Source organism: Lacerta agilis, chromosome 17 (genome assembly GCF_009819535.1).
Source record: "Lacerta agilis isolate rLacAgi1 chromosome 17, rLacAgi1.pri, whole genome shotgun sequence".
NCBI lineage: Eukaryota > Metazoa > Chordata > Lepidosauria > Squamata > Lacertidae > Lacerta > Lacerta agilis.
In genome coordinates, this window is record NC_046328.1 from 35,562,649 (window position 1) to 35,846,423 (window position 283,775).

General features: G+C 47.3%; 8 protein-coding genes and 1 long non-coding RNA gene across 11 annotated transcripts in view; 7 read left to right on the forward strand and 2 right to left on the reverse strand.

Moving 5' to 3' along the window:
• APH1A (aph-1 homolog A, gamma-secretase subunit) overlaps positions 1-13,227 on the forward strand; it is a 13,915-nt gene extending 688 nt beyond the window's left edge. The window contains exons 2-7 of the mRNA XM_033135862.1: positions 5,548-5,718; positions 7,756-7,829; positions 8,273-8,395; positions 10,718-10,845; positions 12,125-12,248; positions 12,947-13,227. Coding sequence (XP_032991753.1) covers positions 5,548-5,718; positions 7,756-7,829; positions 8,273-8,395; positions 10,718-10,845; positions 12,125-12,248; positions 12,947-13,011 — 685 coding nt within the window. The 3' untranslated portion in view covers positions 13,012-13,227. The remainder of the gene's footprint in view (positions 1-5,547; positions 5,719-7,755; positions 7,830-8,272; positions 8,396-10,717; positions 10,846-12,124; positions 12,249-12,946) is intronic.
• A 5,515-nt stretch (positions 13,228-18,742) lies between these two features.
• Positions 18,743-49,790, reverse strand: CA14 (carbonic anhydrase 14). Of its 2 annotated transcripts, XM_033135868.1 has the most exons (11): positions 49,692-49,790; positions 38,059-38,079; positions 30,693-30,872; positions 29,345-29,487; positions 26,364-26,459; positions 26,137-26,203; positions 25,089-25,246; positions 23,757-23,883; positions 20,542-20,562; positions 19,284-19,420; positions 18,743-19,005 (listed from the first exon to the last, which is right to left on the reverse strand). In XM_033135868.1, the coding sequence occupies exons 1-10, from the start codon at positions 49,750-49,752 to the stop codon at positions 19,332-19,334; spliced, it is 963 nt and encodes a 320-aa protein (XP_032991759.1). In that variant the 5' UTR covers positions 49,753-49,790; the 3' UTR covers positions 18,743-19,005; positions 19,284-19,331. The 2 variants fall into 2 exon arrangements, with proteins under 2 accessions (XP_032991759.1, XP_032991760.1); XM_033135869.1 differs by lacking the exons at positions 38,059-38,079; positions 49,692-49,790 and adding an exon at positions 37,984-38,045.
• LOC117038898 lies at positions 44,698-45,407 on the reverse strand. The gene is made up of 2 exons (XR_004425724.1): positions 45,332-45,407; positions 44,698-44,731 (listed from the first exon to the last, which is right to left on the reverse strand). It is a non-coding gene; the product is annotated as an uncharacterized LOC117038898 (long non-coding RNA).
• Positions 49,791-79,610: 29,820 nt separating the features above from the next.
• CIART (circadian associated repressor of transcription) lies at positions 79,611-91,350 on the forward strand. The gene is made up of 6 exons (XM_033136230.1): positions 79,611-79,695; positions 84,298-84,883; positions 85,860-85,935; positions 88,085-88,163; positions 89,098-89,227; positions 90,556-91,350. The coding sequence occupies exons 2-6, from the start codon at positions 84,308-84,310 to the stop codon at positions 91,144-91,146; spliced, it is 1,452 nt and encodes a 483-aa protein (XP_032992121.1). The 5' UTR covers positions 79,611-79,695; positions 84,298-84,307; the 3' UTR covers positions 91,147-91,350.
• A 9,079-nt stretch (positions 91,351-100,429) lies between these two features.
• MRPS21 (mitochondrial ribosomal protein S21) lies at positions 100,430-105,608 on the forward strand. Its single transcript, XM_033136036.1, has 3 exons — positions 100,430-100,493; positions 102,049-102,208; positions 105,240-105,608. Exons 2-3 carry the CDS (start codon positions 102,126-102,128, stop codon positions 105,418-105,420), a joined length of 264 nt encoding a protein of 87 aa, XP_032991927.1. The 5' UTR covers positions 100,430-100,493; positions 102,049-102,125; the 3' UTR covers positions 105,421-105,608.
• Positions 105,609-108,178: 2,570 nt separating this feature from the next.
• On the forward strand, positions 108,179-131,639 carry PRPF3 (pre-mRNA processing factor 3). The gene is made up of 17 exons (XM_033174519.1): positions 108,179-108,326; positions 113,399-113,555; positions 114,717-114,847; positions 116,094-116,240; positions 118,312-118,395; positions 120,088-120,311; positions 120,477-120,533; positions 121,507-121,813; positions 122,716-122,882; positions 123,722-123,804; positions 124,749-124,892; positions 125,638-125,737; positions 125,943-126,056; positions 128,876-128,994; positions 129,447-129,530; positions 130,316-130,377; positions 130,741-131,639. Exons 2-17 carry the CDS (start codon positions 113,411-113,413, stop codon positions 130,885-130,887), a joined length of 2,115 nt encoding a protein of 704 aa, XP_033030410.1. The 5' UTR covers positions 108,179-108,326; positions 113,399-113,410; the 3' UTR covers positions 130,888-131,639.
• A 3,977-nt stretch (positions 131,640-135,616) lies between these two features.
• Positions 135,617-170,746, forward strand: RPRD2 (regulation of nuclear pre-mRNA domain containing 2). 2 transcript variants are annotated; one of them, XM_033135954.1, is made up of 11 exons: positions 135,617-135,908; positions 158,292-158,421; positions 159,485-159,585; positions 160,848-160,925; positions 162,147-162,199; positions 163,663-163,789; positions 164,361-164,536; positions 165,316-165,607; positions 166,258-166,596; positions 166,800-167,003; positions 167,715-170,746. In XM_033135954.1, the coding sequence occupies exons 1-11, from the start codon at positions 135,632-135,634 to the stop codon at positions 170,429-170,431; spliced, it is 4,494 nt and encodes a 1,497-aa protein (XP_032991845.1). In that variant the 5' UTR covers positions 135,617-135,631; the 3' UTR covers positions 170,432-170,746. The 2 variants fall into 2 exon arrangements, with proteins under 2 accessions (XP_032991845.1, XP_032991844.1); XM_033135953.1 differs by having other exon boundaries at positions 160,776-160,925; positions 167,715-170,608.
• Positions 170,747-181,151: 10,405 nt separating this feature from the next.
• TARS2 (threonyl-tRNA synthetase 2, mitochondrial) lies at positions 181,152-202,363 on the forward strand. The gene is made up of 18 exons (XM_033135955.1): positions 181,152-181,359; positions 182,575-182,765; positions 183,485-183,608; positions 184,333-184,457; positions 186,473-186,590; positions 189,315-189,379; positions 189,929-190,007; positions 190,783-190,929; positions 191,672-191,770; positions 192,384-192,550; positions 192,685-192,847; positions 193,261-193,398; positions 193,739-193,816; positions 194,593-194,693; positions 197,803-197,907; positions 198,831-198,903; positions 199,991-200,105; positions 201,740-202,363. The coding sequence occupies exons 1-18, from the start codon at positions 181,294-181,296 to the stop codon at positions 201,886-201,888; spliced, it is 2,103 nt and encodes a 700-aa protein (XP_032991846.1). The 5' UTR covers positions 181,152-181,293; the 3' UTR covers positions 201,889-202,363.
• Positions 202,364-224,711: 22,348 nt separating this feature from the next.
• Positions 224,712-236,714, forward strand: ECM1 (extracellular matrix protein 1). The gene is made up of 7 exons (XM_033174828.1): positions 224,712-224,902; positions 229,542-229,643; positions 230,239-230,582; positions 232,372-232,809; positions 233,367-233,587; positions 234,927-235,014; positions 235,542-236,714. The coding sequence occupies exons 1-7, from the start codon at positions 224,839-224,841 to the stop codon at positions 235,725-235,727; spliced, it is 1,443 nt and encodes a 480-aa protein (XP_033030719.1). The 5' UTR covers positions 224,712-224,838; the 3' UTR covers positions 235,728-236,714.
• The last annotated feature ends 47,061 nt before the right edge of the window (positions 236,715-283,775 follow it).

Consider the following 283,775-nt stretch of genomic DNA (forward strand, 5'->3'; position numbering starts at 1 on the left):
AAACCTGCAAGGAAAAGAGCTCGCCGCTTCCTGTCGGAAAGCTCTTCCTGATGTTTTTGGCTGGAATTAAGGCAGAGATCGTAGTCTTGCTCACGTGGGGAGGTTCTTGTGGAGGGGAGAGAGGGGTCTGGGGCATGTGCAAAGCGCTTCCTTTGCAGGCCCCAGACAAGCAGGGGGCAGGGAATTGTGACATTGAAAAATTGTTACTCCCACTTTTTTTTTTCATTTTAAATCGGAGATCATAGTGTTTTGCTTGGTTATATTTTGTGCAAACTTCCACCCACTTCCAAGGGTGGAGTAAGCTCAGTTTGAGTAGACCTGCAGAGGGTTGTGGGGCCTGGAGTGGGGGGGGGGTGGCAAGAGCCACAGTGGGGGCAATAGGGCTGATAGGTGGAGGCCTCCTCATTTTTCTAGGGTCAGGGGAGGGGCTTCTTGAGGTTATGAGGGTGATATGGAAAGACACGAAGGTGAGGGTGGGGAGGGGGCTCCATGCACAGAGCCCACCCTTTGAAGGTCCCAGTGTAGCAACGAGGGGCTATAACTGGTGGATTGCGAAATTATTATCTCACCTTTTCATTTTAAGGCGGCTTAATTGTATTTTTGGTTTTCCCTGTATGTTTGCTTAGTTAACCATCCCTATATCCATACTTTTACCCGGGAGTAAGTCCCGTTGTAATCGGTGTCATTTTAGTTCTTGAGGATTATTTATTTATTTGCACATAACTGCGCAACCGATGTGAAATCGTTTAAGCAGCTTACATAGAGAAAGCACAAGGCGATTCTCTAAATTGCTTTGATATGCTATCATAGGAAGCAACTCATAAATGGAAATAAATAAACAAACAATCCTTTTTTAAAAGAGAAGAAAAACATATTTCTCTCTCTCTCTATTATAACCAACAACAGTGCAAAGTGGGTGGGCATGAACTGACCCTTTTGCAGCTTATTGGCCAATTCTGCCCACCGGCCAAGACATTAACTAACTTTCCAGGCACTTCCTCTTCCTTTCTCTCTGATAAAGCACCCGGTTTAAAATACTATCTTAGCATCAGTGCTGCTACCCCAGCATGGAAATAATCATCTTTAAAAAATAAATAAATCAGAAACCATTTTTCTTGTGGTTTTTCTAAGGTGCTTGTTGGTCTTAAGAGCTCCTGGAAGTCACACAGTCTTCCCTGGGTCCTCTTCCCTTAAAACCCATATTTTAGGATCAGTGGGATTTGAACACAGTCAGACCCTTGGGTCCATCTAGCTCAGTATTGTCCACTCAGACTGGCAGCAGCTGTCCGGGGTTTCAGGCAGTGGGACGTTCCCAGCCTGACCTAAAAATTTTGAGGATTGCACTCTGGGATCTCCTGCGTGCAAAGTACGGTATGTGCTCTTATCACTGAGCTTCAGCCTTGTCCTCATGATTCCAAATTAAGGGTTGGATTTACTGCTTTGTCAATAATGTTGGAGATTTAACCCCAGACCTTCTGCATGCAAGGCAAGTTCCCTAGTGCTGAGCCAGGTCCTGTTGGCTGTGATTTATTTATTTTTTGCAGAAGTTACAATCCATGTCCTTTCCTTGTTTATTATTGCCTCTAGAGTGTAGGAAGCCGGTTCTGGAGCACATTTTGCTGGTGACGGCATGCTGGGCTCTGTTACAGATGGTGGGAGCTTGCTATGATGAGTTTTGGAGACGTATTGAGAGCAAGCAAGGTGGGGTCGATGCCTTCCTCTTCCTTGCATTTGAAGCCTGTACTTGTAAAACTCACCAGCAGCATTTATTCCCACTGAGAAAATCACAGCCCCTAAGGAAACATGCTAAACATCCCTTTGGAAACTGCAAGAAAGCACCTTTGGACAAAAGGGTGCATTGTGTGTCCTCTGCAGATCTAGATTTTCCAGTTCTGCTGTTCATTTACAAAAACAACAACCCCAAAGCCTGCATTGCATTCCTTCCTTCCTGCAACTGAGCATATGACAGAGGTTTGCATGTGACCGAACTTCCCTTAGATAGCTCAGAGGAGAGAAGTTAGATACATCATCGGCGCATGACGGCCTTAAGAAATTTAAGCAGAGATTTCTTATGCCTCCAACTCAACCTGTCTGGTTTGTGGCCGGTGGCCGACTCAGAGACTTCTCAAGTATAAAACTCGAAAGGGTTTCTGAAGTCCAAGATCAGGTATCCAATCGTGGTAGCAAACCCTGAGTGTAAACAGTTGCACCACGAAGGGAACGGGCCAATTGCTGTCTCTTAGCCCAGGCCAGGCCAGGGTGGATAAAAATCAATGATTTTTTAAAAAATATATGAAAAATCGATTTTTAAAATTTTTTAAATTGGATTTTTAAAAATAAAATGCTTTTTGGTGAAAATATATTACCATCCAAAGGTTATTCAATCATGAAATAAAGATTAGTTTTTTAATTATGTAGAATAAGGCTGTATATGTTTAATTTTTTTGGTAAATAAATTCCATTAATCCATTCACAATGTCATTTATGCTCTTCCAGAGGTTTTTGTATGATTATTGGGCAGTTTCTCTGCCTACAAGATATTATCACAGATGCTTGGTTTACTTTTTAATGCTATTGTTCTACAAACCTATGAATACAGAATCAACCCCTTCAGTGTTAAGTTTCAAGAAGTTCAGTTTGATTTAAATCAAATCCACCCTGGCCCAGGCATAGGCAAACTTGGCCCTCCAGATGTTTCAGGACTGCAACTCCCATCATCCCTAGTTAACAGGGCCAGTGGTCAGGGATGATGGGAATTGTAGTCTCAAAACATCTGGAGGGCCGAGTTTGCCTGTGCCTGTCTTAGCCTAACCTACCTCGCAGGGTTGATGTGAGGATAAAGTGGGGAGGGGGAAACAATGTATGCCACCTTGGAGGAAAGGTGGTTATTGACATCTGTCTGTTTCAAGAGACAATGGAATGTGCCTCCGGGGTGAAGTCAAAATTGCTGTGTTAGCAGCACCGAAGGGACCTCCCTGGACCGCAAACCTGGGGGCAGTGTGCCTGGAGGTCCTGGGCTGCCCAAACAATAAGACCCTCCTCTCGGCCTCTCTGATGTGGTCCAAAGGAAAGCAGAGCGAGATGTTTGGCACCAGATTGGCTGCAGGAGTTGCCAGAAGGAGACATACAAGGCATCTTAGGGACTCCACTCTGGATTTGTGTAGACTGAGTTTACTCCTTAGCCTTGTATTCTCCTGAAGATATCCTGCAAAGCAGCAGAGATTTAGGATCAGAGTTTCCCTCCTCCTAGATAGGCTACCTTCCCACCTGCCCCTCACTTCCTTCTGCAGCAGGTGCAGAAACAGCTCCTTCTTGGAGCCACTTCTGGTCTCGTCCGAGGGTTTGAGACCCATCGGCTACCCTCACCTGGTTTAGCCCCCAGTCCCCCAGGTTAGGTCGACAGCATCTCCAGCTACAGCCTGAAACCCTGGACAGCTGATGCCAATCCATGCGGATAATAACAATAATAATAATGTTATTTGTACCCTGCCCATCTGAACTGGGTTGCGCCAGGCACTCTGGGCGGCTTCCAGCATATATAAAAACTTAGCGATGATCCTGAGCTAGGTAGAGCTCAGGGGTCTGACTCTGTATAAGGGGGCTTCTAATATTCCTATGAGATAGTGCTGAATTTAAACCAGGGTGGATAAAAATCAATGATTCTTTTTATTTAAATTTTTTGGATCTTTTTAAAATTTAAATTGGATTTTAAAAATAAAATGCTTTTGGAGGAAAAATCTTTCTAAAGGTAGTTTTCTGTTTAAGCTAAATTATAGTCCAAAGGCTATTTATCAGGATTTGTTTCGTTTCGAATCCCTGCGACGGGGTGAGCTCCCGTTGCTCGGTCCCAGCTCCTGCCAACCTAGCAGTTCGAAAGCATGTCAAAGTGCAAGTAGATAAATAGGTACCGCTCCAGCGGGAAGGTAAACGGCGTTTCTGTGCGCTGCTCTGGTTCGCCAGAAGTGGCTTAGTCATGCTGGCCACATGACCCAGAAGCTGTACGCCGGCTCCCTCGGTCAGTAAAGCGAGATGAACGCCGCAACCCCAGAGTCGTCCGCGACTGGACCTAACGTTCAGGGGTACCTTTACCTTTAAAACTCAGTCTAAGTTTTTTATTATTATTACTGTTTAACCACATCAGTTAACAAACATGGATACATATGCTATAATTGTTTTATGTTAAATAAATTGTTAAATTGATATTAAGGAAATGATTATTTTTCTCCTTCCAATAAAGTACAGTACAGCAGAAAAATTGTCCAGATATAAACAGTTAACTTATTAAACCTCACAATAATTTCGTAATTATCTGTCTATGTATTTCTAATAGTATAAACCAAATCAGTAATTTTGGATATGACTGTAAAAAACTACTCTGAAAATTTATGGTTCCAAAAATGTAACCTTCATCTGGTTGTAAATATTAAGATTATACCAGCAAGAATGAGTCTTTCTGTAAAATAAAAATAAAAAAGATTTAAATCAAGTCTTACTGACTAGTGATTTAAATCGTAATTTAAATTGATTTGATTTTAAATCAAATCCACCCTGATTTAAATAAATGATAAGGCTTGACAGGGTGGGGGTTTCTGGCAAGTGGTACTTGGAAGCATTCCTGCCCCCCCCCAAAAAAACGCATGGGAGAGGGGCTGTTCAACTCAGCTGTTGTCAGCCTGAGGCCCTGCAGCTGTTTTGAACTACAACTCCCATCAGCCCCAGCGGTAGTCTGGAATATCTGGAGGGGCCCTAAGTTGACGAAGGTTGGCTTAGCTTCTTCCCGCGAAGCAGAACGAATTCTGCCATACTAGATCGTGATTTAAAGAGGTTGCAGAAAGTGGGTTATCCTGTTGTGGATCTCTTCTCCCCAAGTGCAGAGTGAAGTGGTACCTTGGTTCTCAAACGCCTTGGTTCCCAAACGCCGAAAACCCGGAAGTAAGTGTTCCGGTTTCCAAACATTTTTCAGAAGCCGAACGTCTGATGCAGCTGTCGGTTATTGTTTCCGGGGCACTTGCACCAATCAGAAGCTGCGCCTTGGTTTCTGTACATTTCAGAAATCAAACAGACGGATTAAGTTTGGCGCTTTTGTTTTTGCCATTTATTTTGGGGTTTTTTGTGGAACCCAGTTCAGTTATTGATTGATTGATTGAGTGACCGTGGAAATGGATAAAAGCCCCCCCCATCCAAACAATGACTGTCATCAGTGCAGTTAAGAAAAAAAGTTAAATTTAATTTTTATCACCTAAAATACTGTCGTACTTATTTTATAGTACAGTACATTGATTATTGCTTTCATTTTATGGATCAATGGTCTCGTTAGATAGTAAAATTCATGTTGAAATGCTCTTTTAGGGGTTCTTTTTTAAAGTCTGGAACGGATTAATCCGTTGCATTGCTTTCTATGGGAAAGCGCGCCTTGGTTTTGGAACGCTTTGGTTTTGGAACGGACTTCTTCCGGAACGGATTAAGTTTGAGAACCAAGGTACTACTGGATGCGCACACCTGTTAATAATGGTTAATGTCCTTTTATTTCTCTCGCTGTCTATTCAGGGCCTTTTTCTGGCTGGTCTCCCTCCTCTTGGCCTCATTGATCTGGTTTATTTCGGTCCACCTGAGCGACCGGGAAGATGGGCGTCTACAGTACGGCCTTCTGATGTTCGGGGCGGCTGTCTCGGTCTTGCTCCAGGAAGCCTTTCGCTTTGCGTACTTCAAGCTCCTCAAGTAAGAGTGCCTTGCTAAGCTGTGGCAAATATTCCCACTTCTGCGCCGATTTTTATTTTAGTTTTTTATTTATAATTTTTGAAATTTATGCACTCCATTAGTTTTACAATCAATTTAACATTTTGAAATTTGACTTCCTTCTGATTTCTGCTGTTCCTTAAATTTATTTTTTAATATCTTCTGCATATCCAAATTCATGTAATTTTCTCATTTAATTATCCAATGTAAATATATACTCTTATGAAACGGCAGGTTATTAAAATAATCCTGCTAATGTTTTTATCTGTTTACAATTTATCTGCAAATATTCAATAAACCATTTCCATTCTTTTATAAAAAGTTTGTTATCTTGATTTCTTATTCTCCCGGTAAGTTTTACAATTTCTGCACGAGTTTGGTAATCCATTCTTCCTTTGCTGGGACTTCTGTCCACTTTTGGGCAAGTAGCATTCTTGCTGCTGTAGTAACAGACATAAATAAATTTCTGTACAATTTAGGTAGTTCTGTCCCTATCATTCCCAAAAGAAAAGCTTCTGGGTTTTTTTTAAAATAAAAGTTATTTTGAACTTCCTTTTCAATTCATTATATATCATTTCCCAGTAAGCTTTAACTTTAATACAAGACCACTTCTGCGCCGATTTTGGGTGGCACCAAAGATATCAGCCCTGTAGCTGGTTTTTCCTTCCTCAAATACAACAAAATGTGCCCTTCAGAGGTGGAATCTTTTTGGCTTCATCCCTGCCCAAAAGTTGGATTCACTGCTGTGGTTCTCAAGAACTTAAGAAGAACTCTGCTGGATTGTAGCTTTCGATAGCATTTTCTTTTTCCACGAATTTTCTTAATTCCCTTTTAAAGCTAGCTGGATTGGTGGCAATCGCTGCTTCCTGTGGCAGCGAGTTCCATAGTTTAACCATGCACCGCTTGCAGTATTTTTCAGTGTATAAGACGACCCCTATTTTTTTTTAACCCGAAATTAAGAAATTAAGTTGTTTAGCTTTTGGGGGGGCAGGGGAGGTCTTCCTCCAATTGCTCACTCGCCTGCCCGCCACTGCTGTTCGCTTGCCACAGCCACTGCCGATCACACACCTTGCCACAGCTGCCAATCGCCTGCCCGCCTCGCCGCAGCCACCCATCGCGTCCCCAATTGCTGCAGCCACAGTCAATCGCCTGCCCACCTTGCTGCAGCCGCCAATCATCCGCCCAATTGCCGCTGCCAATCTCCTGCTTGCTGCTGCCAGTAATCGCATGTCTCCCCTCTGCATTCACTATCTGTGTATAAGACGACACCCAATTTTTGCCTTATTTTTTTTTATAGCAAAAACAATCGTCTTTTTCACAGAAAAATATTTCCCTTTGTTGCTGCACTGTTTCCAGCACTTGCTTAAACCAATATCTGTTTAGGCAAGGCCCTATCCAGACTGTTTCTTTTCATTTACCTTTGATTTTTAATTACTTACCCTTCGAATGTTTGTAAACACCTTTTTATAATGGTCTTTTATTGATAAATTTAATGTGGCGTCCTTTTTTTTTAAACAAAACAAACCACTCAAGGGTTTTTTTTTATTACAATCAAGTGGGGTGTATAAATTTTGTTGAGTAAATAAAAGTAAGCTGATCGATCTATCTCCTTTATATGCATACTGAAGGATACAAAAGTATATAAATCAAGACATAAAATTGGAGTCTGTTCATAAAAGGAGATACTTTGTGATAAAACTAATAAACAAATGAAAAACAATTGTGCAATGAAATTTCCTAAATACAAGGTGTGGGGGAAATGCAGCTGTGCATCAGAAATAAAATGGATTATGGTTCGAAACAAAATTAACGAGTCAGAACCTAGGAGCTCTTGGGTAAACATGGAAGTTTTTAAAGAGACATTCAGGGATTATTTAGTTGTGGTTCCTGCATTGCCAGAGGTTGGACTACCCAACCTTTGATGCCTCTTCCATCTCTCTGCTATGAAAATCTCGCTACTGTCTCTGCCTCACAAACGGCCGACCAATTTCCTGCTTTCTTTTTGCATCCTGCCCTCAGGAAAGCTGACGAAGGGTTGGTGACCATCAGCGAAGACGGCCGGTCTCCCATCTCGATCAAGCAGATGGCATATGGTGAGCAATTTGCAGGCTGCTGCCTTTCTGACGTGTCTTGTCTCCCTACGTGCTCCACAACTGTCACTGAAACTGTTCCTCCTTGTAGAATCCAGATGTCCTTTTTTTGCTAGCTTGGACCAAGAGCCCTTTTCTGGCCTTAAAAAGCAGCCGCCTGTAACCGACAAAGCTAAAGCAGAAGCCCTGTACACTTCAGAATTCGGTTTCCTTTAAAGCTCTGTTTTCAGAGCAGTCCCTCCCTCCAAAGTGAAGGAACAACTTTGCTAACTTATTCAGGCCTCTTGAGTTGTCCTTCCTCTGTGTGTGTGTGCAAATTCCATTATAAATGGGTCTCGCGATGGCCGCTGCTAGTTTGGAAAGGGATGTCCTTTAAGATGAGTCACAGCATGGCAATAAATGTTCTCAAAGTGCTGTGAAATTGGGTTTGTCCTTCTCTTCCGCAGTGTCGGGTCTCTCCTTTGGAATCATCAGCGGGGTCTTCTCCGTCATCAACATCCTTGCGGACTCCATTGGGCCAGGCACCGTGGGAATCCATGGGGATTCGCCCCATTACTTCATCACTTCAGGTGACATTCGTTCGGGGACATAAGGAAGGCCACCGAAACCGAGCCAGACCTCTGGGGTCCATCTAAGTTCTCAATGGTTCCCTGTGGGTGGGGGAAACCTATGCCCCCTAAAATCCTAAAAGAGAACATGAAGTGTAACACCAGTGTGGTGTAGAGGTTAAGAGTGGTAGACTCGTAATCTGGGGAACCGGGTTCGTGTCTCCGCTCCTCCACATGCAGCTGCTGGTTGACCTTGGGCTAGTCACACTTCTTTGAAGTCTCTCAGCCCCACTCACCTCACAGAGTGTTTGTTGGGGGGAATGAAAGGAAAGGAGAATGTTAGCCGCTTTGAGACTCCTTAGGGTATTGATAAAGCGGGATATCAAATCCAAACTCTTTTCTTCTCAGCCCTTATATACCTGACAGACACCTGCACTCCCCAGGTGAGGCCCTCCTCAGGATAACTAGCTTATCAGGAGGCCCATTCCATACAATAGAGCAGACACCCCCAAACTCAGCCCTCCAGATGTTTTGGGACTACAGTTCCCATCATCCCTGACCACTGGTCCTGTTAGCTAGGGATGATGGGAGTTGTAGTCCCAAAACATCTGGAGGGCCAAGTTTGGGGGTGCCTGCAGTAGAGAAACAGGGCCTTCAAGGCTGTGGCACCTCTCATTTGGAATTCTGACCTGCTAAATATTGGAGAGGTGTTGTCTGTTGAGTTTTTGGTTTCGTGCTGCATACCTTCCTCTTCCTGCAAGCAGTCCAAGAACAGATCTTTCCTTTCATTTATAAATTTTCTGTTTTACAATTTAAAATACTCATTTAAACAACCTTAAAATATTGATGACTTCCCTTCTTCTCTTTCCATGGTTCATTTTGCATAACATAAATCCTTTGCATATTTTATGTAAACTAAACCATTCAGTATTCCATTATTGCACCCATCAAAGCATATTTACACTGTTGAATTTATCTTAATGCTGCCAGCGTTTTCAAATGTACACAATTTCCCCCCACATATTCAATAAACGTTTTCCAATCTTCTTTAAACGTATGTTCTTCTTGTTCTCTTATTCTATAAGTTAAGCTGCACGTATTTCATCAGTTTAAGTTGCCATTCTTCTTTGCTTGGGACCTCTCATTTTCCATTTTTGGGCTAACAAAACATGGGCCGCAGTAGTAGTAGCATACATAAATAACCTTTTTTTGTCAAGAAGAGATCTTTCCTAGTCTTCTGTGTGTTGTTGTTGTTGTTCAGTCGTTCAGTCGTGTCCGACTCTTCGTGACCCCATGGACCAGAGCACGCCAGGCACTCCTGTCTTTCACTGCCTCCTGCAGTTTGGCCAAACTCATACCAGTCACTTCGAGAACACTGTTCAACCATCTCATCCTCTGTCGTCCACTTCTCCTTGTGCCCTCCATCTTTCCCCACATCAGAGTCTTTTCCAGGGAGTCTTCTCTTCTCATGAGGTGGCCAAAGTACTGTACTGGAGCCTCAACCTCAGGATCTGTCCTTCCAGGGAGCACTCAGGGCTGATTTCTTTAAGGATGGATAAGTTTGATCTTTTTGCAGTCCATGGGACTCTCAAGAGTCTCCTCCAGCACCATAATTCAAAAGCATCAATTCTTCGGCGATCAGTCTTCTTTATGGTCCAGCTCTCACTTCCATACATTACTACTGGGAAAACCAGAGCTTTAACTATACTAACTATATTAACTTCTGTGTGTAGTGGGATTGGTTTTAAGATGTCCGATCACTCCTGCCTTTGGGAGGAAGGATATATGTTCCAGGGGTCAGCAACCTTTTTCAGCCAGACCATGTGTTGGGCCGGACTATATTTTGCAGAAAAAAATGAATGAATTCCTATGCCCCACAAATAACCCAGAGATGCATTTTAAATAAAAGGGCACATTCTACTCATGTAAAAACACGCTGATTCCCAGACTGTCTGTGGGCCGGATTGAGAAGGCAATTGGGCCACATCTGGCCCACAGGCCTTAAGTTGCCTACCCCTGATATAGATAAAATAAAACAGGTACCCATCATCCCTGATTGTTGGCTAATGGGAGTTGCTGTCCAAAATTATCTGGCTGGCCAAACTGTCCCCTGCCCTGATCCACACCGACTAATAAAGGCTCTCCAGTAATGGGACAATCGCAGCCGTACGTGGGGTGCTGGCCACTTGGCAGTCCAAAAAATATTGGCAAATGCTTCTCCAAACTGGCACTGTCCACATGGAACAGACTGCCAAACTACCGATTTTGAGAAACAGTCTTCTGCAGCGTAAATCGTAATTGCCGCGATGTGGTTTGACCATTCTCCTGCCCTCCTCCTTTCAGCCTTCCTCACGATGGCGCTGGTTTTCCTACACACATTCTGGGGCACGATCTTCTTCGATGCCTGCGAGAAGGGCCGCTACTGGACTCTGGCGTTGGTGGTCGCCAGTCACCTGGTCACGTCCGGCTTGGTGAGTAGAATGACCTGTGTTACATCGGAACGTCAGGAGGGCACTTTTGGATCAGGCCCCAGTCTATTCCAACGTCCTGTTCTCGCAGTGGCCGAATGCCCCCAAGAACCTAGGAATCGAGATAGACTGCCTCTGGAGCTGGAGGTTCCATAAGAAAGTCAGAAGAGCCCTCTAGCTGGGTCAGGTGAGTGGCTCATCTAGTCCAGCATCCTGTTCTCATGGTGGCCGGGCAGATGCCTGAAAGAGAAACTCGCAGAGAAGACGTGGATGCAGGAACACTCCTGCATATTTCTTCACGCAGCGCATGGTTAATCTGTGGAACTCCCTACCACAAGAGACAGTGATGGCCACTAAGTTGGGTGGCTTTAAAGAAGGATTGGGCAAATTCGTAGAGCGAAGCTATCAGTGGCCATGAGGCACAATGGTTACGTTCTACCTCCACGGCCGGAGGCAGCGATGCCTCTGAATTCCAATTGCTGGAAACCGCAGCAGGGGAGAATTTCTCTTGTGCCCGAATTCTGTTTTTGGGTTTCCCACAGGCATTGGGTGAGAACAGGATGCTAGACAAGATGGGCCTGATCCTGCAGGTCACTTACTTTGTTTTTATACTGTCCCTTATACTGTTGTTTATTGTTGGGGTGGGGTGGGGATTTCTCCATTTAATAGTGAGTATTGGATTCACACGGTAATGTGAATAGTCATATTCACACGCCCCTTTTAGAAATCTTCTGAGGTTAAAGGTCTCAAACGACGTGTGGTCCTGGCTCAGTTTACAACCACCCCTCTCCCCAGATTTCTAAAGGCTTTCCTGTGTGCTTTTGCTGGTGTTGCAAAGGAAACTGAGGCCTGCTAGCAGGACTCTTTAATTCGTTTTCCTCGCACCCCCTACCTTCTCCGTTCTCCTTAGCAGTGTAGGAGGAGGAGGAGAGGCTGGTGGGAGGACGTTAAATGCGAGATTTGCAGTCACGTGAAAACCATCTGGCCTCCTAGAACAGCAGGGAATTATCCCCTAAGCCACATCGGTCAGCCGCAGTTGCCGTGGAGACGAGCCTGGGCTGCCTGCTTTGAAGAGGTTTATGGGATGTGGAGGGGATTGGCAGCAGCCGCAAGGAGAGGATATGGGATCAGATCATAGAGCTGGAAGGGCCCTCCCTAGGTCATCCAGTCCAACCCCCTGCAATGCAGGAACCACAGCTAAAAGACTGGATATGGAGCACATTTATTGTGGTCTGAAATCCTTTGTTCTCTCTCTTCCCCCCCCCCCCCTCCATCTCCCCAGACGTTTCTAAATCCTTGCTACGAAGCCAGCCTCATCCCTATCTTCATCATCACCTTCTCCATGGGGGTCTGGGCGTTCTTCACTGCTGGAGGTTCCTTGCGGAGCATCGTCACCTGCCTGTCATGTGAGGGTCGCACTTCTGTGTGGGAGAGGAACGGGTGCAGGGCAACAGCTAAAACAGACACCACCGCCCCCAAGCCCACCTGGGTTTATATAGGCATGGGTAGGAGCAGAAACGGCTTGCTTGAGCCAAGCAAATAGCTTTAATTTAAAAAAAAAATATTTAAAGGATCCTCCAAGTTTCTAGTCCATATGGCTGCAGGGATTTCATAGGATTTTGCATAGCATGGAGAAAGGGATGTTTTCATCTCTCTCTCATAACACTGGAACTCGTGGGCTTCGGAGTATTCAGGACAGGTAAAAGGAGTGCTTCTCCACACAGTGCCTAGTTGAACTTGGGAACTCAGTCCTGCAGGAGACAGTGATGGTTCCCAGAGTGGTTTAACGGCCAATTCCTTCTTCCCAGGGAATTCTGGGAGTTGTTTCTCCGGTGGGAACAGAGGGCCTCCTCCTAGCATGCTCTCAGCACCCTTAATAAACTACAGTTCCCAGGATCCTTTGGGGGAAGCCATGTCTGCCTAAATTGATCCAGTTTAAAGTGGTTAAGATAGGGCCAGAGTCTTACTAGCAGACAGCAGGCCAAAGATTGCCCAACTGGCAGCAGTGACCACCCAGATAACGTGGCTTAGATGGAGTCTAGCTGGGTGGTTGCCTCTATACATCTGTCTGTCTTCATCCTGACACAGCCCACTTTTCTTCCAGGCCGGCGAAAGGAAGCTGACCACGTGATGGTCTACTCTGCGCTGCAGCTTCCTGTGGAGGACTGAGCCCACCCTTTTTTTGGCATCCTGGATCTGAGGATGTTCTTGAGGACCACCCAAGTGCCCTTCTGTTGGCTGCAGCCTCGCCAATCAAATCCACGCCTTCTCTCTTCCCTCCCTCCTCTGTCTGGGAGGCACAAGTCCAGAGTTGACCCTCCTGGCCCAAGGGATGATTCCTTTGGCCCGAACTGGCAGCTCTGATGGCAGGATGATAACTACTCCAGGAAGTGCCCATTACATATTCCATGTGGTTGGGAATTCAATATTCCATGTGGTTGGTTTCCCTACCCTCCCTCCAGTAGATGTAGGGAGGTGTATTTTCTTGGCTCTGATCTGCAAAATGGAGAACGTCGGTTAATCTCTAAGCCGTTTCATCTTTTCGGTAGAGGTAAACAAAGCCACATAAATTGTACTCCGGTCTTTTCTTGGGACACACCATTTCCTGGAGCCAAAATGAGCCCCCTTTCCCTCTTCTTCAACATCTGGGAGCTCAGGATATACAACTAGTTCTCTTTCTGGGATCTGTGATGTTGACGTAAGTGGTGTGAAGTTAGCGGTGCCTAAGCTAGGTGCCCATTACTCCTGGTTGGCAGCTTTGGCCAGAGGGCCAAGAGAGGAGAGCAGGCCTGCTCGACCACAATCCACCACCCTCAAATGAAGCGATTCCTGTCAGCATCATAATGGCAACTGGAAGCTGGTTGGAGCTCTTCAAGAGGGCCCGGATTTGGCCCTGGTGCCGTTAGTTGCCGATCCTGTTCTAATCTGCAAAGAGAGCACGATCCCCTCAAGTGACCAGGTTACTCTAGATCAGTCTTGCTGACGGCGGCGAGGGTCTGTCACCCACTTTTTGCTGTTAAAACTCCCAAACTGGAACGATCCCTTGTTCTGAAATAATCCTCCCTCTGTGTGAAATTGTTTTTGTTTTACTGTCGAACTTTTTCAAGGACAAAAACTGAACTGAAGGTTTTTTTTTTTTTTCATTCGAGTGGAGAGAAGGAAGGCACATGAAAAAGCCTTTGCACTGAAATGCCTTTCTGTTGTCCTCGATGTGTTGAAACACTGGAGCCCGGGCTTTATTCATATATATGTGTCTGAGTGCGCAAGGGCAGCCCTCCCCCTAAGTTGTTGGGGTCTCCCAGCTCCCAACATTCCCTTGCTCCTTGGCCATCTTGGCAGGGGCTGATGGGAGCTGGACGCCCAGCAATATCTGGTGGGCCACAGGTGAGCTCCCTCAGTGCTAGCCGTCGCCAAGCCCAAGCTCCACGAAAGATAGCAGGCCCCTTAGATGATGAGAGCAGCCTTCAGGGGATGTTTGGGGAAGGGAAGAAGATGACTGAGGTCAGGTTGAGTCTGTAGGGTTGCCATATTTCAAAAAGTGAAGATCCGGACAATAAAGTTGTTGAGCTTGCTTCCTTCTTTCCTTGCTTCCTTCCATTACCAAAAAAAACACACTTCCGACATGCATTTCCCCGTACTTTTAAACCAATTATCAGAAATTCTGCCTGGACTCTTCTTTTCGGCAGACGGATCCCGGGTATGCCTGCGAAATTCTGGACGTATGGCAGCCCTATGAGTGTGGAGTCACCAAAGGCTTAGTTGCCACCTCCGACTGAAGATGGCTGTGTGGCTAGCGGCCAGTGCCAAGGCAAATAGGGCTTTCTCCATAAAGAGGAAGAGTTTGAACGATTCTGCCCCCACCCACCCACTTTCAAACAGGAACAAGAGAAGAAGGTTGTCTCTCCCTGTGGTCCTCCCCCAACTCTATGGTTGTGGCTGCCAGCCAGTGAGGAGCAGCATTGGAATCTTGGCAGGAAAGCATCTGTGTTGCAGCAGGAAGTTTTAGCGCCATCTGCCGGCCAGGAAGTGCCACTGCGTCCACAATAACATGCTACTGCTTTGATATGGCTGGGGAAGGAGAGGAATTTAAAGGGTTTGGGGTTTGTTTGTTTTTGACAAATCACCAGTCCTTTAAACATAGAGATGTATATTGAAGCCAGGGTCCTTTTTGCTATCATCCCTGTTGGTGCAATGAATAAAAGGACCTCTCTTGTAACTGGGCTTCCTGCGTCGGGAGTGGCAAAACTTCATGTTGTTATTATTTTTCTGCAGATGCAAAGGGTGGCATTGCTAGCGATGGGTGGAACTGTTATAAGTGTCCCCTGCTGGTTTTGGTGGTGGGTCTGGGATCCCATCTTCAGGATTGCAGTTGGCACGATTGCACTCCATTAGACAAGCAAAGAGGGTCTTGCACGAGGGAGGCTGTGTGCCCCCACTCCCTGAAGAATCATAGAATTGCGGAGTTCTTCCTAACGCGGGTGGCGCTGTGGTCTATACACCACAGAGTCTAGGGCTTGCCAATCAGAAGGTTGGCGGTTCGAATCCCCGCGACAGGGTGAGCTCCCATTGTTCGGTCCCTGCTCCTGCCCACCTAGCAGTTCAAAAGCACGTAAAAGTGCAAGTAGATAAATAGGTACTGCTCCGGTGGGAAGGTAAACGGCGTTTCCGTGCGCTGCTCTGGTTCGCCAGAAGCGGCTTAGTCATGCTGGCCATATGACCCGGAAGCTGTCTGCAGACAAACACCGGCTCCCTTGGCCTATAGAGTGAGATGAGTGCTGCAACCCCAGTGTTGTCCGCGACTGGACCTAATGGTCAGGGGTACCTTTACCTTCCTAACGCCTAGTGGGAATCTCAGTTCTTGCTGTTAGAGTTCATCAGTTTGGGTCCTGCCCTCGGGAACAGCAGGAAACAAACTTGCTCCATCTTCCACAGGGCAGAAGGAAGAGGGCCAAGGGGAGTTTTCCTCCCCTAACCCACAGCAAAAGCCCAGAGATACCCCCCACCTCGCAGACCGAGGGATCCTCTTTGCAAGGAAGGCTGGTGGTTTTAAAATGCCCACCTCTCAGAGGCCTCTGGCTATTTTTGGCAGGGAATGCAGGGACCGGCTGATCCTGTGTTGGCAACACTCGGATGCACACACACACACCACCGCCACAAACTGCATTCTGCTCCCAGGTCTCGGCTGGTGTGGAATGTCGCGGAATCCCTAATCGCGGTTCCCATGTCAACACGCAAATAAGGAATTGCAGGGAGGGGGGGTTCTGTTTGGCCATCCTCTGTACAATCTGTAGGCATGCTCTATTTCGAGGTTGGAATCCTAACGTCATAGCATTGGAGAACTGAAGAGTTGGGAGGGACCCCCAAGAGCCATCTAGTCCCAACCTCCAACTCAGATGGCAGAGCGGCCCCGGGTTCAATCCCCAATGGCGTCACCAGGCAGGGCTGCGAGAGAGAGAGACCCCTGCCTGAAAACTGGAGAACCACCACTGCCAGTCACTGTGTAGAGTCTATAGTGTAAGTTTATGCTGCACTTGATGGGCCAGGACTCCGATTTGGTACAGGGCAGCTTCCTGCTTGAATCAGTCCAGAACCATGAGGACTAGACACTCGCATTGTTTTCAATGGGAGGGCTGTATCTCAGTGGTAGAGCATCTGCTTTGCGTGCAGAAGGCCCCAGGTTCTGACCCTTTACCCGAAACCCTGGAAAGCCAACTGCTGCCAGTCAGTGTTGACAAGTACTAAGATGGACCCTGACGGCCTGATTCAGCATATGGTGTTGCCCTGTGGCCTGTTGGCTTGGGAATTACAGAAACCATCTCCTCTGTGCTTCGTGGCTTCTCCCCCACCCAACCCCACATTTTAAAGAGATTATGAAACAGCTTATTATGAACCAGGCGGAGGGCCTTCTCGGTGGTGGCGCCCACCCTGTGGAACACCCTCCCATCAGATGTCAAGGAAATAAACAACTATCTGGCTTTTAGAATCCAAAGCAGTATGCAGTCATTGGGGCAAAAAAGGGGGAGGGACTTTTATTTCTTTCATAAAGTGGTTAGATGGAAACGATCTGCTCAAAAGGAGGCTCAGTCTACATTTGCTTGCAACTCTGGCTCCAGGAGGAAATACAGGGTGTGGATGTTTTAAATCCATGAAAATAACAAGAGTGTATCTGATTGTGATTGATTTATTTTTAAGGGGAGGGGGGGACACCCGGGTGCAAAGAAATCGTAAACTGTACAAACCCAAAACTCTTTGTACATCTGTTCCTTGTTATTTGTCAAACCTAGAAGGCTGTAACAACCTTTTTTCTTTATAAACAACCTGCATTTTTCTCCCTTCTTATCAGCCTTGCTCTCAAGATGTTGACCCTGTAAACTTCCTCAACTCGTCATTTGCGCTGGCCGATGGAAGCCAGAGTACATTATCCGGAGGGCATCTGCCCGAGAGAAAGGCACCATAAATTCCTGCTCTCTGGGCAGAACAAAGCAGAGGTGGGGGGGCCTTTAGCGATCCAGGTGTTGCTGAACTACAGGTGAAACTCGAAAAATTAGAATATCGTGGGAAAGGTTCATTTCTTTCAGTAATTCAACTTAAAAGTTGAAACTAATGTATGAGATAGACTCATGACAGGCAAAGCAAGATATGTCAAGCCTTTTGTTGTTGTTCAGTCGTGTCCGACTCTTCGTGACCCCATGGACCAGAGCACGCCAGGCACCCCTATCCTCCACTGCCTCCCGCAGTTTGGCCAAACTCATGCCAGTTGCTTCGAGAACCCTGTCCAACAATCTCATCCTCTGTCGTCCCCTTCTCCTTGTGCCCTCCATCTTTCCCAACATCAGGGTCTTTTCCAGGGAGTCTTCTCTTCTCATGAGGTGGCCAAAGTACTGGAGCCTCAGCTTCAGGATCTGTCCTTCCAGTGAGCACTCAGGGCTGATTTCTTTAAGGATGGATAAGTTTGATCTTTTTTGCAGTCCATGGGACTCTCAAGAGTCTCCTCCAGCACCATAATTCAAAAGTATCAATTCTTCAGCGATCAGTCTTCTTTATGATCCAGCTCTCACTTCCATACATTACTACTGGGAAAACCATAGCTTTAACTATACGGACCTTTGTCGGCAAGGTGATGTCTCTGCTTTTTAAGATGTCAAGCCTTTATTTGTTATAATTGTGATGATTATGGTGTACAGCTGATGAGAACCCCAAATTAACAATTTCAACTTTGGGGTTTTCATCAGCTGTGCGCCATAATCATCACAATTATAACAAGCAAAGGCTTGGCATATCTGGAATACTGGAATACTGTGTCCAGTTCTGGGCACCACAGTTCAAGAAGGATACTGACAAGCTGGAACGTGTCCAGAAGAGGGCAACCAAAATGGTCAAAGGCCTGGAAATGATGCCTTATGAGGAACGGCTTAGGGAGCTGGGTATGTTTAGCCTGGAGAAGAGAAGGTTAAGGGGTGATATGATAGCCATGTTCAAATATATAAAAGGATGTCATCTAGAGGAGGGTGAAAGGTTGTTTTCTGCTGCTCCAGAGAAGCGGACACGGGGCAATGGATTCAAACTACAAGTAAGAAGATTCCACTTAAACATTAGGAAGAACTTCCTGACAGTGAGAGCTGTTGGACAGTGGAATTTGCTGCCAAGGAGTGTGGTGGAGTCTCCTTCTTTGGAGATCTTTGAGCAGAGGCTTGACAGCCATATGTCAGGAATGCTTTGATGGTGTTTCCTGCTTGGCAGGGAGTTGGACTGGATGGCCCTTGTGGTCTCTTCCAACTCTATGATTCTATATCTCGCTTTGCATCTCATGAGTCTATATATCATATATTAAACTCCAGTAGCTAATGAAAACAATTGCTTACATAAATGGATTTTTCCACAATATTCTAATTTTTCGAGTTTCACCTGTATAACTCCCACCAAGGGAAGGGGGTGGGAGTTGTAGTTCCTCAACATTGGGAGGGCCAAATTTCTGTGGCCTCATCCTCTGCCCTTCCTGGCCCTGCAAAATGTGTAATTTGTGTGTGTGTGTGCCAGGGCAAAGGAGGAGGAGGAGGTTCAGAGGGAGCCTGTCTGCGTCGCAAGTCAAGGCGTCAGTCCAAAACCGCTCGCCGGGAAGAAGAGGTGAAGACGACGCCCTTTTGTTCCTGCATCCGCTTCTCCCTGGTTCATAAGGAGGGAGGGCTAAAGTCAGGGAGGCAGCAAAAATGACATTTTGAGATCCTACAGCAGCTGTGGGGAGCCTGCTCTAAGGCGCTGGCTGAACTACAGTTCCCATTGCCACTTGCTGAGCCTAATGGGAGTCCCCCAGTCCTGACAGGGTCTTCAGAGGCACCACAGCCCTCATCCCAAATCAGCACCCATCTCCTGGGGGGGGGGGAGTCCTGTCTGGGGTACCACTTGGTTTTTTGGCATTAAGTTAACCGGGGGGGGGGGGATACCTCCTGCCGGAAGAAGGAACCAGCACGGCCTCAGTCTGTGTCCGCATCTCACCGTATTCTCTTCGCCACAATCCAGCCGGCGAGGAAAATGCCCAGGCACCCCAAAAGCACCCCGAAAATGATGGCCACAATCTCACCTGGAAGAGGGAGGGAGAGAGGAGAGCCATTCATGTTTCTTTACTGCTGAATATTTTAGACTGTCTCCTACAAACCTCTTAGAGGCCTTTTGTCCTCATAAGTGGTGTATAAATTTTGTTAAATAAATAAAATATAGAGTCCCAAGTTGGTCATGGGGCGGGGGGGGGGGGAATGTGCATAGCTTCCTCACTGAGGACTAGTGCAGTGAAGCAGCTGAAGAGGCTATTTCTTTACATACTTGCTTGAAACTCTGGAGGAGAGGATGGAGGGTGCTGTTCTCTCTCTCTCCTGGAATATAGAAAACTGCCCTTCCTGCCGCCCAGCCACTTAGCTCAGTAGTGTCTGTACTGGCCGGCAGCAACCCTCTGGAGTTTTGGGCAGGAGTCACTCCCAGTCCTAACTGGAGGTGCTGGCGGGGACTGAATCTGGGACCTCCTGGGTGCCAAGTAGCAGGCATTCTAGCACTTTCGCTTAAAAGTCAATACTGTAGTAAATTTCCAGTCCTCGTGGTTCTTTGGAAAGGGCTGGTTTAAATAGGAACAAGGAAGCTGTGTTAAACAGACCCCTCTTGCTCATTATTGTTGGCACTAACCAGCAGGGGGTCTAGCTGGAGATGTTGATGGGACATTAGGCGCGCTCTATCCCTGAGCTTTGGCCCTTTCTTTTTTTTTAAAAAAAAAAAGCAGGATTCTAGTCCTCAAGATTCTGGGAACACAATTCTAATACATGGGCCTCTCCTAACCCTTCCTGGAGATGCCAGAGGTGGGGACTAAACCCAGGGCCTTGTGGATGAACAGCAAATGCTCTTCCACTGAGCCAGGGCTCGTTCTCTGGGATGTTTAAATAAATATTTCCAGTTGTGGCCGCCTCTTCCACCTGCCACCTCGATGACCCCTGCCAGGCTCTGCAGGTTTCGTGACCATCCCCAGGTCCTGCCTGGCTCCCTCCCAGCCCCAAGCTGGCCACAGCCCCTTACCCATCCCCCCTCCATCCCATCATGTCAAGCCACCACCCTCTGCCATTCTTGCAAATTTCACCACCCCGCCGGTAACTTCTCCAGGTGACCCCTCCATAAGAGCAGCTCTGTCCATCCCGCTGAACGAACAAGAGGTCCATGTACCTGCAGAATATCCTGGTGGCCCTGAAAGGTAAGATGAAGGGGATTTTCAGTGTTCTGATTCATTACATTATATAGCTCAGTTGGTAAGAGCATGAGACTCGAGGTCGTGAGTTCCAGCCCCACGTTGGGCAAAAGATTCCTGCGTCGCACAGGGTTGGACAAAGTGACCCTCGCAGTCCCTTCCAACTCTACGATTCTATGATTTTATGAAATTTGCTTGTTTCTAGTCCTCGGGGACCATTGCAAAGTGAAAGTTCCACCCAGTGGTTTCTGGAATTTTGGGGGCACCACTGTTCCACCCCCACCCCCGACACTAGATCCATGAAATCATCCCCCGTCCTCCCTGCTCTACCCTATAAAAAGCATTATTCAGAATAGCAATTTGCACGACCCGCTAAGGGAGATAGTAAGACAGTAAAATTCAGAACAGGAACGATTAATTGCACATTTATTGAAAATCCAGTCAAAACTCTATTTAGTTTGATTAATTCAAAAAGAAGAAGGATGACCTTGGTCCAGGAACACCGGCTTTTCAAAGCCAATAGTCATTTGCACCTCCAACACCTTGCCCCCTGCCCCCCCTTTGCCTCTTAGTGCCCCCTTAAGTAATCCCACCCGGCTAGGGGGAGGTACCGTCCGTTTGGGGAACCAGGGGTTTAACCTCATGTAAGTAAAGCAAGGTAGCAGAAATCGAAATGGACCAGGACACGAATATTCCACGACATTGCAGGGGGTTGGTCTACATTACCCTGGGTCCCTTTCCAGCTATGATTCTGCAACATGAGCCAGTTTAGAAGGCAAAGGATTTTTGGCGAATCACGCCTTGGCCCTTAATCAGGGAAAGTTTATTGCTCTTAACAAACCCAGGACCCATCAACTGTACCCATCCCAACCCTCGCTGTTCATATTCCCTTTGTGGCTGCTGGGCCACTTTTCTCCACTAGAGGGCGGCATCTCCCTACCCGTTTTCCCCACCATTCCTAGTTGGTGACTTTGCCCAGAAAGAGGAAATCATTGCCAGCCTCTCATACAGCTTCTGGAGCCCTCAATTACCAGCTCAGCACATCGAAAATTAACAGATTTGCACAGAAAGAAATGCTATCCCCCTGCTAACTGCTGCAGGTGAAGCTGCTGGGAAAGGCGCAGTCGCACGGCCCCTGTTGAAAAGTTGGCAACCATGATGCACAAGGAAGGGCCGCTATGCCAACTGGTCACTTTATTTATCTATTGTTTCCTTAACGCCTTTGCCCATTCCATCCTCCCATCAGAGTGAAACCTTTGGCTGCCATGTGGAAGACGGAGCGAGCTTCTCTTTGCTCCAGAGGGTAGGACTCGAACCCACGGCTTCAAGTAACAAGAAAGGAGATTCCGACTAAATGTCGGGAAGAACTTTCTGACAGCCAGAGCTGTTCGGCAGTGGAACGGTCTCCCCCGGGAGGCTGCGGACTCTCCTTCCTTGGAGGTTTTTAAGCAGAGGTTTGATGGCCTCCTGTCAGGGATGCTTGAGCTGAGATTCCTGCATTGCAGGGGGGTTGGACTAGATGACCCTTGAGGTCCCTTCCAGCTCTTCGATTCTATGATTCCAATTCCTTTATAGCTTTGTGCGGGCTTTTAAAATTCTTCCTGCTGCTCCATTGTGTGGTTGTACTTTGGAAAGTGAAGGCAGACACTCTCTGCGTACTTAACTATGAAATAAATTGGGAGGGGGCTCAGTGAGGCTTACATCTGAGTAAATAGATTTAGGAGTGGCTTGTGTGTCGCTGGGATTCTCTATGCATACACACACACACTGTAGGGGCTGCTACCCCTCCTTGGGTTGCTCACCAACCCCCTCCCTCCATTTACACCTCCCCAAGGTGGGATTGTGGGGAGGGTTAGTGAGCAACTGGAGGAGAGGCAACAGCCCCTTTGTGTGTGCATCCCCTCCAATATATCCCCTTATTCCTCCACCAGGAAGCTTCTCCCGCGTTTGATCTCCCACACACAAAGGGATATATACACATTGACATTGGCCACCTCGAGCCAATGGCAGTCTCTCTGCCAAACCTACCCCGCAGGGTTGTCATAAGGCAAAAATGTGCAAGGATTCTCAATACATACCCCACTCTCCTTTCATATTTAACTTCTTTACTGCTATTGTTTCTATTGGAGAGAGCCACCAAGGAGTTTTGCATTCCAATAATTTTTTTATACCTATTCCACACCTCGTAAATTGATTTTCTTATTATGTGATTCAGGAATCCTTTACGCACTTTTACTTTACCCTACCATAAATATGCGTGCCATCCATATCTATTGTCATAACCTTCCAAATCTAATAAATCTGTATTCTCCGACAATATCCAATCCCTTAACCAACATAAACAGGACACTTCATAATATAGTCTCAAATCTGACAGAGAGAAACCACCTCTTTTGTATCTGTAAAAAGCTTATATTTTATTCTTGTCCCCCCCCCCCGCCAGATAAATTCAGATAGTACTTTTTGCCATCCTTTTAATTGCCCCACCGAAATAAAATTTTAGCTATAAGCTGCCTGAAGTCCCTGTTTAGGGGGAAAGGCAGGTAATAATAATAATGATGATGATGGAAATTGTGAGGATGACTGGGAACATACCAGAGAGTAAATCCTATTGAATTCAGTGGGACTTAGTTCTGAGTAAAAATGCTCTGGATTGCAGTGTTAGGCTGCCCAGTCTTTACCCAGTTACCTGGGAGTCAGTTCCATTGAATACAGTAAGGCTTCCTTCTGAGTAAACAGTGTAAGCCTCCATTTACAGTAAAGAGTAAACACTCCATGTGTTTCCTTAAAAAATATGCTTGGCTGCCGAAGCATAGCAGTGAAATAATTTAAAGTGGATTGGTGAGATTTTCCTCTGAAATTATAGGGCTTCCTATGCCAGCGTCACCATTTCCTTCGTTTGGTGCAGGGATTTTATTTCCAGGGATAAACAGGACTCCGTTTTTTGTGCCTATGCACACACACACAAACACACAGCACTTTTAATTGTTCTCCTAGAAGTGGAAGGATAGGAAAAAGGGAAAGCGGGACATTCCCGCATCAAATCGGAAACTGGGACAGCTTCTGTAATTCTGGGACTGTCCCTGGGAAAATCTGGACACTTGGAGGGTATCGATATATAGATATACATAGACAGGCAGGCAGGCAGATATGCGTGCTTAAGCAGAATTTTCCTGCACAAGACGGCACTCACCCACGGGAAATGAAGCAAGCACTACTCGGGTGTTCAAGGATTGCGGAGCCCGGAAATTATCCACGAGGAGCTCTGGGTGGGCTTCCCCTTCTGCTGTACTATAGACAGACTTCTGCAGCTTCTCTAGCTGGAAGAGAAGAGGTGAGTAAAGGCAGACCTGAGGCAATCCTGTCTCTGTACTGCGGGAGGAGCAACTCTCCACCTGCGCCCCACCCCCAAAAATCTGCTTGTTTCGCCTCCTGCGATGCCCAACTGCAGAGGAAACATCTGCCAACCTCCTCCAGTTGCCTTCAGGCCAGGCATCATCTTCATCTTCATCATTTCATTTGTATTCCGCCTTTCCATAGTTTCCATAGGACACGGGTGGCGCTGTGGTCTAAACCACAGAGCCTAGGGCTTGCCGATCAGAAGGTCGGCGGTTCGAATCCCCACGACGGGGTGAGCTCCCGTTCCTCGGTCCCAGCTCCTGCCAACCTAGCAGTTCGAAAGCACATCAAAGTGCAAGTAGATAAATAGGTACCACTCCGACGGGAAGGTAAACGGTGTTTCTGGTTCGCCAGAAGTGGCTTAGTCATGCTAGCCACATGACCCGAAAGCTGTACGCCGGATCCCTCGGCCAATAAAGTGAGATGAGTGCCGCAACCCCAGAGTAGCCACAACTGGCCCTAATTGTCAGGGGTCCCCGTCGCGGGGATTTGAACCGCCGACCTTCTGATCAGCAAGCCCTAGGCTCTGTGGTTTAACCCACAGTGCCACCCGTGTCCCAGAGGTTACCTAACCTTAAATCAGATGCACCTTGACTTGGTGAAGGAGGTTTAGGTCAATACTGGAGGCTTGAAACTGGTCTTATAAATGTTATCTGTTCTTCCTGGTTTGATAAATGTTGGCTGTCCAAACCAAGGATTCCCTAAACCTTTGATTTAACTTAATTTTAATTGGTTGTACTGACACGCTCTTCCCGCTCCTCATTTAGTCCCCGCAACCCCTGTGTGGTAGGCCAGGCTGAGAGGCCATGACTGGCCTCAAAGCCACACCCAGAGAGCTTCATGGCTGAGGGGGCGGGATTTGAACCCTGGTCTCCCGGGTCCTAGTCTGGCACTCTCACCACTACGCCGCAATGGCTTGCCTTAGACAAGCTAAAAACTCCTAGGATTCTCTGTGGCAGTGAAATGGGTACAAAACCAAGGGTAAGGTAAGATTCCGGCATTTCAGGGGTCAGACTAGAGGACCGCCGGGCCCCTTTGCAGCTCTTCCCCACTTACCCAGCAATGAACATCGCTCTGGGTTTTCGGGAGTGAGCCTAAGGGTATGTGTGTGTGACGGAGAAGGTACCTGGGCGGCTGAGAGCTGGACGGGCTGGTGGAAGACAGTCCACAGAACGCTCTGGAAGCAAGGCGGGGTGGTCAGAGAGCCATTGTAGCGGAAAAAGTGGCCCAAATGTACCGGCAGGAGGTCACGGACGTTGAATGGGGCAACGGTGGTTTTCTGTTCTGTCCGGGAGATGTGAGCAGAGGAAAGAGAGGAGAATGAAGCTCCCATACGCAACAGGACAGCTTCAGTGGCTGTTAGCTGCAATGTCTGGGCTCCGGGTTCCAGGGTCGGAGGCAGGAATATTTCTGAACCCCAGTTTCTGGAAACCACGGAAGGGGAGGAAGGGCTGCCCTTTGGCTCTGGTCCTGCTTTCAGGCTTCGCATTGGGGCATCTGGTTGGCCACCGTGAGGACAAGAGGCTGGACTAGGTGGGGGGCCCCTCGGGCCTCATCCAGACGCCAGGCTGCTCTTATGCTCTTGTGGAACCTCCAGGTCCAGAGGCAGTCTATCTCGATTCCTAAGTTCTATAGGGCACTTGGGCACTGTGAGAAGAGGATGCTGGGCTAGATCAGAAAGCAGAGCACGAGGCTCCTAGAATCATAGTATTGTAGAGTTGGATGGGACCCCCGAGGGTCATCTAGTCCAACCCACTTCAATGCAGGAACATCAGCTAAAGCATCCATGACAGATGGCCATCCATCCTCTGCTTAAACATGTCCAAGGAAGGAGTTGTGGGTTCAAGCCCCACGTTGGGAAAAATATTCCTGCATTGCAGGGGGTTGGACTAGATGACCCTCATGGTCCTTTTCCAGCTTTACAGTTCTACGGTTCTCTATGTGCCATTGGCCCGATCCAGAGGGGCTTTTCTAATGAAACCTCCAGCTCCAGAAGCAGTCTATCTTCATTCCTAGATGCTTTGGGGTATCTGACCACTGGGCGAATGGGATGCTGGACTAGATGGGTCCTCCTTTTTCAAACGCTGCTCCTTTTCACGTTCCAAATCCCATTTCACACAACACACACACACACACAACCTGCCTGCCCTGATTGGTCAAGAGGAACGATTCACCTGCATACTGGATCTTGTCCAGGAGGTCCAGGATGTGGTCATAGGCAGAGTTCTCCGCATCGCCGGGCTGCCAGACACATTGGAAAATAGAGGAGACCAGACGGGTGAGCTATGGTTATTTCCTTATTTCTGTGGTGCCCTGAGAGGTCCCTGCCCCAGAGAGCATACACAAGCTTCATTTGGGCAGCTTTTCGGGTTCATTGTGGCTTTGCTATTTTAACGCTTACCTCCAGGAAAACGCCCAAGACCGCCAGCCCATCTGGGTGGTGCATTGCCAAGCTCACGTTGCTGTACTTTTCCGAGTTGTAATGGACAACGTGAAGCTGAGAGAGAGAGAGAGAGAGAGAGAGAGAGAGAGAGAGAGAGAGAGAGAGAGAGAGAATCAGGAGATCCAGTGCATGTGGCTTAGCTAAGGGGGCAGAGCACCTGTGATTATTATTTTCATTCTTTCGGGCACTTTTGTGTAAGAAGTAATAGATAAATGTAAAAAAACCCAGCAGCTTCAAAACCTAGTGATGCTCGGGAATCCTAAGAAACAAACAAACAAAATCGGTCCAATTTTTTGAACTCGGGGTTTAGAAACAGGGCAGTTTTGAAACTGGTGCTTAAAATCGGCGCACTTTCGGTGGTCAAAATAGTGAGGATCTGAAATGAGCGCTGAAAATCAGCACAGTTTTTAAACTGGTGGTTAAAATCCGGGGGCTTTTGAAATCAGTGGTTAAAATCAGTGCCGCTTCGACGGTCCAGTCAGCCATCTTGATTTCAAAATGGCATCCAAAAACAGGGGAAGGAAACCTGCTTCTCGGTCTCAGGAACCGTCGTACGAAATTCGGCAATGACATCTTAAAGGTAAAAAAGGTAAAGGGACCCCTGACCATTGGGTCCAGTCATGGACGACTCTGGGGTTGCAGCACTCATCTCGCTCTATAGGCTGAGGGAGCCGGCGTACAGCTTCCGAGTCATGTGGCCAGCATGACAAAGCCGCTTCTGGCAAACCAGAGCGGCGCACGGAAACGCCGTTTACCTTCCCGCCGGAGCGGTACCTATTTATCCACTTGCACTTTGTGCTTTTGAACTGCTAGGTTGGCAGGAGCAGGGACCGAGCAACGGGAGCTCACTCCATCGTGGGGATTCGAACCGCCGACCTTCTGATCTAAGGCTCAGTGGTTTAACCCACGGCGCCACCCGCGTCCTGATGACATCTTAAGGGGCGTCCAAATACACAGCGAAGAAACAACCTTCCAGAATACGTAGCAGGGAAGAAAATTATAAGGATGAGCCGTCGACCCACCCCAGGTGCAAAAATGTCCCACAGCAGCCCTGTTCCCCCCAAGGCGTTCCTGATTTACACAGCCCTCGTGGCGTCTGCTGTGAGCCTTAAGCCAGTTACCCGTCTACTGCTGCCATGGCTGGGTCAGCCCAGGTCTCCTTTAGCGCTTGTTCTGACAAAAGAACTTCAGCCATTTCCCTCCCCTCTTTCTTCCCGCGCTCTTAATTCTCACTGTCCCGGGTTGCCCTCATTAATCCCCCACCGCCCCTCCGTGAACCGGAGGGATCTTAAATCCGGCCAAAGTCCTCCATCTTTCTGGAGCAATTACACAAATTTGCAGAGGTGTCTCCTGTTTCAAGGCCTGAAGCTGCCCAGAGGAGAGGAATGACGCTAAATCTCCTGTGTCATGCTTTTTCGTCGCATGCCACCCGGTTATATTTTCTACGAAAGTGCAGTTTTGTAAAAAATAAAAATAAAAATAAATTAAATGTGGGAGAGGGGGAGGTCAACTTGTCGATTCCAGTGTCCTCCAGCTTCTCATTTTTCCAGTCATAAGTTCAGCTCGCCGCATTAGTTTGAGAATTTATTTTTAAGTTCTTCGTGAAAGTTCACCGGCAAATTTTTAACACAAAACCCTCCTGATTCATACATTTTTAGAGAGAGTCCGTGTGGTTAGCGCGCTGAAGAGACCAGGGCTCCAATCCCTGCTCAGCCAGGAAACTCAGTGGGTGACCTGGAAGGAGGTGGGGTGTGTGTGTATGTGGAAGCAGTCGCTGCCTCTTAGCCTGACATGGTTGTTGAGAGGAATAAATGGGGAGGAGACGTTGTGTGATCTCCTTGAAGTGTGGCCCGCAAGAATAAATAAATCTATATATATATAAATGTTCCCATTGCGTGCGTGCGCGCGCGACACCACCTTGCTCCGTAACCGCTGCACCAAACAGCATCAAATTAGGACAAAGCGTAACATGACCATCGAGGAAGGATCTAGCATAATAAAAATTAAAAAAAACCCACACCTGTCATGCCTAAAATATAGAATAAAGGCCAAAAAAATTGGCACACACATTACGTGTCACCAGCAACAGAACTGAAGACTCCAACAGCATCCAATGGAAAGGCGGATTGCCTGTTGACGTCATCAGACCTGCGCCAAAAAGAAAACCCCGTCCACCATTTTATAACTGCCATCTGTAAGCACCCAAGGACTTTCTGACACAAACTGCTTAGTGGAAATGTGGGAAAAAGACGGAGCAGGAGGCAGGGCAGTTGCGGAAGAGAGGGGGGAGGAAAAAAATGCGGGAGCAAAATAAGCCGAAGGCTGCCTGAGAGGTCGCAGTGAGATAGGCTGGCTCTGAGGGGATTTTGTCGCTGGGGTGCGTAATTTTGGGACTGGTATGGGGGAGAATGCTCTTTTTAATGGCGTAGAGCATGGGGTCAGTTAATTGTGAGGAGGGGGGTCTTTGTGGGGGGTTGCACTTTTACAGTAAAAAAAACCAGAGCAAGGCCCGCAGTAGGCCTCCATAAAGTGGCCAGTGCCCTCACTTAAAATGGCTGCCACAACTTCGCATGATAAACACACACAGTCCCAAGTGATCAATACCACCGGACCGGCCCCTTGCTGACCCCTACTCTACAGGGACAGGGAAGAACGAAAACAGGAGCTTCCAGAATACTTTCAGGGTCAGAATTTTAAAAAGCAAAAAAAATCACAGCAACGCGTGGCCGGGCAGCTAGTATCTGATAAGATGAAATAACTCCATGCAATTTTGCCTAACGCGCTTGCTTCTGCGAAGCCTCCTCGTGTTAAACCTTTTTGCGTGTCATTTCCCCATATATACCGATTTTCATGCGTACTTTAGTATGTGCATTTTCGTACACGTGACTCGGCTGGGGAGAATTTGGAGAAGTGTGAATGTTTTGCTCTGGACTACTTACTTCTGCCGGGAAGGGCCTCCCGTCCACCTTGTGCTCTGACCCTTCGAGGCTCCCCTTCCTACCCCAGTGGAGGTGCAGCTGAACGGCCGTAAAGATCTTGGGCAAACCGTGCAGTCGCATGCTGGGGGGCAGAGACATCTGCACTGCAAGAGAGAGAGGAAGAGAGAGAGAAGCCACAAGGTCCTCAGTCCGGTGGTTGCAAACCCTCCAATACTTCTCCGATGAAAACAGGGACGTCCCATTCCATAATGATAATTCTATTATTTATACCCCACACGTCTTTACTGGGTTGCCCCAGCCATTCTGGGCAGCTTCCAACATATATAAAAACATAAAGGTAAAGGTAAAGAGACCCCTGGCCATTAGGTCCAACTCTGGGGTTGCGGCGCTCATCTCACTTTACTGGCCGAGGGAGCCGGCGTACAGCTTCTGGGTCATGTGACCAGCATGACAAAGCCGCTTCTGGCGAACCAGAGCAGCGCACAGAAATGCCGTTTACCTTCCCACCAGAGCGGTACCTATTTATCTACTTGGACTTTGACGTGTTTTCGAACTGCTAGGTTGGCAGGAGCTGGGACCGAGCAAAGGGAGCTCACCCCGTGGCGGGGATTCGAACCGCCGACCTTCTGATCTCAGGCTCAGTGGTTTAGACCACAGCGCCACCCGTGTCCCGAAATAAAAACATAAGAAAACATTAAACTTTTTTTTTTTTTAACTTCCCTATACAGGATTGCTTTCAGACGGCTTGGGGGTTGGATAACTCCATACCCTCCAACATTTCTCCAAGGAAAATAAGGACATCCTAAGGAAAAGCGGGACATTCCGGGATCAAATCAGAAACCAGGACGGCTTCTCTAAATCAGGGGTGTTCCTGGAAAATAGGGACACTTGGGGGGTCTGTAGTTGGATGGGGAGAAGCACTGCTCCCTGCACCCCTTGATTGCAAGAAGAAACATTCTTATTCGCATGTGCAAAGAGAATGGATCTTGCCCTGGAGTCGCCAGGTGAACAACTGGCCATATTTCGTCGCCACGGTAACGGACCAGCGCCTTCCCTGGTACAGAGGTCGCCATGGCAACGTGGAGGGGAGTCTTCCTGGCAACAGAGATTTTGCAGGCCTGGCTGTAGCCATGGGCCGACCACTCTTCAGCAAGGTGATTATACATGAAAGACATGTGCCAGCTTCTTATATTTTCCTTTTTTTATTTATTGAATCTGGGTCCTGCCTTTCCATCCTGCAGCACACTCTGGCAGGGAGCATTCCCTAACCCTAGGAAAAGAGAAAATCCAGACGGCAGACAGGGTTGGGGAAAGGGGGACTGCCGTTAAGTCCCATAAACAGCCTCACCTGTGTGTCCGTTATTTATCAGGGTGAAGTCATCGCCTCCTGGATTCCGATACCCCGACGTCTCAACCGGAGGCAAGGAAGGGTCGTATTGGACTGTGCCCGTCTCGATATCGATAGGGGACTGAGCTTTCCAGCCACAGTCTGGGTAAGTGTCCGGCCAGTGCTCCTGTCCGTGGGACCCTGAGAAGGAAGAATATAAACGGTGACCACTGAGGCAGCAACGTGCTTGGGGGGAGGAAAGATTCAGGGCAGATAAAAGAGCATCCTTCTTCACACAGCGCATAGTTAAACTATGGAACTCCCTGCCACAGGAGGCAACGATGGCCACCAGTACGCATGGCTTAAAAAAACGGATCAGGCAAATTCATGGGGGGGGGGCAAGCCTATTGATGGTTACTAGCTAGGAATGGCTCTGTTCTGCCTCCACAGTCGGAGGCAGAAATGCTTCTGTGGTTTCTGGATACCACAGGAGAGGAGAATTGGTCTTGTGCTCAACTCCTGCTTGTGGGTTTCGCGAAAGCAGGGCTCTCAACCTTCCTTTCTTTTTTTTGCAATGGGAAACGGCGCTGGAATAAGGGAACTTCCCACAAAAAAAGGGAAAGTTGACAGCTATGCACAAAAGAGGCATCTGTTTGGCCACTGTGAGAACAGGATGGTGGATTAGATGGGCCTTTGGCCTGATCCAGCAGGCTCTTATTCTGTTTTTAGGAGAAATCAGGGGCTGGTAAATGCACAACTTTGAGCCATCTCTCTCTCTTTCTTTCTCTCTCTCTCTCTGAAGAAGTGTGCATGCACACGAAAGCTCATACCAAGAACAAACTTAGTTGGTCTCTAAGGTGCTACTGGAAAAAAAAATTTATTTAATTTTTATTAAGTTTTTCTATTTTACATTTTAGAATCTTCATTTGAACAATCTTCAATGACTTCCCTTTTTCCCTTTCCATGGTTCAGTTTGCATGCCATAGATCCCTGCATAAACTAAACCATTCAGTATTCCATTTTTACATCCATCGAAACTTATTTACACTGTTGAATTTATCTTAATGCTGCCAACGTTTTCAAATATACACAATTTTCACCCATATATTTAATAAACATTTTCCAGTCTTCTTTAAACATAGATTCTTCTTTTCTTATTCTATAAGTTAAGTCTGAAAGCTGCACATATTCCATCAGTTAAAGTTGCCATTCTTCTTTGGTTGGGACCTCGCTCGTTTTTCATTTTGGGGCTAATGAAACACGGGACACAGTAGTGGCATACATAAATAACCTTTTCTGACACCTGGGAATTTCAGTCTGAATTATCCCCAACAAAAAAGACTCCGGTTTTTGTTTTTGTTGTTGTTGTTGTTTGGAAAAAGTACTTTTAAACATTTTTTTCGATTCATTATGGATCATTTCCCAATACCCTTTTACAAGTCCACCACATATGATAGAACTCAGCCTTATTGCATCTCCAGCATTTAACTAATTCAGCCCTATACATTTTAGCAAATCTAAAGGTAAAGGCAAAGGTACCCCTCACCGTTAGGTCCAGTTGTGGATGACTGGGGTTGCGGCGCTCATCTCATTCTATAGGCCGAGGGAGCCGACGTTTGTCCGCAGACAGCTTCCGGGTCATGTGGCCAGCATGACAAAGCCGCTTCTGGCAAAACCAGAGCAGTGCACAGAAATGCCGTTTACCTTCCCACTGGAGCGGTACCTACTTTGACGTGCTTTCAAACTGCTAGGTTGGCAGGAGCTCGGACCGAGCAACGGGAGCTCACCCCATTGCAGGGATTCGAATCGCCGACCTTCTGATGGGCAAGACCTAGTCTCTGTGGTTTAGCCCACAGCGCCACACGCGTCCCTTTAGCAAATCTACTCGGAGTTAAATACCATCTGTAAATCATTTCCAGGTCTCATTCGAGTGGTGTTGCACTAGCGGACGGCAGAATTTAAACGTTGCAAGCCATCAAAAGAATCCAACACAAGAATTGCATTAGCAGATTTTTGTGACTCCACAGCCAATTCTTAGACTCATGTTCCCCTTGGTGCATCGACCTCTAACTTCATGCCCCACATTGGATAAATCTCTTGATTTCATTCGTGAGAGATGTTCTTTCGAACCACCTATCCCTGCACAAACCTTACAACCAGTGCACAGAACATGGGCAGAGCGGAATATCTTTGCGTTTTAAACAAATGCTTCTAAGTATTTGGAAAAGAAAACGTCATGCTGTGGTAGATCAAACAAAAATGTGTTAATCTTAAATCCCTTGCTTTCCTATCACGTGTACAACATGGGAATAGAGAGATGATAAAAATGAAATAAACGAGCAAGGGTGTGCTGTATCTTGCTGATAGTATATTCTTGTAACGCTTACTCTGTAGTCAGCTGGAAGGACCATTCATCAATATTTCTAAACCATTTTAAATTCTGGAGTTTCTAAGCCGGCGTACGTAAAAAATGAAAAAGCATGCGACCAGAAAAGATTTATTCAAATTAACCATAAAAACTGAACCTGATGAATACGCAGCCTGCATGTGACCACCCCCCCAAAATCTGTGCCACTGCCCACCCCGCTGACACCCACAAAGAGCTTTTTGCCTGTCCTCATCTGCTTCCTAGCATTGGCACCCAGTGCCGGTTCCACCAGTAATAAGGGACGTCTTTTCCTCGCCAAAAGAGAGAAAAAAGGCTAAAAGGCAAGTGAGGTCCTCTCTCTTTCTGTGAAAGAGGTTTTGCCTCTGAATGGCCGCCCCCCACGCAAGGCAGGAGAGACGCATCACACGCTCCCTTGCATCTGAATCCAAGCGCTCGGCCGGCTCTCCGCTGGCAGCTGCAAAGGTTTTCCTTCCATGCGGGGAAGCAAGGATAAAGCTGTTTGCTTTTTCCCTGCCTGGCGCGATTGTCATTCCGGTGGCCTCAGAGCTTAAAATGACAGCACATGGTTGGAGGGTTGTTTTCCGCCCCTTGGAATGAAAATTCGCCGCCATGACCAAACAGTTAGCCCGACCCATTGGAAGAAAAGACATATGGATGACTAAACCTGAGCCCATGAATTTCACTGGGTCTACTCTGAGTAGAGCTTCATTTGGTGCGGCCCTTTGTTTTTCTGTAAATAGGAAAAATGAATGAGGGCAGGCAAGTGAGCAACCTCTCAGGGCAAGATTTGTATAAAATAACTTTTCGGGATAATATAATGAGATGGGAAAAAATGTTTAAATTAACTTTTGCAAAATAAAACCAGAGGCCATTTTTGACTATTTGCTGCTCAGGAGAGGTGAAAACGTCAATATCTGCTTGTCTTATAGGCTCATAGACTTGTTGGAGGAGACCCAAAGAGTCATCACAGGCAATGCAGGCATCCCAGTTTCTCCTTTTTTCAACATTTCTGAATCTATTTACCCTTTTTTTTAAAAAAGGTACTGGTCCTCATGAAAAATGATCAGCATTTTAAGGCAAATTTATTCCAAAATGTGCACTTTTCCCAAGCAATTTCCCCTAAGAAAATACTTTTCTGAAACATTTCTTTTCTGAAACTTTTCTGAAACATGATAGATTGTGTGTGCGTGTAAATATTAGGGAAATGATCACTCGCAAAAAAAAGCATCTCTATGCTTCGCCCAGCATATGCATTTTTGAACACATTGCTTCGTCAGAGGCCTGCGTTGCAAAATTCAGAGAATTTTGAATTTTAAAGGGTGGCCGTGATTCGTAGGGTTGCCAGGCATCCACTATTTGAGTGGACAGTCCACTTTTTCACATTATGTTCACTATTTTTTTCCACAAAATAGTGGACATTTTTTTATTCAAAAGCTTTATGATGAAATGGTATTTTTATACGTGTTAAAATGTTTCTAAGAAAATATATAATTTAATTTAATTTAAACCCCCCCCCCTCCCGCTTGTCCGCTATTTTTTGGAAGCAGACCTGGCAACCCTAGTGATTTGCTCTGCAGATCATTTTGGGAAAAGCAAATTCAGATAGTTGTACTTAAAGGTAGGTAGCCGTGTTGGTCTACCGTAGTCGGAAAAAAATATTTTAAAAATTCCTTCCAGTAGCACCTTAGGTGTATCTGAAGAAGTGTGCATGCACATGAAAGCTCATACCAATAACAAACTTAGTTGGTCTTGCCGACAAAGGTCCGTATAGTTAAAGCTATGGTTTTCCCAGTAGTAATGTACGGAAGTGAGAGCTGGACCATCAAGAAGGCTGATCGCCGAAGAATTGATGCTTTTGAATTATGGTGCTGGAGGAGACTCTTGAGAGTCCCATGGACTGCAAGAAGATCAAACCTATCCATTCTGAAGGAAATCATGCCTGAGTGTTCACTGGAAGGACAGATCCTGAAGTTGAGGCTCCAGTACTTTGGCCACCTCATGAGAAGAGAAGACTCCCTGGAGAAGACCCTGATGTTGGGAAAGATGGAGGGCACAAGGAGAAGGGGACGACAGAGGATGAGATGGTTGGACAGTGTTCTCGAAGCGACTGGCATGAGTTTGGCCAAACTGCGGGAGACAGTGAAGGATAGGCATGCTTGGCGTGCTCTGGTCCATGGGGTCACGAAGAGTCGGACATGACTGAACGACTGAACAACAACAACAACAACAACAACAAGGTGCTACTAGAAGATTTTTTTGTTTGTTTGTTTCAAATTCAGATAGGTTCACCTTTAAATGCGAACCAAAGAGAACTTCTCCCCCTTCCCTGCAAATAACGCCAATCCCAGCTGAGGGATCTCAGCCAGCCTTCGCGGCCGCCACGGCTAAGCCCTTTTCTGTCCTTCAACATCAACAATGTCTTTGTTTCTTTCCCATGAGTCGGCCACTCTGGGTGAGCTTAAGGGGGGGGTGGAACTGGATTACTCCCTGTGAAAGGGGATCAAGCTTGCCTGGCCGAGTGCCGCAGTGCTAACCTCATTGGAACGTCGCCGGTTCCTTTGCTAATTGGGACGGCGATTTGGTGCGGAAGGTTTTAGCTGGGGGGAAACAGCCGAGCGGCTAGAGAAAACACACTCAGGAGTTACAAAAGGGACTTTGGGGGCTTAGAGGCCAGAGGGGAGAATTGTTTTCTCTCTGTGTGTGTAATACAGCCATTCCCAAACTTTTTAGGGCCTCCCTCCATCTTGGTTCCACAAACTCACCCCCAGTGCCCTTTAACCCTGCCCTATACAAACCATTATCCAGAATAACAGTTTGCACAACCGAGTAAGGGGAAAATACTAACACACAAAAATTGAAACGGCTACAACTAGTTGCACATTTATTCAAAACCCAGTGGAAACTATTTGGTTTGGTTAGTTCGGCAAAAGGGGAATTTGATCCAGTGGTACCAGCCTCGGAAAATTCCATCAACGGCGTCTCCGAAAAATTCTTACACATCACTTGGGAAGACAGGCGAACTAATGCCAGTGTACTGGAAGAAGTAAAGATCACCAGTGTTGAAGCAATGGTTCTTCAACATCAACTTCGTTAGACTGGTCATGTTGTGCGGATGCCTGATGATCGTCTTCCAAAGAAACTACTCTATCCCAAACTTAAAAATTGAAAGCGTAATGCTGGTGGTCAACAAAAGAGGTTTAAAGAGGTTTAAGGACGTGGGGATCCAGAATTGGCCTCCACAGTCACTTACGGACTCATTGTTAAAACCATTTATGGAAGACAATCTTAATTGGCTATGAGTGATCGCCAAAGAAGAAGAACCAGCTTTGCAAAGTCTGAGTCATTTTTTCCATCCAATGCCACACCCCATGCCTCTTGGCATCTTCTGGTTGATCCCACCCACCCTCAGGACGCACCACCTCTTGCTTTGGGAACCCCTGATTTAATGTAGTTAAATCCCGCCTTTCCCCCAAGTTGGGATACATATAGAATCATATAATTGTAGAGTTGGAAGGGACCCCTGAGCACCATCTAGTCCAACCCCCTGCAATGCAGGAATATGCAGCTGTCCCATACAGGGATCGAACCCGCGACCTTGGCGTTATCAGCACCACGCTCTAACCAACGGAGCTATCCATCATAAGGCAGCTTACGGCATTGAACAGCAGTGTTATAAAACGCAAGGCGACAAAAGCAAACTTGCTCAACAAGGCAGCCCTTAAAACACATCAGAGCACACTGAGCCCCCGCAAATTACACTAGTGGCCAAAATTGTGGGGAAAGTGTATTTCCGAGGTTTGATTGCCCACAACACCACTTTTTTTTTTTTGGAGCGATGCCATAAAATTATATATCAATGGAAAGGTAATTTAATGAAGAATGTAACGCGACAATGTCCGTTCAGTTATCTGTATTCTATCAAAGGTTATAGCCAATTAACCAGAAAAAGGAAGCACAACTTTTCTTTAGCTTTCTTTCATTTGAATGTAGCCAACGAGCACGAGTGTTTGCCCAGACAGCATCACCATCTGAACCTTCGTTTCCAAAGGCCTGTCTGAGCAGGAAGCCGTCAGCCTGCCGGCGGAAGGATAACAAAGAGGGAGCCAGTCTAGACTTTCTTGGGAAGGAATTCCACAATCTGGGAGCTGCCACAGAAAAGGCTCTGTCTCTTGTCACCACCAACCGCGCCTCTGATGCTGATGAGACCAAGGGGACGGGGCGGACCTTGGTAATATGAGAGAGGCCACTTGACAACTTCCCACCAGCCCTCACAGTGCCGACTTAAGCCAGGTAAACAAGGCGCTGGGTTTTGGGAAGGAGGTGCAAGGCTCTGGCAGTCTGGTAAGGGTTTGCCCAGCTTTGGGGAGGAAGAGGAGGTCTCTAGGACCCTATCAGACCCTCCTTCCAGAAGCCTGGCAAACACCTACTGGGCTTTGAGATGGCACCCTCCTCAGCTGTGTGCCCAAGTGCAGCCGCACTGCTTGTTCTGCCCTAAATCCACCTTTGCAAGGTGATCACCAGAGATCTTAACACCAAGTTACGGAGAAGCAATCTTTCAAGTTATTTGGCTCTCCCAAGACCTGCATGAAACAAGCTTAATTATTTACTCTCTTTTTTATTGCATATTTGTTGCATTTACGGTATTTCATTTGCAATGTACACAGTTCTCTCCGTTTGATCCTTGCAGCAACCCTGCGGAAAATGTTAAGACGAGAGTGAGTGACTGCCCCACACAGCTCACCCAACCAGCTTCATGGCAGAGTGGGGGATTTGAACCCTGGTCTCCCAGGTCCCCCTCTAACCGCTACACCACACTGATGCCATAGGGAAAGAAGGCGGCTAGACAAAGGCACTCTGTGCATGCTCAGGAGCTTATCGTTGGACTACGCAGCCTCCCGGGATGTGGCGCTGTGGCAAACTTACCACTGGCAACAAATGAATGCATTTGATATTCTGGAAAGCAAATTCAGACACCTGGAGGGAACGGCCTCTCCTTACCTTCATATGTCCAGTGGGATCCTGCAAAGAGAGAAGAGAAGTGGTGAGTCAGTGTGGCTAAATCTTCGTCAGCATCGTCAGCGATAATCACCATGTGTAAGTTCTGCACCAGAAGCAGCTGCAACTTAAGGACACAGGAAGAAGCTGCCGTGTTCCACCAAAGACAAGCTATTGGTCCACTGAGCTCAGCATTGTCTGACAGCAAGGTCTCAAAATGAAGTGGGGGGGGGACACTACCACCCCTACCTGGAGAAGCCGAGGATTGAACCTGGAACCTTCCTCTTGCAAGGCAGGGGCTCTGTCGCTGAGCCACGGGCCTGAGCAGTGCGGCAAACGCAGGGGCACAGTCCTAGCATTCGAACCACATTCCCCTGCGGGCGACAGTGGCTTCCAGAGGCCATTGGTAAAGATTCCGATTGGGGCAACCCCTCTGAGGGAAACATGTAGCTTTTTGGGACATTTTAGTTTGGAGAAAAGGCAATTAAGAGGGGAAATGATGGAAGTTTATAGAATAATGCATGGCATGGGGGAAATCCATTGCCGTATTTACGTACTGTATAAGCTAAACAAGCTATAGCTTAGGGCCCCACTCTCTTGGGGGGCCCCCAAAAAAAATTAAAGGGAAAAAAACCCGATGTACATTTCCAAAATATAAGATAAAAAACAAGTAAAATAAAACCTACATACAGCAGCAGTGTTTTGTGTTGTGTAGGCTCCTATGGTGTAAGTAATGGGCCCCTCCTGCTTGCCTGCTCCCTAAAATATCACTAGTTTCAGTTCAGCAATTACTTTGATAAAATACATATTTTGTTATGTGCAAATCGCTTTAGATCCATCAATTACCATATAGCATATATTCAGCACAAAAAGCAGCGACAATTTGTTGTTGACAAAGGACAGCTGGACATATAAAGGGCCCCATTACCTTCGGTAGCTTAGGGCCTCATCAAACCTAAATCCGGCCCTGGGGAATGTGGTCAGAGGAAAGTTTTCCTCCCTCTCTCATAGCTCTGGAACTCATGGACACTCAATGAAGCTGAGCAATCAGACAGATAAAAGAAAGGACTTATTCACACAATGCATAGTTAAGACTCTGGAACTCCCTGCCACATGAGGCAGTGAGGGCCAACAACATGGGGGTCTTTGAAAGAGGGTTGGTCAAATCCATGAGGAGAGGGCTATCAATGGCTACTAGTCACGCTGGCAATGTTCTGCATCCACAGTGAGACGCAGCGATGCTTCTGAATAGCAGTTGCTGGAAATTGCAGGAGGGGAGGAGGCTCTTGTGCTCAGAACTCTGTTTTCCTCCCTCCCCAGCGATGCCCCATTGGGAAGCCCCCATGCAGGCTACAAAGACACCAGCCCTCCCCTGCTGCTGTTCCCCTGTAGATAATCTGAGGTTGTTGTTGTTGTTCAGTCGTTCAGTCGTGTCCGACTCTTCGTGACCCCATGGACCAGAGCACGCCAGGCACGCCTATCCTCCACTGCCTCCCGCAGTTTGGCCAAACTCATGCCAGTCGCTTCGAGAACATTGTCCAACCATCTCATCCTCTGTCATCCCCTTCTCCTTGTGCCCTCCATCTTTCCCAACATCAGGGTCTTTTCTAGGGAGTCTTCTCTTCTCGTGAGGTGGCCAAAGTACTGGAGCCTCAACTTCAGGATCTGTCCTTCCAGTGAGCACTCAGGGCTGATTTCCTTCAGAATGGATAGGTTTGATCTTCTTGCAGTCCATGGGACTCTCAAGAGTCTCCTCCAGCACCATAATTCAAAAGCATCAATTCTTCGGCGATCAGCCTTCTTTATGGTCCAGCTCTCACTTCTATACACCACTACTGGGAAAACCATAGCTTTAACTATACAGACCTTTGTTGGCAAGGGGATGTCTCTGCTTTTTAAGATGCTGTCTAGGTTTGTCATTGCTTTCCTCCCAAGAAGCAGGCGTCTTCTAATTTCATGACTGCTGTCACCATCTGCAGCCCAAGAAAGTAAAATCTCTCACTGCCTCCATTTCTTCCCCTTCTATTTGCCAGGAGGTGATGGGACCAGTGGCCATGATCTTAGTTTTTTTTTTATGTTGAGCTTCAGACCATATTTTGCGCTCTCCTCTTTCACCCTCATTAAAAGGTTCTTTAATTCCTCCTCACTTTCTGCCATCAAGGTTGTGCCATCAGCATATCTGAGGTTGTTGATATTTCTGAGGTTCCATCTTGTCCTGTTAAGACACCTTTTGACAGCCGCAACTGCTCTCTCTCTCACACACACTCCCCATCATCTCATGACATAATCACATGTGGCATTTTGAAAAGTTTATTGGCCAGTACCACATCCTTGCCCTCAGAGAGGTTCTGTCCTTTTAAGCTGGCTCCTTTCATACGTTGTTGTTTTTTAAAAAAAAGACGAAGGAGCTTTTACAAAAGGTCATTCCATCCCCAGGGAATGTTTGAGAGTCCGCTCAAACACCGAATCTAAAAAGCCCATCTCCTATTACACTTTGAAAAAGCTGGTGCATGCTTTTAAATTTATTTGTAGCTGAAATATATATACCTATATATTTCTATACGTATACATTAATGCGAGTATAGAGAGAGAGGGATATGTTAAATCACACCTGGGACTTAAAAATCCTGAGCAGTCAGCTGCAACAGAAGAAACCTGAGTCGAAGCTGATAAGCGAATCGGAATTTCGTTCCATGCCTGAAAAGGAAGCCAGTCCCTCGCCAGGGATCTGATTTGCAGGAGGATTTCTCTCGGGCTGCTGCTAAATTTACCTCGGCCGCGTGAACTTGGAAAAAAGTGGGGGAGAAGTCTTCCTTCCTCCCCCCCCCAATAGCTTGGAAGAAGTTAGGGCAACAAGAAAAGAGATTCCGATTCAACACTCGGAAAAAATTTCTGCCGGAAAGAGCCCTTCGACAGTGGAACAGACTCCCTTGAGAGGTGGCAGACTCCCTCCTTCCTTGGAGGTTTCTAAGCAGAGGCTGGATGGCCATCTGTCATGGATGCTTTAGCTGAGATTCCTGCATTGAAGGGGGTTGGGCTAGATGACCCTTGGTGTCCCTCCCAATTCTACAATTCTTTGATTCTATTTGTGTGACCTTGTATTCCTGAAAGAGCGTCTCCACCCCCATCGTTCTGCCCGAGGGCCTTCTGGCAGTTCCTTCGCTGTGAGAAGCCAAGTTACAGGGAACCAGGCAGAGGGCCTTCTCGGTGGTGGCACCCGCCCTGTGGAACGCCCTCCCACCAGATGTCAAAGAGAAGAACAACTACCAGACTTTTAGAAGACATCTGAAAGCAGCCCTGTTTAGGGAAGCTTTTAATGTTTAATGGATTATTGTGTTTTGATATTCTGTTGGAAGCCGCCCAGAGTGGCAGGGGAAACCCAGCCAGATGGGCGGGGTATAAATAAGAAATTATTAGTATTCAAATATTTTCTGTCGTAGCGTACGAATGCCAGCTGAATCATAGAGCTGGAAGGGACCCAGGGGGTCATTCGTCCAACCCCCTGCAATGCAGGAATCGCAGCTGAAGAATCCCTGACAGGCCTGTTTGAAAAAAACATTCGGCCTCCGACAGTGGAAGGAGGTTGTCGCCATTGCGGCTACAGCAAAGCAAACACAGCCAAGAGGAGTCTTGCGCCACCTGAAAGTCCACACATTCAGTTGTGTGGGCTAGCCTCGAACTCGCCTTGTCAGTTGCGTGAATCCCCAGCTTTGCTGCCTTTGCTCTCGGCCTGAAACTGCCAAGCTGCAACTTACCAGGAAGTTTGAATCTATTAATCTAGGCCCAAATCAAGACAACAGGGTTTTTTCCTCCCACCTCTAGCAGATGGACATTAACAGGATGGTTACGTTAGGAGCCGATGTCCGCCGCTGTTAAATGGTCACTCTGCATACCTTGTGAGCATTTGAGATTTATAGGGGATTGTCAACAGCCTGTGGTTTTTTTGGATTTCCATCTAGCCTCGCTGTTTACATTTCCTCTCCCTCTCTCTACACCCAAGTGCTATGTGTATAAATGCCTGCCAACATGATGAAGTCCACTCCTTTACTCCATAAGACCGTAAGAAGAGTCTGCCGGATCAGGCCAATGACCTGGCTAGTCCAGCGTCCTGTTCTCACGTTGGCCAAATGGCCCCCAAAGCACCTAGGAATCAAGATAGACTGCCCCTGGGCCTGGAGGTTCCATAGGGATGTCAGAAGAGCCGATGGCTTTCGTCGCATGTTCCTAAAATACTTTAATGCAGGCACCAGGCTGAATTTTGCCATGAGAACATAAAAAGACCCTGAGGGATAAGGGCAATGGTCCATCTCTCCATCGGGCAAGGAAGCTCCCTGCAGCTGCTGAGTCAGCGTCTGGGATCCTGCCATGGGCTGGGCAGGGGCCAGGAAGCTGAGACTGGGTCTTGAAAGACAAAAGGAGCTGGAAAGTTATTTTTGAGGGATTTCTTGTGAAAATAAGAAAAGCCTCCTGGATCAGGCCAGTGGCCCATCCAGTCCAGCACCCTGGTCTCACAGATGCATGTGGGGAAAACCAGCAAGCAGGATCCAAGCCCAAGATCACTCTCCCCTCCTGAGGTTTCCAGCAGCTGGGATTCAGAAGCATTGCACCCTCCCAGCGGCGGAGCAAGCTGATCGGGCGCCTGGGGCGGCGTGCGTGCCCTGCACCCAGGGGCGGGGCCAGCCGGGGAAGGATGCTCCGTGGGGCCTACAAGGAGTCTGCCTGCCTCCTCCCACTCAGCCGCCCTACAGTTGAGGGGGAGGCAGTGGGCGGACCGTTTGGGGTAGCGTGCGCCGAAGCCACCCCATCACTCCCAGGAGAGACCTGTGGCTCAGGTGCGCTGCAGGCCCCGCAGTGAGTGCCGGCCGCCATCTTGTCACCCCCCTCAGTGCTGACAGCCAGGATGGCCCATTCCCCACCACCCCCTTTCTCCGCCCTTTCTCCCTCCAACTGTGGCAGCTGACCATCGCCATCGATAGGTTTCTCCTCATCTGTGAATTTGCCAGTCTGCTTTGGAAAACATCCAAATTGCTGGCCCTCGCTGACCTCCTGCAGAAGGGAGTTCCATAGTTTCTGCTGCACGAAGAAGTCCTTTCCATCTGCCCTGAACCTTCCAACGTCCAGCTGCACTGAAAGTCCACGAGTTCTAGTGTTAGGAAAGGCGGGGGGAAACCTCTTTCTGTCCTGCCGTAGCTCGGTTGGTAGAGCACGAGACTCTTAATCTCAGGGTCGCTGGTTCAAGTCCAGCGTTGGGCAAAAGATTCCTGCATCGCAGGGGGTTGGACTAGATGACCCTCAGGATCCCGCCCAGCTCTACAGTTCTGTGATTCGATTATTCTATCCACTTTCACCATGCCAGGCCCAGTTTTGTAGGCATCTGTCATGTCAGGAGAACAGGATGTTGTGCTAGTTTTCTCCACAATAAAGCTGTTCGTTTCTCACCTGGAGGACGTCCAGCTAAGACCTCTGAGAAATGCAAACACATGGAGAGCTTAAACACTCTTTCCATGCTCCGTTCATGCTTTAAACCTCTGTGTCTGAGCACCCTATTTTTGCCCCAGAGCTTTCCCCGCGTGAAATCCTGCTGTTTTCCCACTGAACCAGACCAAACAGCTATCCACGCAAAACCCGAATTGCCATTGGTTGTGCTTCAGCGGTGAAAAAGAGTGCTTGGATCCGGGCAAAAGCTAAGCGTGGATAAGCCTGTTTAAGATGGTTTAAAGAAAAAGATCTCCTTCTCGCTCTCAATCTCCTCTTGGGTTAGGTTGACCACAACCCCCTCTTACATTTCGGACACGAAAATTCACGCGAGAAGCCGGGTCGTGAAAACATTCCCAGAGTTACTCCTGCCTCTGCACATTTATATATTGCTTCTGGAGAATCAAAGTAGCTCATTTGAGGACTTCCCCCTGTGAACTTAAGTCCATCGACTTGGTTGGCTTACAACCCTACGAAGTGACGACATTTCTTTAAGCAGCATAGGGAAGAGGTCTGTCCAGTTAGGGCTGGGGGAAATCCCTTCCTGTAAACCCTGGAGAGATGCTGTTGGTTGGTGCAGACAAGACTGAGTGACAAGAACCCAAGGGCCCGACGTGCTGAAAAGCATCTCCCTCTCTTCCTCTTTAAATCAGCCCTTTGTTCGCTAGCACCTTGCTTTCTCTCTAGTGCAATAGTCCAGCAAGACACACACACACACCCCCACAGGAGGTTCCAGGTTCGATCCCCAGCATCTCCTGCCTGAAACCCTGCAGAGCCTCTGCTGGCCCGTGTAGGCAATATTGAGCTAGGTAGACCAAGGGTCTCTTGCTCCAAGGCAGCTTCTGATGTTCCTGTGTACCAGGCGGCGTTCTGCGTGCCTCGGAAGCCTTTATTTTCTGACCACGGCTCTTCTACGTGGAAGCATATTTCTTCTGAATACAGTATGTTATCTGCTCTGCTTCATCAGAGCTCTGCTTTGAGGTTTTCTTTCTTTTTCTTTCACAGTATTCTCCGCTATTGAACAAACCACTCCCTGTTCTTTTAGGTAGAGTGTGGGATGTCCACTCTGCAGAATTTGAGCCATTATCCTCTCTTGACTCCTTGAGAGTTTTGCCTAGAAGGGTGGAGAGCAAGGGTGTGTTGTTGTTGTTGTTGTTGTTGTTTTTCTTTAGATGTTTATTTGACTTACAGTAACAAAAACCTTGGGTTCCATGATCACTGCAGATGGTGACAGCAGTCACGAAATTAGAAGACGCCTGCTTCTTGGGAGAAAAGCAATGACAAACCTAGACAGCATCTTAAAAAGCAAAGACATCACCTTGCCGACAAAGGTCCGCATAGTTAAAGCTATGGTTTTCCCAGTAGTGATGTATGGAAGTGAGAGCTGGACCATAAAGAAGGCTGACCGCCGAAGAATTGATACTTTTGAATTATGGTGCTGGAGGAGACTCTTGAGAGTCCCATGGACTGCAAAAAGATCAAACCTATCCATTCTCAAAGAAATCAGCCCTGAGTGCTCACTAGAAGGACAGATCCTGAAGTTGAGTCTCCAGTACTTTGGCCACCTCGTGAGAAGAGAAGACTCCCTGGAAAAGACCCTGATGTTGGGAAAGATGGAGGGCACAAGGAGAAGGGGACGACAGAGGATGAGATGGTTGGACAGTGTTCTCGAAGCGATTGGCATGAGTTTGGCCAAACTGCGGGAGGCAGTGGAGGATAGGGGTGCCTGGCGTGCTCTGGTTCATGGGGTCACGAAGAGTCGGACACGACTGAACGACTGAACAACAACAACAACAAAAACCTATGAAGTGTCACATTTAATGTACAGTGATATATTCTGAAATATAAAATACAATTTACAGAAACCCGTCAAGTAAACCTAAACAGACACTTGATTTTGCATACTTTCATATATGTCTAAGTTAGAAACATACTGAATAGAAAAAAATTACATCATATTAGATATTTATGGTCTACACTACCTCTTTCTTTTTAATATTTTTGCAAAAGAGTTTTGCATACAGGTCATTGTTTAAATCAGTTTGTCCTTTATGTCTGAAGTGTAAGATGTACCAATATAAAGTGTAAATCTGTAGTGATTTATTTATGGGAGTAGTGCTACTTGAAATGCAGATCTGAAAATGCCAATGTTACGAATCTATTTTTACATTTGCAAAATGTTTATAAAAATATCAAAGTAACTGCTCAACTATAAGTGAACAAATCCAGTTAAACTGGTAGGATTTCCGCCCCTATGCATTCTTTTGAATTATGAACTTGAAAGATACAGGAAAAGTAATAGTATACTGCATTATTTCACAGTGAAAAGCTCTCCTCTTTAAAGCAGATTTGTTAGTACCAGTTTTACTACTCCATTTTTTTTACACAAATATTTACAATGTTATCAAGATAGCCATGAGTGTGGCAAGAACAGGACTGAGGATGTATTCTAGCCTAATTTAAGCACTTTTAAGCTCCACATATTTCAACGGGGCAATTATTACATACTTAAATGTCTCCCATTGTTATTAATAAGACTCAAAGGTACTTAACACAACTTGTCCAGATATTTTACTTTTGAGCACTGGAAAAGTCAAACTGCTTAAATTATCCATATTCATTCTGCACAAAGGACTAGATCTGCAAACTACTCTCTCTCCAGTCAGTCATTTGAACCATTTATAAAATGTTTTCCAATAATATGTTTTAAAAGTTTAGTTGCTTTGTATAGTGTCATTAATTTTTAATCAATTACACTTTGTGTACAAATTCAACATTAAAAACCTTTAACTAAACAGGAAATATGGTTACTTACTCAGGCATTCATTTTTTGTGTGTCTTTGCTGAAATCTGTAACTCAAAATGCCCTCATGTAAAAAGGAAGATAATGAACCTAGAAGCTTAATGTTTATTATTCAAATACTCTGCCAGCTGCTAGAAATACTGCTCCCCAACAATCTTTCTTTAAATACACGAAATCCTGCCATAATTAATTAGCTCAGGACAGAAATGTTGGGCTCCCTTGAATGTAGGAGCTACTGTACTGAAACACCAAAATACTATATATTTAAGATGTAATGGTATGGCTTCTAAGATACTGTTTAAATTTTCATAAAATTACATTTCAAGTTAGTGGAAAACATAACTTTATATCCATAAAAAAAGCAACGTGCTCATTGAAGAGTTCCCATTTTTTACTTCTGTAAATGGAAATTTAAAGACAAAGTAAGTAGGCAAAAAGCAACATTTCAGAACTGTAATGCTACGGGCATTAGATTTTCCGTGTGGATGGAACATTGGATCCCCTGGTCTAGCAGGCAGTGCAATGGTCCAAGGCTAGGGGGAAACAGTACTCAGGCATTGTGCCCATGCGGGGAAAGGATTGTGCCTTAAATATCTTGTAGAGGGGGGAGGCAAACAAAATGTAGCAAGTCCAGCATGTACCTGCTTAATATATGAATATATGCATTTACAATCCAAAATTTCATTTGTGAAACAGGTTTTACCAAACTATGCCTAACAATCAGAACATACAGTATGTACAAGTAATAAAGAGTCATGTTTTTCTTCCTTATGTGGCTCATTATTGAAGAACAATTATGTTTCTATGTCTGCTTAGCGGAAGAAGCTTCAGCATGTGCAAGGGTGGAGAGCAAGGGTGTGTTGTTTGTTGTTGCTGTTACCAGAGCCGTCTCATCCATTGGGGCTGGTGGCGCGGCGCACCAGGGCGCAGTGGCCTGGAGGGCGCCTCCGCCCTCCAGCCCCGCTGGCAGCGCCTGCCGGCAGGGCCCTCCAACTGCCCAGCGGAGCAAGGGAGCTGGCCGGCCACGCCACGCCACACCCTCTGGCTGCCCGGCAGAGCACAGGAGCGCGAGCTGGCCGGCCGCACCGTGCCGTCAGGCTGCCTGGCGGAGCGCGAGCTGGTCAGCTGCGCCGCGCCCTCCGGCTACCCGGCAGAGTGCGGGAGCACGAGCTGGCCAGCCGCGCCGCACCCTCCAGCTGCCCGGCTGCGCTGCGCCATCCGGCTGCCCGGTGGAGCGCGGGAGCGCGAGCCGGCCACCCTCGCCTCCTGTCCCGGAAGCGCTGGAAGGGCGCGCAGAGCCCCGCGCCGCTCCAGCGTCACGCCCCTCACCCCCCGCTCGCCCACCCCCCTCCCAAGGGCCGGCAAGCGTGGGAGGGAGGCGGCGGAGAGGCAGCATGGCGGGGGCGCCAGAGGGATAGCCGCGCCAGGGCGGCCGATCTCCTTAAGACGGCCCTGGCTGTTACACACCTCTTTGCCCTGCCCTTTGACCCCTGAGATAGATATTTACAGGATCTTCCCTAGTCCTTCAACTGCTTTCAATACAGTCGTACCTCGGAAGTCAAACGGAATCCGTTCCGGAAGTCCGTTCGACTTCCAAAACGTTCAGAAAACCAAAGTGCGGCTTTCGATTGGCTGCAGGAAGTTCCTGCAGCCAATCGGAAGACGCGGAACCTGCGCCGGACATTTGGCTTCTGAAAATAGTTCGCAAACCAGAAAAGTCACTTCTGGGTTTACGGCATTCGGGAGCCAAAACGTTCGACTCGCAAGGCGTTTGCGATCCAAGGTGCGACTGTATTGAATTTTAAATTGTTGTAACCTGTCCTGCAATCTGGTGGAGAAGGATAGGCAAGAAATAATGATAATGGTGATGATGATATTAATATTAACATTATTATTGTTACAGGTAGGTAGCCGTGTTGGTCTGCCATAGTCAAAACAAAATAAAATAAAAAAAATTCCTTCCAGTAGCACCTTAGAGACCAACTAAGTTTGTTCTTGGCATGAGCTTTCGTGTGCATGCACACTTCTTCAGATAATGCAGATAATTATTATTATTATTATTAATAATAATAGCAACAATAACTGAAATACTGTAACTAATATTGATGAATTGTTAATAATATCTTACAATAACGAGTAATTAATAACCATTAATAGTAAATATTAAAAACAGATAATAATAACTAGTAATATTTATTACTGTATTACTTTTTGTAAGAACAATAACGTTTCATAGAGGTTGCAGATTGCAATGGATTAGCCTGTCAGAGCAGTTCCTCCGTTTGCCAGTCCTAAGTTCAGGTCGTCACACGCCTGCATGTGCCCACATTCGTTTTGTTTCTTAAGCCCTCGCGAAAATTCTCCAGCATTTTCGTGAATATTTTTTGCACACACACACAGAGCACACTTTTTGACACACAATTTCTGCTGATGTGCTTTTGTAGACTCCTCTGGCAAATGCATGCACTTTGTGGACACTCCCCCCCCCCCCAAAAAAAATCCGCATTTTTTCACTTTTTGGGGTTGGCTGGTTTGTTGTACAGCTGCATTGCAAAATTCAGAGAAGGGCAATGTCAGGCGATAGTTGTGTTCCTGTTCTGTCTTGGTACGCGTCATGCAGGAAGTGAAGACCAAATTCCTCCCCTGTGCCAAGTTAGGAATAGCAAAGTATATTTCCTTCCATATGACATTTGTTAGCTCTGGTCTAAATGAATTATGATGATGATTTACATTTGTATCCCACCTCTCCTTCCAGGAGCTCACGGTAGCTTACATACTTTTCTATTTTATCTGCACAACAACCCTGCAAGGGAGGCTGAGCTGAGAGAGGCAGTGTCTGGCCCAAGCAAACACCCAGTAGCCGACTGGGGCTTTGAACCCTGGTATCCCCCAGGTCCTAGTCCTCATTTGATTCCCCCCACCCCACAACAACCCTGCAAGGTAGGTTAGGCTGAGAGGCACTGGTCAGCGCAAGGTCACTCAGTGAGCTTCAGTGCCAAGTGGAGATTCGAACCCTGCTCTCCCAGGTCCTAGCTCAACACTCTAACCACTATGCCACACTGCCTCTGGAACAGGAGCAAAGTCTTTGCAAATGCCCTTCAGGGGACATGTCTGCAGCAGAGGAAGATGCCGGCGTTTGCAAACGTAGCCGTCGATTCTGTCCAAACGCTTATGACTTGGGGGTTTATTTGTTTGTGCAAAAAGAGTCGGGGCTGCTCTGTTTATTTGGGGGAGAATTATGCTCTAGCCGTCCACAAACGGTTGACAACAGAGGCTCAACTGCACCTCATCCCAACGGGGGGGGGGGGGAATCCACCCGGCGACAAAAAGTGCAGAAATTAGCAAGGTGAACACTTACCACCGCTCCCAGTCCAAGCTTGAGGGAGAACTTGCAGGAAGAGAACAGCAAGGAGCATCATGGTATGGCAGAAGACAGGTGGATGAGGATTTAAAAAAAAAAAAAAAAAAGATGTTCTCTGGGCCAAAAAAAATAATAATAATTGTTTTTTTCTGCTCCCTTCCACAGTGGCTTCTCAGTCTGCGCAAATATATATTCAGTTCCCCGAAACAGAATGGGTGCAGATGGATGTCCAGGTCACCATGAATGAGATCTTCCAGCTTTTGCCCCTACCTTGTCCTCTCCAAGGGAGTCATTGGAGCCACATTGCCTGTCACCAAAGGAAAGAACAACCCTGGTCGTTTTTTATTTTGTTTTTAAGGTAGCTCTGAGCGACAGAGGGAGTTTGCCCGGCGCCCGAGGTCCCGGCTCCTTAAATACGTCGTCCACAGGAGTGTGTGGAGTCCCAACGGTGTTTGGACAAGGCGAGAGAGAGAGAGAGAGAGAGAGAGAGAGAGAGAGAGAGAGAGAGAGAAAGGGGACAGGGGAAGGGGGGGCTGGAATTTGGCCGCGGTTCAGTCCTGTGCCAGCCAAGTCGCTCTGCAAGAGGCCGGCAGCTTTGATCCGTGGTCCTAGCAGAGGAGACGGGCTGGAGTGGGGGACGTGGGAAAAGGGACGGTTCTGGCAGTGATTATAAAATGGCAAAAGAGGGTCCGGGGCCAGCGACTCGTTTGCATGCACCAGGAACCTGTTCGGATGCCTGTAATGTAACAGCGAAGGCAAGGGTTCCACTGAGCATACACAGAATGCCCTGGAGCGCAGAGGTTCCAGTTGTCGCCGTTTCCCCTGTCCCTGAGCTTATGGGGCACCCTCTGTCAAAAAGGTCAATGCCCTACAGAGACCTGACTCTGTGCCTCAGCCGTCTGAGTTAAAGGGCAGAGTCACTCCGCCCAGCGGAGATTGGCCAGCTACCATCTGCCACGTGGCGTTGCGGTCGAGGGTCCGAGGGTCGGGGTTTGGCGGTGGTAGAGAGCAGCTGCTTTGCATGCAGAAGGCCCTAGCCTGATGGAGCCCAGGGTCTGACTTGGTGAAAAGCATCTTCCTACCTTCCTCTCAAATCAAAACCATGAGGACTAGACTCTTACTTTTGCAGGAAGACATCAAGAGAGCACCTGCTCTGCATGCAGAAGGGCCCAGGTTCAATCCTCAGCGGCCTCTCCGGGTAGGGCTGGGAAGGTCTCCTGCCCGAAACCCTGGAGAGCCGCTGCTGCCCGTCAGTGCCGACAATCCTGAAGTAGATGGAACAATTGATCCCGGACCCATTGTTGTTGTCAACCAACATCTTCCCGCATTCCTACACAATGTGGAAACGAAACCCGGACTCTGGCAAAGTGGTGTCTGGTCCACAAAAGCTTGTGGATGCTCAAATGTGTTTGCTTTTTCTTTTAAGGCGTCTGTTGTACCACGAGGCTCCTTCTCGATTTGGCTCTCCGGAGGCCTGGAAGGCAGCGAGGATGACCAAAGAAGAACGCAATGTGGAGGCCGGCCAAAAACAGAGGCTGTGGGAGACTTCTCAAAGCTGTTTGTCGGCATAGGCAATGTGTCCAGGACGGATGTCAGCCTCTTCTGGACCTCTGTGAGGAGCATCAGTCTTCAAAATTAATATCCGAAGGGAGTGTAAGGAGGATTAGGGTGGCTACCATTGTGCTCCGACACAGATGCTTTTTTAAAAAAATAAAATAAAAATCAGTTTAACTGCTTTCGCCTTTTGGGGTTGCCAATATCGATGTTTGCAAACCACCCGAAATACTTAGCTGCATGGGTGGTAAACAAACGTGCTCCTTCATGGGATGGCGCAGTGCCACCCCATGAACTGTGGAACGCCCTGCTGCAGGAAGTCACGCCGGCCACCAAATTAGATGGTTTTAGGTAAGGGGATCGGACAAATTTGCAGAGGGTAAGGCGATCAGCAGCTGCTTAGCTTGAGAGCAATTTACTCCTCCCAAGTAAGCATGCACAAGATTACAGCCCTTAAGCGTTTTTAAATTCCACTGATTTCAGTGTTTATTCCGAAAGAAATCTACCCATTCCTTTCAAGGCCTCCGGACTGGCATCTATTTATTAGGTGGGGGGGGGGGCTTCCCACCCATGAAAGTACATTTGTAGCAACCACGTGCCACCTTGCTTGCATCGGAACTCCAGCCTCCCTTCTCTCCTTTCGCGTTTAATCTGGGTTTTACCCTTTCCGGGGGCAATCCAGTACTGTAATCCCTTTCTGGAAAGCCATTGCTACCCTCATGATCAGAGGCAGCCTTGGTATGAATATTAGTTGTGAGTTAGCAACAGTAGGGGAGGGCAGTTCGACGCCTCGCCCTTCTTGTGGGCTTCATAAGAACGTAAGGACTCCCCTGCAGCTGGATCAGGCCAAAGGGGTGTGGGAAATTGCAGTTAAACACAATTTGCAAGCATAGAGCTAGTTAAGGCATTAAAGGGTTAAGACCACAGAGCTGTTTTGCTAGACTCAGTTAGGTCACACCCCCTCGCCTCCAGGGAGGGAGGAAGTGAATCTTCTTTCCTTATTCTTCTTTGTGCCATGTAACATACCAGGAAGGACATGTCTGATCTTGAAACTATCTTTCTATATTATGTACCCAAGAGTATTCTACCTGTGTTCTCCTTGCTGCTACGTGGAATGATACACGAACCAGACCTTTGGAATTTGCAAGTAAAACATTTAAACTTACTTAAGTGTGTGGTCTGTTCGTTGCGATGGGGGAAGCATGTAAGCAAGCTAAAAGGGTCTAACAGCCGATTTTCCCCCTGCCTGGCATTATGACTGTTTTAAATTCTGCAGGGGGCTCTCTCCCACTGGAGATTGTGCTGAGCCCGATCTGGGCGTCCAGCTGGTTCTTTTATTAATTACTCCACACGGGTGAGCTAAATATATTTACCTCCCCAAGGAGCCCACCTAGTTCAGCATCCTCTTCTCACAGTGACCAACCTGAGAGCCAGTGTGGTGTAGTGGTTAAGAGTGGTAGACTCGTAATCTGGTGAACCGGGTTCGCTTCCCCGCTCCTCCACATGCAGCTGCTGGGTGACCTTGGGCTAGTCACACTTCTCTGAAGTCTCTCAGCCCCACTCACCTCACAGAGTGTTTGTTGTGGGGGAGGAAGGGAAAGGAGAATGTGAGCCGCTTTGAGACTCCTTCGGGTAGTGATAAAGCGGGATATCAAATCCAAACTCTTCTTCTCTTCATCAAGATTTGAGCACAAAAGCAACACTCTCCCCCTCCTGTAGCTTCCGCAAACTGGGATTCAGAGGCATTTACTGCTTCCTTGCAGAGGAAAGCTGTTGTGGCTGATAGCCATCAACAGTCATTTCCACACAGAGAGAGACTCACACAGAGACGCACAAGGTGAGCTCCTCCGAGGTGGCAGATCCACCAGCGCTCTCAAAAATAAATGCGTGGACCTCCTGAGGTGTAGGAATCACGCCAGCCTCTGCTCCCCATGAGGCATTTTTGGCATGACTGCGGCGGCTGGATCCTTGACACGTCCTGGTGTAACATTAGCCGTGGCCTCTGCAGGATTTGAACTGTACCCTTGTCAATTCAGCTCCCTGACAGACCAAACATTGCGGGCCGGAGTCCTGCTCTATTCATAGGCCTGCTCCTCACCGCTACAAACGGAGTCACGGTCACAGTGCCCTGATTTCTCCACCGCAAGCAGTTTGCTTACCTTCCGTCAAGTTTCAACCTGCATCCTGCCACCTCCCCTTTGCCGGAACGGAGTTTTGATGGGACGAGAGCCGGTGTGGTGCAGTGTGTTCGAGTGCCGGGCTAGGACCTGGGAGAGACCAGGGTTCGAGTCCTCCTACTTGGCCATGAAGCTCTCCCTGGGTGTGGCCTCGGGGGCCAGTCACTGCCTCTCAGCCTGAGCTACCTCACAGGGTTGTTGCGAGGATGAAACAGGGAGAGGAGGAACTCTTAGCCTGACCTACCTGGCAGGGTTGTTGTGGCTACCAGGGAGAGGAGAGAACCATGTTTGCGACCTGGAGCTCTTTAGAGAAAAAAGTGAATTCAGTTAACAACAACCACCTTTCGGCTGGGTCTAGGCATGGGCGAATCTGTCAATTCCGGTTTCTCCCAAAATCTCTTTTTAATTATTGACTTCAATTCTACACATGACCAAATTATTTTGCGATTTTATTAATCATTAAAAATAATAATCATTATTAATTATTTAAAAAACATGAAAATTGATTAGCGTTTCAGTACCAATGCCTGCACACACAAACACTTGCTTGCAGTTTTACCAACTTTACACAGTTTTGCAAAGTAATGCTGACTAATACCGTTCCGTTTCTGTATGTCGCTTTCCCTAAAAAAATGCATTTTAGGTGCACCCGAACCTAGTCTGCATTGTTCATATTGCACAGGCCATTTTTCTCTTTTTAACCTGTCAGTATTTAATCAATACTGGCATGAGTTTGGCCAAACTGCAGGAGGCAGTGGAGGATAGGGGTGCCTGGTGTGCTCTGGTCCATGGGGTCACGAAGAGTCGGACACGACTGAACAACAACAAATTTAATCAATGTTTTTATGGGTGCCGTTCTTAAAATTTGTAACATGTGGGACTCAGCTCACCCACCTAGAAATATACTTTGACCTTCCCGTTCCTCCATCCCCATCCCCCACACAGAAAAAAATAATTCTGGTGCTGCCCCCTGCCTCCGTTCCCTTCCCCTGCTTTCTCCCCATGTCGATTTCTAAATTGCAATTCTCCTGGGGCAGAGACCTCTCTCCCCTCCACACCAACTCATAGGAGTGGGGATTAAAAGTATCAGAAATAACAGGAGAGGGAAAGTTGTCGTCCTTTGCCCTAAAAAGTTCCCAATAGTTATTGGCTGGCTATGATCTCTCTCTCTCTCTCTCTCTCTCTCTCTCTCTCTCTCTCTCTCTCTCTCTCTCTCTCTCTCTCTCTCGTAAATGGTACTCCTCTTTTGTGTAAACCTCCTTATCTGATGAAGTGGAGGCAGAGGCCTTTGAGGCGATGAAACTCAGCACCGGCCCTGCACACCATCGACCTCTTTCTGAGTGACGGGAAAAGAACTTCACCATGATCAGGAAGAATAAGCAGAAATAAGAAATGGCAAGGACTAGCTCAGGGCTCATACGTAAAAGATAATGTTCAAATATATAAAAGGATGTCATATAGAAGAGGGAGAAAGGTTGTGTTCTGCTGCTCCACAGAAGTGGACACAGAGCAATGGATTCAAACTACAAGAAAGAAGATTCCACCTAAACATTAGGAAGAACTTCCTGACAGTGAGAGCTGTTGGACAGTGGAATTTGCTGCCAAGGAGTGTGGTGGAGTCTCCTTCTTTGGAGGTCTTTAAGCAGAGGCTTGACAGCCATCTGTCAGGAATGCTTTGATGGTGTTTCCTGCTTGGCAGGGGGCTGGACTGGATGGCCCTTGGGGTCTCTTCCAACTCTAGGATTCTATGATTCTAATACCTTGCAGTGAAACACGGCTGTTATATCAGTTTGACTCTCATGGTCTCCGAATGCATTTTGAGGCTGTGTGCTGCTTCCCTGTGTGCACTTAAGGCGGGTTCGAAATGCAGCGGTCAGAATTCTGGCTGGGGTCAGTGGCAGACTTTGGGTTCTCAGATTTCAGCAGCACCCGGTGTGATGCTAAAATCTGACACCCCCTGCCTCTCTCGCTCCATTCCACTGCATTGTTGTAGCTAACCCAGCGGCACTGCCATAAAACCGCCTCTGCTGGGGTGCCCTGCTTAGGTCTCGGGCAAGCCCCCGTTTAAAACAGCAGTACTGGTTGCCAGTTTGTTTCCAGGCCCAATTCAAGGCACTCCCAGTGCCGGATTTACGTATAAGCTGAACAGGCTATAGCTTAGGGGCCCACTCTCTTGGGGGCCCCCAAAAAATTTAAAGGAAGAAAAAAAAACCTGGATGTACGTTTCCAAAATCTATATATATAAAATCGTAAAAGGTGGGTGTTTGTGCTGTATCACCTTTCTCCCTAACCGCTTGACTGATTTACTTCAAATTTGGACACAACGTTCCATGGGCATATGGGAAGGATCTTACATAGTTAGATTGCAAAAATAATACACCTAACCCAGGTAAAAATTGGATTTTGTGCCAAAAAAAACCACAGCGCCCTCCAGTGGACGGAATGCAGCATAACACACTAAAAATGTCTCAAACCCCTCCTCCTCCTGTTACTACGTCACTACCTCCAGCCAATAGAGGGGCATGCCGCTCACAAACGCCGCTGCTGTCTCCGGCGGCAGCTGTAGACCCACGCAGGCAGGAACAACCGTTTGTGCGGTTGGCGGCCATGGCTCCATTGGGTGGGGAGGAAAAGCAAGATGAAACGTCGCTTCCGCCATCTGCGGTGTTACCTCGGCCACCTACAGAGACAGGACGGGCGGAAACGGCACTCTCAAACCTTTCAAGTTTCCGACGATGCCTCCACTTACAAAACAGCCAGGGCGGGCGGAAACGAAACTTACCGTCATTTGCTACGGCGGCAGTAGCGGCTGTAGAGCCAGCCGGATAAGAAGCAGTTTCCGACGACGCCTCCACTAACAAGACGGCCGTAGCGCCTGTGGAGTCGGCCGCAAAAAGAAAACTTCGGTCATTTCCGGGACTCCGTCTCCACTGAGAGGAGAGTCTGGATGCCCGGAAATGAAATGACCGCCATTTATGGCGGCGCCCAAAGCATCTGCAGAGCCGGTAAGGAAACCACACATTCTCAACTTCAACAAGAAAAAGCAAACACTTCCACTTTTGCACTGCAGCTCCTTTTCCCATTTCACCAAATCAGCCACAGCAACGCGTGGCCCAGCCAGCTAGTACAAAATAAAAAACAAATAAAATAAAACCTCCGTACAGCAACAGTGTTTTGTCACATATTTTGTTATGTGCAAATGGCTTTAGATACCTATTAGGTCCCTAAATTACCATATAGCATATGTAGAGAAGTAGCAAAACTATGTTTGCAATCTTTGGTTCAGACCACAGTGTATTCTGGGAATTGTAGAAATGTATGCATGCTGGGAAAGAACTAAATGTAACCCCTTTCTGGAATGTGAAGTGTCCTCTTTAATTGGGGAGGCGATATATTGTTTTATGGTTTCTGCCATGGGAGTGTGAAGTAGTAACACCTAACTTATTATGGGTTTGGTCCAGCTGAGGTCAGTTGATGTTATCAGGTTGATCATGAGAAGAAGCAGCGAGGAAAATCTACAGCTGTCTGAGTTTCTTGACATCAAAAGACAAATGGAGATCCGTCTTCTATTGGTCAATTCACTAATTAAAGGTTTATGCTAATAGGTATAATTGACCCTCTTTTTGAGATGTAAAATTGCTCTTAGCGTGGCTCCTAGTGACCTTGCTTTTAGTCATCATGATTCCTAAGCCTTCTGACAAACGGCTGCTTAGAGACCTGCGTCCTTTCCAGCATAGGAGAAGGACTTATGTTACTTTCAAGTTCTAAGTTGTGAGTACCATATTTTTCGCTCCATAGGGTGCACCGGACCATAGGGCGCACCTTGTTTTTAGAGGAGGAAACCCAGTGAAATTTTTTTTCCTGGTTTTCCTCCTCTAAAAGCCATTTTTTTTGGAGGATCAGCTAAAAGTTTAGCAACTTTTTTTGCAAAGGGAAAAACCCTCTTTTTTTGAGGATCAGCTAAAAGTTTTGCAGCTTTTTTTGCAAAGGGAAAAGCCCTGGTTTTTTGAGGATCAGCCAAAAGTTTTGCAGCTTTTTTGCAAAGGGAAAAACCCTTTTTTTAGGATCAGCTAAAAGTTTTGCAGCTTTTTTGCAAAGGGGGAAAAGCAAAGAGGAAAAGCCCCATTTTTATGGGGCTCAACTCACATTTCTGCAGCTTCTAAAGGAAAGGGAGCCTTTTCTACAGTTTCCAGACAGATAATCTAATCAGCCAGTCACATGTTGCTGGGGAAACAAACAACCTCCCTCTGCAGCACATTCAACAATGGAGGCCTGGGGACTCTTTATCTCTCTCCCGATCTCTTGCTGCTCAGCTGCTGAGCGGGGTCCTTTCAACACTCCCTTTTCTCTTTGTAAAATAAAAAGCATGATCCTCTTTTGGCCCCTGGGCAATTCAGCTCCAGGGACCACCATTCGCTCCATAAGACGCACAGATATTTTCCCTTAATTTTTAGGAGGAAAAAAGTGCGTCTTATGGAGCGAAAAATACGGTATGTTATCTAGCTAGCTATATTAAGTACCTTTTTTATTTTCTTGCATTGTAACCTGGTGTTTGAGAACTGTATAACATTGTTTTAGTTTAAGTTATTTTAATAAATTCTTAAAAGGACGTCTTGTCTGTGTTTTGCTTGCCTAAGACTGACAGGGCTAAACTGGTGCCTGACCGCTTGACACTCTGCTGAAATAAGATTCTAGCTTGTGTTCATCTAAATTAATTGTGCAGCCTGGAAAGGATAGGGTTCCCTTTTTCCCTATGCCCAGGGCTGGCAATTCTGGGAGTCTAAAAAGGGGGGTGGCAGCTTACTGTGAATTGGTTTTGTTAAGGGGTTTGGGAAACAAATCCCCTTGGACCACTCTTTCCCTACCAACCCAGGGGAGACGCTGGCTGGTGAGTCGAGTGGTCTCAGGAGAGGGTTGGGGAAAAGGTGGGGGGGAAACACCTCTACAGCATATATTCAACCCAAAAAAGTGACAATTTGTTGTTGACGAAGGACAGCTGGACATAGCCTATAAAGGGTCCTATCACCTTCTGTAGCTTAAAAGGTAAGGTAAAGGGACCCCTGACCATTAGGTCCAGTTGTGTCCGACTCTGGGGTTGTGGCGCTCATCTTGTTCTATACGCCAAGGGAGCCGGCGTTTGTCCACAGACAGCTTCCGGGTCATGTGGCCAGCATGACAAAGCCGCTTCTGGTGAACCAGAGCAGCGCATAGAAACGCCGTTTACCTTCCCGCCGGAGCGGTCCCTATTTATCTACTTGCACTTTGATGTGCTTTTGAACTGCTAGGTGGGCAGGAGCTGGGACCGAACAACGGGAGCTCACCCCGTCGCAGGGAATCGAACCGCCGACCTTCTGATCGGCAAACCCTAGACTCTGTGGTTTAACCCACAGCGCCACCTGGGTCCCGAGCTTAGGGCCTCATCAAACCTAAATCCGGCCCTGTTTAAAGCCTTAAATGACCCAAGCCCCAAATACCTGAACAGCGCATCTTGCTGTTAACCAGAAGGTTGGTGGTTCGAGCCCACGCAGGGACAACTGTGGGCAGATTTCCCGCATCGCAGGACGTTGGGCAAGGTGGCCCTTGAGATCCCTTCCAACTCTATAATTCTGAGGTTCTCTACGGACCTCTTTGCATGCTGAGATCGACAGTGGGTGCCTCTTGGTTGTTCCACCATCCTCAGAGGTTCGGCAGTCATGGTGGCCCAGAAGAGGAAGACAGGACCTTCAATGTAGAGGCCCCTAAGCCGCGGAACGCCATCCTCACAGAGGTGCGGCTGGCACCCAGAACCTGCCTTATTTATGTGATTGTAAGTTGTTTCAAACTATTTCAAATAGTATGCAATCGGGGCCGGATTTAGGTTCGATGAGGCCCTTAGCTACAGAAGGTGATGGGGCCCTTTATATATATGTCCAGCTGTCCTTTGTCAACAACAAATAGTTGGTTTTTCATGTTAAATATATGCTACATGGTAATTTATGGCATGCAACCAGTCCATACAGAATGTAGGCACCCTATATATAGAAATGAGCAAACCAGTGATATTTGAGGGAGCAGGCTAGCAGGCAGGGCCCATGACTTACATCATAGGAGCCTACACAACACAAAACACTCTTGCTGTATGTAGGTTTTATTTCATTTGTTTCTTATCTTATATTTTGGGAATGTACATCCAGGGGTCTTTTCCTTTAATTTTTTTTGGGCCCCCGAGAGAGTGGGGCCCTAAGCTACAGCTTGTTTAGCTTATACTGTGTGCAATGCTTCCCCGCCCCCCCCCCGCCCCCAATTCTCAGCCCTGGACTAGGAGCCAGATCTCATGATTCTTTGTGGGAATCCGCAACTGTCTAAAGTGGTATCATGGTGCTTTTAATATTTGGCACGAGCGTGATTTTCATTTCTCGTTTTTCTAGTTCAGTTTGTTCCACTTCCATATACAGTCGTACCTTGGTTGTCAAACAGAATCCATTCCAGAAGTCCATTTGACAACCAAGGCCCAGCTTCCGATTGGCTGCAGGAGCTTCCTGCATGCAACCGGAAGCCGTGTTGGACGTTCGGGTTCCAAAGAACGTTCGCAAACTGGAACACTCACTTCCAGGTTTGCAGCGTTTGGGAGCCAAAACATTTGAGTCGCAAGGCGTTCGGGATCCAAGGTACGACTGCACCAATTTGTGATACACCCCCACCTTGAAAAGCCCACATGGAAATCTGTACGTGAAAATATTCCTCGTCATTTCCTGTAAAATAGGCATTTTTGGTACACCACCTTATCCAAAAATGTGCATTTTTGCTATCTAATAATAATAATAATAATAATAATAATAATAATAATTAATAAATAAAATAAAATAATAAAATAAAATAAAATAAAATAAAATAAAATAAAATAAAATAAAATAAAATAAAATAAAATAAAATAAATATATTTATACCCCGACCATCTGGCTGGGTTTCCCCAGCCACGCATGCTTGTTCATTTCATTGAGTCTACTCTGATTAAAACATAGCTTGGATACCACCCACTGATCTGGCTGATAGGAGTCACACATTGCTTTGCTATTGAAAACTCATTGAATTGCAACTCATTACCAAACTTAAAACCATGGAGAGACCTGGTCTGAATAGAGACATTGGATTCTTATCTCATTATACATTACAAAGCTATTTTTAACCTTCTCGCCCCTTGTTTTTTCCTGTAAGACCAATTGCAGTCGTTAAGTCATCAACAGGTTTTCCACACCCATCAGCCAATCACCCATTCCCACTACCCTTCTGAGTCATACCCCTCTCCACCCTCTCACTATATATAAGGGTCTGGTGACTTCTGTTTCAGTGTATCTGAAGAAGTGTGCATGCACACAGAAGCTCATACCAAGAACAAACTTAGTTGGTCTCTAAGGTGCTACTGGAAGGAATTTTTTTATTTTGTTTTGGCTATTGAAAACTGTGCGTTGCATTTTGAAATCGCATTGGTTAACACTGCCCTCTGGTGGCTCAGTTAACAACATGGAGAAGCAACATGGTGAGCTTAGGATTTCAAACAGTGACACTCACATCCTGGAGGTGCCTTCATCGATTGAACCTGGAACCATCTGTTTACAATCCAGGTGCTCAACCACTGAGCTACGGCCCTTCCCCTTAAAATAAAGCAGGATTCTAGTCCTCATGGTTCTCAACCGTGGGCTGGTTTTTAATCAGGGCAATTGGCCCATCTAGCTTAGTATTGTTAGCACTGACTGGCAGAAGCTCTCCAAGGTTTCAGCCAATGGCATCTTCCCAGCCCTTGCTGGAGATCCTGCCAGGAATTGAACCTGGGACTGGGGCAGAAATAGACTTGCAGCAAACTTTTACTCATTTCACATGTCTCCCTTCCTTGGGCCCTTTCCCCCCCAAAAAAGCACACCCAGCAATCAGCTCAGATGGCACAGCAGCGCTTCCTGAACCCAGTGCCAACCTTTTTCAGGCAGCTCAGGCCGGCCACTTTCACCAGTTCGCCATCACCTCCCTGGCCCAACAGACCGGTTTGCTCACACGTGGCTTCCCTTTGCTTTCATAAGCCCAACCTTTGCCCTGCCCTGGAGAGGCTGGCTTGTCGACAGCTGGGGTTTTGCAAATGCAGCCGCCTCTGGGGTGGAGCACTGTGCCAGCACATCACTCTTTCCCACCCCCCCACCCCAATAAAAAGGCTTATGAAACATCTGTCTGTTGTTGCAAGCCTGAGAGCCTTAGAAGATGCCTGCTGGACACCTCCGAAATAGCACCCCGAGTCTTTCAAAGCTGGGCCAAGCTTTCCCTGTTGGATTTCTGCCTGCTCTGACTGCAGCTTTTCCGAGGGTTGGGAGGGAGGGGGGGCGATGTGGCAACCTAATATCCAAGGGTACAATGTCTAGCACATAGTAACAAGAAAGAGTTATTTGTTAGTAATAATGATAGTAAATTTGTTTACTTGCAAGTATCTATAAGTTTGTTAAATCGAAGAGCTCTCTAAGCAGTGCACACATCTTTAAAATTGTAGCTCAGACACAGGTAAAACCCACAAAACTTTTCAAAAGCAAATATGCATAAAACAAGTATCACTAAAACAGAGAGAAAATAAGTAATTTTAAAAAAGGAACGTAGGAAACTGAATTATACACCTAGAGAGACCATTTTTGGTTGTTCCATTATAAACTGTACATCTCTTCTGTTATCCAAACCAAAGCAGCGCTAGATCCTCTTTCGGTGTTGTGTAGTGGTTAGAGCGCTGGACTAAGACCTGGGAGAGACATGGATTCGAATCCCCACTTGGCCCTGAAGCTCACAGGGCATGACCTCTCAGCCTGGCCTACCTCCCAGTGTTGTTGTGAGGGTGAAATGGAGGAGTAGGGGCATCTGTACACCATCTTGAGCCCCTTGGAGAAAAGGCGGGACATAAATGAAACAATAAATAAATAAGCAGGTTTAATGATACAATTCGTTTATATTTTTTACATAAACCTTGTTGAGGCTCCTTGTGACAAAAAGCGGAATATAAACATGTGAAAGGAAATACAATAGGTGCCAGGTGCTGCACAGGATTTTAAAGGAAAGTATCGGGAGAATCTCACAACATAATTTCCCTGGAGCCAGACCCAGCATGTGCTATCCCTAGGAGAAGCTGCTAATGACCAGGGGTCAGCAAACTTTTTCAGCAGGGGGTCAGTCCACTGTCCCTCAGACCTTGTGGGGGGGCCGGACTATATTTTTTTTTGGGGGGGGGAATGAACAAATTCCTATGCCCCACAAATAACCAAGAGATGCATTTTAAATAAAAGCACACATTCTGATGATGTAAAAACACCAGGCAGGCCCCACAAATAACCCAGAGATGCATTTTAAATAAAAGGACACATTCTACTACTGTAATGTAAAAACACGCTGATCCCCGAACCATCCGCGGGCCAGATTGAGAAGGCAATTGGGCCAGATGTGGCCCCCAGGCCTTAGTTTGCCTACTCATGTGCTAGTCCATAAGAAGCACTTAGTAGACATGCATTCAGGCATCTATTTTTAATTTTTTTTAATTCTATGCATTCATTTATATCCCACCTTTTCTCCAAATTGCTCATGGGCTACAGGCTACTCCCCCCCCCCTTTTCACTGCTGCTTTCTCACAACAACCCTCTGAGAGCCAGTTTGGTGTAGCAGTTAAGAACGGTGGACTAGTAATCTGGGGAACCGGGTTCGCGTCTCCGCTCCTCCACATACAGCTGCTGGGTGACCTTGGGCTAGTCACACTTCTCTGAAGTCTCTCAGCCCCACTCACCTCACAGAGTGTTTGTTGTGGGGGAGGAAGGGAAAAGGAGATGGTTAGCCTCTTTGAGACTCCTTCGGGTAGTGATAAAGTGGGATATCAAATCCAAACTCTTCTTCTTCTGAGGCTGGTTAGGCTGAGATGGCTCCTAGGTCACATTCAGCTTCATGGGACTGAGGCATGGGCGTGGGGGGGGGCAGGGAGGGGCAGCTGCCCCCCCAATCAAGAAAAAGACATAGAAAACTGAGGTTCTCTCCCCCCCCAACAAAAGGCATGCCCCCCCCAATCCTGAAAGAAGTTGGAGTTCTTATTGCCAAATAAATTGTAATGAAACCAAATAAGAACTCTGGCCAAAGTTTTAACAAAAAAACATGCGTTTACTCATAAGTAATTCCAAACGTATTATCAATTCTGTAAAGAATTACAGTCTTAAACAACAAATAGTTTCATATGAAAGTTTTCTTTAAAGTCTTTTAGAGATGGCTGTCAGGGCTTCTCCAATGCGTGTCAGGTGTAAACCAGGGAGACCAGGACAGGGCCCCGTTTCGGCATGGATGCCTTCTTCAGCTTGTTTTTTATGGTAGAAGTATGTGAAAAATAAAAATGGTGTGTTTCTTTGATTCCTAAGAGGATATAGCGTCTTAGAAGTTTTGCTGTATTTTTCTCTGTTTTTTTCGGGCGTTTCCGAAACGCCCGAAAAAAACAGAGAAAAATACAGCAAAACTTCTAAGACGCTATATCCTCTTAGGAATCAAAGAAACACACCATTTTTATTTTTCACATACTTCTACCATAAAAAACAAGCTGAAGAAGGCATCCATGCCGAAACGGGGCCCTGTCCTGGTCTCCCTGGTTTACACCTGACACGCATTGGAGAAGCCCTGACCCCCCCCAATCCTGGCTATGCCCATGGCCACTGAGGGGAAATGATTTGAACCAAGGACTCTCGGCCAACACTTTACACCAAACCTTAATTTTTGTGATTGTAGCTTTTTTTTAATTGAAAAACACACACAAAGTGTAAAGCAAGACACGGATTAATATATCGGTATTATAAATAACTTTATTATTAATGTAAGGCACTTTCGTTGTTTTTTCTTTTTTTCTCTCTCTTTTCTTCTTTTTCTTTGTCCACGACTGTTGCTTGTTGTATTTGAGATGCTGGAACTTTGTATGTGGAAACTTTAAAATATGCAAATAATTAATAAATAAATATGAAAAAAAAAGAAAAACACACACAAAAAAAACCTTTGAAAATTATTGTGTTTTAATTGTTGCAACCCACCCGTGAGACTTTAGAGTGAAGGAAGAGTAATTAATACCACCACTAATCATAAAATACAAAAATAATACTAATAATACATCCAATTAGCTCTTGTGTTTTAATTTATGCAGCTTTTGCACGTAAAACTCACCCACCCAGAAGTGAAGCTGTTCACGTTACTAACTAAAAAAAGGAAGGGGATCTTTTCTCAAGACCGATAAATAGGTCCAAATAAATTTTCTATATGCGCCATAAATCAATAAAAATGGTGACGCTATGAAAAGCGAATTACACTTATATCTGGGAGCTAAGAGAACCCAATTCGGATCCTCATCCCCACGACCCCTGCGCGTCGCGGGTGGAAAAAAAAAAAGAACGAAAGGGACACGCGGCGCGTGCGTATGCGCGCTTGATTGACGCGGCAGGCGACTCATTCATTCTTATGTAACTTTCACTCACGCCGCGGGTGCCGAGAACCGCCAGAGGGCTCCCCATTGGCCCGTCCCCGCTGGATGGAACGCCGCGCCATTGGCCGGCGCCTCGGTGTGGGCGTGGCCCGGGGACCCATTCATGGCCCGGCCGCCTCCTCCTTACTCCTGCTCAGACACGTGTGCGGCCCGGAGGGGAGGGAGCAGGAGGCGTCGGCGGGCCGCTGCCTTGTTTACCTAAAAGTGGAAGGAACATCACTGCAAAGAGAGCGAGCAGGGAGAGGAGTTTGCCCTCCCAGAACATTTCCTGCCCATCCAGATTCCTCTAGGCAGGCTGCTTTTCAGCACCCTAGGTGCAGCACCCATAGGTGCAGCTGCGGTGGGGCCAGATGACAGAGTGGGGCTGGGGCAGGGGGCATGACCTGTGGTGCCCTATGTATTTCTCTGTCTGTTTATTTTTAATTACCCACCCTAAGTTCCCAGGGCAGGTTAGAGCATTAAACCACAATATTTAAAACAATTAAATTATCTGAAGAAGTGTGCATGCACACGAAAGCTGATACCAAGAACAAACTTAGTTGGTCTCTAAGGTGCTACTGGAGGGAATTTTTTTATTTTATTTTGTTAAAACAATTAAAAACAACTTAATTTAAATCATACACTAACCATTGGTCATGCTGGCCACTGAGGGTTGCTGGGTGTCCCAGGATCTTTCCCCTCCAAGTAGGGCTGAGAGAGACTCTTCCTGAGACCCTGCACAGGCACTTCCAGTGAAAACCCTGGAGAGCCGCTGTCAGTTACGGAAACGGGATTGTAGAGTTGGAAGGGACCCCCAAGGGCCATCTAGTCCAACCCCCTGCAATGCAGGAATCTCAGCTAGATGACAGATGACCAACCATCCTCTGCTTAAAAACCTCCAAGGAAGGAGATTCCAACATTTCGTGGGAGTCTGTTCCATTGTTGAACAGCTCCTATGACCAGAAAGTTCTTCCTGATGTTTAGTCCGAATCTCCTTTCTTGAGTCCATCCTCCATGTGACAGCCCTTCAGATATTTGAAGATGACTATTGTATCTCGATCGCCTCTTTTACGGGCTAAACAGACGCAATTCCTTCAACCGTTCCTCATAAGGCTTGGTTTCTAGACCCTTGATCATCTCAGTTGCCCTCCTCTGCACATGTTCCAGCTTGTCAACATCCTTCTTAAATTGTGGTGCCCAGAATTGGACACAGGACTCCAGGTGTGGTCTGACCAAGGCAGAATATTACTTCCCTTGGTCTGGACACTAGACTTCTGTTGATGCAGCCTGGAACAGCATTAGCCCTTTTTTTGCTGCTGCCTCACACTGTTGACTCATGTTCAGCCTGTGGTCTACGAAGACCTCTGCATCCTTTTCACGTGTACCACTGGAAAGCCAGGTGTGTCCCTCATCTTGTATCTGTGCAGCTGGTTCTTCCTGCCTAAGTGCAGAACCTATTGAACTTCCTTTTCTTAGTTGGGCCCTATTCTCCTATCTGTTAAGGTCATTTTGGACCCCAATTCTGTCTTCTGTGGCATTAGTTACCCCTCCCTGCTTGGTGTCATCTGCAAATCCCCATAGTACCTGAGTTAGATTCAGTTTAAGGCACCTTCCCGTCTTCCTGTCCCCGAACCATGAGGGCTGGATTCTTACTTTTATCTTTAAGAACAAAATAAAATTTAAAAAATCCTCCCGGTAGCACCTTAGAGACCAACTAAGTTTGTTCTTGGTATGAGCTTTCGAGTGCATGCACACTTCTTCAGATATACACTGAAAGTGATACACGTATTTTTAAGGGAAGAGTTGTGGCCCAGCGGCAGAGCACCTGCTTTGCATGCGGAAGGTCCCTGGTTCAATCCGACCGTGGTAGAAATGGGGGAGGCTCCCTGCCTGAAACCCTGGATAGCTGCTGCCAGTCAGTGTGGACAATACTGAAGTAGTTTGCTATGGCCCAGTTCTCTAGTCTGTTAAGGTCACTTCAAAATGACCTTAACAGACTAGAGAACTGGGCCATAGCAAACAAGATGAATTTTAACAGGGATAAATGTAAAGTACTACACTTGGGCAAAAAAAATGAAAGGCACAAATACAGGGTGGGCGACACCTGGCTTGAGAGCAGTACATGTGAAAAGGATCTAGGAGTCTTGGTAGACCATAAACTTGACATGAGTCAACAGTGTGATGCAGCAGCTAAAAAAGCCAATGCAATTCTGGGCTGCATCAATAGGAGTATAGCATCTAGATCAAGGGAAGTAATAGTACCACTATATTCTGCTCTGGTCAGACCTCACCTGGAATACTGTGTCCAGTTCTGGGCACCACAGTTCAAGAAGGATACTGACAAGCTGGAACGTGTCCAGAGGAGGGCAACCAAAATGGTCAAAGGCCTGGAAACGATGCCTTATGAGGAACGGCTTAGGGAGCTGGGTATGTTTAGCCTGGAGAAGAGAAGGTTAAGGGGTGATATGATAGCCATGTTCAAATATATAAAAGGATGTCATATAGAGGAGAGCGAAAGGTTGTTTTCTGCTGCTCCAGAGAAGCGGACACGGGGCAATGGATTCAAACTACAAGAAAGAAGATTCCACCTAAACATTAGGAAGAACTTCCTGACAGTAAGAGCTGTTCGACAGTGGAATTTGCTGCCAAGGAGTGTGGTGGAGTCTCCTTCTTTGGAGGTCTTTAAGCGGAGGCTTGACAGCCATCTGTCAGGAATGCTTTGATGGTGTTTCCTGCTTGGCAGGGGGTTGGACTGGATGGCCCTGGTGGTCTCTTCCAACTCTAGGATTCTATGATTCTAGATGGACTCAGCAGCCTGACTCTTTGAATTGACCCTTCATTCAGAACCATGAAGAGCAAGATTTTTTATTTTAAAGGGCACCCTCTTTTCTCACTTCTACGAGGACCCGCCGAGACTGTGCTTCAGTTACGTTGCATGCAAAAGGTCCCAGCTCCTGGAACACCAGGAGACCTCCTGCCAACCAGTGTCAACAATACTTAGCTGGATGGACGAAAGTTCTGACTCAGTGCAACTCCTGTGTAGTGTAGGGGCGTAGCAAGGGGGGCGGGGGGTCCGCCCCGGGTTCCATAATGGAGGGGGTGACAAATTATCAAGGAACAATTTTTTATTTTATTTTACTATACTAGGGATTATATAGCCATGTATGAAATTTCATGCATATCGCTTAATATCTTGACCCTCCTCCACCAAAATAGCTGTTCACTTGGCTGTTTTCCTATGTCGCGAAGGCTGAAATTTCAGTTCAGGGAGCACTTACTGTTCCCAACCCTAACCCTGTGGAAAGCCATCTAATTAGACTTTAATTTGATTTTGAGATGTTTTTAGGAGGTAATTTAATTATTGTTTGATTTTATACCAATGTTATGTATCTGATATTGGCCACCCTGAGCCCGAATTCAGCAGGTGGGAAATAAATAAAAGTTTATTATTATTATTATTATTACTTGTAAGAAAATATGAAATAACGTAAAACCATTTTTGCAGGGGGAGGGGATCAATGGGGGGGTTGACAAGAAATTTTCCGCACCGGGTACCACCTGACCTTCCTATGCCTCTGGGGGGGGGGACAAAAAATTTTTTTGCCCCCGAGTACCAATTTACCTTGCTACGCCCCTGGGTGTTGCTTGTTTTTAATACAAACGGGTGTTCAAAAGCATGACCCATCCTTGCAGCTTGAAATGGTCTCTCTGCCATCTTCCCACCACATTTTGTTATGTAAATACCGGTAGTTCAACCTGTGTGTGGCTGTTGGCAGAAGACAGGGCTCATCCAGAACCTGTTTCCGCTGCCAAGGTGTGGGCTGTCATCGCTTGGAACACCTTAAAAAAAACTGCTTCTGAACATTCTCTGTAAGCAACTTTCTCCCTCTGGCATGTGGTGCAACCCGAACCACACCTGTTGAATTTCTTCCTCACATGCAGCAGCAAAATGGACTCGCCATCCTGCCTTCCCCACACCACCGCAATGGCAAGGGTCAAAAATTCACAACTTTTCTTCTGGTGGCATCTTAGATCTTCGCCCAAAGCTTCTCCAGTTGAAACTGCTTGGTAGTCCCAGCGAAGGAAGAATGGATACAAAAAATTATGGAATATGCAGAAATGGTGAAACTTACCGGAAGAATAAGAAATCAAGATAACAATTTTTAAAAATATATATATAAAAGAATGGAAATGGTTTATTGAATATTTACAGATAAATTGTAAACAGATAACGACATTGGCAGGATTATTGCAATAACCTGCAGTTTCATAAGAGTATATATATTTAAAGAAGGTGAATAAATGAGCAAATTTAAGTTAATTTTGGATATGCAGAAGATATTAAGAATAAATTTAAGGAACCGCAGAAAGAGGGGGAAGGAAGTCAAGTTTTGAAATGTCAAAATGATTGTAACATTAGTGAAATGTATAAACTTGAAAAGTATAAATAAACTCCCCCCAGCCCCGACAATCTTAAAATAGCTGGAGGTCCTGGTGGGCCACTGAAATGATTTTTCTGCCTGCTGTAGATGGTCTACCAGAATTGTGTTTGGAGCACATGGGCAACTTACAACCGTCAGGAGTGACACCTCAATATCTTCTATGTGTGCTGCATCAGGAAGGTTTTGGGCATCACATGGTATGTTGTTGTTGTTCAGTCGTTCAGTCGTGTCCGACTCTTTGTGACCCCATGGACCAGAGCACGCCAGGCACGCCTATCCTCCACTGCCTCTCGCAGTTTGGCCAAACTCATGTTAGTCGCTTCGAGAACACTGTCCAACCATTTCATCCTCTGTCATCCCCTTCTCCTTGTGCCCTCCATCTTTCCCAACATCAGGGTCTTTTCTAGGGAGTCTTCTCTTCTCATGAGGTGGCCAAAGTACTGGAGCCTCAACTTCAGGATCTGTCCTTCCAGTGAGCACTCAGGGCTGATTTCTTTGAGAATGGATAGGTTTGATCTTCTTGCAGTCCATGGGACTCTCAAGAGTCTCCTCCAGCACCATAATTCAAAAGCATCAATTCTTTGGCGATCAGCCTTCTTTATGGTCCAGCTCTCACTTCCGTACATTACTACTGGGAAAACCATAGCTTTAACTATACGGACCTTTGTCGGCAAGGTGATGTCTTTGCTTTTTAAGATGCTGTCATGGTATGACAGAGTCTCAAACAAAGATGTTCTCCCCCATGCCCACAAGGATGTCTGCAGACGTGACACGAAGACCGGCAACATCAACCCCACCATTTGGGAACCCCTTGCAGTGCCTGGAGAGAGGCCGTCGAGTTGTGTATCTGCAGCAGTGACCAGAGGAGGAATGACCACTGGGAGGAGCACAGAGAAAGGAAACGTCGGGGTGCATTTGCAGCAGCACAACCGGACGCCTTCACCTGCCCCGGCTGCAACAAAACAGGTCTCTCCTAGATCGGTCTCTACAGCCACAACAGGCGCTGTAACGCTTGATAACAGTTTGACCTCACCCCCAAAGGCATACTCCTCCATTGTCAGAAATGCCCTGAATGCCAGAAAATGCATTAAATCAGGGATTGGCAAGGCTTACCGGGCATGGGCCAGATCACTCCTGTGGAGATCCTTCATGGGCCGGGCTGGCGTAGCGCAACACAACGCCGGAAAATCGTGTCTGTGCATGTCTGCGACGCTGGAAATTGCTTCTGCGCATGCCCAGACGCTGGAAATTGCGCCTGCGCAGAAGCGATTTCCAGAGCCTCAGAAGAGAGTCCCCGCGCCGGTTTAGCACAGTGTGCAGGGACTCACCAAGCAGGCGACTCAGTTCGGGGGTGGCTCATGGGCCGGTTAAGCCAGTGTTTTTCAACCACTGTTCCGCGGCACACTAGTGTGCCGCGAGATGTTGCCTGGTGTGCCGTGGGAAAAATTGAAAAATTACTTTATATATAGTCAATATAGGCACAGAGTTAATTTTTTAAAGATTTTCTAATGGTGGTGTGCCTCGTGATTTTTTTCATGAAACAAGTGTGCCTTTGCCCTAAAAAGGTTGAAAAACACTGGGTTAAGCGACTCTCGTGGGCCGCTTCTGGCCCATGCGCCTTAGCTTGCCGACCTCTGCATTAAATGAAATGTGCTGTACTAGATGCCTGGTTTTCAACTCAATGCTTTTCCGATGTTCATTTATCGCCAGGTTCTTAGAACAACGTAGCTCAGTGGGTAGATCCTTTGCATGCAGAAGGGTCCAAGTTCAATTCCTGACATCTGCAGGTAAGGCTGGGAATGTCCGCTGCCCGAATCCCCCGAGAGCCGCTGCCAGTCAGTGTAGACAGCACTGAGCTAGGTGAACTAGTGGTCTGACTCAGTACGAGCCGTGCTCCTGTTTAAACCGGCCCTTTCGTTTGGAATCATGAGGACTACAACCTTCATTTTTAAGGGAAGGTCCACCATAGCTCAGGGGCAGGCGGCCTACTTTGCATGTGGAATATCCCAAGTTTGATCCCCGACGGCCTCTCCAGAAATGTTTCTGAAACTCTGGAGAGCTGCTGCCAGTCAGTGTCGACAATACTGAGCTAGATGGAACTGAGAGAAAGCATCGTCCTATGTTTATGGAGGATCAGTCCCTGTTTTTTTGGGGGGGAGGCAGGATGTAAACAAATCCAATAGTAGTAATCAGGCTATGGGCACGTCCTTCCTCCCTCGTCAGAGGCAGCATGCCTGACAATAACACTTGCAAGTGGTTGAGAGGGTTATTGCACTCCTGCCCTGCTTGTGGGCTTCTCACTGAAGCATCCGATGAGCCACTTTGAGAACAGGATGCTGAACTAGGCGAGCCGGATCCAGCCTGACTCATCTTGCATTGCCCCAGTCACCAGTCTCCAAGGAAGGGGGTCAGCAAACCGTCCCGGTCTGTTGCCGTTGCTCTGGTGGCCAACAGCCAGAGCCTGTCAACGCAGCCGCCAAACTTAGCAGCAAATTTTTTTGGAAGGGGAAATTTAATTTTTTTGTAATCTCCCTCGATGGTGCGATGCTGACTCACCGCTCTGTTCCAGGCAGCTGGCTTGGGAGAGGCTGATGTCGGAACAGGAACGCAGTGTTCCCTGCGCTCAGGGCGGGGATTTCTCTCCCCGCTCTCTTAAAACAAAAAGGGCCATTAAACTTTACGACCTGCCTGTTATGTAACAGATTCCGGAGTTTGGATGGAGAAGTGTTATTGCAACTGCTAATCGGTGGAATTTGCGCTGTGGCGCATTGCGAGCCTCTCGAGGTCTCTGCAAAGCCACATCTTGGTGTGCGACCTTGCGGGGTGTGTATGTGTGTGTGTGGGGGGGGATCAAAGCTCTCCTCTGCCCCCTTGGACTCAGCCAGAGTTGCTGCCACAGAATGTTGTCGTTGATTTATTCATGCCACCTTTTTCCCTGATAGGAACTCAAGGCAGCTTTCAAATAAGTGAAGAATAGCTAAAGAAATGGGGTGGGGTGGGGGGTGGAAACAATATTTTTTTAGAAACACAAACTAGATAGATAGACAGATAGATAGATGGATGGATGGATGGATACTGTAGATATTTAAAACATACAGATAATTGCAACAAAAACACCACAGCATTAGCCCATTTATTAAAAAAAATGTCAGTTCCCCAAAGCCTGTTGGAACAAGAAGAGCTTCACCTGCCAGTGGAGGACAGCAAGGAGGGAGCCGGTCTGGCTTCTCCAGGAAGGGAGCTAGCTCCAAAGTTGTCTGGGAGGAGCCACCACTGGGAAGGCCCTCTCCTGTGTCCCCAACAAGCGGGTCTGGTAGATAAGGGCCTCTCCCGAAGATCTCAAAACCCAGGCAGGTTCGTATGGAGGGTCTAGTCATTCAGAGAGCTTGGACCTGAGTTGTCTAGGACTTTATAGGGGGGAACCAGCACTTTGAACGGTGCCCAGAAACAGACCGATCGACCGTGCGAGTCTCGTCTGCTCCCTATAACCAGCCTCAGTCAGCAATCTGGCAGCAGCTCTTTGAGCCAGCTGAAGTTTCGGAGCCCTTTTCAGAGGCAGCCCCACGTAGAGAACATTACAGTACAGTAACCCAAATGGAAGTAACTAAGGGACGCGGATGGCGCTGTGGTCTAAACCAGAGAGCCTAGGGCTTGCCGGTCAGAAGGTTTGAATCCCTGCGATGGGGTGAGCTCCCATTGCTCGGTCCCTGCTCCTGCCCACCTAGCAGTTCGAAAGCACGAAGTGCAAGTAGATAAATAGGTACCGCTCCGGCGGGAAGGTAAGCGGCGTTTCTGTGCGCTGCTCTGGTTCGCCAGAAGCGGCTTAGTCATGCTGGCCACATGACCCGGAAGCTGTACACCGGCTCCCTCGGCCAGTAAAGCGAGATGAGCGCCGCAACCCCAGAGTCGTCCGTGACTGGACCTAATGGTCAGGGGTCCCTTTACCTTTACCTTTAAGGCGTGTGTGTCACTGTGGCCAAAAAAGAGATCTCATCAAATGAGAAGGAGGTACACCAGATTGAGTTCCTTGGAGAAAAAGACTGGATGCAAACACAATGCAATAAATAAACATCGGCCTTGGAGAGATGAGGGAGGGAGCGGTTCGTAGGATAAAATGGAGAGGGGGGGGCACCTTCTCTTCAGATCCTCTTTAGCCACCGTGATGGTGATGACAACGTACGGCAGCAAAGGCGTGTTATAAAAATTAGGTTGAACCCCAGAAGGGAGTCCATTTGTTTTGGTACCGGTACATTAATAACAATTACCAGTATTATATATAAATAAAATACCTTAAAATTCTTACAACAGGCGAGTCAGACATTTTTTAAATCAATGGCTGGTTTCTGCTGGCAGAGTCACGCTATGCCATGCTCAACGGTGCGCCACTTGCCCTTACGGCTTTCTCAGACTAAGCCAGCGGGAGGAACTTAATGAATCACAAAGCTGCTGCTGCTGCGATTCGCGGAGAGTCATTCACAATTACGCTCCCTCCTTTTTGAGAATGGGCCTGCTGCGCAGGGGAGGGGCGGTCTCCCTGCCGCTTTTATTTGGGCTGGGGTGACAGAGCATGCGCTCATGCGCAACGGGTGGCAACTGGGAAGCTACACGAGAAGACGCCGGTGCTCCAAAAAAGCTGGTTCTTCCATCGCGGCGAAACTCCCGTGGTGGGTTTGCAAGTGCGCTGAATGAATAAATATTGGCAGTGCTGCAGCAAAATGTTGCTGCGTGTCTTTCTTACCCACTACCCCCAGCGGGACACAGATATCACCCCCATGTTTCTCCAAGGCCCCTACTCTGTGCCCCTTTCTGAATTGGCACTCGCCATCTTGACTTCACTGTTAGGGGGAATGATGGTCTAGAGGGGAAGAGAGTTCCCTTCGGACAGTGCCTCCCTCACCACAAGGGTGAAGAAAGGTTGCTTGCCTCCAGTGGCAATCTGTGTGCCCTTTTAAGAGCAAAAAAGAGACCGATCTAAGCCTAATGGGGTACAATCCACTGGGAAGGTCTCCTGCATGCCAGCTTCCGTTGCAATTATTAGCTAGACGCCCGCACTAGCAGGAGAACCTCACTAGCAGATGCTGCCCACACTTCTCTCTGTTTTTATCCACAATGAGGACTAGAAGATTGCTTTTAAAAAAAAACAGAAATGGAACACCAGTAAGGTTCTCTCTCTCCCCCCCCCCCAACCTCCTCCTCTGCACATAAAACAGATGCATAAAAATGACAACTGCCAAGTGGTTAATGGAATTTCAGTTAATTAACCTGTTGGGCACGTTTGAATATGAGTAATATACTGTATATATTTCCAAGCATAATTCTTTTTGAGATGATGCAATCGTGCGGTGCAGCAGACATCGTCTCTCTGAACTGCCTCCTGTGTGTGAGAGAAGGAAAAATTAATATATTATCTATTAGTATTTATAGACAGACACACACACACACACAGAGAGAGAGAGAGAGAGAGAGAGAGAGAGAGAGAGAGAGAGAGAGCTGCCTGATTAATTGGGCACACCAATTAATCGACCATCCTGGAATACACACTTAGCTGGGAGTTAAGTCCCAATGACTTCAGTGAGGCTTACTTCTGAATGGGCACAGTGGAAGTTTTCTTTTTCTTTTTCGAAAATAAAAATGTTGCAGCTTTAATAATGGTAATAAATATTTGCGGAGCTTGTAGTGCGCGGCACGCAGGCGGGCTATTAAGTCACGAGAAATTAAGCAAGCCCCTCCAGTCCGTCCTCTCTCTGCTGGAGGGGTATCATTCTGTCCTACCTTGCAGGGCTCTTGAGAGGAAGTACTAAGAGATAACACCTGAGCTACTGACTCTGTGGGAAATATCTGAAGCTCAAATAGATCCATGCAGAATCTCCACTAGGCTTCCTCAAACTTGGCCCTCCAGCTGTTTTTGGCCTACAACTCCCATGATCCCTAGCTAGCAGGTCACGGATGATGGGAATTGTAGTCTCAAAACATCTGGAGGGCCGAGTTTGAGGAAGCCTGCAATAAATTTTTGGAATGGGCCCACCTTGGTGTGCCCAGAAACAGGAGTGTAGCAGAGTGGGTACAGCAGCCTACATCTCTGAACTCGGTCTGTTCTACCCTGCCTGAAACCCCGGAGAGCTGCTGCCAGTCAGTGTAGACAATACTGAGCTTGATGGGGCCAATTGCTCTGACTTTCTTCATGAGACGTGAGGACTCTTACTTCATTTCGCAGGGAAGGCTCAGAGAATCTGCTTTTCCTGCAGAAGGTCTCGGGGTTCAAGGCTTTTCTAGAAACCCTGGGGAGTTGCTGCCAGTCAGTGTTGGCGATGCTGAGCTAAATGGACCCGGAGGTCTGACTCGGCTCCTTTTGTTCCATACTTAGGCGTAACAGCAAATTACCAAGGTGACTCGCTGTTGCTGGAAGAGCCTTAGTATGTCAGACTGTTGGAACATCCTGACCTGCTTCGAGCAGTGGCAGTGAGGCAGGGGAGCAACAGGTTTGACTCTGTGGAAAGGGGGGGCAGGAATAACAGGAATAACAGAGTGTGAGCTCTCCTGCATCAAAGTCATCTGGGCCATTTGGGGCAGCACCCCACAGCAGCCGGCAATGTTTCCAGGAAGCCCAACAAGTGGGTTATGAGGCCACAGAACCTCCCTCTGATTTTTCCATTGGCAGGAGGAGTTCTTTACGCAAGTTCTGGAGTTAAACTGTGGAACACTCCCACAGGATGTGGCAATTGCTTCCAAAGGTCATTAGGGAAATCTGGAGGAGCTTCATCGAGGGCCACATCAGCAAAAAAAAAAAAGAGAAAAAAGAGAAAAAAATGGAGATAGACTGCCCCTGCTCATGGGGGTTCCATTTAAAATACCTGTAATAGTAATTGCTGGCACCACCAATAAATCATGGTTGAATATGCACGTAGGTCCCGAGTTCAATTTCCGGCAGCATCTTAAAGGCTGGGAATGTCCCCCATTTCTGAAACCCTGGAGAGCCCTTGTCAGTCAGAGTGGACAGTAACAAGCTAGATCAGGCATAGGCAAACTCAGGCCTTCCAGATGTTTGGGACTACAATTCCCATCATCCCTAGCTAACAGGACCAGTGGTCAGGGATGATGGGAATTGTAGTCCCAAACATTTAGAAGTGGTTTTTTTTAAAAAAGTTCCTGTTTTGCAGAAGTGATCCAGTCTGAGCCTGTCTCATAATACAACATCACCGCCTCTTGCTTAAAACAACCACCCATTTTTTTTCTTATTTATTCGAAGCTGTGTTCTTTGCTTGGCAATGCAAGAACATTTTAATAAGCAGACTAGAACTAATTCCTGTGCATACCTTTCGTGACGTAGCCAGCAATTTCATTTCTGACGAAGGGACTTTTGAAAACAAGGACAGTGATAATTAAACGTTCCAGAAGTGGGGTGGTCCATACATTCAGGGCCGACAAAAGACAAGAAGGGTGTTTGTTTTTTCTTCACCCATTGCATGATTACTAATTTTTTTCAGGGAGTTCTGTTGCCACAGGCAGTGCCAGATTTAAGTATAAGCTAAACAAGCTACAGCTTAGGGCCCCACTCTCTTGGGCACCCCCCAAAAGAATTAAAGGGGGGGAAAAAACCTGGATGTACATTTCCAAAATATAAGATAAAAAACAAATAAAATAAAACCTACGTACAGCAAGAGTGTTTTGTGCTGTGTAAGCTCCTATGATGTACGCAATGGGTCTATAAATTACCATATGGCATATATTCAACACAAAAAACAGCGACAATTTGTTGTTGACAAAGGACAGCTGGACATATAAAGGGCCCCATTACCTTCAGCAGCTGAGGGCCTCATCAAACCTAAATCCTGCCCTGGCCACAAGATGTGGAACTGCCTCCCTGCCCTCCTTTTAGATAGATGAAAGGGGATTAGGCAAATTCATGCAGGGCAAGATCTCTCCACCTGATGGTGAGGGGTGGAACCTTCATATACAGGTCCAGTCTACCCCTGAATATTAGCTTCTGGGGGGAATGAACAAGAGGGGGGGAACTGTCTCTGCTTCCTGACCTATTTGCACTGTAGGCTTCCTGGGAACGCCCAGCCCACAATGCTGGGCCCCACAATCTGACCTAGTAGTGGGGTTCTTATTGTTATCATTCCTGCCCTGTTTCCGTCCTTCCCTAATGAGAATCCTATTCTCTCTTGGCCTACTCATAGTCTCTAACCAACTGTGCTAGCCAGGCATGGCTGCCCCACAGATTCTTACTGCACCCACCAGCTCTCCCTACTGACCAGTCCTTACAGCATTTGGGTCTCTGCCCCACTGATCATCCCTTCACTCACACCCAGGGCCAGATTTAGGTTTGATGAGGCCCTAAGCTACTGAAGGTAATGGGGCCCTTTGTACGTCCAGCTGCCCGTTGTCAACAACAAATTGTCGCTGTTTTTTGTGTTGAATATATTATGGTAATTTATGGACCTAATGGGTATCTAAAGCCATTTGCACATAACATGTTGTTGTTGTTCAGTCGTGTCCGACTCTTCGTGACCCCATGGACCAGAGCACGCCAGGCACCCCTATCCTTCACTGCCTCTCGCAGTTTGGCCAAACTCATGTTAGTAGCTTCGAGAACACTGTCCAACCATCTCATCCTCTGTCGTCCCCTTCTCCTTGTGCCCTCCATCTTTCCCAACATCAGGGTCTTTTCCAGAGAGTCTTCTCTTCTCATGAGGTGGCCAAAGTACTGGAGCCTCAACTTCAGGATCTGTCCTTCTAGTGAGCACTCAGGGCCGATTTCCTTGAGAATGGATAGGTTTGATCTTTTTGCAGTCCATGGGACTCTCAAGAGTCTCCTCCAGCACCATAATTCAAAAGCATCAATTCTTCGGCGATCAGCCTTCTTGATGGTCCAGCTCTCACTTCTGAACATTACTACTGGGAAAACCATAGCTTTAACTATACGGATCTTTGTCGGCAAGGTGATGTCTTTGCTTTTTAAGATGCTGTCTAGGTTTGTCATTGCTTTTCTCCCAAGAAGCAGGCGTCTTCTAATTTCGTGACTGCTGTCACCATCTGCAGTGATCATGGAACCCAAGAAAGTGAAATCTCTCACTGCCTCCATTTCTTCCCCTTCTATTTGCCAGGAGGTGATGGGACCAGTGGCCATGATCTTAGTTTTTTTGATGTTGAGCTTCAGACCATATTTTGCGCTCTCCTCTTTCACCCTCATTAAAAGGTTCTTTAATTCCTCCTCACTTTCTGCCATCAAGGTTGTATCATCAGCATATCTGAGGTTGTTGATATTTTTTCTGCCAATCTTAATTCCGGTTTGGGATTCATCCAGCCCAGCCTTTCTCATGATGAATTCTGCATATAAGTTAAATAAGCAGGGAGACAATATACAGCCCTGTCGTACTCCTTTCCCAATTTTGAACCAATCAGTTATTCCATATCCAGTTCTAACTGTAGCTTCTTGTCCCACATAGAGATTTCTCAGGAGACGGATGAGGTGATCACATAACATGTATTTTATCAAAGTAATTGTTGAACTGAAATACAATTAAGAAGTATATTAATAGTGAAATAATTAAGCTCAAACTGTATGTAGGTTTTATTTTAATTGTTTTTTATCTTATATTTTAGAAATGTACATCCAGGTTTTTTTTCCTTTAATTTTTTTGGGGGGCCCCGCTCTCTTGGGGCCCTACGGCTCTTCAGCGACCCCGGCTCTTCCTTATAGCTTCCCCACTGATTCTCACTCGACCTCCCGCCATCATGCACCCAATCTCGCCGCTCCCGATCCTTATGACATTTGGGTCCCTGCCCCACTGACACCCCCCCTTCCCATGTTTCTTATCACGTCGGGGTCTCCACCCCAGAGATCTTCCCCGGCGCCCTGGCTCCTCCTCCTCCTCCCCGCCCTGCCTGCTTGCCTCGCCTCCCTGAGCCCGGCTGGCACGCCGCTGCCACGTGCGGAAACCGCCGGCCCCAGACACGGGGCGGGCCACCCCACCGCCAGCCCTCCGCTCTCTCTCTCTCTCCCGTGCAGGCCACGTGTAGCAGCCTGCGCCCTCGCTCCTCCCGGCCTGGCCAATCCGAGCGCGGGGCGGCGGGGGGGGGGAATTGGGCGGCGCCGGAGCGCGGAGGGCCAATGGGAGCGCTCCGAACGCCGAGGCGGGGGGAGGGCCGCGATACAATGTATCCGCTGGGCGTTCCACGGGGGGCGGATGAAAGGCGAGCGGGGCGTGGCCCGGGGAGCACGTGCGCCTCCGCACGTGGCCTCGTGGCGCCTGCCCTGAGCCCGGCTCGCCTCGCCTCGGCTCCTGCGCCCGCCTTGGTGGAGAGGCTGAGCCGGGAAGCGAGGAGCTCAGAGCCGCTGAGAGGAGCTGGTGAGTAGATCGCTGCGGAGGGAGCCTCCGCTTCTGAGACCCGGCCCGGAAAACCTGCCGGCTGAGGGGCTCAGAGCCGGAATCCTGCTGCTTTTATATATACTGTATATATCTGTATATATCTATATATATATATACTATTTATTTATATACTATTCTATAATATGAATCTAAATACGTGTGTATATATTATAACGGCGCTTTTAGAATTGAAGCAGGTTTTCTCCATCATTCGCGGCGAAGGCGAGCTGCCTCTGGACGCGCGCAGAGTGCACTTTCTAATTTTCAGAGCTTTCGATGCAATGGGGGATATGGGAAGCCGGAGCGTAGGAGGAGGAGGAGTCCGGATTATCTCTCCGTTCCTTTTCTTTTCGGGAACTCGTCGGTGGTGTGGTTGTGTTTCCGACCTCTGTTTTGGGGAGATCGGGGTCGGGTCTTGGGGGGGGGGGGTTGCGGCGGATGAAGCGGTGCCGGAGAAGGAGGCGAAAGGGGTCGGATTAGTGGTATTGGGGAGGACCGGGAGAAATTTTTGTACAACCGTCCCACCCAAAGCGCCCCCTTTTAGGTCATTAGGATTGAATGCGACATCTGAACTGACGTCACGAGCATTTATGTCAGAAGAAAGTGGCGTTGAGTTCTGTGGCGGGTTTGACTCCCAGGTTGGGCGGGGGGGGGTCTAGGATAGTATACCTACCTGGGAGTAAAGTCGAAATGGACGGCTAGACGGCTTAGATCCTATTCTGCTACTTACTTAGTTGTGACTTGTTTAATTTTTAAAGCCTAGATACGTAATTTTTAAAAAAATAATTGCAGTTGTGCTCAAATAAAGGAATGCAATTTGACTTCATTTGCAACACTTTGGGGCACCCCGTCATCCCCCCTTATAAATGTGCAGATAGACTAGCGCCTGTTCCTTTTATTTTATTTTTACTACGCCTTGTGCAAATAAAACATTTTATTGCATGCTATAAACTTGCGAACACTAGTCATAAAATCTTAAGTGCTGCCTGGAAAAGGATTTGCAGGCTCTGTTGGGTTGATGTCTGCAGACTTATTTATTTATTTATAAATATAATAATAATAATAATATGAGCATGTTCTGGTATACCTTAAAAATTGCCATTTAATGCTTTAGTGTCGCGGGTTATTTTTTTTTTAATGTCAGCGGATGCATAGATAACTTTCATTGATGCTAAAAGTATAGGAAGATCATTGACTGCCTGCCTGTTCGGAAATAAATCTTTTGCTTTTATTTGGCTTTTTGGGTATATATATATATATATATATAGCCTATATTAAATATTGGCTTTATAGATATAGCAGCCAGCAAGTTCATCAGTCGCCGCTCGCCTGTGGCGCTTAGGACCAGGCGACCAGGCAGATAACCTTTTTGCAAAATGGGAGAAAGTTTGTGTTCTGTGTGTTTCTCACAGACTATAATAATTGCCTGGCATTATCTGGGCAGTTCCAGTAATAGAGAAAGCTCAAGGAAGTTGTTTGATAGATACATTCACAAGAATGGCATCCTGTGTTCGATGAATTCTACAGTTGGTGTCATACTGCTGATTTATTATTATTATTATTAAATAATAATATTAACCTTCACTGCTACAAGATGTGGCAACAGCAGTGAGAGGTTACACAAGTTTGTAGAGGAGGAGGAGAATTTGATGAGCGGCTATTAACCAGAACAGCTAAGTGGAGCCTCTCTGTTCAGGAGCAGTTTAACATTAAAGTCCAGCTGCTGCTTTTCCATGACCCACTTGTGGGCTTTTTGGAAACAATTGGGGTTGGTGGCCACTGTGGGGGAAAAACGGGATGCTGAGCTTTTTCAGTGGCAAGCTGTTGTAGCAGCAGAAAGGGTTCCTTCTCGTGCACCCAATCCTGTACATGCTTACTCGGGAGTAAACCCCGTTGCCTTCTTTGGGAACTCTGCGCTCCTACCAGCAACGCGCAAAACCTGCCTGCCTGCACTGCAGCACAGACTTCAAGCATGTTTTTTACCCAGGAGTAAACCTCACTGGCTTCAGTGGGGCTTTCTCTGGAGTAAGTGTGCAGCTTTGCAGCAAAAATTAAAGAAAAGGTGCATGCACACGAAAGCTCATACCAAGAACGAACTTAGTTGGTCTCTAAGGTGCTACTTGATTTTTTTTAAAATTTTGTTTTGACTATGGCAGACCAACACGGCTACCTGCCTCTAACTAGAACTGTTTCCCAGCTCAGTGCTTGAATCTTGCAACTTCCAGCACCCCTGACAGAGGTCCGGGCTCTGTTGCAGCATTCCAGGAGCCTGTCTTGCCTCATATTCCCAGATCTCGGGTAGCAAGGCAGTTTCCAGAAAGCAAGAGTTAGGGCACCCTGTTCCTTTTTCGGGGGGGGGGGATTGTAAAATCAAATTTCGTGGCCCCTAGCGCCAGGTCATCTGTCCCACGCAGCACAGTGGCAGGAAGGACAAATCATAGAGTTGCCACCCCAGGGGTCATCTAGTCCAACCCCCTGCAATGCAGGAATCACAGCGATCACAGAAAGGGGGAATTTTCACAGGTGCATGTTCTCCCTGCTAGGTAGCAAGGAAGGCCACTCAAAATCCAAAACCAGAAGAGACTTGTCTATTTTACGGATCAGACAGGCCTATATCTTTGACCCCGGAGGGTGGGGAGAACCCAAAATATCTGAGGGCTGTTGGGAAGGGGGGGGGCGATCCCCTGGGAACGCCCAGGGTTTGTATCTACGCAGGAGTAAGGCCAGTGAAATAAAATACCCCTAACTTAATTTGTCCATTTCGGTGTGTCTACTCTCGAGTAGGGCGTATTTGGAGCCTAAGCTCCGAGTTGCATCCCCACCCCCACCCCCGGAATCTAGTGGCAGCTGAGCTACCCACATTGGTTAACCTCAGTGGTTCTACTCTGAGCAGCAGCTGCGGGAGGCTGCCCTCTGTTCTTTGAATCCTTGGCGGGGCCGAATTGGCACCTTCCCTTGACCTAATTTGGCGGGTGTGTGGCCTGCCACGAGGCTGGCTGTTGTTCAGGAAACGCCGTGGATCTAAACCTCCGGAGGACAGGGCGGTTGCAAATCCTCTTCCTCCTCTTTTCAAGCTGGTTGTTACATTCAGTCCTGGGGAGAAGACAGTGGGCAATTAGCAGGGCAGTCGTGGCGTCACCGGGGTTGTGGAAGGAGGGGTGTGTGGCACCCTCCCTCCCTCTCTCCCATACTCTCTCTGGGCTCTGCCTGGGTGGCTCTGCGTGTGATCTTCCCACAAGTGAGGGCGGAGCGACACCCCTTTGAGGTAGGGCTGCAGTGGGTCGAGTTTCTCTCCCATCTCTCCCAATGCCAGGACGTTGGGAGATTCGGGGCGGATGGGAGAAGGGACTTCTTCGCGCAGCGCAAACTGCGGAACTCACTGCTGCTGGAAGCAACGATGGGCACCAGCTCGGATGGTTTTAAGAGAGGATTGGGCAAATTAAATGGAGGAAGAGAGGGCTACCGATGGCTGCTAGCCGGAGGCGGCCGTGCTCGTGTCTCCACATCTGGAGGCAGCGGTGCTTTTCAATGCTGGCTGATGGAAACTTCATTGCTCCCGCGTTTGGGTCCTGTTTGAGGTTCCCCCTTGGGGCGTCTGGCTGGCCACTGTGAGGACAGGATGCTGGACTAGTTGAGTCACTGGACTAATTTAGCTCTTCTGATGTTCTTATGGAACCTCCACGTCCAGAGGCAGTCTATCTAGTTTCCCAGCTTTTTTGGGGGGGGGGGTAATTTGGCCACTGTGAGACCAGGATGCTGGACTGGATGGGCCGTTGGCCTGATCCAGCATGCAATATGGCTGCCTAGCCACTAAAAAAAGTGCTCCCCCATTTATTTTATGTGGTTATTTACGTTTTATAAAGTCGATTTGCCTGTGCTGACTAAATTACTAATGTAATTTAGGTTGGAGGGGCCTGCCTTTTGAGGAATTACTTAAAACTTGGGCGCGGAATCCAAGTGTATTTTAATATATTTGTTTTTTGTATTGTTTTCATTCTGTCAAAGCGTAGTTACTTTTTAGCAGTTGTCTTTTGTAGGTTTTTTTTAGCTTTTTTATATTTTATCTGTGTTCTTTTAATTTGTGCAAGCCGTCTTGAGTCCCAATCTGGGGGAAAGGCGGGATATAAACAAACATTTATTTTATTTGTTTGACAAGATTTGCGCTTTTTGATCATCCAAAAAAAAAAAAAAAACTCCAGAGGGAAGAAAACTGTCAGTCAAGCAACTCTTTGTTGATTAATATTCTACTACATCCTTTTAAATGTACAGATTGTGGGCTTGTTTTGTTCTTAGGATGCATGTTTTGTTTTTATTTTGTGTTTTTGTGGTGTGAACCAAACTGAGGAAGGGCGGTGTACACATTTAATAAAGAGGCAAAATAAATAAAACCGGGAATGGACTAAAAACAGACTGGAACATGCCTTAGCATTCCGCTTGCCTGGTGTCAACAGGCAGGGAGTTCCAAAAGTGCCACGTGAAAAGATCGGTTATTGTTGTTAGTAACAATGCTAAATGTTTGCCCTGACTGCCTGTCTTCAAGCTGTGTTTGTTAACTTTTCCCTTGTCTTTCCTTCTCCCCAGATATATCTCAATGGCAGCCATGAATTCTTCCTCAAAGAGAGTCTCTTCCGGCGAGTCTCTGTACTCTGTCGAAAGCGCCACGAGCGAGGAGGACGACGACCGCTGCGCCGACTTTGACGCCTTCGTCTCGGACGGCGGGAGCGACGCGGAGAAGGAGTCGGGGCCCCTGAAGTACCGTAGGGGTGCCTACCCTGGCCGGCAGACTTTCCTCTTCTCCCCAGAACCGCTGGGGCGGACTAGTCCAAGCCTGCCTTGCCGGGAGCGCAATCGCCGGACGAGAAAGCCGCTTGGTTTGCTGGCTGCGGCCAGGATGCGGCCTACGGGACCTTGCTGCCGTCACCCGGCGGCCCTCGACGAGGCCTACTATAGCCGCTTGGCGGATACGGACGGGGGCCTGACGAGGAAGCCCGCAGGCCGGAGACGGGCAGAGAGCGGCAGGTGCCAGAATGGGGGCGTCCAGCCCCACCCATACGCAGCGCAGCCGCCTCTCCGTGGAGTAAAGAGGCAGAGGAACAGGGGTGTGGCGGACCGCGAGGACGTGCGCTCTCCTTGTTGGACCGAGAGGGACCATATCTTTGCACAGAAGGTCAGTGGCCAAAGATGGCGGGTTCACAAAATCAAAACGCAAGCTTCTAGTCCTCAGGATGGGCGGGGGTGTTCTTGAGAGCGCATAGGTGGTGCTAGGGCTAGGCGATATATCCACACATCCTCCAAAAACTGGTCCGAAGTCCACATCGTGATATCGGTTCCATGCTTTTCGGCCTGGCGATGTATCACGAATCGTGGCGTTTGTGTGCTGTGCCAAAATCACAATGTGGGAAGGAGCATGGAGCTGGCCGATGCCTTATTTAGCTGGTGATACATATCACGATGTTGGAAGACAGATACAGTCGTACCTTGGATCTCAAACGCCTCGGCTCCCGAACGATCAAAATCCGGAAGTGAGTGTTCCGGTTTTTGAACGTTCTTTTGGAAGCCCAAACGTCCGGCGCGGCTTCCGATTGGCTGCAAGAGCTTCCTGCAGCCAATCGGAAGCTGTGTTTACATTTTGGAAGTCGAATGGAGTTCCAGAACTGATTCCGTTCAACTTCCAAGGTACGACTCTATTGCCCAGCCCTTGGTGATGCCGGGCGGCACCGTAAGAGCGAGAGAGGGCATTGTGAGCAGGATTTGTCGTGCTTACGGGGTTGAGTGTCCTGTGTGCAAATTTCCTGCCCCCGTAACTTAAGAGGAGGTGCTTAGCTGTAAAAACAAATGAGAATGAATGTGCTTAGTAGTAAAATCAATTTAAAAATCAACTTAAAAATTAGTTCAAGCCGTATAAATATGCCGTAAAAGAGGAGAAACCATTCTCATTTTGCTCAATTTGTGCACACTATAGAGGACCCGTTACTCTGCGTTTCTTAGAATAGTGGATTTGCAGAGTGTTAAGGGGCACCCAAAGGTCATCTATTCCAACCCCCTGCAATGCACCGGGTCGGTCCCTGAATTACAGGTCCCCTCTGACTCTTCTCTTCTCTCCTTTTATCCCCTGCTGACTCTTCTCTCCTTTTATCCCCCAGTGCTTGGAACTCCAGGGCTTCATTCATCCATTGATGGAGCTTCTCAACCGGCTGAAGATGGGCCGCTTCGACCAAGGTAAGGGAGCCTGACAGCTGGATGTTTTGAGTTGCTGAGGAAATGTGTCTTCTCCTTCCCCGCTCCTCTTCTGTTGGTTCGGATCTGAGCATCTGTTTATGTTTGTGTGGTCGCCAGCCAGGTGTGGGACAAGGCTTGTAATGGAGATGGCCTCCACTTTGGAACTCCCTGCCTATTGAATATCAAACAGGAACCTTCACTGCACTCTTTTCGGTGCCTGCTGGAAACGTTTTTGTTTAGACAAGCCTAGATCCTGACAATTAGGGTGTCGAGACTCCTTCTGATCCATTTTTAGTCTAATGTTTTAGCTTTTTGAAAGCCTTAGTTTGTTGTTAATCCTTTTTTTTTTTAAATGTAAACTACTTTGAGGGGTTCCCCCCCCCACAGTCGTAGAATTCTAGAGTTAGAAGGGACCCCCGAGGGTCCTCTAGTCCAACCCCTGCAGTGCGTTGGTTCTGTAAATCCTATAAAATAAAATAAAAAGGTACCGTCAGTTTCGTGGCTGTCAGGCGTGTGCTGTAAACTCTTCCTTACTGTGGGCTGGACTTGGAGCCATCCACAGAAAACTATGGAGTTATAAGATCCAGTTTGGGGGATAAAGGGGAATCTTTTTACAAGGCTACCCTGGAAGATTCTCGATTCCGTTCTTAAGTTTGCTGCCTTAAAAGCTCCAAAGGTCCTAGGAAGCTGTCTTAACCAAGAGTCAGGCCGCCGCACCATCTAGCTCAGTGCCGCCTACACTGACTGGCAGCAGCCCTCCAGGGCGCTTTGGGGTGTCACAGTACTGCCAGTGCAATTGCGAGAGAGGTGAGCAGGTTTCGTGAACGCTTTCGCTGTTTCTCCTTGCAAGGAAAGAATAGGAAAAGTGTTGAGAGCCAGAGGAAAAAAGGTCTGGGGGGGGTCTTTTTGTGTGGGGTGGGGTGCAAAGAAAAAAATTGAGGATTTAGCAATTGTCATTCCCCTGGGGGAAGTTTCGCTGAAAAGTTTTGCAACCCGGTTTTCGTTGCTGAGGCGAATCCAGGTGTGCGGCCCTCAAAGCTTCTGTTTCTGGCCCTCGGGACACTCCCCGAGGCCATGCCCCCTCCCAGCCCTGGGTTTTCCCCCCAGCCCTGTAGCATGGCTTGGGAATCCACCCTTGAGCTCTGAGGACGCAGCTACAGTTGCCCGATGGAAGTGTTTGTACTAGCTAGTCTAAATTTGCATCCCTGGCTGGGAATGTCCCCAGTCTGCAGCCTTGGGAGAGCTGCTGCCCGTCAGTGCAGGCAATATTAAGGTAGCTGAGCAAAGCGTCGACATAATACAGCTTCCTATCTTAAATCTGAACCATGAGGACTAGAAACTTGCTTTAAGGAAAGAGCTGTAGATCAGTGGGAAAGCATCACACCGAACCCGACGGACCGAGAGTCCGACTCGGCAGGAGGCAGCGTCCTCTGTTCCCAATTCAATCAGCCCTGCCTTCATGAGGACTAGAACCATGCTGTTATTTTGTGGGGAGCGCAGCAGGAGAGACCCTACTTTGCACGCGCAAAGCTCCAGGTTCAACCATTGGCATTTCCAGATGGGGCTACAGATAGACTCCCTGCCTTGAAACCCTGGAGAGTCGCTGCCGGTCAGTGCCGACAACACTCAGCTAGGTAGGCCCAAGGACCTGACTCTTGCCTAAGGCAGCTCGCTCCCAGTGGCCTCTCAGCGGGTGCTGCCAGCCAAGCAGACGCAACACTTCCACATTGTAGGGGGTTCCCTGGCGCCTTCCTTGCGCATCTTTAGGTGCCTGGCGAGAACGTTCCTGTTACATATTTTGTGTTCTCATTTCTGTTGTGAGCTGCCCTCTGATCTCAGAATGAAGAGCAGTACGCTGTATCAATAAACAATAATAGTAATAATAATAATTCCTGCATGGCAGGGGGCTGGGGAAGCTTTCTACTCCAGAAACTTGCTCACACACTGCCTGCTCCCATTCCCCAGATGGTAAATTTCGGGGTATGTAAGGGGACACTTTTTGATGGGGGGGGCGCAGTGGGTGAGCCCCCCGGCTGCTTGCTTTGACATGATGCTTCCTGCCTCTGTGAACCTTTATTGAGCAGGAGAGGACTATGAAGGCCCAGGAAAGGTGGACTAATCTCTCTCTCTCTCGCTTTGATTTTTCCAGGCCTAAGCAGTTTCCAGCAGAGCGTAGCCATGGACCGCATCCAGCGCATCATCGGCGTCCTCCAGAAACCAGAAATGGGGTAAGAACCTTGCAGCAAAGGGAGAGAGGAAGGATTCCACTCCGGTTCGGCATTTTAAAGGCTGATTTAACCTAATTTGGACCCTGTCTGCACCGTAAAGCAGTATCGCACCACTTTAAATAGCCGTGGCTTCCCCAACCCCCCAGAGAACTTAAGAAGGGCTTGCTGGATCAGGCCAGTGGCCCATCTAGTCCAGCATCCTGTTCTCACAGCAGCCAACCAGGAGCCTCAATGGAAAACCCGTAAGCAGGGCCCGAGCGCTAGAGCGGTTTCCAGTAGTTGATATTCAGAAGTGTTGCTGCCTCTGACCCATGGAAGCAGAGCCATAGGCGTCCCGGCTAGTAGCCATTGATAGCCCTCTCTCCCTCCGTGAATTTGCCTAACCCTCTTCTAAGGCCGCCCAGGATGATGGCCATCACTGCCCCTTGTGGGAGGGAGTTCCATAGTTTACGCTCTTTGTGGGGAAGTGCTTTTCTTTTTCCAATCATTGAATTCATTCAGCTTCGTTGAATCGCCAAGAGTTCTAGTCCTACGAGAAAAGGAGGAAAACACTCCTCTGTCCACTTCCTCTGTGCCATGCAATTCCCCTAAAAATAATAGCAGGATTCTAGTCCTCATGGTATGAAAGAACGGACCGATTAAATTAGGAAGTGTGGAATTTGCCTGATGCCGAGTCAGGCTCTTGATCCATCTTTCTCAAGAGTTCCCCAAACTTGGGTCTCCTGCTGTTTTTGGACTACAACTCCCATCATCCCTAGCTAGCAGGTCAAGGATTATGGGAATAGCAGTCCCAAAAACAGCTGGAGACCCGAGTTTGGGAAATCCTGATCTAGCCCATTGTTGCCAACTGTGTGACAGGACAGCTGCTCTTCAGGGTTTCTTGCTCCCTGGCCCAGGTGTTTACGAACTTGTTCTCCTTTTTTTTCCTTTCCAGGGAGCGTTACCTGGGTACTCTGCTGCAGGTCGAGAGGATGCTAAAACAATGGTTCCCCCACATCGCCTTGAGGAATGCGTGTGCTGACTGCGGTGTGGCAGCAACGCAGGATTCGTGCGATACAGCCGAGGTGAGATACAGCAGAATCTCCTCCTTCCTCCTTACTGTGTTTCTTTTGAGCTGGGTTGAGGAAAAATAATAGAATCCTAGAGTTGGAAGAGACCCCAAGGGCCATCCAGTCCAACCCCCTGCCAAGCAGGGAACACCATCAAAGCACTCCTGACAGATGGCTGTCAAGCCTCCGCTTAAAGACCTCCAAAGAAGGAGACTCCACCACACTCCTTGGCAGCAAATTCCACTGTCGAACAGCTCTCACTGTCAGGAAGTTCTTCCGAGTGTTTAGGTGGAATCTTCTTGTAGTTTGAATCCATTGCTCCATGTCCGCTTCTCTGGAGCAGCAGGAAACAACCTTTCTTCCTCCTCTATATGACATCCTTTTATATATTTGAAATATCTTGAATCCATTGGTTCAGGTCTTAACGCTCTGGAGCAGCAGAAACAGGCTGGCTCCATCTTCCCTGGAACGACCTTTCATGTGTTTGAAGATCGCTTCTGTGCCTTCTGCAGACTAAACATACCCAACTCCCTCAACCGCTCCTCATAAGGCTTGGTTTCCAGGCCCTTGTCATCTCGGCCGCCCTCCTCTGCCTACTTCCAGACTTGCCCTTCCTAAACTCTTCCTCCCCCCCCCCCCACCATGGGAAATTCTCCCAGCATGTAAAAAGCTAGGAGGTCAAGGTTGAAAGGCTTGATCTTGACATCAAGCACATTAATATATGGGAATGCAGAACTCCTCTTGCAGAAATAAAATTTATTTAAATGTGTTAATACGAATGGAAGTCAAAAACTCTGTAGCTGTTGATAAGGGATTAAGATCAAGACTGAATGTAATTTGACTAATTAAAATTTTGGAAGCGGAGTGAAATAAAATCATCTCACCTTGAAACCTAGCACGTGGGAGGCCACACAAAATGTATAATTGGCTTTAGGATCGATATATATTTGAATTTGAATTGTAATCGGAGATTGATAAAGACTGAAGGCAGTCCTGTTTCGGGAAGTTTTTAATGTGTGGTGTTTTGTTGTATTTTTAACATTTTGTTGGAAGCCGCCCATAGTGGCTGGGGAAACACAGCCAGATGGGCAGGGTATAAATAACACATTATTATTAATATTAATATTATATTTAGTTATATCATTATCATATTTATTATTTATATTATTATTTTATTATTTATTATTATAAAATGTGGTTTATATTGGATTTTAGTAATTGAAAATTGATTTAAAAAATTACAGGTGTTTACAAAAAAAGGGGTTGATCCAACAAGTTCTATTTAGGCTCTCAAAGTTGTGCCTCTCAACCTCTGACGCCATGTTGTTTTTCCTCTTGCGTAGCAGTCGTCCATGGAGGAGAACCTCCCCGAAACTCAGCTGCCGTCCAGCCAAGGCCCCGCGCAAAGCCCCCCCACGGAGGAACTCCACCAGACGCACCTCGGGGACCCAGCTTCCCCTGGCGACAAAGCCACCGCTCCGCTGGGGGAGTCTCCCCGCTTCCCGGGCGGCGACTGGCCCGCCATGAACTTGACCTGGATTCACACCTCGCCCATTTCGACGCCCCCCTTGGGCAACGCGGACGTGGGCAGGGCAAGCTCCGTCTTCGGGCAGACCCTGCTGGCGCCGAACTGCACTGCCTACGGGCTCGTCGTCTTCCTGCAGAACAACCCCGTCGCTCCGCGGCCCTTCGGCCACCCCACCTCCTCGACCCCCGCCCATCTCTCCATGAGCTGCCGCCATTCCGACAGGCTGCACCTGGGCCCCGGACAGCCCCCTCGGTGTCAGAGCCTGCCGGGCCCCACGGCGGTGGGCAGCTGCCTTTGGCAAGGGCCCCATAGTGGCTTCTCTCGGTCTCTGCCCGACTTGCCTACATTGGGCGAGGGGCACAAGGCGAGCAGCAACGGAAGACCCGCCTACCCCTGCGACTCCTGATGCCCGCTTGGCAGTCATCTCCCGAAACGTGTGAATTTTATTTTATTTCTCCATCCCATTCTCCCCTTCCCTTTTTACAAATGTTCTGCCGTTGTTTTTTTAACTTAAAAGCATTTCATGTGTGTTGGAGGATCAACGCATAGCCCCGTCCCCGGGACAGGAGGGGCACATGTTTGGTTTCAATAAATGGCCACCGCAAATGGTTGCCAAATGAGATTTTGTTATGTGTGTTACTTTCTCTCAACCTGCACTGTTCGTGCATCACCCGCGAACCTGCTTATTAAAAATAAATAAAAAACCATGCCTGGGTTGCTTTTCCTGAGTGTGTAGAGCAACTCTGCTTCCCTGGAATAAAAGAGGAAAAAAATCAACTTGAATTTGACCAGTGCAGATTTCTTTTCACCCACCCACCCACCCACCCAATATATTTGGAAGGAAAATATAGAAAGGTTAAGATGGAATATCCAATATATTTTTATTTAAAGAAAAACAAAGTAAATAAAAACACGAATCAAAAGGGGAGGGGGGAGAAGGAGGAGGGAAGGAAATCTCCAGTCATTCTGTTAGCTATATGGAGAAAGTTATTCAAAATATCCATTCCAAAATAATACCCACCAATTCCTCTTTCTATATAAACCAATATTTTCTTCTTTCCCCAAACCCCCAGATATAAGTTCTTTTTCATGCAAAAAGTCTATAAGGAGTTTCCAATCTTTTAGTAAACGTCGACAATGATTTTTCTCGTGATTAAACAACTTTGCCACTTTAGCTAAATCCAACCATTTTAACAACCATTGACAACTGCCGCAGATTTCCGAGCAGGCCCCGCTCCTGTCAGCAATTGCGCTGCAGCGTTTTGCAATCTGCACCAACCTGTGTGCTGGTTTTTAAAACGCATTTTAGGAAGGGGATGGAGGTGGGGTGTGGAATTTGGATTCTGCCTCGAGACGAAAGTCAAAAGTCCTGCGTGTTTGTCCGCCGCAGTTGCAAAACTGCCCGGCTTACTGTTTCCCAAACGCACGTGTTCTCTTCTGTTCGGCTTCCCGAAAGATCTCCAGCTAGTTAGTTTCTGTGGCAACACTTTGCTCCCTAGCTTACATAACAAAGCAGTTACTTAACAGACCCAAAATTACCTTCGAGTAGCACCTTAGAGACCAACTAAGTTTGTTATTGGTATGAGCTTTCGTGTGCGTGCACACTTCTTCAGATACCTTTGCACACGAAAGCACATACCAATAACAAACTTAGTTCTCTAAGGTGCTACTGGAAGGAATTTTTTAATTTTGTTTCGACTATGGCAGACCAACGCGGCTACCTACCTGTAATTAACAGAGCCAGTTTAAGCTATTTATGCATCAAAAGAATTGGTCTGGACATTCTAGCTCCCCCCTAACAAAAATCCCATCTTGTAGCTATACAAAGTACAGGCGGAGGGGCTGGGTGGGAGGAGAGAATTTCCCAGAAAACAACCTCAAAAGATTTCACACACTGACTAGCCTTTTTGTAATTGGTGTGTTACCTGCTTACGTTCCCCCCGCCCCCCAGGTCTAGGGAGGACAATTAGTGGAGCAGGTTAGTTGAGCAGGCAGGTGCCATTAGCAATGTGGGTTCCTCTCCTCCCCAAGGGAAAAAGGTGGTTCTTTTATAGATAAGGCTCCAAAAAGCTGTGCTTCTCTCGATGCAAAGCAAGGCTTCTCCCCACCTTTCTCGTGGGAAGCACCTGGTGTGCAAAGGTGCTCAGGTGTGGTGCCGTGGCTGCAGAAAGGTGTACATTAACCTCCAAGCTTTGCAGCAGAATCCCAGGTTCCCCCAGCTGGTTAGCTGTGGCAAGTTAAAAAAATGACCTTGAAGTGACCAACTGAAGCTTCCCTTGTATGGCTGCTGATCTCTCATTCTCCGTGATTTGGGGGGTTGGGGGGGATTGGGCATGCCATGATTCAATAGGAGTCTGGACGAATCACAGCAGTGGGGCAGAATTGGGAGGACAGGCACCCATAAATCCATACTATCCAATCAGAGGAGTCTGCTTCCTGCCACTCTGGATGATGTCCTGTTCTGTCCTCTGTTCTGCCCCTTACCTGGGTTGGGTGCATTGCGAAGGGCACTTCCTGGGAAGTTGTGTTCCTCCTTTGGGGTGGGGGACAAATTTGATTCAGTTTGCATTTCAAGGCAAAACCACCTTAGTTAGATGTTTCTGGAACAAGAGGAGAACTGAAACTTGGCTGTCCTTTGAAATCTGCACGCTTCTGAATTTTGCAAGCCCAGTTAAGCGAACAGAAAACCCCCACTGAATATCCTGTTGCACTTACAAATTCCTAGATTTGTGATAAGAACATACACAAATGCATTATATTACAGGATACTGCTATGCAAAATGGTGCCTTTTCAGGCAAAATTGCATCCCAAAATAGGTGTCTTGGTAGTGGTGGTGAATTGCATTTAAATGCTGGTGAGTTTTCATTCATTCATTCATTTCATAAACTTGATACACTACTTGATTGTTTAAAAATAAAAATCCTCAAAGCGGTTTACAAAGCGAATAAAACATTATCAGTAAAACCAACTCTTTAAAACATTCAAAAGATAAAATCAGCAATAAGCTAAAAGCTGATTAAAACATACCTCCACATTTTACATGTCTGGGAGGCCTGCCTAAACAAAAATGTTTTTAGCATACACCAGAAAGTACAGTGAAGCTGCTTGCCTGATATCAATAGGCAGGGAGTTCCAGGGGTCAAGCGGGCATATAATGTGGTAAGGCGATCTCGCAGGTAGAGTGGTCCCAAGTTGTTAAGGACTTTATATGCTAATACTAACACCTTGAACTAGACCCGGTAGCAAATCAGTGGACAGTGCAGATCTCTGAGCACAGGTTTTCTATGCTGACAAGGCCTCCCTCCTGTCAGCAATCGTGTTGCAGCATTCTGCACCGACCGCAGCTTCTGACTGCAGCGTGAGGGAAAGCCCCACAAGGAGCGTATTGTAGCAATCCAGTCTTGGAAGTAACCAATGCAGAAACTGCTGCAGCCAGTTCTTTCAGCCAGGTAAATCTCAAACCAATGTGGGAAGAGATTAGAAAGCCGAGATGGACAGGTTTGCCCATCACAGGCTCCAGAGTGGGAGAGACAGCCTGGGCACGTGTGTTCCACCTGCTGCCCGCCTCGGGAGCCCAACCTGTTCCAGGCGCGCCTCTTTGCCTCGTGATGTCGACAGGTGAGGCGGTTCATGCCCTGACTTGCAGGAGGCACCGCAGCGTCTGGTCTCAGCCCACATCAAAAGCAGCTGCTCCTCTCTATCACCCACAGGGAATTATTGTGGATGAACCAGCTGTTTCACCAGGGAATTTGCAGGAGGGATACTTTGGCACAGGGGAACTTCTCTCTCTCTCTCTCTGTCCGGCAAAACAGGAATTGGGGGAGGATATTGGCATAAGAACTTAAGAAGGGCCTGGCTGCTGGATCAGCATCCTGCTTTTCACAGTGGCCAAATGCCCCATAAAACACAGGGATCCAGATAGACTGCCTCTGCACCTGGAGGTTCCATCAAAGCATCAGAAGAGCCCTACTGGGTCGGGACAAAGCAGGCCCATCCAGTCCAGCATCCTGTTCTCACAGTGGCCAAACAGATGCCCCAATGGGAGACACCCCACCAAGCAGGACCTGAGCACGAGAGCTCTATTTCTCTCCCCTCCTGTAGTCTCCAGCAACTGGGATTCAGAAGCATTACTGCCTCCCACTGTGGAGACAGAGCATAACTAGTAACAATCGGTAGCCCTTCTCTTCCGTGAGTTAGCCCAATCCTCTTTTGTAGCCAGCCAAGTTGGTGGCTGTCCCTGCCTCATGTGGGAGGGAGTTCCAGAGTCTAACTATTCACTACATGAAGAAGCCATTTCTTTTATGTGCCCTGAATCTCCCAGCATTCAGCTTCCATGAGTTCTAGTGCTAAGAAAGAGGGAGAAAATCTTGCTTCTCTACGCTTCCTCCATGCCACACAGAATTTTATAAGCTATCATGTCACCTCTTATTCGTCTTTTCCCTGAACTGGAAAGTTCCAGTCGCCGCAACTTTTCCTTACAGGGGAGCTGCTTCAGCCATTTGATTGTTTTGCTTGCCCCTTTCTGTATCTGCAGTCCAACTAGCCCCCAACCCCAATCCTCCATCAACTTAGGTGACCACCATCCAGGCAAAATTACAGCACAGGGACGATGCCTATGTCTCTGTAACGAAGGCCTCTACCTTCAAAGAACAACAACAACAGATTCGTGATTCAATTAGTTGACGCACCATGCATCAAAGTGGAGTTTGGCCTGTGTGTGTGGACACTTGTCATGTACCTGGGTATTGGCTGTCGGCTGCGAGCCTCGGCTTTCAAGGCAGAGGTTACTTTTTCTGCGGTGTCGCGGGGGATCAGTTCTCCATGTGTGGTTCTGCCTGTTCTCTGAAGATCTGAGTAGATCAGCAATACCGCCCTTTGGTTTCGGGTTGTTTTTGTGTGTGTGTGTGTGTGCTCGCTTTTTCTGCATAAACTTCAGTTTAAAACAAACAAACAAAAATGCTTCAAGTAGATATTTTGAGACATGCACAATAATGATTCCAATGGGAACACTTCAGTTTCCTTAGAAAGTTACTCATAACACTGAAAGCATGCTGCAGTTAAGTCAGAGAATTTTAGCTTGGATGTTTCCCCCCCAAAGATCAACTAGCTGGATTTCTTGCAAAACAAATCCCTGAGAGATGGGCTACCCAGCCTCCTTAAAGATCTCCAAGGAAGGAGAGTCCACCACCTACTGAGGGAGTCCGTCCTTCCGTTGAAGAGCTGCTACCGCCAGAAAGTTATTCCTAATGTTTAATCGGAATCTCCTTTACCTTCATTTGAACCCATTGGTACGGAGCCTTTACCCTCCAGAGCAGCAGAAAGCAAAGCCAGCTCCGTCTTCCATGGGAGAGGCAGCCCTTCGGGTATTTTACTTTCTTGGGCTCCATGATCACTGCAGATGGTGACAGCAGTCACGAAATTAAAAGACGCCTGCTTCTTGGGAGGAAAGCAATGACAAACCCAGACAGCATCTTAAAAAGCAGAGACATCACCTTGCCGACAAAGGTCCATATAGTTAAAGCTATGGTTTTCCCAGTAGTGATGTATGGAAGTGAGAGCTGGACCATAAAGAAGGCTGATCGCCGAAGAATTGATGCTTTTGAATTATGGTGCTGGAGGAGACTCTTGAGAGTCCCATGGACTGCAAGAAGATCAAACCTATCCATTCTGAAGGAAATGAGCCCCGAGTGCTCATTGGAAGGACAGATCCTGAAGCTGAGGCTCCAATACTTTGGCCACCTCATGAGAAGAGAAGACTCCCTAGAAAAGACCCTGATATTGGGAAAGATGGAGGGCACAAGGAGAAGGGGACGACAGAGGATGAGATGGTTGGACAGTGTTCTTGAAGCGACTAGCATGAGTTTGGCCAAACTGTGGGAGGAAGTGGAGGATAGGGGTGCCTGGCGTGCTCTGGTCCATGGGGTCACGAAGAGTCGGACACGACTGAACGACTGAACAACAACAACATCATATCGTTGGACGATTCAGCGCAACTTGGCTTGCAGAAGAGGGGTTCATGCACCAGAAAAGCGCACACTGACCCTTGAAAATTTGAGGCAGTCAGCAGTACACCGTCAATAACTGTCAGAAAGCGGTGGCTAACAAGAAGCACACATCACCGTCACATGTCAGAAGCAGCTAGCCAAACCGGACTTGCCAATCTCAAGCCAAATCAGCAAATTTTTGGGTGATGCCAGCTTCTAAGGATGCCGCTAAAAGGTTTTGTTTGCAGGCTTGCAGAGTGTATGGTTTAAGAACTTAATATTTATGGAGTGGCATTTTCGAGCTCAGCACTGCAAGGCCCATACCCTCCAACGTTTCTCCGGTGAAAATAGGGACGTCCTATTCCATAATAATAATAATAATAATAATAATAATAATAATAGTCATAATAATTTATTATTTATACCCCAGCCACTCTGGGCAGCTTCCAACATATATAAAAACATAATAAAACTTTAAACAAACAAACAAACTTTCCTGTACAGGGTTGCCTTCAGATGTCTTCTAAAGGTCATACAGTCATACCTCGTGTTGCGTTAGGTTCATGTTGCGTCTTTTCATACTTCCGGGCTTCGCCCCGCGCACATGTGCAAAGCGTTCTGCGCACTTTGCGCATGCACAGAAGCACTCTGCGCTTGTGCAGAAGCGCTGCTCTAGTTGCGGACTTTTTGCACCCCGGAACGGATCGTGTCCGCAACTAGAGGTGCCACTGTATAGTTACTTATCTCCTTGGCTCGGGGATTGCATGATTCCATACCCTCCAACATTTCTCTTTTGAAAATAGGGATGCACTAAGGAAAAGCGGGACATTCTGGGATCAAACCGGGACAGCGTATGTAAACCTGGGACTGTCCCAGGAAAACAGGGACACTTGGAGGGTCTGCAAGTTGGGTAAAGAGTTTGTATGGACACAGGGCTCCATGTGTGTGGTTTAGAAAAAGAACCACTAACTTCTCCTGACAATGATGCCCCTTGGCCAAAGAATCCTCAGCCAGAAAACTGACCGGCAGCTTGTGCTTTGTGTCTCGGGGAAAATAAACCGATTCTCAGCAAATGCACTTTGTGCCAGTCACCTCCACTCATGGTTTGGGTCAATCATGGGATCACAGCCAGGTCTCTACACCCTCTGCCCCCCACCTCTGTCAGAACCGATTACTGCATGGAGGCCTTAGTAGGGGATTGACTTTCGTCCCTCTGGGTCTGTGTGTCAGAGGAATCCTCAGAGATTGTACTAATTCCATTTTCTTCCAGAAGGCTTATGATCCAGAGATAGGAGTGTGAAACCCAGCCTGTCCCCACAAGGCCTTTTTTTGGGGGGCTCTCAGGTGTATTAGTATTACTAGGGGTATGGGGGCACTCTGGGACAAGCTAGATGCCCCTACCAGACCCCCAGGTCTGACCTGAAGTCTCCAGGTGGTATCTGGAGGGCTTGAAAGTCCAGGTGGGCACTGCAGGAGTTGGGTGCAATTTATAGCATCAAACACTCTGGGTTTGCCCTCCTCTGCTCCCCTCTTCTAATAAACTTGTCTGTAGAGCCAGTCCCTGTGACATCTCTGGTGCAGGGGTTCCCTTGACATCACCAGGGTTCCACCCTAGGTATCTGGTTTGGGCCTTGAAATTTCAGGGTCTGGGATGCTCCTATACCCCACCCACAAACAACAGGCTTCTGCTACACATTTCTTCCATTTGGGGTACTCTCACGGGGACCCTCATGCACATCACCCATAAAATGCATCAGGGGGTGGAAGCACAGGGGGTGGGGGAAATCCGCTATAAATAAGAAATAAACTATATTGTTTTAACAAAAGAAAAAAACCTCTATGGAAAATTGTGTTGTAAAATTTGCTGCTCTCTGGTGCCATCTGGTGTTGCATGTTTATAGCGCATTCAAATCACTTTTTCTTTACTAATGTAGCTGAGTCCATGGTTCCAAAAGTATTTAAAATCATCATCATCATATTTTGATGCCTTCTTGCTGCTGCACTGGAAGGATAATTAAGTGTGTCATATTTTAGACAGTGCTACGTGAAAACTGAAGCTTAACAATTGCAGCTAGCATTGTGTTATTTATCTGTTCAGTTTGTTAATCACCTGATACAGACCAGTCTCTGGGCAGCTTTAAACCAAGTTAGAAGCATGCAAAGAATCTAAAACCATAGCAACCACAATAAAACCATGAGGGTTGTCCTCGGTTATAGCAGTTTAGATTATTTATTATTTTTAATAGTGTATTGTTATATTAATTTATTAATTTATACACACCTCTTTACCCTGGTTTTTGATGCTTGAGTTGTATATTTTAATGTTTGCATTTTTTAGTTGTTTGAAACTGTTTACTATATTATGCAATTTTAATATTAACCTGCCCTGTGAACTTAGGTTGAAGGTCAGGTAAGAAGAAGAAGAAGAAGAAGAAGAAGAAGAAGAAGAAGAAGAAGAATTGTGTACTGTGTGTGTTTTGTGTGTTTAATACATTTTTTTTAACTAACAACCCCCTTTCTCGTCATCACACCTTGACCCATTTAAATATTGCCCTCCTTTCCCTCCATCCACCTTGAAATGGTACATACTTTATGGATGGGTTGATTTCTCTGGCCTTTGGTTAACCAGAATGTGCTGAACACCAGAATTAAGTTCTGTAAAGCCCTAGCTCCCCCTCCTGGCCGCTAAAGCAACAGCCAATCTATGCATGTCAATATACCTGAATGACTGAAGAAAATAATTTGCATGATGCTAGTTCTGTTTCGAGGAACAGTTGGCTTTTACTGCTGCTGTCTCAGTCCTGTGTTCAAAAACATTTTTGTTGTTTTTAAAAAGAAAAAGAGTTATTAATTGCCAGGCAAGCCTTTATTTATTTATTTATTTCAATCAACCCATCAATACATAACAATAAAAAAATCTGTGCAGGCACACAAAATAAATACTTAAATCTTTACATATTATACATGTATTAAGCACTGTGGTGTTGTTTTTTTGTATTGATTGGTGGATTTTAACCGGCGTTTTAAAAGATTTGCTTAGCAGTTGAGAAGCCACGGATAGTTCAATGCTTTGATTTTTACATATAGTTTTGCATTGACTATTGGCTGATTTTATTTTTTATTTAAAAAAAAAGCTTGCAGTGGGAAAGCTAATGATAAATCAGCAGCTAGCTTAAATCGTTTATTCATAGTTATTAGTCTTTTTATTGCTATGGGGTTGTTTTTCCTGCCTCCCCCCCCCATGCTATTGCTTTATATATTTGTACAAGTTCTCTTTCTGAACACGGGCCATTGTTGGCTCTTTTATTTATCATGCAATGTCCTTAGGTAGGGGCAGGATGGTCGTTTCCAATAAGGCCTTTTAGATGTTTAGACTACTAAAGCTTTTAATATTTGATGAATTTTTGTATTTTAATATTTTGCTGGAAGCCGCCCAGAGTGGCTGGGGAAACCCAGCCACATGGGCGGGGTATAAATAAATAAATAAATAAATAAATTATTATTATTATTATTATTATTATTATTATTATTATTATGGATGGGGGGGAACCGAAAATAGCAGTAAGGAGGCCGTCCCTATTCGGTAATAACGGGAGAGGATAACTTTGGCACAGGAATTTGGCCTCCTCCTCAATCAGTCCTTCCCGTTGCCATGGTTACCAGGACTAGGCCGCAAGCCGGAGAAGCGAGAAGGGGGAGGGGAAGGAACACGCGTTTCCGGTTCCGGTTTCCTGACTCCGGGAGGGGTACCGGCTGAGCCAGCAGCGGGTGAGTATAGTCCTTGGTGGGGGCGCGCGAGGAAGCGCCTCTTTGCCCCGCTTACCTTCGGGTCCGCCGTAGGCCGCGCACATCCCCGGCCTCTATTAGGAGCTGCTGCCCCGGGAGGAAGCGCGGGAGGCGGGCTGAAAAATAATAATGTGGCGGTTCCTTCGAAGGATAGTGTTCCCCTCTCTGTCGTGGGAATTTTTTTTTGGGGGGGTAACCCTCCCCATTGCGGGCGGAAGGGGGCTGCCCTTAGATTTTGTTATTTGCAGTTGACGGGAGAAGTTGGGGCGCTCCCCGTTTTATTTCATTTGTTGCTGCATTCATGCCCTTCCTTTTCCCGGTTTTACCTTCTCACAGCGACCCTGTGAGGTAGATTAGGTTGAGAGATGAGTGACTGGCCCAAGGTCACCCAAAAAAGGGGGAGATCACTTCGTAGTTTCCTTCAAATTGGGGTGTGTGTGTGAAGGGCATACCATCATTATCCTCCCCTACCATATGTTTATGTTGTTTATTATAGTCAGGTAAATTTGTTTAGGTGGCCCCAAAGAGCCTAGAAGGGGCAACGAAAATAGCCACGGGTTGTCTCCAGCTTATTTCTACCCAGAGTAGACCTGTTGGAATCAATGGACCTAAGTTAGTCATGTCTCTCAACTTCAGTGGGTTTGCTCTGAGTATGAATTAGCATTGGATAAAATCCTGATTTTCACAATTCAGAATTGGGCAATGAACTGAGAAAAGAGCAGAGAAAGCCAGTATTTTCTTTTTTTTAAAAAAGGTGACTGGGGTTTCAGCCCTCTGCGTGGATCTACTTTGAGATCTGCCGACTGGACAGCCAGATGAGAAGTGGTACATTTATTATAATAATAATTTACTAAACTTTGTTGTTTATCAGATGTATTGCCTTTTTTCTTTTTTAAGTGTCTCAAAGTGACTTACAGCAATAAATAAATTTAACACCAGCATAAAACAGAAAAATCTGAAACTCATACTTTTCTAAAGGGAGGACTAAAAAACCCCACCCACTGAAGGAGGCAGCCGATAATAAAAAGCCTAAGGCCTGTGTCCCCACTTAGAATGATTATTGTTTTAGGTATGAATTCACGAATTGCCTTTTACATGTATGTCTTGAAGCAATTCATAGTTGTGTCATTAAAACAGCCATAATAGTTTTTAAAACAATACATTCCCAGGTTTGTAAGAAGGCTTAAAGCAGAGAGACACCTTTTCATCCATCTTGGTGAAGTCCAGAATGCCTTTAAACACAATTCCTAGAATTATTTAACAATTACCCTAGGAATTGTAGCACTCAGAAAAGAGGGGTGGTGGTGGTGGTCTAATAACTCTCAGCACCCACAACAAAGTCCAGTTCCCAGGATTCTTTGGGGGAGCAATGCCTGTCAAAAGTGGTATGAAAACTTTAAATGTACCGGTATATTGCAGATGGGGTCGGAGAGATTTGAACCAGGACTTTCTTGTGCATCTAGCACTAACAGTAGTCCCCCAATATATTTTATTTATGTTTAGTTGTGAGATGTCCTTTTATTTATTTATTTTAAAGGTATCTTTTGGAGAGTCTTGTTTGGGCCAGAAGCCGATCGTCTCCAGTTCCTGGAGTTAGAAACAGCTACACCTAAGATGGCCAATCACTTGAAATTTGTCGCTCGAACAGTGATGGTGCCCAATGGGAATGTGGAGGCTGCATATCGAGTCCTCAACAGGTAAAGACATCCTTTGGCCTTGCTGTGCCCCAGGACTGGCTGCAATGTTCTGAATCCGCGCTATGGGGTGAGCTCCCATTGTTTTGCTCCAGCTCCTGCCAACATAGCAGTTTGAAAGCATACCAGAGCGAGTAGATGAATCTTCTTTCTTCTTTGTCAATCACTCATAGCCGAGTAAGATTGTCTTCCATAAACACGGTTTTGTGGGAAGGTAAACGGTGTTTCCATGCACTTGGCACTCGTCACAGTGTTCTGTTGCACCAGAAGCGGTTTAGTCATGCTGGCCACATGACCCAGAAAACTGTCTGCGGACAAACGCCGGCTCTCTCAGCCTGAAAGTGAGATGAGCGCCACACTTCGAAGTAAAATTCGACTGGACTTAACCACCCATGGGTCATTTTCACAATGTTTCTATGAGTTGAATGAGTAGCTTTTGGTTTTATTTCCTGGTTGTATTTTGTGCAGCCAATGTGTGGCTGCTAGGGCAAAGGCATGTAGGCGACTCGTGTTGTCAAGTTAGGTGGTTTTATGCAACCTTCGTCAGGAGAAGGGGAGAGTCGTGACTTGTAATGCTGTCTTGTAAGCAAGCTTTAGTCAACATGTGGCTGTCATGCCCTCTGCTGGCTGGATATATATCATAAATGGAACTTTTTAAAAGATGGGCTCAGGCTGTATGCTTTAAAAATATACTGTACAGTATATACAAATAGCTTGAATTATGTTCTTCAGAACCAGCGCCTGCTGCTATATGAGTGTTCAGTCTTTTGAGTTGCAAAGTGTGCCTTTACAGGATTCAAGTGGTACTTAACTTGGTTGCAGGACTTTATTGGTGTGTGTGTGTCTTGCAATGTCTGCTTATAATGTGGAGGGTGGGAGACCATTCAGCAAAAATCGGTGCTCATGGCATGGTAACCCAAAAGCATTTTTGTTCTTGGTTAGTGTCTGATACCAGCTGTGGGTCTGATGGGGAGATGGGCTATGCCCTGTTCCCATGAAATATTACCTGTTTTTGAGAGAGATTTACTGCATAAGGCAGCTTCCTCTGTTCTTAGATTGCATGCAAATGCAAGGAGGGTTGAGTGAAACAGAGAGAGAATGAGAGGGCTCGGGAAGTACTAAGGATTAGATGCTTGAGGCCGCAGGAATGTGTTACAACACCTGTCTTCAACTGGTGGACCTGCAACTGCGTTGTGGCCTGACCCATGCAAATATTTAGTAAAAGATTAAGAAATGAGTCCCCAGATGCATGTTTGGGTTAAAAGTGGGCCCTGAGCTTCAATGGTTGAAGATAGCCGTGTTATGATATATGTGCTGGCTGCTAAAACAATATTGTCCAATGGACAGAATTGCATGAGCTATAAAACCTAAAGGCCTTTGCATCCAAATTGCTTGGGGATGGGTGCCCACCACATTCTGCTGGAAGTTTGGGTGGCATTGTGGGGCAAGGAAGGAGAAGGCAGAAAGTTGCAAGGACTCCAGACATGGCAGCCTCTTGGCAGGCTGAGAAAACAAACGTTCCTGGCCTCTGTGATACCTGCGATGCATCAGGGAACTTTTCTCAGGGAGCAGGGATAATTGCAGGGTCAAGTCTTGTCCATCCGTCAGGGAGCAAATTGCTTCCTGGTTGTGGGACTGCCTCTCTGCGTTTTTCTCAGGCTTCCACTGAAGGGTTTAAAAATAGCTAGAAGTACAGTTGCTGTGGTCCGGTGTGTGTGTAGCTTTTTTGCTGCGCCCTCTGCATGTTCCCTTCAGATGCCTGTGTCGCCAGCTAGCCAAACATGTGTCTTCCCTCACAGTCCTGGCCCATGAGACTAGGAGCAAGGATGTGCACGAGGTTGCATAAGCCCATTCTGAGAAACTTCTGGCCTCGGGATTGGCTGGCCTGCTGGGTGGTGGGGGCCACCAAGCTCCCTCTCGTTGGGTGCCGGGTGCTGGTGGGCGGAGTTTGGAGCTCATTCAGGATTATTTTTCATCCAACCCTGACAGGCTGGCACTCCCAGGCCATGTGAATACAAAACGAGGTAGATCAAGCCAGAATTGTTTTTAAACTCTCATAAAGAGAAAATTGGCATTTATATTATTTTTTGTTTTGTTTTTAAAGCTATCTGGACTGCTGCTTCTGTTGTACAAAAATAAATTGCAGATTTCATCTTACAATTCATCCCTGGGAGAGTTGCCGTTGAATAGTTTTTGGGGTCTCATGGGTCCTTGCAACGATTGGCAAATATCTTTGTCTCAGCTACCTTACAGCCCTATAAGGTAGGCTGATATTATCCTCGTCCTGCAAAGCAGAGAGAGCTGATTTTGTGATAGGGGAATGACTTGATGGCTAAGTGAGATTCGAATCTGGAGGGCTCTCTCTGAGCCACTATCCAGCTTCCATTTGTCAACCTCTCAGGATCAGTTAGCTACAAAGGTGTTCAGTACTGTAGATGGCTTTCCATAATTGCAGGCTCACCTCCTAATTCTCCTTCCCACTCACCAGCCAATTGCAATGCATTGGGTCTCCAACTTTTTTTGGTGGGGGCTGTTTTTGTTCTGTTTCAGAGCCTTCCTGCGAGTCCCTAGATCGCCTTGCCTGAATCTCAAGTTTGGAACCAGGATGGGGAGGACCCTTGCCCCAATAAGATGTCCTTTTGGCAAAATTATAATAGCCCTAATTGATATTAGGGAATTTTTAGTGGCCTAGATATTTTGCAAGTCATGATGATGATGATTACAGTCACGGAAATAGGGTGGGTCCTGAAAATACATATCTCAAGTGTCAAAGGCTGGGGTGAAAAGGTACATCTTCAGCACAATCATCATGTTTTTATGGAATTTCCTCTAAAACTGCTTCAACATAAAAGAAGAAGAGGAGGAGGAGGAGGAGGGTGCTTATTTTAGTTCTGTATTTTAGAGTGGGAATTGGACACAGCTGGCCTCTCAGGTTTTCTGTATTTGGCACAGAGGAAGATGGTGGGTTGCTATCCTGATTTTGACCTCATCTGACAAGAATTTGACCGTGTTCTTCTCTTTGTTCTCTGCTCAGGGTCCTAACTATGGATGGGATCATTGACACGGCCAAGCGCCAACGATATTATGAGAAGCCCTGCCGCAAGAGGCAGCGGGAAGCATACGAGACGTGCCGGAGGATCTATAACACGGAAATGGCTCGAAAGATCAACTTCCTCATGCGGAAGAACCGCTCAGACCCCTGGCTCGGTTGCTGAGCTTGGAAGGCACATCCGAGCGTAGTAACTGCTGCAAAACCGACATTTGCGAGATGAGCTGATCATGACTTTTCTGAGCAAAGCTAACTGAATGAGTGGAAGAGTAAAACACCCCCCATCCACTGCAGTGGGATCTCCGAAAGACTGGCTCCCCATTTTTTTTCGATTTGAAAATTTGTGTATTTTTTTTCTTTTCTTTTTTTAAAAAATCAACATTCAAACTTCACTAGTATGTTACCCTTTGATATCTTGTGTGTTAAGCAAAAGCCGCTGCACAGTCCGTCCCAAGCAGAAGCAGTTTTGCTTGGAGGTGTTGACTTGGGTTGTTGAATGCTTCAGAATTATGGGGAGGGTCGGCCCATTGTTGAGGCAGACACTTTGTTGCCTACAGTTCTACATGCTGGTATGTTTGCTTTCTTGGGTAAGCTTTTTAAAAAATAAAAAGAGGGCTCTCCCCCGACTTGCAGTTGAATCCAGGACAGACACTCTCATTGTAACTTTGCTTATTGACTCGAGATGTCCAGCTTCCAGCCATTTTAATGGAATTCTCTTTCAGAGGCCAATAAAACAACCAGATTTTAAAGCAACTTTGAGGTGCTCTTGTCTGGAGAAGGGCTAAAGTAAGAAATACCTCAGCATGGTAAAGTGGAGAAAATGTAAACGAAAGATATACAGCAAGCGAGGTTGTAATAATAATAATAATAATAATAATAATTATTAACCGGTATATCCCACCCATCTGCCTATATTTCCCAGTTGTTGGAAGTGGAACAGAGGAAGCTACCTTCTGCTGAGCCAGACTCTTGGTCCATCTAGCGTAATACTGTCTACAAGTGACTGGGTTTGGGGGCAGGGAGCTGGTGTATAACTTGCACCACACTTTTCAACACCCCTGATTTATTGCACAAAGGTGTTGTTGCATAACAGCGCTTAGCAAAAGTAGGCTACACTCAAAGGTTGCTTTAAACTGTCCCTTTATAGCCACTTCCAGGATAATTACGGTAGCCCATTCTGCAGAGCTGTTGTTAGCCATTCTTGGCCTGGGCCCACCTCCCACCTCTGATATTGTCAGGACTACATTATAGGGTTTTTGCAAGTCATGGTCTCTTTACTTCCCCCACCCACCATGCTGCAGATACAAAGAGAGAGAGAGAGAGAGAACCTTATGCAGAATCAGAGCTTTTATCTAGCTAGCAAAAGATTGTGCACTCTGGAAGCAACTCTTGGAGGTTTCAGACGAAAGTCTTTCTCCTAGCCCTACCTGGAGATGCTGAGGAGTGAACCTGGCATCCTCTGCATGCAGAACAGGTTCTTTTCCACTGAACTATGACTTGCTCATGAAAAGTTCAGTGGACTACTTTTTTTAAAAAAAGTTTTTTTGGTCATTTTTCATAATAGAAGGGTTACAGACATAAGCAAATACAGAATGCAGTAAAAATGATGGTACTGTACAAACAAGAATACAGAAGAAAGGGAGGGGGAAACTGCGGAACAAAGGAGTGTGCATTGCAACTTGAAACAGCAAATGTATATAAAGAGAAGAAAGAGAGTTAATTTAGTTATTAATAAAGCCTCCACGTTTATACACAAAATGGGGAACTAGTGGGCTGTGCATCTGGTTTAACATAAGATCTTCTGCCATGTTCTATTTTAGACAAACCATTAAAGGCTCTCCTTTGGTGTGTCAAATGTCCCCTTCCCTTCCCTAGCCATTCCACCTGTGAAGGAAGAGAGTTGGGCTTTCAGTGGGAAGCCACCAAAATCCTAGTGCAGTGAGAAGCACAAAAAGATTGATGCAAAATGGATGGGTTAATGCCGCACTCCAGGGGAGAGGAGCGCCAGGGCTGGATCTCGAGAGAGCACCTGGGATGTGATTATAGAGGTGGTGCTATATATTTGACTCCAGGATGCCTGAATGGTGCAGCAACTACCCGGCTTTCAGAAGACATCAGAAGGCAGCCCTGTTTAGGGAAGTTTTTAATGTTTCCTGCATTACTATTCTGCTGGGAGCTGCCCAGGGTAGCTGGGACAACCCAGTCAGATGGGCGGCACACAAATAATAATAATAAAAAAATTATTGTCATTAGCAATCCCACTGCGTGTGAAGCAGTATCCCAGTCTGCATAAATCACAGCAACCTTTGCTAAATCTGGGTAAGTGGAGTCCAGTGCCATCTCAGAATGTTTTCTTAACGTGGCCAATGGCCTACAGTTCAGGGCTTGCATCGCGTGCAATTCCACGACGGGGCAGTCGTAAGCCCCCATTTACAATATGGGCTCAATCCAGGCAATCCATTGTTGTCATTTTATATATTCAATATATATCCCACCCTTCCTCCCAAAGGAACCCAGGGTATGAACTGCGCTCATCCAGCATGGTTTGCAATTCAGGATCAGCGACCTACACAGCAGGGCTGTTGTGAGCAATTCCCTTTCCATTCGCGACTCGGTTGGCGGCCTAACATGCGGCCGCCTTATTGGTTTTTAATGTGTTTTGTAATTTTAAACGCCTCCGGGTTTTATAATGCTTTTTTTTGTCATACAGCGATAGAAATCAGCGGGGAGGGATGGGCGGGTGAGGGCTTAGCCGTCGCCATGGTTACCAACTTGCTGCCCCCGCCGCCCACAGAGACAAAATGGCGTCGGAGGCGGCTACCCGGAAGTCCCGCCTCCAAACATGAAGACTCTCCGTAAGACTTTCGAAGCGCGAGGGAACAGCGGGGAGGGGGAGAAGCCCGGCACCTCTATGGTTCGGGGCCACTTCCGTTTCCCGAACACGCCTTCCGCTTCCGGCCCGAGCGCGCCGACGACGTTCCGTCTCCGTCCGTGGGAGTTCTGTGGCGCGGCCTTTTCCCTTGCCTGGCCGAGGAGGACGAGGAAGAGGGAGGGCCGCCCCTCCGCCGCCCGGTGAGCGAAAGGCGGGGAGAGGAGGGCGAGGAGGGAGAAGGGCCGGCAGGGGGCCGCTTGAGGCGATTTGGGGGCTGGCAGGGGGCGTGGCCATTCCTCGTTGGGGGAGGGGTTGTGGGGGCCTCCTCTCAGGAAGGGGGAGGGGATGTCCTTTTTGGGGTCTGTGGATCAGGCCGAGGTGGGCTTGCCAGGCTCACTCCTGGGAGCCCCACAAGCAGGTCCTGAAGGCGGGAGGTCCTCCTTGCTTTCAGAGGTAGACTGCTCTGGTAAGTGGAGGTTCCGTCCCCATTTGCTGTGGCTCCTTTCAAGAGCCCCTGCTGGGTCGATCCTGTCTGCTGGATCAGGCCAAAGGGGTTTAAAAAAAAATCAAGCCCAGTCTTCTGTTCTCACAGAAGTCAAATGACCATAAGAACCTAGGAGAATAAATAGACTGCCACTGGGCCTGGAAGCTCCATAACAGCATTTGAAGGACCCTACTAGATCAGGCCAGAGGGCCCCCCCCATTTAGTCCTGTATCCGGCTCTCACAGTGGCCAACCAGATGCCTCAACAGGAAGCCCCTAAGCAAGTGGGTCCTGAGCGCAAGAGCAAATACCCCTCCCGTTGTGATTCCCGGTAGCTGGTATCATTCAGAGGCATTTACTGCCCCCATTTGGAGGGTGAACAGACTCATAAGGACATAAGGGGAGCCCTGCAGCTGGATCAGGCCAAAGGGGGCCCATCTAGTCCATCATTGTGTTCCTATAGTGCATATCCAGATGCCCAGCTCCCCCCGCCCTTGTGATTCCCAGTCCTGTATGCAGAGGCATTCACTCCCTCTGACATTAGCGATTATTATGTTATTCTTCTCCATGGGAATCCTCTTTAGAAGCCAACCTATTTTGTTACCCTCATTATCTCTCATGGGAGTGAATTCCATCTACTCCATTGGTCTTCAGCTGGTCTGGGAAACAACCTCATCGTGCTTCAATAGCATGTCTAGCATCATACAAAAACAGTGGTACCTTGGTTCCCAAACGGCTTAGTTGACGAACAAATCAGCTCCCAAATGCCGAAAACCCAGAAGTAAGTGTTTGAGTTTGAACATTTTTCAGAAACCAAACGTCTGTTTTGGCTATCAACATTGTTTCCAGGGACGATCAGCCAATCAGAAGCCGCCTCTTGGTTTTTGAACGTTTTGGAAGTTGAACAGACTTCCAGAACGGATTGAGTTTGTCAGCCCAAGGTACCACTGTGTATGTCCCCAAAAAGGAGAAAAGAAATGCACGTACAGGTTAAAGATGAGTCCTCAATCTGCAAAAGTTGAAGGCTATTGATCTAGTGCTCCTTCACATAGAACATAGCTGAACTGTGGAACTCTTTGCCACAAGATGTAGTGAGGCCTTGGAAGGCTGTCCTCGTGGCTACTCGCCACGATGTTTGTGTTCTGCCTCCAGTGTTGGAGACTCTTTGCCTCTAAATAATAAGGATGGACTAGATGGGCCCCCTTTGGCATGAACCTGCTGTAAGACTATTCTGATGTTCCTAGTCAGGTATTGAAGTTAAGCAGTAGCCTGGTAGAAGTAAGAAGGAATTGTGTGCCAAGTAGTGAGCAAGCTCTTGGAACAGGAGTGGATTTGCCTAGCATAGAGAGCTAGTGGACTCCCTGAAGAGTAAAACAATCTTTCTCCCTCCTCTGCTATTCCTTGTCAGCCTGGTTATTTTTTTCTTTCTTTTTATGGCTTGTTTTCAGATTCTGGCATTCAGAGGCATGCTGCTTCTGAACATGGATGTTCCATTGTGCTATTGTAGTAGTTGTTGTTTACTAAATTTTTATATAGTAAAGATCACAGGGTGGTTCACAACATAAAAATACAAAATGAGAACACAGAATACATAATGAAACAAAAACAAGCCAATTGTAAACAAACTATTGTAGTTTATGCAGACTAGATTAGGGAAGAAAGCTAGTTAACTGGCAGTCCAATTCAGGGACCTGCTCTGTCAGAGAAAGAGTTGAATATGAGAAGAGCATGGCTGAATCAGACAAAAAGAAAAATTCTAGAGACCTCTGGAAACCCCGCAAGTCATTGGTCCTCAGAGATACATTGCCTTTCCATATTCCTCCAACTTCTCCTGGGTGCTAGCTCCTGAGGGACCCATCCAAGAAAAGAAGGAAAGCAGCCAGCTAAATTCTCTGTTGTGAAACTCACAAGCAGAGCAGTAAGGAAGGAGTAGTCTCCCCCGTTTGTTTGTCTCCAGCACTGTGTTTTCAGATATGCTCCCTTTGAACATGGAGGTTCTGTTTCTTATGCTATTGTTTGCCAGTATGCCTTCTTTTCCTCTTGTAAATTCCAATCCTTTTCTAAAAGGACATCGGGCACAACTGTGTCTTGTGGCAATGAATTCCTCTCTAAAAATTGTGCTGTGTGCAGAAGTACTTTATTCTCTCAGTGAGGAATTAATTTCAAATCAGTTTGAGGCATTGTACCATGAGATAGGGAAGAAAAACTTCCCCGTTCACAACATCTTCACCATTTATCATTTTATAATCTTCTGTCATGTCTTCTTCCTCCCAGACACCTATTGACAGGAAGTCCTGAATGATCAGAACCTTTTGCAGTGCTGTATTATCATTTTTAGGAGGTATAATTGGAACTGCACACAATATTTCCCAGGCCACTGTGACTGCATTTAATAATGTATATTTATATAGGGAATTACATGCAGGCTTCCAATAAAATATAGGCAGCCTCCCTCTGTTGTCTCCTGCATCCTCCAGTTTATGTTGCAGGCTCCTTCTTGGGTAGGGGCCCTCTGTTTTCTGCACCCCAGCCTGTGTAATGCTCAAGCTGAGGCTGGCAGACTTCAGTTTTGTGGGGATCTTATTTTGTGTTTTTGGTAGAGCTCCCAAGATCCACCAAGGCAAGTTGTAAAATAGTGCCTCAAGGGGAGAAGTCCTATAAACATTCTATGGACATAGCATGCATAGATGCATATAGATCTACATCTGAGGCTACACAGCTGATCATACATTTGAACACCTACATCTCTAAAACTTCACCCAGCAGAACCACAGAAATACCTGGCAACCAGGTAATCATATTTTACAGGAACACAAGGGCTGGCAAATGATTTGCACAAGGCCAGCCGTGAGATACAATTATTGGGTGAAATTCATTGCACTAATATAATCATACAATCAGCGCAAACCTTTCTGCTCGCCAGAGATCTCTCCTTGCCAGAGGGGGAGCTCTGTACACTGTTGCAGGGGTTCTGCTGACTAAGAACTTGTGGTGGTGGTGGTGGGGTGGGGTGGGGTATTGTGCCGATGGCACTCATTGCTCTGACTCCTGCTAGTGCAACTACTTAGCTGAATCCCTCTCGTTTATTTTTAACTTGTGATTTTCCTTGCAGTTGTTGAATTGTTGGGAGTCAGATCCCGATTTACCTTTTGCCCACCCTTGTTCTAAAGCAGTGTTTTTCAACCTTTTTGGGGCAAAGGCACACTTGTTTCATGAAAAAAATCACGAGGCACACCACCATTAGAAAATGTTAAAAAAATTAACTCTCTGCCTATATTGACTATATATAAAGTAATTTTTCAATTTTTCCCACGGCACACCAGGCAACATCTCGCGGCACACTAGTGTGCCGCGGAACAGTGGTTGAAAAACACTGTTCTAAAGCACATACAGTACTGCTGTTATGTATGCTTCGTCACATAGGTAGCAACCTCTCCCCAACCCTTTACATCTTTAGGTGCCCAGCAAAAACATTCCTCTTCAACCAGGCCTTTGGCTGATTAATATTCTACAGCCTTTTAAATATCTTTGTAGGGAGGTGGGGATTATTGTATTGTTTTTTGTTTTAACTATTTATATTGTGCTTTTGTCCTGTATTTTTTACCTTGTGAACTGTCCTGAGATCTTCAGTATATAAATTGATGAAAATAGATAGGTAGATACCGGTAGATAGATAGATAGATAGATAGTCATCCAGTTCAAAAAGCTGTGCAGCACAGAGGCTGGGGTAGGGTGGGGGGTGCTTCCATTGAAAAAAGACAACCCAAGGCTCCATTGGGCATTCAGAACCGGTTGTGTGATTCTCTGGACCCCAGCTAGATAAAACCCTGGAGAGACCTGACCACTAATCTGATAGTTTAAGCCTAAAAGAAGATATTACAAAGGCAGTTTATTTGTTCTGTTGTTCAGTATGATCTGGTAGCAAATGGCAGTGTTAATTCTCATTGGAGTCTGGAGTATTCTTAGATGCCGCTCAGTAAGTAGGAAGTGGATTTTGGGCTGGGAAGAAGAGGATTCCCCCTCTCCTCTGCTGCCGTTGGTGGACAGTGCGGGAAGAGGCAGCCTGACAGGCTATGAGAAAGTTACCCTGGCTTATAACCAGCTAACCTATACTCATAGTAGACCTACTGAAATTGATGGTTCTTAGTTAATTGTGCCCATTAACGTCAGTGGGTCTAATTAGTATGGCTAATGTTGAACACAACCCAAAGTAATGCTGCTTAGTAATTACATGCCTACTTTGTTGATGGCTGTAGACACCATAATAATAATAATAATAATAATAATAATAATAATAATTTATACCCTGCCCTCCCCGGCCCAGGCTGGGCTCAGGGCGGCTAACACCAAATATATAATACATTTTTTAAAAAATCAAACAATTGATTAAAACACAGCTCAAAATCACAATAAAATAAAGTGTCCAATCCACAAATCACAGCCATGAAGGTAGGAATATTAAATATTCGCCAGGCCTGGTCACCCGTTCTGGTCCCGTATGGGCCGATAGAAAGGGCCAAGGGGGCCACTTAAATACAGGGTTTCATGGAAAGAAGGGGGTCAGACTGGTCCCGGACCAAAGGCCTGGCGGAACAGCTCCATCTTGCAGGCCCTGTGGAAAGATGTCAAATCCCGCAGGGCCGTGTTGATGCCGGGGGCGGGGGGGGGGGCGGGCGGGCAAGGATACATAAAGGGAGCACACTTATTCTTTCTAGCGTGAGCGTGACTGGTTTTTGAGCACTTCGTGACAGCTTTTTCAAGATGTGCTTTCCTTTCCTGGCCCACTCAGACTCTCTTGAAGATGGCGCTCTCCAAGCGGGAGCTGGACGAGCTGAAGCCATGGGTAGAGAAGACTGTGAAGCGAGTCCTTGGCTTCTCGGAACCCACTGTGGTCACGGCCGCCTTGAACTGTGTTGGGAAGGGGATGGACAAGAAGAAAGCTGCCGGTAGGTCCTTGGAGCCAACTCCTGAGGTTGGCCTGGGGGCAGAGAATTGAGTTCCTCTGTAGCTTGTTAAATTCTCATGCCCCTGCTGATTTTATCCTTGCAGACCAACCCCAAAATACTTTACGCTTTAGTAACTCATCTGTATGAACATACAGTGGTACCTTGGTTTAAGAACAGCTTAGTTTATGAACAACTTGGATTAAGAATGCTGCAAACCCGGAAGTAGGTGTTTTGGTTTGTGAACTTTGCCTTGGAAGCAGAACATGTTCCGCTTCCTGTTGAATGTGTTCCATTTGTAAATTGAGTCCCCCGCAGCTATGGGAAAGCATGCCTTGGTTTAAGAATGCTTTGGTTTAAGAACGGACTTCTGGAACGGATTAAGTTTGTAAACCAAGGTACCGCTGTACAAAGTGATTGTCCATCCAGCCCAATATGCACTTAGGTTTCTCAATGTGTTGTAAGTCGCTTTGAGACTTTGGGGTAACAAGCTTAATATGTTATGGAAACAATGATAATAATATGATTGGTCTTGAAGATGAGATGGAATCTGCCTAACTTCATGTGGAATCAATTTCCTTAATGGCCTTTTAAAACTTTGGGTGTGTGGCTGCTTAATGGGTTTTGTTTTCCAGTGTTACTTATTTGGTAAAATGGTTTCATGCCTTATGTTATATTTAAATTGTAAGCTTCCTTATGGTGCAGCTAACAAATGAATAAAAAGCGAGATTGTTGCAGGTGGAGTTCTTTATATTTGCATGCAATTGCTTCCAGGGACACATCCGCACTGTACAGCTAAAGCAGTATTGCACCACTTTAACAGTCATGGCTTCCCCCAAAGAATTCTGGGAATTGTAGTTTATAAAGGGTGCTGAGAGTTGTCAGGAGGAGTCCCGCCCATTCCCCTCAGAGAGCTACAGTTCCCAGAGTTCTCTGGGAAGAGGAATTGATTGTTAAACCACTGTGGGGATTGAAACTCTGTGACGGCAATAGGGCATTTCTTCTAACAACTCTCAGCACCCTTGGTAAACTACAGTTCCCAGGATTCTTTGGTGATGAGGAAGTCATGGCTGTGTAAAATGGTGTAATAGTGCTTTAAATGAAAAGTGCAGGCGTGGCCCAGATTGCTTTCCCCCACCTTCTCTCTCTCTTCCACCCCTACAGATCACCTGAAGCCTTTCCTGGATGACTCCACTCTGCGGTTTGTGGACAAGCTCTTTGAGGCCGTGGAGGAAGGCCGGAGCTCCCGGCACTCCAAATCCAACAGCGACCGGAACCGGAAGAGGGAGCTGAAGGTGAGATCAACGCTTCATCCTCTTTTGTTACGAAGGCAGCAGAGTTTCAGATCTGGCTGTGGAGATGGCAATATCGCCTCGCTGCATTTTCTTCTCCCAGGGAGGGCTGTGTGCTGAAATGCCTAAAAATTCAAGAGAAAAGACCTTTCCCCTTAATGGCAACAGAAAGTGTGCGCATCTTTCATTCTTTATCGGTCTTCCTACATCTGCCTTCCTCTTCCTCTCAACCCCTAAATCTTGACTTGTCAGAAATGACTTTAAAAGCATACATTTCTTTAGAGTACAAATAATTAATTGTTGTGGCCAAGCTGTTTCTCTTGAACTGGTAGGTGTGCCTCAAAGCTCCCTGTTTGGATGAGGAGCCATCCATGTAGAGTTTGGCCCATAATAGCGAAGAAGGCAGTTCAGCTAAGGCTTGCACGCGGCTTGCATTTGTGTATCTATGCATGCCCTGTTTTTGTTTGCAGATCATAGCAGCTTCTTCCCACAATCAGCCGTGTCCTTTTCCTGAGACACAGCAGGGAGGAATTTCCCTTGGCCCAGTGGAGTAAGGAGGACATGGATGGTGCTGTGGGAGACCACGTTCCGTCAGCACAAAAATGCTTTCATTTTGGAGTGTGGGAGGAGGAACGTAAAATCTCACGCAGGTTTAGATTAACACTGCTCCTTGTGTGAAAGGGTATCTCTGCTGACAGCAATGCATTTAAAATTGTGCGTGTGTATTATATAGATAATACCGTAATAACAACAAAATATATTAATGCTTTTATAGCAAAATGCTGCAGTTTTCACATTCTTTGGCTGGTTCTTAGACTGAAGAAAGCAGAAGCTGAAATGTGTTTCCAAAAATGCCTATTTTAAGCCACTGTACCAAACACATTTTAGTGATTAACTGCATCTTAAAAGTATCCAGAGCAAACTTTTCAGAAAGTGCTGTGTGAAGCTTTAAAAATTCATGTGTGTGTGTGTGTGTGTGCATAGGACATGGTGTCTTCCCCTTGCAATTTTGCCTGAACTCATGAGGACCAGAAACTTGTTTCACCTGAAAGCAGATGAGGTGCTCAAGAAGCTGTGGGTTGGTTGTTGATGTGTAAAGCCTTTAGCCTATCGTATGAAGGATAATTCTTTGCTGTGAAAGTTCCATGTGAAGGCTCCATTAGTCATGTGACTTCAGCTGGCTTGTGCCTCCTTGGGTGTCTAGGTGCTGGCCAGTCTCAAAAGTTCTCTCTGCCCTCTTTGCTTATAGGACGTGTTTGGGGATGACTCTGAGATTTCCAAGGAATCTTCAGGCGTGAAGAAGCGCCGCATCCCACGCTTCGAAGAAGTGGAGGAGGAGCCCGAAGTGATCCCCGGACCCCCGACTGAAAGCCCCGGGATGCTGACCAAGCTACAGGTTGGTCTCAAATGAGCAGAGGAAAGGCATGGAGTGCTCATCTAGGGCAGTGAACAGTTTGCTGGGATGGCACATCTGTTGAGCTGGAGTATATATATATCCTTGCACAGGCACCAAGTGACCTTGGACTATCCTAGCTGCTTCATAGACAGGGTGGATTTGATTTAAATCAAATCAATTTAAATAATAATAATAATAATAATAATAATAATAATTTATACCCCGCCCATCTGGCTGGGTCTCCCCAGCCACTCTGGGCGGCCTCCAACAAATACTAAAATACAATGCAAAGTCACAAATTAAAAACTTCCCTAAACAGGGCTGCCTTCAGGTATTTTCTAAATGACAGGTAGTTGTTTATCTCTCTGACCCCTGATGGGAGGGCGTTCCACAGGGTGGGCGCCACTACCGAGAAGGCCCTCTGTCTGGTTCCCTGTAGCTTTGCTTCTCGCAGTGAGGGAACCGCCAGAAGGCCCTTGTCAGTCAGTAAGACTTGATGTAAATCCTTTTTTTACAGAAAGACTCATTCTTGCTGGTATAATCTTAATATTTACAACCAGATGAAGGTTTCATTTTTGGAATAATAAATTTTCAGAGTAGTTCTTACAGTTACATCAAAAATTACTGATTTGGTTATACTATTAGAAATACATTGACAGGTAATTATGAAATTATTGTGAGGTTTAATAAGTGAACTGTTTATATTTGGACAACTTTTCTGCTGTACTTTATTGGAAGGAGAAAAATAATCATTTCCTTAGTAACAATTTAACAATCTATTTAACTAAAACAATAACATTATAGCATATGTATCCATGTTTGTTACCTGATGTAGTTAAACAATTTTTTTTTTAAAAAAAAACAACACCTTAGACTGAACAAAATAAAAAATTCTTTCCAGTAGCATCTTAGAGACCAACTAAGTTTGTTCTTGGTATGAGCTTTCGTGTGCATGCACACTTCTTCAGATACCTCAGACTGAGTTTTAGCACACATGAAAAACTTAAAACAAACCCCTTATTTCCTGATGAATAGCCTTTGAACTATAATGTAACTTAAATAGAAAACTATCTTTAGAAAGGTTTTTCCTGGAAAAGCATTTTATTTTTTAAATCCATTTTAAATGCAAAAAAGAATTCGATTTAAGTTTTAAAAATACAATTTATTTTTTTAAAAAACATTGATTTTTATCCAACTTGCTCATAGGGGTGGTGACTATCAAACAACATGGGCGGGGAGGAAGGGGATAACCAGATGAGGTATCTCAAGCTCTTTGGCGGAAAGGTAGAATATAAACGTAATCGGTGCACCTGTGGATTTCCAGCTGTTTGTGGACCAAATGTTTAGGGGGCCTGGCTTTTTACATGAACCCCCTCCCACTTCAAATCTTGGGCACCATACTTGTCCAACCTAACCATCCCAAAATTTAGGTGGGCCTTTACACTGGCCAGACTAAATAGGTTACCCTCAGCTGTTCTTGAAGGTAGATACCAAAAAATTCCAATCGAGATCCGGCTATGCCCCTGTGGATCCGGCTATGTAGAGACTGTGTCACACGTACTCTTGTCCTGCCCCCTATATAAAGACCTGAGGGATGAGACCATCACGCCACTCCTATCTGCCATCCCGGGCCGCTCTTGTGAAGCCAAATTGTTTTCACTTCTAGCCGACCAGAACACCTCGATAACAGAGAAGGTTGCCAGATTTATCGAGAGAGCAATGAGATTGAGAGCTGCTATCTGAACGACAACAGTGTTGTCATCCAGATTCCCAGCATAGGATATTATTATTATTATTATTATTATTATTATTATTATTATTATTATTATTTTACTATTTATGCTAAGTTCCAAGGAGCTATTGCCTTGAGTTTTAATAGGTTATAAGGTTTTATTGGTAACCATATTTGTTGTATTTTTGTTGGTGTTTGTCTTTTAGATGCTATGGCCAGTCGGCTACGCAAATAAAGTTTGAATTTGAATTTTTACATGAACACCGGAAGCTGCCTTATACCAAGACAGGCTGTTGGGGTTCAGTTCTAACATCCTCCCCCCCCCCTTCCCGCTTTCAGATCAAGCAGATGATGGAAGCTGCCACACGTCAGATTGAGGAGAGGAAAAAGCAGCTGAGTTTCATCAGCCCCCCTGCCCCACAGGTACAGCCTTGTTGCAGCCTGCACGAGCCATTGCACTGGTGGTTCTGCAGAGCGGAGTCCCTCCTGAGATTTAATTCCTCCAAAGCACTTCCATACTTGAGTTTGTGTGCATGGAATACTGAAGTCATGGGAGAGGCCCACTTTGCGCATCGCAGACGGTAGGCACCAAAACCCTTCATCAAGACAGACTTGAAATAAAGTGGCGTTTTATGCACTGGCCGCAAAAAAAAAAAGATTAGAAAGAGCGGGTTCGATAACATTGCTCTAAGTTCAGAAAAAGGTTTCTGAGCTGTAGAAGCACGGGGTTGTCTCCCAGTAAGTTCTACTAAGAGTAGAATGGACTTCAGTTAGCTCTGTGTTCACTTCAGTGGGTTTACTCTTGAGTAGAACTGTTATCTGCTTATTTACAGCATTTTGATCCTGCTTTCCAGACTGACCTCGGAAAGCGGTTTACATAAGATGATTGCAACCATTTTTAATTCTTTATTTGATTTCTGCTTTGTGGGGGGGCGGAAGGGGGGAGTTGGGCCAGGTGACCCTTGGGGATTCTGTGATTCTGTTTTATGTGTAGCCCACCTTTCCCCCCAGAACAGGGACTCAAGGTGGCTCGCAAACACAGATAGCTAACCACATATCCTATATAATAAAGTCCAAGTGTCTCTGCGTCCAGTCCCTGTGTCCGTGGGTTTGCGCTACTGCGCATGTGCCCCACGGACAGCCGTTGGGACTTGGAACGCAGAGACACTTCGGGACATGCCGGCTGCGGAGGCTGCGCCGGCGCTGGGCATGGGAGAGAGCAGAAGACTGAGCAGCCACTGTGGCATCGCGCTGCCAGGGACTCGCAGCCACTGAGGAGCTCGCGGCGCTGGGGCTTGCGGGCGGCTCTCGCCTTGCCGCCCTTTCTCCCACTCCCGGGGGAGACGCAGCTTCCATCCCCCGTTGCCAAGGAAACGGTCCAGGGGAGAGACGCCAGAGTAGAGGCGTCCCCCGTCCGCGGATCCCGCGTGCCGCCCGGCTGTTGCCACCGGCGAAAACAGCAATGCTTAGCCCCTCCCCCCCCCCACGTGAGAGGGAGTAACGTCGTCCGCTGGCCTGGAGCGAGAGGGAGGTGGTAGTGGGCGTGTCCGCGGGGAGGCCACACCTGTCCTCCGGGGATCCCTGCCCACTTTCTTTCCCCATCTTGAGGGCCTGTGAGGGGGCTTCGGGGGCAGGGAAAATGGGGGTGAGGAGCGGGGTGGGGGGAGCCCTGTTCTAGCGCCCGTTAATTTAACGGGTTTAAACCAGTAGTAAAGTATAATAATTAAAGATAAAACAAGCATCAGTGGCTTTCTTTTGTAAAGTTACAGTAGAATGGAAAATACAACTTGTTGTTTTAAGGGGGGAAATGAAACTGCTTTTCCGTTCCCCTCAGGGCAGGGTGGTCCTTCAGATGCCCCTGTGGTGACACTTTGGGGTGGAGGGAGAGGCCGCCATGGGAGCTGGAGGGTGACTCGCTCTGGATGCAGCCCAGGGTTCCCACCCTCTCCAGCTTGTGTCTCCCTGTCTGTTTCCCTCTCCTCGCCCCCTTCTTACGGCTTTTTGCCCTATCGCAAGGGAGGCGAGGCTGCATCTCTCTCTCTCTCTCAGAGGGCCCCAGAGTCAGCCCTGCCTGCCCGCTGTTCCAGCCAGTGACTCCCCTCTCTCCCTCTGCAGCCGAAAGCCCCGACAGCAGCCACCCAGCCAGAGCGCCTCCCCATTGGCAACACCATCCAGCCCTCGCAGGCGGCCACCTTCATGAATGACGCCATTGAGAAGGCCCGCAAGGCGGCCGAGCTGCAGGCCCGGATCCAGGCCCAGCTGGCCCTGAAGCCTGGCCTGATTGGCAACACCAACATGGTTGGCCTGGCCAACCTGCATGCCATGGGGATTGCCCCGCCGTGAGTATCGTAACACTCTGCCAAGGGGGGGCGGCGGATGGGGTGTGGGATGTGTTTTCGGTTTGCTTGCTTTGTTTGTGTTCTTTTTCTCTCTCTTAATTTTATTGGTCTGCAAAGTGAAAAGCCTGATGAAACGCCACTGAATGGTTTTTTCTCATTGGACAGAAATGGATCACATGGGCAGAAATGTCCCATCACACAGGGATTTGCCCCTTGTACGCGGTAAGCCAGTAGCAGCCAGCCCTTCCTGGCAAGTGTGACCCAAGAGAAGTGTCTCAAGCAGGGGTGGGGAACCATTGCCAACTCACACGACCCTCGTGGGGAACTCCCTGGAGGTGGGGTCGGAGGCCAAAGTGGACAGGGCAACGGATACGCAATTCTTCCCTCGCCTCATACAGGAGGCCGCACCCGTCCATCCATCAATGCTACAGATCTCTCCCTCTGGCCCTGATCAAAAAACATATACTCATGTAAATTGTGAATACGGAACTGTCACATTTCACGCCAAAGCCCTCAAGGAGGGTGGGTGTGGAGGAGAAACGGCGAGGGGTGTGTTCTTGGGGGGAGGGCATGCCCGTGTCCCAAGGAGCAGCTAGCAAGGCCTGGAGGGGCCACATTTGGCACCCAGGCCAGAGGTTCCCTACCCCTGTTCTATAAAGTGTGGGTGGGCAGACTTCAGACTTGTGAGATCTATTTTGTGATGTTGTTTTTCCTAGACACCCCCCCAAGCCCCACCAGCTGGGTTCAAGTGGTAAAATAGTGGCTTAGAAAGCAGGGTTGGGGCAGAGGGCGTGCACTCAAGAGATGCCCTGTTCCATAATTCTAAGGGTATCTTAGCCCATAAATTTGCTTTTAGAAGCAGAGCTGGGAAATCGCAGCCCTTCCACACAAAGGCTTTCCCTTGCCCACCTCCAAAGCTTTCTTTATTTCAGCAGCCTAGTTAGTGGCGGGGGTGGGGGAGTAGTTGAGAGTCAGAAATCCTGCAGATCCTTTCTGTACACAACCCCGACAGGCAAAAAAGGGCCAGGGCGGTTGGGTTTTCTTTGTGGGAGGCGGCTTCCCAGAATCCCTTGTTCTGTAGGGTTTATTTCAGACTGAGGGGGTTTGAAACTCTTGCCCGGTACCCAGTGGGCTCAGGGCCATTGGCCAGGGCTGCTTTGTAACCAAAGTTTGCCTTGGGGATGTCTTGGCCCAGGAAAGTTGAGCTGAAGGACCAGACCAAGCCGACGCCGCTGATCTTGGACGAGCAAGGCCGCACGGTGGACGCCACCGGCAAGGAAGTGGAGCTGACACACCGCATGCCCACCCTGAAGGCCAACATTCGGGCCGTGAAGAGGGAGCAGTTCAAGCAGCAGCTGAAGGAGAAACCCTCCGAGGACATGGAGTCCAACACATACTTCGACCCCCGGGTCTACGTCAACCCGGCCCAGAGGCCGAAGCGGACCTTCAAGTTTCATGACAAGGGCAAATTCGAAAAAATTGCCCAGAGGTTGCGGACAAAGGTACAGCACTTTTCTTCTGGCAAGGAGACCTAACCCCCTCACCCAACTTCCTGGGAAGGAGCATCGGAGAGAGCTGGAGCAGGGTATAGATAGGAAGAGCCTGCTGGAACAGGTCAAAGGTCCCCCGCATTCTTTGGCAGCAATGGTGTCCCCCACACTGATGCCTGTAGGAAACCCATAAGCAGGACACCAGCACAAGAGCAAGTCTCCCCTCCTGTTGTTTCCAGCAAACTGGTGTTCAGAAGGATCACTGCCTCTGACCATGGAAGGAACATAGGAATCTGCCTTATACTTTAAAGCATATTCGAGGCACATTTTTTTCCTCCCAAAGAATTCTGGGAACTGTAGTTTATCCCTCGCAGATTTACAATTCCCAGCGACCCCTGAGCAAATTAACTACAAGTCAAAACTTGTAGGAAGGGGCAGGGAAGCAAGCCTGTAAGTAGGAGCTCAGCACAGGCGGGCGCTTTCCTCCTGTCCTGGGAAGGCGAAGTCTGAGTCACAGTCAACCCGTGTGTATAGATAGCATGGTACTCTTGCTTGCTTGCTCTTAAGGAAAATATATTTCTTAGGGAGTAGGGAGCAGAATATCCTTCTTAAAAACAACCTGAAATAAATAACTACATTAAACTTCATAAAGGCTCCCTTGAATGGTCACCTGCTGGCAGTGCGTATTCGCCGCAGGTGAGCAGACAAATGGTTCTTTATCAGGCTGATGCTGGTGAGGGCTGGATCAAGCCCACTGCACTGGAGGCCTTTGACTTCTCCAAAAACACCCTTGCCATGGATACTTAGAAAGCCCCATCCGAGAGAACAGGCGCTTCTAGGGCAGTTTATATTTTGAATTAAGCGTTTTATTTTTCTTCTGTGCACCTCCCTGAAAACCCTTCTGTCTCCCTCAGGCCCAGTTGGAAAAACTCCAGGCCGAGATTTCTCAGGCTGCCAAGAAGACAGGAATCCACACCTCGACCAAATTGGCCCTTATCACCCCCAAGAAGGAGCTGAAGGAAGGGGACACCCCCGAGGTGGAGTGGTGGGACTCCTACATCATACCCAATGGCATTGATTTGTGAGTTGCTCTGCCTTTCAGCTCTTAAATCTCTGGGCTAGAAATAATTCTGGGGTGAGTGCGTCCTTCTTGCTGCCTGCTGCGTTTCTTTCCTGAATTTGTAAGACCACTTTTCTTCCAAGAACTGAAGGCACCTCTCCATTTTTAAGTGTGTGCGTGGGGGGGGGGATCTGTAGCCATCCAGGTGTTGCAAAACTCCAGTACTAAGCATGGCCAGTGGTTAGGGGATGATGGGAGATGTAGTCCCACAAATTCCGGTGCACTACAGATTCCTCTGTCTCTGCTGTAGAGCAGTGATGGACAGCCCTTGGCTCATGGGCTAAATTAAAGTGTGCTAGGCTATGGCTGTTTTTAGTTGCACAGGCTTGCCTGGTTTCCTGTGCCATCAGGAATAGAGCAGTTGGAGCCCTTGTTGTCCAGGAGCACTCAGGAGAGCTCTTTGTTTCTTTCCAGCAGGGCTTGCTGTTTAAATTTGGCACCGGGTGCCAGCCCTGCTGGGATGGTTCCCAAATTGGAGCTTTCCACTAGACTAAGTCCATTCCAGCAGCCAGGCTAAAAGAAAGCCACAAAGCACAGAAGCATACTTACCTTGGGCCATCTGATGCGTTTGATGGGGGGAAATTAAGCCGGGGGTCTTTAGCTCCCAAGCTAGCTATTCTGAGGTGACAGCGGGGGCACCACCACAGAGAGAGTTTCCCTAGATGAGCAGTTAGCCCTCCAAGCCTCAGCTCCTTGCAGCAGGCATAAGCAGTGTGAGGGTCAGCATAGGTTAAGAAGAGAAGGAGCGCCCTCTTCTGAGACATCACCTGCAACTGTGCAAATTCTCCTTCCCGTTTCAGAAAAGCCGCCGATTCGCTTAAAAAAGAGGACTATTTTGGCATCACGAACCTAGTGGAGCACCCAGCTCAGCTAAACCCTCCAGGTGAGCACGCTCCATCTCTTGGCTTCTGCATCGGGGGGGGGGATGGGTGGAGAGCGGATTCCGTGGAGACAAGAAGATTGGTGCAAAGCCAAACCCTGCTCCCATTCTCCTTAATCCCCAACCTTTCTGTCCCCCAGGGAATGAAGAGCTCGATGAATCTAAAAGCCCCAGATTATTTTATTTATTTAGGATTGTTTGTGCACTGCCTACCAACCGAAGTTCTCGAGGCAGCTTGCAATACATTTTCAACCCAGTGAAATAGGCAATGATCCAATAGGCACTACAGCAGGGGAAAGGTGCGTGTGTCATGTTCCCCTGGTGCTCCAGTCTCCTGGCTTTGGACTGACTGCTTTAGTAGCTGGAGGCCAACCCCACACAGGGCAGGACCTTCCTCACTGGGCTGCTACTGCTGCTGTCTCCCACAGTCCGCCCACCCCCACAACCAATGCAGGAAGCTCTGTGGGAGCAAAGTTCTTTATGTGCCTCCTCCCTCCCCCAACCCAGTCTTCAGATCAGTAGTCTTTGAGGAACTGAACAGCATGGGGAATGTGTGGATATTGGGAAAGGGGGGCTAACTTTTTTGAAAAAAGAAGGCTCCTTCTATAATGTCACAGGCACAATACTCCATATTCCGCACGAAGTCTTCCCAGACACCAAACAGTCTAAAAATCACATACAGTGAAGCACACATAAAGGTGTGGGAGGGAATAAGCTTCCTGCTGCTGTTATGGGTATAGTGTGTTTATTTTCATGTTTTTAAAAGTGTTGTAAGCCACTCGGAGACGTTTAAGTGAGCAACAAGTCTAAGTAATTATAATGGAGGTGGGAAGGAACTGACTTGGTGGGTGAGCCCCATTCTAAGAGGAGAAAACTCTGCTTGTCTCTGACTGTGTTTCTGCTTCGTTGTCCTTGTTATGTGTCCCCACCCCCCACCCCAACCCCAGTGGACAGTGACATGCCGGTGACCCTGGGGGTCTACCTCACCAAAAAAGAGCAGAAGAAACTACGGCGCCAGACCCGGAGGGAAGCACAGAAGGAGTTGCAGGAGAAAGTTAGGTTAGGCCTCATGCCGCCTCCTGAACCAAAAGGTAGGGATTTTTGTAGTGGACAGGTGGGCTTGTGTTGAGAGAGGGAGAGAGATAAAAAAACAAAACCCTGAAGCTTGAAGTTGGAATTCTAACGCATAATACTAGAACTCGGGATGGGGGCTGTCCAGTGATGTTGAATGTAGGAAAGACAAAACGGAGCACTTTATCACACGGCACCTCATGAAACTGGTTCCCACGAGATGTAGGCATGGTGGTCACCAGGGGTCAGCAGACTTTTTCAGCAGGGGGCCGGTCCACTGTCCCTCAAACCTTATGGGGGGCCAGACTGTATTTTGAAGAAGAAGAAAAAAGAACGAATTCCTATGCCCCACAGATAAACCAGAGTTGCATTTTAAATAAAAGCACACATTCTACTCATGTAAAAACACGCTGATTCCTGGACCGCCCGTGGGCCGGATTGAGAAGGCGATTGGGCCGGATCCGGCCCCTAGTTTGCCTACCCATGGTGGTCACCAACTTGGATGACTTGAAAACAGGAGCCACGGTTGCAACGTTCTACCTTCACTGTCGGAGGCAACATGCTTCTGAATGCCCATTGCTGGAAATGGTGGGAGGGGAGAAGTGTTGTTGCTCTCGGGTCCTTCCCGTTTTGGCGTCTGGTTGGCCACTGTGGGAGCAGGGTGCTGGACTAGATGGGCCCCTTTGGCTCGATCCAGCTGCCCCAGGGCTGTTTTTCCGTTCTTAACTTCTGCTCCCAATGCCTTCGGCGTTTCTCCCTCTGCAGTACGAATCTCCAACCTGATGCGTGTTCTGGGAATGGAAGCCGTTCAGGACCCAACCAAAGTAGAGGCTCATGTTCGTGCGCAGATGGCCAAGAGGCAAAAGTAAGAGTGATGCTGATTTGTTTGTCATGTGTGCGTGCGTGCGTGCGTGCATGCACATAAATTGGTACCATCCAGACCCAGTTCTCTATCCTTGCTGATGCCTCATCACACAGGAGGCTTTTATTTCAAAAATACAGTAACGATAACAGAGAAAGTAAGTGTCCCTGCTCGCTCCTTAGCTGCATATATAATCTTGCTTCCCCAGAGCTCACGAAGAGGCGAATGCTGCACGGAAGCTCACCGTGGAACAGAGGAAAGCCAAGAAGGTTAAAAAGCTGAAAGAGGATATTTCGCAGGGGGTCCACGTAGCTGTCTATAGGTGAGTCTCTTCCATCCCTCGAGGGAAAGGCCTCTCTGTGCCCTTGGCCCATGCCTGATTCACATCCCTGCCCCCCCCCCCACACACCCAGAGGAAAGCTTTTAAAAAGAAAAGCTTTAACGCCCTTAAAGTTCTGGGAACCACAGTTCAAGAAGGATACTGACAAGCTGGAACGTGTCCAGATGAGGGCAACCAAAATGGTCAAAGACCTGGAAACAATGCCTTATGAGGAACGGCTTAGGGAGCTGGGTATGTTTAGCCTGGAGAAGAGAAGGTTAAGGGGTGATATGATAGCCATGTTCAAATATATAAAAGGATGTCATATAGAGGAGGGTGAAAGGTTGTTTTCTGCTGCTCCAGAGAAGCGGACACGGAGCAATGGATTCAAACTACAGTGGTACCCCGCAAGACGAATGCCTCGCACAACGAAAAACTCGCAAGACGAAAGGGTTTTGCGATTTTTTGGTTGACCCGCAAGACGAATTTCTCTATGGTCGTGCTTCGCAAGACGAAGCATTCGTCTTGCGCGGTACCACTGTAAGAAGAACCCTCCCGCTTGTGCCGGCCCTCCCTGCTTGCCGCTCACTAACGATCGCACTCCCCGTGCTCCCCGATCGCACACCCGACACCCTGCTTCCTCCTGCTCGCCTTCCCCGCGCTCCCCATCGCCCTCCCCACGCCTGGCTTCCTCCCGTTCGCACTCCCCGCGCTCCCCGATCGGCTTCCTCCTGCTTGCCTTCCCCGCCATCCCCATCGCCCTCCCCACGCCTGGATCCTCGCGTTCGCGCTCCCCCATCGCACACCCGACACCCGGCTTCCTCCTGCTTGCCTTCCCCGCCATCCCCATCGCCCTCCCCACGCCTGGATCCTCGCGTTCGCGCTCCCCCATCGCACACCCGACACCCGGCTTCCTCCTGCTTGCCTTCCCCGCCATCCCCATCGCCCTCCCCACGCCTGGATCCTCGCGTTCGCGCTCCCCCATCGCACACCCGACACCCGGCTTCCTCCTGCTTGCCTTCCCCGCCATCCCCATCGCCCTCCCCACGCCTGGATCCTCGCGTTCATGCTCCCCCATCGCACACCCGACACCCAGCTTCCTCCTGCTTGCCTTCCCCGCCATCCCCATCGCCCTCCCCACGCCTGGATCCTCGCGTTCGCGCTCCCCGATCGCACACCCGACACCCGGCTTCCTCCTGCTTGCCTTCCCCACCATCCCCATCGCCCCCCCCACGCCTGGATCCTCGCGTTCACACTCCCCCATCGCACACCCGACACCCGGCTTCCTCCTGCTTGCCTTCCCCGCCATCCCCATCGCCCTCCCCACGCCTGGATCCTCGCGTTCGCGCTCCCCCATCGCACACCCGACACCCGGCTTCCTCCTGCTTGCCTTCCCCGCCATCCCCATCGCCCTCCCCACGCCTGGATCCTCGCGTTCGCGCTCCCCCATCGCACACCCGACACCCGGCTTCCTCCTGCTTGCCTTCCCCGCCATCCCCATCGCCCTCCCCACGCCTGGATCCTCGCGTTCGCGCTCCCCCATTGCACACCCGACACCCGGCTTCCTCCTGCTTGCCTTCCCCGCCATCCCCATCGCCCCCCCCACGCCTGGATCCTCGCGTTCACACTCCCCCATCGCACACCCGACACCCGGCTTCCTCCTGCTTGCCTTCCCCGCACTCCCCATCGCCCCCCCACGCCTGGATCCTCGCGTTCACACTCCCCCATCGCACACCCGACACCCGGCTTCCTCCTGCTTGCCTTCCCCGCACTCCCCATCGCCCTCCCCACGCCTGGATCCTCGCGTTCGCGCTCCCCCATCGCACACCCGACACCCGGCTTCCTCCTGCTTGCCTTCCCCGCCATCCCCATCGCCCTCCCCACGCCTGGATCCTCGCGTTCGCGCTCCCCCATCGCACACCCGACACCCGGCTTCCTCCTGCTTGCCTTCCCCGCCATCCCCATCGCCCTCCCCACGCCTGGATCCTCGCGTTCGCGCTCCCCCATCGCACACCCGACACCCGGCTTCCTCCTGCTTGCCTTCCCCGCCATCCCCATCGCCCTCCCCACGCCTGGATCCTCGCGTTCGCGCTCCCCCATCGCACACCCGACACCCGGCTTCCTCCTGCTTGCCTTCCCCGCACTCCCCATCGCCCTCCCCACGCCTGGATCCTCGCGTTCGCGCTCCCCCATCGCACACCCGACACCCGGCTTCCTCCTGCTTGCCTTCCCCGCACTCCCCATGGCCCCCCCCACGCCTGGATCCTCGCGTTCGCGCTCCCCCATCGCACACCTGACACCCGGCTTCCTCCCGCTCGCCCTCCCCGCCTTCCCCGATCGCACACCCGACACCCGGCTTCCTCCCGCCACCGCCGCTCACTACAGTACTGTAAGTAACCGCTCTCCTAGCTTGCTTTCCCGACACCCGGCCCCGACTGGTTTTTTCCCATAGGAACGCATTAATTAAGTTTCAATGCATTCCTATGGGAAACCGTGCTTCGCAAGACGAAATTTCCGCAAGACGAAAAGACTTGCGGAACGAATTAATTTCGTCTTGCGGGGTACCACTGTACAAGAAAGAAGATTCCACCTAAACATTAGGAAGAACTTCCTGACAGTGAGAGCTGTTGGACAGTGGAATTTGCTGCCAAGGAGTGTGGTGGAGTCTCCTTCATTGGAGCTCTTTAAGCAGAGGCTTGACAGCCATCTGTCAGGAATGCTTTGATGGTGTTTCCTGCTTGGCAGGGGGTTGGACTGGATGGCCCTTGTGGTCTCTTCCAACTCTGATTCTATGATTCCCTTCTCTTCCCTCTCTCCCTCAGAGTCCGAAATCTAAGCAATCCGGCAAAGAAATTCAAAATTGAAGCGAACGCCGGCCAGCTGTACCTAACGGGAGTTGTGGTTTTACACAAAGATGTCAATGTGGTGGTGGTAGAAGGAGGTGAGGCGGGCGAGGATGGGTTGGGCTTGGTTTACGTGTTCTGGGACACGGGTTCCTCCACTGGAATCTCTCGGCAGCAGAAGCAGGCCTGAAAGGGATCCGCCTGCTTCATGCTGCCCCATCTTAACGCATGGAATTCCTCGCTGCAGGATAATTCTTTGCAGTGGGGAGCTTTTATCAAAGGACGTGCTCCAGAGAACCTGTGGGGCTTGCAGGAGGGTCTGTGGGTTGGATGTGCAGCATGGCTTTCCAAGACTCAGTTCTCCCACCCAACACTTTCACAGAGCATTTTTCCAACGCTCGTGTTCAAAATGCACTCGAAGGAATGTGGGCAATCCTGCCGCTTTCTTGGAAACTTTCGCAATAACATAGCAATGCTGCTTTTTTGGCTGACTGCCCACACTCCCTTCAGAATTAAAATGGCCCTCGGTGATTTTTCTCTTCCCTCCTAGGCCCTAAAGCACAGAAAAAATTCAAACGGCTCATGTTGCATCGAATAAAGTGGGATGAGCAGACATCAAATACAAAAGGAGACGGTAAGGACATGCATAACTCCACTCCCCCTCCCCCGGCATAAGGGAGCATAGTATTTATTTTAAATGGTGATTTAATTGTGGTTCCACTCTCTGTTGACAACAAATCAAAACTCAAAACACTAATCAAAGCATTTTAAAGTAACCAATAGCCACAAAGCCTTTTGATCAGAGGAGAGTGCTGTCAATGGCTCCCAGCCATGATGACTGTGTTCTGCTTCCATGCTCAGAAGCAGCAAGGCTTCTGTATAACCATGGGAGGGGAGAAGAGGGCTCTTGTGTTTGGGTCCTGCCTTTGGGCTTCCCATTGGGGCATCTGGTTGGTCACTGTGAGGAGGAGGAGGAGGAGAAGAATAGTTTGGATTTGATATCCCGCTTTATCACTACCCGAAGGAGTCTCAAAGCGGCTCACATTCTCCTTTCCCTTCCTCTCCCACAACAAACACTCTGTGAGGTGAGTGGGGCTGAGAGACTTCAAAGCAGGTCACCCAGCAGCTGCATGTGGAGGAGCGGAGACGCGAACCCGGTTCCCCAGATTACGGGTCTACCGCTCTTAACCACTACACCACACTGGCTCCAGGATGCTGGACAAGATGGCCCATTGGCCCGGTCCAGCAGGGTCTTCTCATGTACTAGTTGATTTTTGGTCCCAATCTGATGCGTGCAGCACTTGAGAAAAAGCCCTCCTTCAGGCTGATAGTCCAATAGTGTTCAGCTTTAAGCACAGCCTTCTCTCTCTCTCTCTCTCTCTCCCTTCCTCCCCCCTCCCCCCGTTTTACTTTCTTCAGATGACGACGAATCTGACGAGGAGTCTGTGAAAAAGTCAAACAAATGTTCTCTGGTTTGGGAGGTAAGTTTCCACTTAAATTGCTGGGTCTTTGTACTTTGTTTTCTGGGCCACGCTGAAATTGTTGGACACCCCCCCCCCCCAATATCTTGGCTGTATCTCCCCACCCACCCACTGCAACATCCCAGGTGTGGCCAGACTGTTTGTGAAAAGATACTAAACCTATTCTTGGGATTGCCAGCCTCCTCCCTAGAACTCTGTTTTGTTTGGAGGGTCGTCCTGGTTAAACCAGTTTAAGCTCCAAGTGTTTACTTCCTGGTCCACAGCGCAAAGCACGTTAGTGGCCTTTTTTCTTCCCCTTCCTTTTCTTTTTCTTTTAACTGCTAAACCCATTCCACCCACTCTTTGTCTTTCCCCCCCTCTCAGGGCACAGCAAAGGAGCGCAGCTTCGGGGAGATGAAATTCAAGCAGTGCCCCACGGAGAACATGGCACGGGAGCACTTTAAAAAACACGGAGCAGAGCATTACTGGGACCTGGCTCTGAGCGAGTCCGTATTAGAATCCACAGACTGAAGGGCCCCCCCTCTCCCTTGGCTTTTTGTGGTGTTCAGTTTGGAGAGTGAGAACTCAGCTGAGACTTTGGCCTTGGAGGTTCCTCTCCCCCCGCCATCCAAGCGCCCCCCCCTCCCCAAGCCCACTTTCTCCCCTCAAGTTCCCTGCAGTGTGACAGCATACAATTAAAAGAAATATTTTTAAAAAACAGAGCAAAACTACCTAGGGTTTTTTTTGTTTTTGTTTTGGACTGAAACAGTTCGTGGATCTTGACGTGCACTCTTTTTAGCTTCCTTGTCATGCTCTCTGGAAACAATCCGACTTGGAGGCCGTGGAGAAAACGTCGAAAGAAATCCGTACGCCGGCCAGGTCTTCTCTTTTCCAAATCCATTGGCCTCCTAACCGCACACAGCTCTTTAGTTTTATTCTTCTTTTTTTGCCAGTTCAGTAGGTTTGTTTGGACATTAGGCAAGTCAGCCAGGCACCTCCGTGATGGGGAGAAAGGAGAGAGATTGAGGAGCATTTATGGGGTCACCGATTTCGATGGACGTTAAGAGGGCAGATCGCAGCGTTGGAAACTTGTACAGCAGATTTAGGAGCTGGGGATTTAGCCCGCATCCTACATTTACATAATAAACTTTTTTTCCCCTTTGGTAAGAAGTTAAAAGCAAAAAAAAAAAAAAAAAAAAAGCAAAACCCAACCATGTTTCTTTACCTGTTTCTTTTGAGCAAGTCTGCTCACTGTGCATTAAACAAAGTGGTTATGATTTCAAGGCTTGGCATGACCGAAGACCAACTGCATTGTGGGTAGCAGCAGAAAGAGTCGTCCTGCTGGATCAGACAAAAGGTCCCATCTCATCATTCATCTTGCTTACTACAGGTCACATCTGCATGTTTAAAACACATGGCTTTCTCCAAAGAATCCTGGGAACTTTAGTTTATAGCTCTCAAGGCTACAGTTCTCGGCATGCATAACAATCCACAATTCTCAGGATTCTTTGAGGAGCGAGGAGCCATATACTTCAAATGAGTTTTTGTTGTTGTTCCATATATATATATCCCACCTTTCCTCCAAGGAGCTCAAGGTGGTGTACGTAATTCTCATTTTGTCCTCACAAAAACCCTGCGAGGTAGCCTAGGCTGAGTGTGAGTGGCTGGCCCAAGACGTTACACCTAGTGGTCTCCTGCGTCCTAGTCCAACACACTTAACTAACCCATGGGTAGGCAAACTATGGCCTGGGGGCCGGATCTGGCCCAATTGCCTTCTAAATCTGGCCCACAGATGGTCTGGGAATCAGCGTATTTTTACATGAGTAGAATGTGTCCTTTTATTTAAAATGCAACTCTGGGTTATTTGGGGGGCATAGGAATTTGTTCATATTTTTTTCTTCAAAATATAGTCGTCGTCCCCACCTCCAAGGTCTTAGGGACAGTGGACCAGCCTCCTGCTGAAAAAGTTTGCTGACCCCTGCAACTGTAAAGCCCCCCCCCCCGGTCTTTCACCAGGAACCATTGATCATACTTCCTGGGGGTAGTGGGAGTTGGAATCCATCAATATCAGGTGGGCCACAGACCAGCCATCCTTACGCTAATTTTTTGCTTTCGATATTTGTGACAAATGTACTCTAGAAGCAGCATTTTTCACATTTCAGCGCCGCCCTTCAATTTAAGGATATGAGAGCCTGGTGGATCAGGCCAAAGGGGGCCCATCTACTCCTAGCATCCTGTTCTCAGAGTAGCCAGCCAGATGCCTTGGGATTTGGGACTAGAGTCTGTATCTGTTACATACAAAATAGAAGGTTGCCATTGTGCAGAATAAAGTAGGTGAAGTTCAATTTTGGGACAAAGTAGCTTGATACCTTACATTACAGGACCAGCTATTGCATTGTGAATAGTGTCCAGAGGTGTGTCTTCAGAAATTCTTATTAATGGGGTTGTGTCTATATGCCGCTGTGATCTTTGGTGTCACAAGGATGTTAAATTCACATTAGCTTAGGTCCTTTAACTTCAATGGTTTTATTAGGGATGTAATACATTTGGGTCTAGAGGTGGTATCAGTCCCTTTGAAGCAATATTAAGTCCTGTGCCAGGTTGTGAAGATGAAGCAGAACTCTGATGTGATTTGGTAGAAATGTGTAAACTCCAGGTGAGGGCTCTGGAAAATGAAGGATTCCAGCGATGGCAGGGGACTTCTTTGTTCCTGTAAAGTTGGTGGGGTCTGGGCTAGAGGCAATCTTTCAGAAAGCTGTCCACTAGACAGGATTTTATCCTTGGGCTCCTAGGACAAAAAAAGTATGAATTAGAGGGGATGTTCTAATGCTTGCTTTCAAAACTACTTTGGGTTTGGCTTCCCCTGCCAGATGGAATTAAGCACATGTTCAGAACTACTTTTCAAATTTTTTAATTCTTATTTCTGCAGCAGCCTCTGACAATCTGCTTTCCTTTGGAACTGATGGGAGTTGTAGTATGAAGCAGTAGGAGGGCACCAGGTTGGCAAAGACTGTTCTAGAGCAGTAATCTTTAACCTTTTCAGAACCAGCCTTTAATCCAAACTTGCATCTGGGGACCCATTCCTTAATTTTTTACCATATATTTGAACGGTGGTAGTGCTCCTGTTGGGACTCGCCTTGGATCAGTCAGGCTGTGACCCTGTAAGGGGTCCTGACTCACCACTTGAAGGCCAGGGATCAGAGGTGACAACTTGTGAGGGAGATTTGGGTGTGTGTGCATGCGTGGGGGCAGAGCTAAACGTGGCTTCAGTGGCCAATAGCTCCTGCTGCTGCCACCACTGGTGGGGGCCTGCTTTTCCTTGGGGAGGAGAAGCTGGCCATTGAAGCTACACTCTGCTAGACTCCGTGCTTGGCCCTTTTTTGGCCCTTGGGGGGGGGTCTTCCCCCTCAAAGTAATAATGGGGCAGTGAAAAATGTCGGGCCCATTGAATTTTCAAAATTCATGAACTATAAATGTTGATGAGGGGGGAAACCCGAAAAGGGGTCCCATAGAGATATGTATTGATGTAGAGCTGGAAATATTTACATTTATGGTATTATGAAAGGGTTTTTAAATATTTTTAGAAATAAATTCATTTATTCGTTGTATTTACACATCACCTAAGTTGATTCACTGTTTCAAATGATACCAGTATGTAAAATAGAGTAGAAATAGAAACCTTGGCCTATCCCCCAGTGAATGCTGGGAACTGGCCCATGGCATTATGGGACGTGACTGAGCTGCCTCACATTTTACCTATACAGTACTGCACATCGGCTTCGCGATATAGAGGGGGATTTTTGGTTGGGAGCACGCTGCGCATGCGCTACTGGGGCCTCGGGCCCGCGCGCTGGGCATGCGCACGCGCTTTTGAGCATTAACGTTGCGTGTAAAGCGGACTCTCCCCGCCCCCCTCGCCATTCATAAAATGGCGGTTTGCGCGTTGTCGAAGCCTGCGCAGCAACGGTGTTCAAAGCGTAGCTGATCCTTTAAACTGGATGAGGGCGAAGGCGACGGTTTAAATTGTCCTTTGCCTCACGGTCGAAAGGGGGCGGGGTACTCAACCCTCTTCGGCTCCTCCGCCTCTCGCTTTCCATTGGCTGCGTCGCGCCGCCGCTTTCTCTTCATTGGGATTTCTCAGCTCTTCTGTAGCTTCCCCATTGGTGGCCGGGTGAACGCGCGCGCTGGCATGCACCAATCGCCGCTCGAGGAGGACTAAACTTTTGACCGGCTTGTCGGAGGCGGGCGGGGGGAAACAACCCGAGAAACTTTCGTTGCTTGGTCACGTGGGAGGAGCGGCTGCTGTTGCTGCTCCGTGCAGGGGGGCGGGGCTGCCAGTTGCCAAAAAATAAAATAAAAAATCCATTGCCAGCGGAAGGGTTTTTTTTTTTTTTTTTTTTAACCTTCCTAAAAAAATCGGTGCAAGGAACATTTTGCACTAACAAATATTTTGCATAGAGGCCGGGCTGAAAGGCTGGGCAAGCAGCGATTCCCTGAGGGGCTGGAAAACCTTTGCAAAAAAGCGAAGGGTGCAAGTGACGCTTGCTTTACTTTGCACAGTGCTGCGTGACCAGGCTCGGAGGAGCGTGGACCAACTTGGACCCCACCCCCTCCCCCCCGTGCACGGCGGAATCCGCGTTTGTCACAGAGCGAATAACGAGGAACCCTCAAAAGCCCTGCGCTGCCGCGGCTTCAAGACAGTGCGCGGCTATAAATGCATCACTACCACATGGTTATGTTTATTAACGCAATTAATAAAAGGAATATTTTGTTGGAAGCTGCCCAGAGTGGCTGCGGAAGCCCAGCCAGATGGGCGGGGTATAAATAATAAGTTATTATCATTTTTGCGCTGTTTCATTGCTTTTAAATTATTGCAATAAACCGACGCAATATATATCGGCATATTATTTGCGTAATAAATATAACGCGATACAATACACAGCCAATAAATATATTCATATTCATAACGCTAAACGCGCAGTAAGTTGCGATTTAACTATTAACAATAATCAATATCAGCTCCCCTCCTCCCTTCCCCGCCCTTCGCGACGAGCTTCCTCGGGGGAAAGCTCCGCCTTGTCCCGGGTGCGCCTGCGCGCTGTGGGGGGGGGGGAGACGGTGAAAGAGAAGCGCGCTCGAGGCGGACGGAGCGCGCGCGCACGTACGCTACGCTACGCACGCGCCGAGACACGCTCCCTCCCTCGCGCTCCCTCGCTCTCGGCCCCCTCCCCCCCCTCCCGAGCGGCGTTGCTTGTGCGACCGAAGGGGAGGGAAGATGGCGGCCGGCGGCAGTGGCGGCGGCAAGGCCTCCTCCTCCTCCTCGTCGTCGTCTTCTTCTTCTTCGTCGTCGTCCTCCGCTGCCGCGGGCGGCGGGGGCGGGCCGGCCTCGTCGTCGTCGTCGTCGTCCGGCCCTCTGGAGGCGTCCCTGGACAGGAAGCTGCAGGGGGTGACCAACACCATGGAGTCCATCCAGGGCCTGTCGTCGTGGTGCCTGGAGAACAAGCGGCACCACAGCACCATCGTCCACCACTGGATCAAGTGGATGCGCAGATGTGAGTCGGGGGGGGGAAGGGGCGCCGCCGAGAAAAGGGTCTCACCTGCAGGCCTCGGGGGCGTGGGGACAGGAAAATGGGTGGCGGCAGAGGTGGGATACCTGGCAACGCCTCCTTCGTCACCTTCGCCTCTCAACAAAGCCTCTGCCGAAACCTTCCTCCCACCCGGATATACCCGTCGATTTATTTTTATTTTATTTTATTTTTTACATATGTATGTTTTTCTATTTTGCTGTTTTAAACAGGATTTCCAAATAGCTGCTCTCTTTTTTTTTAAAGTTCTTTTTGCATGCGGTTGTTTTGAACTGTCGTTTCTGTTATGTGTCGCTTTTCTGCGTGGCGTGTAGATAACGCAGGGGGTGTGGGATACCTGGCGTAGCCGCCGCCACCCACGTTCCTCTTCTTTCAAGGAGCCTTGTAAAAAAAGGTCTTCCTCCCAATTGGTATCGCTCCCGGATCTGAATTGGTTTTTTCATGTGCTGTTTGAAAAGGTTGGCCACTGCTGTTGTTTTAAGTTGCTTTTGTACGCAGTTGTTTTTAAGGGCTTTTATAAATGTAACTGTTTTTAATATGCTGCCTGCCTGCCTGCCTCTTTCCTCTCTCTCTGCCAACAAGCGTTCTAAAATCTTTGCCTCACTTGGTATCTGTCTTGGAGCTGCATTGATTTTTTTTTTTTTTAGTGGAAGCGCTGTTGTTTTGAACTTTGCCTGTTGTTTTTATAACAGCCTACCTACGGCTACCTACCTGTAACTGGTTTTTATAAATGTAACTGTCTTATATATGTTACAGGTAGGTAGCTGTGTTGGTCTGCCATAATCAAAACAAAATAAAAAAATAAAAAATTCCTTCCAGTAGCACCGTAGAGACCAACTAAGTTTGTTCTTGGTATGAGTTTTCGTGTGCATTCATATTTCTTCAGATGTCTTATATATGGCATAATTTATAGGAAATTGCTCCAAGATGCTTCCTGGGAAGCAGTTCATAAACAATAATAATATTATTAATAATGATACCTATGTGTAGATTTCCTTGGAGTTTTATGCAGGGTGCGATGTTACTATGATGGTGAATATTTTACTTGGCTTTATATATCATATGCATCATCATTTTTGTGATGATGACCATTAATGTTATTATGTTGAGAGTACTGATCCTGTGTCTCTCTGTGTGGATTTTAGTTGGTAGTTTGTACACTGCATTGTTGATATTACTATAATTATTCATAGTGCTGTCGTATCTATGTAAATTAGCAGTTTATACAGGGTGCATTATTATTACTGTGATTATATTTCTCTGGTGGTAGCACTGATGATGTACAGTATTTCTGTGTAGATTTTATTTGGAAGTCTATCCAAAGTGCATAATTAAGGTTGCTATGATTATGATAATTGATGCTACAACAGAGGCACCATCTCAGTACAACATGTAGGTTTACTTGACAGTTTATAATGGATGCATTATTAGTCATATTGCTGTGATTATTATGGTGGTACTGCTGGTGTGTATATCTTCGTTGGCAGATTTTAGTTTATAGTTTAGTTTATAGTGTGCATTATTTATTTAGCTGAAAGACAAGGATTAACAGTACTATGATAAACTATGTTGTGGTGGTTGATGATGATGTTATGTGCAAAATCACTTTATAGAATTTACTTTTCATTTTATACAGGGTGCATTATTACTATTGCAGTGGTGGTAATGATGACTGTGGTGGCAACGATTATGGCAGCGTGTACAAGATATGCATATTTTACTTGGCAATTCATGTAGTTTCTTAATTTTGCTGTGGTGTTTGTGCGTACACAATATATGTGTGAATTTGACGCACCGTATTATATAGGGTGCACTGTTACTGATATTCCTGTGTTGATGATGAGGCCAAATACACTTTATCAGGGGTCAGCAAACATTTTCAGCAGGGGGCTGGTCCACTGTCCCCAAGACCTTGTGGGGGGCCGGGCTATATTTTGAAAAATATATATGAACGAATTCCTATGCCCCACAAATAACCCAGAGATGCATTTTAAATAAAAGCACACATTCTACTCATGTAAAAACACCAGGCAAGCCCCACAAATAACCCAGAGATGCATTTCAAATAAAAGGACACATTCTACTCATGTAAAAACACGCTGATTCCTGGACCGTCCGCGGGCTGGATTTAGAAGGCAATTGGGCCGCATCTGACCCACGGGCCTTAGTTTGGGGACCCCTGCACTATATGCCTTCTCTCTCTGTGTGTGTATAATCCATCCATCCATCTCCTTTATTGGCATAGAAAAAGTTCATCGTATACATGGATCAGAACACTTACCCAGAGTTTGGAATGAGGCACAGTGGAGTCTGTGGTGTCTTCATCACATATGGTTTATTTACACCTATATACCACCTCAGACTATGATGGAGGGGTTCACAGCATTAGCACCCCAAGAAGGGCCTTGCTTCCCACATAGCTGCAGCCTTGGGTGCCTGCAGAAATCAGGCTTGACTCTTTCTCCTGCATTTCCAGCAGGCAGCTTTTCCTGCAGCTTCTAGCTCACATCACTCAACTCTCAACTCCAGCTGTCAGAGCGAGGGAAGCCCACCCATTTGCCTTCTGGTTCCCTTAGGGACCCATACTTAGTGGGCCATTACCAGGCTGGCCTGGCTATTCCAGCAATTAAATCTATGCTGGATTCAGGAATCAGGAGTGGGGGTGCTCAGACATACAGCCTACCCCACCTCCATACTTGTATATCAAGGAAGATGTAGTCCAACAACTTTGGTCTTTGCAGCAGCCCTGCACGGTGAAATAAGAATGGAGAGAGTAGGTGCAAGGGGGATTGGGTGGGATTTCATGCCATTGTTTGTGGTTATTGGTGTGTGTATGTGTAATGTATACCCGAAGGAGCGTCTCCACCCCCATCATTTTGCCCAGACACTGAGGTCCAGTGCCGAGGGCCTTCTGGCAGTTCCCTCACTACGAGAAGCCAAGTTACAGGGAACCAGGCAGAGGGCCTTCTCAGTAGTGGCACACCGCCCTGTGGAACGCCCTCCCACCAGATGTCAAAGGGAAAAACAACTACCAGACCTTTAGAAGACATCTGAAGGCAGCCCTGTTTAGGGAGGCTTTTAATGTTTAATAGATTATTGCATTTTAATGTTCTGTTGGAAGCCAGATGGGCGGGGAATAAATTATTACTGTATTATTATGTTTGGGGAAGGATCATAGTGGTAGAACATGTGCTATGCATTCAGAAAGTCCCAGGTTCAATCTCCGACATCTCCAGATAGGGCTAGGAATGGTTCCTGCCTGACACTCTGGAGAGTCACTTCAAGTCAGTCTCGATTGACCCAAGGTCTCACTCAGGATAGGTTTGCTTCCTCTGTTGCCCCTAGATATAGATTTATAGAAAATCACATCTATGTGGGTGTAGATCTCACTTGGTAACTGTATCTTGTGCATGTACAGATTTGAAGGATGGTATACAAATTTAGTAAATAATAACTCCAGAGTGTTCAAAGATGCTCCCTGTAGTAATACTTTGTGCCTTTATCTTAGTGAACTACTGTAGAAGCTCTACAAGGTGGATGGAAAATGGGTTATATCTTATTAATGAATATGTGTATAATATCTATATGCAGATTCTGTTTGGCATTATAGATAGTGTGTTTCAGATTCTCTGGAGTCAGTGTGCACTTCCATTTGTGAGTCTGTCCAAGTGAACCTTGCAACAGACCTGTAAGGCTGGCCAAGGATCACTTCAACAGGTCTTTATGATAAGAATATGATGGTGATTCTTGCTGTTGATACAAACATTTGGGATTGGTGTAGTGTACACACTTAAATGTTTATGCAGAGTGAATATTCCTTGGTGCTCCTTGCAAGGGTCTCTTAAGGTGGGCTGAATATGAAGGGATTGCAAAGCTATGGTCAGCAAGGCAGCAAGAGGACAATGGAGGGTTAACTTCCTCTGCAGGGGAGAAGGAGAACAAAGCGCTGTCCTCCTTGGAGGAAAAGTGTGACAAAAATGTAATAAATAAATGCATAAAATAACACAAACTTTATCATTCCCCACTTCCCCTTCAAAGTATTCAGAGGCAAATATGTAACTTCTGCCTTGCAGCAATCCTTTTTAGTGGGCTAAGAATGGGGGCTCTGGGGCAGTGCAAAGGGGTCTGCAATTTGTACCGAGGTGATTGGTGTAAGGGTGATGTTTAAGGCTGTTATCCTGCACCTGTGTTACTTGGAATTAAGTTCAGTTAACCCAGCGGGGCTTGCTTCTGAGAGAGTGTCTGTGGTATGGCAAGCAGGCTGATCGGTGCATCTGAAGAAGCCAAAGGATTCTGCTTGTATTATGTCGGTGACCCATGCAATAACTTTGTAAAGAGGGCCAAAGTTTGTGGGGGTGGGGTGGGTTCCCACACAAAGTGAGGTGGGCTTAGTTTATCAGCACCCATACACTACATTTCAATAGTATAGAAACACTTTGCATACATTAGGTCAAAAGGATGCCTTGGTGCAGTAATGCTTTTCAGATGCTTGAAGTGATGGTGTGTATTCTACAAGGCTGCGGTAAGGAATACTTAAATAATGGATTCCAATCCTTTTGATGAAGATTTGGGAAGGAGAGTGCTGAGGCTGAGTGAGTAGTGGCTTGGTTAAGGCCACCCAGCAACTTGGTGGGTGGCGTGAGGTTTGAATCTCGAACGTGCTTGGTTGTCCCGAATATTCCCTAAGATAACAGGCAGCTTGGGGTAATTAGAGAAAGTGCCACATTCCCCTATTATTAGCCCTTATATGTGTCATATTACCCCTGTAATGTAGGCTAAGTTGCAAGAACTGGGCTGTTGTGGTTGCTCAGTGAACTTCCTCCCTGAGTGAGGATTCAGCATCTTAGATTTTATTGCTTTGGGAAATGGAAAACATTGGAGGTGGTTCTGAATGAGGACACTGCATTCAAGGTGTTGACTTCAGGTACAGAATAAGATAAGTAGAATGGATGTGGGTGACTTTTGAACAATAATTCTAGATGACAAAAATATGTTTTTTATCTGTCTTGAATTGCCTGGAGTGTCGTTGAACAGCAGGGTGCTAAATCTGCTTTTGAAAGCCAGCAAACCTTCCTTTGCTACTGCTGCTGCTGCTGCTGTTTTCAAAAGCAAGTTTGACTGTCCTGTGTTTCTTTCCTCAAGTGCCTAGCTAAATCTGAAGATTGGACAGTGTACAGGGATTCAACAGGCTGGGCAGTAAATAAATCTTCCCCCTCCACTTGAATATTTGCAATTAGCGAGCTGGAGGGGATACAAGTAGCCTTGCAAAGTTGCTAGTTTTGTGGGCCATCCACCCATGAATGCCTTATTAGTCACCGTTGCCTTATAAAAAAAAGAACAGTCTTGTAAATCTTCCCAGCTTGCCTCAAGGCAGTCAATTCCAACCACAAGTTGCTGGGCAAGTGACAATTGACAAGCCTGTATGAATGTTTGTAAATGTAAGGAGTCCTGTGTGTGTGTGTGTGTGTGTCCTTAGCCACCTCACTCCCACCTCTCTCCTAACATACAGTGGTACCTCGGGTTAAGAACTTAATTCGTTCTGGAGGTCCGTTCCTAACCTGAAACTGTTCTTAACTTGAGGTACCACTTTAGCTAATGGGGCCTCCCGCTGCTGCCGCACTGCAGCCCCGCAATTTCTGTTCTCATCCTGTTAACCCGAGGTAGTATTTCTGGGTTAGTAGAGTCTGTAAACTGAAGCGTCTGTAAACAAAGGTACCACTGTATTGGATAGTGAGCCCTGTCCTGTCCATAAGTAGGGATGGAGAGCCTATGGCCTTTCAGATGTCGTTGGACTCTCATCTCCCTGGTCATCCCTGACTACTGGACATGCTAGGTGGGGCCAGTGGGAACTTAGGAAGCTGCATGAAACTGGGTTAGACCACTGGCCCATCTGTCTCAGTATTGTCCACACTGGCAACAGTTCCCTGGGCTTTCAGGCAGGGACCTCTCCTAGTCCTACCTGGAGACACCCGCCATCAGGGCAGGGACCTTCTGCACTCAAAGCAGATTCCGTACCTCTGAGCTGTGGTCCTTCCCCATAAGTCCAACATCTGGAGTGCCTTAGGTTTGACCTGCCGGCTGGCTCAAGTCTTCAACATGGTTGTCCTTTCCAAGAAATAGCAGGATTGCCGTGATAGCTCATTCACTTTGAATTTCCTTTCTGTGAGCAAACTGTTTCAGTTTGCCCTCTTGGATAATGCTTGAGTCACCGGGAAGCTTGAAGTGTAGGTTGCATTTTCAAGCAAGACTACTCACTACTCTGTGTATTTGGCTGGGGCCTGGGGTGTATCTGAATCTGTCTGATCACAGAATTTTAGTATTGTAGAGTTGGAAGGGGTCCCAGGGGTCATCTCGTCCAACCCCCTGCAATGAAATAAAGGTGGCCCTTGTAGGAACTAGTGATGTGAGGTGAGAACATTCTCTGGAGAACATTCTCGAGAATGAGAATATTATCAAGAATATTCTCTGCTAGAAAATTCTCCGGAGAATGTTCTCCACAAACTGTAAATTCTCAGTTAGTGATTAACTTTAAATTTTCAATTTCAAGTTTGGTGCAAAAAATCAAAGAATGTGAATTCACTGTATTGTCCTATTGAATAAAAGTATCAGTACAGTTTTTGGTTGCCATCTGAACAAGTTTACCCATGAATAAACATGTATATTAACTAATTATATAATTTTCAATGCATTAAAATGAATATTCTCCTATTTTAAATGAAAATTCTCTTAATACCTGTATTCTCGTTAATCAAGAATATTCTCCAAAAGATTATTCTCAAGAATTTAACATCACTACCTGCAACATTGGTGTTTTATCAGCACCATGCTCTAACCAACTGAGCTAACTGCTTCCTTCTGTTCTGTACCTGCAGCTGAGCTGAAACCTGTTCCTGTGGGGCAAAATATTGCCTAGGCTGTAATTGCAGCAAGATAAACCCCAAAAGTAAGCAACTATACTGGTGCAGTCAGTGCTGTATTATAAAGGAGTGTATTAGACTGTTGCACATGGCTTGCTTCCTAGCGATGAAGGGAAGAAAATAAGCCAAGGCAGTAAGATTTTACTGGAACAACTTCTGCCAGTTTTAGGAATATGCAAACCTGAGTTACAAGTCAAGAGTGCTTTGCTAGCTGTGAATACACTTGGTAGTGTTGAATGTTGGCTGCTTTTGGATGTTCTCATACATCTCTTTTGCAAGGATCAGCTTCTGAACCTGCAGCAGATCACATACTTATTTTTCTTTTCTTTTTGTAAAATGTGGACTCCTACTTGATCCCCTCACAGTCTGGAGGTGCATGGTGGGTTATCTGAGAATACCTGAGCCAGTCCTTCACGATAACTTTGGCTCATTCATGGTATCTTTCCAGACCTTGTGGGACTATTTCATAGGCGGTCTCTGTGAGAGTACTGATTGTCTATGTATTATGTGAAATCTTTCCATTAATTAGAAAGTGCAACTTTGGGAGTTGCGGTGGGATACGGAAAAGGCAGTTGGGTGTAACAAAAGTCTTGCAAAGAAAAATGAAGTTTGCCTATCAAAATCCTAATGAATTGCAAAATAGCTGTTCTTGGGAGTTTTGTGATCGTTAAAATGAAATGTTTCTAAAGAACACTTATTCAGTGAAAAGGCTTCTGGTGTGCACACACTGGCTGAATTCACACATAAAACTGAGCCATAGTTTGTTCAAGAAGCCACGAGTTGTTTTTTTAGATGAGCAAACAAGCCACACAGCTTATTTCTCCAAAGCTGGTTTGTTTTTCTCCTCTTGTGCCTTTGAAACTTGGCAAGCATCTGTGACAGGAGGCAAACAAACGATGGCTAAGCTGGGTTCAAAACGTAACCATACAGTTTGCAAGCCAGCCACACACAGTGGCTTCACACCATTGTTTGTTGCCACAAAACAAACCTTGGTTGGTCTGCCAGGTTGTTCAGAAGTTTAAACCAACCACCATTTGGCTGTAGCTGAGTGTTAGAGCATCTGCTTTGCTTGCAGAAAGTCCGAGATTCAATCCCTGGCATCTCTAGGCAGGACTGGGAGAGATCCCTGCCTGAAGCCCTGGAGAGCCACTGCCAGCCAGTGTAGGCAGTACTGAGCTAGGTGGACCACAGTGAGTGTTCAAAACTCCCATTGTTCTAGGCGCATTTTGCGACAGGAAATTTCATTAGCGTGAGTAGTTTCTGAGCTCTGGGTGCAGTACCGCACCTAAGATTTCAGATTAAAACTGCAGAGTGGAAGGAAAGGAGGACCTTTTTCTGTCTCTACACTTCCAGTTACTCTCTGAAGATTGGGGAAGAGACCCTCTTAAGAATACAGTGGTACCTTGGGTTACATACGCTTCAGGTTACATACTCCGCTAACCCAGAAATAACGCTTCAGGTTAAGAACTTTGCTTCAGGATAAGAACAGAAATCGTGCTCTGGCGGCACAGCGGCAGTGGGAGGTCCCATTAGCTAAAGTGGTGCTTCAGGTTAAGAACAGTTTCAGGTTAAGAATGGACCTCTGGAACGAATTAAGTACGTAACCAGAGGTAGAACTGTATTAGGGGGGTGGGTAGGGGAGGACTAGACTAGACCATATGAAAAATGAACATGAATTTTAGTTGCAGTTCATTCATTTTCAGCTTTGTATTCTTGTTATAAAAAAGCATACCTAGACATTCTGTTGTTGTGCCCATAACCTAGGTTTAAGGTGCCATTTAGCTCCTAGCTTTCATATCTCAGTTTCTAACGCTGACCCCAGTGGGCTTGAGTCAGTTTAAGGCAGCTTCCTGTGTTCGTAAACAAACCATGGCTTGCTGATTCTATCTGAGCATAGACAGAGAGTTTGGTCTCAGACAGCCTTCCCCAGCCCTGGTTTCTCCCAGATATTGTGGGGTTCAAACTCCCACCAGCCCCAGCCAATACAGCCCATGGTCAGCGATCATGGGAGTTGCAATCCAACAACATACTTTACAAAGACTGATCTGGGAGCAGGGGTAGCCTTTTATAGAATCGTAGAATTGCAGAGTTGGAAGGGACCCTGAGGGTCATCTAGTCCAATCTCCTGCAAAGCAGGAATCTCAACATTTTGGTTCTCATACGTGCTGCTTGCATGCAAATCCCACACTTTAGGATCAGGTTCTGTTAGCAGCACCTGCTGAAGATGGAGGCTCCACAATTGCCTGTACTTCTCTGGGTTCTTCTGTGGACTCAACCTTGAGCAGATCCTTTTTTCACACTCCTGTAAACACCCGGCTTGATTTCTAGGTGATTTTTTAAGAGAGTTATTATCGGTTGTCAGAGACCTTGGGAACTCCTGGGACCTGGTTGCTGACGCACAAATTGTACGCATGAACTTAGTGGAAACATGGAAGCACCTGCTTGTGTGATGTTTCAGCTCATCCTACCTCAATGCCAGCAATACCTCTCACACTGGAGGAACACCCTGATCCCAGGCATTGTTTTTCAGAAATCTCATTCATTTTCATTGAACACCTGCTTCAAGAAGCTTAGAAGTGGAGGACACAGAAGTTGCCCTTCTCTGGTTTCTTTTGTACCTCGGAAGAGAGGAGGAGTAGCAGAATGGTAGAGTAATCTGTGGGCTGGTTCTTTCTTCCCTTGCAGAATTGCCCACTGCTGCAAAGCTGCTTTAGAAACTTCTGGGTGTAAATATTGACTTGAGCGTAGGCCTGTTAATCACAGTCAGGGGAAAAGGGAACCCGCCTGTAGAAAGGATGTTTGAGTAATGTTTGTTTCTGTTCTCCAAGCCAAGAGACAACTCTGTCTGTCTATCTATCTATCTATCTATCTATCTGTCTGTTTAATTTATATCCCACCTTTTCCCCAATGGAGCTTGTGGTGGCTCACGTGGTTCTTTAGAGGAGTTGAGGGTGAATGAAGTCTTGCTCGCCTTCAGAGTCAGGGATTTTTTATACGTGGAAAGAAATAAATGGATTGACTGCTCTCTCCAAACTGGAGAAGACACAAGGAGAACGTGTATGTAAAAAATTGGACAAGCTTCTTGTTCACATGGCTGTGTGTAACAAAGCCTTCAGGTTTACCCAAATGACTCATCAATTGGAATGGAAAAGTTGCTACTGTTGAAATGTGTGACCAGTCAAGGGACAACACACTGGGTAGCTAGTTTTGAGCTGTATGTGTGAACAATTAAATGTGGACGCCCAAAAAGAAAAAAAAGGATGCTCTGATTTCCCCCCTATTCCTCTTCCCCTCCTTCCCAAAGGACTTTTTCATTTTTTCTGATAGAATAATTGGAAGGGTGATTGATATACATTGTTAGTCTCACACACGAGAGTAAACCCATTGTAATCAATGGCCTTATGTTCAGAGCACAGTTGACTTAGTTGGATGTCAGTAGAAAATTTGGGAAACACCTTAAGGGGGGGAGTCTATGACAACAAATGATAACTATTTTGGGATGATGAGCGAAACAGTTTCTAAGGCAAAGTTCTATTCAAAATGTATACTGTGGAGGTTCTTAAGTAAGACCTCCATTTTTATTTTGTAAAATTCAATTAGTTGTGTCCAACTAAGTTTGCTCAGAGTAGACAGCTTGAAATTAATGGACCTAAGTTAGTCATGCCCATTAATAGCTGGTTGCAGTCCTTAATCTATAGGCAGCTTTCCAGGCTTGCTGTTCTCAAGGGGGCTCCCAGCATGTTAGCAGCAACACCTGTAATAATTAAATAATAAAATCACCATATTAAAACATATCTAAAAATCATTAAAACAATGGATAAAAACAGTAGCAGGCTAAATAAATTTGTAAAAACAGCCTGCTAAAGGCTTGTCTTCTACAATTTAAAGATATTACAGTTACATTCCCTCCAGCCACTGGGTAGCACAACACTTTGTGACTCTCTTATCTAGTGCATCTTCCTAAATTAACTCCTGGCTTTGCTGATATTGCCATGTTCTTCTTTGCTTCAATTCTCTACCTGCCTGAGAGCTTAAGTATTTTGTTTAACAGTGTATGACCAAAGTAGGTCGCAAGCCTGACGTTTCTTTTCTGAGAGATGGGGAGCAGCCATTGCTTCATTATCCTAGAATCCCAGGTGTGCAACCTGATACCTCAACACCTGGGAGGGACTCAGCCTGCAAATCTCCATCTCAGAATGGAGTCTACATACAGGCTGACCTCACCATACAACAGCCCGCCTAACCTTTCCTTTAAAAAAGGAAATCCTCATCCAGCCATGCCCTACCTTGTGTAACATTAGCTGATGAAGAGTTCTGCGGCGCTCAAAAGCTTGCCACACTTTTGTGCCTTCTTTGTGACTAATAAATGTATTGCCTAACTCTGGACTCTGGAGTTTGCCAGCTATTTGATGCTCGATGTTTGTTGAATGGGAACATAATTAATGCCTTGGAGATGTTTCTTAAACAGTCTGTGAAGGTTGGAAGTTAGCAGGAGGCTAGATGTGCCTCTGAGCCAGAGCGGAGCTCAAATTTTGAGTGGGAGAGCAGAGAAAAATAGTTTGGGGATGTGATATAGCCAGCAAGATAGTGCTGCATTCTTCAGCCAATGAAGCAGCAGCATTAGGAACTGGTGCTATTCGTTTATCACTTATTTTGCATTCTTGTACAGCACATTTTGTCAAAACAACCTCTGTGTGGTTTACATTAAAGCAAAATGTAGAGCAAGAATCACAAAAATGGCAAAAGTATGCAGTTAAAAACCAACAGTCAGTATAAAATGCATAGGCTGTGTGATTTAGACATTTGCAACTTCCATACATTTTGAAGCTAGGGTGGGAGTGAGGAACAATTTTGCCCCCAAGAATTTTGGGAAATGATGGAAATAAACCAGATCTAAGCTTTACTATTTTTCTAAGAACACCAGACCCTCTTTTTTTGATGCATTTCTGGTCCTGCATTTGATTCATTTGGGTCCCTGTGTTTCTTCCTGCTTAGGATAGAGGCACCATACAGTGTCACTAGCAGATGTTCTCTTTTGCTTTGGCAAGATGGGAAAAGCTTGGTTTGTTTGCCTTGAGGGGCTTAACTCTCCCAGTGGCCGCTGTTCACACATCAGGATAAGCCTAGGGCACTGTAGAACATCAGGGGCCCACATGGCCCAGTTGCCCCCACTTCACTCCTGCCTAGCACAAGCAGGAGGAATAAGCTAGCAGTCACAGTTAAGTTGGCTTCCCAACAATTCATGAACTGGGGGTCTTGGCTTGTTCTTCCCTAACAAGCCAGGATCCCCAGCCAGCCTTAAACTTAGGTTTATTTGTCACTTTTGAATCTCAGCTTACCGGTACTGTACTTCTTGCACTGGTGAAGAGAGAAGTGGGAGCAATGTTCATGACAGTGGTGTAGGTTTTCTGGAAAACACTTGGTTTGCAACAGAAAATGTCCTATTGCCCATCTAATTTAGCATGTTAGTTTTGCTTTGTAATTAGTAAATAAAGCTGGAAACTTTGAAACGGCCAACTTGCCTAATAAATGTGTTTGCAGTTGGCACCTGTGTGTTCTTACTATCGAACTTCAGAAATGGGAAGTTTTTCTGTGCGGGGGGAAACCTGGCTTTGTAGAAATTTATGCCTTGCATCACTTGGGAACAGGGCTGCTGCTCATTCCCAAGAAGCCAAGAGCATGTGATTCTGGCTTATTACCATGACATGTGAACACAGTCAGTACCTGCCGGTGCAAAGCTCTGCTTACACGGTTCAGCCAGGATAAGGGCTGGCAGCAGTGGGGGGCAGGCGTGAGAATTGAACCAAGGAGGTCGCCTCCCCTTTTTAAGCAGCCATAGCATTGACTTGGTGATACCCTGAAACATTACAGCTTTATCAAAAACCACTGGATAAATTTCCCTCTGGGCTGCTTAACCACAGCAACACACTTGCCTGTCTTCGACTGGCTGCATCAACTACTGCCCTAAAGGTGCAGTGAGCCGCCACGAATTTGTTACAAGAAAGTTTCACCTTTGAAGGTCTGTCTCATGCGCTGCTCCTTTCCCGTTCTGCGCACAAATTGCATTTCTCAAGGCCCTGTGTTTTATGGCAAGAGGTTTCAAGTGCTCTCTTCACAAGGCCTCCCAGCCCCACGGCAAGGATCAAGTGGCTTGTGTTTGTGCTGAGAGCCTCCCTCCACACCCACACATGTGCTGCACAGCTGTGTAATATCTCCACATGTGTAAAATGACAACAAAACAGCTACATTTTCCAGTGGCTGTAAAGCTGCCTGGGGTTGGGGAGATCCTAGGACATTGCCAGAGATTCTTTTAATTACTCCACTCCTGTTTATTCCCACCCCCTCCAAACGAAACACACAAAAAAGCAAGTGTAGAGTGGTCTGGTTGCCCAGATTACACTCTTTGTTGACATCTTGGCTCAAGTACATCATTGGAACAAAGGTGAGGAAATGAAGTTGCCTTGTTCCCCTGAGCAATTTTATTGTGACTCTTGGGGAGGGACTGGAAGGCAGTACTGCTTCTGAATATTAGTTGCTGAAAACGAGAGGAGGGGAGAGTGCTCTTGAGCTCTGGTCCACTGTGAGAGTCAGCTCCTGGATGCCTCTTCTCATATTTCTGGCTTCACCTGCTGGAAAGCAAGACTCCCTCCTTGATGTGGGGCTGGCTGTGTGGGGCTGGCACATTCCTTCCTGGGCTCCTCGCACAGCTTCCACGTGAATCCCAGATGGGTCCATTCATCGTGCAGTTGTGCCAAAGGACCAGGACAGGGAGGGTCTCCTTGTGCTAAGCCAGGACCACAGAGTAGACCCCTAGAGCAGGGGTCAGCAAACTTTTCCAGCAGGGGGCTGGTCCACTGTCCCTCAGACCTTGTGGGGGGCCAGACTATATTTTGAAAAAAATATGAATGAATTCCTATGCCCCACAAATAACCCAGAGATGCATTTTAAATAAAAGGACACATTCTACTCATGTAAAAACACGCTGGTTGCAGGACCGTCTGCGGGCCGGATTGAGAAGGTGATTGGGCCGCATCCACCTCCCGGGCCTTAGTTTGGGGACCGCTGCCCTAGAGTGTGTTTGGCCACCAGCAAGTGGGATGTGTGGGGTTTGGTTGGTGTGTGAACCTGGTGCTTGCAGGAGGCCAAAGAAGAGCTTTGTTTCCATCTTTAGGAGCTGAAAGAAGCTGAAGGAATGGAAGGAGGGTGTAGGTGGCTAGAAGGAGTAGCAAGAGGCCATCTTGACTGTCTCTTAGTGCAGATCCGCTGCCCACCATGAATCACCATTGGCAGGATTGGCAGCAGATACGTTCTTTGCTTATGATAATACTTTATTCTCTTGTTAATTATGATGTTTTAAATGTGCAGTTTATAGTTGACTTCCTTTGGTAATATTTTCTTTTGAAATGTTTTGTTTGTTTGTTTAGGTTAGCTATGCTATGTTAAATGTGCATTCTGCTGTTTACCTCTTTTGTAATGTTTTATTTTGAAATCTTTAGGATAATATTTAGTTTCCTGTTAAGAATGTATACTTTACTTGTTGAGTTTCTGCAGTAATGTTTCATTCTGAATTGTTTTATTTGATGTTTTAATGTGTTGTAAAGCGCTTTGAGATGATTTTTTTCTGTTGAAGATATAAGGCGGTATAGATACGAAATGAATAACAACAGCAAGGGTGGTGGGAGAGCTAAAAGGCAGAGCTGGAAAAAGCATTTCAGATTCAAAGGGGCCAGTGCTGAGCATTTCAGGAGCTAGTCCTGCACTACCACAACTCAGCCCCCCACCGTGGCATATTCTAGTGGCTATGATAGAATGCTGCTTTCAAGGCTGATTTTAGCAGGTGGAGGGGAGGAGCCCTGTGGGTGCTGGAAGGGGGCTGTGGAAGGCACATGTATGGGTGCCATGTGGGTGCCCCCCATCCTAGGCAGTTCTCTTGCTGCTGCTTGGATGCCAGTTGTCGGGGGTCTTTCCCACTCCCCATAGAGGGGCAGCTTTAGAACTTGTGTGGCTAGACCTGCCCCTTGTGTGTGGTTTTTGAGTACATGCAGGTGGCAGTATATCTGAAAGCTCTTGCCCCCACCCAAAACGAGAGAGAACTTTACTCACTCTCTCTTGATTTTGCTGCTCCGTTCAAGACTTTGAGCTGGGGAGCGTGCTTGGTGCATCTTGTTTGCTCGCGGGAACAAATACTGGGTGAGAGTTTTGAAAGAGGTGGAATCTTGGTCAGACCTTGTGCTGTTTCTGCGTAGCAAAGGGAGAGAAGAATTAGGGGGTGGGTGGGAAGCCCTTTCTGAAGGAAAAGGAGGCCTCCTGTCTTGTACCACAGCCTTGCATTGAATCTCCCCTGATCTTGTGTTGTTGTTGTTTTTTGCATTGGACAATTTCTTTAATGAGCAAGAGAAAAAGCACTTCTTTTTAAGCAAAGGCTTTTCAGTCCTGTGTACAGGTACTAAGCAGTATTTCACATGGGATTTCTTTATTACCGTGTTTCTCATAAAATAAGACGTCCCTATAAAATAAGCCATGGCAGGATTTTCAACCGTTCACAAAATGTAAGACATACCCCGAAAATAAGCCGTAGTGCTGGGCGCAGTTCTGGAGGGCACCAAGGAAGATGCGAGGTTGCCCGCACCTCCGAGCCTCCTTCCCGCTGGAGGAGCCGCCCTCCAGCTACTGCCCATCTTCTTTACTGCACGGTTGCCGTACGGAGCGAGAGTGACGAGCCGCGGCAGGAGGAGGAGGCGGCCTGCCGGCTCGGCGCCCGGAAGCGGCTGCTGCTGCAGCGCGGATCGGAGCGCGCCGAGCCCGCAGCCTCGCCTCCGCCTGGCCCAGCCGATGAGGGCTGCCGGCTCGGCGCCCGGAAGCGGCTGCTGCTGCAGCGCCGATCGGAGCGCGCCGAGCCCGCAGCTCGCCTCCGCCTGGCCCGGCCAAGGAGGGCTGCCAGCTCGGCGCCCGGAAGCGGCTGCTGCTGCAGCGCCGATCGGAGCGTGCCGAGCCCGCAGCCTCGCCTCCGCCTGGCCCGGCCGAGGAGGGCTGCCGGCTCGGCGCCCGGAAGCGGCTGCTGCTGCAGCGCCGATCGGAGCGTGCCGAGCCCGCAGCCTCGCCTCCGCCTGGCCCGGCCGAGGAGGGCTGCCAGCTTGGCGCCCGCAACTGGCTGCTGTTGCAGCGCCGAGCGGAGCCCCGAGCCAGCGGGACCCAGCAGCAGAACCCAGGAGCAGCAGCACCGTGCTGCGCGGAGCCCCGAGCCAGATAAGTGGGTATCTCCCCTCCCCCCTCCCATGGCTAAACAGTTTTAAATTTCTGTTTTTTTATTATTTCACCATTTTGACACAACACTTTGGACAGGGGACTTGCTAGGCTTTTCCCTAGGTTCCAGGGGGACCCTATCCTTGTAGGTTAAACTTTGGGATTGGGACTTAATTCCTCCTCCCCCCCCCAAAAAAAATACTTACCACTGTATTTGTGTTAAAGAAAAAAAAAGTTTAGCAGAGAATGTACATAAGCTGTGCAGTCTTGGCAGCCTGCACCCACATTTAGTACTTCTCATGGCTCTCACTTGGTCCGTTTATAAATCTGTGGTAATAAAAATAAGACATCCCCTGAAAATAAGCCATAGTGGGGGTTTTTGAGGAAAAATAAATATAAGACGGTGTCTTATTTTATGAGAAACACGGTATTATTATTATTTACTTCATAACATTCATACACAGCTTGATTGTAAAAAACCTCAAAGCGGTTTACAACAAATAAAACATTAAAATCAAAAGTAAAGAGTGCATGAATGAACATGCATGGGATTGTACTATTTGTGGAGGGAATACTTGGCCATGGATGGCTTGGGGAAGCCAATGTCTCTGTGTTAGAGGCTTAGGTGATTGTGTTTCGACTCTTGAGTTTCTCCAGCAGGGCCCTGACTTGGTAGGAGTACAAAGGGTTGTGCGCCTTTCTGCCAAGCGACCTGTAAGCAGTTAAGGATTATGGCAGTGAACTTGTAGGGGACCCCCCCCAATGTTTCTAGACTCCCAACAAGTGTGGCCAGTGGTCAGGGATGATGGGCTTAACAGTCCACAGTCTGCCTACCTCCAGATTAGGGAAGGGGAAGAATGGAGTGATGAAACTTTACTGTAGGTCTGCTTGTTTCAGGTGGATGTGGAACTGGGCACAGGGCGAAGCAGCATTTGAAGTGGCGGGGTGTGTGGGTGTATGTGGGTGTCTGTGTGTGGGTGCTAGGAGCTAAGCTGGTGCCTTTGTCCAATGAGGTCCCTGGAACTGGTGGTATACCCAAATGATCAATGAAGCTGGTGATCTTCACACTCGCATAGGAACATGGAAGCTGCCTTCTACTGAGTCAGGCCCTTGGTTCAGCTGGCTCAGTGTTGTCCACACTGGTTGGCAGCAGCTGTCTAGGGTTTCAGGCAGGGTATATTGCCAGCCTTACCTGGAGATGCTGGGGATTGAGCCTGGGACCTTCCACGTGCAGGGCATGAACTCTGTACCACTGAGCCATGACCCTCCTCCTGCTTGCCATTGCCATGGAGCCCTGTTGCATCTTCTTTGTGTGTTTTGAGATACAAGAAGCATCTTTAAGTTCCCGTGAGACCTATGCCTGTCTTCTCGGGCTCAGAAGTTACCCTCCGTGAGCTGTGTGTACGCCCAAGAATGTTTCTAGCCCCTTTTTGCTGTCCTTCATAGAAAGAGGAGGAGTAATTCTGGGCAGGCTGCCTTTACCGTTACTGATCTTCAGGGGGAAAAAACACCTTATAAGCTTCAAAGGAATCCCAGGATTTGTAAAACACCTGGGGTAAGCCGAGAACAAGAAGTGCTTGTTAACAAGAGTTAGGACTTGCTGTCTAATTTTCTACCCTCTTAAAAAAAGAGCATCTTCCAGTCCCCAAATTGTGCTTGTCTGCCTAGTAATCTCTGCTTTCTGCAGATACCATGACATTAGGAAGTCTGGTACGGTGTAGGAATCTGGCCTTTGGAGTGGCACTGAAGGAAATTGAGCTCCCTCCAATTATGTATCAAGGCAGCCAGCATCTCTTATTGTCTTTCTGGCACCTACTGAAGACCTTCATATCCCAACAAGTGATTAAGTCAGGGGAGGATTCTACCTGTCTCTACTTGAATAAATTGTTTGGAAATACACTTGTTCTGTTGATGTTATTGTTAATGACTTTGGAGTGTTTTATGGGGAGCAATTTATAAATGACAGAAACAGTTAAAATAATCATGAGTCTTTGGGTGAGGAACATCTTTGCAAATATTTTCTGCAGAATTGGAACCCTGAAATGTGACAACACAAACTATTAAAGGCTTTTCTTAGCATAATGGGAGCTACCGATACAAAACAGATAGGTCCCTTGAGTCTGTTGGCGCCTTAGCTTGATTTAAATTAGTGGCTTGAATTTTTTATTTTTTGGTTATTTAAAACCAGTCGCTGTAGAGCCTGTTGACAAAAGTCTGTCTCCACTAGCAGATCTCAGTTCAGCATGCCTTATGTTCGGTTTGGAGAGCAGTTGGCTGTCAGTTCATTGATGAATCAGTGGTAACTGCAGAATATGCTGGTAGGCCAGGCAGCCCTGTTAAAAGAAAATCTGTTGTCTGTTTCTGTCATTTGTGGAATAAGCATGCTATTTAGTGTTGTAGCTTTTTATAGCTTCCAGTGACTTAAAAAAAGACTTCCATCTCTGCATATCATGAGCATTAGAATATGGCTTTACCTTGTGAAGTTGGTAGCTAGTGCAAATTGACCCTACTTCCTTCCCTTTTTATATTGCAGGGGCAGGGCACATTTTCAACCCAAGGGGGGCATCCTCGGGTGGGGAGCCTTTTGAGGGCCAGGGGCCAAGGTGGATGTCCAAGCCAAATCAGTGTCATGTGATGCTTGCTATTATGCAGTAGGTGGGACGTGGGTTGCGCTGTGGTCTGAACCACTGAGCCTCTTGGGCTTGCCGGATGAGCTGTTGCTCTGTCCCAGCTCCTGCCAACCCAACAGTTTGAAAGCACGGTGATGCAAGGAGATAAATAGGTACCGCCGTGGTGAGAAGGTAAACAGTGTTTCTGTGCGCTCTGGTTTCCGTCACGGTCAGGGTGAATTTGATTTAAATCAAATAGATTTAAATCACAAGTAAGTAAGACTTGATTTGCTGGACTTAACTGTCAGGGGTCCTTTACCTTTTTTAAAGACTTGATTTAAATCATTTTTTTTTACAGAAAGACTTATTCTTGCTGGTATAATCTTAATATTTACAAGCAGATGCAGGCTTCATTTTTAGAATAATAAATTTTCAGAGTAGTTTTTACAGTTATATCAAAACTTACTGATTTGATTATAGTTTTAGAAATACATAGACAGGTAATTATGAAATTATTGTGAGGTTTAATAAGTTAACTGTTACATTTGGACAACTTCCAACTTTATTGGAAGAAGAAAAATAATCATTTCCTTAATAACAATTTAAACAATTTATTCAACTAAAGCAATAACATTATAACATTTGTATCCATGTTTGTTAACTGATGTGGTTAAACTTAAAAAAACCCAAAACACCTTAGACCGAGTTTTAGCACACATGAAAAACTTAAAACAAATCCTTATTTCCTGATGAATAGCCTTTGGACTATAATGTAACTCAAATAGAAAACTATCTTTAGAAAGATTTTTCCTCCAAAAGCATTTTATTTTTAAAATCTGATTTAAATCGAAAAAATCCAATTTATTTTTTTATTTAAAGAATCATTGATTATTATCCACCCTGGTCACGGTGTTCCATTGCACCAGAAGCGGGTTAGTCCTGCTGGCCACATGATCCGGAAAGCTGTCTGTGGACAAACGCCGGCTCCCTTGGCCTGAAAGTGGAGATGAGTGCCGTAACCTCATAGTCTCCTTTGACTGGACTTAACCATCCAGGGGCCCTTTACCTTTTTACCTTTGCCTATGCAGTAGGCTATGTACCAGCCTTGTGCAAGCCACGGTTTTCTACATGCACCCAGCTCTCCATCCTCCCATCCACACACGTAAGAGGTGTTAATCACAACTCTGGAGCACTTTGCAGCCAGGACAGCTTATTCTGTTTTTTTTTTAACCTCACCGATGGCAGGAGAGCTTGCAAGCAAATAAATACTTAATTAGAATAATTAATTGTTTGGTGCTGTGCAGGGTGTGTGATGGCATGGGGAAATAGGCAAGATTTCATTGTGCTGTCCTAGTAATTTTGATGAGTGTGAGAGGCTGGAGATCTCTGGAATTTGGAAATGGATAGAGCTGTTTCTGTTACACTGCCCTGGGGAAGGACCTCTTTTCAGTCAGGGCTACATTCCCTCCTGGACAGTGCCAAAGACCAAAGCAGTTGTGACTCTTTAACTTTTGTCCAGTGGGATAGATTCTGTTCTGTGCTGTGCAGGAAGCAAGAGGCATTGCCACAGCTCAGGCCTATGTTCCCGCCAGGCAGAGGCACAAGAGAGGGCAGTGGCAGACACAGGTGTGTCCTGGGGACAGTACTGAGGACCAGATTGAGAGGTCTGGAGGCTGGAGGTTCCCACCCACTTTGCTACAGTGAGAAGCCTTGTTCTGTGCTTTTTAGTTCTGTTCGCCGGTGGTTACATTCCTTGCATCATGAGAGAGAGAACAGACTAATTAAAAAAGCTAAAAGGGGTATGTAAGCTTTTATTAGGTTTCAGGTGCTTTACACCATGGGTAGGCAAACTAAGGCCCAGGGGCTGGATCCGGCCCACAGACGGTCCAGGAATCAGCGTGTTTTTACATGAGTAGAATGTGTCCTTTTATTTAAAATGCATCTCTGGGTTATTTGTGGGGCATAGGAATTTGTTCTTTCCCCCCTCAAAATATAGTCCGGCCCCGCCACAAGGTCTGAGGGACAGTGGACCGGCCCCCCTGCTGAAAAAGTTTGCTGAGCCCTGCTTTATACCTTGAGTTTCATCTCCTCCTTACATTAGTAACAATATATGGGCCCAGCAAGGAACAATTGTTGCTAGTGTCTCTCTCCTTTGAGGCAATAAATAGGAACTAGCAAAAGTAGCTGCTGAACATAGCATTGATTCAGGCTTTTGGGGGGGGGGTTGCTTCTGGGCAGGGTTTATGCAGGAGGAGCGCCTTCTGAGGCTGCCCTGCCCTCTGTCCCCAATGCGATGGGAGCGGATTGGAGCACAGTCTGTTGCACTGCTCGAATCTATATCAGCAGTTCAGGGAGAAGACTTGCCATCTGGCTTACAGTTTGGGAGCAGAGATCACAAGGGCCGCAGAATGGACTTGGAGCTGCCCTTGTATGGCCCTACTGCATGGATTGCAGTAGCCCATGCGCACGCTGTGTGGCTGCCTCGTTGAGAAGGGGCCATCGTTCTGCATCTGGGGGCGGGGATCTTGAACTTGGGCTGCATTTGTGGAGTCCGGGAAACCTGATGGCTCCTTCTCTGCTGCAGAGTAGGGCCAGGGGAAAATCTGTGACGGCAGCAGTGGGGTGGATGGGGAGACATCATTCTTCACCTGCCCTTTGCTTTCCCCACACTGTGGCAAATACCCTGTCCGGCTGGGGGAGGATTGCATAGGTTTGCCTCTTGCTTGCCTGCATTCAGAATAGAGAGGGGTGTTTGAGTTGGGTGTAGGATAAAATTTACATCCGTTGCTCCACCCATTTTTGCCCCTGGCCCCGCCCACCAATGGCATGTGGCCCTCAGGCTGAGAAAGTTTTCCTGCTTCTGTTCCAAATGCTTGGACTTCCCAACTGAAGGATCTTAAATCAGGCAGAGAAGGGACTAGTCTGCTTGGTCCAAGGCAGCTCCTTATACATCTTCTTACAAGTCTTGACTCCAGCTTCCGCCCTCGCTTCCTGACCACTGCTGGTTCTTGATAGTTGCCAAGCTGGTCTTCAGAGAGTGGATTTTGTGACCCTGCCTCCCTGCAAGGTAGAATCACAAGGATTCATGCAGATGGTGGATTCATGCCTTGTGGTTGTGTTCTGTTCAGGCTGTGGAAAGGGATGAGCAGAAACACCTTTTTAAATTGCAGATCACATTTTTTAAATGCTCCCATTTCTGTTGGGCTTTTCAATAGGGAGCCTTTTGACCCAAGGCATGTGCTGGCTGGTGCTGAAGGGAGTTGTAGCCCAAAACATCTGGAGGGCATCAGGTTGGCAAAGACTGCCCATTAGCATGCTTGCTTTACTAGTATTTGACTAGTGAAGCTTAAAAATGCCCAAACTGCCACGCTTTGCCTAATATTGCAGTTGCATCCTGCATCCATTCATTGTCGCTGATGAACTTTACAAAACACATTTTTTTTCTGCAGGAAAATTAAGTGTTGCAATGATCTCCACCCCACATTGCCACCTTATCCTGCGGCTTTACCGAAGGAGCCTTCCTGGCTCATGTGTGGTTACTTTGTGCACCAACTGACCTTCTTCTTCCTTGCTCTTTCCAGCTGCCTTTCCGCATCGGCTGAACCTTTTCTACCTGGCCAATGATGTCATCCAGAACTGCAAAAGGAAAAACGCGATTGTGTTCCGTGACACGTTTGCGGAAGTGCTCCCGGAGGCCGCCGCTCTGGTGAAGTAAGTTGATGGCTTCCCCCTGCATTTCTCATCCAACACAACAAAAGTATTTTCATTTCGCTGCTCGCCGAACTCAAGTGGGTGTGCGGAGGAGGCTGGTTGGATTTCTTTGTTTGCTTTGTGAATGAACAGCAAGGCATGTGTGAAAGCAGGTTCTATCACAGGGTACTTCTTAGGAAGCAGAAATCACAGTACAAGGGCAGGACATTGGCTTCTTTAGGTAGGCTGTGCTTAAGCAACAACACTCAAGTGACAACACTCCTTGGCACTTCTCAGGGAACAAGGCAGAAGGTCTCTGTCCCAAAGATCTTAAAATCTAAAATAGTTTCATGATTTTAGCTCTGAAGCCACAGGCTTTCATGTTGATATTCAGCACTGGCTGGAGCAGATGGGAATTGTAGCCCAAAAACAAACTGGAGGACATCAGGTTGGTGAAAACTGTCCTAAGGGAAAGATATCGGGGGAAGATGTTTGCCTTTTCTCAGCGAACTATCCCTGTTTGCAGATGTTGCTAGACTGCCTTGATCTAATCCCTGGTTTTGCAAGCTTTTGTAAGGACAAGTTGTGCTAACTGAAAGCCAGGGCGCTGCCAGATGGAAAGATACCTTAGTCCATCTGTGAGCTCTGTCAATGCGTTTGTTAAATTTGCATATGGAAAAATTAGTCTACAGCTTCACCTTTTAGACATATGTCTGTTTCATGGTAGGAATACACCTCCGGAGTGGAGAATTTGGGGGAAGAGACTTTAGCGAGTGGGAGATCCCTGCACTAGCATTGTAAGATATGTGCTGAGGCTAAGACTCCTATCTATGTAAGAATGTGCATTTTTTGTGTGGAATTGGGGGGGAAATATCGGTTGTACATATTTTAGTCATTTGCCCCAACCTGTGCTGGTTGCTATCCCCACCTTCAGAAAATTATTGAAAGAGAAGGTAAGGTGAGAAGCCTCCTTTTTGCATTTTATTTTAATCAGCCGTCGCTTCTGGCACCTTGTATGTGCATAGAGGAGAGGGCAAATTGATGCACTAGAAACAGTCATGTGTTATCTATGTGTCCTTTTCAGAGATCCATCGGTCTCCAAATCTATAGAAAGAATCTTTAAAATCTGGGAAGATAGAAATGTGTATCCAGAAGAAACCATCATGTTACTGAAAGAAGCTTTAAGTAAGTTCTCCATTACTCTTTTTCACATCTATGCAGTTGTGGTGATGATTTAGAGGGTGGGCGAGGCAGAGTTTGGTTTGAGATTACGAGGACAACGTTTTATCCTTTAAATCCATTAGCTATCATCTCTCTGCACCTGCACAGAAGTCAGTAGTGGCATTTTGCTTAGGGAAGAGAATTCTGGACTGTCTGCCCCAGGTTGCTGTGGTTTACACCACTTGCCACTTAATTTCCATCCTTAAATTTAAATATCCAGCCCTGGGGAAACCCAGCCAGATGGGCAGGGTATAAATAAGAAATAATAATAATTATTATTATTACAATTCTATGTGACACTAGTGAGTGATGCAGTCTTTTAGCTTGCCAGGGCAACAAAGTTCCAGTTCAGCATTTCCCAGTGGAAAGTTCATTCAGTACATTTTTGTATGCAACTGTAAGGAAACTCTCCAGGGAAGCAGGATCCTCCTTTGTCCAGACTAACTTAATAGCCCCGCAGAGTAGCATTTGTACAGTGAAGCCTCACAGATGGTCATGATGTTGCACGATAAGTCCTGCTTTTGCCATTTTGACGATGCTTTTCGTTTGGGGTGCTGGTGTTAGCAGGTACCATCTCCCTTGCAATGCTGCCCTTGGATTAGTGCCCCGGTCGATAGACTTTTCTTGCGGCAGCAAGAGATCTTTTAACGTTGATTTCCAGGTTATCTATAGCCCTGCTGTTCCTCAGAGCTTGTTTGTCTGCAGAGCCCCTACAGTTTAAATGCTGGGCTGGGTGGGCCATGAAAATAGAATGAGTTGTGGGGAGTGGCATGTTCAAAAAGTGTGAGAGACTTCCGTATTTAATTTGCACGGTGGAATCTTTCAAGTCCATTTAAGCTGCCAGACATCCATGGACATAAGGCTTCCTGTCTGCGCTCACAAGCCAAGCGAAAGTGGCTTTTAAACTACTGCCTGCAAATTCACTTGAGGTCCCAACTCTGTTCCTTGAGATTGCCAACTTCGTCCTTTTCATGTAAAGCCCGATTGAAATCCTGAAAGGCGGAGGGACCCGTCCTCAGAAGTTTCTGCATTGTAAGCTCGGATTTTTGGTTTTAAGTCTCCTGCTGCTTTGCCTTGTCAAATGTTTGCCAGCAGGTATCAACCTCTATTGGTCTCTCTCTTTCTCTCCCTTTTTTTATTTTAAACATGTATAGAGACTCCTAAAGGGCATCCCATAATCTCAGACTGCAAAACAAAAAACAAAACAAAACAAAAATGTTTTCCAGGTTCCACTTTCAAAGCTCAGAAGCAGCAGAAAGAAACTCAGAGCAAACAGCCAACTAAGTCATGGAAGAAACCTCAAAGTAAGGAAATCCTCACGGGAAACGGTCTGAGCTTTTGATATGTTAACCTCCTTGAGGAACAGCCTAGAAAAGACACACGCACACAGCAGAAAAACACCTCACCGTAGGCACTCACAGTGCCTTGTGTTCTTCGTCAGGCTGGCAGCGTCCTTTGCTAAAGGCACCAAGAGAGGCACTTCTTAAAATTATGCAGGACATATGACTGTGTTTAAATTAGCCCGTGGTGTACTGAGAAAACACGTGTTGGGGTGTTTAGGGGAACTGGCATTAGTATATTGAAAGATGGAGAGGCAGCACGCATGATTTAAGCCTGGCCGGTCAGACTTGAAGCCAAGGACCTGCATTCAGTGGCAGAGGACTAGGTTAACTTAAACAGCAGGCTCCTTTAAATGCAGCAGGGAGAGAGAGAGCACGCAGATAACAAACCGTCTTTGGCATTCTCGGAGAACAGCTTAAAAGTCACCAGCGCAGCAGCAGTACAGACAGGAAAGCCCCAAATGGCTAAGAGAAGATGACCAATGGGACGTCAGACAGGAAAGGCTTCTGTCAACCGCATTAGGCAAATATTTGGGAGTTGGGCTTGGATCCACCTGGAAGCCAGTTTGGCACAAGGCCGAAAGCCTTCTCTAACAGCATGTTGTTCCTCTGTCAGGAGAAGAGACGTAACGGATGCTGCAAATAGTCTTCATTTTGCTAAGCAACATCTGGATTTATCCTGAAAGGAGTATTCCGTTCTTCCTCTCTGGAAGCAGCAAATTAGAGCAAGGAAGCTAAGGCGCTGCTTTCCAAGCATTTGGCAGGGGTGGGGGATACCGCAGAATGACCCACCTCTCACAAGAAGTTGCCTGTCGCATCTCTGCGTTAGTTGCTGCCCTGCAGTAGGACAGAACAGGCGTTCATGCAGAGGGATGAGGGGATTCCTCCTCTTGTCTCTTTAGAGTAAGAGGCACAGCAGTGCGCTCAGAGGTTTAGGGGGTGGGGTGGGGGACGGTTGGTGGCAGAGGGCTGTTCCTGGGGAGCAACCAACCTGGGTGTATCACTCTGCCTGCATGTGTGAAGCATCCGTGTTACAACTGAGTGTGGAGGGAGGATAGTGGCTTCCTGCTGGGGGATTTTGCACAGACCCTTGCATGTGGGAAATGAAGGAGGGGGTTCTCCTCTAGAATGCTACACCTACCTGCATGATCTTCCTTAAAACACCTTGCTCCTTTGTTCCCACAGCCTCTACAAATCCAAAAGCTGCACTGAAGTCCAAGATCGTTGCAGAATTTCGGGTAAGTCCAGTAACCTCCTCACCTTACTCCCTTTGTGCGTGGGCACGAGACCCAAAAAACCCATCAGTTTGCAGAAGGGATGACAAACTGGTGGCTCTTGGTGCTCAAGTCATAAAGCAGGTCCTGGGGACTAGAAGTTGCTTGACTCCCAACTCCCAGTAGCTGGTACAGCCCCTGTGACCAGGGAGGTTGCTGGTGGGAGTTGGCGTCCAGAGACAACTGCAGGTCCACCAGTTTCCGGCACCTGCCTTGAACTCTGCATCCATATCTGCCTTAAGATGGAGTGTCAGTGAGGTAGCAGACTGGGTAGGCTAGACACTCCAAGGAGCTCTGCAAGTTTTTCAAGCTACCCATAGGGATGCGGGGGTAAACGAGAAAGTTAAGAAGAGCCTGCTGGATCAGGCCAGTGGCTTATCTAGCCCAGCATCCTGTTCCCACAGTGGCCAACCAAGGGAACCCCACCAGCAGAATCCAAGCACAATAGCACCAACCTCTTGCTGCTTCCAGCAGCTGGTCTGAATGGGAAGGCAGAGCATGGCCATCGTGGCTAATTGCCATTGATAGCCCTCTCCGTCATGAATTTGTCCAGTCTTATTTTGAAGCTGGTGGGTGTAACTACCCACATGAGAGGGAATTCCATAGTTTTAGAAGGAGCCCCGTGAAGAAGTGCTTTTTTGGAAGCAGTAAAAATATGGCCAATCCCCCATATTTGAAAACATAAAATCTAGCATGTCTTGTTCATTCATTCATTCTCTCACTCCTCTCTCTCTCTCTTACACACACACACACACGTAACCAGTCATGTGCTTGGGTGTATTTTGACATATCCACATATTTAAAAAAGATTAGAAGGGGCGGATTTGGAAATCCTATTACAAGGGCAATTTGTTTTGGGGTGCATGTGCCCAAATGGCAGGGCAAGACTGCTGCAAGCTGCAGAGCCAAAGTATAGATTCTGGAGCCTTGTTAGCAGCTTGGTCAACCGGAAGAGGAGGAGGAAAGAGATGCTGAATCCTGGGCATATCCGGGGCCTGCATGTTCTTGCTGCTGGATGCATATTTAACAGTCACCTTTTGCCCACCGCCACACAGTGTGGTGCGGTGTTGCCCTGGTGGTCAGGATGGCAGTCAAGAGGTCAGAGGTCAGCACTGTACATGAGAGGAAGGTCAGGGAAATTGGGAGTTGGTGGGGAGAGGGGCAGAGAAGCTACCCTAGAAAAATGTTATGCCGGAAAAACGTCTTGCGTGCCCCACACCTGCAATGGTTTCCCATCTTCCTATTCACAAGTGGGACTCCCCCACCCCAAATATTGGAAGAATTTGCACTGCATTCTTCTCTCCCTGCCTGCAAAGTACTTTCAGCTTCATAAATCAGTTTGCTTCCATTTTTGTGTCTGATGGAATCCACATCTCTCTCATTATTATTTTTTCCTCTCTCTCTCCCCCCCCTCCCCTCCCATCCAGCCGCAGTCCCTGGTTGATGAGCTGCTCTGCTACAAGCGTTCTGAGGACCAGATAGAGCTGAAGGAGAAGCAGCTCTCCACCATGCGTGTCGACGTCTGCAGCACCGAGACCCTGAAGTGCTTGAAAGGTGCAGTGCACAGGAGGGACGGGGCATTGGATTTCCCTTAAGCCACGTTACCTTAAGAACTGCCCGAACCCTTATATATCCCGGCCTATATACAAATACGCAAACTCCTGTCCTCCCATGACCACCAAGGTGTAGGGTCAATGGCTTGTCTCCACAAAGTTCTGCTCAGAGTAGATCCAGAGTAGTTAGGTCTGCTAACTTAATTGGGTCTACTCTGAAGATCTCCCAGGGTGGGAGGCTGGGAGGAGAAAAGGAAGCTCCCAGGTGAGGGGTGGGAGGGTCCACCACCTTCTGTGTGAGACAAGAATTAAAATATACCTTTGAGAGAGGGCTTTGTATTGTATTCTAATTTATCTCTCTCTTTTCTTTTGCTTTCTTTTTTTTACTTTTAGTTTGTTTTTTATTATATTGTATGTTGAAAAGTTTCAGCAATTTTTTTAAAATAAAAAAAATAAGGGTCTGAGTAGGACTAGCATTGGCCATCGCCTGCTGTCTTTTAGGGGGGGGGGTCAGTCTCTCTTGCTCTCTCTCCTCCCCCTGCTAGGCAAAAACAAACTCCTTTCCCTTTCAGACAAAACAGGGGGAAAGAAATTCTCCAAGGAGTTTGAGGAGGCGAGTGCCAAGCTGGAAGAGTTTGTCAACAGCCTGGACAAGCAGGTGAAAAGCGGCCCATCCTTGACAGAGGTGCTCGAGAATGCGGGGATCTTCTATGAAGCGCAATACAAGGAGGTCAAGGTGGTGGCAAACGTGAGTGCAAAGGGGCTTCTCTGCTCCGTAAAGCAGCCTCCCTGCTGAGCACATGGTGCTCTCCAAGTGTTTTGGACTACAACACCCATCAGCCCTGGGCATTGGTGGAGTTGCGGTCTGAAATGTCCCGCAGGCACCAAGTTCAGAAAGGCTAAAACATCAACTGAGTCAGTGTAGTTAACCCAGTCTCGTGTTCACTGGAAACCGGTGGCTTTCAAACTTGTGCTATTGGGAGTGGAGGGCAGTTTTCCTCCAGAACTCTACTGAGGATTTCTTAACAAACAGATTGGTGATGAACAAGCAGCCAGTTCTGTGTTGCTCTGGGCCGCCACAGGAGAGCATTGGGCATGCTCCAGAGTGTCCTCTTGGTTCATGTGGGGCAGCACCCAGGTGTAAGGGACAGAGTCTCTTCAATGGTGGCACCAAAACATCATAGAGTTGGAAGGGAACCCGAGGGTCGTCTTGGAATCCCTTCCAGTTCTCCAACCCACTGCAACCACAGCTAAAGAATCACTGACAGGTGGCCACCCAACCTCTGCTTAAAAATCTCCAATGAAGGAGAGTCCACCACCTCCTGAGGGAGTCTGTTCCACTGTCAAACAGCTCTTACAGTCAGGAGGTTTTTTCCTAATGTTTAGTCAGAGTCTCCTTTCTTGTAATCTGAATGCATTGGTTCAGGTCCTACTTTCTGGACAGCAGAAAGCACAAATATTTGTGCACGCTTGTTAAAGGTAAGACGTGAACACGGCTTTTCTCTCTCATTCCACCACTTTGGCCAGGCTTACAAGACCTTTGCTAACAGAGTGAACAACCTCAAGAAGAAACTGGATCAGCTGAAGGCGACGCTTCCTGACCCTGAAGAATCGCCCGTCCCCTCCCCAAGCATGGACGCCCCCTCCCCGACTGGCTCAGAGTCTCCCTTTCCTGGGATGGGGGAGGACGACAACTCCCCTTGCCCAGGGGCAGAAAAGGAGAAGTCTCCGACTCCAGAGCCCGCAACGGACAATCGTGACGTGGAAGACATGGAGCTCTCCGATGTGGAGGAGGAGGAGGAGGCCCCAAAGATCATTGGTAGGTTGTCCCATCAGTTGGGGAGCAGGCGTTCCCAAAGTGGGCAGTACTGGGGTTACTTAAGGGGGGCACCAGAGTTTTAAATGACTATCAGAGTTTGAAAAGTTGGCAGCAAGAGCTGGTTCAAGCTCATCAGTTTTGTTGAATGAATTAAATTAAATAGTGTGAATCAGATTTTGTGATTCAATATGCAGTTAATTGTTACTGTTTTGAATTTTATCGTGTTCTTTCCTTTGTGGGTCATGCAAAGCGCTATTCTATGTAATGCTTTTCATAGGTTAGAGTAGGGGGCACTGGGGATGAATATAGGAAACCAAGCTGGCAGTGGCCCTAGAAGGTTTAGGAAACTATACATAAACTGCCACATCGGGGGGGGGGGGGCAGCAAGAATAAGGAACTGAAATGGTTAGAATTGTTCTAAACTTTGTTTTTTCATACACAAACAGAGTAATGCAAACATGATGAATGAATTCTGTGCATTTTCCTTCTCCAACCTCATGCCCTTTGGATGTTTGGCTGCCAATCCTGTTATCCACTGTCAGCATGGGGAGTGTATACTAAAACACCTGGAGGGTCCCTGCTTAGGGAAAGCTGGTGTGGACTGAGCAAGGCCCTCTCCTCACTGTCTCCTTCTATGTCTTTTGCACCAGTGGACGAACGGAAAGAGAAGCCGGCTGTTTCAACAATGCCCCCTGCAAAGGTGGCTGAAAGCGTCCTGAAAATGTCTCCTTCCACGACAGCTGCAGCAGCAGCAGCAGCAGTGCCACCACTGCAAGCAGCACCAGCACCACCACCAGCAGTAGTGCCACCTGCTCCAGGCGTGGCAACACTGGCTCCAAGCCCCATCACCCCTCCGACCCCTAAGCCGGCCACCCCAGCAACACCCCTTCCTCAGTCCCCTGCCCTCGCCTTGCCGAACCTTGCCAATGTGGATTTGGCCAAGATCAGCTCCATTCTCAGCAGCCTCACCTCGGTGATGAAGAACACAGGTGAGAGTCGCGTGTCCTGGTGCTCAGTGACAACTGGACTGGGTCTTGGGCGTCTGTGTCAAGGGGTGGAGTCCTGAGGTTAAGGAGGGCCTTTGGGCTGGGACTTTGCAGGCTGAATAAATGATGCTTTTTTATATGGTGCATGAGCTTCTTGGAGTTTTGGGGTGAACCATGGTCTTTATCCGGGCTTTTCTTCTCTCCAGGCGTCAGTCCTGCCTCGAGACCTTCGCCTGGCACCCCAACCAGCCCAACGACACTTATGAGCGGTTTGAAAACCGCAGGGATGGGCCCCCTGACTGCCCCTCCAAACCCTTTGGCCAATATCTTCTCCAAAGTCGAGATCACCCCCGAAAGTATCCTCTCGGTGCTCTCCAAGAGCCAGAGCCAGACTGCACCAGGCCTGCAAGGTAAGTAGGTAGTCAACCTGGGAGGGATGGGGCCAGTGGTCAGACTGAGCCTCCCGCGAGCATCCATGGATTCCTTGCTGGAATGGACCTTCTTACTTATCCCCCCCCCCTTGGTGATGCAGCTTGCTCCTTGAAGAGCAGCTTTGAGCTTAAAATGTGCCAGAATGTCCTTAGTATTGTTTTCAGGGGGAATGTTTATTTAGGGTGATTTCATACTCCTAGTTAACCCAATTGGAATCAGCCTGCTTGATGTTGGATGCCGTCTTCAGTTTATATTCATTTTGCAAAGGTTGGGATCCAAGTAAGCTCTGCTTAATGGACTGAGATTCAGTTGCGTTGGTTAATTTAAGCAGTTCTAGTCTTAAGTAGGACTAACATTTGAGACAACGCAGTACCCCAAAATCACAGTGATACATAAAATAACTTGTGGGCACATGCCTGCTTGACTCAGGTAGAGGGGAATTAGGGCTCTCGGAGGCCACGTTGAGATTGGCAGAACTTTGTGGTTGCAGATTGGGGCTTCCCGGGCCCCTCAGCCAGCAGCAAAATAGTCCAATAAAACGGTTAGATAAAATAACAACCTGGGTTGGCTTAGATTCTAAAAGGATTTTAAAAAGAACTGGCAAAGGTTCACTGAAAGGCTGCTGCTTTATGGAGATGGTTCTTTCGCCCCTGTTGCTTCTTGATCAAAATGTTCCTCTTCCGCTCCAGGTCTGTCCTCGTTCCTCCAGAGTGTGGCTGGGAACACAGCCCAACCCACTGAGATGGCATCCCAGAGTACGTCGGCATCGCCGGCCAACACGACGGCTTCTTCTGTAAAAGGAAGGAACATTTCCTCAAATACTCAGCCCTTTATGCCCCAGAGTTTTGGCTATTCTCCAAATTCCTCCTCCTCGGCTGAGGTCTCTTCCACCTCGGTCAACAAGGTTGCTTCTGGGCACAGTGTGGGGCTCCCCAGTTCTAGTTTCAAGCCTCCCACCAATTCCTTGGGGTTCTCCGGCTCCCACAATGTCAGCCCTTCCCTTCGGCCAGCTGAGAACCCCACGAGCCAATCCTCCGAGCTGGCGGAGGCCAAGCTCGAGTCAGAACCCCCTTCCCCGAGTCTGGAAATGAAGATACACAACTTCCTGAAGGGGAACCCAGGTTTCAGCGGCTTGAATCTCAACATCCCCATTCTGAGCAGCCTGGGGCCTGCCGCCGCGCCCCCCGAGAGCCAGTCGTCCTCAGATTTCAACCGTGGACCCACAAGCACCTCTATGGACAGCATTGATGGGACTCCCGTCCGGGACGAGAGGAGCGGGACTCCGACTCAAGATGAGATGATGGACAAGCCGTCATCCAGCAATGTGGACACCATGTCGCTGCTGTCAAAGATCATCAGCCCCGGATCCTCTACTCCGAGTAGCACAAGGTCACCCCTTCAGAGCCGGGATGACAGCTACCCCCAAGAACTGTCCAACTCGGTGTACAGGTCCTTCAGCTTGAGTCGAGATTCTCCAGCCAGCATGTACAAGCAGTCCTCTGATGGGATAGAGTTGCCTTCCTCTTTAATGGACTCCCCGCAAGAGAAGTTCTACCCAGACACCTCATTCCAGGAGGATGAAGATTACCGTGACTTTGATTACTCTGGCCCACCGCCTTCTGCTTTGGTGAACCTGGAGAAGCAGCCAGGAAAGTCAATCCTGAAGTCCAGCAAGCTTTCTGACCCCTCTGAGTACCCATCTGTTCTGTCGAGTTACGGTCAGCGTGCCTCCGGGTTTGGCCTGAAATCTGCTTTTCCCCAGTCAATGAGAGCTCTCAACGACCAGAGCGAAAGCTGCGACCCATTGCCTTCGCCTGGAATGTACGGAGGCTACGGTTTGCGGGGAAACGACTCTGGCTCAGACACTTCGCCTACGCCGAGCAAGAACGATGTCTTTTTCCCACCGGATTCCAATCACAACAGCTTGTCCAAACCCATGCCTCAGAAGCAGTATCCGGATTCCCCTCACTTGGTCCCTCAAAGGTCGCTTTTCTCCCCCCATAATGCACTTCTGGCCCCGGCCAGTCGACTCCCCACGAGCAACGCAGACAAGCCCGTTGTGTCTTCCATCTCAGCCACTTCGACCATTGAGTTCAAGAACATGTTGAAGAACGCCTCCCGCAAGCCCTCGGACGAGAGCAAGCATTTTGGCCAGGTTGCAAAAGGGGGCCCCAGTGACAGCACAGGCCTGTCCGGCCTTGGCCAGGTGGGGGTTCCTCCAGGGGGGGAGCAGCAGAAGCAGCAAGAGGAGCATTACCGGATTGAGACCAGGGTGTCATCATCCTGCTTAGACTTACCTGACAGCACCGAAGAGAAGGGAGCCCCCATCGAAACGCTGGGCTACCACAATGCCTCCAGCAGGGGCATGCCTGGCGAGCCCATTCAGACAGTAGAGTCCATAAGAGTCCTTGGGAAAGGGAGCAGAGGCCACGGGCGAGAGACCCCCAGAGCAGGATGGTTTGAGTTGAGCAGCGCAGGTAGTACCTTCGATAACGGTCCTTCGGGTACGACGGAGATGCCCCCCATGGGTACCGGCGGCGGCGGCGGCAATGGCGTGTCCGGCTTCCAGACCCAGTACAAAGACCGTGGGCCGCCGTTCCAGGAGAACGTCAACAACTTCAGACCCGGCGGCTTTGCCGCTGCCGCCTTCGACCGCCACGTTCCGCCCCCTCCCCTTGAGCACGGGGCGTCTTTCCCCATGGACCAAATTGGGCCGCCTCCCCCCACAGGGCCTCAGTCCCTGCCTCCAAAGGATCTCGGCAGCCTTTTCTCTCGGGACCACTCAGTCCCCCCGCCCCGGATGCCGTCGGTGGATCACGCCGGCCCTTTCTCAAAGGAAGCCGCCTCCCCGCTCGGCCTGCCCCACGGCGTCCCCCCTCCCCCGCCTCCTTCCTTGGAACGCAGCGGGGTGCCGTTCCCTACCCAGCCGCCCCCTCCTCTCCCCGGGGAGCACGGCAGCGTCCCGTTCTCCAGCCCGCCGCCCCCTCCCGGGGACCTTGGACTCCCGTTCCCGGCTCCCCCTCTAGCCGCCGAGCGCCAGAGCCCCTTGGCCGTGCACCAGGGGACAATGAAGGAGCATTTTAGCATGCCATCGGGAGCATCTCGGGACCAGCTGGGCCAGGGGCAGCGTGACCACGGCGGCCGGGTGAGAGAGAACATGGGCCTGGGCACCCTCCCAAGAGATCCTCTGGGCGCGGCCCTTAACATCAGCTCCTCTGTCCCACCTCACCGGGACACCACAAACCGAGGCGGGCTGGGGATGAGAAACCAGAGGCCGGATTTCCGACCCAGGGAATTGTTCTTAAACAGAGACCCCTTTAACAGCTTAAAAAGGCCTCGGCCCCCCTTCGCCAGGGGCCCTCCCTTCTTCGCACCAAAACGTCCCTTCTTCCCTCCCAGGTACTGAATGAAGGTGTTCCAGAACTTTCTAGAGAGCGGCGGAAGTGACATGTTCACTTTCGTTTTATTTTTAAAATCTTTTCTTTAAAAACAAGAACAACAAACCAGTCTGCCCCTTAAAGGGCCCCACAACTTTTTTCGTTGTCAATTAAGGTATGTTCTGTACTTCAATGCATTTATTGCATCCCTCCCCCCCCCCCCAATTTTCATTCTCTTTGCTTGTTTGGGGGGGCTTTTTAGTTGATGGCCTAAATTTAGAGAGTGAGTTTTGGCTTTGGCTTTCCTTTTTTGCAGAATAATTAAAAACCTAACCATAAGGTGATCGTAGAAATAAAGACTTTTCAGTTCATGAAACATAGGGTTATATTTTTTATATTGAGCCAATACATAGCAAATTGGGACTCCCCTAGCATTGAAGTCAGAGTTAGGAGAAAAGATCCTTTTCCTAAACACAATTTAGGAAGAGAAAAGGTCCCAGAAGTCAAAGCTTGCCTTTCATGCTATTGCTTTTTAACTCTTCCTGTGCCTCTTTTCCTTTGGGGGGGCGTCAGAATTACTCTCCCCACACCCTTCAATAGCCTGGGCTGATTCTTCATGGGCACATTTAGTATTTGCTTGACTCAACCGTAGGGGAGAGGGGAGGATTTTCTATTTCTGTGCACCTGTTAACCCCTTTTTCTTTCTTCCTTGCAGTCCTCTAGGTTCTTAAAAGTTCTCATACATTTCTCAGGTTGGCAAAGGGATGGGAATGGGAGAAGCCCATGCCAGAATCACTCCACTTTGCCTGGGGGGTTTCGAGGGCTTTAGAGAGATTATTATCTGGAGACAAGTTATACACACGGTGGGTAATGGGCAAATTCTAGCCTGGTGCTTATAGCCGGCTGAGGCTGCTAGAGTCATCAATCCCTCCCTCACCCCCAAATCGTAAGAGGGCAGGATTTGGCCAGCACTTTGCTGAGAGTTGCCAAGCTCTCCAGCTTTTTCTGAACTTAGTTTGCTCAGATAGCGAGCTTTGCGCTCTTTAAGGAGAGGAATGGGCAAGGAGGTGTCATCAGGAAGTGAAAACGGCTTGGTGTCTACAGTTAATGCGTAGCATTTTGTACAGGGCACCTGTGCCTCAGCAGACACATTGGCTTAGTGAATTTCAGCTCCCTTCAATTGGGTTCCACGGAGAATGGCTGTACCTGATGCCAGACGACTCCTGCTTCCTTCTGCTCAAGTCTATTCCTGCTCTCCCTCCCCCAAAATCCCTCCTCGAGAGCTGAGCTGTTCTCAAGTTGTCAGATGAACTCCACCCCGATTCTCTACTGTCTCCCCTCCCCTTCCTTATTTTTCTCTCAACACAGCTGTGGGCATAGATGACTTTTCTGTAAAAACTGGGATTCACTTAATAGCCACGTTCCCTTTAAGGCAACAGGAAAGTTGCATTAAAAAAAAATGTTAGGAATAATTTGTTATTCTGTGCATCTGAAACAATATTCCATAACTCATATGTGCACAGTTTTCCTTTTTTAAAAACTACATAGCATGAACAGTTTTTATATATCCGGTAGATCTTGAAGGTCCGGGGGTTATGAAGAGTTTGGTTTTATTAAAACATTACAGTTTTAAAATGCCAAGGCTTTAAAGGGGGGGGGGAGTAGTTTTCCCTACAGTCCTCCTCGATCCACCTAATCTGGGTGGTGTCTACTCCCAGGTTCACCCCCCCCCCCCAAAAAAATTACTTTTAGCGAATGGCAAAACTCAAAGGGGTAAACTCAAGTTCATTCAGATCCTGTTGTTCTGATCCTCACCCGCAAGCAGAAGAGATTGTCACTATCCATATTAAGGGTTTATGACTAGCAGTTATTGAGCTCATCTCTTACCAGGAAGCAGGACCCCTCTCAAAGATCCCTGGGAGCTACTGGCTTGTGAGCACAGGAACATTAACACCCCTCACCAGAACTGAAATTCCCAGACGATAAACCAGCTTAGCCTCACTATTGTGAAACTCCAATTGCACCTGTCATTCAGAACAAAAAATATCCCCCCCTCCACCTTGTGACACAAGGGAGCTAACAGCAGTCTGTGGCTAATCTGTACAGCTAATCTCTCTCTTAACTGCATGACTTCTGGTGCCACTCTAGATAAGTGTTTCATCTTTAGACATTTGGGAGGTTTTGTGGGTCTACTCCTCCCCCCTAAGAAACTTCACTTACTTGCATTATGCTGTATATAAACCCACGGGGCCGAAATCCATCACAGCTTTCTCCTGCGTCAGACTAGTTCGTTTTGACGTGGCCTGCTCAGCAGAGCTTTCCTGTGAAGCGTTCCCCGAGCCGGCTTCTTAGATTTTTCACGGTTTCTTCAGACAGGCATCACAATTTGCAGAGGGACTCAAAACCAATATTGAAACGAGCAAAGGTGGTTCGGCGGCACAGTTTTCTTTATTTTTCCTTCCTAGGAGAATAGAATGTGAAACTTCTTATTTCTGCTGCTCTTTCTCTCTGTGGCGATTCCATGGATCCTTTTTAAAAAGAAAATTAACCCATGGGCGATGAAAGCACCCTCAGAGTTAACCGCTACTCAAATTGCCACAGAATGCTAAGAATTGGGGGGTGCCATTATGGGGGGGGGGAGGGCTTCTTGCAGGAAAAGGGAACCTGTAAGACAAAAATATTTTAATGGTAAGAGCTCCATGTCTTTCCCTCTTCTCCCCCAAATATATATATATATATATATGTATATGTATGTATGTGTATATATATATATATATATATATATATATATATATATATGATTTTGTGCTTTTACTTTAAGATGTTCACAGTTAGCAATGTACATATGTGTGTGTAAAAAAACAAAAACAAAAAAGGTTAGGTTGTTGGACAGGAAGGATTTCCCTGTCTCTGGTTTCTTCACGCACCCTTTCCCTTTGCTGTTACTTTTGTATTTCACCTGACAAGGAGAGAAACAAAATGGAAATAAGAAATAAACGTGTATTTTTTAAGGAAAACCTTAGTCTCTCTCATGAAGGACAGAATTTCCTAGGAGAGGAAGGGAGGCACAGAATTCCCCCCCCCTGCCCACCCTGCTTGCTTTCCAGCTGTTTTGGAAAGGGGGGGTGTCTGGCGGGGGTTGAAAGTATCTTGTTTGTGGAACCCACTTCTCATTGATGACAAAAAGTAACTTTCATGGCAGATATTTATAGGGTCGTTGGGGGGGGGGGCAGCACCTCCCCAGATTTCTTGGTGTCCGTTATTCCTCTGGCGCAGTTCCCCTTAGATACTCATTTTAACCTTCCGAGGCAAAATTACTTGCATAGCACGGGAAATATTAGTGTATTTCATTCTGGGGTGGGGTGGGACACTTGTAAAGTTTGCAGAGCCGAGTCTTGGGCGGGGGTAGCTTTCAGGGTTGGGGGAACGCGAGGGAACCTGCTTCCCATATTAAGGGAACAGATGTTTTGGGGATGCACCCCATTCCCTCAAGAAGTGTGCGGCTGTGCTGCCATTTTCGATGGGGGGGGGGGAAACCACTGTACATAATCGATGTGCTTTTCATTTTCTTTGTGTGTGCCTCTTTTAAGAGGAGGGGCAGGGAGAGTTTAATATTTGTTGGCTTGGTTTTATTTTCAAGTGTTTTCTTGTGGGGGAGTTGCAGGGGGGCCGAGAACCCGATGTGCATTGGGCTGAACAGCAAGCAACTGCTGAACATCTTGATTGTATATTAACACGATTTAATAAAATACCCTAGTTTGAATGTTTTATATATACATACATATATAAATACACTTCTTGTAAATAAGTCCTCTCTTAAGTGTGCAATAGGTGCATATAAGGTTGAGAACGGGACCCCCACCCACCCATCCCTTCCTTGCTTTGCAACCTGGAATCGGAGCCGGAAGTGGTTACTTCGGTGTCAACCCAGCCTGGAGGGGGAAGAGCAGAGCAGACAGAAGAAACGCCTCCAATTTCCGAAAAACCACCGCGCTCCCCGTTGGAGGAAGTCTTGACTGTTGCGCTTTTAATTTATGCATCTTGTCTCTGTGTTGGAAGGAGGTCTGGAAACCAATTCCAAAGCTTAAACCACGATCGGAGCAGTGCGGTTTTTTTGTTTTTGTTTTTTGAGGTTTTCTCTCTCTCTCTCTCTCTCTCTCTCTCTCTCTCTCTTTCCCCTGCCCTCTTTCCCTCCTTCCTTATTTTTGTATTGTATACTAATAAAGTGTTCTTGACTTGTTGTGGCCTCCATTTCTAGGAGAAAAGGGACCAAGCTCTCTGCCCTGTGGATTGGGCTCCAAGGCAGCATGTGATACATTTTATTTTACTTTTGGGGGGAAATGGGGGTTGTGCATCTTGACCATTCCTGGCCTGCAGATAATTCTGAAAGAAATCGAATGGGTGGGTTTGTTTGTTTGTTTTGTCAAATCTTTGTTTCCATTGTTGGGCAAAGCTCATTTTGCCTCTGTTTCCAACCCCCTACCCCCTTTTCCCTCTTGGTTATAAAATGTTAAAACCTCTTTTTAAAAAAAATCACTGTTTTGAGGCTAAGAATTTGGTAGACGGGTAGTTCCTAAAATAATTTTAAACATCTGTTTGGGGTGGAGGGCACGAGAACCCACATTTACCCTCTTCAGAAGGCGCAGTTGCTGGAACAAACAAGCCTTCTAAAATGCAGCCAAGTCTGGCACTTCTGGCTTCTGACCTGGGCCGCTGTGATCTTTTGAAGGCTGCAGCACAAATGGACTATATTTTCATAAATGAATGTACTTGCGGCATGGCAAGGGACCGGGAAGGGATCTGTGTGCCTCCAATTGAACTTAAAGACACTGCTGCCTTATGATATGACCCCCTACCCTAATGACAAGGAGAGCTTTATTTTTACTGCTTGTGGTACAAAAGAGAAGGTGGCCTTTAGAAAATGTATTTGTGTGCGTCTGCACACGCAATCTCAGGCAATAGCAGCTTGGTGCACCAGTGCTTTACTGATAAGTTGGGGTCGTCAGGGATTCTCTAGCTGTGAGATAACCCTTGGGGTCCCTCCCAACTGCACAGTTCTGTGATGCTTGGGAGGGAACTGTGTGCAGTGTGTGTGTGTGTGTGTGTGTGTGTGTGTGTGTGTGTTTTGGAGGGGGAAGTTTTAACAGCGCTTCCCATTTAATCTACCAGATGAAGTCATTCTGAGCAGGTACTCCACTACTGTCACAGCACATGTACAGTTTTTAAAGGCCTGAAACAAGAGTTAAGAATTGTGGGTGCTGGATCTGCCCAAAAGGGGGCCCGTCTGGTCCAACATCCTGTTTTCATAGCAGCCAAGTGGATACTCAAGCCAAGCGGGTCCTCGTTGCTCAAGTCTGCTGTGGTGGCATTCAAGCAGCAATTCAAACGTTAAGCCCCTCGGGTTGCAGAAGTTTGGTCACCTTTCTCACCGGGGTAGAGTGGGTGCAGCAGGCAGTCAGTCAACCAGTTGAGCAGTGACAGGCTGGGTTTTTTAAATCGGAGAATACTAGTTTCAGGGTGCAGAGCTTTCCCACCAGCGCACCCACTCTTGTGATTGGTGGTGGTGGTCAAAATACTATCAGGCTATATGAATCCAAGGGAAGAATACAGAAATTTCCATCACCGTGGAGGAGGCTGCCATTGCAAAACTTTTTTCCCGGGAGTGGGGGACAGCTAAGGAGTCCCTAGTAACTGGTTTTGCTTGGGTTTTTTGTTGACTGAACAGTATTTCTGCAGCCAGTGGCTGCATCTAGGAAGTGTTTTCATTGGGTTGGGGCTGAGCTTTGCAGAGTGGAAGCCCGCTGGCTCTACACCCTGTTGCATGTTCATCTTGCTGCTCTTGTTTTTATGGGATCTTCTGCAAGTCCTTACCTAAGTATTTATAACCATGCCAACTCTTGGGGCAGGCATAACTAGGGTGTGCCTGATAGCGCCCCCCTATTGAATGGGGGGGGGAGACGACCCATCTGTATTGTTTGTGCCCGTGAAATCAGAAGGCTGCATAGAAATCTGGCTTAGGTCTCAGGCCTGGTTCTTTAAACATGCAGAGGGAGATGTCTAGCCTGGCTGATCTCAAGAGGATGGCAAGTGGGGCCCTGCTTGCATTTCCATACCAAGCAAAGCACCTTGGGGAACTATTTCCACCCGAGACACCAAAAAGCCATCACAAAGCTTTGCAAACTTGCCTGTAACTAGTAAGGTTGGCCAGGTTCTTACCCTGATGTAATTATAATCTCTTCGCTCTAGGAACTGTGCCACCTGTCTAAATTGGTTGTCAACCAATCCAGTATTTAAAATCTGCTTTGTTGCAGCTTAAAGCAGCTCACCATTCCTTTTTATTTTTCTTCCTGAGGGCTGTGTCACTGGGAGAGGACTCCCTTTGCGTGTGGAAGGTTCCCGGTTCATTCCGGGATCTCTCCCAAGTAAAGCTTGGGAATCCCCTTGGTTTAAAACACCAAGGAGCTACTGCCAGTCAGCGTAGGCAGATCTGGGTTATGCGAACCGGTGGTCTTGACTGTATAAGGCAGCTTCTTGTGTCCTTAAGAAATCATATCCAAAAGAGCCACGAACATGTTTAAAATTCACCAGATCTGTAACCCACTGCACACTTAACCTGGGAGTGAACTGCATTGAACTTAATGGCTTCTGAGAAGATGTGCATAGGACTATGCAAGCACAGGATTCAGCAACCTACTCTTAAGATTTCCTTCGAAAGGCTAACAGGGAACTGAAGAAGCTGTGGACCCTTGGGTTTTAAGGTTCCGGCTTTTAAGGCGGCACTGATGTCAGCAGTATCGCTAAGTGCAAGTGCAAGTAGCAGCGCTGTTTTTGTATAAAGGTGCTCAGTTGCACGCATGGCTGATGAAGCACTGAAGTCCCAAAACAGCTTTAGAGCACCAGATTGGGGAAGCTTGAAACAAAGGATCGTGCTCATCAGAGGCCTTGAGGCACTGGCGGTTCCCACAAGCAGAAGGGAAAAGGAGCAGCCCCCTGTGGTCTTCAGGCCCGTTGAATGACTGGCTTCTGTTCCTTTGCCTGAATTGACTCTTGTTCTTGTGGGGTGACCTGATGGCTAGAATCATGCAGTGGTTCATAATTTGGCTCAAAAGACCGGGGGGGGGGGGAGAGGTGCTTTTTAAACCAACCAGCTAGAGTAATTTCACGGGGTGAATATTTTGAAAGCTAGGTGATCCTCTGGGTCTCTTGCAGCTCTACATTTCTATGATTCTAAGAACATCTTTGTTCACAAGGAAAGCCCCGAGGGCAGAGAAGATTATAGCATGTGTTTGCAGCATGCTACAAAAACATCCCCCGGGGAGGCAGGTGTTGTGCAATGGCAGCACAAACCTATGGCTCCGATTGGCTTGCTTGCTCCCTGTCACACAAGTGCATCTTGCTGCTATTGGCTAAATTGTTTCTACTCAAGCCTTGGCTTGAGGTGCTCTGAATCCTAGGGTGATAGAAGGCCTGGTCCAATGAAGTCCCTGGGGAGTAAGACGAAACCCTTGGGCTGTCAAGCAAAGGAGGCATCTGTGCCAAAAGGGCTTGGACAGGAAGCTCTAAGAATAAAGTTGCGCAGACAAAAGCTTCACTTGATGCTGAAATAGCCAGATCCATTGGTGTGATGAAAACGTCAGCTGAGTGGAATCAGGCTTGAGTTGTGCTTGTGAGAGTGATGTTGCTGGGAGCACGGAGTGCAAGTGTGACCCGTGTTCATGTGCTGAGCGTCTTTGCCGTAGGAGCACACGTCTGGGTGCTGGATATGCAGCGAAGCTGAATGTTGGAAGATTCAGGGCAGAGAAAGGAAACTTCTCCATGCAGTGTTTAGTGAAACTATGGAACTTGCTCCCAGAGGAGGCAGCGATGGTCACCAACCTAGATGGTTTTAAAAGAGGATTAGACAAATTAATGGATGAGAGGACTTCTGATGGCTGCTAGCCGTGATGGCTATGCTCTGGCCTCCACAGCTGGAGGCAGCAATGGGTCTGAATCCCAGTTGCTGGAAATCACAAGAGCAGGCAGAGGGCTCTTGTGTTGAGATCCTGCTTGCGGGTTTCCCATTAAGGGCATCTTGGCCACTGTGAGAACAGGATGCTGGACTCAATGGCCTGTTGGCCTGATCCAGCTGGCTCTTCTTCCTTCCTTACGTTCTGATGCCTACAGCACTCTTGCCTAGAAACTCTGGACTTTCTCCTTTTGGCAGGTGGGCTTAGTGCCCCTATAGAGAACCAGTCCCCGTTCCATGCACCGGTCAGACCTGAACTGGGGCTTCAAACCTTACAGTGATCTATTAAATCTCTTCATGCCAACGTTGCAAATAATTTGGTGGCCAATTGTACCAATAATCGATGTTTACAAACTGCCTTCTCTTTTTGAAGAGGCATAGATCATGCAAATCCAGCACCTGTAGTATACATGATATACATGTGTGTTGCCAGGGGGCGGGGTGAGACTGCCCACTCCCCTGCCACCTGAATTGGGCACCAGCCTCAGGAATTTCCTTGAAAGGGCACCCCATGAGCCTGGGCATATAGCTCATGTGGGCACTCTCAGACCTCTTCAATTCTTGTTCCTTGCAAACCTGAATCAACTCCTTTTAAAGGCTTCCTACAAGACTGGGTTGCAATTTATTTCTTCTGTGTCTGTGCCTTGTTTTTTAGGTTTTGGTTTTTACATTTATCATCTCTCTCTGCACATCTCATTATTTTGCCAAGGTAACAACCTGGTCATCTGTTTTCCTAGCATGCTGTTACTTAAGTAGTTATTTTACCTCCAAAGTTAGGAGTGAGTTCTGCTGAGCTTATCTGTATTTACATATGGGGCCCGATCCATGCAACTGCAGTCCTATGCACATGCAACCAAGAGTAAGCCAAATTGGGATATGCAACCAAATAAATGTAGGTAGGATCAAGTTGTTTGTAATTTGCAAACACTTCCATCATCCTCAGAACAAGCCTTAAAAGCTAGGCCATGCTTGAGAGGGTGTGGGGGGGGGGGTAGTAATCCATGGAACAAGTCAGTTTGGGTTTTTCAGTTGTGTGTGTGAAAAATAATTATAAGGCATTCTTCGGATAGAACAGACACCAATAGCACCAAAGAGCCCACTGCCATCACTCATAGGACAAAAATCTGGTATGAGCTGCTTGGATATGCTGATTAAAAATATGAAAAACCCAGAGGGTGAAATATGGTCCTTTTTGGTGTTAGGAGCAGGAGGAAAAGTGGAGGGTTAGGGATTTGAAATCAGTTTCAGGTGGGAGCTCTCTGGCTCTCATTAGCACTTGGCAGGGCCGGCCCACGCTCAAGGGAAGATGAGGCGACCACTGCAGGTGGCCGGATTCACAGGGGCAGCAGATTGCAATGTAGATCTTTACAATTCAGGGAGGGGAGGAGCACCATCTTATGGTTCATCTCAGGTGCCAAAATGTCTTGGGCCAGCACTTTTATACAGTACCACATTGATTCCAGTAGAAGGGATTCAAGGATATGCATTTTAACTCTCCTACTGGGAAAAAGTTAGTGGAATTTAAGAGGGTGTCCTTGGCCAGATCCTGCGCATTCTATGAATTGCTCATTCAAAAGACATTGGGATACAATTCATATTTGGATGTTTACTTTCTAACATGTGATTGTAATGCTTAAAAAAGCCTTTTCTGCCTTTTGTATGTGCACACTGATAATCTGGTTTATAGGATTTTATGGAGCTGCTAGGGGGATATGGGGTCATGACCTTTCTCCTGTCAGGAACCCCTGGGCCCTTGAATCAGCAGCCTAACATGCAAAGGGTTCGTATGTAGTGTTAGTCATACTCTTGATTGAGCCCACTGAAACAAATGGACATGGTTTAGGTCCGTTGTTTTCAATGTGTCTACTTTGAGTAGAATTCAGTTGGGCACAATTCAAAGCTTGTCTCTTTCCCTATCATGGATAGGCAGTGTTAGAAGCTGCACCTGTTGAATTTCCACCTCCTACAGTACTTAAATGAGACATAGAAAAAAAATTACTTTATTTAGAACACTGATTATGCTACAGGTGTTTTAAATAAATAAAGGCATTTTTAGACACCTTTGAGCACTGTAAGGAAGGTGGAAATCCAACCAATACAGCTTTTAACAAACTACCTACCAGGCTGAAAGCTGCATGCTTTATGCCTGTTACGTAGAAGTTGGCTGGTTATGTTTTGGTTTTAATTGCAAAATGCAGTTCTCTTCACTGTATGGCCACAAAATTCCTTTGCAGCAAGGCTGTGTTTTGCCCCTAAGCGTTCCCTGCACACTAGGGCCGTGCCTACTGGGTTGCCAACTTTTCAACTGGCCGCTGCAGCTGTGGAGCTTGACAGACGTCGCTCAGCATGGTTAAAGCGTGCTTATCACCTGCATGCAGTGAGGGGAGCCTTTCCCCCCTTTGTACCCTACACAAAGGCTGCCGGCAAAAGGCACAAGAGAACATAACAGTTTCTGGTCAGCTGGCAACCTCGCGTGCCAGCCTGCGATCCAAGAAGCCCTTCTTAGTATGCAGGAGAATCGGTGGCTGCAGAATTTCATTTCCCCGTCTTGCTTGTCGCGCCGATCCGGGGGGTGGAAAAAAAGGAAAGGTGGGCGGAACTTCATATACTCGAGTCCTTGTTTCAGGAGGGGAGGGGGAAGGAAACTCCTTCCAGGGGGAGGAAGCCTATTGGCCAGCTAGACTACCAATCCGCGTTCTCTTCCTCTTTGCAGAGGCGGCCAATCAGCGCGCGCAGAGTCCCACGCAGGCGGCTGCTGCTCCCGGTTCGCAGTTTGCAAGGTGGAGAGGGATGCTGGAGCGGCTTTTGCAGAGGGTGCAACTGGCCTGAGGGACCCCGGCAGTTTCTCACGTGGGAACTGACGACTTGACACGGGTTTCCTAAAAGATGAAGGTCCTCTGGCCTTGGAGGAAGATCTGGGCTGGGAAGAGCCATCTCTGCAGGCTGTACAGGGTCTGTTGATAGTCTTCTAATTTAAATTTATTTATGTTTCGAATCCCTCCTTTTCTCGGCCTCCTCTTTTTGGAATCCTATTTTTCTCGCTGCCCCTTAACTTCTAAAGCTGCAGTCTCTCGTCTTGAGAGGTCCTGTGCTGTGGTTGTTTTTCTGTCCAGCAGGCAGGCTTTAAACGGGTGAGGCCTTCCATCCGCCCCAGGAGTAGAGCCAGATTTTTGCCGGTTGTAGCAGGTCCTTCAAAGCACTGGCACTTTCAGATTTATGTGAATAACAAACGCAAGACCATCTGGCCTGAACCTGGCTGTTCCTTAACGTTGCTTTCAGGACACTGCTGCGTAGAGAAAACACTTTGCAAAGTGATACAACATAATAAAGCATCTCTGAACATGCACAGAGTGCAACTGCGGCAATTCCCCCTACCGCTGGGAATGAAGAAGCGTGGTTGTCAGGCAATCCCTGGTGTCCAGCGTCGCTCCAGATAAAACAGTACTTTCTTCCCTTGACAACCTTTGGAGCTGATCATCCAGTCTCCCCACCCCAAACCTTGAAGGTTATTGCTTTATGATGGTGCTCCCATACATTTGCAACACACCCAATTGGGGCTTGCTAAATGAAACGACTAGGTACCAAATGCACTCCTGTGGCATCTCTGTGCAAGTTGTGCATCCTTTGAAGTCAAGCTCCCATCAGTAGGTGCTGTTTATTTTTCCTCTGTCTTGGGAGCATCTGATGTTTGCCCTCAAGTGTCTGACAGCACTGAATTGCCGTTCTGGGCACCCCACTTGAAACCTGTTCTTGGAGAGACAGGGCAGGGGTCTGTATATCAGTTTCTCCTTGGGTTGGCAGCTGTCACACTGACACTCCTAACTGGTGTAAAAGGGAGCCTGCTGCCTCCAGATTTATCTGCCACCGGTTTTGAGGAGAAAACTGCTCCAAGGCCTTGCTTCCCCATTTCCATCGTTCTTGGCAAACAGTACCATTTCCCCACAAACCATGTAACTCTTCTTCACTTTCCCCTCAACAGAACTATGTTGGCTGTAGTACCTGGAGTGTTTTTTTCAGTCTTGTAACAAATATTACATTGCTAGATTTGCTGGCCATCTTCTGTTTTAACGTGGGTCGTCAGTCGTTCTGCATTTTGAAAGTGGCCGTTTCCCTAAGGCAAGGACAGAATTCACAGTGATTTACTCTGTCATATGTCTTCTGCTGTAGGCAGGTGCCCTTCCTTCCCACATCTCTGAGCGCCTGGTGTTTTACGAGAAGCTAAAAGCTGCTGCGGCTGAACGATGCGCCGAGCGGAGCCACAAAAACAGCCGGCCGATCCGGATTTCCATACCAGGTGGCAGTGAAATAAACGGGGAGGCCTGGATGACCACGCCGTATCAAGTGGCGCTGCAGATAAGGTGCGTGTGTTAGATGTTCACTATGTGCTTTCTTCAAATGTGCTTCCTCTTGAACACTTTTTTTTAAAAAAGCGAAATATTTTGGGCAAAGGGTTGGCAGCTCTGAGATATGAACAGAGATGTGCGACTCAAAAAAAATGAAACCCTGTCCTTCACTTGTAAAAACATATCCCTAGGAGATGAGTAATATTTGAAGTTTTTTTTGAGATGCCCAGGGGTTCCTCCTGAGTTGATGGGAGTTGTAGTTCAGCAGCACCTGGAGGTTCAGCCCCTTTGTCGTTCTTAAGGCTTAGCAAGCTCTTCTTTAACTCAGAATCTGAAACCTTGTGATTCACTGGAAGGGCCGTAGCTCAGGGATAGAGCATCTGCTTTGCATGCAGACAGGTCCCGGTTCTATCCCCAGTGGCATCTCCTGGCAGGGCTGGGAAAAGAGCCCCCCTGTGGGATTCTAGAGAACCTCTGCCATTCAGTGTGAGCAGTACTGAACTAGGTGGACAGATAGTCTGGCTCGCTACAAGGCAGCTTCCAGCTTCTGTCTTTTGGGGGCAATCTTCATACCTTAAAAATAATAATATGTTTCTACACCGCTTAGAGATTCTTAATATCAAGCAGTGGAGAAGTACCTAAAATAAATAAAAATAAATATCTGGTCCATTTCTCCTCGTGGTTGCAAGGAAGTTACCAGTCAGATGTGTCGTAACCTCCCACTGCTCTTGCAGCCGGAGTCTGGCCCAGGGTGCCGTGGTGGCACGGGTGAATGGGAGCCTACATGACCTGGATCGCCCGCTGGAGGGCGATGCCAGCTTGGAGTTCGTGGATTTCGAATCTCGGGATGGGCAGGCGGTGAGTACCCAGAGGAGTTTCGCTTGTGCTCGATCTTGAAGCTGCTCGATCTTGACCGGAGTTTAGCAAGCAAGCACGGAAAAGGGCTCTGCTCCGCTTCCAGATACCAGAACTCCAGCCCTCCTTCCTCAGGCTCCTGGGGGTGTCATCCTTTCAGAATTATATTGGACTTCTTCCTAGCTCTTTGCATGGTGGTTGGAAGATTCGGGACAGAGAAGAGGAAGGACTTCCTCACACAGAGCACAGATAAATTCTGGGATTCGTTCCCATGAGACATAATGATGGCCAACAACTTAGGTTTGAAAGAGGATCAGGCTGATTCAGGGAGGAGAAGGAGACTGTCAATGACTACCAGCGTCAAGGAGTGTTCTTCCTCTACCGTCAGAGACAGTAAATGCCTCTGAACAATACCAGTTGCTGAGAATCACAAGTGGTGAGAGGGTGGCGTGGCTGTTGCACTCAGGTCCTGCTTGCAAGCTTCCCATTGCAGCATCTGGTTGGCCACTGCGAGGACAGGATGCTGGGCTAGGTTGGCCACCTTTGGCCTGATCCAGCAACTAGTCTCTTTTGATGTTCTTATAATAATATTCTCCCTTGGTTTGTTTTGACCATTGTCCTCAGGTTGCCTCTGCAAATGGGGAGGGGGGCAGTGTTGCTGTCTTGGGAAGGAGCCCAGAGTTCCAGCGTACCTAACTAGACCTCTCCCCAAATTTCTCTTTGCCAGCTTTTCTGGCACTCCAGTGCCCACGTTCTAGGAGGTGCCGCCGAGCATTTCTACGGTGCCTCCCTGTGTCACGGACCCAGCACTGAAAATGGCTTCTTCTACGACATGTATTTGGATGAGGAAAGGTAAGTTGGAAGGACGATGGTGGGGAGTGTGGTTGAAATGATGCGATAGAAAAGGAAAAGGGGATGGAGAGGAGAGGAGAGGAGAGGAAAACAGCAGATGCAGGCTGTAGTTCTTCAGGGTACAGAGTTCTTGTAACAGCTGGCTGGAATGTAAAGAGAGTTGGAAGTTAAAGTCCCTGGTCTCTCGACTGAGCCGCTGGAGAGGCCCTGGATTCCCTCTCTCAAGTGAAAGGGACACATGGCTCAGTAGTAGAGCCCTTGCTTGGCCTGCAGAGGGGCCTGAATGGTTTCTCCAGGTAGGGCAGGGAATTTCCTGTGCCTGAAACTCTGGAGAGATACTGCCAATCACTGTTTTGCATTACTTTCTATGGGAAAGCGCGCCTTGGTTTTAGAACACTTTGGTTTTGGAACGGATTAAGTTTGAGAACCAAGGTCCCACTGTACCGAATCAGATCATGAGCGTGCATCTAGCACAATGCTGTTGACACTGACTGGCAGCAATGTGTCTCCGGTGCTTCCAGTCCTTCCCAGCTCGATCAGAGACTGAACCTGGAGCCTTCTGCATGCACAGTGGGTAATCTCCCACTGAGCTGCAGCCCTGGCTCTAAGCAATAAAATTAAGATTCCAGTCTTCATGTTTCTGAATAAAGGGATGATTTAAATGGGGACCCAGGAAGGTGGCTTATACCAAGTCAGGCCATTGTTGCATCTAGCTCTGGGTTAGGCTGACTTCTGCCTATTTTCCCCAAGGAGCGTACTCTGTTCCATTGCACCCCAGGTCAGCCCTTTGGCGGGAGAAATCATTTTCTTATTTTATATATTCGCTTGCTTCCTTCCACCCCACCCCCCAAAGGGAAGCAGGTGCGATGTAACGAAACACCACAACCACAAAACACACACAATTAATCCGTTCCAGACTTTTAAAAACAACCCCTAAATCAGCAATTTAACATGAATCTTACTATCGAACGAGAGCATTGAGCCATAAAATGAAAGCAATAAACAATTAACTGCAGTCACACAATCAATCAATCAGTAGCTGAACTGGGTTCCACACAGTCACAAAAACAAAACGAAAAGAGCGGCAAAAACAGAAACGCAAAATAAATAGCAAAAACAGACAGACCTCAAAACGGAAGTGTGACACTCAAATTGGAAGCGTAACACTCAAAACACTTCCAAAAAAAGTTCGCAAACCAGAACACACACTTCCAGGTTTGCAGTGTTTGGGTTCCAAGGTGTTTGAGAACCAAGGTACCACTGTATATGGCAGCTTCACACGCTCCTCTTAATGTGTTAATTGCTTCTGAGATTTTGGTGTTGAAAAAAGAGAGGCAGAATAGGCATGTGGTGCATGAGATATTGAATGTGAAAAGAATCTTCTGAAAGTGGTTTGTGTGCTCGTGCGCACACACACTTTTTGCCTTGCACAAATGAACTGGCCTGTAGGACTTCCTCAATCCCGTGGTGCGCATGTTACACCTTTACTGTCCACTAGATGTCGCCACTGGTCAAGCAATGACTTTTCTTGTACGGACTGAGAAAAACTTCTTTCCAAATCCCCTGATTATTTAATCTCCAAATCGTCATAAAGTTTGACTTAGGCAGAAGACTTGCAAGGCTTGCTGGTTGAAGGTTGGGGGGGGGGGTGGCTTTGTGAGTGTCAGAAAATGGCAGACAGGATAGCAGAGCCTTAATCTCCAAAGTTCCTAAGATCAAACAAGCAGGGAAGTAAATAAACTTGATCAGGAGCGGCCCACAACATGTCCTATCCAGGGACAAAGGCTGTCTGGCCCACAAAACTGGCTGGTCCAAATCAAGGGTTTATCTTTCTGTCTGTTGGTTAGGTATCAAAACTTTGAAGATCAGAGCTTTTATGACCCTCTTTGTCATTTTGGTTCTGCATGGCTGCCTATAATTGCTTGACATTATCTGTTGATGTCTCCATGTTTCCTGTCAAGAGCTTTTCAATTTCCCCCCCTTCTTCTTCTTCTTCTTCTTCTTCTTCTTCACAGGACTGTGTCCAGTAAAGACCTGCCGGTCCTGGAGGAAATCTGCAAGGGGATAATCGCCAAGAACCATCCCTTTGAACGGCTGGAAGTGTCTCGAGAGGATCTGATGGAGCTCTTTAAGGTGCAAACTCCACAGAATATCAGAAGAGCTCTCCGTCATTTCGTAGAAAGATGAAATAAAAAGAAGCTTAGAATTATTTAGTTAAATGCCAGGGCCTCTGTCTTGCCAGAGACATAACTGGATTTTGCATCTTTTGGACAAGCACTATGTTAGGAGCACAAGAAGGACAAGAATAATAGTTTAATGCTTAGGTAAAATGTGACATATTTGTCCCCTGAGCTAAGGCCATAGTTGTCCAGAAGTTATTGTATTGCTAGTCCATTTCTACTTTGAGATCTGGTGCTCCCTGATGTTCATGGATTGGAACTCTTGTTGTCATCCTTGACCACTGACTATGGTGGAATCTTGCAGCAACATCTGAGCTGCCACAGATGTTCCACACCTTAGTTTCAAGGCGCCGTGGGGCAGTCTTCCCTTTGCTTTCCTATCCTACTGGAATTTCCACTCCTGAAAATGTTGTGGCTGTGAAAATTACTAAAATGGCTGGCAACCGGTTCTTCGAGCTTTTCCATCTGTTTTTGTTTTGATGGCCTGGTTTCTGAAACAGGTGCAAAGCTGTCTGCAATTCCTGGAAGTTGACTGCAGTTTGTGGCATCTGCTGCCACAGGATGCGCCAATGAACCAGAGGCTTTAGTGTAGCTTTTTTAGAGAGCATTAAGCCAGTTTCTGGAGGAAGAGAAGAGCTGCCTGTCAGTGGCTATTCGTCAACTGAACCTCCATGTTCAGAGGCTGTCTATCCCAGTTGTTGGAGACATAAGCACCTGCCTTCCACCCTCTCTTTTGGGGCCTCCCAGAATAATTTGTTGGGGCTTTCGTGGGGAAACAGAACGATGGCCTAGTTCAGCCTTCCCTGGGCTCACACCCTACAGATATTTTGGGCTCATACCCTACAGCTCCCATCATTCTTAGCCAACACTGCTGTGCTAGTATGTCACTGGGGAGAGCTGTAGTCCAAAAGATCTGGAAGGCACCAGAAGGCATGGGGGAAAGGCTGGGCTTGGTGGCCAATTTTTAGAAAAAGTGCAGGGTTCCTCTTGCATATCCCTCTTGGATACGGGAACATAGGTGCAAACTCACAGTCAGGTATAGCCTTCTAAATACACAGATCCATTTGACTGGTTTATCCAGAGTGTTGCATTTGCAAAATTTTCCGTGCTTGCCAGGATTAGAGGGGTCGTATCCAATGCAGTGCTAAGTTAAAGTCACTTAGCTGTATACTTGACGTGTTTTGCTCAAGAGAACATGTAAGTAGGTTGCTGGTCACTTGTGGTGAACAATAAGATTGTTTAATCTGTTGTGCAATTAGTTTCCACTGGCACGGCTTGTTGTGCTGCCCTTGCACTAGCAGAGAGAGAATACAACCCAGAGCCTTCAGGTCTAATGGCAGGATACCATTAATGCAACAGCAGAGAGAGCCTTGAAAGACAGCCTTCACCTATGTATTTTCAATGAACCTGCCCAGGTCTAAGTATCTGCAGTTAAGGTCCAACTAGGCTGTTGAACACAAGGAACAGGGCCTTTTCAGTGATGGCCTCACATTTCTGAGGCTTCCTCCCAAAGGAGAGGTGTTGCTCCCTCCCATGTTTTGCTTTTAAGCAGGCTTTTTCTTTTGACCCACTTCTTATTGAAATGATGAGCTGTGTTTTGAATACTGTTTTGGAACTAATAATGGCTATTTAGTAGTGTGGGTTGTTTCAAACAGTCAGATTTCAGTTCTCATGGTTCTGATTAATTGTTGTTGTTGTTGTTCAGTCGTTCAGTCGTGTCCGACTCTTCGTGACCCCATGGACCAGAGTACGCCAGGCACGCCTATCCTTCACTGCCTCTCGCAGTTTGGCCAAACTCATGTTAGTAGCTTCAAGAACACTGTCCAACCATCTCATCCTCTGTCGTCCCCTTCTCCTTGTGCCCTCCATCTTTCCCAACATCAGGGTCTTTTCTAGGGATTCTTCTCTTCTCATGAGGTGGCCAAAGTACTGGAGCCTCAACTTCAGGATCTGTCCTTCTAGTGAGTACTCAGGGCTGATTTCTTTGAGAATGGATAGGTTTGATCTTCTTGCAGTCCACGGGACTCTCAAGAGTCTCCTCCAGCACCATAATTCAAAAGCATCAATTCTACGGCGATCAGCCTTCTTTATGGTCCAGCTCTCACTTCCGTACATTACTACTGGGAAAACCATAGCTTTAACTATACGGACCTTTGTCGGCAAGGTGATGTCTTTGCTTTTTAAGATGCTGTCTAGGTTTGTCATTGCTTTTCTCCCAAGAAGCAGGCGTCTTCTGATTTCGTGACTGCTGTCACCATCTGCAGTGATCATGGAACCCAAGATTAATAGGCCAGTTTAAATAGGACTAGAGGAAGCTGCCATTTAATGAGTCAGACTGATGATCCAACAGAGGTTCTTCCAGGGGCTTCAGGCAGGGGGTGTTCCCAGCCTTACCTGGAGATGCTGGGGATTCAACCGAGGGACTTTTGCATGCTGGGTACATGCTTTGCCACTGAGCTACATGCCAGCAGCTTTACATGCCATTCAGACTAATTTTCTTCTTTTGGAAAGTGTTCATGGAAGTGGGATTTTCGGTGGTGCGGTTGCGGGATGGATAGAACACCAGAGGAGCTGGCAGGATCAGGCCAGTGGCCCACCTAGTCCAGCATCCTTTTTCTTGCAGCAAACTATTGCAAAACTTCCTTGACAATTGTTGGCTCTTTCTTTGCCCTTCCAGCACAACAAATTCAAACTTCAGATTATCGGCGAAAAGGTGAAATCTCCGACTGCCACCGTGTACAGGTGAGAGAAACCCTTGACTCTGGGCATCCATGGCTGACCTGTGATTGTTGTTGCCTTTGCGAAAACAAGTGCATCTCTCCTGATCTTTAGTGCAAATCTGAGCCTATTCCTGTCAGTGGAGATGGACAGATCAGTTTATTTCCATCCCGTATCTTATTTCTTATGTGTTGTATGTCGTAAGAACCTGGGAAGAGCCTGAGGGCTGGATCAGGCCCAGCATCCTGTCCTCACAGTGGCCAATGGGCTCCTCTTATTGTAGCAAAACCCTTTAGGGACATCTGTGTAAGCAACATTGCCACCTAGCCATTTAGCGGAACTGTTGCGATCGCCACAGCGTCAATGCTCCTGTTATTTTTTATTTAGTTTATTTAGTTATATTTCTTAAACAGCTGTTCATATTTTTTAAAAAACAAAAGCCTCAAGGCATCTTAAAGCAGGTTAAAATACACAAAAATATAAGCAATTTCATAAGTACTCCACCTGAGGAGTCAAAGCATCAGGAATAATCAAGGCCCGAAACTGACCGTCTCTCCTCTTTCCTGTCTGCAGGTGCGGGCCCTTCATCGACCTCTGCCGGGGGCCGCACGTCCGGCATACGGGGGAGATCCGTGCACTGAAGCTCCTGAAGGTGGGTGCTAACGTCCCGGGTGCAGGCACCCAGGAGTAGCGTCAGGAGCCTCTTTTTTTTTTTTTTTTTTTTTTTTTGGCTGAAGAGCCTGGTCCAAACGCTGCAACTCAATAAAACGAAGATAAGGGTATTAATGAAGCGTTGCTGTTGTATGAACATTTTAATGTTTCATATAATTCTCCCCTTTGTATTAATGTTTTTAAGTCACTTGGAGGCTTGTTAGGTAGCAAGTGACCATTAAGTCTAAATAGTAACAACAAACAACAACAACAACAACAACAACAACAACAACAACAATAATATCCCAGGTGGTAGAAATGCCAAAGTTGCGCTAATGTAACAGCTTAAGCAGAGGCTGCTGAATCAAGCCAAGGGCCCACCTAGTCCAGCATCCTGTTCTCACAGTGGCCAAACAGATGCCCCCAAGGGAAACCAGGAAGCAGGGTTTGAGCACAAGAGCCACTTTCCACACTTGCAAATCCCACCAACTGATATTCAGAAGCATTGCTGCCTCTGGCAGTGTAGGCAGAGCAGAGCCATCCATGGATTTGCCTAAAATCCTCTTTCGAAGCCATCTTAAGTTGGCCACCATCACTGCCTCCTGTGGAAGCCAGTTCCATAGTTTCACTGCGTGAAGAAAGGCTTTCTTTTCCCCTGACCTGAACCTTCATACGTTCAGAATCCCCCAGGGGCTTCTTTCTGGACCAGGCAATATTGGATGCTGATTTTTTTCGTCATTCCTCCCCCCCCCCCACCCCCTTTCTTGGCTTGGCAGAACGCCTCCTCCTACTGGCACGGAGACCCTTCCAAGGAGTCCCTGCAGCGTGTCTACGGCATCTCCTTCCCCAGCCCCAAGCAGCTCGCGGAATGGGAACGTGCTCAAGAGGAGGCTGCCCAGCGGGATCATCGGCGGATAGGCAAGGTGGAATTAAGACCTGTTGGGTCTGGTATAACCTCTGGAAGGAAATGCTTCCCTCCCTCTCTCCCCAGGCTCCAAGGGCGGGGGAGGCTTTTTTAGCCCGGGGGGGGTCACATTCCTTTATGAACAAGCACCTGTAAAATACAGGTGAAACTTGAAAAAATAGAATATTGTGGAAAGGTTCATTTCTTTCAGTAATTCAACTTAAAAGGTGAAACTAATATATGAGATAAGACTCATGACATGCAAAGCGAGACATGTCAAGCCTTTCTTTGTTATAATTGTGATGATTGTGGCATACAGCTGATGAGAACCCCAAATTAACAATTTCAACTTTGGGGTTTTCATCAGCTGCACTCCATAACCATCACAATTATAACAAATAAAGGCTTGATATATCTCGCTTTGCCTTCCTGCTGAGTAGCTCAAGGTGGTTGTACATGGTTCTCCCCCATTTTTATCCTCTCAGCACTCCTGCAAGCCATAGAACAGGCATAGGCAAACTCGTCCCTCCAGATGTTTTGGGACTACCAACTCCCATCATCCCTGACCACTGGTCCTGTTAGCTAGGGATGATGGGAGTTGTAGTCCCAAAACATCTGGAGGGACGAGTTTGCCTATGCCTGCCATAGAGACAGTGGCTGGGCCCAAGGTCTCCTTGTGAAGATTTGAACCCTGGTCTCTCGGATCTTATTCCCCTGTTCTAAACTATTACGCCGCACAGACTGACTTTGTTCCCCTGCAGGATCAAGAGCTTTTCTTCTTCCATGAACTGAGCCCAGGAAGCTGCTTCTTCCTCCCCAAAGGAGCGCACATTTACACAACTCTCATGGACTTCATTAAGGTGCGCTCTGCTTCCTGATCCATCGCTTCTCAAATGTTCCAGATCGGAGTGTTTGCTTGTCTGTGACTATGTTCAAAGAGAACATAGTCTCTGATGCCACACAGTTTGAGGCGGACGATCTAAGTTCATTCTTCCCTGGCTAAGTATCAGAAACAGTCCGTAGAATGGCAATTCAAGTTGACTTTGAACCCAGTGTTCGTTGTTTTTATATACAATACGAAGATGCTTCCCTGTACAGCACAAGTCAGGATTTTGTATGGTAGCAATTGGAGAAAATCTGTGTCCTGGACAGGAGAATAGGATGGCCAGTTTGAAAAAGACAGTTTCTGCCACTCTTGCCACATCAGCCCATTATATGTGAGCGAAGAGATGCAAGCAAATGACCTAATTTCCTATGCAGACTTTATTAAAAGACGAACCACATAGTCAGCCTATTGTAGCGAGCTATAAAAGTCAGGAATTAAAAAAACAAACATTTATTATTTTTAATGAGCTAGTGTGTGAAGAAAACTAATTTTAAATATCTTTTAGCCATGCTGGGACTGATGCTCCATCTCTTACTTAATTCTCTGCCCCCAACCCCTGGTATCCCCCTCCCTTTTGGTTTTCCCAGAGTGAGTATCTCAAGCGCGGCTTCTCTGAGGTGATCACCCCCAACATTTACAACGCGAAGCTGTGGGAGGCATCTGGCCACTGGCAGCACTATGCTGAGCACATGTTCTCCTTCAGGGTCGAAGATGAGACCTTTGCCCTCAAGCCAATGAACTGCCCTGGCCACTGGTTAGTTATGAATTATTGGGGTGGGGGGAAGGGGTGGAGGCCTGGGGGGGGTGTATATTCAGCTTGCCCCTACAGCTCCATTGATGTGCCTTGAGAGGTAGAAGCAAGTTCCTCTCCCTTCCCTCCCCACGTAGCCTCATGTTTGGCCACCGGCCCCGATCCTGGAGGGAGTTGCCTCTCCGCCTTGCTGACTTTGGGGTTCTGCACAGAAACGAGCCGTCGGGAGCCCTGACTGGGCTGACGCGTGTGCGCCGGTTCCAGCAGGATGACGCTCACATCTTCTGCGCCATGGATCAGGTGAGGGATGGGGCGATGGCAAGATGCCTGCATGGCTGAACCGAGGGCTTCAGCTGTCTCTGTTGAAACAGTGCTCTGTGATTTCATTTGTTTCTTTCTCTCTCTCTTTCCTCTTCTTTCTTCTACCTTCCTCCTCTTTGTTCCTGTTTCTTTTTTTGATTGGATTTTTAAAACGTTTCTTTCATTCTCGTATATTGTAAAAATAGAATTTGTGTTTAGTATAAACTTTTGTATACGTTTTGATGAGAATCAATAAAAAATGTAAAAAAAATAAAACATAAAAGTGTTCTGAGACCAAATGGGCAAAAACGGGAACATCTTTTAAAGGGGAGGAGGGAATGCCGGGACAAACCAGGAAGGGACAGGATATTATCACCTCTTCTCTTCTCTCTTCCCCCACCCCTCAAATTCAGCTGGAAGGAGAAATTCAAGGCTGCCTGGACTTCCTTCAAGCTGTCTACTCGGTTTTCGGATTCACTTTGCGCTTCTACCTCTCCACCCGCCCCGAGAAATTCCTCGGGGAGCCTCACCTTTGGGATCAGGCCGAGGAGGTAAGAATGAGACCCCCTGCCATTGCCTAGGAGAGCCAATTTTTTTCCTGCCTGAAAATTGATCAACCTGAGAAGCGCTTAAATAGTTTCAATCCATATTCATGCGAGTTTTATCCCTTGCAGTGATGGGAAGGATTAGTTTTGTGTGTGTTCTCGAAACGCTTCTCCCCCACCCCTTTAAAAATATCATTTGTTCCATCCTGTTTGCTAGGCAAACATACCCTGAGGTCCTTTTTCTACTCAAAGAAGCTACCGTGACCTGACCACCCAGATGGCAGGTGCTTGCCAAGTGGAAAGCAAGCTCAGTTTCCTGACTCCTCCTTTTTCTCTCACCTTCCAGCTGCTGGAAAAAAGCCTCCGAGACTTTGGACAGCCTTGGGAGCTCAATCCTGGGGATGGCGCCTTCTACGGGCCAAAGGTCAGTGGGTGGCCCTGCCTGCCAGAAATCCTGAACCGTAGGAAGAGCCCGGTAGCTGGATCCTGCCAAAGGGGACCTACCCAGGCCTCCGGTTCTCCCTAACTAGAGCTTGTGGACATCCAGTGAAGCTGAATGTTGCGAAATTCAGAGCAGTTTGAATAAAGCCCTTCTCCGTGCAGTGCAGAGTTAAAACTGTGGAACTCTCTCCCAGCGATTGCCACAAACTTGGACAGCTTTAAAATAGGGCAGCGATTGCCACCAACTTGGACAGTTTTAAAATAGGGCAGGACAAATTCATGGATGGCTGCTAGTCCTGATGGCTCTGCTCTGCTTCCATAGTCATAGAGGCAGCAGTGGTTCTGAATGCCAGTCGCTGTAGACTCCAGGAGGGAAGAGTGTTCTTGTGTCTGAATCCTGCTTGCAGGTTCCCATTGGGGCATCTGGTTGGTGACTGTGAGAACAGGATGCTGGACCAAATGGGCCCACTTTGGCCTGATCCAGAAGGCTCCTCTTATGTGCTTGTGTTCACAGTGAGAACATAGCCCACTCCCCTCACTTCTGAGTCCCAGCGACTGGCATCCGAAAGCCTCCTGCCTCCGACAGTCAAGGCAGAACATGCCCATTAGGGTTGGCAGCCACTGACAGCCTTATCCTCCGTGGATTTTTCTGATCCTCTTTGAACATCGCCCAACAACACTTGCAGGTCAAAGCTAGTTGAGGCACGTAATGGGTCCTGTTCCTCACAGCATTCTCTCTGTGTGTGTGCATTTTCCCAGGTTGATATTCAGATCAAAGATGCCCTAGGCCGGCACCACCAATGTGCCACCATCCAGCTGGATTTCCAGATGCCCATCCGGTTTGATCTCTCGTACGCAAGGTGAGCTCTGCTCCAGATAGATAGCCAGGGGACTTCACGTACCTGGCGCTCCACTCCTACTGCCCCCTAAATATTCCCAGGTTGCCTTCGGACTTTCATGCCGGGGATTTAACGAAAGGAAAACCTTTTGGAAACCGAGGAAGCTGTCTCCTGCCATGTCAGGCCATTATGGTCTAAAGAGAAAGGCCATAGTTCAGCGGGAGAGCATCTGCTTTGCATGCAAAAGGTCCTATGTTCAGTCCCCAATGGCATCTCCAGGTCGGGCAGGGGACAGACTCCTTTCCCAAAATCCTGGAGAACTGCTGTCAGTGAGTGCAGACACTACTGGTGTAGATGGGCCAATGGTCCGACTGGGTAGGAGGCAACTTCAGATCTTCCTCTCGGTTCCCCTGGACACCTGTAGCTGTCCAGACTACAATTCCCACCATCCCTGACTGGCTGGGATTTATCCCGATCCTTGGTCTAGGCTGACAGGCAGAGTTTTCTGTCGGGTGCCTTGAACAGCCCTACCTGGAGTTGCCTGCCTGGGACCTTCTGCATGCAAAGCAGGTGCTCAACTGCTCAGCTATAGCTATTCCCTTAGAAATAAAGCAAGGTCCCAGTCCTCAAGGTTCTGGGGGGAAAGGGCTGGTTTTCAACAGCATGAAAGGACGCTCAACTCCCAATCAGCCAGCGTAGCTACCGGTTAGAATTCTTATCATTATTAAGATCTCTATACCACCCTTCATCACAAGATCTCAGGGCGGCTTACACAGTAAAAATACAAGGTAAAAACACAAATAAATAGTTAAAACTAAAACAAAAAAATAATGGGTACTGTAGCTCAGTAACACCTGGTGAGGCACAGGTTTCCGTTGTGGCCTTGTACTAATCATCAGTGGTTCTATAGCAGAGGTTGGCAGCCTAAGGCCCATGGGCCAGTTCTGGTCCATGAACTTCCTGGAACTGGCCCACGGCTGTTCCGTGGATTGGCATGGGGATTCCATGCTTTCTTTTCCCGCAGCGCCATTTTTTTCTCTCGGAAGTGCGCTGGTCATAGCTTGAGCGCACGCTCCGGCCCACCGAGAGGTCTGCCGGGGAGTGGACCGGACCGGCCTCAAAAAACGTTGCCAACCCCTGTTCTATAGGATGGTGGTGGGGAGCCTTTGGCCCTCAAGATGTTGTTGAACTTCAACTCCCATCAGCCCCAGCAAGCATGGCCAGTGGCTGAGGATGCTGATGATGGGAGTTGTAGTTCAGCAATGTCTGGTGAGCCACAGTTTTCCCCACACCTGCTCTAGACAGGAGTCTTTGCCCACCGTCCCTGGAGATGCCATTGGGAATTGACCCTAGGACCTTCTGCATGCAAAGCAGACTTTCTGCCACAGAGCTACAGGCCCTTGCATTTTCAGTTCTTGGCTGAAGAGACCCAGATGCACCTGAGTTTCTTTCCAGACCTGCCAGATTCTGCAAGCAAAACACGGAGTAAGTTTTGTGTGAATGAACCTGGCGCCTTAGCATGCAAAGCAGATGCTCCACCACTGGGCTTGCACCCTTCGCTCCCCCCCTCCCCAAAAAAAGCCCTACACAGAGCACAGCACATTGCCATAGTATTTAACGTCGAGCAAGAAGCTCAGACACGGAGTGCGTAACTTCTGAGAGAGCCAACGCAAAATCTCCACAATGATTCCGTCAGAGGAGCCTCATCCTCAGGTCTCTTTGAGTGGAAGGTTCCCTTTTCTAACTCTCTCCCTCTCCCTTCGCTTCCTCACACCCGACTTTCGCAACTGGTCCTTCCCCCACCCAACCCCTGTCTGACCACAGGACAGGGAAAGAGGAACTGCCTAGGAATGTGAAGGCGCCTTTGTTTTTGCAGCTTTCTGGAGATTGGTTTACAGCTGCAGGAGCTAATCTGCAATCTGCGTGGCACCAGCTATGTGCCAGCCCTGGGTGTCAGACTTGGAAGAACGGGGAAGTGTTTTGCCTGCCAGAGGTCTGACTGTAACCTTGTTATTGGGCAAGCTTTTTTGTGCATCTTGGCAAAGATCCCTCTTAGAAATAAGGAATATCTAGGTGGGGAGACTGGGCCCCTTCAAAGTCCCCTTCAAAGTACTGGTATTCTATCTATCATCTGTCTGTCTGTCTGTCTATCTATCTATCTATCTAAAAAAAAGCAATTGTCTTGTCTTAATTTTAAACCACAAAACTGGTGTAACAACACAAGCAGGCAAAAGCAAAAAAGCCCAAAATGAATTTTTGTTCCAGACCTGCTGTGGTTTGGTTTGGGGAGAGGTTGAGATCCTTGCTCACCTTCCCAGCAGGAAGTCAGGAATAGCTGCTAGAATCTGCATGCGAAAGGACCCAGGTTTGACCGCTGACCTCTCCAGTTAAGGCTGGGAAACATCCCCTGCCTAAAACCCTGAAGAGCAGATGCCGGACAATGTAGGCAAATACTGACCAAGCATCTTGACTTGGGTATAAGGCAGCTTTCCTAAGCCAGCCCTTGATTCAGAACCACAAGGACTGGAATCTTAGCATTATTTAGTGGTAGGATCACATGCTTTGCATGCAGGTTCAATTCCAAGCGGCATTTCCAGGAAGGGATGGGAATGTCCCTTGCCTGGAAGGCTGCTGCCAGTCAGTGTAGACGGACCCCAATGATCTGATTCAAGGTATGGCAGTTTCCTGTATTCCTAAACATGTGCCACCTCCTGTCTTCCGTCACAAATCCACAGGGAAGCTACAGCGCCCACCTGAGCTAAGCTTGCACCCCTGGCCTAGATTACGCCAATGCACTCACAGTCCACACCTGCAGGCAGCAGTGCTTCCGAAGCCCAGTTGCTGGGAGCCACGGGAGGGGAGAGAGAGCTCTTGTGCTCAGGTCCTGCTTGTGGGGATTCCCACAGGCATCTGATGGTTGACCACAGCGAGAACAAGAGGCCGGACTAGATGGGCCACTGGCCTGTTCCACCAGGGCTCTTCTTACCTTCTTAATTTCCGTCGTTCAACATGGGCTGCAGGGTTGGGGCAGAAACCAGGGTTAGCTTCACCCAAAAGGATTTCAGGAACTTGGAGCGTACACAGCCCTGAGAGTTCAGGTGTCGACTCTGTGTGCTCATGTCCCATACAGCAAAGACAGTGGTGTGGAGGAGAGACCAGTGATGATCCACCGAGCAGTCCTTGGCTCTGTCGAGAGGATGCTGGCTGTCCTGGCGGAGAACTACGGTGGGAAGTGGTGAGTGACCGGGGGGCTGTGCCACCGATCTTCCTTGCTGGGTCTCGCCATACTGCAGGATAAGGTGGTGAAAGCAACTGCAAGTGGAGGCTGCCATTGTTTGAAAATGTTTCCTTCTGTTCAAATACATATAGATGAAGTTCATAAAACGATCTATGGCATGGGGAAACTGGATAGGGAAAAGTTTTATCTCCCTCTCGTGCAACGCTAGAAGCTGTGGACATCCAATGAAGTTGGATGATTCAAGACACAAGAGAAAGTCCGTCTTATTGAACCACATAGTTAAACTATGGAACTCCCTCCCACAGGGCACCAACCCAGATGGCTTTAGAAAAGAAGTAGACACATTCATTCACAGAGGCAGAGGGCTATCGATGGCTACCAGCCATGATGGCTATGCTGTGTCTCACAGATGGAGTCAGTAATAATTTTGAAAACTGGAAACTGCAGAAGGGGAAAGTGCCCTTGGCTCAAATCTTGCTTGGGGGTTCCTGTTGGGGCATCTGGTTAGCTACTTGGAGAACAGGATGCTGGTCTAGAAAGGCCATTGGCCTGATCCATCCGGTTCTTCTTACGTTCTTATAAATAGGCCGGATCACTCCTTGCTGCTGTGTTTCCACCCGTCAAAGAAAAATCAACAATCGAAATGTCCAACTTTTAAGTGTTAAGCTGGCATTGGCCCTGTGGAGCCAGCTACAGGTATATACGCTCTCTGAGGTTTATTGTGAACAGAAAATGCTGTAGTGTGGGGGCAAAAGCAGTCAAGGGATCAGAACCGTGGTTTTTTGTGGAGCTGCGAAAGCTGCTGAGTGTCAGCCATAAAAGTTAATAAATCAGTAGATCACCCAGGAAGTGGGAGCTGCGGGAGGGGAAGGGAGAATTAGGCTGACTTGAGGGTGTTTTGCTTTCTGCTCTTGTTGCAGGCCCTTCTGGCTGTCCCCGTTCCAAATTATGGTGATCCCTGTTGGCCCAGACGTGGAGGACTATGCCTGCGAGGTGAGAGACAAGAAGAACTAGCAGTCTGCAGAGTGGACCTGCCTGTTTGTTATGCACAAAGCATTATACACTGTGAAATCATGTAAGAAAACAGTGAAGGGGGAAAGTATTAGGTGCACAATTCAGCTTGTTGGGAATTTCAGTGCATTAAAAAAAAAAATCCTCAAGTCCTCATGGTGTGAAACGTGTGCCGTGGCAACTTCCACTGAAATCTGGAACAAGATGTAGAGGAGGTCAAGAAAGCGCCCCCTCACATCTATCGTGGGCAGGACTTCTATTTAATTGCTTGGCCTCCTTGTAATCACTCCCCACCGCCCCATGTCCCCTTGCCAGATGTTAAATACTGTTAATAAGTTTCATGCAATGAAAGGGTTTAAGACATGCAGATGGAAAGGCCTGGAATTGCTTTGCCACAGAAGGTTTAGTGTACACAAATATATATTTTTATAAAGTGTAGCTGCCCTGGAGGGATAGAACTGGGGTCTGTGATTACCAGTAAGGAAGTGAAGAATGGGCAGAGTAGTCTTCTATCAGGGCCCCATCACCTGCTGGGGTGGGGTGGGGGACAGCAAATACAGTATTTTTCTGTGTATGAAATGGCAATTTTTCCTTAGAAATAGTAGGCAAAAATTGTGGGTCGCCTTACACATGGATAGCAGAGGGGGTCCGGGCGCTGGGTGGCAGCAGCGGGCAGGAGATTGGCAGCGCCGATTGGGCATGTGATTGGTTGCTGTGGCAAGGCCTGCTGACGATTGATTGTGGCAATTTGGCATGCAATTTACGTCAAGTGGACAGGTGAGCTTTTGGCGGTGAGCATGCAGACAATTGGTGGCCGTGGTGCTGCGTGAGATTTGTATTTGCGGGCAGTCAGCAGAGCGATTGGCGGTGGTGACCCCCCCAAAAAAGCTCAACAACTTTGGGCAGTCCTTCCTCCCCAACTTTTTTGCTGCGGTCCGAAAAAATAGGGGCCTTCTTACATATGGGGGCGTGTTATACATGGAAGAATACGGTACCTCTTCCTTCCAAGCAGATTGCAGCTGGGTTAACTATTTGACGCTTCTCTCACGCACTCTCCCTTGTGTTTCAGGTCCACCAGCTCTTCCACCAGGCAGGATTCATGGCAGACATCAATTCTGACCAAAGCTTGACCCTCAATCGCAAGATCCGAAAAGCCCAGCTGGCCCAGTACAACTTCCAGTTTGGTGAGCTGGCATCTCCGAAAGCGAGTGGAAATAGCCTTCCTTAACCCGGAGTCAGACCAAATTGGCTCATCTAGCTCAGCATTGTCTACACTGACTGGCTCTCTGTTGTTTCAGGCAGGGGGGAGTCTTTCCCCAGCCGTAGATTGAGGTGCTGGGGAATGAGCCCGGGATCTTCTGCTCTGGCGCTGAGCTACAGCCCTTCCCTATCGTAGGAAGCTACTTTATACCAAGTTGGATCATTTGCCCCCCACTCGCTGTCTTAGGTTGATTAAAAGTTTGGGCTATATGCATGATCCGAACTTCTTGTAGAGCTGCAGAATCCACAAGGGTGAAGAAAAAGCGAAGTCTCTGGAGTGGGCTCAGAATCAAGTTTCAAGTTGTTACGCTGTTGGCTATACGCTTGAAAATGTAGGGGCAATTTTTTGAAACAATGGGGAGTATGGGCAGCCCTGCTTTATGTCCCCTGAAAGCTTGCAGTCCATGTAGCCAAGTGGTCTCCTCCAAATCCCCCTGTCTCTTCCTGTTTCTACTCTACTGCTTAGATTCTCTACTACAGTCATACCTCATGTTGCGTCCGATTCAGGTTTTGTCTTTTCAAGTTGCGTCCCGCGGCAACCCGGAAGTACCAGAGTGGTTACTTCTGGGTTTCGCCACATGCGCAGAAGCGCCGCCCACAGACATGGCGCTTCTGGGTGTGAACGCTTCGAGTTGCGGATGTGCCTCTGGGACAGATTACGTCCGCAACTCAAGGTTCCACTGTACTGCTTAGAATGAAAGTACTTCTTCATGCAGTGTGTTATTTAAACTATGGAACTCCCTTCTCCAGGAGGCAGTGATGGCCACCAACTTGGATGGCTTCAGAGTAGGAGTAGGCAAATTCATGGAGGAGGAGGAGAAGGAGAAGCCTATTGATAGCTACTAGCCATGATGGAGAGGCTATGTTGTGCCTCCACAGTTGGAAGCAGCAGTGCTTCTGAATATCAGTTGCTGGAAAACACAAAGTTGTTGGACCTTCTGGACCAACTGAGCATGCGCAGCGGCTGGGACGATGGAATAAAAACTTGCCTGCAATATCTTTGCTTCTAGTTATTTTAAGAAATAATCAAAAAGTCGCAAAAACACCCTTCTTACCACTCCACACTCTCCCAGCAGAATACAAATCATTTGGTCAACTTCAATACAGTTTTAAAAATAACGAGTTAGCCTATCACATTGCTGCATCACATAACTCCACCTCTAATTAGTTACATTGTTAAGATACAGATGTGCTGAAACGTCAATAGTTCATAGGTGTGCTGCCATGCAAATCATTATTACAAACACATACAACTGAGTAGCACCATTGACCACACCATTGTCAAGAAAACCCAACAAAGGCAAGGGAGTGTTAATCTTGTGCTTGTGTCCTGTTTGCGGGTTTACCACAAGCATCAGGGTGGCCTATGAGAACAGGATGCTGGACTAAATGAGCTGCTTTGGTCCAATACAGCAGGCTGTTCCAGGTTCAGAGGCAGACTTATCAAGGTTACTGGGTTCTTGGGGGCATTTGGCCACTGTGAGAACAGGACTCTGGATATTGATGGGCCATGGCCTGATCCATCAGACTCCTCTTAATCTTATGTTTTTGCTTCTAGTGGTCGGCCGAAAGGAGAAGTCCAACCGCACCATCAACGTCCGTAGCCGCAACAACCACCAATATGGCGAGCGGGATTCGCACGAGGTGCTGCGCAGGCTCCACGAGCTCCAGGAAGCTCGTGTCAGAAATGCTGAAGAGCTCTTCTGAAGGAGAGGCGAGACCCCCATCATCAACTTGCCAGGACATCCACAAGAAACAGAAACAACAGCAAAAGCTGTCGGGGGTGGTGGTGAATCATTTCACAAGTGTCGTGCTTTTGGGGCACCTCAAGGTCACATTATATTTCAAGATCCTTGTCTTCACCAAGGTGCATCGGTGCCCCCACAGTTTGGAGACTGAGTTCATCTTATCAAGCAAGGAATCCTTGTTTACTAGAGCTGAACCAGCCCAGGGCGTACATCAAAGCCTCCCCGCTGCCTTCTCTGAACATCCCTCGAAATCTTGCAATTTTTCATGGTTGAGTGGCAGAGAGAACAGAACCCGCTTTCTCAGAAAATCTGTGGAAACGCATTCTTGGAGGGATGCCAAGTTTCTCCCCTTCACGCTGGCCAGCCTTTCTTTCACGGTCACCGCATCCCCTGCGGAGGCCCGTAATTAAAATACTTTTCCTTGAGAAATTGCAGCTTGGCTGGCAGTGTCATTGATTGGTTGGCGTCGCTATGAACTACTGCATTAGCCCCAGGCGACTTGGCGGGTTGAGGTCGGGGTCAGGCCAAGTTGTTCTTTTCTAAGGATGCGTAAGGTGTGTCTTGTTGACAAGGGATCCCACTGAAACTGGTGCCTAGAGGGGGGGCATTTATCAGCAGGTGTGTGTGCAGATTGCTCAAGTGATTCATCTTGTCGCAGCTTGTTCCCGGAAAGCTGCAGAGGACCCACAGGTGGGAAGGGAAGAGAGACGCACACACACACCTCTTCACAGGACTGAGTCAACAGCAGCTCGGCTCATAAATTCTACCTTGCCCCCAGCCCCTGATATCCTTTATCAGATGCAAATAGGTCTCTTTAATGGTTATGTGAGTTAATGCATGGAAATAGTTACTCAGGGTCGTCCTCCGTAACATCCCGGTAGCAGGTCCATCGGGCTCCTTTTAGGTACTTATGTTAAGTGCTTTTAAAGTTTTAGTTATTTTTAGTATTTAAGTTGTTTTATTATTTTAGTATATCAGGGTGGTGCAGCCCACGAGGCTTTTTTTGGCGGCCCTCGGCACCATTCAGGAAAGAACACCTTAAAGCCTTACAAAAATAATTTTTTGTGTGTGTCATGCGTTGCTAATGAAAGCGCATGCATCTGTTTGTGTCTAAAATTTATCTAATAGTTAAATCTATTAATTGTGTATATCATTATAAATATTTAATGAAATATATTAATTGTGTACATTAAATAATATTAAATGTATTGTGAACACTTTTTATTTACGAAACTGAAATTTACTTCAGTGTGCGGCTCACAGGTCCTGTGTTGAACTACTCATGCGGCCCACTTGGCATGAAAAGTCTAACTCCCCTGGTCTGTCTGTCTATCTGTAGAACACTAATAATAATAATAATAATAATAATAATAATAATAATAATAATAATTCACTTTGCCTAATGATAGGTTCTGTCTTGCAGCTCTGTCTTTTAAAGCTCGGGTGACCTTCGGGTGGTTTGGGGGGGTGGAGATGGAACCAATTCACAGAGGAGAGCTCTATCAAAGACCCTTTAACCACGGTGGCGCCTTAAAATTGAACCTCCCATGCTCAGAGGGATATTTATTTATTTATTGCTAAAATGCTAGGGGGAAAATATCCCTTGAACGTCAGCTGCTGAAAACGGGAGGGGAGAAGGTGCCCCTCCGGTCGAGTTTCCTGTTGGCGTACCACTTCGGCCTTTCATTAAACTTTAGGTGGTCACTCTGCATCTGATTCAGCCGGGCTCCTCTTCTTACGTAACACACTTACGAAACACTTGGCGCAGGGAGAGGGGGAAAGTGAGGGGGGAGGAAGGAGCAGGATTCTTTTCTGGTTCAAGAATACTTGAAGTTGGGGCAACAGGTGACGTGGGTCGCCACCCTACTCTGACTCAGTTTGGCTTTCATCCGTTTGAAGGAAAAGAAAATCCTTAATGCCACAGTCGAGCTCTGGAACAAAAATGAAGCTATGACAGGGTGTCCCTGAGCATGGGCAGAGAACCCTTGACTCACAGTTAAGTAAATCATTGCGTTCAGGTGTGCTAGATCAACCTGTGCTTTTGCACAGCTCTGCACCCCCTTTTCCCTTTTGGTAGAACAGAAACGTGACCTTCTGATAGCAAGCCGGATATTGGGGGGGGGTATCATAAAGAGCCAGGCCAGGAGTCAGTTTTTAATGGGCTTCAGTGACTTCAGTATTTTATTTGGTGGGGTTGTTTGGCTTGTTAAAAAGCGGGGAAGGGGATGCTGAAGGCCTGAACTCGGCAGGAATACATTTCCACTGCAGGTTGGAAAAACCTGTTTGAAAGGATTTATCACCCGCGCATGAGTGACTAAGTGCTTTTAAATCTGTAATTGGCATCCATCAAAAATTTGAGGCAACCACCAACCCTGTTGCAAACATAACCTGGCATTCAGCTCTTGAGAGAGAGAGAGAGAGAGAGAGAGAGAGAGAGAGAGAGAGAGAGAGAGAGACCTGGGGGCTTTTAGATGACTGGCACCCACTACCCTCTGATTTTAACTTTACTTTCTAACTTGCAGGGAGTTGGGAACGTGGGGAAAGGTGAGTGTGGACTGACTAATAAGTGTAATGCTCTCTGCTCAAACTCAGAAGTACATATGCTGTTTTTGCTTTACCCCAGGGGACTGGTAGATTTCCCCTTGCTGCAGTAAGTCAACAACGCTTTCACATGGCTGCACAAAAACACAGCCATCATAGTATTGTAGTGTACTTACGCTTTGCTCAGTGGGAATGTTCTCTCTCAGTCTTGGTGTTTGCTGGCTGGTACTCTCCACTGGAACAACAACTCGTTATTCCGTGAAACTGCATATAAAATAAATGAACGATATATTTACACATCTTGCCTTGCCCTTAAGCACTTGATGTTTCCACCTCAGTGTTCCTTAACTGTGAAATAGGCACAAAATTTGGATTTGTAGCTGGTTGACTGACGGAAGCCAAAAAATGCTTACTAATACTAATAATGTAATAATAATTTTTTTATTTATACCCCACCCTTCCCCGCCAAACCGGGCTCAGGGCAGCTAACACCAATAAAATCACAACAAAAACATAAAACAATTCATTAAAATACAGATTAAAGTACAATTTAAAATTAAATCTAAACTGCAGCCTCATTTTTTAGTATCTCACCAATCAATACCAAAAGAACGAAACATCAGGGTTAAACTGAAACCAACCCAAAGGCTAGGTGGAACAGCTCTGTCTTGTGGGCCCTGCGGAAAGATGCCAAAGTAATGGTTCCTCAGCATCCTGGGGGAAACGTGGCAAGTGGAGTGCCACGACGTGGGAATTACGCAGATCTGTGAGTGAATTCCCATGTTGTATTTGCCGCCCTTTGTCCCTTCTGGGACAATATCCCCCTTTTGGGGGGGGTGCTACAGAGTTCTGTCCGGGGTCTGTTGTTGTTCAATATATTTATAAATGGATGCAGGAACTGAGGGGATGCTCATCAGATTTGCAGATGACACCAAACAGGGAAGGGTAGCTAATGCCACAAGACAGGATTGGGATTCAAAATGACCTTAACAGATCCCAGAACCTGGGCCAAAACTTAACAAAATGAATTTCAATAGGGATAAATGTCAGGTTCTGCACAAGAACCAGCTGCACAAATATAAGATGAGGGACACACCTGGCTTTCCAGTAGTACACGTGAAAAGGATGCAGAGGTCTTCGTAGACCACAAGCTTAACAAGAGCCAACAGTGTGATGCAGCAGCAAAAAAAGCAAACACTGTTCCAGGCTGCATCAACAGAAGTCTAGTGTCCAGATCAAGAGATGTAATAGTACCACTCTATTCTGCCTTGGTCAGGCCACACCTGGAATACTGTGCCCAATTCCGGGCACCGCAAGTTAAGGATGTTGACAAGCTGGAACGTGTGCGGAGGAGGGCAACCAAGATGATCAAAAGTCTGGAAACCAAGCCTAATGAGGAATGTTTGAGGTAGTTGGGTATGTTTAGCCTGGAAAAGAGAAGACTGAGAGGGGAAACAATAGCCATCTTCAAGAATCTCAAGGGCTGTCACATGGAACAGGGAGCCAGCTTGTTTTCTCCTGCTCCAGAGGGGAGAACCAATGGCGTCAAGTTACAAGAAAGGAGATTCCGACTAAACAGAAGGAAGAACTTTCTGACAGTAAGAGCTGTTCAGCAGTGGAACGGTCTCCTTTAGGCGGTTGTGGTCTCTCCTTACTTAGAGGTTTCTAAACAGAGGTTGGATGGCCATCTATCATGGATACTTCAGTTGAGATTCCAGCATTGCAGGGGGTTGGACTAGATGACCCTAAGGGTCCCTTCCAACTCTGGAAAATGTCCTGCATGACTGAGTCACCAACTGCCTGGCTTCTAGTGGGAGGGAGTTCCACAGAGTTGGGCTCACAATACAGAGGGGATGGTTTCTTCTTGTTTTTTCCACCCTCCTAGTGAACGGCAAGCTTCCTGGGGAATCCAGCCTTCAGACCCTGACCAACTAGTGACCTAGCATTGCCGTTGTCTGTTCACGCCTTGAAATGGGTCCCTTTTCTACTTTCAAAAGGTGAGGGAGTGGAGCAGACAGAGTTCAAGGACAGCTTGATTTTAACCTGCTGGTTTCAGTTGCCAGTAGAGGAATTGCTGTGACTTTGTAGTAGAGCCCCTGTTCTGCACAAAGAAAACACCAGGTTCAATGCCCAGCATCTTGTGCAGTATCTGGCTGAGCTGGCTTAACAACAGACATTACGAGTATTTTAGTGAACTCAATAGAGTGATTATGAGTCATGGGGGTGTGGAGAATGTGCATGAACTTAGCTCTCTTTTTTTTTTAGTTGCTGTTTTGTTAATAGTGTTTTATGGATTATTTTATTTATGATTTGTTGATAGTTTTGTATGCATTTGCGATGTTCTATTACAGTGTTTTTCAACCTTTTTTGGGCAAAGGCACACTTGTTTCATGAAAAAAATCACGAGGCACACCACCATTAGAAAATGTTAAAAAAATTAACTCTGTGCCTATATTGACTATATATAAAGTAATTATCTTGAATTTTTCAATTTTTCCCACGGCACACCAGGCAACATCTCGCGGCACACTAGTGTGCCACGGAACAGTGGTTGAAAAACACTGTTCTATTATATGTCATTGTTATTTATTGTTTTACAGCACTTTGAGATCCATTTGAATGAAATGAAATAAATCAAACCTCCAGGGTAGGGCCTGGGAGAGACTCCTTGCCTGAAACCCCGGAGAGCTGCTGCCAGTCAGTGTAGACGATATTGAGCTAGAAACAGCAATGCTCTGTCTGGGTATAAGGCAGCCTCCTACGTGGCTACGGGGTGCTTCTTTATGAGTTACGCTTTCCGCAGACACAAGTGCTTTCTCTTCTGGATGCATCCCAGCTCCTGCCTTGAGGTCTTGTTCTGCAAAAACAAGGCCGTGGAACCAGCCCATGGATTGTGGGATCTTGGAAAGTGGGTACAGCTTCATTGATCTATTTTATTTTCTTAAATGGCCTCTGGTTGCCCAAGACAACAAAACGGCCCCTCTTTTGCAATGCCTGCTCCCTCCCTCCCCCTTTTCCAAGGAGCCAGAATCCTCATGTGAGTAAAGGATGACTTTCAAGCCCCTGATGCAATTTCGCTTTTCTTCAGCAGGAGTGGCGGCAGCAGGGCTCATTGTGGTGTAGGCTTCTATTGTGCAATGGAGCCTCTGGCAACTATTGCAACTTCCTCCTCCCCACCCTCTCTTTTTCAGGTAGGAAAAAAAACTTCCAGAGATCCATAAGCAGGACTGTGAATGCTCTGTGGGGCTGGGTTTCTGCTTCAGGGTGCAGGGAGTACTGCCTCATGAAAAGCTGAATTTTCGCAAACCTGCAAAAGAATTGCATCAGAAGAGCCCTGTAGCAGGATCAGACCAGTGGCCCATCCAGTCCAGCATCCTGGTCTCACAGTAGTCGACCAGATGCCCCAGTGTGAAGCCTGCAAGCAGGGCCTAAGTGCAATAGCAACTGTCTCCTCCTGTGGCTTCCAGCAACTGGTATTCAGAATCATAGAGTTGGAAGGGACCTTCCAGCATCATCTATTCCAACCCCTTGCAATGCAAGAATCTCAACTTAAAGCATCTGTGACAGATGGCCATCCAGCCTCTGCTTAAAAAGCTCCTAGGAAGGAGAGTCCATAACCTACCAAGTGAATCCATTCCACTGTTGGAACACTTATTACTGTCGCAAATATGTTTAGTTGGAATCTCCTTTCTTGTAACTCGAAGCCATTGGTTTGGGTCCTCCCCTCCAGAGCAAGAAAAAACAAGCTTGCTCCCTGTTCCATGTGACATCCCTTAAGATATTTGAAGGTGGCTCTCATATCTCCTCTCAGTCCCCTCTTTTCCAGGCTAAACATACCCAGCTCCTTCAACCGTTACTCATAAGGCTTGGTTTCCAGACTCTTGATCATCTTGGTGGCCCTCCTCTGCACATGTTCCAACATCCTTCTTAAATTGTGGCACCCAGAACTGACCAAGGCAGAATATTGTTGTTTAGTCGTGTCTGACTCTTCATGACCCCATGGACCAGAGCACACCAGGCACTCCTGTCTTCCACTGCCTCCCGCAGTTTGGTCAGACTCATGTTAGTAGCTTTGAGAACACTGTGGAACAATCTCGTCCTCTGTCGTCCCCTTCTCCTTGTGCCCTTCATCGTTCCCAACATCAGGGTCTTTTCCAGGGAGTCTTCTCTTCTCATGAGGTGGCTAAAGTATTGGAGCCTCAGCTTCAGGATCTATCCTTCCAGTGAGCACTCAGGCCTGATATCCTTCAGAATGGATGAATGGCAGAATATAGTGATACTATTACTTCCTTTGGTGTGAACACTGTATTTCTGTTGATGCAGCCTAGAATAGTGTTAGCTGCTTTTTCTCTCCCCCACCCCGGCACCCCCGCTGCATCAAGCATGGCTGCCTCCAGCTGTGGCCGCAAAATATAGGCATCGTGAGCTACTTGGTGGTCGTCACTGCCTCCTGTGGAAATAAATTCCATAGTTTATGCACTGCATAAAGATGTACTGTCTTTTGTCTGTCCTGAATCCTCCCTATGTTCAGCTTCATGTGATTTATTGTTTATATTTACTCTTAAGGTTCAATATACAGGTGAAACTCGAAAAATTAGAATATTGTGGAAAGGTTCATTTCTTTCAGTAATACAACTTAAAAGGTGAAACTAATATATGAGATAGACTCATGACATGCAAAGTGAGCTATGCCAAACCTTTATTTGTTATAATTGTGATGATTATGGCGTACAGCTGATGAGAACCCCAAATTAACAATTTCAACTTTGGGGTTTTCATCAGCTGCACGCCATAATCATCACAATTATAAGAAGTAAAGGCTTGACATATCTCTCTTTGCATGTCATGAGTCTATCTCATATATTAAACTCCAGTAGCTAATGAAAACAATTGCTTACATAAATGGACTTTTCCACTCCACAATATTCTTATTTTTCGAGTTTCACCTGTATATAAGTATTGAAAACTGTTGAATGCAGTTTTCTAAACAGAAGCACCAATAAACAAATAAAACTCTGGAACACACACTTGCACATTGCCACACGCCCCCAAAACCCAACAACTATAATGGCTTAACTGCTGAAGTTAACAACACATTGGTCAAATATACAGTAGAAGGAGATAATATGCTACCATATTCATAAGACAGAGGGATAAACAACATCAACTGATGATCATCCCTTGGACACTTTAATCATGTAAATTAGTTTAATTTATTGTGCTTGACTAGATGCGTGATGTGTCGAGGAGCTATTTAAATTACAGAGCTATTTCTGTAGATGGCACTATGTAAAGCACGAGAAGGCAATTTCCAGCCCCAAGGGGGTTACAGTAAGAGAGCAACCACGAGTTCAAAACACAATGCTGGGAAAAGCAAAACAAACCATTTATAAAAAGAATTCCAGAAGACAGGAAAAGAAGAAACAGGAAAGAGCAGGCTTGGTGAATCTCCCTAGTATGTGCCACAGTGTTGTTGTTCAGTCGTTCAGTCGTGTCCGACTCTTCGTGACCCCATGCACCAGAGCACGTCAGACACTCCTGTCTTCCACAGTTTCCCGCAGTTTGGTCAGACTCATGTTGGTAGCTTCAAGAACACTGTCCAACCATCTCATCCTCTGTCGTCCCCTTCTCCTTGTGCCCTCCATCTTTCCCAACATCAGGGTCTTTTCCAGGGAGTCTTCTCTTCTCATGAGGTGGCCAAAGTATTGGAGCCTCAACTTCAGGATCTGTCCTTCCAGTGAGCACTCAGGGCTGATTTCTTTAAGGATGGATATGTTTGATCTTTTTGCAGTCCATGGGACTCTCAAGAGTCTCCTCCAGCACCATAATTCAAAAGCATCAAATTCTTTGCGCCACAGTAGTGGGGCCATAGTGAAGGAAGTCCCTGTGTCTGATACCCTTGGTCAGATCTTACGTAATGAATGGAGCCAGAATAGGGACTCAAACTCACTTTGCAATTCTTGGTGCCCTCCAGTTGTTGTTGGACTATAATTCCTCTAACCCCTGGTCCTTACTATTTACACATTATGATTGCCTTGTGGCTAAGCAAAAATGGGGGTGGGCAATCCAAAGACCCCTGCCCCAAGAAGCTTACAAACTCCAGCTTCAAGAGCAGGGTAGAGAGGAAACAGGTTGAACGAGCACAAACCCCTTCGCACAAACGTAAGACTTCATGACAGGCTGGGCTAGAGACTGGGGCGTTGTGTGTGCACCTGTGTTTTGGACAGGTCTGGGCGTCTGTGACGTTCTAGCTTAACTGTCCTTTTCCGCTTGACTTGCTCAATCGGTTGGCACTCAAGGTGCTCTTGGTGGCTGTTCTTGCTGTTTTTCTGGGAGATGAGAGGCTGCCCTTTGAGAGGAGATGTGAAGCACAAGTTGCTTCCTTCCTTATACCCAAAACAAATGATGCCACAATTACTTGCTTTGGATGCATGTGTGTAATGCATGTCTGATTCATTCAATGGCATGCCCTGTCTCTTTGGGTGTTAAAAAAATATATTTTAAAACATGAGGGACAGTGGATGCTTTTGTTCCCCTTCCATTATTCATTGCCACATATGTGTTTTCAGAGAACTCTTCATAAACATTATGACACATTTTGTTAGAGAAGAATGAGACGTTATTTCAAAAGACGAGAGGTTCCCCTAGTTACCAGCCTCCTGTATTCTGCATCTTCCTGTAAACATTCCTATACCTTCCGGGGAAATCAAACAGCCCGCTTTGTTTTCAAATCGGGGAGATCAGATAAAATTCCCCTGACTAATGCTCACAAGAGGGATTCTGAGGAGAGATGGGTCCAGCGAGTCCTTTCCCCCCCTGCTCAATTACCTTAACCAAACTGGTTCCTGAAAGTTGAACTGAGAGGAGCGCACCTCAAGAACATTCTTTGCAATGTACTTTCACACAACTGGTGTGTTAAGGTTATCCCACACCTGTTGTTGTTGTTCAGTCGTTCAGTCGTGTCCGACTCTTCGTGACCCCATGGACCAGAGCACGCCAGGCACGCCTATCCTTCACTGCCTCCACACTGCCCACACCTAGCTCTGAGATTCTCCTGGGAACACACTCCCTTTGCAGATACCCAAGCTGGTACATTGCCACCTGCCACGCAAGAATTTGCCTTCCTGGATCCATCCCAACAGGAAGCCCACAATCGGATCTCAAAGTCCCCACCATGCATTCTTCCCCCACCCCTTAAATTCTCTGGTACTGAGAGACAGACAAAAGGAACAAAGTCACATCCCTTCCCTGAGCAGGTCAGCATCTACGGGTAGGGCTGGGATTAATTGCCTGTCTGAAATCCTGGAGAATCACTGCCAGTTAGTGTAGACAGTATGGAGCAAGATGGGCCAGTGGTCTTACTGGGTTTAAGACAGCTTCCTACATTCATAAAAAGGTAAAGGGACCCTGACCATTAGGTCCAGTTGCAGACGACTCTGGGGTTGTGGTGCTCATCTCGCTTTACTGGCCGATGGAGCCAGTGTACAGCATAAGCCACTTCTAGTGAACCAGAGCAGCACACGGACATGCCGTTTACCTTCCCGCCGGAGCGGTACCTATTTATCTACTTGCACTTTGACGTGCTTTTGAACTGCTAGGTTGGCAGGAGCAGGGACCAAACAACGGGAGCTCACCCTGTCATGGGGATTCGAACCACCGACCTTCTGATCAGCAAGCCCTAGGCTCTGTGGATTAGACAACAGTGCCACCCGCATCCCATCCTACATTCATAATGCCCTTTAAACAATTTCCACTTCTCTACTTGCCAGAAGGGCTGGCGATAGAACAGAAATGCAATATGCATCTGGTATCATCAAGGCTTTCAAAAATTCCAAACTCCTCCTTGGCTGAGCAGTACAGGAGAAGTCGAAAGATTTTTATCCAGGCTTTGCAAGATTGGCTTAGTTTTATTGCAAATTAAAATTAATGGGAAGCACCGGGTTCTGAGGAATTTCGGATTCACTAAGCAGAGCAATTGCTTATTTCAACACTGTGCAAAAACCAATAAACCCCCAACCCTGATTCTGCTGGATTGTGGCCCATGTTAATTGGCAGGAGGCAAGGAGGACATTGTTGTGGGTTCTCTGTTTAAAGCCACAAAAATGCTTAAGCAGCCATGACAAGGCCAGCCCATTCTTATTATACAGCCAAGCTGCAATTTCTCATTTCCATGAAAATGCACTCAGAGCTGAGCTGTCAGACAAATGCACAGACAGCAGTGCTAAAATGGGGGTGCAGAACCCTTTTTTCAGATTAAAGACCACATTTCCTTCCGGGCAACTTTCCATTGGTGGGCAGGGCCAGAGACAATACTGGGTGGAGCAATGAATGCAAATGTTCTTTGTCTTATTTGGCGATCACTCGTAGCCGAGTAAGATTGTCTTCCATAAACACGGTTTTAACATTGAGTCCGTAAGTGACTGTGGAGGCCAATTCTGGATCCACACGTCCTTCCACAGTGGGGACATTGGTTTCCGGGCGGGTGTTGATCATGGTGTGGATTTGCCAAGCGTGTCTTCCTCTCCTTAGCACGTTTCTCCCTTGCGTCTTGAGTTCGAGTGTCTTCAAAGCCCATGACACCTTTGGTAAAGGCTGTTCTCCAACTGGAGCACTCGCAGGCCAATGTTTCCCAGTTGTCAGTGTTTATACTACAGTGGTACCTCAGGTTACATACGCTTTAGGTTACATACGCTTCAGGTTAATACTCTGCTAACCCGGAAATAACGCTTCAGGTTAAGAACTTTGCTTCAGGATAAGAACAGAAATTGTGCTCTGGCGGCACAGCAGCAGCAGGAGGTCCCATTAGCTAAAGTGGTGCTTCAGGTTAAGAACAGTTTCAGGTTAAGAACAGACCTCCAGAATGAATTAAGTTCTTAACCCTAGGTACCACTGTACATTTTTTTAGATTTGCCTTACACACGCTCACTCCCCACCTTGAGACACCTCAAGGAGGGTGCGAAGCAAGACCAGTGAAGGGTATGGCTTGGAGAGAGCCCAAGTGCCAAATAGAAAACCTTGGGTGCTTGTGTTTGTCTCTCAGGCCAGAGGTTCCACACTCCTGTGTTGCCCAATTTTTGGTACCAATGACATGACCCTTCTCCAGAGTACCCCCATTGGGATTACATCCCTTGGCACAATACCCTCAAGCCTCTGTCCAGTGCCCATAGCACCAGTGATCTTGTAAGCAACAAAGAAAGTAGCATAAGTGGGGAGAAGAGTGAGAGAGAGAGATGTTTGCACAGTGAGGACTAGAATCTTGAAACGTAGACATGAAATGTGAGAGGGAAGGAACCAGAGACGTTTTAGGCTGTTGCAACAGAAGCTAATGCAAGAGTTTCCTTGCATCTTGAAGCAAACGTTTCGTGCCAGTAGCTTTTAATGAGAAAAGGCTTGTTGAGGAGAAAGAGCCAGGGAAGCTAAGAAGAGAGACCACAGTTGCGGAGAGCCGAGGAAAGATTTAGAAGCAGGAAAGGGTCCATTTAGGTGGCATAAAGGTGGTATATTGATAAACAGCTACATGGAAAAGCCATCTTCTACCTTGTAATGTGAGATTGATGTCCCTTCCAGGCATTGACCCAAAGCTATTGGGAGTGTCTTGGAGAGATCTGTAGTCATCCCGAGTCTTTGCAGTCTTCTGGGAAAGGGTTCCTGAAAGGGAACAAATGGAAACAATCTTGTATGACTTTGACTTTGAGTTCTGGAAAAACGTTCCCTCTTTAATTTCTGCCTGTTGTGCAACTATTAAAGGCTCAGGCATGCTGACTGAAAAATCACTAACTGACATTTTTGTGTTCCTCAAATTCTTCACAGCCTACATATTCAGATCCAGAGATGAGAGGTACTGTATATATTTTTTAATAGTACCTGATTTTTACAGTATTCACATCTCTCAGTGAATAACATCCTCAGAGCAATACAAGAAAATTCTGGAATATTTTATTCTTAATCGCAAATGTTCACTTATGTTCAGAAGAGATAAATATGCTGTTTGGTTAATCAACCTTCCTGCACTTTAAATTTGTTTCTTTGCTGAATCATTGTTCCATTTTTTCTTTCCCTACCACTGGCTTTTACAGCAATTTCAAAACAGTTTTCTTCCTTCCTGGATATGAGATGGAATCTAACCAAACAAGCCCTCCACACAACAAAACCCTATGCCGTAGTGTGTTCATTTGGTAAGACCAACTTGCATCCCCTTGCAGTCTTAACGTGGTGTGAGTTTCTGAATAGGACAACTGGGGGTGTTTTAGATGGAGAAAACATTTAGAAACTTCTGCATGAAGTTAACTCAGACCAGATTCACACCATACATTCAAATAGGGTTGCCGTATTTCAAAAAGTGAAAGTCTGGAGTCTGGACACAAAGTTGCTAGTTTTGCCCAAACTTTTTGGCAAAATCGCAAGAAACAAAACAAAAAACAGAGACATTCTTGAGCTGCTTTTAAAGATCAGCAAAAGCGACTTGCCATACATCCGGATTTTCCCAGACATTTTTTTAAAAAAAGATTTCCACCCAGACCCGGCTTCTGACTGCAGTATTTTGTGTATGTCTGGGACATTCTGGACGTATGGCAACCCAATTTCAAAGCATTCCGATGCCAATATAAACAGTCATGGCTTCTCCCTCAAAGAATTCTGGGAGCTGTAGTTTGTTAAGGGGTCTCTGAGAGTTGTTAGGACACACAGACAGACAGACACACTCCCTTCACAGAGCTATAATTTCTTGAGCGGTTTAACAATCAAACTTTCTTTCCAGGGAACTATAGCTCTGGGAGAGAAATGGAGAGGGGGTGTCTCCTAACATATTCTCAGAGAACCCTTAACAAACTACAGCTCCCATAATTCTTTGGGGGAAGCCGTGACTGTTTAAAGTGGTACCATAGTGCTTCTAATGTATGGAGTGAAAAAGCTGGTGTTTGCTGTCGTCATAAACTAGGTGAGTTCCTAGATTTATGGCACTTACATACACACACACACACACACACACACAATTGCCAACTTGAAAATGATGCCTGTTTTTAGCTAGGCCTTTCTGCAAACCCAGACCAGACCGTGCACGTTTAAAAAAAAAATGAAAATTGAGGTGGGAAATGATGCCAAACCCAAAACCGTTTTGTCTATCTGGTTTTGGGTGTGGCTGAGTTGCTTAACCTCTCATCCAGCAACGGCTTTTCCTGGCTGGAAGTGAGCCCTGGATGAGAAATTTGCTGACTCTGCCAGTCTGGGTCAACTTTTTGCAAAGACCTGGAAGCCTTTGGGAATCTTCTTACACGCATTGACACAGAATAAATGGGGTTGTATCCAACCTTAAGTCATTATCAGAGTAGACCATTAATTTTGATGGATCTACTGCTATTGAGTAAAAACTTAGGTGCAACTCAGATTCACCAAGGATATATATCACCTCTTCTCCACATTAAGGGATGGATAAATCTTGTCAATTTCTTATTCAGTCATAAATTCAGTTTGCAACATTTCCACATCAGTTTATCATTTTTTTATATAAAAAAAAGGTAATCACAAAAATTTATCAGTATTTAGTGTGTATTTATCATAATATGCATATTTTTAAAATAACTTTTGCCTAATATAGTCACCTTTGCAAGCACATTTTCTTTACCTAATGCCTTTTTGTCTGCAATTTTAATGAATGTCCCCTAATATTCACATTTTAACCCATTCTTTGGTTGCAGAACTGCAGCAGAAAATTTGTGTAAGTGCAAATCTTACAGCAGTAGACGTGGATACTGAGGTTGTCGTATTGCTCCAAGAAGTGCAAATTTGTAATAAAATCTAAACTAAACCAAACTATCGCCCCCCCAAACACAACACCCAAAGCCACTTTGTTTCTTCATTACCTCATCCTTCGGTGAGGAAGTGGCCAGTGTCCTAATGTCTTTAAAAAGAGCGTGGGTGGGGAAACTGAGGCACGTAATGAAAGAGTTCTCTGGAATTTGCTCTTACTTACTTATCAAACCTTTATTAGGCATTTTACAAGTAAAACCGCGAGAGAGAGGATCACATACAAGAACCTTAAATACACACACACACACACACAAAAGAAACAGCAATTAAACTCGTAGGCTGATTGTATGCGTATATATGTAAAATCTAGAATTTCCTCCTGTTAAAGTACCCCTTGGTCAATGTCAGAGAGACAGAATCCAGCACTTCCCCCATACTGCGGTTTCAAACCACCCAAAAGGGGGGACAACACGCGTTCACACAGCGTACTGTGTAGTGGACAATAAAAGAGAATATGCTCTACAGTGTCCGGGACAATTTGCTCTCTCACTGGCACTTCATGTAATCCAGGAAAATGTCTCTGCTGTACATGGCACCCCAGCTGCAACTGTCACAAAAATCGGGAAGGGGCAGCGCTTGCATTTCCTGCAAAAAAGTTGTGATGGGAGTTATAGCCCCACCACCCTTTTCTTAATTTAAATTCTGTGCTTCTAGTCCTCAAAGAACAATTTCCACTATTTGCTTCCCGCCATTACAACAAAACAGTTGTTGTTCTCATGAGACAACCTAGTCCCTCAGCTCGGTTTTGCTGGAAGGGATATATTAACTTATCTTACTGGATTTATTTTTGTTTTAATCAAATATTCCCGTTAGGTAATAGCTAGGTTTTCTGTGTATATGTTGTAAATAAATAAAATAACCAGTACAACAGTTCAAAATAAAAATAAAACTTCTTTTCTGAGGAAACTGCATACAGGTAGCAAATTACCGGTAGTTTTGACAGCTTCAAGAGGGCAGTGCTTGCGCCGCTGACATTTTTTTAAAAAAAATACCAAGGCGTTTTATCGTTTGTAAAGCTGTAGAAACATCAAACAAATGTAACTGATTAGCGCTTGGCGCTGACCTGTGTTGAGGGGAAACAACATTGATGACAAATGAAGAGAGGAAAGGGAAGATGAAGATTAAGGCTGTAATAAAAAGCAAAAAAGAAAAGGGGGAATCTTTAACTGGGTATCTGTGTAATCTAAAAGGGAACTGATGTTTTGAGTCAGAAATATCAAGATTAGCCCTCCCTTGGTTCCCTCTTACATCAGTGAATTCAAAAAGTTATCAGCTATTTTGGCGACAACCATTTTGTTCTGAGGGGAAAGTTATTCTCCTGTCACCACAATCAAAGTGCTCCTTTTCTCTCACACAACCAGCCTGCGACTTCTCAGCATGGCTTGCCTCAGAATGGAAAGGTTTTATTAGATTTCAGTCTTTTTCAGACAGAAAACCGGGCAGCTTACAACAGAAGCTAAAACCACAATTTATATTGTGACTGGGTGTAAAGGAAAACCCCACAATTTTTTGTGTGGGTGGCTATTTGGTGTTTTTGTTTTTTGTTTTTTAATTACATAAAACCTGTTCCCAAAAAAATCTGAAGGGATTTTTTGTTTGTTTTAAAGGGGCAACATACATGGAGGAGGAAATTTGATTCAGAGAACCAATGTGTGTTGAAAAGGTGAAGGGGGCATTGCTTGCCATGAGGTAAAGGTTAAGATGGCTGCCTCAGACAGCATAATTAAAAGGCCAATGAGATGTTGGGCGATTTATATTTGGGTTATATTTTATTGCCTGTTCAAGGCAGGGATTTTTCTATTTGGGTTTTGTGCCTCAGGTGACAAATTGTTCCAGCCTGGCACCAAATATCCACATGTGGTAATTTTAATTTATCTCTCTCTGATCTTACAAGATCAGGCGGCGGACTCAGAAAGCATAACCTTGCAAAATAATTTTTAATACTTTTGCCCTTCAAGAAGGTTTCTAACCACAATGGGAGAGAGTATTTACTCAGACTAGTCTGTTTCCTCAGTAGTGATTTTGACAGCCTTTTAAGACATTTTATCCTCCTAATAACCACGCGAAGCAGTTCAGACTGGCCTCAAATTATCCAGGAAGCTTTAACAGTTAGGAGTGGGGTGGGTGGGGACAGCCTTCCAGGGTTAAGTCTGGCAAAATTGTGACCCCGCCACATCTGAGGTGGCATTTTGTGAATGGAAAGAGTGTGAAAACCTGTGTAAAGAAATTATTCCCTCAAAGTTTGTGACTCTGGGCATGTGTAGGGTGCATTGTCCTCAGCATGGGGTAACCATGGACAATTCCCCACACGAGAAAGGTTTTTTAAAGGTTGTGATTTCCAGGCAGCTTGCTTTCATAGTGTGCACTTGTGGGAACTCTGCTAACAGTGTAGGTTGCAAAAACTGGGCATCCCCTCCACCTTTCTCCACCCAGCACTAAAAGCCTCCAACCTGAGCAATTAATCCCCTGAAAGTGTCAATTTTAATCTTCCTTCTTCTAAAAAAGCAACCTTATTGCCTCATTCCTGCTGTTCCACAATGGAACCAGGGCCTAGCCTTGCAACTTTAACCACGTACGCCATGAAGATGGGGAAGGTGAAAAAATACACATTTAATACACTCTTCCTCCCCCCCCCTTTCCCACACAAATAAGCAGTTTTAGCAGGTGCTTTCCTAGGATCGGAAGCTGGCTTATTTCTCAACTGGGGGAAACAATGAGTTCATTCAACCTCTATCCTAGTCTTGACAGCTCCATTTAACAGCATTTAATAATGGTGGTTGTTTTTATTTATTTTTTTCTTCCTGGCTGCTTTGTTGTTTTTATTTATTTATTTGCTTTGCTTTATTTGCCCGTTTCTTCATACTTGCTGGCATGCCCAGACGGGATAGCATAAGAAGAACAGCAGGCTCTGTGTCCCCCCCATCTAGCTCAGTATATTGAAAGCACATTTTCCACCACAAGGAATCCTGGGAACTAGTTTAAGGGTCCTGGGAATTATAGCTTTTGGGGGGGGGGGTAAACTACAATTCCCATTTCCCCCTGGTGCATGTGTGTGTGGTTTGAAGGTGCTTTAAAGGTATGGTGTGTAAAAGCCACATCCTGTGGCCACCTTCCTTCACTCCTGGGATGTTCACAAGCAAAGCATGATGGGAATATCCATCCCTGTTGGAAAATGCAAGCTTGTGGGGAGGAGGTGGGTGAGGAAAGCTTTCAGTCCATCAGTTATCCTCCTTTTCATTTTAATTTCCCCTTGCCCTGAAAATTTGGATGTATAATCTCACTCTATTTCTTTATTTCCTAGTCTTCCAGTCAGGGAACACAGGGAGCTGCTTTAGGCTGGATCAGTCTATTGGTGCCCAGGGGACAAAGCTGGCCCTCCAGGCCTCTGTGCCTGGCCCTTTGGACTCTACTGAACTCCCTTCCCACCTCATAAGCCATGCCCCATCTCCCCAGTCCACACCCTGACCAGCCCTGCTTCACATACCTGTACATGGAAATTAGCTTATTGTTCACCAACTTTTGCCTCAGGCCTCACCCACCACTAGGGTGTGGCCCCTGAAAAGGTTGCCCATATGGGAATGTGGCCCTTGGTCTGAAGAATGTTCCCCTCCCCTGATTGAGCTTAGCATAATTTCCTTTGATTGACAACTACGGAGTCTCTGACAGAGAGCATGCTTCCCTGTGCTTTTAGTTGGACATGCGCAGATTGAAATGTTTGTTTTTTAATTTTTGTATGCAAAGCTCATAGTCTACTACCACTGAATTGTTGACCTTATTAGATTTTAAGGGAAGGAGGAACCCCCGTTAGGTACTGAATGTTTTCCATTAGTGGCTTAAAGAAATGATTAGACCTGAAGAAAATCTCAAATTGCAAGAAGGTTACATGTGAGAATTCTGAAGTATCGCCAAATTTCGAATTGGTGCATTGTTTTTTCTGCCCTAGCTAAAGTGTCCTGTCTCTCAATATGGAAGGTTGTGTTTCTGGGTGCTAGACATTGCCAGGCCAGTTCCTGTCTGTTTACTTCAAAACACCAATTCACCCAAGTTTCTAGCCTTTGAGGTCTAACGATTTTTAAAAAACAAAATAAAAAATAAAAAAATTCCTTCCAGTAGCACCTTAGAGACCAACTAAGTTTGTTCTTGGTATGAGCTTTCGTGTACATGCACACTTCTTCAGATAAAGCCACTGCTGACGCTGCAAAAGTGGGTTGCCTCTGGTAAAACATCCGAATGGCGCCCTCTATAGATAAAATATATATATGATGCATGATTTTTTAAATACAGTGATATCTCAGTTTTCGAACGTAATTCATTCCAGAAGACCGTTCGACTTCCGAAAAGCGTTTGAAAACTGAAGCAGTTATTTCCGGGTTTTCGGCGAGTTCGACTTCCAAGAGTTTGGAAACCAAGGTACCACTGTACACATAATGGAACCTGTTGAATGTCTTCCGAGGGCAACCCAAATGTGATCTCTGAGGTGACCATCTCCATTCTGTTCCAGGGTAGGGCTGGCCCTATTACCCAGATCCACAGATCTCGTCACGTATGCGGCAGGGATGTATGCCGCTGTGCACGAGGTCTTTCACATGCTCGCCCACTAAGCAGTTGGTGCTTGTGGTACTGCTGTGGGCGTAAAGAGATCCGTCCAGGAAGATTGAGCAAACTGTTTGGAAGGGGAGTAAAGTTTCAACAAAGTTTGAGAAACCCTTTTGAGTGCTAAGTGTCCATCCAGCACCACGAGAAGCCCCAAGCAGCCAGTTCTGAAGTAAATATATCTAGCTTGGTAATGTTTACCCTGACTGGCAGCAGCTCTCCTGGGTTTTACGTAGGGAATACAGTATTCCCAGCCCTAACTGTAAATGTCACTGTGGACAGAATCTGGGGCCTTCTTGCATGCAAAGCAGATGCTCTATCACCTGACTTACAACCCTTCCCCAATGGAGAGGTATACAATTTGCTCTTTCATCATAATTCTGCAGTAGAGTCCTAGTTTTTGTAACAATTTTTAACATGTACACAATCAACATGTACACAATTCAGGGAGAAGCTGTCCACGATCCCAGGAATCCAAATGTGCCTATAATATCCAGATCATTTGTTTGGACGGTGGCGCTATGGGTTAAACCACAGAGCCTAGGGCTTGCCGATCAGAAGGTCGGCGGTTTGAATCCCCGCGACGGGGTGAGCTCCCGTTGCTCGGTCCCTGCTCCGAGCAGTTCGAAAGCACGTAAAAGTGCAAGTAGATAAATAGGTACCGCTCTGGCAGGAAAGTAAACGGCATTTCCGTGCGCTGCTTTGGTTCGCCAGAAGCGGCTTAGTCATGTTGGCCACATGTCCCGGAAGTTGTACTCCGGCTCCCTCGGCCAGTAAAGCGAGATGAGTGCAGCAACCCCAGAGTCATCCGTGACTGGACCTAATGGTCAGGGTTCCCTTTACCTTTACCTTTTAAGCCAGAGTGCTGAGCATAATAAACCTAGCACTGCCTCCTATTCTGGTTAGTGGGATTTTGCCACTCATTGCCACAATTTTTCAAGCGTATCTTCTTCACAGCCTTGAGGGTGAGAAACTTTTTCACTTGCTGATGGTGGTAAATGAGAGAGCTGATTCTGGGCCTCTTAGATTCTTGGAAACGCAGAATCTGCAGCGTAAACTTATAAATGCAGAATATAAACCTTCCTCTGTCCAAGGGATTTTTTAATGCTAAAGAATCATCATCATCATTTTTATTTTACACTGGTCTTTTGGCCATTACCTCTGTTAAAAGTAGAATACAGGTAAAACTGATGTGGGATTTACGGTACCTTTCTTGTACCATTCAGACAACACCTGAACTTTGAGTTCCAAGCCACTATGGACACAAGTAAAAAACAAAAAAACAAAAACAAAAAAACAACCAGATGCCCACAAACATGATGATTTTATGTGTAGCACAAACACACATGCACACAGCTGTCTGCCACCATTTGTTGCAATTGCAAATACAGAGAAGAATCAGGGGTTGCGTTTTCTCACACTCGGTTTTATGACATACCGTATTTTTCGCTCCATAGGACGCTCCGGACCATAGGGCGCACCTCATTTTTAGAGGAGGAAACAAGAAAAAAAATATTTTTCTGGTTTTCCTCCTCTAAAAGCCCTGTTTTGTTTTGTTTTTTGTTTTGTTTTTGAGGATCAGCTAGAAGTTTTGCAGCTTTTTTTGCAAAGGGAAAAGCCCTGGGGCTTGGGGTTTTTTTTTTTTTTTGGGAGGATCAGCTAAAGGTTTTGCTGCTGTTTTTGCAAAGCCAAAAGGCCTTTTTTGAGAATCAGCTAAAATTTTTGCAGCTTTTTTTGCAAAGGGAAAAGCCCTAGGGGTTTTTTTTGTTTTTGTTTTTGTTTTGAGGATCAGCTAAAGGTTTTGCAGCTTTTTTTGCAAAGGGGGAAAAGCAAAGCTCCTTTTGCAAAGGGGGGAAAGCAAAGAGGAAAAGCCCCATTTTTATGGGGTTTAACTCACATTTCTGAAAAATCTTAAGGAAAGGGAGCCATTTCTACTGTTTTCAGACAGATAATCTAATCAGCCAGTCACATGTCCTGGGGAAACAAACAACCTCCCTCTGCAGCACATTCAACAAAGGAGGGCGGGGCTGAAAGGGAGCCGGGACTCTTATCTCTCTCCCTATCTCCTGCTGATCAGCTGCTGAGCGGGGTCCTTTCAACACTCCCTTTTCTCTTTGTAAAATAAAAAGCACAATCTGCTTTTGGCCCCTGGGCAATTCAGCTCCAGGGACCACCATTCGCTCCATAAGACGCACAGGTATTTCCCCTTACTTTTCAGGAGGAAAAAAGTGCGTCTTATGGAGCAAAAAATACGGTATCCCCTTCTAGCAAGCCTGGGCAGGCCTTATCTCCCTTTAAAATGCACCATTTGATGTTGCCAGGGACTTGTTTTCTAGCTACAGCAGCAGCAGCTACCGTTTCTGTTGGGACTAAATTTCAGGCATGCTATGGAACGACAGCCATAACCCCAGGTCACCAGTGTTTTGCTGAGTGTGGCTTCTTTTTCTGCAAAGCAGTGTTGATATTTCACTATCAACAGACCAGGCACTTTCTTCTTCTTCTTTGCAAAGTTTGATCCAAAGGAGATCTCAGCTTGGGAAAAAAATACATCATGGAAAACTGTAACTCACAACTGGATCTGTCAGCATTGGCATCTTAAGTAAAAAAATATTTTTGAAGGTCGGGGGGGGGGCAATTTTGTGATGTATCACAGCCCTTCCGCTAAAACTAAGATTCCAGTCTTTGTGGTTCTGAGTTAAATAGGACAACAGGAAGCTACTTTAATCTGAAGTAGACACTTGGTCCATCAAGTCTAGTACTGTGTTGTCTCTAAACCAGGGGTCAGCAAACTTTTTCAGCAGGGGGCCGGTCCACTGTCCCTCAGACCTTGTGGGGGGGGGCGGACTATATTTTGAAAAAAAAAATGAACGAATTCCTATGCCCCACAAATAACCCAGAGATACATTTTAAACATAGCTGTCAACTTTTCCATTTTCTGGCGAAGAATCCTATTTGGAATAAGGGAATTTCCCTTAAAAAGGGGGGAAAGTTGACAGCTATGATTTTAAATAAAAGCACACATTCTACTCATGTAAAAACATGCTGATTCCTGGACCGTCTGCAGGCCGGATTTAGAAGGCGATTGGGCAGGATCCGGCCCCTGGGCTTTAGTTTGCCTACCCATGCTCTAAACTGACTGGTAGCAGCTCTTTGGGATTTCATACGAGGGGGGTCTCTCCCCGCAGTACCGTAAATTCAAGGGTTTGAGCCTGGGTCGTTCTGCATGCAAAACAGATGCTCCACCTGTGCACTACGGGCTGTCCCCAATTGCACGTTCTTTTATTCAGAAGCACTGCCTGATTTTGTAGGGAGTGGAGATGGGAGTTGGGAAGAGACGTTATTTACTTATTTTGAGTCTCTCTCCTGCACCACCAGGTGGGTCTCTGCAACAAAGAGATCAGCTGCAACATGATGGAAGGATAAAACAGCAACCGGTTTGCTTGTTTTTTTTTGGGGGGGGGGGGTTGGTGTGTGTTTTTTAAAAACCCTAAAGTCAAACACATTCTTTAAACAGATTTGCATTAGGGTGTATTCATCACCTCCCCCAACTCCTTTGTACTGTATTATGAAATGGTCTGGTGATGATTTCATAATAGGCGGTGAATGTTCTCCTTCCTCTTTTATTTATCTGTTAGTAGTTGCTTTGAAACCTGATCCTTAATAAGGAATCAGGATTGGGCTTGAGGTTGGGGAGGGGGCAGAGAAAGGAGGAGGAAAATGCCTCTGTTTTTCTTCCCCCCCCCCCCTTGTGGTTTTGGTGGTGGTGGTAGTGGGTTGCTAGCTCATGAGCATGCAGGGCGTGTCTCCCTACGTCAGCCGATGACTCAGTTTTCGTCTGCCAGGCTCCAGCTTTATAAAAGCGCAGCAAACCGGCAGCAACAGCAGCTCAGGCAACAAGAAGGAGCAGAGAGGAATCACCTGGAGCCAGAAACACAACCCCTGAGAGAAGCAAGACTCCACCTGACTCAGGATGCTGGTCCTTTTCCTGGCCTCTTGGCTAGTCCTGGCGCAATCTGCCACTCTTGCGCCCGAAGGTAAGCCTACACGAGAACCCATCACTAACTATGACAAGTTGGGAGTCGGGAGTCGGGACCTTGCTTGCTTACTTGTTTCCTGTCCTCCCTTTTCCTGTTGCAAACTAGGGCAGATGTGTGCAGGGCAAGGCGAGAGCAGCTGCCCAGCGAGATCTACAAGCTGGAATGACGGCAGTGTGTGCTTCAGATTGGCACTTTCCTCACTCCCTCCATGCTGCCTGTTAGCCTGGCACAACGGGTGCATTAGACTGCATACGCACCATAACTTTAAAGCACGTTTATTCCTCAATTAGCACCCTCACGCATAAACACAATCATGGGGAATGTAGTTTGCCCCCTCACAGGCCTGCAATTCCAAGCACCCTTGAGAAACTACAGTTCCCAGGAGTCGTGGGTGGGGAGAACCATGTGCTTTAAATGTATGGCATGTACACAGCCTTATGTGGGTTAGTGCCACGCTCCTATAAAGCATGGAGGGGGGCGGGACCACACATTTCAGGCACACACCCCACCCCAAGGGAACTGTAGTTTGTTTACGGTTCTGGGGATTGTAGCTTTGTGAGTTGGTAAAATACACTTCCCGGGGTTATTAGTGGTTTGTGTGCTTTAAATGTAGGGTGTATGAATACACAGGCAAGAGAACTTTCAGCATACACATACATAAACACACTAACACACCAGCCCCTTTTATGTTTTATAGAAGCTAACCCCTGTTAGCTCCTACCTTTTGAAATTTCAGGACAGCTCTCATTTTATTCACTGAGCACAGATCCAAGAGCTATTCACAGCCTCTACTTTATCTTTTTATGTTTATTTGTGTCACTGGGTGCTCCCAAATCAATCAGCATTGTTCCTCTCTTTCCTTAATCGGGTTTCAGAACTGCTGTTGTCTTAGTGGCTCAGGCTGAATAAGGCTTCAAAACAACACATCTATCATCAGCCTTGTGATTTGGAACTGAAAACCAATTATTTACACACTTGCTGATCCTCTAAGTATTTGACAATTTTTTTCAAGGCCTCCAGGCAAAAAAATCCAAACACTCCAGGCATTGTGAAATTTAGCACAACTGGGCAATAAATCATGATTTTCAGTAGCTTCGTTCGGATTACGTGTTGAACTTCGCTTTAACTGGAAAAAAAACGTGACACTGGTTTTGGATCTGAAAAATCTCCTGATTAACCTTGTGAAATCTGTTGTCTTGTTTGATGTTGGTTTTTTCCAGCCAAATTGTGTTGCAATGTTTTAAAATTTAAATGATTCCTTCCCTCTGCAAAAAAAGAAGAAGAAAAAGAAGTATCAGATACAAGAACAACTCTGGATTGAAGGGACACATACCATAACATAATAGATTGTAACGAATAGTACTGTACTGCTGTGTCCAAGATGCTGTGTGTATCTTGAGTTACAGAGAAAATATAGCCCTCCCAAAATGCATGTGTGTGGTCCCAACCAAAAATTTAAAACCCAAAACGGCGCCTGTTCTCACAATAACCCTTTCTGATAGGCCACTACAGATGTTCCCATTTTACATATGAGGAAAACTGAGGCTGAGGCATTGGATAATTTGTCCCATGGCAGAGCCAAACCCTGGGACCCAGGCCCCTGAGATCTCCAAAGCTTAGTTCTCTGTCAGTGGAGCACAGTGGCTCTGATTTTCCAGCACGCACTGCATGTTCCCCTGAACCTCAAAGTAAACAAAGGGGGTGCAGAAGTTGGTCATTCGTTTTGGAAGGTCTGTTTTTTCTTGGTGATTGCTTGGAGGACAAGCTGGGTTGCGGGGAAGTAAGGAAGTGAAGTTTCTGCTGTTTATCACCTGGGATGTTTGAAAGAATCAGTGTGGTCAGGCCCCTTGCCCTCCTGCACAGCATAAACAATTGGCTACAGAGACCTTTTCAACAGTAGCATCCTTGGGAGCAGTGCATGTCAATCACAGTCTACTAGGTGATTTGCAGTAGTTCAGCAAGAGCTCCTGATCCCCAACAAAATGACCCAAACACAACCACCCCCATTAGATGCTGGAAAAGAACGCTCAGTGGTAGGGCGATCAGAAGTGGAATTTTGAAAGGAAGGACTTCATATCTTGATTCTAGTACTGACCATCTGGTCTCAGTACATGCCCAGAGACACCCTTGTTTCTTAATGCTTAGCATATGTTCACTAGACTCAGTCTCTATTGTGCACCTATCTCTTGTTGTTGGAACTTCGGATTTTTTAGTTAAAACGAAAACAAACAAAAAAAACCACACACCACAAAGTAGATCCCACAAACCTGAAGTCTGTCTATACCGGTGCAACCACCCTGCCATCTTTTTGCCATGAGGAGCAACCAGCAGGAATTTTGGCTGTGCAAATTGTACAAAGCGCTGCGCTAGCTGTGAGAGTAAACTGTTACTTGTTTTGAAAAGGGGTGTACGCGTTAAGAACGCACATGTCGGGTGCAGCCCGAGACCTTGTGGTGGGTGGCTTCCTCTAGATCTCATTCCCTCGGCATGCATGATACAATATTTACCTTCCCTAAGCAGGGAGTGGATTCTGAGGCCATTATTTGCAAAGAACTTAAAGCGGCTCTCGATGCTAGAGGACTTTTCACTGCCACAATGGCAACGTCACCCTGCAATACCAGGAGAATAAGCTGGCTTTTCTCATTCTGTTCCTAAACCAACTAGACTCGTCATACATTCATTTAAAGTACATCACTCCCCACAAAGAATATTGAGAACTGTAGTTTGTTAAGGGTGCTGGGAATTATAGCTCTGTGTTGAGTTAAACTACAGTTTCCAGGATTCTTGGGTGGGTGAGGGTATGCTTAAAATGTATGGTTACTATTGAGACCCTACACAATGTTACATGGGAGGACACACATTTGCTAGAGACTTGCAATGAAATGTTGAATGTGGTGATGTCATATAGCACATGTCGCTCGTTGCTTAGATCAGGGGTAGAGAAGCATCTGTGTGGCCTGCCAGATGTGGAACTGAAGAACTCAACAGGGGCCATTTCTCTCTCTCCACCCCCCCAATTGCTGCACCTGTAGAATCTCTGCCTGTCTAGCACCTGTTTTTGAAGCCTCAGGAGCCATGCTGCAAAAAAATGGGTAGAAACCTTCATAGGAAGTCAAGGACAAAATATGTACAAGACAGATAAGGTAGTCAGGCTGAGTCTGCCCAGGAAACTGGCCCACGGAGCGAGCCACACTTCCATCATTGCTGCAAGTGTTAATTAGCGGGTGGCAGAGTGTATTGACTTCCTCTTCTTTTGGAATTGATTGTGTTTACTCATCCACGAGAGCCGCGCTTGTAATTGACAAGAGGAAGTTGATTAACCAAGCTGATTAACCGTAGCAAGAAAGACTTGGTTCTGGCACCGCTTGGCTGGCCTTCCTGCCTGTAAAAGCAGTTTTGCTGGAGCTGGCAATGAGTGCTAAATCATTTTTACATTCTGATTTCCAAATCTACTTTAATTTAAAAAAAAAAAAAAAAATCTATCCTTCACAATGAGGCCCCTGGGCAAAACAATTTAAAATATTGGGGTTGTGTTTGGTGTTTATCCTACTCGGAGTTGACCCACTGAAATTGAATGGGCATGACTGAGCTAAGCCCACTATTTTCAATAGGTCTACTTTGACTAGAACTTGGTTTCATACCATCCATAGGACAGTATCCTCCACTGCTCCCGAGGGAACTCGGGGCCAGCACCTCCTTGCCACTGTCTACCTGCCACTAGAGGCAGCCACGGCCAATAGTAGGACCGGCCCCAAACAAAGTCTCCCTTCTGTTTGATCTCTGCCCCAACCAAATCTGGGCAGAGTGGCCACCTGGCTTAAGTCAAAAATTAAGGAAGTTACGTTCTTGTGCTATGGTTGTTTGTTCTAATTAGGCCTTGATGCCCTGGGGGCCAAGTCCTGACTTCTTCCAGTACAGGGTACAATTATTTTTTTGGTATTACTATTTGTGCAACTTCCTGATCAACACACCATTTCCACTCTGGAGTTGCGGTTCAGTGTACCTATGCTTTGCTACTGAGCCATGGCACTCCCCCATTAAAATAAAGTAAGGCTCCAGTCCTCATGGTTCTGCAAAAAAAGATAGGAAGGAACATAGGAAGCTGCCTATGCCGAGTCAGAACATTGGTCCATCTAGCTCAGTATTGTCTACAAATGCCTGACAGAGGCTTTCCAGTGTTTCAGGCAGGGGGAATTCCCAGCCCTACCTAGAGATGCCGGGAATTGAAGTTGGGAACTTCTGCTTGCCAAGCAGGTGCTCTGCCCCATAGCTATTGCTTTTTGCCAAACTTTCTTTCATCCTTGCAAACCAAGACTGTATGTTCTTCGGGTGAATTGAGAAGTCCCAATTAAATAAGGAGGGGAATTTCTGGTGCTGGATCTAGTGTGACTTTGCTGATATAGGTCCTGGCAACCCCATGATTGTTAGATGGAAGCATGTTTTCAACTGAAACTGTTTTTAATTTTATTTTTTAGAATGTTCTGTTTTACAATGTTTTTTGCTTTGTTTTTAAATTGTGTGTCTGTTTGCCACCCTGGAATCCTTAGAGATGAAAGGGAGGGGTATCAGTTCAGTAAATAATGTTGTTGTTGCTTAAAAACATCTTCTAATCCCTCCTCCCCAATTCTCTCTTTAGTTATTGAACTTGGGAAGCCAATTCTCCAAGAGGAAATCTTTCCGGCTGAGATCCCACGGGAGGTTCTGCTTCAGAGGCCACTAGATAATGATGAACTAGGAGGTGAGGGTTCAAGGTTCTCCATTCTAATTATAATCCATGCTGGGGACTGGGGCCAGTTTCTCCAGGAAAAGGTTATTCAAAAGAACCTTGGGCTGTGCAAGAAGGGAGAATTGTACAGGAACAGATTGATGTATTTGTTTTGAATAGGTAATACCAACCTGGGGTAGCTCAGTCAGTAGAGCACGAGACTCCTAATTTTAGGGTTTGAGCCCCATGTTGGGCAAAAGTTTCCTGCATTGCAGGGGGGTGGACGAGATGAGCCTCGTGATTCCTTCCAACTCTACAGTTCTACGAATCTACTATGTCTATCTTATTGTTTTGTAAGTCTGCCACGCAGGGACCCAAATAACGACTGCTGATGTCTCGGAAATTCTCAAACACCTGCATTTATCTTTACATGGCACCTGATAACGAAATCCCCCATAGAGTAAGAAAGAACATTCATAGATTTATACTTCCCCTGCCTCCAAGATAATAAAAGAAAAAATTAGAAATATTTAAAGGTTTAGTTTCAAAGTGGGCACTTCCCAGCTAATGCATGTGAGGTGTGAGTGCGCCTTGTTTGATTTCCATCCCTCTCTTTCCTCTTCCCCAGAGTTTGACATCCCGCTGCTAGTCAATGGGGAGCCCCAGACACGGTTATCCTCTCCCCTCACCCCAAGGGGCAGGAGGCCCAGTTGCAACAGTGCCTTCGGGTGCACCCGGTACCCCCCTCGCTACAGACTGGAAGAGTTCCCACCTGCCCAGCCTAACATCAGTAATATTGACAACATCTGCAATGAAGGGAGAAAGAAGCTCTTGTACGGGCCCTGGAATTTGCCCCAGACGGGCTTCAGTCACCTCAGCCGCCAGGGAGAGGCCCTCAACAGCATGGAGGCCGGGGTGGGCCAGTGCTGCCAGCTGCCCGACAGCGAGAAGCTCCCTTGCTGCCAGAGTGTGGTGAGTTGCTACTGTTGTTGTTCCTGGTCTGACAAATATGGCATTGCTGTGATAACAGGCACACTTTTCTTAGGCGCATTACAGGGCAGGAGGTGCAGCTCTTAAGACACATTATGTTCCTAGCCGCTCTTTGGAAAACAGGTTTTGAGCTTGAATTCTTTCCACCTTTTATTTATATTTTTGGGAAAGTCTATAAACTTCTCTGCTACGCTTTGTCGGTGTTGAAATCACCCTACCGAGAATTTTGGTGAAAACTTTTTAAAAGGGACTGTTGGTTAGGTTCCAGTCTCTGCAGGCTGACAGTTCTGAGCCCAGATCTTATGTGCCTATCAGGGTTGGGAAACATCTGTGGCCCTCCAGCTGTTGCCCAAATCCAGCTCCCACCGTCATTTAGCCATGCTGGATAAGGGCTGATTGGAGTTTCAGTCCAACATCTGATCTACCATTGTCGCTGTCAGTCTGACAAATATGACAACTGCTGGCCCTTGTGGGGGCAGGGGGTGCTGCTCTTAGCCATATTACAGGATGCTTTATCTCTCCTTCGAAAGAGTGATTTTGAGCTTGAATTCTTTTTAAAAGGCAGGAGGAGTCTTGCATGCATAGATTTTGTGGGTGCTGAACATGCCCTACTGAGCATTTTGGTGGAAATCCGAGTCTCTAAGGTCTGATCATTCTCACCCCAAATTTGTTAATCATTCTCACCCCAAATTTGTTAATCTTATGCTCTTATCAGGGTTGGGAACATCTGTGGCCAAGCCATTGTATTTCCTCATGCAGTAAGAGGAACGCAGAGAGGTATTCTATTCTGTAGAAGGTGGCTTCTGCGCAATTGAGATCTGATGGCGAGATTCTGGGCACTTGTTCTGGGCTGTGTGTATGTAGTATAGCATACCTGCCGGTGGTGGTTGTGACATGCTCAGATACTGCTCTGGTTGTGAAGGCCAACAGTGCCTTTGTATGATGTATCCTCAGCTTTTCCAAGGTTGGAGCAAAAAGGTGGGACTCTAGTGGGACTCCTTTCAAAGGGCTTTTGGAGGTCCACACAACTTTGCACAGATGTGGTCTCTCAAGGTTGGCCTTTGAAGCTGCTTCTCCTCTCCAGATGTGTTGGTAGGGCATGCTGTGGTTGAGGCAAAGTCACTCTTTACACCATGGGTTGGCAAACTTAAAGGCCCGCAGGCTGGATCAGGCCCAATTGCCTTCTGGATCTGGCCCATGGATGGTCCAGGAATTGCTGTGTGGATCACCAGCGTGCACGTTCTTTCCCTCCCCCTCTGTGTCCCTCACAGTGGCTGTGCTGGCGCCTCCTCCCTCCCTCCTCCTGGCTTCTCCCTGCCCTGCCTAGAGGAGGAAGGGGTCTGGGCTTTGTTGGTGCCAGCAGCAGTGCTCCAGTGGCCACCATTTTAAGCAGCCCCTCTCCAGAGCCCTTTTGCGCGCTGCTCATTGTCCCACCGCCCCCGCCTCCAGCCCCTGCTGCTCGCAAGACACAGGTAAGCAGCGACCAGGGCTTGTGGTGCTCTTGCATCATTCCCTCCCCCCAAAAAATATAGTCCAGCCCCCCACAAGGTCTGAGAGACAGTGGACTGGCCCCCTGCTGAAAAAGTTTGCTGACCCCTGCTTTACACAGCCACAATCTGTCCTCTTCTCACTCTGCTGGCACCTTGTGCATTCCAGGACAGACAGACAGACATGTGGTATCAAAACCAGACTCTTGAGTTTGGGCCCAGATTATAAAAAACTCTGGTTAGCCATCTGATTGACCCATTCATCTCTCCCCACCCTGCTCCAGTGGTCAGATGTTCTGGAGCAGTTCTGCGACACGGAATTCTCGATAAAGACCAGGCCTTACCACTGCTGCGAGCTGGAAGGTGCCAGCCGGGATCGCTGCTTTGACGACGAGTCCCTCTTCCCGAATTACGACTTCAAGAGCTCTGATGGTCAAGGCCCATCACAGCCGGTCGCCTGCAGCGATCCTTCCCGGTGCAAACCCCTGGAGCAGGTCAACCCACTGAAGCTTCTACAGGTCACCTTTCCTCCTGGAGAACCCACCAGTGCCAACATCAAAAATATTTGCAAGCTGCGTAAATTCCGGCCCACCTACCCGGCCAGCATCTTCCCACGGTCACATTTTGGCTGGTTGGTGCGCCGAGCCCAGGCTGTGAACCGCTTGGAAAATGAGTTTAAGAAATGTTGCCGAAAGGAGGATGCCGGCTGTGCCCGCAAAGGGGTGAGTGAGTGAGTGAGTGAGTGAGTGGGTGAGTGAGTGAGTCAGGAGGGACTCCTGGAAGCTCCTGCTTGGGTGTTTTCCCAGCATCCCTTTCTCTCCCAGCATCCCATGCTTTATGGTCTGTTTTGAACACAAGGTGCCTCTCCCGTTGCAGCCAAAGTATCTGAGCAGTTCACAATGAAGGTTTTGTCCTTGATTTGGGGTAACACCCAGTGTGGCATTTTGGAATTTTGCAGTTCTGCAGGCTAACCGTTGGGAAGTTTGTCAGTTTTTCCAACCAAGGAACCGGTACACAGATGTGTAAAGTGTGCATATAATGGTTTATATTAGTAAATGCAAAAAAATGCCTTATATTGGGGAAATTGCTTTGCAAACACATACGTAGCAAACAAAAATGTACACATATTAGGAAGAAACTGAAATAAAAGTGCTGGCGAATTTTCATGAGGACTGTAGAGAACTGAACTTAAGATTGGTAGACAGCAAGGAGCTGCAAGAAACTGATGGGGTTCCCTCCCTCATGACCTCCCCCTGTTTGGTTTTGCTTCCCTTTCCAGTGGGAAAATGTTCTGACCCAGTACTGCAAACAGGAGTTATCTGTGAAGACCAGGCCACACTTCTGCTGTAAAGTCCCCGCAGGGGAGGCCCGTTATGGTTGCTTTGCCCGCTTGGCTCCATACCCAGCCTACGACCAGGAAATTCAACAGATCAATCTCGGTCAGGTCACCCCAGACCTCCTGGACTCGCTCTGTGGCCAATTCACGCTTCTCACCAAGCAGTAAGTATGGTTATTTATTCCGTTTCAGTTACTTACCGGTACCTGCCCTTCCCCTTCAGGTTCCGGGTCAAGCTACAGCAATTTAAAGTTCAGTATCACAAACCGTTTCCTACAAGTGGCAGTCACAGGAAAAGGGCGGCTCTTGTAAATATATATGTCAGGTATCAAATGCCAGGTTGGAAAGGTGCACCTTCTTCAAATACATGACAGAAACTGCATAATGACAGTGCCAGACGCACCTCTGTGGGGAGGGAATTCCTTGACTTAGGGGCTGTCACACAGAACTCCCAAATTTCTGAGGGCAGTGGAATATCAAGAGAGCTTCCGGCTTCTGCTGGGCTGTCGGGAAGTAGATTGCACGGAAGGTTGGAGAAGTTTGGTTTTCTGATTTGTGCCATGAACTTCTCCGGCTAGAAAAGTGTGTTTAAGAATGCCTGTACTGGAGCGGGGTGGGGTGGGAATGTGAAAAGGGCATCTGTCAGTAGGAAGTGTTATAAAGATGCAATGACTGTTATTCCAACTGGGCGGAATACAGATTGCGGAGATTGCAGCCACCTCTGCTATCAACAGTTTGCTTGCAGGCAGCAAACCTTGTGTGTGTGTCCTTCAAAAAAGTTAAATTGTGCTGTTCAGAAATAATTAATTTAAGGAAGGCTGGATAATTAATTCAGACCTAGGGTTGTTGCTCCCCCTTGTGGCTGAAACCCAGAGTGATTTCTCTCTTCTCCTCCCCCTTACCCAAACCATTCCCAGATCCTCCTCCTCCTCCAGTCTACCTAGTCTTATTAGCTGAAGACAGGGAGGAATGGGAGAGAAATTCACTCCTGTTTGCTTTTTCAAATAAGCCTAATTTGCACTTCCAGGAATGATATGTGAATTTAACCATGGCCAAGATTCGTGCTTCTTCAAATTTTGCAATGTGTAGAAAATTGCATATATTTTGTTGAAGTATGCTAATAAAATCCCATATTTTAGTGAATGTAACATACAGGTATACTAGAGAAAATTGCTTTGCAAAGATGTGCATGTTACAATGAATTTTCGTGAGGACATTAAAGGAAAAACATTTTGCAAGCTGATGTGGAAACATGGTGAACTGAACTTATGGTTTGAAAAATTAGAAACTGAGGGAAACTGAAATTTGATAGAGTTGCCAGTCTCTAAATACAGATAATAGAAAATTTCGAGGAAGAAATTTGCCATCCGAAATGGTTGACGTGTTGATCAAGACTTATGTGTGGCATAAATGTTTAACTGTCCTTGCCCATCTGCAGGGCATTTTCCATTAGTATATTTTTATAACCACAACCCCCACCACTTTTTCCACATTGTTCTCCAGGAGAAACATCCCTGCTTTGGTCCAGAACATCACAGAACCCTGTTGCAAGTTGCAGGGCAATGAGAGGACACAGTGTGCTGAGGATGTGGTGAGTAATCGGTTGGAGGAAGCAATTACTCATCTGTAAAGAACAAGGAAAGGGTTGGGGAGTGTTGGCAAGGATCTTGATTTTAGAAGCAGCCTAGCATGAGCTGAGCATGAGGGGTTCTGCTTTTAACTTGTGTTTCATCCCTCCCTCCTCTGCCTATGATGTAGTGGTTAAGAGCAGTGGACTCGTAATCTGGTGAACTGGGTTTGCGTCTCCACTCCTCCACATGCAGCTGCTGGGTGACCTTGGGCTAGTCACACTTCTCTGAAGTCTCTCAGCCCCACTCACCTCACAGAGGGTTTGTTGAGGGGGAGGAGGGGAAAGGAGATTGTTAGCCGCTTTGAGACACCTTAGGGTAGTGATAAAGCGGGATATCAAATCCAAACTCTTCTATAAACGAGGGGTGGGGATCCGTGACCCTCCAGGTGGTGATTGGTGGCAATGATGTCCCACCATTTCAAAAAAGAGAGTAACACTGACGTCCCTGCCTCTTTAACTTGATGTGGTTATTCTCCCCCCCCCCCCAGAAATCCCAGTTCATTGTGGCACTCTGCAGCTCCCAGAAGGAAACATGGAAAGACCCAAAGAAATGTTGTTCCCAGTTGGAGGGTGCGGCCCGCAGCAACTGCTTCAATGTCAACTACCTGAACAACGTGTCTCTCGTCAGTGCCGTGCAGGTCACCCGCCCAACGGTGCCGGTGCCATCCGTGTGAATCAGAACAGACTCTCCCTCTACTGCTGAAATGCGCCTCTTCCCTTCCTCTGTCCTCTCCTCTCTCTGGCTGGTTCCAGTTCCATTCTTCCGGGAAGTGGGTTAGCTGCTTCCCTGACCTATAGACTGTCAACTATCTAAGACGTTGCTCCCTCCCCAAGACAAAGCAGAGGGGGGGGGGGAGCGAAAAGCAATCTGCACACACTGACCTCTCACTAAGGGGGCCTCTGAAAGCCCTCACTGGTACGCACTTTAAATTCTAGGCAGTCGTGACCAAAGGAAAACATCTCAGTCCTTTTTTTTAAAGAAAAGGTTCTGTCTGATTTTTGTCTTCCGTCACCAAAGTGCTAAAAGGTGTTTTGATTCTAAAGGGGAGTTGGGGGGGGGGAGAAGCAGAGAGAGGATTTCTCTTGCTAGGGAGTGCCTCCTCCCCCACCACCATATTGGCCAACTGGCAAAGTTTAATTCATTCCCTTCAAACCAGACACCTTCAGATCTTTGTGAGATATCTGGAGGATCTTTGGCATCATTGCCTTCTGCTCCATAGAGTCTGCTTTTGGATTTGTGCAAAACTTAAGTTGATCAGGATGGTCTCCAATTAGGTAGATGGGTGCCGGTGGTTTTGGTTTTTTAGTGAAGAAAGTGGAGCAGGAGCACAGGGCCTGAAGGATTGGAGAAGGGGAACTTTTATTTCCGAGTAGCTTTTCTGCTGATCTTAGGAAGGTACAACCCTACCAACAGGGCTCTAGCAATCGGGAATGATTGTGGGAACGGTGGATAAAATAACAAGGAAAGAGTTGGTGTGGTGTTTCCCAGAAGGAAACACTGTACAGGGGAGTTTGTGGGTTACTCTGCCAAGTCACACCATTACATCTCGATCTTTCCCAGCTGTAACTGAGCTCACAGAAGAACATGTTTTCATATCGTAGTGAAGTGCTTGTACGGATATCTGCCCAAGGCAAATGGCTCTAATAAACCACTTTTTAGACGAATCCTTTCCTTTGTCTGACTTCTTTCTATTTGGGGAAATTTCACTGGGGGGAAAAGTCAGAATGGTTTACCAGCTCTGTTCCTGGTCAGGGATAGACGTGTTAAGTGACCTTGAGGTTGGATTACTGCAATGCACCCTTGGTACTAGTTCTGAAATTCTCTCAAAATGCATATGTGGCAATGAACAATAGAAGAACAAAAGTGTTGGCTGTTCCTCCTCCTCCTCCTCCTCCTTCTAAATCACGCAAAGAGACAGGTCATGCCATTGAATGAAAAAGACATACCTGTACATTACACAGACACACAAAGAAAGCCATCCACAGCAAGTAATTTTGCCATTGTTTGGGGTATAAAGAAGAAAGCAGCCTGTGATCAAAATGGCAGGAACAGCTACAAAATGGGTTTTGAGTGCCAACGCATTTAGCAGAAGTCAAGCGGAAATGGGCACTTAATCTGGAACATCAGGGACACCCAGAACTCTGCCAAAACACATGGACACAACAGCCCAGTCTGTCTGTAACAAAGTCTTACATAACGTGCGGTGCAAGGGAGACCCTCCATGGAGCCCGAAAAGGGCGTCAGTCGGGGTGGAGAGGGGCTTCATTTTAAGTTGCTCAGCCTCCCCGCCTAACAACTCCAGTTGAAAAAAGAGATCCGTGGAGAGACAGCTGGATAGCAAGGAAAAAAACCAGGTGTTGAGGCTTTTTAGAGGGTGCTCCACACTTATGCAATTTTGGGGCCCAGAACATAACTCCCACGTAAGTGGGGGGGGGATGGATGCCTGTACAACACTTCACATGTGGTGGAAGTGTGTGTGCATATAAACTAAAACCCAATTTAGATAAGCTAGGTGTGAAGGATGCTTAATTTTTTTTGGGGGGGGGGGTTGGTTGGTGGCCATTTAACATTTCTAATGCATAAGCATTGGTGCGTTAAAGTCATATGTTCTTGCCTGTTCAAGGTTCTGGGGGGATACCCACTATTTGAAATTTCTGCCTCAAGTGACAAAGCATTTTGGGCAGGCAGAGTAATCTATTTCCTAATAGAGATCCTGACCCCCACCCCCATTCAAAACATTTTATCTTCATAGTTACCCCATATGACTTTTTCTTTTGGGCAGAGGGGGAGATTACTTATTTATAAACTTTTCTCTTGCACCTCCCAGTCTTTATAATAATAAATAAATAAATAAAAAATTTATTTATACCCTGCCCTTCCCAGCCAAAAAACCGGGCTCAGGGCGGCTAACATCAATTAAAATCACAGCAAAAAAAACCCAAAAAAACCCCATAAACACGATCAATTTAAAATAACAGATTAAAATACAAATTTAAAAATTCAATTAAAACTGCAGGTCTCAATTTCAAAATAACCCACCAATAAAAGATGAAGCATAAACATTAAACATAAACCAACCCAAAGGCCAGGTGGAACAGCTCTGTCTTGCAGGCCCTGCGGAAAGGTGCCAAATCCCGCAGGGCCCTGGTCTCTTGTGATAGACTGTTCCACCAAGTCGGGGCCAATATTGAGTAGGCCCTGGCCCTAGTTGAGGCCAACCTAGCATCTTTGTTGCTCGGGACCTCCAAAAGATTATTATTTGAAGACCTTAAGGTCCTACATGGGACATTATGTGAGTCTCTGCGGCTTGCAAACTCAAGGGAGATCAGCTGCCACGTGAAAGGATAAAAGAACAAAATGATTTAAAGTTAAAAAAAAAAATCTCTAAAGCCAACACAGACCTTTAAACAGAATTGTATTTTGGGTACACTCAGCAACAGTTTATCATTCTTCCCACCCACCCACCCCCAAAGCCCTCCTTTGTCTTACATGATTTAAACGTTCTGCCAACAATTTCATCACGTTCTCTCTTCTATTTATGTTTGCCATTGTCTGGAAAACTTATCCTAGATAAAAGAGCACTGTATATTTTTTGGGTTAGGGATAGCTCTCTTATAAAACCAGCAGCAACTATAGCAGAGAGAAGGAGAAGGGGGAGCAGAGAGGAACTGTCTGGAGCCAGAAGCACAAACCAGGAGAGAGAAGCCGATTCCATCCGACTTCAATATGAAGATGCAGGTCCTTCTCCTGGTCTCTTGGTTCGTCCTGGGGCAATCTGTTCCAGACTCAGGTAGACCTACAAGAGAATCCATCACTAACTACAAGTTGAGATTTCGCTTGCTTGCTTGCTTGCTTGCTTGCTTCTCACTCCCTTTCCTTGTTCCAGACCAGGGCAAAGATGTGCAGGATGTTCTGCAGGGTAAGGGTAAGGAGAGAGCTTGCCGTGCGAGACCTGCAAGCTGGCACAGTGTGGGTGGGCTTCAGAATGGTCCCTTGCAAGGCAGGCTTCTCGGAAGATGATGACACAGTGTTGGGTTTCCCTAAGCGTCATGGCAGGGCAGACGTTATTCAGAGGTCGCCAGGCAGTGCATCAAGGCTCTTTGGGTACCAAATCAGGCCTGAAGCCAGGTGGAAAGGGGGTCCAGATATAATAATAATAATAATAATAATAATAATAATAATAATAATAATAATAATAATAATAATAATAATAATTTATTTATACCCCGCCCATCTGGCTGGGTCTCCCCGGCCACTCTGGGCGGCCTCCAACAAATACTAAAATACAATACAAAGTCACAAATTAAAAACTTCCCTAAACAGGGCTGCCTTCAGGTATTTTCTGAATGTCAAGTAGTTGTTTATCTCTCTGACCCCTGATGGGAGGGCGTTCCACAGGGCGGGTGCCACTACCAAGAAGGCCCTCTGTCTGGTTCCCTGTAGCTTTGCTTCTCACAGTGAGGGAACTGCCAGAAGGCCCTCGGTGCTGGATCTCAGTGTCCGGGCTGAACGATGGGGGTGGAGACGCTCCTTCAGGGATACAGGACCGAGGCCGATGTTCCTCCAAACACGTCTGAAGTTGACCAGCCAACACTGAGTCAGCGACCATGCCCACAGTCACTTCCCCACACCTCTCTCTCTCTCTCTCTCTCTCTCTCTCTCTCTCTCTCTCTCTCTGTGTGTGTGTGTGTGTGTGAAGGTAAAGGTAAAGGGACCCCTGACCATTAGGTCCAGTCGTGTCCGACTCTGGGGTTGCAGCGCTCATCTTGTGTTACTGGCTGAGGGAGCCGGCGTACAGCTTCCGGGTCATATGGCCAGCATGACCTGTGTGTGTGTATAAAACCCAAATTAAAAAATGTCTTTACAGGTAAATAAAATTAAATGAAATGAGACTGCCCTCTGCCACCCCGCCTCAAAGAGAGAGAGAGATGTCTTATGCTGCCTACCACGCAAGAAAATAAAATTTGAGAGAGAGAAGTGAAGGAAGAAACCTGGGACTTGGCGAGGGGTGGTGGTGTCTGAGATTAAAAAAACAGAGGAGAAAGGGGGTATGAAGAATAGGGAGGGTGCATTGCCTGTGTCCACTCAGGTCTCTGAGTCTGGGTGGTGGGACAGTATCCACTTCAGCTTTGGCACCGGAGAGCCTTTCCTGTGGGAAGGGCTTGAGGTGTGGGGCTTGTAAGGTAAAAAGGTAAGGGACCCCTGGACAGTTAAGTCCAGTCAAAGGCAACTATGGGGTTGTGGCGTTCATCTCTCTTTCAGGCCGAGGGAGCTGACGTTTGTCCACAGACAGCTTTCTGGGTCATGTGCCCAGCATGACTAAACCGCTTCTGGCACAATGAACACCGTGATGGAAACCAGAGCGCACGGAAATGCCGCTTACCTTCCCGCCGGAGCGGTACCTATTTATCTACTAGCACTGGCATGCTTTCGAACTGCTAGGTTGGCAGGAGCTGGGACAGAGCAACGGGAGCTCACCCCGTCGCAGGGATTCAAACCGCCGACCTTCTCATCGGCAAGCCCAAGAGGCTCAGTGGTTTAGACCACAGCGCCACCCACGTCCCTGTGGGGCTTGTAACTGTGGGGAGAAGTGGGGAGTTGCCATTTCTCAGGTTTCTTCTTATTTATTTAACCAATTTATGGGCCGTTTGACATGGCTGTTTCTACACCTGTATGAAACTCTTACAAAAAGGTCCCATAATTTTTTTTAGGGACTGTCAAGTTTGTAGAGTAGATGCTGGACTCGATGAGCCTTGTGGTCCCTTCCAACTCTGTGTCTACTAGGATCAGCCGCTATGTCTGGCATAGGACCCCCTTGTGTCCTCCACTGCGTGTGATGGAGGGCAGGGCAGGCCCCCCTCCAACACCTCCATGCCCCAGTCCACCTGCCGCTGGGAGCAGCCATGTCACTCTGCCTAACAGTAGGACCCGCCCTGAACAAAGTCTCCCTTTCTAGCTGAGCTCCCTCCCACCAATCCTGGAAGAGGCAACCGTGTCCCCTGTATTAAGGAAGTCGTCAAGGAAGTTCTTGTGGTACACTTCTATGGTGCCAGGGGGGTCCAACTGGGAACCTCCTTCATGCAAAGCAGGTGTTCTGCCGCTGAGATGTGGCACTCCCCCTTTAAAATAAAGTAAGTCTCCAGTCCTCATGGTTCTGAAGAAAGGGCCGCTTCAGACAGGAACACAGGAAGCTGCCTGTGCTGAGCCAGAGCAGTGGTCCCCATGACGGGGGTTGTCTGTCTGATTGTTCAGGCAGGGAGTCTTTCCAAGCCCAGCCTGGAGATGCCAGGATCTGAACTTGGGACCTTCTGCGTGCAAAGCAGTCTACAGTCCCTGCGCACAACATCGAGTCCGGGCAACCCTGCAATCATTAGATGGAGCAATGCTTTCGGCTTTAAAGGCTTTTAGAATATTTTAACTGAAGCTGCTTTTAGATGCTTTCAAATGGAATCGGTTTTGAGGTTGTTGGGTTTTTTTATTTTTTAGAATGATCTAACTGTTTTACACCATTTTAGCTTTGTGTTTCTGTTTGCTGACCTGGGTTACTTGGAGAGGAAAGGGAGGGAGATTAATGACAATGATGATGATGATGATGATAATAATAATAATAATAATATATTTTTAAAAACAAGACCAAACACCAAATTTTATTGTATCATTATCTTTTTTTCTGATTCTCCCTACAGTTGAAATTTACCAGCGACCGATAACTCCTACTGGCCAAGGTTAGAGGGTCTCTGTTCTAACTACTATCCGTGCTGGGGGATGGGGGTAGTTCCTTAGGAAAACGGTCATTTAGAAATCTTAGGTTGTGCAACAAAAGAAAATTATATACGAATAAATCAATGTATTTGATATGAATTGGTATTACTATGTATTTTATTGTTTCGTATGTTGCTTTGAGACTTGGGTAGGAAGTGGTGAACAAATGGAATAATGAATAATAATAGAGAGCTAAGGAGGGCGAGAGAAAGATTGCTTGCGTTGTGTACGCAAGGATGCGCAACCACACACAAGGCCTAGAACCATCACCCACCTTCCTTCCTTCCTTCCTTCCTTCCTTTCTTGTATTCTGATACAATTTATTAATTTTATGATAACAAAAAAACCCAATAACAAATAACATCACAATCAAAATCATACATCTTAATTGACTTCCCTCCAACTCCCCCTCCTGGTTCCATTTTTAATTTATTTTTTACTTATTTATACACGTCCACAGAATCTTATACTCTTAACTATCCAATTTTAAAACCTTATACATTTTATTACAAGTGACCTTTTAAAAGTTGAACTAATGTAGAAACCAAGACACAAAGCTTACTGATTGTGCCTGAACATTTCTCCCTTTTTAAGAAAAAAGGGGTGGGGAGGAGATTGTCTGGTGTGTCCAGTATAGTTCATTAGTTTGTTTTGCCAGTCTCCTCCATCTTCTTCGGCGGTGGCGTCTTCCTTCTATAGGGATGGGCTGGTCTTGGCCTGGCGTCCGTTCTCAGGTGTCTTTTGCATGGTAAATCCATTAAGTCATGTACCTTCCAGAATCATAGCTTCAATTTAAAAAAAAAAAAGTCATTTTCAACATTTTCTTCAAATCTTTATGTATCACTTCCCAGGATTTCTTAATAGTTTTACATTGCCACCACATATGGTAGCTTCTCGTACCCTTTACCGGCCCTTCCTGCTTCCTCTCCATCTCTGTCAAAGCTTCCCTGATCGCTGCCTTTCCCTTTCTAGTTATTGGCCACACTTGTGTGACATCATGGAATGTTCACAAATATTCTCCAGGGGATTCAGTACAGTTCATCAGTCCTCTTCCTTCCTTCCTTCCTTCATTCTGGCGGGTGGGTGGAAGTGGGCACTGGTAAGGAACTAGGACACATGAAGAAGAGTTTGAGGAGCGGGGTGGGGTGTGTGTGTGTGTGTGGAGTTGAGGAGCCTCAGAGTCTGAAGAAAGAACTGGTCCAGAAGGGAAATGCTATGCCACTCAGGCCCTAAGTTAAGGCAGCCAGCGGCGGAGTAAGCCTCTGCGCTGCCCGGGGCGGCAGTGGGGAGGCACACCCCTAGGGGTGGGGCACGGCGCACAAGAAAAGCCGGGGAAAGGGGAAGCAAAGGAGGTGCTTCAACCCGCCTGCTCTGCTTCCCTTCCCCCCCTTCCCTTGGCTCTTTTTCGGCGTGAGGGGCGGGCCAGCGAGGAGGGGGTGTCACATTTGTCACTGGCATGACGCTCCCTCCTCGCTGGCCTGCCCCTCGTGCCGAAAAAAAAAGCCAGGGAAAGGGGCGAAAGGCGGCATGGCCTGCTTGGGGCCTGCCCGGCGGGGCGGGGTAAGGGGGGCCAGCCAAATTGTCACGGAACCCAGGGCGGACCACCCCCTGCCACCCCTTGCTCCGCCCCTGAAGGCAGCTAGAAATTACTGAGCATTAATAACAAGACAATATTAATAACAAGAGGTACATATCTGAGGAGCTTCCACAGGACATTAATAGACATATACAACCCTCCCCCCCTCCCATTTATGTTTGAAGGGTAAAAGAAAAATCAGCCTCTTTTACCATTTTTTCATTTCAAATCGTTCTTTTCCCTTTTATTTTTTTTTAAAAAATTTAATGAACATTATTAACAGCCCCAAACTGTAGCTAGCAGGGTATATTAGGTAAAGTTAAAGGGACCCCTGACCGTTAGGTCCAGGCATGGACGACTCTGGGGTTGCGGCGCTCATCTCGCTTTACTGGCCGAGGGAGCTGGCGTTTGTCCGCAGACAGTTTTTCCAAGCGTAGTTTGATTTCCATCCCTCTCTCTCTCTCTCTCACCCTTCCCCATTAGGATTTGAAGGAGGGCCGGAAAACTTCCCACCTGCCCGCCCCAGCGCCAAGAATATCGGGAACATCTGCAAGGATGGGAGTAAGAAGCTGTCCCAGGGCCTGAAAGACTCAGATCGCAAACGTGTCTACGGCAAGGCAGATGTCCTCATCGATCTGCAAGACGCACTGGGCAAGTGCTGCCAGCAATCCGAAAAGGAGAAGCTCCCTTGCTCCCAGAAAGCGGTGAGTGCTTGCCATTTTCCTCCTTGGCCTGACAAATATGGCAACTGCTTTAATATGGGAGCCTTGTGGGGTCAAGGGGTGGCTGCTCTTAGCTATCCTTTGAAAGACTTGTAATCTTTCCACCTTCTTTCTTTCTTTCTTTCTTTCTTTCTTTCTTTCTTTCTTTCTTTCTTTCTTTCTTTCTTTCTTTCTTCCGAAGGGGGGTGGGTCTAAAAACCTTCCTTGTATACTTGGATTTTGTTGGTGTTGAATATGCTCTGAGGCAACTCTTTTTTTAAAAAGGACACAGCTCAATCCCAGTCTCCGAGGCCCAACTGTTCTCATCCCAAATTTGTTAATAATAATAATAATAATAATAATAATAATAATAATAATAATAATTTATTAGTACCCTGCCCATCTGGCTGAGTTTCCCCAGCCACTCTGGGAGGCTCCCAATCAAGTGTTAAAACAATACAGCATTAAATATTAAAAGCTTCCCTAAACAGGGCTGCCTTCAGATGTCTTTTAAAAATAGGATAGCTGCTTATTTCCTTGACATCTGATGGGAGGGCGTTCCACAGGGTGGGCGCCACTACCGAGAAGGCCCTCTGTCTAGTTCCCTGGAACCTCACTTCTCGTGATGAGGGAACCACCAGAAGGCCCTCGGCGCTGCATCTCAGTGTCCAAGCTGAACGATGGGGGTGGAGACGCTCCTTCAGGTATACAGGACCGAGGCCGTTGGGAACATCTTTGGCCCTCCAGATGTTGCCTCGACCATACTGGCTGAGGCAGCTGGGAGCTGGAGTCCATCAATATCTGGGGAGGTACAGATGTTCCCCACCCCTGCATTAGGTGGGTCAGGATCTCCCAGTGTGATGAATGAGGAAGCAGACATTGTGAAGACTGGCGGTCGGGGGAACATCAGTGGTGGTGGTTCTGAAACCCACAATACCCCTTCCCAAATTAAGACAAGTTTGCATTTTTGATACTAGCCCTTCCTCCTGGCAAGAGTGTCTTCGTTTCCAAACTAATAATAATAATAATAATAATAATAATAATAATAATAATTTATTTTTACCCTGCCCATGTGCCTGGGTTTCCCCAGCCACTCTGGGCAGCTTCCAATAAAGATTTTTGTTGTTGTTCAGTGGTTCAGTCATGTCCGACTCTTTGTGACCCCATGGACCAGAGCACGCCAGGCACGCCTATCCTTCACTGCCTCTTGTAGTTTGGCCAAACTCATGTTAGTAGCTTCGAGGACACTGTCCAACTGTCTCATCCTCTGTCGTCCCCTTCTCCTTGTGCCCTCCATCTTTCCCAACATCAGGGTCTTTTCCAGGGAGTCTTCCCTTCTCATGAGGTGGCCAAAGTACTGGAGCCTCAACTTCAGGATCTGCCCTTCCAGTGAGCACTCAGGGCTGATTTCTCCAATAAAGATTAAAAAAATACAATAAAACATCAGTCATTAAAAACTTCCCTAAACAGGGCTGCCTTCAGATGTCGTCTAAACATTAGATAGTTGTTTATCTCTTTGACATCTGGTGGGAGGGCGTTCCACAGGGCAGGCGCCACCACCAAGAAAGCCCTCTGCCTGGTTCCCTGTAACTTGGCTTCTCGCAGTGAGGGGACCGCCAGAAGGCCCTCGGCGCTGGACCTCAGTGTCCAGGCAGAGTGATGGGAAGTGATTGGGAAGGCAATTAGTATTCAGTTGTACAGAGAGTGCTCTGCAGACGACCCAAAGCTGCCCTCTTCTCAACCTGTTGCTGCTTTGCATGCAAATCCATACACACACAAACATTTTGCAAGACGGACATTCGGACACATATTAAAAAGAGGCTCTGTGTTTGGGCCCAGATGATGAAACCCTAGTTAGCCATCTTATTGACGATTTCCTCTGTCTCCCTCCTGGTCCAGTGGTCAGGCGTCCTGAACAAGATGTGTGAAATTCAAAGCTCAATAAAGATGCCGCAGAATAAGTGCTGCAAAATGAATGGTGCCGACATGGAAAACTGTTTTGACCAGATGTCCCGCTTCCCAGATTACAACTTCAAGAAGTGATGGGTGATTCTGTAGTGACTTATGTAACATTTGCAGCTTCTTTGCATAAATGGCGTGTGATTTGACTTTGCATAAATGGCGTGTGATTTGACTAGTTTTATGTAACTCCAGTTAACATGAAGCCGTTTCTTAACTGCCTTGATCCTTCCCTACAAAAACAATCAATCATTATGACCGAGGTTGTTTAAATCTTTTCTTTTTATTGTGTGTGGTTTTTTTTAAAAAAAGATGTAGCCAATTATCTGTAACGTGGACAATCTTTTCCTCTGAAAGTATGAATCAATTTCTTCTTCTGTTTGTGGCACTATACTAACGTTTCACGGCCAAGTGCCAAATTGATGGTAATGTTTATTTGAAAACTGTGGAAAAGAGGTTTTCTGGCAAATGAAATGTAACCAATGTAACATGACCAATGTAACAATGTGACAATTTGTTCCTAGACACCCACAAAACAAAGGACTCCATAGCATGTGACAATTTGTAAAGATTAATTCAATCCCTCCAAACCAGACACCTCCAGATCTTGGTGAGGTTTCTAGAGAATAAATATTATTATTATTATTATTATTATTATTATTATTATTATTATTATTATTATTATTCAGCGCTGCCTTTTGTACCACAGAACCTGCTTTTGGATTTGTGTAAAATCTAAACTGATCAGGATTGGTGGCGCTGGTGTTTTTTATATGGAGTAACCACAGAGCCTAGGGCTTGCCAATCAGAAGGTCGGGGGTTCGAATCCCCGCAACGGGGTGAGCTCCCGTTGCTCGGTCCCTGCTCCTGCCCACCTAGCAGTTCGAAAGCACGTCAAAGTGCAAGTAGATAAATAGGTACCGCTCCGGCGGGAAGGTAAACGGCGTTTCCGTGCGCTGGTCTGGTTCGCCAGAAGCGGTTTAGTCATGCTGGCCACATGACCTGGAAGCTGTACGCCGGTTCCCTTGGCCAATAAAGCGAGATGAGAGCCGCAACCCCAGAGTCGGACACGACTGGACCTATTAGTCAGGGGTCCCTTTACCTTTACCTTTTAGGTGAAACAGGAATGCAGGATGGAAGGGGAACCTTTGTTTCTGAGCAGCCTTTCTGTTGGTCTTAGGGAAGTATAGCCCTACCAACAATGGTGGGTGGGGGGTGATGGTGGCATCTGGAATCTAGCAACATCTGGAGGGCCCACCCCTGGTTTAATCATAATTTGCATTATGCACACAAGTTCTGCTCTCTGTACGAAAATTCACTTAACCAGATGCAAGGAATTCATACCCAGACCCATAGCTGTCAACTTTCCCTTTTTTTTGCGGGAAATTCCCTTATTCCAGCGCCGTTTCCCAATGCAAAAAAAGGAAGGTTGACAGCTCTGCCCAGACCTCGCTATACATACCACAGATGCAGATATCCAAACAACCAGACCTGCATGTAGTACTGTAAACAAATAAGCAGCCTTAAATAATATTTGTTTTTTTGGTGTTTTGCTGGTCCGCAGCAGCTCTTTCACCAGAAACCATAGAGGGAGAGATTGGTGGAAAAAAGAGCATTCTCCCCGCCCTTTCCTTGTTTGACTTTTACAAAGTTTTCATTGTGTGTCTTTTTGCCTGGGTTTTCACATTTTGGCATCAGAATTCCATGGTTGGGAACTCCTTAGAAATCTCCCCATAGGAATCAACGGAAATGGTTGACTTCCTATGCAAATGATCACCTAACGAACGATTTCCTCTTTTTTTTGGATAAAATTTTCATCGGAACTTTTCAACATTCAACTTTTCAATAAAAACGAACTAGTCTAATTAAAATTCACAACAATAACAATAACATGCAATAACAATAACATGCAAAACAACAGCGACATCATTTCGGCACAGTAAATATAAGGAGATTGCATGAACGATATCCAGGAACAGCAAAAGCAACAGAGGGATTTGACCACCAGGGGGCGCCTCAGCATTGGCATTGGCCACTTGCAGCCAGTCTGCAGTGCCAGGTCTTTTAGACACGGTTTAATTTGCACCTCAGCAGGACTGGAGTTTTCCTGGCTCAGCCCCACCTCTGACACATCACTCAAGATAGGCGCTCAGCCATTTGTTTGGGGAACAGATTTTTTTTTTTTTTGACCTCTCTCCACCCCCTGGAAAGCCAGAGGAGTCGGAGAATGACAGGACGCATCTGCCTCGTGTTATGGTCATATAATGAACATTATTCGACATCCCACCTAAAGGACACAAAGTCTTCAGGATAAAGCATTTAAATTGGAACCGGTTTAAAAAGAAGAATTATTATTTTCTGGCATGGGTGGAGGCAGTGGAAGGTTTATTATGGGCTTTAGGGAGTCAAAAGGGGGAGGCCAAAATCTCTTCAATAGAGTGGCCCTTATTTGTGCAATGGGTACAAAAACTTGTGCCTCAAGAAAAAAACAGGCCTTTTCTTATTTTATTTATTGACCATGTTTCTGGACCAATCAGTCAACTAATTTATAAAAGAGCGTACGACATTTAAAAAATAATATAAAGGTCAAGGGACCCCTGACCATTAGGTCCAGTCATGTCCGACTCTGGGGTTGCGGCACTCATCTCGCTTTACTGGCCGAGGGAGCCGGCGTACAGCTTCCAGGTCATGCGGCCAGCATGACTAAGCCGCTTCTGGCAAAACCAGAGCAGCGCACGGAAACGGCATTTACCTTCCCGCCGGAGTGGTACCTATTTATCTACTTGCACTTTGACGTGCTTTCAAACTGCTAGGTGGGCAGGAGCTGGGACTGAGCAACATGAGCTCACCCCATCGCGGGGATTCGTATCGCCGACCTTCTGATCAGCAAGCCCTAGGCTCTGTGGTTTAACCCACAGTGCCACCCGCATCCCCCAAAAATCATATATGGATCCATAAAACAAATGAACTAGTGTTAACGCAAGCTTACCTTTGCAGTTCTCTCTGAAATATTACCCTTTCCCTTTTGTTCCGATCCCCTTTTAAGGCCATCAAAATTAGTGACCATCGCCGCACCTTGTAGCGCTGAGTTCCGTAAGCTAAAGGCGCGTGGCGACAATGGCGCCCAACATTCCAAACTGGCTCAGGGGGCCGAGCCTTTCATACATGGCTGTCGTCTCAACGCTTAGTTTCAGAACAGACGTTTACCTAGATTTGGCCTGTTTTAATTTCTCAAGGACTTCCTGCGGCAACCTTACCTTGTTCAGGTTCCCTCCAAATTACCCTTGGACTCCAACCCCCAAACAGCCAGGATGACCAGTGGTCAGCCAGAGACGGGGCCAGCTCAATATATTTTGGCACCTGAGGCAGACCCCCCAAAAGGCGCTCCCCTCCCCTCCAGGGAAGAAGGGGTGAGGTGAGGGAAGATCTACATCAAGAACAAGGGCAGGGGGAAGAGAAAGATCCGCTGTGGGATCTGCTGCCGCAGAGGATCTTGTCGCCCAATGCGGGCACTTCATCTTGTCTCAGTGAGTTCCACTGGCAGAGTGGGAATCTGGAGCCTCGTCTCTCCTCGGTCCTAATCCAACACTAATTTCGGAGGGTCCCCAAATTTGGGAAGGAAAGTGCTAGCTTGTGGGGAGATGCTCTCCTATGGCCAGAGCCGTCTCATTCATTGGGGCTGGTGGCGCGGCGCGCCAGGGCGCAATGGCCTGGAGGGCGCCTCCGTCCTCCAGCCCCGCTGGCAGCGCCTGCCGGCAGCGCCCTCTGACTCCCGGCAAGGGAGCTGGTCGGCCACGCCACGCCCTCTGGCTGCCCAGCAGAGCACAGGAGCACAGCTCTGCGCGCCCTTCCAGCGCTTCCGGGACGGGAGGCGAGGGCGGCCGGGTGGCGTGGCGCAGCCGGGCAGCTCGCGCTCCGCGCGCCGCGCGCAGCCCACCCGATGGAGCACAAGCTGCCCAGCCGCACCGCCCGGCTGCGCCGCGCCATCCGGATGCGCGCGGGGAGCGCGAGCCAGCCGCCCTCGCCTCCCGTCCCGGAAGCGCTGGAAGGGCGCGCAGAGCCCCGCGCCGCTCCAGCGCCACGCCCCTCATCCCCGCTCGCCCACCCCCCTCCCAAGGGGCGGCAAGCGCGGGAGGGAGGGCGGCGGAGAGGCGGCATGGCGGGGGCGCCGGAGGGATAGCCGCGCCAGGGCGGCAGATCCCCTTAAGACGGCTCTGCCTATGGCTTCAGCTCCTGGGGGCAGCGGGGGGGAAAACCATGTCAGATACTGATCCATCTCAGAAATGGGACCGTCCCCTAGGTCACAGATTTGGGTTTTATTTTTATTTTATTTTTGGTTCTAAGAGGACGTGCCGGTGAGCTAATCCTGGCTTGTAGTTTCAAGGCTGACTGTTTTTTCCAGCGACCAAAATAATCCCAGTTCCTTTGGTTTGGAATGGCGAGAGAACGGACTTGTTTTGTGGTGTGTGTGTGTGTGTGTGTGTGTGCAGGAGTGGGCGAACAAACTTTGCACGATGGCAGCGAGGGACTTGGCACCCGCTGTGTTTAAAGCAAACAGTCCCGGGGGCCTCCTGGTAACATATCGAGGAGGGTGGGGCCATGCACCGGGCAGCTCGGCCAGAAGGGTGGGCACCCATCCCAAGCAAACAGCGCGCAGCTGATACAAGGCCCCCTTTTAACAACACGTCCCCCTTTCAGGCCACAAAGTTCACAGGGGAAAGAAACACACAGTGTGCGTCTTAGAAAAACCCAGGCTAAGATCACAGGGGAGGGTCCTCCTAGCCCTGGACTAAACAATGGCCCCCTGGCTGTGGGGGGGGGGCTCATCCACACCCCACCCCACCCTCTCCACAACACCCAGCATCGCCCCCGCCACTCCAAAGCCAGGAAAACAATGGCTGGTTTCTAAAGAGAGAACAGTTGAATTGGAAGGGGGCAGGCGAGCAGAGGAGGACAAGAGCGGATGAAAGCAGAGTCCATTTATCCTGGCAACCTGCTGGGGGGGGGCCTGTGCGTCGTGGCTGTCATAAGAATGGCAGAAGATGTTCTTATCAGAATGCCAGTGTCCCTGCCTTGCCCCCTCTATGCCCCCCTGACCCCTCCGATCCGCAGAACTGGCGCTGTTGCAGCTGCCCTGTAATACGCATTCTGCAAATGTATGTGTTATAGGAATTTTAAGGTCCTGACCATCAGGTCCAGTCGTGTCCGACTCTGGGGTTGCGGCGCTCATCTCACTCTATAGGCCAAGGGAGCCGGCGTTTGTCCGCAGACAGCTTCCGGGTCATGTGGCCAGCATGACTAAGCCGCTTCTGGCGAACCAGAGCAGCGCACGGAAACGCCGTTTAGCTTCCTGCTGGAGCGTTACCTATTTATCTACTTGCACTTTGACGTGCTTTCGAACTGCTAGGTGGGCAGGAGCTGGGACCGAGCAAGGGGAGCTCACCCCGTGGCAGGGAATCAAACCGCTGACCTTCTGATCAACAAGCCCTAGACTCTGTGGTTTAACCCACAGCGCCACCTGGGTCCTGGGTTTAAGGTCTTAGATATATAATAAATGTTCATAAATGTACCAAGCACACACGTACATAAATATATAAACCACATGTCTGAAGCAGCACAAGAAGACAGTCCTGACACCATTTTGACTCCCAAAACTGACCAGATGTTTTTTCTGCAAGGGTTGAGGGAACCTTCCCGTTGTCTCGGGAATTAAGTGATTACCATCTCAAAGGAATGGCCAGACTACCAGGAAAGGCAATCGGATACGGCATTATTATATAACCTGGCAGACAGGAGATAAACAATGCACTCAGATTTGTGTTTGTAGACCGCCTATTCTGTGATGTAGGTATGATGTTTCTGGGGGTGGTCTTGGACTCCAGGGCAGGCAATTTAAATGTCTATATAAGGGTAGGCACGCCTTTGCTCTGTGTCCTCCTCCTGTCTCCTGTGTGTGAGGGGGGCACCCTGCTGCAACAGCTTTAATAAAGATCAGGCTTACTAGCTGCTTTGCTTCTCAATATTCTCTGGTTGGCCTCTGTTATTTTCTCCTACCGATGGAGAACCTACAAAGGGCAGATTTTGTTTATAACATATGCATTGGATCTTTTATTTTATTTTATTTTATTTTTTTAATGTTAAAAAACTTTATTGAAATTTTAAATTAAAATATACAAATCCATAAAACAAATTGAGAAAAAAATACATACTAATCAAAACAAGCAAATCTTACTCCCATAAGAAATGTTGCTGGAGGGGAGTCGGGGGGGGGAGGGATTATGGGAGCATTGGATCTTTTAGAGGGGCTGCAGCCACACTTGGAACTCCCTGCTGATTGATATCAGGCAAGACACCTTCACTGTCCTCTTTGAGGCACTTGCTAAAACGTTTTTGTTTAGGCAAGTCTACCCGGATGTGTATGTAAAACACGGGGCATGTGCTTCGCTCTGGTTTTTAGCTGGTTGTTGATTTTCAAAGGAAGGTTTTAAATTGCTGAAATTACTGATAATTTCAAAAAAAAAACCCAACTGCACTTCTGAGACAGGCATTGGTCATTAAACTGCTCTGGGAGGCGAATAAGGGTCTCCGCCTAATAACTCTCAGCACCCTTAACAAACCACAGCAACCAGGATGCTTTGAGAGAAGCTGTGACCGTTTAAAGTGGTATTGTAGGAGTTTCCATGTATGGTAAAGGAAAAGGTAAAAGACCCCTGGACGGTTAAGTCCAGTCAAAGGCGATGATGGGGTTGGGGCGCTCATCTCACTTTCAGGCCGAGGGAGCAGGCGTTTGTCCACAGACAGCTTTTCTGGGTCATGTGGCCAGCAGGACTAAACCACTTCTTGCACAATGAAACGCCAGAGCACACAGAAACATCGTTTACCTTCCTTCCACAGCGGTACCTATTTATCTACTTGCACTTCGATGTGCTTTCGCGGGGATTCGAACCGCCAACCTTCCGATCGGCAAGCCCAAGAGGCTCAGTGGTTTAGGCCGCAGCGCCACCCGCGCTGTATGAACATGGCCATAGTTAGGATGCATCCCCTGCAATGCCCAGCGGTCTGTGCGCTTGCAGATGCAACGGCCAAAACCTCAGGGCGCATGATCAGATCCTCAGCTTCAGCGCGTGCAAGGGCGTGGCAATAAAATCGCGGTCTGCAATCGTCAAGTTGCCGTCCTCTCCTGAGGCACCGGCATCCTGTGTTTTTCTTTCCTGGGGAAAGCGGAGAAGAGCTAGATGGAGCCCAGTTTGCTTTGGCAAGCGCCTGTTGCCATTTTCCCGCTGCCGAAGCGACGTTTGCTTGGCCCGGCAGTGATCTGTGAGGAGCAGGCCGCCATTCCCGGGCCGCCCGTCTCCGTCCCTTCAGCCTCAGCTCCGTGAGCCGGCTTGCCTTTCCCTTCGCACCTGCGTTCCCTCCTCTTGGCCCACAGGGCTGCCAGAAACCTCTTTTCATTCCCACATTCCCCCCCTCTCTCCCCCCCCTCCAACACTCCTTTCGGATTATTTCAGGCTCAAGTTAATGAAGCAAGGTGAACAAACAGGCAGGCTCAGAGCATCACGGGGGCCGCTATGGGGGTCACTGGCTACCTGCGCCAGGTGCAGCTTCCGGCCCCCACATCACCTGCCAAAAGACTGCCGGGTGGGATTTTCATGCATCGTTTGGAACAGGGAGGATGAGGGCTTCTTGGGTGCCTGCAGTATGGGCTTCTGGCTGGGGCTGAGAGCCGCCGGCTCAGCTTTTCAGCTCTGCGGAGAGAGGCTGGCTAAAACCCCCACTTTGAATGTTCAATTGCTGCTGGGCTGCCCTTTTTAAAATTTCTTTTAATTTTTTGCTTCCTCTAGCTGCCTCGAAGTTGTGCAAAATACCAGGTTTGGGTCACGGAGAAGGTTGGTTCCTGGCACCCCTCGCTTTTTTCCAGTCGCTGTTTCTGGCACCGTGTGATGGCAGCAAAATATTATCCGGGTCGAGCTGGGTACAGAACTGAGCAGACGGCCAGAAGAACTACATACCTTTTGTTATGGAAAAAATCCGGGGTGAGAGACTACTCTCAACAGCCCAGCTCATCAGGGTGCAAGTCCTCTGCAGGTCCATGCAGTCAGTAAAAGAAGGAAGTTCCAGCCAAGTAATTTGGAGCAAAACAGCGGTCAGTAGGCCATGATCCTTATTTACAGGTAGGTAGCCGTGTTGGTCTCCCGTAGTCGAAACAAAATAAAAAATAAAAAAATCCTTCCAGTAGCACCTTAGAGACCAACTAAGTTTGTTATTGGTATGAGCTTTCGTGTGCATGCACACTTCTTCAGATACCTGATCTTTATTGTTGCGCAACAGGTCTCCACAGAAGTAAGAATCCCGAGCAGGGGTGACATCCTCTTTTAAAACTTTGAGAATACACTTTGAGAGGCATCACCGATACATCATCACTAGCATGTTACAAATGGGTTGGGGTATACAAGGATGGCGCTGTGGTCTAAACCACTGAGCCTTGGGCTTGCCTATCAGAAGGTCGGCAGTTCGAATGCCCACAATGGGGTGAGCTCCCGTTGCTCGGTCCCTGCTCCTGCCAACCTAGCAGTTCGAAAGCACGTCAAAGTGCAAGTAGATAAATAGGTACCGCTCCGGCGGGAAGGTAAACGGCGTTTCCGTGCGCTGCTCTGGTTTCGCCAGAAGCGGCTTAGTCATGCTGGCCACATGACCCGGGAAAACTTTCTGCGGACAAACGCCAGCTCCCTCAGCCTGTAAAGTGAGATGAGCGCCACAACCCCAGAGTCGTTCGCGACTGGACTTAACTGTCAGGGGTCCTTTACCTTTAAACCTTTATACAAGGGTTACACAGTTCAACATTAGGTCCCTTTATCGGACACCTTTCCCAGCACCTCTTAAATACCCATCACTGAAACAGCAATAAAACTCTTTCCATATCCTTGGCCTCAGGACTTGTCTGGAGATGGGCTTTTAGAACACCTGACTTGCTAAACTGCCTCTGTGGGATGTCTATTGTTGCCTCCTTGGTCACTCCCTGGGTGGGGTGCCGTGTATGTGCTCTCACACTTGGGGAATTATGGCGCGGTGCCCTGCTGCCTGCGTGACTTCCTGCTTCTTGGTTCATGGAGGGAGGTGGAGCCCAAATTCACCTTCTTAAGGGTTATAATGGTAAGGGGTACGTTTACCTTTACCTTTTAAGGGTTACAATGGAGAGTCGGTTAAAGTATGGATTTTCTATGAATTTATAAAGCTAGGTATCTTCCCTGAGCTGTCAAGTCGAAAGGATACATTCAGGCCTAATATTTGTAACATTGAAGCAACTTAAAGATGTCCCCCCCCAATCATTTCTGTAACACTTACGAGCAAACAACTTTTTTTGTAGAATCACAAATGAAATATACTCGGAGTCAAGTGTGCACTTCATGCTCTTATTCAGCTCATAGTAGTAATGAATGTATCTTTCCCCAAAATGTCTGCTATATATACCGGTACATTATTTACACAATGTGCCCCACGTGATTGGCTAATTCCGGGCTACTCCTGTAGGCCAATCAGGTTGCGGATTCACTTCCACCTGGAGCTGGATTGGGTGGCTCCTGCGGGCCAATCAGACTGCTGCATTCTGGATCCTATTGTTCTAGGACCAATCAGACTGCTGCATTCTGAATCCGATTCAGCTCAGTACATAACAACAGAATTGTTGAGTTGGAAGGGACCTCGATGAATCATAGCTAAAGGATACCTGAGAAGTGGCTGTCTAACCTCTGCTTGAAACCCCCCAAAGAAGGAGAGTCCACCACCTCCTGAGGGAGTCCGTTCCACTGTGGAGCATCTCCCATCGTCAGAAGCTCTTCCTAATATTTACTCAGAATCTCATTTCTTGTCATTTGAATCCACTGGTTTTGCGTCCTCACCTTCCGAGCTGCAGAAAACAGGCTTGTGACAGCCCTTCCGATATCTGAAGATGGCTGTCATAATATCTCCTCCCAGCCTTCTGGGCACCACAGTTCAAGAAGGATACTGACAAGCTGGAACGTGTCCAGAAGAGGGCAACCAAATGGTCAAAGGCCTGGAAACGATTGCCTTATGAGGAACGGCTTAGGGAGCTGGGTATGTTTAGCCTGGAGAAGAGAAAGTTAAGGGGTGATATGATAGCCATGTTCAAATATATCAAAGGATGTCATATAGAGGAGGGTGAAAGGTTGTTTGCTGCTGCTCAAGAGAAGCCGGACACGGAGCAATGGATTCAAACTACAAGAAAGAAGATTCCACCTAAACATGAGGAAGAACTTCCTGACAGTGAGAGCTGTTCGGCAGTGGAATTTGCTGCCAAGGAGTGTGGTGGAGTCTCCTTCTTTGGAGGTCTTTAAGCAGAGGCTTGACAGCCATCTGGCAGGAATGCTTTGATGGTTGTTTCCTGCTTGGCAGAGGGTTGGACTGGATGGCCCTTGGGGTCTCTTCCAACTCTATGATCTATGATTCTCTTATCCAGGTTTTTCCCCAAGAGTTGGAAGTTTAAACTATTCGGGACTCCTCTGGGCCATTTGAATTTGGTTCATGTTTTCAGGGTGTGGGGCTCAGAAACGCCATTCCCAAACAACCCAGATTTCTGAGAGACGGAGATGTCTGCGGTTGTGCTTTCTCCTGCTTTCTCCGGGGAACAGTGTCTTCGAAAGCAAAGCAAGCAGGCACCAGACGCTTTCTAGAAACCTTCCCCCCCCTCATTCTCTCTCCAGATGTTGCCGGCAGCTGCTTGGATCCGTCTCGGCCCAGGCGCTGCTGGTCTGAAACTACTGCGTCGTAAATCTCCACATTTGGGATAGACTCTAAGAGAGGTTGTCAAGGCCTGAATGAGAGCATGTGGCCCGTGGCTTGATGGGAAAGGACTAAAGACCTGAAGGCCTTTGAAAGTGGCAGGTTGGCCTGTTATCAGAGAACTGTAGGAAGGGACGCTGAGGGTCATCTGGTCTGACCCCTTGCAACGCATCCATGACAGAAATCACAGCTATTTTTTTATATATTTTTATTTTATTTTATTTATTAAAGATTTTCTTGATTTACAATAGTATGTGCAATGTCTCTCTCCGTATTTTTCCCATGTAACATTTTTACAAATCAGTTTCATTTGTTGAGGACATTAAGAAGAAAAGGGGGAAAGATGTAGGGGGGGGGAGATGGGGGGTGAGGTCGGCTCGCGATGTTTCTATTTTACTTAATATATGTAGGTTTGGTTGTCAGCGTTGCTTGTGCAGGTTCTCTGCTGTTCGCTGTGTTCCTTTGGTGGTGAGAGGTGAGAGAGGTTGGGGTTGGCTTATGGGTGTGGTTGTTCATTTGTGGTTGGCTGTGGTGGTCTTTGTTTTCATGTGTGAGTGGGGTGGGTGGGTGTGTTTGGATCAGGTTAGCCATATTGATTTTGTAGGCTGTCGGTAGATTTTTGTCATTGTCTTGTTGGGCTGTGTGTGTGATGAAGGGGAGGCATACCGGGGTGAAGGTGACTTCTTCTGTTTGTCTCAGAAATTACAGCTAATTTATCTTTGGGTATGTACATCCTAATGGGACTAGGGTCAAAGAGACCAGGTTCAACTGTCCCTGGGCTAGTCCCAGCCTCTCAGTCTAACCTACCTCGCAGGGCTGTTTGGGGGATTAAATAATAATACAGTGGTACCTCGGGGTACAGACGCTTCAGGTTACAGATTCTGCTAACCCAGAAATAGTACCCTCGGGTTAAGAACTTTGCTTCAGGATGAGAGCAGAAATCGTGCGGCGGCAGCGGGAGGCCCCATTAGCTAAAGTGGTACCTCAGGTTAAGAACAGTTTCAGGTTAAGAACCGACCTCCAGAACGAATTAAGTTCTTAACCAGAGGCAGGACCGGGGCTAGGGTTTCTCGCGCCCTAGGCAGACCACCTTCTGGCGCTGTTATGTATTGGGTTTAACACATGTTATGATTCTAACCAATCGCAGAAGCGTAGGTGGACGAAAGTTCTAATGGCAAGCTCTGTCAACTGTCAACTGCCAACTGGCAGTCTTGTTGGGGCTTTCAGAGTGATGGCGGAACTTCCCAGCACCGTCAGTAGCACATCCACCTTGCCTGCCTCCCTAGTGAAGCCTTGTAGTCGGACGTAGCTCCTTATTCGTCGGAGCCACTGTGGCCATTCTGCAGGATGGCTCATATCGAAGTCCGGTGGCGGCCGACTATGACTGGTGGCCGTCCTCAGACCTGAAGTAGTCACTTGTGCGATTATGGGTGGTTGCGAAGATGCGGCAGGCGCGGTCTCATTTCCGGGGCTTCTTGCTGAGTCCAGCGTGGCGTTGTTGTTGCGATTACTGTGAGGCGGCAGGCGGCTGTGCTGCGTTTGCAGTCTCAGGCCTCTGGTATCTAGCGGGAGCTCATGGATCCCATCCTCGTCGCCAATATTAAATATTCAGGGAAAGTCAGAAGCCCAATGTAACTTCGTTTATTCAATAGCTCACTCCCATATTAAACAAGAAGACACTCTGAAAGCCCCAACAAGAACTGCCAGTTGGCAGTTGACAGTTGACAGAGCTTGCCAGTAGAACTTTCGTCCACCTACGCTTCTACGATTGGTTAGAATCATAACATGTGTTAAACCCAATACATAACAGGCGCCCCCCCGCCCCCTGCCAAAGCCTGCTTTAGCGGGAGGTGGGGGGTGGTGGAGAGGCAAGCAGCAGTTTCTCCGCTGTAGCAGAGAAGCTGCTGCTAGCCACGGTCCCGCCCAAGCCTGGCCAGCGCCCCCTCCATTTTGGTTGCCCTAGGCAATTGCCTAGTTCGCCTTAATGGACGTGCCGGCCCTGACCAGAGGTACTGTATTGTAGCCCAGAATCCTGTTTTTGTCAGAGTGAATGATCAGAAACCCACAAGCACAGCATGCTACATCCCCACTGAGCTGGTCTGGATGGAACAGAGTAGGATGTACATAGGTAAAGGTAAAGGGACCCTGACCATTAGGTCAGTCACGGACGACTCTGGGGTTGTGGCGCTCATTTCGCTTTATTGGCCGAGGGAGCCGGCGTACAGCTTCTGGGCCATGTGGCCAGCAGGACTAAGCCGCTTCTGGCAAACCAGAGCAGCACAAAGAAACACTGTTTACCTTCCCGCCGGAGTGGTACCTATTTAACTAGCACTTTGACGTGTTTTTGAACTGCTAGGTTGGCAGGAACTGGGACCGAGCAACGGGAGCTCACCCTGTCGTGGGGATTTGAACCGCGAACCTTCTGATCAGCAGATCTGATCTGTGGTTTAATCCACAGCGCCATCTGCACCCCAAAAGATGCAATAGCTGTTCATAAAGTCTGTACGACTCCTCTTGCTTCTGGTTTGTGAAGTTTTTTTTTTTTTGGTGTGGTGTGTGTGTCCCATTTGATCAAAGGTGAGAGGAGGGCAAGATAAATGTTCACGTGTATTGCAGTGGGTTGGTCTAGATGGCCCTTGGCGACCCCTCCCAACTCTACGATCCTACGTTATGTATGCATAGCACACACCACAGGGAACGAAACCCACTCTCAGATTCCTCAATTCATTTTTTAGAACAACCACAGTGATAGCCTGTCTGCGACCCCAGATGCGATAACTGCTTGGAAAAAAAGCGCAGCCGCCTTGCGGACGAGATTTGGCTGTTCCTCAGCGGCTCCATTATTCCGCTTTCATTTCCAAGCGGGGTTTTTGGAACAGGCTCAAGCCCAGGCCTGTTCTGTCAGTGTCTTTTTCCAGGAGAGCTTCTTGCGAGATTTAGAGGCGCCATTCCGACCAAGTTCTCCTGGCAAAATCTCTTTCCCTCCTTCTCCTCCACCCCCACCTCAATTGAATCTATTCCATGGATCTCTCGATTGGATCCTAACTGATCCTGCTTGGGGGCACCAGCACCAACATGCAGTGACCCTTTTTCGGCCCCAATGGCGAAATCTTATTCTTGTCTTGAGAAACAACTTCTCGAGCGCAATAATCAATTGAAATGCGCAGGTCTCCGAATTTTGTGACGTACTAAGATTGCCAATGTGGGACGTGGGTGGTGCTGTGGGTTTAAACCACAGAGCCTAGGGCTTGCCGATCAGAAGGGTCGGCGGTTCGAATCCCCGCGATGGGGTGAGCTCCCGTTGCTCGGTCCCTGCTCCTGCCAACCTAGCTGTTTGAAAGCACGTCAAAGTGCAAGTAGATAAATAGGTACCGCTCCGGCGGGAAGGTAAACGGTGTTTCCGTGTGCTGCTCTGGTTCGCCAGAAGCAAATTAGTCATGCTGGCCACATGACCCAGAAGCTGTATGCCAGCTCCCTTGGCCAGTAAAGCGAGATGAGTCCCGCAACCCCAGAGTCATCCGCGACTGGACCTAATGGTCAGGGGTCCCTTTACCTTTACTTTTAAGATTGCCAATGTTAGGGGAAAGCATGCATAAAATGGACCCGCTTGTGAAATAATGTGTAAATTAGTCAAAGCTGCAAATGTGTATCTTGGGAGGAACGTTTGCAAATTACTGGAACCTGAATTTAAGACTGGGGAAATGAAAAGAAACTAAAACCGATTGATTGGTTGCTATCGTACTTGGCATGAGGCAGGTGTGGGTCTGATAACCATTAAGCGCGGACCCAGCTTAGAGCAAACAGCTGTGCCCTGCAACGAAGGCAGTCTTCAAGCGGTCTTCAAGGGCAGCCCCATAAACAGTGCATTGCTGTAGTCTAACCTGGAGGCAAGAATTACTGAGGCCACAATAAGCAGCTGAGAACAGAGTCCTGTTTTTAAAAAAGAAAAGGTATAAGAACAGTCCTGCCAGATCAGGTCTAAAGGTCAGTTTAGACTCACCCCTGACTTGGGCAACCAGATAATGCAATTTTATTTTTAATTATTTGTGTTTCCTTCAGGAATGAAGCACAGCGGAGACTGTGGTGTCTTTAGGATATATGGCTTATTTACAACCTGAGCCATATATACAACCTGAGGGGCTTGCAGCATTAGCACCCCCAGTAAGGTCTTGCTTCTCCCATAGCCACTGTTTGGATTCAAAAAGGAATCAAGCATGTCTCTCCTTCACAGGATTCAGCCTGCTGCCTGCTCCAAGCTCTCACACACCTCAACTCTCTGGCCTATTTCCTTCTTAACAACAACCAGGTGAGGGAATGGGATCCACCCCTTTATTATTTGGCACAAGCCACTTCCTTTGTTACCTTAATGACCCATTTTTAGGGGGTCACATTACCAAGAAGCTGGCCTAGCTATTCCAACCATTGAATCCTTGCTGCATCCAGAAATTAAGAGGCAATCAGGCATACAGCCGAACTTTCCCGCCAAACTGACAACCACCGCATATATATATTTTAAACCTAGAATGTAGAGCTTATACCAGAATCGCGTGCCTCAATTAGGTATGAGCCTGACCATATCAATCCGTACCAGTAATTTTTTCGCCGCTATTTCGGACTCTCCTTTTTCCATCTGCAGGCCCAGGGAGCAGAATCCGACACAGGGAGTGTGAGCTTTGCTTCCCAACCATAAAACTGCTCCCCCCCTCTCTTCCACGGTATGTTAGCTTAAATATTTGCACATGGTGTGCGGCAGGAGGTGCCAGCAACCAGAACCTTCCCTCTCGCCAAACCCAGAAGCCGCCAGTCCGCCTGCCAGTTGGTGTGAGGTTACAGGAAAACAGCGGGGTGGCAGCCAGTTTTGGGGAGCCCAGACAGGGCTGGAAGGGGGCGCAAGCATTTATTTGGGAGAACCGCCGCCTGGTTGGCCGTGCCGAGCGGCCCATGCAGGGAAGGGGGGCCTCTCGGCTCTCCGGGTGTGAAAAAATAAATGGGTCTCTCTGTAGGAATCCCCTCTGTAGGAAAGCAGGGAGGCCAGCCAAGATTACGAGGCTCCCCGCATCCTGAGCTGAAAGAACGACCTCTCAGGTCAACGGGAAAATGCAACGTCTCTGTGTTCGTGTGTGTTGCATTAACTCTGCTCTGAATGTGGCTGAGTGTGTACCGATGACAGAGAAGGGACCGTCCTTCACCGGAGTTGAAAGGAACAGGGCACCATGACCAGAACCCCTGAGATGGAACTCCCAGCCTTGCATGATGCAGAAGAAAAGCTAGCGTTGCCTGTGTGTGCATGTGTGCATACCTGTCACGGAGACAAGCCTGGATCGGGAGAGGAGCGTGGGAGGAGGATCAGTGAGGGAAAGCAGCAAAACAGACAGGCAGGGGGAGGGGCGAGGTATCGAGAACCGGGCCCATTAATCTCAACAGATACGTCCGACGATGATGACAGCAATCTCTTAGAGGTATCGCCAGAAGAAAGGGGGAGTGCTGATGTCAGTAATAAACAGGGGGAGGGGAGCAAAAGCGGGAAGAAGAGATTCACGCGTCACTTCCGGAGCACCAAGGGGTTATTGTGTTGGAAAAGGCGCGTAACGGAAGATAGCAGTTAGGATGTTTGTTTTAATGGAGTGTAGACGTGAATTATAGCTCTGTAATTAGTAAGGACAATAAAATGCTTTCAAAAGCGAGAAACGAGCCGGCTGTTATCCCACCGCAACACCAAAGGCAAGGTTGCCGTGACAACACATCCTAACTCCACTGCGTTGCTGTGGGACTGTTGGAAAGGAGACATGGAAGGGGTCGAGAGAAGCTGAAAGCTGCGAGGGCCAGCTGGGAGATTCAAGCCAAGGAAGCAATTTTGAAAGTTCGGCAGGAGGAGAAGCCAGAGCTGATGATTTGGAAGAGATAAATAAGCGTTCTGAGCTTCGAGTTGCCAAACTGGAGGAAGATTTACGAGATCTTCAAATTAGGCTTGATGAGGCTCGCAAGACCGGTGGAGGAGGAGCCACAGCAGTGGTGACTCAGAGGCAACAGCTGGCATCAGTGAGTAAGTTTGATGGGGACCCCAGGGGATATTTGGGGTTCAGGACTGAGGTTGATTATGCCCTGAGGGTGAGAGGGAGAGACTTTGAGACTGATGCTGAGAAGGTAGCCTTTATTATTTCACACATGACGGGGTCAGCGAGAGAATGGGTACGCCACTTTTGGCAAGTAACAACCCAGCGCTTGGGAATCTCCAGGATTTCTTGGATGCCATGGCGGCTCATTACACAAGTGACATTGATCAAGAGATAACAAAGCAGGAACTCATGAGTCTCAGACAAGGGAAAGGGACAATGAGAGATTATGTGGCTAAATTTACCCTTCTCTGTCATAGACTGGGATGGGAGATTTTAGCCCCACAAACTGAAGCGTTCTTTCAGCAGGGGCTGAACCCGGAAATTTTGGATGAAATAAGCAGGGGACCGAAACCCAAGGATACGGAATGCTTATATCAAACTGGCTCTGCAAGTGGGGGTTCGGCAGGAACTAAGGGAATGGGAAGGGCGAAATGTACCGGGCAGTAAGACATTCCATGCTTACAGGAGGCCTTCCCAGGGTGTTCAGCCGGTTCAGGGAAACAGGCAGCATCTGCCCCCCGAAGAGCCAATGGAAATCGGTCGTTGAGACACAAGAGAAAGCCTCAAAGAGAAACCTCGCAGGGAGCTGCTAAGCAAGGGGGAGAAGGAGACGCGCAAATGCTTTGTGTGTGACAGGACGGGACACCTAGCCCGTAATTGTTCGCAGAAGCGAGTGTGGCAAGGGATGGCAGCGGCTGCGGGGCAGGAGGCGAGTGGGGAAGCACAGGAGCAGGGAGACGCCAAACGCCTGGTTGGAAAAAAGAGAGGAGCAGACCGACCAGGCGGCACGCAAGTAAACCCCCCACAACAGCCGAGTGCAGTGACTCCAAGGGAGCCCAGGCCGGGAATTGTGCTGATGGTACGGCTGGAATTGCCAAACGGGTACCCCCTAGAGGTAGAAGCTCTACTAGATTCGGGCAGCTCAGCCTCTTTCATGTCCGAAAGCTTCGCCAAGGCCCACCAGATCCATTTACTGCCTTTGGATTTTCCCCTGGTGGTGACCACAATTGATGGGAGAGAGCTGCTGGGGGGCCAAGTGAGACATCAGACACCGCCCATGAGGATGAGCGTCTCGAGGCATCAGGAAGTGATTGCTTTCAATGTCACACACCTGTCCGGAGCGCCAATCATATTGGGCATGAGCTGGTTAGATCTTCACGATCCGGTCGTTGCCTGGCACCAGAGGTCGCTCACCTTCGGATCTTCGCATTGCACGGAGAATTGCCTGATGGAGGTGGAAACGTCGGAGACGGAGGGGAGGATCGCCACGGTACGGTTGGAAGACTCCAGGGGAATTCCACCACAGTATGAAGATTTCAAGGAAGTGTTCAGTGAAAAGGAAGCCAACAGACTGCCCCCCCATAGGCCGTATGATTGTCAAATTGAGTTGCTGCCGGGGGCAAAGTTGCCTGCAGGAAAGTTGTATTCTATGTCGGAGCAGGAGTTGCAGGAGCTGAAGGAATTCCTCACACTGAACTTGGAAAGGGGATTCATTCGAGAATCCAAAGCGGTGGGAGGAAGTCCGATTTTTTTCGTGGACAAGAAAAATACGGCACAAAAACGCCTTATTTGCGACTACAGGATCTTAAACTCGCGAACGAAACCGACCGCCTTTCCGATGCCCAGGATCGACGACTTGTTGGCGGCAGTGCGTAAGGGGAAGATTTTCACGAAGTTGGACTTACGAGGAGCTTACAACCTCATAAGGATCAGAGAAGGAGATGAGTGGAAAACAGCTATGTTTACCCCGTTTGGCACCTACGAATATACAGTGATGCCTTTTGGCCTCCAGGCGGGCTCACACACCTTTCAAGCCTTTATGCACCATGTGCTGGGTCCCTTGTTGTACCGGAGCTGTGTATGTTTCTTGGACGATATCTTGGTTTATTCGGAAAAGGAGAAGCAGCATGAGCAGCATGTGAGACAGGTGTTGCAGAAGTTGAAACAGCATCAACTGTATGCGAAGCTGGAGAAATGCCAATTTCATGTGCGGCAAGTGGACTTTCTGGGGTACAGGGTGTCGGACAAAGGTCTGGCAATGGACGGGGAGAAGGTAAAGGCAGTGTTGGATTGGAAAACACCCAAGACCAGAAAAGATGTACAACGCTTCATTGGGTTCAGCAATTTCTACTGCAAGTTCATCAGGAATTTTGCGCAGCTCACTAGCCCAATAACCGACACGTTGAGTACTAAGAAGAAGTTTCAGTGGACTCCAGAGGCGCAGGAGGCGTTTGAGCAGTTACGCAAGGTATTCGCCTCAGAGGAACAGCTGCTGCACCTCGACGCGGAGCGGCCCATACGCATGGAAACTGATGCGTCGGACAGGGCGGTAGGAGCGGTACTGCTGCAACAGGATGCAGCAGGCGACTGGAGACCTTGTGCGTTTTTCTCAAGAAAACTCAGCAAATCGGAACGCAACTACACCATCTGGGATAAGGAGCTGTTGGCCATTGTAGCGGCGCTCAAAAAATGGAGGCATTTCCTTATCGGAGCCCGCCATCAGATCCAGATCTACACGGATCACAAGAATCTGGAGTACTGGAGAACAGCCAGAGTGCTCAACCAGAGACAGCTCAGATGGGCAGAATTTTTTGCCGACTTTGATTTCAGCATCCATTATGTCCCGGGGGACAAGAATGCGAGGGCGGACGCCTTGTCTCGCAAGCCGCAGTACCTAGAGGACGAGGGAGTGCCGGAGGAGAGACATGTGATGCCACCCAGCCGATGGCAGTGCGCTGGAGCCAGGGATCAAGAGTCTCTCATACGACGTCTAACTAGGGAAGATGCGTTTGCGCAGCAGAAATTCAAAGACCTTCAACAAGGTACAGGGGTGGAAGACGGCTTCGTAGCCAAGGATGAACTGTTGTTCTACAAGGGAGCATTATATGTTCCGGGCGATCACTTGAGGGCTAAGGTTCTCAAGCAACTGCACGATAGCCCTTCGGCAGGGCACCCGGGACAGCAAAAGACCTTGCAGTTGGTCACCAGGGATTTCTGGTGGCCAGGGGTGCAGGAGGACGTCAAAGGCTACGTGCAAGCTTGTGATTTGTGTCAACGGGTCAAAAGTGACAATAGACCCCCTGCCGGACTGTTGCATCCCATGCCCACCCCGGGGAGGCCATGGGAGATGGTGTCCATTGACTTCCTGACAGATCTGCCGGCGTCGAAGGGCAAGACGGCAGTGTTAATCGTAGTGGACATGCTCACCAAGATGTGCCATTTTGTGGCTTGTCCCAGGGCGGTGTCGGCAGAGGAGACAGCCAGGTTGTTTGTAGACAACGTTTTCAAGCTGCATGGAGTACCATCGAGGGTCGTGAGCGACAGAGGCCGCCAATTTACGTCGCGGTTCTGGCGCAAGCTCATGGAGCTCTTGGGTGTGGAACTCAACTTGTCGACGGCCAGGCACCCGCAAACGAATGGACAGGCAGAGAGGGCCAATGCTATACTGCAGCAGTACCTACGTTGCTACGTTAGCCGACGACAGACGGACTGGCCAAAGTTCCTAGCTTTAGCGGAATTTGCCTATAATAACTCAGTTAATGTTTCCACAGGGATGACACCCTTTCTTGCGAACTATGGAGGACATCCGAAGTCGTTCCCGAGGGGAGAGGATCGGGGCCCGAGTGTGCCAGCGGCAGAAAATTTTGCGGAGGAGATGCTCCAACTGCACGAGCAACTCAAGAGCACGCTGGACAGGGCCAAAGAAGCCTATAAGAGGGCTTCGGATCAGCATCGGAGGGAGGGGGAGGCCATCAGGGTGGGGGACAGGGTGTGGTTGTCCTCCAGGGGGCTGCCCACCAGAAGCAGGTGCAGGAAGTTAGAGCACAGACGTTTGGGACCCTTCCAGGTAGTGGGCCAGGTCAATCCCGTAGCCTTCAAGCTGAGGTTGCCTGAGGACATGAGAATTCACCCCGTGTTTCACTGAGCGTTGTTAACACCATACAGGGAAGGGCACCCTTATCAAGGGGAAGGGGGGGTGACAACAGGGCCTTCAGTGGAGGAAGTGGGGGCAGGCAATGAGGCCACTGAGATCCTCGATTCCCGGTGGAGGGAGGGGCAGGTGGAATACTTGGTAGCCTGGGAAGGGGAGGACCCCGAGAACAACACATGGATGCGCCATGATAATATTCAGGAGGAATACCTCAAGGCTGAATTCCATGCGTTATACCCACAAAAGCCAGCCCCACCGGGGTATGAATGTTGGCAGGGACATCAGGAGGAGGGCATGGGGGACCAAGGGTCCAGAGGAGGGGAGGAGGCAGAGGAACCCCATCCAGACTGGTCAGAGGAGGAGGTGGACGAGGTAGTGTCATTCGCACCCTTTACGACGGAACAGTGGAAGACGGTGTTTGAGTCGGATGAAAATGAGGACACAGACTTCCTGGGGTTTGTCACTCCACCGCGCACGGAACAGTGGCAGCATGGGAACGGGGAAGTGGAGAATGTTAGCACGATCATACACCATCCGCTTGAGTCCAGCGACTCCGGGGAGGAAGGGGGCTTGGAGGAGGGAGTGGATGTCACGGAGACAAGCCTGGATCGGGAGAGGAGCGTGGGAGGAGGATCAGTGAGGGAAAGCAGCAAAACAGACAGGCAGGGGGAGGGGGCGAGGTATCGAGAACCGGGCCCATTAATCTCAACAGATACGTCCGACGATGATGACAGCAATCTCTTAGAGGTATCGCCAGAAGAAAGGGGGAGTGCTGATGTCAGTAATAAACAGGGGGAGGGGAGCAAAAGCGGGAAGAAGAGATTCACGCGTCACTTCCGGAGCACCAAGGGGTTATTGTGTTGGAAAAGGCGCGTAACGGAAGATAGCAGTTAGGATGTTTGTTTTAATGGAGTGTAGACGTGAATTATAGCTCTGTAATTAGTAAGGACAATAAAATGCTTTCAAAAGCGAGAAACGAGCCGGCTGTTATCCCACCGCAACACCAAAGGCAAGGTTGCCGTGACAATACCCTCCAACGTTTCTCCGAAGAAAATACAGTTGTACCTTGGTTCTCAAACGCCTTGGTACTCAAACAAACACTGCAAACCCGGAAGTAAGTGTTCCGGTTTGCGAACTTTTTTCGGAAGCCGAATGTGCTCCATTTTGAGGGTTACGCTTCCGTTTCGAGTGCCACACTTCTGTTTTGAGTGTTATGCTGAGGTCGGTCTGTTTTTGCTATTTATCTTGCAGGGTTTTTTTGTTTTGTTTTACAATAATTTTTATTGGTATTTTTTTAAAAAACACAAAATATAACAACGTATCAGATACATTTGCTCCGCTGAGCTCGTGATTTCCCTCCTTCCCTTCAACTGGTTTTCCAGTTTCTAATAAACTGTATGCGCATTTTAACTGCCAGTTTCTGTCCTTCAGTATATATCAAATCCCTTTTTGTCCATGGTCAGGTACTATTTTTACATCACGTTACAAGATTTATTTGAGTCCTGCTGGTGTCTTCACAATGATCTTTCAAGTACTCAATAAATTTACTCCATTCTCTGGAATTTCTGGTCGCCCTGGTTCTGGATCCTAACCATCAGTTTGGCTAACTCCACATAGCCCATCATCTTCATCTGCCTATATTTGTGTTTTAGTTTTTGCGGCTCTTTTTGTTTAGTTTTTGTGATAGCGTGGAACCCAGTTCAGCTACTGATTGATTGATTGATTGTGTGACTGCAGTACATTGTCTATTGCTTTCATTTTACGGATCAACGGTCTCGATAGATACTAAAATTCATGTTAAATTGCTGTTTTGGGGGTTGTTTTTAAAAGTCTGGAACGGATTAATCCGTTTTGCATTACTTTCTATGGGAAAGCGCGCCTTGGTTTTGGAACGCTTTGGTTTTGGAACGGACTTCCGGAACGGATTAAGTTTGAGAACCAAGGTACCACTGTAGGGACGTCCATAATAATAATAATAATAATAATAATAATAATAATAATAATAATATTTTTGCCCAGCCCATCTGACTGCCCAATTTAATCCCTCTGGGCAGCTTCCAACATATATAAGATGCTGATGATGTGAGCTGCATTCCATCAACATTGCATGCTGCCCTCGATTATTGCATTGCTGAGTGAAGAAGAAGAAGAAGAAGAAGAAGAAGAAGAAGAAGAAGAAGAAGAAGAAGAAGAAGAGTTTGGATTTGATATCCCGCTTTTCACTACCCGAAGGAGTCTCAAAGCGGCTAGCATTCTCCTTTCCCTTCCTCCCCCACAACAAACACTCTGTGAGGTGAGTGGGGCTGAGAGACTTCAAAGAAGTGTGACTAGCCCAAGGTCACCCAGCAGCTGCATGTGGAGGAGCAGGGAAGCGAACCCGGTTCACCAGATTACGAGTCTACCGCTCTTAACCACTACACCACACTGGCTAAAGACGCATTTGGCTCACCTTCAGGAGAATTGAAAGCCCTAAGGAGATAAAGGGATTAAATTGGGAATATTAAGAGCATCCTGATAGAAACGCAACAGCTCAGAATCGAAGGCATGAGGGCAGTTCCGCTGAATCGGATCACTGTGACCCATCCATCCATTTATTTTTTAGATTCGCTCATTTGTTTTAAAATTGCCATCCTTAAAAAAAATAAAAATAGCTGCTTACACAAATAGGGGAGGGGGCTGTTTAAAAGTGCCCTCCAAACAAACATTCAGCGATTCCCTAGCTGCGGTTCCTGCTCTGCACAGGGTTGGACTAGAGCACTGAACGCCAAAGCAGCTCATCAAGTGAGCTTGGGCTGCATTTGAACCTAGCACCTCCTGCGACTTGCTGTGAGTTACTTACTCAAGACTTGCTGCCATTGTTATTTATTGCGTTGATATGCTGCCTTTCCCTCCAAGGAGCTCAACGTGGTATATATGTGGCCCTCCCAATTCCTCCCTCCCCTTACAACAACCCTGCGAGGTAGGTTAGGCTGACAGAGGCAGTGACTGGTCCCCAAAGTTACACCCTGTGAGCGTCATGATACTCTAACCACTATACAACACAGCCTCAAACTTGTATCCCTGGGCCAGCGAGCCAGCTCTGAATCAGATTTCTGTCTTTTCTTACTTGAGGCCACCTGACACACACACACACACACCCCAAATCCCACTGCCACTCCATTTGGCATTCCCCCCAATTATTATTGAAAATAGTTTAGTGGAATCTAAATGGACAGTGAAAGTCTACCTCCGAATGCCGGATCTTAGGGACAAGTGACAGGAGACAGTCCCCTCTGCTGTGCTTTGAGGACTTTTTAAAAAAAAATTGGACAAACTCACAGCGGGATATGCCTACCAACAGATTTCAGGCCTGGCAGATGAACAGAACCTCCCTGTCCTTAAATATTAGCCGGGGGTAGAAAAAGGATGGGGAGAAGGGGGGGTCGCTGAAGGACGGAGGTCATCATTGCCTGCTTGGGCCTTCCTGGGGGCATCTGTCTGGCCGCTGTCGAGTAGAGAACATAAGAAGACCCTTGTGGATCAGGCCCATCTGGTCCAGCATCCTGTTCTCACAGTGGTCAACCAAATGCCTCTTTTAGGAAATCCGCAAGCAGGATTCTAGCGCAAGAGCAGCTTTCCCTTCCTGGGGTGTCTAGCCATTTGGGTTCAGAAGTATTGCTGCCTCCGAAAGTGGAAGGAGATCATACTGGGATAACTGGGCTTTCGTTGCAGAAAATCCTTACGTTCGAAACATGGACCACTTATAAACGCCATCTCCAGCTCCTCGAAAGATTCCATCAGTGGCGTCTCCAAAAATTTTTACACATCACTTGGGAAGACAGGCGAACTAATACCAGTGTACTGGAAGAAGCAAAGATCACCAGTGTCGAAGCAATGATTCTTCAACATCAACTTCGTTGAAATGGTCATGTTGTGCGGATGCCTGATGATCGTCTTCCAAAGAAACTACTCTATCCCAAACTTAAAAATGGAAAGCGTAATGCTGGTGGTCAACAAAAGAGGTTTAAAGACTGTCTCAAGGCAAATCTAAAAAGATGTAGTATAAACAGCAACCAATGGGAAACACTGGCCTGCGAACGCTCCAGTTCGAGAACAGCCTTTACCAAAGGTGTAATGGGCATTGAAGACACTCGAACTCAAGACGCAAGGGAGAAATGTGCCAAGAGGAAGGCATGCTTGGCAAATCCACACCGTGATCAACTCCCGCCCGGAAACCAATGTCCGCACTGTGGAAGGACGTGTGGATCCAGAATTGGCCTCCACAGTCACTTACGGACTCATTGTTAAAACCGTGTTTATGGAAGACAATCTTACTTGGCTACGCGGCGAGGCGGGGAGAGTGTGTGACATTTTAAAACATATTAATTGGCATTGGGATGGAAATCTATTTCTGGGAGGTAGGCACAGGGAGCTATAAATAGCAGGTTGGATGTGGTTATATACGGTATATATTTTGTTTTTTTGTTCCGTTGACTCTGACGGATGGCAAATCAGTGATGGGGTATTTGTGATGGAGTTGAGAGCATGCTGGACTCCTGCCAAGCCCAAACCTTTCTGCCTCATTTTCCCTCCACTGTTTATCTTGGGTGTGTGCGTGTTAATTTTCAAAATCGTACATGAGAGAAATACAAAAAAGAGCATTGAAATTGGGATGCGTGGGAGAGAAGAGGTTAGCAGTCCTAGTTTCTATCCAATGCAACAGGAGCCACCACCACCCTTGTCTAATTCTCACCCCCCCCCTTCTTCTAGCTGGCTTCTCCAAGACAGAAATTTTGCACCCGAAAGTCAAGCTGGCATGCCTGACCTTCTCGAAACTCTCCAACAAGTCACAGCAAGCTGAGAAACTGCTGCAGATCATGCCCTCGGATTCCTGTGCCGGCAGGGAACAGTGTGTGGAGTCAAACACTCATGACCACAACTGCAACTCAACAAGGGGGGGGGAATCCCAAAATCTTACACTGGATGGTTGGTAACGCTCACTCTGGAATATTGCTCTAATGGAGAAAACCATGAGATTTCAGCAAGGACTAGATCCTAGGGTTGCCCTATTTAACAAAGTAAAAACAACCAGGACACCCCAAAATTTGTTGAGCTTTTTTTTTTTTTAGACAAACCCCACAGCTGTGTGCATGTGTGGGGTTCTAACAAGGCTATCAGCAAGACCCCTTGAGTACCAACAGTCCAAATTAGCCATCTCAAAATGTTTCCCAAAACCTTGCTATATAGACCCTTTGTTTAAATAGAATCACTGAACTGCAGAGTTTGAAAGGACCCTGAGAATTAACTCGTTTGCAGGATCAGTCAGATTCATTGAGGAGAAGGCTACCAGTGGCTACTGGCTCTTCCTCCACATTTGAAGGTAGTAATGCTTCTGAATAGAATCATAGAGTTGGGAGGGACCCTGAGGGTCATCTAGTCCATAGCTATCAAGTTTCGGATTTGAAAATAAGGGATCAGCACCCTCACCTGTCCTGGGGACAGTCTACGGTTCTCAGGGACATTCCACGCCGCGGTAATCCCCCCCCCCCAGGCTACAAATTAATTTACACCAGGAAAGAGCTCCCAGGAAAGAGAAATCAGGGCAGAGAAAAGAAAGCACTTATTCACGCAGCACACGGTTAACCTCTGGAACTCCCTGCCACAGGGAGCAGCGATGGCCACCAACTTGGATGGCTTTAGAAAAGGATTAGGCAAATTCATGCTGGAGGAGAAGACCACTGATGGCTTCTGGCCAGGTTGGCTCTGCTCTGCCTCCAGTTAGGGGCAGCAATGCTTAATCTGAGCACCTGTTGCGAGAAACATTCGTCTATTTTATCTTCTTCTTTATATATCTGTCTGTTTGTTATTAGGTATTTATATTCCACCTTTTTTTCCAAGGAGCTCCCTGGTCCTAGTCCTCATTTAATCCCCACAACAGTCCTGTGAGGTAGGCAGGCAGGCAGGCAGGCAGGGCTGAGAAAGGCAGGGACCCAAGGAGTCCCCGGACTCCACCTCTCCTTCCCAGAAATAAGGGAAATTTAAGGGATATCAACAATAAGGGATAGCTGCGGGAAACAGCTTGGAATAAGGGAGTTTCCCGCAAAAAAGGGAGACTTGACAGCTATGATCTAGTCCAACCCCCTGCAATGCAGGAATATGTAGCTGTCTCATAAGGGGATCGAAACCCGCAACCTTGGCATTATCAGCACCACGCTCAAACAAACTGAACTCACCTGTGTGCATGTGGGCATTGAAAACTGGCTTGGAGGTGGACTTGTAAAAGAGTATTGGGAAATGATCCATAATGAATTGGGGGGAAATGTTGAAAAGTACTCCCCCCCCAAAAAACCCAGAGTCCTTTCTGTTGGGGATAATTCAGACTGAAATCCCCATGTGTCAAAAAAGGTTATTTATGTATGCTACTACTACTGTGGCCCGTGTTTCGTTAGCCCAAAAATGGAAAACCCAACTAAAGAAGAACTTAAATACTTAAGCTGACAGAATATGCACAGCTTGCAGACTTAACATATAGAATGAGAGAACGAGAAGAAGGTTGGGAAACCTTTATTGAATACAGGACCGGTGCTAGGGTTTCTTGCGCCCTAGTCGAGACCACCTTCTGGCGCCCCCCCGCCAAAGTCTGCTTTAGCGGGAGGTGGGGGTGGTGGAGAGGCAAGCAGCAGTTTCTCCGCTGTAGCAGAGAAGCTGCTGCTCACCCGTCCCACCCCCTGCCCCGCCTGCTTTAGCGGTAGCCGGGGGGTGGTGTAGGGGGCAAGCAGCACCTCTCCGCTACAGCAGAGAAGCTGCTGCTAGCCCCCCCGCCCCCCCCGCCCAAGCCTGGCCAGCGCCCCCTCCATTTTGGCGCCCTAGGCAATTGCCTAGTTCGCCTTAATGGACGCGCCGGCCCTGATTGACTATATGGGAAATAATTGTGTACTGCTGAAAACGCTGGCAGCGTTCAGATAAATTCAACAGTGTAAAGAAGTTTTGATGAATGCAATAATGGAATACTGAATGATATAGTTTCTGTAACATAGGCTGGTATTTGTGTTATGTAAAAAGAACCATGGAAAGAGATATCTTTTGGATGTAAATGAGTAAAGGTAAAGGGACCCCTGACCATTAGGTCCAGTCGCGGACAACTCTGGGGTTGTGGCGCTCATCTCGTTTTAGTGGCCAAGGGAGCTGGCATACAGCTTCCGGGTCATGTGGCCAGCATGACTAAGCCGCACAGTCGCCAGCATGACTAAGCCGCACAGAAACACCATTTACCTTCCCGCCGGAGCGGTACCTATTTATCTACTTGCACTTTGACGTACTTTTGAACTGCTAGGTGGGCAGGAGCTGGGACCGAGCAACGGGAGCTCACTCCGTCACGGGGATTCGAACCGCCAACCTTCTGACCGGCAAGCCCTAAGGCTCTATTTTAAATTGTAAAAAAGAAAACTGGCTTGGGGGCCTTGGTTCAAATTGGAGGCCCTTTCGCTCCAAATTGGCTGGCCGTGGTTTGTGTTCTGTCAGCAACAGGCTCTCAAAGATTATCCCCTTTCCTTCCTCCCTCGGTCCAGACCCCAAATAATCGCCCCAGAACACCTCTGCGCTACCAGTTCCTTCCGTCTGCTCCTGCGCCCGGCGGCCCGTGTTGAGAGAGGGGACGTCTGAGGGGCTGTCATCGCACCCAGGCGGTTGGCCTGATGTCTACCAGCCTTCTAGGTTGGAGGAGTAGGGACATCTCAAAGCTTTCCATGCGCCCCTCAAATCTCGGCAATAGGTTTTCAGAAGAATAATTTTTCACATGGGTGTGGAATTATACACATATATATGCTTAAATATCCAGTTTTTTCCACAGTTCCTGCCCATATCAACTGCTTTTATATATCAATCAGCAACTACGGGGTGAAATGTTTTTCAGGCCTGCACTGGGTATCAGTTCTTACTGAAAGGAACAGGATTTCATACCTCCCCCCCCCAAACATTTCTCTGAAGAAAATAGGGACACCCTATTTAATAATAATAATAATAATAATAATAATAATAATAATAATACTCCACATGTCTTACTGGTTGCCACAGCCACTCTGGGCAGCTTCCAACATATATAAAAACATAATGAAACATTAAACATTTTTTTAAAAACTTTCCTCTATAAGGATGCTTTCTGATGTCTTCTAAAGGTTGTATAGTTGTTTATCTCCTTGGCTGGGGAGTTGCCTACCATATATTTGAATATTTCTCCATTGAAAATAGGGACGTCCTAAGGAAAGAGGGGGACATTTTGGGGATCAAATCAGAAACTGGGACGGCTTCTGTAAATCCGGGACTGGAAAATAGGGACACTTAAAGGGCCTGGAATTTGCCAGTTTGTTGTTGTTGTTTTTAAAAATAAAAATAAAATGACCACTAGTTAAAACAAAGAAAACAAAAAAGTGAGGTTGGAAAACCGTGGCACTCTGATTCTGCTGAGCACGTGCAGAGTGCTGTCAACCTGCAGCAATTTCTCCTGCGGATCCCGGAGGGGGAGGTGTATCTGAGCATGTACAGAGTATAAAGGAAATACAGTTGCCATTTAGAGATCACAAGGACCTGAGTTCTGTACCTGTAGGTTTTCTTCTCTGACAGGGAGCAAGTTTATAAAGAAATAGCTGTGTGCCTGTTTTATCAAAACTCCCCTCCCTCTGCCCACAAAAGTTACCTTTAAAAAACAAACAAACACCACAAGTTCATCTCTCAGTGCAAAGCAAAATACTGTAATAATGAAAACAGTCAGCAAAAACATCCCTCTGACTTTACACCTTACATTTTAAGGCCAGAGGATGAATTTCTGCTTAAGCCAGGAAAAATTCTGGCTTAGCAGAAAATTGTCTTTCTGATTCCGAAATCTGATCCACATCCGATGCTGCCTTTCTTCCAATCAGCTTCCACCTTCACTAAAAGGTTCTTGCAGCAAATATGTTTATTCCAAGGAGAGAGAGAGAGAGAGAGATTGTGAAAATCCCCTTGAAATGATCGGGTAGGAATTAAAAACCTATCAGCACCAGCCTCCTCGCAACGTCCTTACGATAACAATAGAACTCAATCCGCTTTCTTCCTCGTTTTTATTGGAAATGCAAACCACTTTGCAATGAGGTGTTTATTAAGAAAGCTGGCGCGGATGTTCTCGGCAATACGATACGAAAGGAGCTAAGGTTTTTCTTTCTGGGGGGAAACTAAAGGTCTGTTTCATCCTGCTTTCTATGCCGGCTGGTCAGATGAGTCCAGGAAAATCAGGCACAGGGTTACAGAAGCAATAGCTCCTGCCTTCGATTTGCCCCTTCGGTGTATGGTGTTATGGGGTAAATGACCCCTACATACCCTTACTTTTACCTTTACCTCCAACAATTCTCTGATGAAAATAGGAAAATTCTAATCCATTACAGTATTAATAATAATAACAATAACAATAATATCAGTTACAGGTGGGTAGCCGTGTTGGTCTGCCATAGTCAAAACAAAATAGAAACTGGACTTCTGTTTCAGTGTATCTGAAGAAGTGTGCATGCACACGAAAGCTCATACCAAGAACAAACTCAGTTGGTCTCTAAGGTGCTACTGGAAAGAATTTTCTATTTTGTTTTAATAATATCAGTGTTTTTTTTCTTAAAAAATGTTTAGGGATACTCTGATTTTCCTAAAGTAAAGGTAAAGGGACCCCTGACCATTAGGTCCAGTTGTGGATGACTCTGGGGTTGCGGCGCTCATCTCGCTTTATTGGCCGAGGGACCTGGCGTACAGCTTCTGGGTCATGTGGCCAGCATGACTAAGCCGCTTCTGGCGAACCAGAGCAGCACACAGAAACGCCGTTTACCTTCCCGCCGGAGTGGTACCTACCGGTATTTATCTACTTGCACTCTGACGTGCTTTCAAACAGATAGGTTGGCAGGAGCAGGGACCGAACAACAGGAGCTCACCCCGCCACAGATATTCGAACCGCCGACCTTCTGATCAGCAAGCCCTAGGCTCTGTGGTTTAACCCACAATGCCACCCATGTCCTGATTTTCCTACTCATATTCAAATACTGCCCCTCAATTCACAAAATGTTTAGGGGCATGTGTACCCCTGCGTCCCCCCAGAAAAAAGCACCGATGATGATGATTTGTACCTTCCACAGCTGAATGGGTTTCCCCAGCCACTCTGGGCAGGTTCCAATATATATAACAGCACAATAAAATTTTAACATTTTAAAACTTCCCTATACTGTACAGAGCTGCCTTCTTCTGAAGGTTGCATAGTTAGTTATCTCCTTGGCTCACGGGTTACATAACTCCACACCCTGCAACATTTCTCCAGTGAAAACAGGGACATCCTAAGGAAAAGCCGGACGTTGCATAAACAAATCGGAAACCTGGACGGCTTCTGTAAATCCAGAACTGTCCCTGGAAAATAGGAACACTTGGAGAGTGTGCCCTTGAACATGGAGGCTCCCTCTGAACATGGGAGTCCTGTCATCGCAAATAGCTGCTTCTCCTCCTTCAGGAATCCATCCGATCCCATTTTAAACCGGTCCGGGTGCTGGCGGCCGCCATCCTGAGGCAAGGAGTTCCACGTGTTAACCGTGCGCCACGTTAAAGGCGGGCTCTCCTTCATCTGCCCCTGGATCTACCGCCAAACAAATCTCTCTCTGCCAGAACCGCCTTCCCTCAGCATGCCAGGGATTGCGCAGCTAATGATCCGATGAATTAGCCTTTTGTAGGTCACCGCTTAATTTTCTAAAGATAGACGAGGCGGTGGGAGCGGGGGAGGCTAGGCCAAGGCTCACTTTCAATTCGCGAACGGGAAGGTCAAAAGCAGGACCGAGGTTTCGTAGGGGCAGGCGGCGAGGCCTGCTGGTTTTGATAAGATCTGGTGGATCCATGACCTGTCCTCAAACGATCCAGGGGTTCCCCTCTGGCCGCCCGAGAGGACGGCAAGCCTGACGTCGCCTCAGTTGCCGGGGATTTGGCGAGGTTATCAGGGCAAGAGGGAATCTGGACCAGGCCAGGCATGCCTTTTCTTACTGAATTGGGGAGGGGGGGGGACACCTCAAGAAAGACTCCTGGGGTTGAAGGTTACAACATTTGGGTGCTTTTTTAGAGGACGGACAAGTTTAAAGAGGGGACATGATAGATATTCATGTACGGGGTGGAGAAATCAGATAGGGAAAAGTTTTTCTCCCGCTTTCGTAACGCCGGAACTGAGGAATGTCCAACGGAGCTGAATGTTGGAAGAGACAGGACAGCGGAAAGAAAGGACTTTTTCGCACAGAACACAGTTCATCAGTGGAACTCCCTCCCACATGAGGCAGTGATGGCCACCAGCCCAGATGGCTTTAAAAGAGGATTGGGCAAACTCGTGGAGGAGGAGAGGGCTATCGATAGCTACTAGCCCCGATGGCTATGCTCTGCCTCCACGGTCGGAGGCAGCAAAGTTTCTGGAGACCAGTTGCCGGGAACTGGGAGGAGAGAGAGTGATCCTGTGCATAGGTCACCTGGTTGATCACTGTGAGAATAGGATGCTGGGCTAGACTGGGACCCCTTTGGCCTGATCCAGCAGCCAGGCTCTTTCAATGTTCTAATGGAACCTCCAGGTCCAGAGGCAGTCTACCTGCATTCCTAGGTTCTATGGGGTATTTTTGAACCACTGTCAGAAAAGGAAGCTGGACTTGATGAGCCATTGACCTGATCCAGCAGGCTCTCCTTCCTTTGAGGTTTTTAAGCAGAGGTGGGACGGCCGTCGGTCATGGACACTTCAGCTGAGATTCCTGCATTGCAGGGGGTTGGACTAGATGACCCTCGGCGTCCCAACTCTACAATTCTATGATTCTATTCTGTGATTTTTATGTTCTTATGGCAGGCCAGAGGGAACCTCGTGGACTGAATTTCTGCTCGTGATACCAAACACTACCTCTATTCTCTGGGCAAGAGCCCCTGTTCCACAGCTGTCCATGGAGGCGCAGGTTAATTCTGTGTCCAGGGCGGCTGTCTACCAGCTCCATCTGGTACGCAGGCTGAGACCCTACCTGCCCGCAGACTGTCTCACCAGAGTGGTGCATGCTCTAGTTATCTCCCGCTTGGACTACTGCAATGCGCTCTACATGGGGCTACCTTTGAAGGTGACCCGGAAACTGCAATTAATCCAGAATGCAGCAGCTAGACTGGTGACTGGGAGTGGCCGCCGGGACCACATAACACCGGTACTGAGAGATCTACATTGGCTCCCAGTACGTTTCCGAGCACAATTCAAAGTGTTGGTGCTGACCTTTAAAGCCCTAAATGGCCTCGGTCCTGTATACCTGAAGGAGCGTCTCCACCCCCATCGTTCAGCCCGGACACTGAGGTCCAGCGCCGAGGGCCTTCTGGCGGTTCCCTCACTGCGAGAAGCAAAGCTACAGGGAACCAGGCAGAGGGCCTTCTTGGTAGTGGCACCCGCCCTGTGGAACTCCCTCCCATCAGAAGTCAAGGGAATAAGCAGCTATCCTGTTTTTAAAAGACATCTGAAGGCAGCCCTGTTTAGGGAAGCTTTTAATATTTAATGCTGTATTGTTTTTAAAACTCGATTGGGAACCGCCCAGAGTGGCTGGGGGAAACTCAACCAGATGGGCGGGGTACTAATACTAATAATAATAATAGGCAGATATTTGGTCCTAGGGAACAACATAGGCACCTCACTGTGCTAAACAGGGGTGCTTCTCCTCAGTCCCCCTGGTGGGGAGACCGCCAAGACAACCTGTGCGATTATTCATCTGTTTGAGTGTGGCTGCATATGCGCCACACATTTAAAGCAGACCCACCCACCCAAGAATTGTGGGAAGTGTAGTTCGTTAAGGGTGCTGCGAGGGGCGAACTACAGTTCCCATGATTCTTTGCAGGGGGGCTTTTTGCATTAAATGTATGGTGTGCATGCAGCCCGCCTGTTAAATAGGGCCTTGCCACCAAATTAGGCAGCAGTAATAAAATAATTAAAAACGAAACCTAATACTGTAAACGAGATGGATAAAACCCTAGTCAAAAACAACTAGCTGAGATGGGTTGCAAAAAATTCTTGTAAAAATTTGTTCAGCAGGTGAGACTTTATCTCTGTCTCCACCACCACTCCCGCTCATTATCGCATCTCTCCATCTGAAAAGCATCACCTGTTGGATTTCTGCCTGCCACACACCTGTGTGGGGAAGGGGGAATTGACAGAAAACCTCCTCCCAAAAATAAACCTTTCCTCTATAACACCAGGCCTTTAGTCTCTAACTATCTGTGGTCTTTTAAAAATGGGTGCTGTGTTTTCAATGTATTTTTCTCCCCTTGGTTTTAATATATTTATGTGGTGATTTGCCCCCCCCCCCTTTTTCCCTTTTCCCTTTTGATTATAAGTCACCTTGCAGAAGATAAAGCGACTAACAAATTTATTAAACAACAGTCATAATAAACTGAAATGATAAGGGGTACCTGAGCACGTGCAGAGCGTTCCCCCCCCGGCCAGCCTTATTTTAGCCAAAGGGTGAGGTCACTGGCTTCCCAGAGGACCCCAGCAGGAGCATCCCAGGAGCTCTGAGCCAGTGGGAAGACCGTGAGGTCGGAAGCGAAGTCCGGCTGATAAAACAGATCCTGTTATCTCGGTGGAGACAAATTGTACACCCACTGAGGTTTCTGTGCGTACTCGTGGGCTAATCTTAGAACATTTTTGTCCTGGTTGCTTTCCTGTCCCGTAGCAAAGGAAATGGGGATAGAGTGAGTCACAGACACCAAAAAGGGGTTGTTGGTTTTTTTTAGTGTGTGTGTATTCAAAATAAAACAGGAGATGGAGGAGAAGTTCTTAGGGCTTAATTACTGAGACACCTCTCCAAGGCTGAGCCTCTAGCATCCCTTGCCAGTACCAAATCTTCAGCATGGACCCAATGGAATGAGACGACCACCCACGAGCATGTGCAGAGTGCATAATTACCCTTAATCAACTGCTCACCATGTCTTCATAGGTTAGGATTTAGGCGAGTGGGGAGGCCTTTCAGACCAGACAGTGATGTTTCCAGAAATATCCAAGCCCTCATTTTTCCTTCTAGAAATTAAGCACCAGGAATTACTTGCATTGGACAAAAAGGGCCTGAGCTTGATTATTTTGGGAGCCAGCGAATGTTCGGAGAAAATAGAAAGAGTAATATTTAGGACCACCCCAAGAGCAGTTGGATGGGAAGCTCAGACTACTGCCAGGTTCTAGCGGGAGGGCCAGAGCTCAGTTTTGGAACACCTGCCTTTTATGTAGAAAGCCCTGTGTTCAAATTCCCCTGGGCATTTCCAGGTAGGGCTGGGAATTGTCCCCTGTTCCTGAAACCCCGGAGAGTCACTGCCAGTCAGTGCAGGCAATACTGAGCTGGATGGACCAAGAGTCTTCCTAAGTCAACCCTGGATCCAAGACCATGAGGACTGGAATCTTAGTACAGTGGTACCTTGGTTCTCAAACTTAATCCGTTCCGGAAGAAGCCTGTTCCAAAACCAAAGCGTTCCAAAACCAAGGCGCGCTTTCCCATAGAAAGTAATGCAAAATGGATTAATCCGTTCCAAACTTTTAAAAACAACCCCAAATTTTAGAATATTAAAAAATACTTAAGGATATGTTGTTTAAGTAATGAATAAGATATGATTAGTTAGTATTTTAAAGATTATTAAGAATAATGTTGAATGTTAAGAAAATAGTTACAAAGTTACCAAAGTATATTAATATTGAACGCAGTTGAGAGATTGGGGGAAGTCCCCCCAAAGAAGATTGAAATTAGAAGTAAACAATGATTATGTATAGTTCCAGTGTCTGTGTGTAGGTGTGTATAAGTTTTCCTTTTTATTTTTTGTTGTTTTTTAATGTGTTTGTTGTGTTTTTAAATTGTATTTGTGTGATGTATTGTGTATTTGTTGTTTAATGTGGAAATTAATAAAATATTATAAAAAAATTAAAAACAACCCCAAAAACGGGCAATTTACCATGAATTTTACTATCTAACGGGGCCATTGATCCGTAAAATGAAAGCAATAAACAATGTACTGCAGTCAATCAATCAATCAATCAGTAGCTGAACTGGGTTCCACACAGTCACAAAAACAAAAAGAGCCACAAAAACGCAAAATAAATAGCAAAAACAGACAGACCTCAGCGTAACCCTCAAAACGGAAGTGTGGCACTCAAATCGGAAGCGTAACCCTAAAAACGGAGCATGTTCGGCTTCCGAAAAAAGTTTGCAAACCGGAACACTTACTTGCTGGTTTGCAGTGTTTGGGTTCTAAGTTGTTTGAGTACCAAGGCGTTTTTGAACCAAGGTACTGTACCACTGTATTCTTTTAAAGCTAGTCACAGAGCACCTGCCTTGCATGCAGAAGGTCCCGGGTTCGACCCCTGACATGGCATCTTCAGGTAGGGCTAGGAAAGCCCCTTTGCCGGGAGCCCTGGGGAGCTGCTGCCAGTCAGTGTGAACAATATTGAGCTAGAGGAACAAGGGTCTGATGTGGTCGAAGTAGCTTCCTGTACACCCCGAAGATGGAGTAAATGGGGGGCAATTAACCCTGTCCTGCTCACGGCAACTGAGGGGAGCTGCGGTGAAGCCCCAGAGGCAGGCCGCCGTCCACCAGGGTAGTCTCCTGCGTTTCTGGGGTGCGTGCAATTCGTGGCTCCCCAGATATCACCAGGGCCCAACTCCCATCCACAAAGAAGGCATCTGGGAACAATGGAACAGAGAAAGCTGCTTTACCCTGAGCCAGACCATTGGGGTCCATCTAATGCAATTCTGCCTACACTGACTGGCAGCTGCTCTCTCCAGGGTTTCAGACAGGAGTCCTACCTGGGGGTGGAACCCGGGACCGTCTCTCCTCTCCCCGTCTTCCCAGAGACAGCCTCTGCTGCTTTTCTTGGTCTTTCTGTGTATATCGTCTGTAATCTTTTAAGTCCTGGAATTATAAATATTATTAATACAATTCCATAAAAGGAAAGCTCACTCTCTCTCACACTCTCACTCTGTTTTTGTGGGAATAGTTCCTCCCCCCGCTCCCCATTTTCTCCTTACAACAGAAAGCAATGCTCTCTCTCCACGGGTGAATCCAGTGGGCCAGATGCAGCCCTTAGAACCTAGGAATCCAGATAGACTGCCTCTGCGCCTGGAAGCTCCATAGGAAAACCAGAAGATCCTGGCTGCTGGATCGGGTCAAAGGGGGCCTAAGTAGCCCAGCACCTGCCCCTTTGGAAGCCCACAGAGGTAAACACGATCTCTCTCCCCACAGGTGGGTAGCCGTGTTGGTCTGCCATAGTCGAAACAAAATAAAAAATTCTTTCCAGTAGCACCTTAGAGACCAACTGAGTTTGTTCTTGGTATGAGCTTTCGTGTATCTGAAGAAGTGTGCATGCACACGAAAGCTCATACCAAGAACAAACTCAGTTGGTCCTACTGGAAAGAATTTTTTATTTTGTTTCTCTCTCCCCACTTCTGTTTCCCCCCAGAACTGGGATTATTCAGAGACATTTACTGCCTCTCCTACATTGAAGTCATCCCTTACGGAGCTCCCCTGTTCCAAAACCCAGAGCGATGTTTTACTTTTTTTCTTAAAAAAAAATACATCTATATCAACTCCACTCTCTAATCATAACATAACCACCCCTTCCAATCACCCCATTCCCCCTTCTGCGCCACAATCAAATATTTGGGGCTAGTGGATGGAGTTGTTTGGCAGCTCAGACTTGTGATTATGGCTGGGGGGGGGGAGAGAGAGGGGGGGTGTCTTCTGCCTGCATCTGTTGGTTCTTGGGGCGGCTGGGTAGGGGAGAGATTGGGAGCTTTCAGATCACACAGCCTGCGGCGCACGTGGGTAACCAAACAATTACTAGTTCAAGAAAAACCCCGGAAACCTCAGTGGCCTG

Coding starts and splice junctions, on each gene's coding strand:
- CA14 (XM_033135868.1), bottom strand. CDS start 49,752: ATGATGCTCCTTGCTGTTCTCTTCCTGCAAGTTCTCCCTCAAGCTTGG. Junction 30,873..38,058: donor ATCCCACTGGACATATGAAG/GTAAGGAGAGGC, acceptor CTTCCTTCTCAG/GGTCCCACGGACAGGAGCAC. Junction 26,460..29,344: donor GGAGGCCCTTCCCGGCAGAA/GTAAGTAGTCCA, acceptor TCTCTCTCTCAG/CTTCACGTTGTCCATTACAA.
- CIART (XM_033136230.1), top strand. CDS start 84,308: ATGGCAGCCATGAATTCTTCCTCAAAGAGAGTCTCTTCCGGCGAGTCT. Junction 84,884..85,859: donor ACCATATCTTTGCACAGAAG/GTCAGTGGCCAA, acceptor TTTATCCCCCAG/TGCTTGGAACTCCAGGGCTT. Junction 89,228..90,555: donor ATTCGTGCGATACAGCCGAG/GTGAGATACAGC, acceptor CCTCTTGCGTAG/CAGTCGTCCATGGAGGAGAA.
- MRPS21 (XM_033136036.1), top strand. CDS start 102,126: ATGGCCAATCACTTGAAATTTGTCGCTCGAACAGTGATGGTGCCCAAT. Junction 102,209..105,239: donor GCATATCGAGTCCTCAACAG/GTAAAGACATCC, acceptor TTCTCTGCTCAG/GGTCCTAACTATGGATGGGA.
- PRPF3 (XM_033174519.1), top strand. CDS start 113,411: ATGGCGCTCTCCAAGCGGGAGCTGGACGAGCTGAAGCCATGGGTAGAG. Junction 120,534..121,506: donor GGATTTGCCCCTTGTACGCG/GTAAGCCAGTAG, acceptor GTCTTGGCCCAG/GAAAGTTGAGCTGAAGGACC. Junction 129,531..130,315: donor ATCAAATACAAAAGGAGACG/GTAAGGACATGC, acceptor TACTTTCTTCAG/ATGACGACGAATCTGACGAG.
- RPRD2 (XM_033135953.1), top strand. CDS start 135,632: ATGGCGGCCGGCGGCAGTGGCGGCGGCAAGGCCTCCTCCTCCTCCTCG. Junction 135,909..158,291: donor GATCAAGTGGATGCGCAGAT/GTGAGTCGGGGG, acceptor TGCTCTTTCCAG/CTGCCTTTCCGCATCGGCTG. Junction 164,537..165,315: donor AGGTCAAGGTGGTGGCAAAC/GTGAGTGCAAAG, acceptor CACTTTGGCCAG/GCTTACAAGACCTTTGCTAA.
- TARS2 (XM_033135955.1), top strand. CDS start 181,294: ATGAAGGTCCTCTGGCCTTGGAGGAAGATCTGGGCTGGGAAGAGCCAT. Junction 182,766..183,484: donor CAAGTGGCGCTGCAGATAAG/GTGCGTGTGTTA, acceptor CTGCTCTTGCAG/CCGGAGTCTGGCCCAGGGTG. Junction 194,694..197,802: donor TTTGATCTCTCGTACGCAAG/GTGAGCTCTGCT, acceptor TGTCCCATACAG/CAAAGACAGTGGTGTGGAGG.
- ECM1 (XM_033174828.1), top strand. CDS start 224,839: ATGCTGGTCCTTTTCCTGGCCTCTTGGCTAGTCCTGGCGCAATCTGCC. Junction 229,644..230,238: donor AGATAATGATGAACTAGGAG/GTGAGGGTTCAA, acceptor CCTCTTCCCCAG/AGTTTGACATCCCGCTGCTA. Junction 233,588..234,926: donor TTCACGCTTCTCACCAAGCA/GTAAGTATGGTT, acceptor ATTGTTCTCCAG/GAGAAACATCCCTGCTTTGG.